The sequence below is a fragment of the Pleurodeles waltl genome, chromosome 8 (genome assembly GCF_031143425.1).
Source record: "Pleurodeles waltl isolate 20211129_DDA chromosome 8, aPleWal1.hap1.20221129, whole genome shotgun sequence".
In the NCBI taxonomy this organism is placed as follows: domain Eukaryota; kingdom Metazoa; phylum Chordata; class Amphibia; order Caudata; family Salamandridae; genus Pleurodeles; species Pleurodeles waltl.
Window position 1 is genome coordinate 972,722,939 of NC_090447.1, and position 288,358 is coordinate 973,011,296.

General features: G+C 42.8%; 1 protein-coding gene across 1 annotated transcript; it reads right to left on the bottom strand.

The window, feature by feature from the left end:
• Positions 1 to 37,977: 37,977 nt before the first annotated feature.
• On the bottom strand, positions 37,978 to 238,743 carry NDFIP2 (Nedd4 family interacting protein 2). Its single transcript, XM_069205209.1, has 8 exons — positions 238,408 to 238,743; positions 182,900 to 183,062; positions 173,739 to 173,866; positions 126,882 to 126,969; positions 107,567 to 107,691; positions 83,474 to 83,540; positions 71,624 to 71,729; positions 37,978 to 39,482 (listed from the first exon to the last, which is right to left on the bottom strand). The coding sequence occupies exons 1-7, from the start codon at positions 238,447 to 238,449 to the stop codon at positions 71,626 to 71,628; spliced, it is 717 nt and encodes a 238-aa protein (XP_069061310.1). The 5' UTR covers positions 238,450 to 238,743; the 3' UTR covers positions 37,978 to 39,482; positions 71,624 to 71,625.
• Positions 238,744 to 288,358: the final 49,615 nt, after the last annotated feature.

Consider the following 288,358-nt stretch of genomic DNA (forward strand, 5'->3'; position numbering starts at 1 on the left):
CTGAGGACACAAAAGAATTTTGTAAGTCCTGTGAAACCTGTCAAGCCAGTGGCAAGACAGGTGGCACTCCAAAGGCACCCCTTATCCCACTGCCTGTGGTTGGGGTTCCCTTTGAAAGGGTAGGGGTTGACATAGTTGGCCCCCTTGACCCTCCTACTGCTTCAGGCAATAGGTTTATCTTGGTGGTAGTGGACCATGCCACAAGATATCCTGAAGCTATTCCTTTAAGGACCACTACAGCTCCTGCAGTGGCAAAGGCCCTCCTGGGAATATTTTCCAGGGTGGGCTTCCCAAAGGAAGTAGTATCAGACAGAGGAAGCAATTTCATGTCTGCATACTTAAAGGCCATGTGGAAGGAGTGTGGTGTAACTTACAAGTTCACAACACCCTATCATCCACAAACAAATGGACTGGTGGAGAGATTTAATAAAACTCTCAAAGGCATGATTATGGGACTCCCTGAAAAACTCCGCAGGAGATGGGATATCCTTCTACCATGCCTCCTTTTTGCCTACAGGGAGGTACCCCAGAAAGGAGTGGGCTTCAGCCCCTTTGAACTTCTTTTTGGACACCCTGTTAGGGGTCCACTCACACTTGTAAAGGAGGGTTGGGAACAACCTTTAAAAGCTCCTAAGCAGGATATTGTGGACTATGTACTTGGCCTCAGATCAAGGATGGCTGAGTACATGAAAAAGGCCAGTAAAAACCTTCAGGCCAGCCAAGAGCTCCAGAAGCAATGGCATGATCAGAAGGCTGTTTTGGTTCAGTACCAACCAGGGCAGAAAGTGTGGGTCTTGGAGCCTGTGGCCCCAAGAGCACTCCAAGATAAATGGAGTGGACCCCACACAATTGTTGAGAAGAAGGGTGAAGTCACCTACTTGGTTGACTTAGGCACTGCCAGGAGTCCCCTTAGGGTGCTCCATGTCAACCGCCTGAAACCCTACTATGACAGGGCTGATCTCACCCTGCTCATGGCAACAGATGAGGGACAGGAAGAAGACAGTGATCCTCTACCTGATCTCTTCTCTTCCACAGAACAAGATGCTCTTGTGGAAGGTGTAGTTTTGGCTGATTGTCTTACTGCTGAGCAGAAAGATAATTGCATAAATCTCCTAGGACAATTTTCAGAACTCTTCTCCATTGTGCCAGGCACCACTTCTTGGTGTGAGCACACTATAGATACTGGAGACAGTTTACCTGTCAAAAGTAAGATCTATAGGCAGCCTGACCATGTCAGGGACTGCATAAAGCAAGAAGTTCAGAAGATATTGGAACTAGGAGTGGTTGAGCACTCTGACAGTCCATGGGCTTCTCCTGTGGTACTGGTACCAAAACCCAATTCTAAAGATGGAAAGAAGGAAATGAGGTTTTGTGTCGACTATAGAGGTCTCAACTTGGTAACCAAAACTGATGCTCACCCTATACCCAGGGCAGATGAGCTCATAGATACACTGGCATCTGCCAAGTATCTAAGCACTTTTGATTTGACTGCAGGGTATTGGCAGATCAAATTGTCAGAAGATGCTAAACCTAAGACTGCATTTTCTACCATTGGAGGACATTACCAGTTTACTGTAATGCCTTTTGGTTTGAAAAATGCACCTGCCACTTTTCAGAGGTTGGTGAACACAGTCCTGCAAGGGCTGGAAGCTTTCAGTGCAGCATATTTGGATGATATAGCTGTCTTTAGCTCCAGCTGGGATGATCACCTGGTCCACCTATGGAAAGTTTTGGAGGCCCTGCAAAAGGCAGGCCTCACTATCAAGGCTTCAAAGTGCCAGATAGGGCAGGGTAAGGTGGTTTATCTGGGACACCTTGTTGGTGGGGAACAGATTGCACCACTTCAGGGGAAAATCCAAACTATTATTGATTGGGTTCCCCCTACCACTCAGACTCAGGTGAGAGCCTTCCTAGGCCTCACTGGGTATTACAGGAGGTTCATTAAGAACTATGGCTCCATTGCAGCCCCTCTTAATGACCTAACATCCAAGAAAATGCCTAAAAAGGTATTATGGACAGCAAACTGTCAGAAAGCTTTTGAGGAGCTGAAGCAGGCCATGTGCTCTGCACCTGTCCTAAAAAGCCCTTGTTACTCTAAAAAATTCTATGTCCAAACTGATGCATCTGAATTAGGAGTAGGGGCAGTCCTATCACAACTTAATTCTGAGGGCCAGGATCAACCTGTTGCTTTTATTAGTAGAAGGTTGACCCCTAGAGAAAAGCGTTGGTCTGCCATTGAGAGGGAGGCCTTTGCTGTGGTCTGGGCTCTGAAGAAGTTGAGGCCATACCTGTTTGGCACTCACTTCATTGTTCAGACAGACCACAAACCTCTACTTTGGCTAAAACAAATGAAAGGTGAAAATCCTAAATTGTTGAGGTGGTCCATATCCCTACAGGGAATGGACTATACAGTGGAACATAGACCTGGGAGCAGCCACTCCAATGCAGATGGACTCTCCAGATATTTCCACTTAGACAATGAAGACTCATCAGGTAATGGCTAGTCTTATTGTCCTTCGTTTGGGGGGGGGTTGTGTAGGAAAGTACCATCTTGCCTGGCCTGTTACCCCCATTTTTCACTGTATATATGTTGTTTTAGTTGTATGTGTCACTGGGACCCTGGTAACCCAGGGCCCCAGTGCTCATAAGTGTGCCTGAATGTGTTACCTGTGTAGTGACTAACTGTCTCACTGAGGCTCTGCTAATCAGAACCTCAGTGGTTATGCTCTCTCATTTCTTTCCAAATTGTCACTGACAGGCTAGTGACCATTTTTCCCAATTTACATTGGCTTACTGGAACACCCTTATAATTCCCTAGTATATGGTACTGAGGTACCCAGGGTATTGGGGTTCCAAGAGATCCCTATGGGCTGCAGCATTTCTTTTGCCACCCATAGGGAGCTCTAACAATTCTTACACAGGCCTGCCACTGCAGCCTGAGTGAAATAACGTCCACGTTATTTCACAGCCATTTTACACTGCACTTAAGTAACTTATAAGTCACCTATATGTCTAACCTTTACCTGGTAAAGGTTAGGTGCAAAGTTACTTAGTGTGAGGGCACCCTGGCACTAGCCAAGGTGCCCCCACATTGTTCAGAGCCAATTCACTGAACTTTGTGAGTGCGGGGACACCATTACACGCGTGCACTACATATAGGTCACTACCTATATGTAGCTTCACCATGGTAACTCCGAATATGGCCATGTAACATGTCTATGATCATGGAATTGCCCCCTCTATGCCATCCTGGCATTGTTGGTACAATTCCATGATCCCAGTGGTCTGTAGCACAGACCCTGGTCCTGCCAGACTGCCCTTCCTGGGGTTTCTCTGCAGCTGCTGCTGCTGCCAACCCCTCAGACAGGCAGCTGCCCTCCTGGGGTCCAGCCAGGCCTGGCCCAGGATGGCAGAACAAAGAACTTCCTCTGAGAGAGGGTGTAACACCCTCTCCCTTTGGAAAATGGTTTGAAGGCAGGGGAGGAGTAGCCTCCCCCAGCCTCTGGAAATGCTTTGTTGGGCACAGATGTGCCCAATTCTGCATAAGCCAGTCTACACCGGTTCAGGGACCCCTTAGCCCCTGCTCTGGCGCGAAACTGGACAAAGGAAAGGGGAGTGACCACTCCCCTGACCTGCACCTCCCCTGGGAGGTGTCCAGAGCTCCTCCAGTGTGCTCCAGACCTCTGCCATCTTGGAAACAGAGGTGCTGCTGGCACACTGGACTGCTCTGAGTGGCCAGTGCCACCAGGTGACGTCAGAGACTCCTTGTGATAGGCTCCTTCAGGTGTTAGTAGCCTTTCCTCTCTCCTAGGTAGCCAAACCCTCTTTTCTGGCTATTTAGGGTCTCTGTCTCTGGGGAAACTTCAGATAACGAATGCATGAGCTCAGCCGAGTTCCTCTGCATCTCCCTCTTCACCTTCTGATAAGGAATCGACCGCTGACCGCGCTGGAAGCCTGCAAACCTGCAACATAGTAGCAAAGACGACTACTGCAACTCTGTAACGCTGATCCTGCCGCCTTCTCGACTGTTTTCCTGCTTGTGCATGCTGTGGGGGTAGTCTGCCTCCTCTCTGCACCAGAAGCTCCGAAGAAATCTCCCGTGGGTCGACGGAATCTTCCCCCTGCAACCGCAGGCACCAAAAAGCTGCATTACCGGTCCCTTGGGTCTCCTCTCAGCACGACGAGCGAGGTCCCTCGAATCCAGCGACACCGTCCAAGTGACCCCCACAGTCCAGTGACTCTTCAGCCCAAGTTTGGTGGAGGTAAGTCCTTGCCTCACCTCGCTGGGCTGCATTGCTGGGAACCGCGACTTTGCAAGCTTCTCCGGCCCCTGTGCACTTCCGGCGGAAATCCTTCGTGCACAGCCAAGCCTGGGTCCACGGCACTCTAACCTGCATTGCACGACTTTCTAAGTTGGTCTCCGGCGACGTGGGACTCCTTTGTGCAACTTCGGCGAGCACCGTTTCACGCATCCTCGTAGTGCCTGTTTCTGGCACTTCTCCGGGTGCTACCTGCTTCAGTGAGGGCTCTTTGTCTTGCTCGACGTCCCCTCTCTCTGCAGGTCCAATTTGCGACCTTCTGGTCCCTCCTGGGCCCCAGCAGCGTCCAAAAACGCCAAACGCACGATTTGCGTGTAGCAAGGCTTGTTGGCGTCCATCCGGCGGGAAAATACTTCTGCACGACTCTCCAAGGCGTGGGGGATCCATCCTCCAAAGGGGAAGTCTCTAGCCCTTGTCGTTCCTGCAGTATTCACAGTTCTTCAGCCTAGTAAGAGCTTCTTTGCACCAACCGCTGGCATTTCTTGGGCATCTGCCCATCTCCGAGCTGCTTGTGACTTTTGGACTTGGTCCCCTTGTTCCACAGGTACCTTCAGACAGGAATCCATCGTTGTTGCATTGCTGATTTGTGTTTTCCTTGCATTCTCCCTCTAACACGACTATTTTGTCCTTAGGGGAACTTTGGTGCACTTTGCACTCACTTTTCAGGGTCTTGGGGAGGGTTATTTTTCTAACTCTCACTATTTTCTAATAGTCCCAGCGACCCTCTACAAGGTCACATAGGTTTGGGGTCCATTCGTGGTTCGCATTCCACTTCTGGAGTATATGGTTTGTGTTGCCCCTATCCCTATGTTTCCCCATTGCATCCTATTGTAACTATACATTGTTTGCACTGTTTTCTAAGACTATACTGCATATTTTTGCTATTGTGTATATATATCTTGTGTATATTTTCCTATCCTCTCACTGAGGGTACACTCTAAGATACTTTGGCATATTGTCATAAAAATAAAGTACCTTTATTTTTAGTATAACTGTGTATTGTGTTTTCTTATGATATTGTGCATATGACACTAAGTGGTACTGTAGTAGCTTCACACGTCTCCTAGTTCAGCCTGAGCTGCTTTGCTAAGCTACCATTATCTATCAGCCTAAGCTGCTAGACACCCTATACACTAATAAGGGATAACTGGGCCTGGTGCAAGGTGCAAGTACCCCTTGGTACTCACTACAAGCCAGTCCAGCCTCCTACAATTAGTAATAAAGTTCATCACAAAATATGAAGCAGAGTCAAGGCAAATTTACAAAGCACTGCATAGATATTAGCACTTCCTCAAACCAGAGCAACGCATACTTAATTTCAATAACTTTAAACCTTAGATAATTAACAATAAGGGCAAGACCTTTAAGAATATGCTTAGTGCAAGCAATACAGAAGAATGAAACAATCCAGATGTGGGTCCCACATAGACAAATGTGGTACCTCTAAATGCTATGAATACTCAAGGCAGGCAAACATCTTTCTGAATTGTGAGGTAACAAAGACCTATACAGTGAGAAACTGTTTGAAATGCAAAGCAACAAACTTTGTGCGCAAAACAACACTCAGGCTCTACCATACGAATGCTAAAAGAAAGATGACAAGAACATTTGCGAGGCCTGAAACACTTGTACCCAAAGATCTCAATGTCTATCCATATGGACCCATAGAATAGCAGAATGAAGTAGGATAAAGTTGGATTTCCTAGCATTATTCACATTTATAAACACAGAAGAGGAAGAAACATGGAATTTACACTAAGGAGGAAAGAGGCATTTTGGATTAATCAACTAAAAACAGCTGAGCTGGCATAAGACACGGGCCTAGAGCTGCAAATGTATCCTAAAGACAGATGAACATCATGACTATGAATACAGAATTATTGCTAGATAAGGACTGAACGTGGATATATCTGGGCAACAGTGTGGACCTAGACCTGCAATTTTATCTTAGAAAGACAGAAACGTTTCTGATAAATTCAAATAGATGTTACATATATAACATGTAGATTATTAGACTTGTAGTGCCCTTAATACCATAATTCATTACTATTGCATTTATAATGATAATGATTGCATATCAACGTTACTTGTAGCTCACGGGCAACTAGATGACCATTTATTCAATCTAGACACAGGTTCAAGTGTGCCATTGTCACCAAATTATTTCTTAATTACATAATTTTAATTTTAATTAATAAAAAATAATAATGCCAGTGTGTGTGTGTGTGTGTGTATATATATATATATATATATATATATATATATATATATATATATATATATATATATATATATATATATATATATTTCTGCATAATCAATTTAGATTTTTTTGCACTTAACTAGGATTATAATATGAAAGGCTAGTGTTTACTCATTCTCTACAGTTTCATCTTTTCTTTCAATGGCATATACACAGCAGGATTACAAACCACCACAAATAACCACGTATCTCAACAATCGGATGTAATGACCAATATGGTGATTAGTTCTCATAATCATATACAATAGAAAGTGACTTGTCACTGCCACACAGTTTGATGTGTTTAAATACCCCATCATTGATATGCCCTTGTAATTACTAAAAAGTTACTTAGACATTTTTCAAATTTACTTTTTCAGCTTTGTAAAGTAAACAATAATTACAGAATTTAATATTTACACATATTACCTACTGGCGGTCACCACTAGGTAGTTATAGTTAGGAACTAGTTTTCATAGGAAAACCGTTTTTTTGTTTTGCTAATAACTTTAGTGATGTTTGATGAACGATCATGGCATTTCCGTACTAGCGTACCAGTCAATTCAGCTGCTGTGTGCAAAGTTTCGCATCCACCAACAGACCCACAAAACCACTATGACACCCAGTCACAGACCCACACAGCCACACACACGCCCACTCCACACCCACTTACACACTGACACAACCACTCACAAACCCACTAACACTCCCATTCACCCTCATATACCCATACGCAGACCCACAAAACCGCGACCACACCCTGTCATATACCCACGCAGCCAGTCACACACTCACACAACCACTTACACACCCATTCAGCCACTCACACACCCACTCACAGACCCACAAAACCACTCACACACACACTCAGAGAGCTATTCACACACCCACCCACCCACAAACTCACAAAACCACTACCACGCCCAGTCACAGATCCACACAGCCACTTACACACCTACTCACACAATCACTCACACACCCATACACCCACTCACTGACCCACAAAACCACTTGCACGCCCACTCACAAATCCACACAGCCACTCATACACCTAATCACACACACACACACACACAAAACCACTACCACACCCAGTCACAGACCCACACACATACTCACACACCCACTCAAACACACACAATCACTCACACACCCCTACACACACACACACAAACACAGACCCACAAAACCACTACCACACCCACAGACCCACACAGCCACTCATACACCCATTCACACACCCACTCACCGGCCCACAAAACCCCTACCACACCCAATCACACACCCACACAGCCATTCACACAGCCACTCACACACCAACTTACACACCCACACAGTCACTCACACACCCATAAAGCCACTCGCCCACTCATAAACCCACAAAAAAACACTCACAGACCCGCACATCCATGCAAACACCCACTCACACTCCAATTCAACCACTCACACTCCAATACAACCACTCACACATCCACTCACAGAGCCACACAGCCACTCACACACATACAAACTCACTCATACACTCACACACCCGTACAACCAGTCACACACACACACACAACTCACAAACCCATAGTGTGGGGTTGGCTGTAAGTGGCCAAACCATTGCTACACATGGCTCTATGTTAATTAAATATTAATTTACGTTAAAAAAACAAGAATTCATTAAAAACAACAAAGGCTACAGGGAAAATGTAGTTAGGTTCAGATTTTACACACACAAAATCATTGAAAATCAGCAGTTATAGTCATATTTATCTAAAAATACCATAACTCGAGCCCTAAGGAAACTATAACTTGAGCCCTCGCCATGCACTGCTAAATCCCCACATATTACATTAGTCATGACATCCTCTATGACATCATTGATAATATCACTGCAACATTTGCAATACAATTGATTAGAAAAATGGGCATGGTGGGCCCGCAAGCTATAGTCCCCTTAGAGCACGAGTTATAGTTTCTGAAAATAAGCTTAATTATAACTGCTGAATTTCTATGGTTTGGGTGTCTAAAATCGGAACTTAACTATAACGTCCCAGTTACCTTTGGTTTGTTAGTGAATATAGATGTAGTTTGGGAGGTCCCGGGGCATTCTCAAAAAGAAGTGCTGGAAAATGCACTTCTTTTTTTAAAAAGGTTTTGCTGTGAATTTGCGGCTTATATATATATATATACATATATATATACATATATATATATATATATATATATGTGAGACAGAGAGAGACACAAACATATATATGCGTATGTGTGTATATATATATATATATATCTGTGCATATATATATATATATATATATATACACATACATATTATATAAAAAAATATATACATATATATATATATATATATATATATATATATATACACACACACACACAGAGCATATATGTGGCCTCATGCTGAATAAAGATTCATAAGATTGGAGCCCCCTGAGTGTTGTAGCCTGTTTTTGTATAGTTATATAGGTTGTGGTGTTTGATACCACAACCATGCATCCGCAGAACTACAACCGGCGGTAGATCATTCTCGCACCTCGCTGCCAAAATATGGAACACTCTTCCTACCCACCTGCGCCAGACCAAAGACTTCCTTACCGTCAGGAAACTTCTCAAGACCTGGCTGTTCGAGCAGTAACAGCACCTCTCCCCCACCCCTTCTCCCACTCCCTCCTCATCGCCTCGAGACGCTCACGGCTGAGTAGTGTGCTTTACAAATTCCTGATTGATTGATTGATATAGATATATAACTGGTGAATTTCTATGGTTCTGTATGTTTAAAATGTGAGCCTAACTATAACGCCCTTGAAACCTTTGTTTTTTTCAGTGACTATATATATATATATATATATAGTCATTACTCTATAGTTAGGACCATGTTTCTATAGGAAATAGTTTTTTTTTTGCTTTGCTTATAACTTTGGCACTGTTTGACAAATCTTCACTTACCATTTAAAAAAACAGTCTAAACCACATTTGCTTCTTCCTGGAAAGTTTCAGGGTGTGCTGTCAAGTCGGGAGGGGGGGCATGAAAAAGGACATCCGAAAACACGTTTTTCCCATGCATTTCACCATACGAACAGTGATACCACAAAAATAGCTGAACAGAATTACACCAAATGAGGCAGAAAGCAAGATCTTGGTTCATAAAGCAAGTTTGTTGAGATTTGGTGTTAATCCATTCAGTAGTTTTTGAGAAACAAATGTTCAAAATGTATGTATTTATCAAGTCACCGATGATCTGACAGATCTAATGATAAGGTCTGATTGACTGCTACAACATCAACAAAGATGTGTAAGCAGACATTTTAAGGCTTGGGGACTCAGGGCTGGATTTAGATATTGGTGGACGGGTTACTCTGTCATAATAGTGACTGATATCCCATCTGCTGATATTTAAATCCCATAGGAAATAATGGGAATAGATGTCAGCGGATGGGATATCCGTCACTGTTGTGACGAAGTAACCCCTCCACCAATATCTAAATAATGCCCCCAGTCTCCTGTCCAGGAAAAAGAGTAATAAAAAACATATAAAGGAAGTAGCCACTCATGTTACATTCACTGCTCCAGCAAAAAAGCACCCAATAATGCCCTTAAGGGCTTTTTTATTAAATATTTGGTGCTGTTGCCCCCCCTAGAAATGGCCAGGGAACCGCTAGCCATTTTGTAATGTTGTGGAGGGCTGCAGGGAGTGCAGAAGCCCCTCAGCAACATAAGCAACATAGCCAAATCACCGCATGTTTCCCAGCTCACTGAATCCAAAGCCCCAGGAGAATTTACCAAATTTTTTAAAGCACTCGAGCTAGGTCTGTATGTTCTTCAACTGGAGTGTAGGGACCACTTGTGGTTGGTTCTATATCTGCATATCGCAGCCTGAATTTAAAAAAAACACTCACAAACAGGGCCAAAATTGCAAAGCCCAGGAGTTAGGATCATTTGTTCTTTCCAAAAGTGGAGGTTCAACTGCCTACGTTTATATGTGTAAGTGCTTCCTGCTGAGAGTTAAGTTTTGTGAAATGAGCATCAGGTCACAACGGAAGCTCACCGGCTCCTTTAGCCAACAAGAGTCCATATTTTACACAAAATGGAGCTAACTAACTAACTACCTGGAGCACTTCCTACTGGTTAGATAGCAAGTGCTACCTTGCTGGGTAAATGTGCAGAGTGTGTGTGTGGTCCTGCTGATTTTGGCCCTGGGGATCCCATCCCCCAGGGCTCACTACAATTCCATTGGGGGGCTGATCTCATACCCTGGGGCCCAGCCTTCTACTTTTTTAATATGTTTGGAGGTAGGGCGTGCAGCCACCCTCCCCTACCAGATTTTGTCCCCAGAGACCCCAATCCTGGGGCTTTGCCTTATGATAAAAAAAAAAAAGAAAATTAGAGGGGGAGGGGCAGTGCAGTCCTCCTCCATCTGCCAATTTCCAGCCCGGGGACCCCATTCGCTGGCCATCTGTCCTGGGTGCCACACAGTGTGCAATGGGGCCGCGGGGGAGCCTGAAGGCCACCGCCGTCCCAGTTCCCTGTCGGCAAAAGCAATTGTTTTCTTTGTTTCCCTACCTCCATCTCTGTGGGCCGAGAAACAGAGGAACTCTCCACTTCCAGCAAGCAAGAGCTATTTGACTGCTCTTGCTTGTTGAAACCGGAGTGTTTGCTCTGACTTGGCCGGAGCTGTTAGAGCACCTGTCAAGTCATACCAAACAGCTGTGCTCTGGAGGTAGCGATCCCCGGAGTAGCAGGGGGACCCGTGTCCCCCCACATTTATTAATTCTTTAGCCCTGGGCAGGTGGTGGTTCCCGGGGCTGGGCAGCTCCCCCACATTCATTATTTCTTTAGCCCCAGGGAGGTGGCAGACCCCAGGGCTGCAGGGGCCACGTGCCCCCCCCATCGACCTTCTATATACATTAAGCCCTGGGGAGGTGGTGGTCCCCGGGGCATAAGTAAGCTCAGGACAGGGGCCCTGTGTGCATCCCTCCTTTATTTTTAACATGCCCCCGGGACCTGGTACGCCCAGGGGCTCGCTTAAAAGAAGCACAGGAGACCGTGCTTGTTTTTTAGTTAAAACTTTACCATGGATTTGCGACCCGTAATAAATTTAAAGTAACATTTTTTTTATTATTTACTTCTTTGCCCTGTTGGGTCCCTCTGGAACCTCAGCACCAGAGTTAAGGGGTCAGGATGACCCTACCCTGGCCCGTCTTCTCATTTTGTATCTTTCTTTCTGGGACTCAGCTGAAGCAGAGTCCCAAGCTGGCTGGCAACACTTCATTATTATAAGTGTTGTCAGCCAATCAGATCTCAACACGAGATCGGGAGGCTTTGTGGAGCCTTTGAATCCCTATATATACAAATTTTAATTTTCTTTAATATCCAAAAAAAGGCTGAACGGATTTACACCAAATCACACAAAGGTTGCTTTCTAGACCAAGAGCTAGCTTTGTGCCAAATATGCAACAATAGCATCATTGTATAACCATAATATCTATCTTAGGACGCCAAACCTATGAGGTGGCTTGATAATGAGTTTTTAGCCCACACCACAATAGTATTGCTGTAACTATAACATATGTCAGAGAATGACAACCTTTCATAGCCATCTTGGGAATCAGAGTAATAAATATCAGCATTTGTTTGACAAAGCTGTTTGTCCTAGCTCACATGTAGAAAGTTACTGGGCCGCTCTTAAGAGGAACCTGACTACTGGTATGCTTAATGATTAAGGGATACTCTAATACACACCTGAAGACTATCCTTCATATCAATACCATCATTTGGGATCTCTTTTCTTTGAAATGTTTGTATTTTACTCTTAGGTACAATACGTACAACAGTCGTTTCAAGGTACTATAAAGGACTTTTGAGACAGTTTTAACATTATTTTCTCAAGGAATGTCACTTCTTTTGATGATTTTATAACTTCTATTTTTTAATTTGGCTTTCAATCAATGCTCTTGCAATTGTACACCGTATGAAAGCCTATTTTCTTTTTCAAATTAAAGTGGCTGCATTTAGTTATACTTTGACAAAGTAAGAGTAGTTATATATTAGTGGCGTGTCCAAAAACATTTTTGCTGAACAAAATTGTATTACAAAAATAGAGATGTTGAGTAACTCTTCAACCATTCTAATATTCCTAGTCATTGATTGAATTGAATCCCTTCTAGGGAACAAGGCACATGATGTGTGTCAGCATTTTTCTAACATTAGTATTGGTTTCTCAATATTCTGTAAATTTTACTAGAGGGGATAGAGATGTAGAGAAATTCTATCACTAGAACTGGTAGGTCTGAAACCATTGTGAGGAATCATATTTTGATGACGAGTTTCCTCCCTCCCGCAACATCTGTTTATGAATTTACCTTGTGTTTGATGTGGTATTTGTCTCTTCTTATGAAGAATCTTGTCTAAACACTGTCATGATGAATGATAATCTGATGTACAACTTTGAGAACCAATGCACAGTAATAGTCACTATTAAAGTTTTCAACTTTTTTGATTGATGGATTTCTTGTCTTGTTTATGTTGCCAAGCCAGAACTCACCGACGTGTTTATGGAGGAAGGTCCAATCCACTGACTCAAAAGCCATTCCTGCATTAGGCTAGAAAGACTGAGTGAATGTTGTTAAAGCTTTAGCAGTGAGCTTCACATTGTCTCCTTATTAGTTTCCCTTTATAAAGATAGTTTTGAATGGGGGAGACAAGGACTGCTCAAATGTCATTAAGCCTATGTATCATGGAGTGTTAAAAATTTCAAACAAGGGAAGTGCCAGTACTTACTAAATGACATGTAGACGGTGAGTGTGAAGCAACACAAAAGGATGATGGACAGAGTGTTGAAACCTTTCAACCACTCACCTCCAGTCACAGATGTGGGCTTAATCCATCGTTCTTTTGCTCACCCATGTCACCACAGTTTGGACCCAGCCATATGCAAATCAGTCTTGACCATGTTCCGTATGGGAACAGTCCAGTCCGATCTGCCAGGCCAGGACCTCCCTGGACCGGAAACAAGCATCCTAGGACCGGTTTCAGGGTATCACCCTTAATCAGCCAGACTAGCTTGAATCCAGTGGCACAGTGAGCAAGGGACCCACGTCTGGGCATACCCTTCCAACTTAGGGTAACTTTAGCAACACAAAAGGATGATGGACGGAGTGTTGAAACAGTTCAACCACTCACCCCCAGTCACAGACCTGGGTTTAATCCATTGTTCTTTTGTTCAACATGCCACCCCAGTTTGGACCCAGCCATATGCAAATCAGTCTTGGCCTTGTTCCACATGGGAACAGTCCAGCTTGAACTGCCACGCCAGGTCCCTCCCTGGACTGGAAACAAGCATCCTGGGACCAGTTTCAGGTTATCACCCTTCATCAGCCAGGCTAGGTTGAATCCCGTAGCACAGTGAGCAAGGGACCCACGTCTGGGCATACCCTTTCCATGTAGGACAACTTTAGCAACACAAAAGGCTGATGGACGGAGTGTTGAAACTTTTCAACCACTCACCCCCAGTCACAGATCAACAGCTTGGCTGACGAAGGGTGATACCCTGAAACCAGTCCCAGGGTGCATGAATTCTGTCCAGGGAGGATCTGGCTTGGCAGTTCAGGCTGGACTGCTCCCACAGGGAGCAGGGTCGAGGCTGATTTGCATATAGCTGGGTTTGAACTGGGATGACGTGTCAAGCAAAATAATGATGGATTAAACTCAGAACTGTGACTGGGGGTGAGCGTTTGAAAAGTTTCAACACTCCGTCCATCATTTTATTTTGTGATGCTGCAGTGAGTGTGAAGTCATTGGCTTGTAGTGTCTTACTGTTTGGCAGTTCATAACTTCAGATATTACATGCTGGGCCTTGTCTTTTAATACTGGGTGATATAATGCACCCAGCAAATTGTCTCACAGGATCACATAGTTCCACCTGGAATCTGCAAGAATAAAAACCTTAAGGCAAGTCCTAATAATTCCCTCATGAGATGCGCAGGTATAGCTTTGACTGCTTGTCATCCTTATTTTCTAAGCTAACATACCAGCATTGTCATCCTTTGCTTTTTAGTGTCAAGTAATGAATGGGAGACCTCTTTAGTGAGGAATGCTTCAAGAGCAAGATACTAAAAAAAATTGTAGATCAAATGGGTCAAATGTAACTACGAACGTGGTGACGTGTTCGCATACAGTGAAAGGCTCTGTATAAAGGCTGACTCATCATCATTCAATTACTTATTTATGTTTTTAGTTGCTTTATGTGTGCTATTGAGGTGAAATGTTTTCCCAGGCAGAATTATAATTTTTTTAATCACAATTCTTTTTATTATTACTGCAAAAAAAGACCTGCAGTGTGCCACATAATTTGGCTTTTCTTGCTGTATAATTTAGACAACCCTGTCGCATAATTTGATTCTCTTCCACAGCATAATTCAAGTACCCCTGGCCATACACTGAGTTTTCACAAGGAGCACGCCTCCGCACATAGTTGCAGGGGCTACTGCGTGAATGTGCGCTTCCTGAGAACAAACAGTAGTGCAACATAAGCCCCCACAGTACCCGTGATGTGGGGGTGATCCCCGAGCACCTCAGGGCCCCTTAGCAAAAGTGGTAGGAGGTGGGACAGGGAGGAGGGCCTCTTCCATGTACTTTGCAGGGGGGGGCTCAAGTTTTGTTATGTCACTGAGAACAAAGATAGATTTTTGGTTTCAGGAAATTGCTTTTATACCGGCAATGGCCTAGCAACTCCCTCAACACTAAAGCTGTGCATAAGGCACAACAACAAAAAATGCTGTGGTATTAGATCTGTAGCAAGGTGAAGTAATACTGTGTCTTTCTTTGGTGTCTTTAGAGAACCTGCAGCTTCATCTGGTAGGATAAGTCTTTTTTTGTTTATGTACTGTTGCACAAATCGCACAGACATTCACACCCACTGGCTGTTTTAGAATAATATTTCTGCCATCTAAGTGTGACAGTGTTTTAGAAGGAAAGTTCTATCCAGTTAGCAGGGATGACATCTTTCTGGCTGACTGCTGCCCAGGCCCTAAATCAGGATATGGAGGACAGCATCTGAGGGAGAGGAAAATGGAGCAGAATCTGGAAGTGATTTTTTAGTCAGTGGAGTTGCATTAGATGATTTGTCTTCCACGGATTCAGAGGGACATGATGATAGCAGTCAAGCTGTCCCGTTGTAAGCATAGTTTTTGCAGCGGAGCAACCGTAGCAGGGTAGACCAACCCAGAGAGCAGGCATATGTGGCAGCAAGCACAGACAGAGTGCTCTGTTGGCAGCCCCTCAATTTAGTACAATTAATCATATGTAAACCACAGCACTATCACCCCTAGGGGTGCCTAGGCAGTGAGGATGCTGTGTCTGCGTCGAAAAGCCAGGTCTTGAGTTGCTTTCTGAAGACTGCCAGAGAAGGTGCTATTCAGAGGTGGAGGTCATTCCAGGCTTTGGCAGCCATGGAGGAGGAAGTGTGGCTCCCACTGCGGGTGCGAAGGATGCAGGGGACTTGTGTGAGGGCAAGCGAAGAGGAGCGCAGGTGTCTCGAGGGAAGATGGAAGTTCAGCCGGTGGTGTTTCACATAAGCTTTATTCGGCCAACAGACCATCAAAGCAATACAATACAATACAATATAATATAATAATATAAACCATAATGTCATAGAAAAATTTAAAAAAAAAAGAATGATCCATGTTTGCCCGTCTTAAAACAATTTCAACTCATTGTAAATAAAAAGTGCGTATGCGCCATGCTGTTGCTAAAAACTTACTTACTGCGTAAATTGTCACATTTGAATTGTGGCTTTTTAAGATCCGCAAAGCCAGAAAACATTTCCTTAAATTCAATTCCCTACAGATTTTATGTATCCATTTAAACCTTGGGATTGAATAGGCGGGACAAAAAAACATAAAATGTTCTACTGTTTCGGAAGGAATGCCACATACAGGACAGGTATCAGAGCTTGACTTAGGTCCCCATCTGCTCGTTAAGGCCTTCAGGGGTAATGTTCCAAATCGAAATCTGGCATACAAACTTTTGCCTAACAAATCAGGTATTGTATCTAAGTATGGTTCAAACTCAGGGTACCATTTAAAATTAATAAACGAGTTAGTTAAATGACCATTCGATTTCTGAGAAATGTAATTATTACATATGTGGGACCAGTAAGCTCTCTTCAATACTTTTACATGGGGCTTCACAAGTTGCTGGGGATTCTCCCAGAAGTTCCTCAGTCCTAGCATGCAAAACCAACTAGATACGTGTTTGATCCATGGTATGGACATGGAGTTAGAGGTTTTTAACAATTCTAATAGGGAAGACTTATATATAGCCAGTTCAGGAACTACCCAAAGCCTCACCCAATATAGTAGGGGCCGTAAGATAATCAAATCGGCTATACGTTTAAGCCCTAGATCTAAAAAAAGGGGGGTTAATGGGGTGCTAGTGGGACAAGCACATAGAGCCCGTGCAAAGCTATTCTCAATTTTAGTTATCCTACTGCTATCTGTCATGCCCCAAATCTCTGCACCATAAACAGCAGCACCCTGTGCCTTGGCCACATAGATCTTTACTGCTGGAGACACAACTTTAGCGATCGTATTCCTGTAAAGGCGTAATATGGATGCTGCCCGATGTTGCAAAAGCCCGCCACTCTTACCGACTTGTTCGTCCCAGAGGAGTGAGTCTGTAAGCCTCACACCCAAGTAGTCGATAGAGCTAACCTGGTCCAAAATAGCTCCATCTAACCTGATCGTACACTTCTTACGAGAGCCAGAGCGAAGCACCATCAATTTTGTTTTCTTCGAGTTCAGCTCTAAACCAAAATTCCAGCAGAATGATTTAAATCTATCCACAAGAATTTGCAGCCCCATAGGGGTCTTTGAGATCAATAGAGAGTCATCCGCAAAAAGAAGAATTGGGATTTTCTGATTGCCTAAGCTGGGAGCATCATTCTGGCATGTCATGAGTTCTTGGACCACCTCGTTAATGAATAAAGAAAACAAAAGTGGCGCTAGGACACATCCCTGACGAACACCTCTTTTAATGGGAAACTTGTTAGTCAGTTCGCCTTGGTTACCCCATCTTACTTGAGCGTATGTGCCTTCATGCATACGTGTTAATAAATGAATGATATCAGATGGTGCCCCTCTTTTGTGTAGCACTCCCCAAAGCTTGTCTCTAGGTACCAGGTCAAAGGCAGAGCGCAGGTCTACAAAAGTGACATATAGTGTTTGCTTTGCCAAGACTACATATTTCCAGTGTAGCACGGTCAACCTAAATGCCTGGTCAACCGTGCTAACTCTAGAGCGGAACCCTGCCTGAAGTGGTGATAGGATCTGCTGCTCCGTCACCCAACTCGTCAGTCTAACTAACAATTGTTTTGCAAAATTTTTTTGTAGGTTGTCAATTAAACTGACCGGTCTGTAGTTAATTGGAAGATTTACGTTGCACTTTTTATATATTGGAATAATTTCTGCACCCTTCCACGTCTCAGGGATCTGTCCTCCTTTTGCGATTTTGTTTGACAGCATATTAATGTACCAGGTCCAGATGGGTAACTCTGATTTATAAAGGTCACCTGGAATTTTATCAGGGCCTGGGGCTAATGTAGGATGGACCCAGGTTGTGGAGGGCTTTGTAGGCGAATGTGAGTGTCTCGAAGTAACATCTTTTCTGGAAAGGGAGCCAGTGGATTTCCTGAGGCGAGGAGTGATGTGGGTGTGCTTGGGGAGGTCTAGGATGAGTCTGGCTGCCGGGTTCTGTATTGTCTGGAGTCTTCTGAGGAGCTGGGAGGGGATACCGGTGTATAGCGCATTGCTGTAGTCGATGCGGCTGGGGACGAAGGCTTGTACGAAGCATGTGGAGGGTGTGGAAATAGGAGCAGGCAACTGTATTGACTTTTTGTTTCATGGTCAGTTGGCTGTCCAAGATTATGCAGAGGTTGCAAGTGTGGTCAGTTGGGAGTAGGTGTGAGTTCTTCCAGCCACCAACCTTTCCAAAGATCAGTACCTCAGTTTTATTGGAGTTCAATTTGTGACAGCTATCTCTCATCCAGTCGGCTACATTGATCATGGCGTTTGCAGAAGTTGGTCTTGGTGTTAGAGGGGTCTTGGGTGAGTGAGAGGACGAGCTGGGTGTCATCGGCGTAGGAGATGATGTTTAGTCTGTGGGCTCTGACGATATCCGGAAGGAGGGTCATGTAGATGTTTAACAGCGTGGGGCTGAGCGATGATCCTTCTAGCATGGCGCATCTGGGAGCGGAGGAGAATGGAGGTAGGCAGACGCTCTGGGTGCATCCTGAGAGGAATGAGGTGATCCACTTGAGGGCGTATTGTTGAATGCAGATGTTGTGGAGCCTGTGGAGCCTGTAGATGCGGATGTGGTGGGTGACGGCGTCGTATGCTGCAGACAGGTCGAGTAGAATCAGAGCCACCATCTGTCCTTAGTCGAGGAGGGTTCTGATGGCGTCTTTTGCGATGAAGAGCACAGTCTCAGTGCTATAGTTGGCCTGGAAACCTGATTGTGATCTGTCCAGTAGCTGGTTCCATTCTAGGTAGTCAGTGAGCTGTTGGTTGATGTGTCACAGGCTACTCATCGTTTATGTCTCTGGCCAACTGGAACTGCAGAGTGGTCTTGATCTTTGTAGGTTCTGCCTTGACCAAGGTAAGGGCGTCCTTTTCTGGTAGCTACAGTGCTGCTGACGATGGAACGCCAAAAGGCAGTCTGTGTCTTCCAGAAGGAGGCCCAGAGGAAAAAAAAACAAAGGGAAATCCTCTATAGCAGGAACTCCCTGGAACAAAAATAAGCAAAATGGTAAGTCTTCCAACAAGAAAACAATACTGGAAGAAACTGTAACAAGCAAGGGAAAAAACTGGAGAAAAAAATCAACAGGGGCGAAGATCACCACGAAAGGAAGTGTTGCAGTGCAAGGAGAACAAGAATCACACTCCTTATATACCCTAAAACAGGAAATGACCAACAGGAAGAAGAAAGACACCATATTGGATTGGGAAAGAATCATAGGAGCATATAGAGAAAGGCGCCATTTTGGAAAAGGGTCCTAAGGCATGCAGGGAAAAAGAAAGGCATGCTGGGATAAAGAAGAACATGGCTGATAAGTGTAAAAATAAGGAAAGAAGAAAAGGAGAAAGAAGAGAAAAAGAAGAAAAGAAGAAAGGAGGCAAGGAACAGGCTGCACCAGGTAAGTGAGGGGTTGTGGGTGTCCAGGCCTAATATTGAGGGCGCGCTGCGTCCAGAACTCGCTGAGGTCCCATGCCCAATTTGGGGCCTTGTGTGAGGAAATATAGAACAGAAGGGGCGCGGCACGCCCGGTGGCCAGAAATAGGAGCCGCGCCCGAGCCAAAGGCACAGCTTGCGCTGCGGCGAGCTGCGGCGCAACATAATGACCTTCTCGAGTACTTTGGCTGGCTATACGAGCAGGGAGATCTACGTGCTTCCAACTTCTGGGAAGGATGCTGTGGAGATAGACACGTTGAAGAGGTTGTTTAGTTCAGTGCTGATTATGTTGGTTCCAAAGCTGGAGAGATGATGGGGCAGGGTCAGTGGGTGCCATGGAGGACATGATGTTAGCGATGGTCTGAAAGTCGAGTGAAGAACAGGTGGTTATGACTGGGCTGGGGTTTGCCTGTTGGTTGAGGTTGTTGGGTGTGAACGAAGTGGGCTGAGGGTTAAAGGTGTTGTACATATTGGCAATCTTGTTGTGGAAGTAGTTGGATAGTGAGTCGCAGAGTTGTTGGGAGGGGTGTACTGTTTTGTCTGTGGCAGTCGGGTTGGAGAATTCCTTGATGATCTTGCTTAGTTCCTTGGTGTGGTTGGTTGCGGTGTCGATGTGGTCGCTGATGGCTGTTCTTTTGGCCTCCTGATGCACTGGTGGTAGTTGTTGAGTGCTGTTTTGTGTGCATCTCTGTAGAAAGGGTCCTTGGAGCTGCACCATCACTTCTCGAGTAGAAGAAACTTACTCTTGGTGGTTCTGAGCTCTGGGATATACCTGCTGGCTTGTCTTGACGTTCTGTTGGCTTTGGCCAGTTTCAGTGGGGTGACTTTGTCAGCGCATTTGTTGATCTAGGCGGAGAAGTTGTGGGTTGCCTGGTTGAGGTTGGTTGACGTGTCGGGTAGTGTGCTGCTGAGAGCCTGCGTCCATTGGCTCTCAGTTACTTTTTCCCAGCTGCAGTCGGTAGCGCTTCGGTGCCTGGTGAGGTTGTGCTGGGTCTTGGAATGGTGTAGCGGACGATTGTGTGGTCGGTCTAGGAGAGTTCTGTGCTATCAGTGAATTTGATTCTGTCATTGGAGAGAAGATGATTTTGAGGGTAGGGATGTGGAGTTGGCGTCCTTGGGGTCCTCGATGAAGAAGTTGAGGTTGCCGAGCAGCATGTAGTGGAGGGAGTCGATGGCAAGGGGGGGGGGTGGTGATGTGGCCGATGGCATCACAGAAATCTGGTTAGGGTCCTGGTGGTCTGTATGCGAGGGTACACCTCATGGTTGTCTTGGGGTTGATGTGTAGTAGGGAGTTAAGGTGCTCCATGACAGGTGTTAGGTCATTGTTCATGGCAGACCATTGGATGTTCTTCTTGAAAATTATGGTGATTCCTCTGCCATGCTTGTTGGGGCAGTCCTGGTGTATCATCTTGTATCCGTCAGGGGTGGAGGTGGCAATGTTGGGGTTGGAGGCGGGGTTGAGCCATGTTTCAGTGATGAAGACAATTCTGGGGTGAGGGTGGTGATAGTGTCCCAGATTTCCATAGCATGTTTGCTGAAGGAGCGGGTGTTGAGCAGGATGCATTGTAATGGCTCTGGGTTGGTGGCGATCTGCTGGAAGGTAGTTGTGTTGAGTCCTGTGTGGGTAGGTGGTCTTGTGAGGCAGGAGAAGCAGCAGTAGCGGCAGGTGAAAGGTTCTTCGGTGGAGCACGGGGAGGCTGTGTATCAGTTGGAGTCTTAGCATTGGGTTTTGAGGACCCAGAACTCCTCTGCAGAGGAGCAACGGAGGGGCCAGGGGTCCTAGTGCTGGGTGTGGTCCAGGCGCGGACAGGCACAGCTGGGCTTGCCTTTAGCACATGTACGGCATGCCCACTGCACTGTCATGCAGCAACAGACATTAAGTAGTGCCTGGAGTGGGAGGGGGTGGGAGGATGAGCAGAGCGGGGAAAAAAACAGCAGGATGGTTGGAGAATGAAGTGGGGGCAAAAAAGTAGGAAGAGTGAAGGGGGGTGGTGGGGCCTGAACCAAGGCAGGAAAGCCATAAGGCAGCAGGCAGGGAGCAGCAAAACAGGCAGGGGCCAGCAGGCGCTATACTGCAAGCGCTGTAGAGTGCTTAGTAGTAAATGCAGGGGGAGCTGGAGGGGCCTGCTCAATGGGGTCATGCAGCGACTGCCATTAAGTAGGTCCTAGAGTGGGAGGGGCGTGGGAGGAGGAGCAGAGCAGGGAAAAAACGGCAGGATGGGGTGGGGCCTGAAGTCAGGGAAAAAAAGCGGGAAAAGCGAATCGGAGGCAGGAGGGCCCTCAACCAAGGCAGAAAGGGCAGAAAAGCAGCAATGCAGAAAGCAGGGAGCAGCAAAACAGACAGGGGAAGCAGGCGCTACACTGCAAGCGCTATAGAGGGGGGAACTGGAGGGACCTGCTCAATGATGTTGCGCAGCAACAGCCATTAAGTAGGTCCTGAAGTGAAAGGGGTGGGGGGGCACGAGGGGGAGCAGAGCGGTGGGACAAGGTGGGGCCAGAAGTGGGGGCAACAAGTGGGAAGAGCAAAGGGGAGGCAGTGGGGGCCTGAACAAAGGCAGAAAAGCAGAAAAGCAGCAAGGCAGCAGGCAGGGCGCAGCAAAACAGGCAGGGGCGGCAGGCGCTATACTGCAAGCGCTAAAGATCGCTTAGCAGTAAATGCGGGGGGGAAGATAGAGGGGCCTGCTCAATGGGGTCGTGCAGCGAGGGAGGGAGAGAGTTGCGGGCGGGAGGGGGAGCAGAGCAGAATAAATGGCGGAAGGACGTGAGGCCTGATGTGGGGGCATAAAAGTGGGAAGAGCAAATGGGAGGCGGTGGGGGCCTGAACCAAAGCAGGAAAGGGAGCTAGGCAGGGAGCAGCAAAACAGGCAGGTGCAAATCCTGCCATTCACAGGCGATGCTGGAGGTAAATTCACCACAGCCAATTTTTTGCCGATTGACCAGGTCCATCTTTTTCTGTATGTTGACTTCCTTTAGCAAATTGTGCCTCAAACAAATTTGTGTGTTGAACATTTTCTGAGGGTGCGTAGAGACACTCTAGGGCCTCATTCTAGGGCACACCAGTGGACTCCCACTGCACTTGAGGAGCTGAAAATATTTTTGGGCTTCACCCTCAAAACTGGGTTATTGTACAAACCAAGCTTGCAGCCTTACTGGTCTACTTGAATGGTTTGGGTAACACTCATCTTCGCACCATACATGAGTAGAGATTATTTTTAGCTATTGCAGCTTATTCTGCATTTCATTGAGAGTTCTGCTGCATTGCCCCAGGATAATCCAGACAATGACAGGTTGTTCAAAATTCGGCCTGCTGTGGACTATTTGTCTGCCAGATTTTCAGAGATTTATACTCCTGGAATGAATAAAGTCATTGATGAGTCCTTGGTCCTGTAGAAAGGGCTTGCTGTTCAGGCAGTACATTGCTAGCAAAAGAGCTTGCTGGCATCAAGTTGTACATGCTGTGTGAAAGCTCTGCTGTCTATGACTATCTAAGGAACAGAGTAGCCCATTTTGCATTATTGGCTTTGTCTAGGAGTATTATTGTAATACAAAGGTGTACTTCTACCGAATAAATAGTTTACCCTACCGGAACTCTACGACTAACCAAGCAGACCAATATACGTTAGACTCTGTTTTGAAGTATTCTTGCACATATTGCTTAGAGGATGATGTATTGAAGGTCCCAAGATTCCACGGTTTCTAGGGAACTTTTGCCAGACGTTTGTCCTGACGAGACCACAAAAGTGACTACGGGTCGAAACACGGACATCCCCTCAGTAAGCTGCTTTAACTACACCTCATGATTCACCAGGAGATAACATATCTGGACAGAATCTCTGCTTATGCTTATTTGATATGAAATCTTAAACAACCTTGGGATCTTTTCAGTGTCTTGTTCTATGTTGTTGTATATATATTTTTATTCATTTTTGAGCACTGCGTCATCTGCACTAATTTTGATACATAATGAAATACATATTGTCCTTATACTAAAAATGTATAAATGATCACCATCATCATACACGATATTCTGTTGTGTACAGTTTTTCAATAACTGATTATGATAAAAGTTACTAATTGATTTTTCAAACTTTCAAAGCAAAAGTGTCTGCGAGTAAGTCCCACAGGACTTTTGTTTGGGTTATTACTTTAGGAAACTTGGGCAGTTCTCCTCACTGTGGTTGCCTTAGTTTTAAAGGAAGAAATGCTCAATTGCTTCAAGCAATGTAGGCCTCGGAAGGCATTATCAGACACCCCCAACTTACATCCACAAAGTGGAAGGAGTTGGTTTTAGAACAGTGAGTGTGCTGAAGGAGCATGAAAGGCATGTTTTCTTGGGCTTCAAGTAGCTAGCAACGGAAGGCATTAGTAAGGGTTCTCTTGGCAACAATACAAGATTAAACAGAACTCTTAAGGGGACAAAGACATGAAGGGTAGGAAAACCATAGGCTAGGTGTGCTTTCACCAGGCTATCGCATGGGTGGAAGTCAGATAGTCAAGGTAGTACCGATACATATGCCACCACTTAATCTTTCACTACAGGCTCAAACCCACTGGTTCCGCACTCATGCCAATACTGAACTCAGCAGACAGCCTTCTCCTTCAGCAGCTCAACATGCACACACCCTGCACCTCAAACAGATTCGCTGGTTACTCATCCATAGCTCTTTTGGAATCCTACACACACACACATTCAAAGCCTTACACAGCACTGGTCCAGCATACCTCAATAGCACCTCCGATTTCAGAAACCTTCCAGAATGCCTTTGCTCAGCCGGATTCGTACTCACATACATATGAATCACCAGAACAAGGAGAAGTGAGTTCTCCTAATTGGCTCCAAAAAGGTGGCATGAACTGCCTCTACAAATTGGTGCTGTCTCTAAAATTATTAGATTCCGCACAAAAACACTTGGCTCTTTGACTAGGTACATCTGTGGATCATCCCCAACTGCTGCTTCATCGTCGATAGAATACCTTCCCTGGTGATAGTGCCCTTAACAAAAAATCATAACATTGCAAATAATTCTGCACCTAATGCTGCATGTATGTTTAAATTATTTATCCTGCATGTCATGTTCATCCTCCTTCAGAACTTAGTAAATGCTCAGTTTGCCATAGTGCATTACAGTCACATTACTGCACATAACGGTCGACAGAAGATAGCTTATGTTCTCACTGACTAAACTGTGTGACAAAAACAAATATTCTTCGTAGTTTATGACGTGTTCTTTAGGGAGTGTACACAGTCTTCCCAGCATGTTTGCCTTAGTTTCAAAGGTAGATATGCTCACTCAATTCGAAGAATGTTGGACTCAGAAGGCGTTTTCAGACAACCCTAACTTGCATCCACAAATTGGAAGGATTTGGATTTAGCTAAGGCGCATGAAAGAAATGTCTTCCTGCGTCCCATGTGGCTGTCATGGGAGTCGTTAGTTAAGGTGGTGGGTACTTCACAGGTAGTCAGCATGTAGTCAAACTGTTTATTTACTTGTAAAGGTTGTGGAAATACCAACCAGCAACATGTCTGGACATATGTGTTTAGAGAGGTTTGTGTGTGTGGTGTATTTGTATACAATTCGATCGAGAGGTTGTTTTGAATAGGGATTCTGCCCTGAGGCATATAACTGTGATGGGCCCTTTATTGGCGATGGTATGTTGATGTGAGTGCACTTGATCTGTTGGATTGGGCCCGGGGCCGAAGGTATGAAAGTCTTGTGTGTAGTATGTGAATGGTGTGTGAATGGACAATAAAGTGGTTGGTGCCTTGACGTGACATTACGGCTCATCTTCAGTAGCCTTGGTTTCAATATTCAGATACTGTGATAGGTATTTATTCTTTGAAGCTAGCGTTTCTGGAGGTGTCAAACCCAACCACTGTAAGTGGGGGGTTAACTTAAAAAAATGAGCACCAGGTGTATATCTGTGCCGGTAAGGATACTACGGTAAGGATACTATGTCCTAATGGCGACAGAGTATCCTTACTACGAGGATAATGGCTTGCTCGCCCACTTTATATGTGGACGGGCCATTGGTGTAACCATGGGAAAGACTACTCTGTCTCTGGCATGGTTGGACACCTTTTACAGCCCGACTGAGTAAAGGCCGTCTGAGGCTGACCTCTGTGTCCATCTACCTACTTAAATGGGCAGACATAAAGGTCAGTTTTCACTGCCCACAATCATCTGGAAAACCATGGTGGTAAAGGACAGAGAAAATTGTTTAAAGTCCCCCTTGTCATGGGAGATAACTCCCATTGAGAGAGGAGCATTTTTTTTCCAAAAAGAAAATCTGACTTTAGGATTTTGTTTTTAAAAATTAAACAAAAAATTGATAGATGGCTCAGTCAAGTTGATGGAGCAGTGTGGATTGATAGGATCCACTGTGAAAGTGGCTCATGCTAATGTTTCTGAAATGACCACCAACTTGGCCGTCATTTAAAAATTTGCAAGGCAGACTAGTCTCAGCAAGGCAGACTTTAAGTTCTCTGCCAAAGTGACTGAGGGCCTGATTCTGACCCCGGCGGTTCCTTACCGCCGGGGCCAGGGTCGGCGGGAGCACCGCCAACATGCTGGCGGTGCCCCGCAGGGCATTCTGACCGCGGCGGTTTTGCCGCGGTCAGAAGTGGAAAACCGGCGGTCTCCCGCCAGTTTTCCGCTGCCCATTAGAATCCTCCATGGCGGCGCAGCTCGCTGCGCCGCCATGGAGGATTCTGACAACCCATGCCGCCATCCTGTTCCTGGCGGTTCTCCCGCTAGGAACAGGATGGCGGTATGGGTTGTCGTGGGGCCCCTGGGGGCCCCTGCTGTGCCCATGCCAATGGCATGGGCACTGCAGGGGCCCCCGTAAGAGGGCCCCACAAAGAATTTCACTGTCTGCATTGCAGACAGTGAAATTCGCGACGGGTGCCACTGCACCCGTCGCACCTTCCCACTCCGCCAGCTCAATTCTGAGCCGGCGTCCTCGTGGGAAGGGAGTTTTACACTGGGCTGGCGGGCGGCCTTTTGGCGGTCGCCCGCCAGCCCAGTGTAAAACTAAGAATAGCCGCAGCGGTCTTCCGACCGCGGTGCGGTATTCTGGAGGGAGGAAGTCTGGCGGGCGGCCCCCGCCGCCCGCCAGACATAGAATGAGGGCCGGAGTCTTCTCTTTCAGCCAAAACGTAAATCTGGCCCTTAGTAAGAAGTTTATTTTTTGCAATCTAAACACCCGGAGGTGGCTAGTGTGGTGTAACCTGCATTAATTTCATTCACTTTCCTATGCCCTACAAAGCTTAAAAATGCTTACATGGCTAAGATTAATAATTTATTTACATCTGTGTTGGCAATTTCTGTGATCTGTTGAGATCCACAAATGCCCTACCACCCAGCATTCCCCCAAGTCAAATGCTACCTCACTTGCTCAAATAGGCCTAGTACCTGCAACAGGAAAGGGTCCCAAATGTAACATAGACATGTCACATTTTTTTAACTGAAAATTTACCTTTCTTTTTGCAATGTGGGTAGCTGTAGATTTTAGGCCCGAGCTCAGCTGGTACCATGGCAAATATAGCAAACCTGCACGTTTTTGAAAACTAGACATCCTGGGGAGTCCAACGGTCTGTGACTTCCATGGCTCTCACCAGGTAATTTTACCCAGAAGCCCTTGCAAACGTCACACCTTGGTATGAAATACACATTTTCCTCACATTTTTGTTACAGAAAGTTCTGTACTGTTCGGGGAACTACAAAGTTCCTACCACCTTTGCCAGGGGACTCACATGGGGCTTGGTTTCTGTTGTGGGCACTATGGCCAACCATACAAGTGGGACAGCGTTTTTATCGGCATAAGTGGGGTTACACAGGGTGGTCGGAATTTTGTGGAATTCTGCAAATTCTGGAATTTTCTATATCAGAAATGGAAGGAAAATTTGTGATCTCAGGCAAAGTTTGAGGTTGCAAGGGATTCTGGGTAGGAAACCCTAGTGAGAATCATGCAAGCCTCCCCACCCTGGATTCTCCCAGGTGTCTAGTTTTCAAAGATGTGCAGTTTTGGCAGAGTTCACTAAGTGTCAGCTGACCTAGGGTCTAAAATCTACAGCTACTAACTTTCCCAAAAAAGGTTGGTTTTCAGTGGAAAAAATGATGCTACTTACACAAGTAAGGTACAATTTTTAATCGGAATATCGGAAGACTTGGGTGAATGCTAGGTGGAAGGAAGTTTGTGGCTCTCTACACATTTCAGAACACAGAAATGTGAGGTAAATATGCTTTATAGTCAAAGTTTGAGGTTTGTAAAGGATGTAAGATAAAATGAAAAAAGCTGGTGGGAGACTTGCAAGTCACCTTACCCTGGATTTCTCTAGGTGTCCAGTTTTTTAAAAAGCATAGGTTTGCTAGGTTTGCCTAGGTGCCAGCTGAGCTAGGCCCAAAGATCCACAGCAACCCACCCTGCAAAAAAAGTTGGCTTTCAGTGAAAAGAAGTGACATGTTCATGTTGCGTTTTATCACATTTCCTGGTGCGGGCACTAGGCCTACCTACACAAGTAAGGTGCCATTTTTATAGGGTGCTAGTCAAATTTAGGAGTTTTTCACTGCCAGGACATATAAAACACACAGGTACATGTCCTGCATTTTACCTACATAGCACCCTGCCCTATGGGTCACCTATGGCCTAACTTAGCGGTGACTTATATGTAGAAAAAGGGGTGTTTAAGGCTTGGCAAGTACTTTTAAATGCCAAGTCGAAGTGGCAGTGAAACTGCACAGACAGAACTTGCAATGGCAGGCCTTAGACATGGTTAAGGGGCTACTTAGGGGGGTGGCACAATCAATGCTGCAGGCCCACAAGTTGCATTTTGTTGGAAAATGGGTTATTGGTAAGGGCAGGTAAGTACCTACTCTTAGCAATAGGCCACTAACCTCCACTTGGGTCCAGTTAGGTCTCAATAAATGAAACCCAGCTCAACTCTTGGTAGCTTGGCAACGAGCGACAAGGCTTAACTTAGGAGATGTATGTATAAAGCATTTAAAAATCACAAAACAGTAAATAAGTAAAACACAAAACACAATAAAAATCCAACACCAATTTGCAGAATTTGACCTAGCAGAATTCCACCGAGTTACTGAAAATCTCCACGAAAGTCCATGGAGTTCCTCCAACAAGGGGAAATAGGCACGTAGTGCTGTGTTTTAGCATCAGCAGAGCATTCTGTGCTGAAACATCAGCAGGAACGGCACCTTGATACGCAGTTGATTTTGCTGCCATTTGAGTAGATTTTCTACTTGAGCAGCAGACTTCTGGTTGCGAACGGTTGCAACCGACCGGCTGTGTTAGAAAAATCTTTTTGGATGAACTCCTAGCGACCAGAAATCATGCTAGGGATGCCAAATCTCCCTCGCCAACCAACCAATCTGTGGCTGTGTGCAAGAAAAAATTCTGCCATGTGGCAGGTGGCAGAATTTAGCTGGAACTCTGTGTTACAGGAGTAATGCAAAGTCAGCAAAATTCCACCAATTCCGCAGGTGGAACAGAATATTTCAACCACGCATAGAGGGAATGCTAGGTGAAATTAAGTTTGTGGCTCCCTGTAGATTCTAGAAGTTTCTATTACATAAATGTGAAGAAAATGTGTTTTTAATCAACGTTTGAGGTTGTCAAGGGATTCTGGGTAAGCAAAATCTGGTGGAGGCATGCAAGTCATCCCACCTTGGATTCCGCTAGATGTCTAGTTTTCATAAATATGCAAGTTTGCTAGGTTGCACCCGAGATGCTAGCTGAACTAGGACCGAAAATCAACTGCTACCCACATTGCAAAAAGTGTACAATTTCAGCAGAAAAATGGAATGTGTCTTTTGTGTTTTGGGCCCTTCTCTGTTGCGGGTAGTAGGACTACCGCACAAGTGGGGTACAATTTTTATGAGGAGTCTTAGGGCAATGTAGATGAAAGGAAGTTAGTGGCTCCCTATAGTTTCCAAAACTTTCCATCACAGCCATGTGAGGAAAATGTGTTCTGGTAGTCAATGTTTGCAGATTGCATGGGATGCTAGCTAAAAATGGTAGTGGGGGCCATGCAAGTCACCCCACCCTAGATTCACCTAGGTGTATAGTTTTAAAAAATTGTACAAGTTTTAGGTTTATCTAGGTGCCACCTGAGCTAGGGCACAAAATCCACAGTTACCCACATTTGAAAAAAGGGTCAGTTTTCAGAGGAAAAATGTGAACCGTCCATGTTGCATTTTGGTTGGTTCCCTGTTGCGGGCGAAAGGCCTACCCACACAAATAAGGTACTTTTTTTATCAGAAGATAAATGGGAGCATAGAACACTAGTACATTTGTTATTAATAATTGGATTTCGCTGCATTTGTACCTTCCAAATGTAAGCTAGTGTGTAAAGCATGAAGACATTTTGAAAAATACCCTTTAAATCATATACTTGTACGGGTACCCACAAATTCAGAAATGTACAAATAACCACTGCTGCTAAACTCCATATATTTTGCCTATGTAAGAAATGCATAGGTTTCCTTGATACCCATTATCGCTCTACATGTTTTACCATGTGAATTGGTCTTTACTTGGTACACAAAGAAACACCATTGTAAGGTGCATCTCAGCTGTTGGATCTGGGCACCTGAGGTTCTTGGAGAACTTACAAACCCTATATATCCCAGCAACCAGAAGGATCTAGCAGACCTAATGGTATATTGCTTTTGTAAACTGTCCGTTGTGACAAAAAGTTACAGATGAAAATGTTTTCACAAATGGCTGCTTTTTTTCCTACTCATTTTCAATATTTCTTATTTCAAGAGTTTCTTTGGGAAAACCTGGAGAGATCTACACATGTGAACCATTGCTAAATCTGTCTACTTTTCAGAAATCTATAGCTTTTCTCGGTCGCCCATGAGTTTCATACTGACCACACACTGGAAGAAGGTTGAAGGCACAAACAGTAGGACAAAGTGACCTACCTGTTTGAAAAATTCTAAAACTGAGGACGAAAAAATGTTTTTTTGATTTAGCTCTGCATGTTCCTGAAAGCTGCAATAATGGTGACGTTAGCACAGCAAACCCTTCCTTGACGACATTTTAAAGAAAAAAAATGACCAGTGCACTTTTTTCCTATTTTTCACAAAAAATCTAAAATGTTAGCAATATTTTGCCTATTTTCTCGGAACCCTCCAAGGGAATCTACCACCACTGGGCACGTTTAGAATCCCCAGGATGTTGGAAAACAAGGACGCTTATTGGGCATGGATACCTTATGTGGATATAAAGTTATATAACTACTCGAAATAGTCAATAAAGGCCCAGCAATTAAGGAGTTATAGTGCAACTTTGAGGGTTAGCAATCTGGCTCAGACAGTACATAGGCAAAATCACTATAATCATAAACATCAGCCACATATAAAACTCATAGTTTAGAGTACCGATTACTCACAACTGGGTGAGTTACAAGTGAACTCCAAATGTACAGCCTAGTTCAAAGCAGCTCCTTTGCAAGAAGTACAATATGTACCACAAGAAATACTTAACGAAATGACTTACTTTGCATGGGACCAGTCTTCCGTCAGAATGGGTGCATGAAGAGAGGCAGGGAAAGAATTAGCATCTAATGGTAACAATCTTTTAAGTGGCTTCTTTGATGTCTTCTGTTCCCACCATCCATTTCTAGCGTTTGTTTTTCTCCTCTTCACTCTCCTGGGTCGTTGGAATAACGATGCAGGATGGATTAAGTCTCTTTAGTCTTCTTCCCTGGATCGCCCATTCCAAAAGTTTAACTCTCTCTGAAATGGTGATTGAATGTCATTTTCCATTTATCTCGAATAGCAGGAGCGATTAGCACCAACTGCACTGCATTTGTTTACATCAGAAGTGTTCTGTCAGAACGTCAGTGATTTTCTTTTGGCTACAGTAGCAACAACCACATCTTGAAGCATGATGGAAGCATCACTGCAGGTTGGTTCAGATTTGTGTTCTACTGTTATAATGTATTTGGTTTTGATAAAATGTACCCACGTCAGTATGCCATGGCTCCAATTGCTCTTTGTTAAGCAGGATAGAGCCTGTGGTGTTAGTCTAGAATTCATTGATCCCTCCAGGCATTGTAAGAGGCTGCAACAGAGTCCCTGATCTAAGTTTTTGAGCCTGGAATGCAGGACGGATTCTGGGATTCCCAGATACGTACGTTGTTCTTTTTAAATGTTTTTGCCATCACCAATGGTTTTAAACAGTTTGGGGTGCTGATGCTTTAGTTTCTCAACTCTTGCTTCCAGCTTGTTATGCTTATGAGGCCCCTTTGCAGTCTGTAACTGATTTAATATGTCTTGACCTCCTTTTAAAGTGTGTTATCCAAATCTGACATCGATCTAGTGAGATCCTGTCTTAGGCTTGTCATCTTCTAGAATTCCAACACCAAGAGGCAGATACGGCCACAAGTGGAATAAACCTTCATATCATCTGTGGCCCATAGATTCTTCTGCTTCGGAGAGTAAGAACCCACTGGTTTTGGCAGCAAGTTTTATCATGGTCAGTGTATCTTTTATAGTTGGCCCACTGTTTGCCTTGTTTAGGTGCCGCTATCATAAAGCCTAGTGGGCAACATATAGGACACTGTGAATCCACTTTAAACAGGAGTAGTTTGAAATGTGTTTTTATACAGGAGTTATTCCTTGGTATTTCACTAATCTGATGGATGGTTACACGCACCCCCATACAAAGACAGCTATGTTTAAGGCTCCCTGCAATAATGTGTATAACAACTTGTGGGTAAAATAGGGGAAAGGTAGAACCAGGGAATACTATGAAATTTGGATTTCAGGGGCATCAGAAATAGTGAAGCCTCGTGCAATTTCTCGTAAAAAAGTACACAATTTAAATGATGAGAGCTGTCACCCACCCAGAGGTGGCATGCTTCATCAAAAGATCTCGTCACACTGGTACAGAATTCTAAATGACATGCAAGCTTTTAAGATGGAAAAGCAATTGCCACTGTGTGGTTATGTGGACCTAGGTGATCTCTGGTGGCGGTAACCCATGGATAATGTGAGGTGGGGATCTGTTAATAATACCTCATCCTGAATAAGCCTATTATATTGGACTCCCCAGAGGGTGGGGTTACAAGTAAAGATGAATAATTCTACCCTTTTGTGAGGTAGACATTTCATCCATGTGGTAGTCTTGGAATAGATGCCTAGGACTTTCTTCAGGATCAGTCCTTTCTGTATCTATCTTTTAAATGGGCGAGGAAACAAATTCATTAAAGCAGATGTAAATACCAAGCCTAAGAATCCATTTGCAGGGTTTGGTTTCCTATTTCGTATGGACCTCGTAAAGATAAGAATGTGCATTCTATCACGCGTTTTCATCTAGAAATGCCATACTCCATATAACTGCACACACACTTGTGTTAACTGTTTTGATGGGTTTACTCCATGCATCAAACCACAAAGTACAAGTGAGCAGCTCTTACCCTGACTTAAGGCGTGCTGCTGCCTCCACTCTCGCAGTCAGACTGGAGAGGGCCAAGCTAAAAGAGGCCAAGAAACTGCACATTTCAGTACGTATATCTGGGTATTGATTTGTGATAACTACATATCAAAAGGAGCATTTGTGTTGTCTCGTCTAATTGCTGTTAACTTACCAACTTACATGAAGTTAATGCGTAGTCTGCAAACGTTACAGGATCATGTTCAATTGTATTGACTTTTTAAAGGAAAAGATAGGAAGAGTGTTAAGGTCACAAAATTCCTTTTGTAGCGGATATGTTTGTTTCACAAAAATAAATGCTTTCCACTACAAGAATGGTGAACTCTAACGTACTAACTCCATTTTGTTTGTGATATTAGTTGCCAATGTTCTTTATGTCGTGGGTAGACTTGTATATTCATGTCTGTTTTAAGTAATGTTTAATGTGTTTTCACAGGTAAGACAACGGCCTTCACAAGAATGTTAAAATGTTGTTACAGCAGCATGATGCACGTGCAGGGTTTTTCCTAGCTGTCTTAGCGCAATCATAGAAAAGGTAGCAATATTTGTGCGAGTACGGGTGGCGTTCCTGAGAAGCTCCATGTTGTAGAATTGAGACTTCTGAAATGTATTTTCGTGCAACTGTTTCACTTTAGGTAATTGTGATTGGTTCACTCTTTGGGAACTGTGTACAACTGTCTAGAATGTACAAAATCCTTTGTTCAGAACCTTATAACGTATGCTCTTTTTGGATGTGTTAGGGACCCAGTTCCTGCCTTAGTTGGGGAATCCATGCTGGATTGCTTTCCTCTTATATACTTTGTACTTTGCTGCCCTTTGTTGAGCTATTTGATTGATTCTGTATTTTAACCAAGCTTTGCACTCTCATCTATTGATTAATTGCTTCTGACAATATTACCTGATTTCCGTGTGATTTGTAATCTAAAAATAAACCTTTAAAGTGTAATCCTTCCCTATCATTCGTCAAAGACCAAAGGGGTTCTACGTGTCTAAACTGAAGTTGTCATTTGCAGTACTTTAAAGAGAGGTAATGCCAGCAGAGACAACGAAATCCAAGAAGGAATTAACATCGCTCCGAGGCCATCAGTGGAGCAAGAGAATGAGAAGGAGCTCAACAACATAGGCAAGTCACAAGGTATAAGAAAGTCTTATAAAAATAGAGTGTGCAATTAGTTCTCATATCCATATGCATATATGGGTACTGATTCACAGCAACTATATATCAAAAGGAGTAGTTAAGCTCTCTCATCTAATTATTCTTAACAAACTGCTATGCGTAACGTACAACCACTGCAGAATCGTATTCAATTGAGTTAACCCATGGCCACTGGAATTATGCAATTGTGCAGTCACTGCAGTTTTCGCAAAATTATAGATCTGCCACATTTACCACATTATCCATCATCTGCCACATAATCTGTAGATTTTAACAAAATAACTGTTTTCAGCTCAAACTGTTCAAAGGTTACTCAAAATACAACAACACGTATTGCTGTGCAGTGGAAGGCCCTTTGTAAAGGTGGACTGGCCACATTTCTGTTGCTTATTTCAATATTTGGATGTTAAACTGGCACTAATGAGGAGCAACCAATGCCCATACACTTTTACCAAGTTTAAAAATGACGAACTAATGAAGTAATACTATTAAAAAATGTGCTGCATAATTTTCTCAGCTCTGCCGTATAATTTGGCCCTTCCTTGTTTCATAATTACAGTGGTTCTGCAGTTAACCCGCGGGAAGAATGAAAAGACAGGACGAGTGTTCAAGGAGTGTGGTTGCCTAAAGCACTCAGAACTGCTTGCTATAAAATAGACTGTGTTAAACATAACCAAAATCATCACTGTAGTGATAACGGTACCTGGCAAATCCCTCATGTGACTCTCCTTCTGAAGGTGTGTCAGTGCCAAGATGAGCAGAGTGCTTATTTCAACTCATCCAGGTGGCAAGATTATGGTAGTTGTAGGCCGAAGTTGGTTAGATTAAAGCAGGAACTCAGAAGTAATATTTGGTAAAGTTGAAAATATTAACGATTGCAACAGAGTAACCCATCTGCGGAACTCGGGGCCTAATTCCTTAGTGCCACAGGGTTAGAAATCAGACTCCAGAGACTCTAGGGGGAACCTAACTGGTCATAAAAAAATTCCAGAAGTCACTTTTCCCACTTGCTGAATGTATCTATTTCAGAACCAATAGAACCCAAAAACATACCATGGGAATCTGTTAAAAATGTAAAAACCTTTACAGATGCCAAACAAGTAATGAAAGCATTTCTTGGTGGCTATGAATTCTACTCCTTACAGCTGGAATTAACATAACCTAAGCTTTGGGAGTAAAACATTTTAGATGGGCATAAAATAGTCTCCACTGCATAAAGACCATCAATTTCAGAAGCAGTGTGACACACCACTTAAAGGATTTGGTCAAGGATGTGTGACAGTATTATTGTGACAATGAAAGCCACAGCAGTTTAAGAACCACATGTTGAAAGTGTGTTATGGGGCTGTCAGGATAACAAGACAGTTGTGGTTTCACCTTCAATGTCCAGAGGACCCTTGGGACTAATACTAGGGATAGACGGCATAAACAAAATCTCAACCAACTTATTATGAAGGCACAACCTAAAAAGTCCAGACAACTGACTTATCAGGAAGAAACCCCAGGCACATGTTGTAGAAAATGGCAACCAGATCATGATGAGGGCAAACACAGGTCTGGAAAATACAGGAGTTAATAGACTGGCTGAGCATCAACTCTTGAGGATATTTTGAAATGTGATTTAGACACTCTGCAGGACATAGAAGGAGGGGGAAAAGTACATAACAGTGTTGCAACATAATTTATATACTATATTTGACAGGCTACCTGGAATTGTACAGGTTTTACACGTGAAGAAATCGGATTTGTAGAATGTGCCCTAACAAGATGAACGACAAGCCTAGCTAAATATTTTCCTTTGCACTACAGCCAGTAACAACAATCTTCACCTATATATGTATTAGGAGAGGATTAGGTTAAACAGGGTTAGAGCTCACATAACAAGTGGTCATTCGTGTTAAGATGTATTTTATAAGTATGAAGTGGGAGTAGGGTCTGACTATCTTCATCCTTAATCCCACATTACATCCGACAGTGGGAGACAGTAGATGAAATCGACATGGTGCATGGGCAAATGCCAGTTTTGGGATGCTTATGGAAGAGAAAGCAACACTCTACATCAAAAGTCTACAGTTCACTAAAAGGAGCCATATTTATCACTTTTATTTCAATTATGTTGCTAACTATATAGGTCCTCCAATGTGCCAAACAGGCTTAAAACAGACCAAGTGGTCTATTTCTTTCAATATCCTTCTATGAATCTTGATCATTCGTGACTGTTTATGAGTATACTAAGACTCATACTTTCACACCACTGCCTAGTTTACAGCTTTTCATGGACAATTCTCTGAACAAAAATGCAGAGAGGTTGTTGGTCATGTAGATATGGTAGGGACTATTCGGAAACTACAGTTCTAAACACACAGCACAAGCAATTGTAAACTGTGATAACTGCAAATGCAGAGTGGGCACAAATGTCTGCCAACAGTGAGTCCAGGGGCCATTCAAATGGTAGCAAAAACCTCAGCCTAAAACACTTCCAGTACCCTATGTGATTATGCATAGTTACCAAACAGAGTTCCTTTTCATGCTATAACACAGCAAGAAACTGGGCAAATATGAACACAGTACTGGATCAATGTCAGTCTGCCAAAAGTGTAGTATGAAGTAATTAAAAGTAAGGACTACTACGCTAAGTCTCTAGGACAAACTCTGTCAATGCAAGATTCTCACAAGTTCTGATAAACAACAGCTGAAACCCAGGAACACATGAATTGGAAAAAACTACAGAAGACTTTGAGCATTAGCTCTCATGACAAAGTAAAATACAACGGAGCTGTGTAGTGACACCATTCTGAGATGAAAGGAACCCTCCACAGTTCTTTTGTGATCCTCAAGAACTGGCACAAAAGGCCTTAATTATCGTCTGATGGACGACTATGCCATCACACATGTGATGGCTACCCATTTCCCTTGCTGCAAGTGCTATAGAATATAATGGACTTGTAATAAGACGGATGGGACATGAGTCACATTTGTGTTGGCATAACCATCCGCCAAACTATAAATCAGGCCCTAAGAATGCTCTGAATGATACACCTTCTACATCTGTATAACATCTATCATTAACTCATAAAAATACTAAAACTGTACTCATATTTCCCTATACTAATCCACCACTAATTCTTTTTGGGTTCCGGAGTATCGTGCGTCTCGCCGAAAAGCGCTTCAATGCCTCGACAGGGGTAGTAAGCGCTATAAAAATACTATTACAATACAATACAATTACAACACAATCATCAAAGACAGCCAGGATTAGGGATTCATTTTAAACAGACATCTACTTAGGAGGATACAAAGGACGAACACACTGTAGGCCTCTGTCAAAATGGTAAAATACAGTACTCAGTGTGGTGTTCAACTACAGTACCGTAAATTGGTGACTTGAAAAATGATAGAATCTAGATGCTACTGAGGCTCAGGATCCGGGTGGAAGAGTGGGGCTGTACGCCATTTTGCTGCTGCTGCATAATCCGGCTGAATTATACAAAGTATCTCAAATGTTAATACATGTGCCAAACTGAAATAACATCTTTTTAAAAATTAAAAAAACAGAAACACCATTCTGATCAGCAGCAAAAAAAATGCTTTATTTCTGGGGCATGATAAATATATTTAAAAAAAAATTCAGATGAAAATGGGAAAAAAGATTTATATCAACTATTGAACAATACAATTAATAGTGTTATTTTATCTATTTTTTACACACAAAGGTAAACCTTTCACATTTTATTTTAAATGCATTTGCCCCTTTACTATTTCTCAGCGATTTGTTCATGGTAACCAATTTTCTAATGTAACGCTTATATACAGATGTATGTGTAAACACAGTCTAACTTTGCAAGATGCATTACGTATCTCTTCATTCATATAAATTTTAGAACCAAAGCTGTAGAGTCATCAAATGAGTAGAAAATATCTGTTAAGGTGCAATACTATTTGTGGCCATTTGAACATCAGAATTCCAGTTATGACTGAAACCTAAGAGATGAATTACTAAAAATGTTACTTGATGGTAAATACCAGTTAATAGTGCATTGCTTGGATTTCTGGAGTCAAAGCTATACAAAATTATGAAAAAGTGCAAACGCAAACATGGAATCTACTTTATAAAATTATATTAAAAAGTAGCTGACATTTAATAATTTAATTTATAATAAATGACTGAGGTGACAAACGTATCCATTCCCAAATAGTTTCAACTCATTATGTTGCATACGTAGGAGCATGAAGGTGATTAAGAAGTTGAATAGATCCTGTGGTAAGAATTTCATAAGCATTTGCAAGCTTACATGCGAAGATCAGATACTACTCCTTCCTGGCAATTACACTTCTGCCAACCTAAACCTACGAACTTTGGACTAGCAAAAACAAAAAAAAAGAACAATAACCATATAAAATGTACACAAAATCTTAGCTACGGATACATCATCTTAATCAATGAACTTAAAAAGTAATGTATGTAGTCGATATTTACAATGATAAAGTAGAGATTTTATACTTGATCTAACAACTTTTGTAGACAGGTTTTTGCACAGGCTTTTTTTCTTTTATAAAAAGGGGGACCAACATCTAAAGAAGGAAAACTGTTTTAATTGTCTTTTCTACAGTTGCAGTAGACGTAATAAACACTAGTTCATGAGTAGGCAATATGAAAAAACATAGCTGTTAATTAAAAGGTACTTGGTATACATTCATCATCTTTATAAAAAAAAAAATGCCCAAAATAAAAACAGTGGAACATACATGCAATAGGACAGTTTTCCTCTGTCCTGTTTTAGACTGCCCAATTCTAATTTCTACCTTATTATCAATGGTTTGTTCTAGTTTCACACATCTTCAAACATAGCACATATGCAAATGTGCAAGAACATATTTTTTGCAGTACTTATCACACATGACAGAATAAACAGAACTGAAATGTAAGCATAAACCACCCTGTCGCTCTTTGCTGAGGAGTATCTTGAATTTACGATTTTGTCTTCTGGTTTTAGTATGTCTTCTTAATCAGCTGTTTACAGACCATCTGGAGTTTCACATTGATTTTTGGAATGGAATGTTTGGTCAACCTAGCCTGAGGAAAAATGAAGAATGCTCAGTCTACTTAATAATGCAAACAGAATTCTTGTTCGGGGTTACAATGTAATACAAATTAAATCAAAAATATGTCAACACTGATAGACGAGCTTTTAGAACCAGGGATTTTCACAGATTCTGAAATTCAATTTCCCTTAAAATAACGTTTCAACTGGGGAAGGGTGAGCGTGAAGAAAAGCAAAACACACAACCAACCAGTGTAGAACCAACACCTATACATTGTAACAAATATTACTCTGATTAGCTACACTTTCTATTTAACTCCCACCGTCTCTTCCTCACAGTTCCCTATTTTATGTTATCTTTATAATTTCCCTGGAATTGATATAAATTGCACCAAAGCATTGGAATCTGCGCTTATTGCAGCCATCTATTTGAAGTCCCTCATCTCACTGCCATATGTTCATGTTTTACGATTGTCACTCTTTATTTGTGTTCCTTCTTCCATTAAAGCTGCAAGGCAAAGGATAAGAACTAGAATAGAAGAGGTGAAGATAGGAAGGCTTTGGTGATCTGAAGGATTTTCATGAGCCAATGGAAGGGAGAGTGGTGACTTGTGGAACAAATGCTCTCGGAAATAGTTTTCTAGCTTATCTCCACAGTAGCTTGGGTCAGAGACCATGAAGAAGAAACCTTGCATGCACTGCATGCTGTGGAAATGAGCAGTGTATATAAACGCATGATGCGGCTATCTGTGCCATTCAGTTTTCTTAACCCTGGCTTGCCTTTGCTTATGGGACTTGCAGGTTTGAAGATGCGTAGGGACAATTTCTACTAAGGGAAATAACACACCCACCAAGTGTCATGTAGGTTTTGCCAGTGTGAGTGCACAGGATCTGTTGGCAGGGCACCACTTTCACATCGAACAAGTGGGGAAGTAGAGAAACGTTCCTCCCGACATGTCTTGTGCTGTGACATACTCTTCTACTACCAGAGATAACAGTATCAGTATTTACTCTACACGACTGCCTGCGTTTGTCATAGGAACCCATCAATTTTTTATTTATTTTTTCACAGTTACAGGAGGCGTAGTAAGTTAAACAAGAAACTCTAGGAACATGTGTGAAAAGTTCAAAAGTGGAAAAAATCCCCAAAAGCAATATAACCAGAGACCCACTATTAACGGGAAAACAGTAGAGGAATGTTATTAACAGAGTAACACTGTTCATCAAAAGAGAACCAGCACGTAACATTATAAAGAGAGAAAATTGCATGCCAAGAATGTCAAATGATAAATTAAGTAATTTATTATACATTCTGTACAGCTGCTAATGAACGAGTGTGTGTGAATATGGGCCCTATATTCTAGACCTTACACAAGTAACAATTTAGATTAGGGTATACCAATAACATAGGTCCTCAAAAATACCACTGACCCATCTGGGCTGGTAGGCAGAAACATGACTATGGACTTTTAGGATGATTATCTGCCGACAGTTTCCTTTCTTTTAAAAACCTTACTGTGAATAGAACAAATTGAAAATAGACTACCCAAATCCTAACCACATGTAATTTAAAACCAGTCACACTCAGTCTATCTGAATAACAAACGCAAATGGTCTTCAGGCAACGCAATCATAAGGGATCATGATCTTTATGACACAAAAAGACCTCACAATATAGCTCAAGAAGCCTGTTGGGTACTGCACAACCCACCCAACATGGGTCACGACCCGATGACGAAGATGTCACTTTGGTGTGTGAGGGTCAGTGCATCCTGAAAAGGATACTTCTTGTACCTTTAATAGTCACTCAAAGGAAGATTCTCCTTAAAACGCCATTTACAGAGCGTCATTCAATATGACTTAAGTTTATATATGTAGAAGGATGTGTAATGAACCCAAAAAATCCTCTACCGCCCCTTGTTTTTTGTATAAATAGAACCCATTTTCCCAATTCCTCCTTCAACTCTATGTCCCTCTACCATACAATAAAGAACGTATTCAAAACCTCTTATATTGTTAACCCACTCCTGTCCCCTGCTAACCTCCATTAAGCTCAGAATTAGCAGGAAAAACGTGATCCACAAAATTCAAATCTATCTCCTTAATCTAAAACTCCATAACTCCAGACCATAAATGGTGTGAACCAAGGAATATCATCCAGCTCATCCACATGTTTTTCAATGTGCACTAAACAAATTTATAATGGGGCCAATTCACAACAGCACCCTTGAGCATGTGAAGTAGTACTCCAGCTATACTACTTACTTTACTCTTAAATGCCTTTGACAGTTTAACCCAAAACATACTATATGGCAATTTTCATGTATAGTTAGTACAAATAGAGATTACTGTACCCTCTGTACTATCACTAACAGGGAGTTGGACACTGCAGGGTCAATTCACAAAGTAGGTCAAGTGGTACTACACTAGTACTACTACACATTCATCTACAGTAATGGGCCTCTGTGAATAGGTTTGATGGTATGCATTGGATTGCATTGCTTAAAACTTTAATAATGGCTGTATGTAGTCTCAAGCATAAAAAGATTGGTGGCAAAAACTGTCTAAAATAAAAATCTTAATGTAATAATTGAGAACCATTGTTTATAGCAGATAACTAATCACTAAAATATGCAAATGTGGACCGTAAAGTTCCAGAAACTGGGGTTTGTAAAAAGTAATCTTGAGGATCTTGAAGTTGGTTGGTATAGTTGTGATAAACCCACTTCAATGTTCAGACCTGAATAAAAGCTAAATCATTTTGAAAAATAATCAATATTAAAGGGTTGTCTGCTCTGGTAGGAGCTAAATATTTCCTTACACAAGAGAATTCAATTAGTGGAGAACCCAAACAATCTCACAGACTTCCTTTGGAGCAGACAGCAAAACTACATGGCCAGACTGTGAAGCCTGTATGTGCCTGGACTGCACCCAGTGCCAGGAACCCTGGCTCTCCCACCAGCCACTGCTACTCCAGAACTGAACTCACCGCCCGACCACCCAGCAGGAAATGCTGCTGCGCCTCTCCTTGCTAAACTGCAGGACCCTTCACCTGCCACCATTGCCGGTTCACCGGCAGTACCAACCCTCCAGCTTACTCTAACACTGCCACCCCCCCCCCCAAACCACCATCCCGCACCAACTGCACTGCAACCTGCTCAACGTACGCTCCCTCTGGATGCATGTGATCGAGATATGGGATACCGTCACCACCCTCGCTCCCAACATCGTATTCCTCACAGAGACCTGCTTCAAAGCTACCTCAGCACCTGACATCGCCACAGTCACAGCCCACTGTTACAAGTTCATCCACCGCACCAACAAACCTGGAGGCGGAATCGCCATAATTCACAAAGAAACCTTACACCAGTGGTTCCCAACCTGTGTTCCAGGGACCCCTGGGGATCCGTGAGGCCTCATCAGGGGGTCTGCAACTGCTTGGAAAATTACTAATTTCACTAATGACTCAGTAGAGGATCCCCAGTTTCCAATAATGATTCAGTGGGGGTCCCAGAGTTCCAGTAATGATAAAGTGGGGGTCCACAGAAGTCAAAAGTTTGGGAGCCACTGCCTTACACTGTACCACCACGACTGACATTGACACACAAATCAAGGAACACCTCAACTTCCAGTTTGGCTTAGACGACAAAACTACCATAAAAGGCACCCTCGCCTACAGGCCCCAGGACCAAGACCCAGCTCAAATACTCACCACCCCTTACACATCGCATGACACACACTGGGCTCCATCTTCACATCCAGCAACAAAGTCAAATACAGTCACATCACCAAAATCACTTGCTCTGGCCACTCCATCATCACCTACACCACAGCTCCTAGCTGCGCCGCCAGACCACTGCACACCTCCCATCGGAGCTGGAATAAGGTTTCCGAGAGCCAGTGGATCGACGCCCTCAACTCTCACCACCCAGACACCACAGCGGACACCGAAAAAGTTGTCGAAAACTTCACTACCTGGATCTCAGGCTGCGCAGACGCAGTTATCCCACCCCAGCAAACCAGCCAAACATAACAGATCCGCCAAACACTAGACAGCTGGCATACACTGGAACTCAGAACCACAAAACACAAGTCTAAATAACTGGAGATGAGAAGATGGCATTCCACCATGCATCCCAACGACCAAACCACCTTCAAGTACACACTCAGTCAATACCAAAAATGCCTGTAAGGCACCAGAAAACACACCTTGGCCACCCACACAGAAGCCAGTTCCAACCACGGCAAAGAACTTTTCAACATTGTTAAGGAGTTCTCCAACCCATCAGCAAAGAAAAACAGCACCACCAGATCTCAGGACCTATGCGACTCCCTCGCCGACTACTTTCATGACAAAATATCTGCCATTTACAAAACCTTCACACCCTAACCCACCACCACCATCAGTCTTCTTGACTCCACAGACAACTCCACCAACAACAATCACCAACTGGAACCTGCTCACCACGCAAAACACCACTGACATCATGAGCTCCATCCATTCAAGATCCTCCATGGACCCATGCCCTCGCCACATGTTCAAAGTTGGCACCATCAGCAACAAACCCACGGACATCCTCAACACATCCATCACCGCAGCCATATACCCTGAAGAGTGGAAAAACGCAAGAATCAAACCCCTCCTCAAGAAACCCTGCGCTGACCCCAATGAACCCAGAAACTACCATCCGATCTTCCTGCTTCCCTCTCCAGCAAAAGTAATAGAAAAAGCTGTAAACCAACAACTCACAGCATACTTAGAAGACAACAAATTGGGGTACATCCCAATCCAGTTTCCGCTCCGATCACAGCACTAAATCTGCCCTGATGGCCACCGTGGACAATATCAGAAACCTCCTTGACCAAGGACATTTGGCTGCCCTTCTCCTCCTTGACCTGTCAACAGCCTTCAACACAGTCTCCCAACACACCCTGCTCAAGAGGCTCCACCAGATCCCCATCAGAGGAAATGCCCTGAAATGGATTGCCTTTTTTCTATTCGACAGAAATCTGTGAGTCCTACTCTCTCCTTTCACCTGAAAGCCCAGGACATCATCTGCGGCGTCACCCAGGGATCATCCCTCAGCCCCACCTGCTTCAATACCTGCATGACCGTCTTGACCGACATCATCAGAAACCCCGGACTAAACATAGTCTCCTATGCAGACAACACACAGCTCATCCTCGCGCTATCCAAAGACCTTTCCACTGTGAAGGCCAACTTCCACATCTGCATGAACAGCATCGCCAACTGGATGAAGAACAACTGTCTCAAACTCAACACCGACGAAACAGAAGTTCTGCTGTTTCGGAAATGCCAACTCACCTTGGGATGACTCCTGGTGGCCCACCGACCTTGGGCCCCTCTACATCCCAACGAACCATGCCCGAAACCTAGAAATCTTAATTGACAATAAACTCAACATGAAGAATCAGATCAATGCAGTCTCCTCTTCCTGCTCCCTTACCCTCAGCATGCTCCACAAGACCTTCAAGTGGCTCCCAACCACCACTAGAGGAACCACCACACAAGCCCTCATCACTAGCCGCCTAGAATATTGAGACACTTTTTATGCTGGACACATGACACAAATCACAAAAAAAACTTCAAAACCTTCCTAACTCAGCAGCCAGTCTTATCTTGGACCTGCCAAGACCAACCCACACCTGCCCCCACCTAAGGAACTTTCACTGGCTCCCCATATACAAATGATGCCAAATCAAGCTGGTGACATACGCCTATAAAGCTCTGCATAACCAAGGACCTTCATGCCTCAATAACCGTCTAAACTTCCAAAGCTTCATCAGACACATCTGCTACGCCTCGCTCCCCGCAGCACCTATGAGGGCCACACCTTCTCCTACATCACAGCGTAATCCTGGAACAGCCTCCCTGTCGAACTAAGAACATTTCCCTCCATCCAGGAATTCAGAAAAAGTCTCAAGACCTGGCTGTTCGACTGAGGCCCCATGCAGAAAACCTCAGCACCTGGATACCCTCAGAGGTGGTAAGTGTGCTCAACAAATTCTGTTGATTGATTGACTGATAGAATCACTAAGTTAGAAATGTTGATGTGTCAAATATGTCAAGTGCAGGTAACGTGGGGTGACTGAAGCTTCATGTAAGCAACTGACTTCCTCCGGAGTAACTAAGGCTTCATACTCTGTGCTAATTATTTCAAATTAATGGGAGTAGCACAGAATGTCAGATTTCACACACCTATGGCAGTGATGCTTAGAATAAAACATACCACTAATCTCAGAGATGCTAGTATATAACATATGAATGTCCCATGCCCAGATGAAGGTGATGGAAATGTTTCTAAGGCAGGCATCACAACTACACCTGAATACCAGTGTGTGTGCGCACACACACACACAAAATATGGTATTAGGGGATGGAGTCAGCCTTATGTTAGAAGGGTTCCTTCTCTTATTTCAGAGAATTGACTAGGTCAGACAAATCTCTTATAGTCGTATGTTTATAAAAAATATTTTTGACACAAACTGGCTAAGTCGGCAGATTGACTGTTAATCTCCCTTCTTTAAGTAAACCCACCACAAGAAATACACAAAATGTCTCTAATCTAATAAAGTCACCTTTCCCAAATCAAGTTAAGATCTTGTTTGAAGATCAACAGAACACCTAGGCACCTGTAAGGGTTCCAAAAGCATATTTACAACACAGGAGTGTAGAATTAAAAAAATATCTACTTGTCCATGGGACATGTTTCATAAATCTGCTTGTCCTGTAAAAACGTCCACTTGCCCCTTTGGTGCAACATAGTGTGGCAATAAATTATGGCAGAAATTTCATGATAAAAGAGCTCTGATAATATTCTCTCTGATTTTGCCAGGACTCATACTATAGTAGGTTTTAACTTCTAGAAATTCCTGCATTCAAATGCGCTTTGAAGTCTGTGCAAACATACTAATTTGCATCCCTTAGCGGTTTTCACCAGATCTTCTCCAATCTCTTCCCACACTGGCAAAGGTTGGAAATTCACGCCTCACAAGGGCAGAAATAAATCTTCTTCCGTGGTGTGAAAAAAGTGATTGGAGGGAAAGTGAACTTGTATGCGCTCAACAGATTTTTGCCCAAGCAAAATTACACGTGCATATTTGCTCATGCTAAAATGCTGTCCCCAATATTTTCTAGGAGTACGATTTCCTGGCCGACTTCTGTAAATTGTTGTGAATCATAAAAGCTGTACCTCTGAACTAATGCATGAGCATATATCAAGAGTGTGCTTTTGTGACTTTATTTAAGAATTGGACCCCTAATAAGGTATAACCAAGACATTTTGTTTTTATTAAAATTCTCTCTCTATCTTTCTTCTTTCTACCTCTCATCAGCATTATGCTCTTTCACAAGGAGCATATTGGCACACAAAGTAGTTTTGTCAGTGCCAGAGACTACTGTGGCAATGTGTGCTTTTTCAGACCAAAATATAGTATTGCTTTTGCTAATGTTTGTATAATGGTGAAGGCATTTCAGCTCCAACAGTTTAAAAAGAAAAAGAAAAAAAAAACATGTCAAAACAAGACACATAATGACAAAACCAAAAAGCTGACCACCAATGTCAGACCTATTGGCTTTGCCAATGATTGTAATGCTTTATTTTATTTTCATGTTTCCCATAATTTTGTTGAAACTGGTTGTACTGATTTCCCATAATCGTAGATGATGCATAAGAGAAATCGCACCTAAAATTTCACAGTAGTTAAGCAAAACGTTTTCTTCGTAGTTGCATTTTTGTGATCATTTAATTTAGAAGCAAAAACTCATTGAACAAGTTACTTACCTTTGGTAACAAATTATCTGGTGGAGACATATTCTAGTTGCAGATTCCTTACCTTATAAATTTCTCAGGTGTCAGACTGGATCCAGAGATTTTTCTTCGAGCAGTACCCCTTGAGGAGGCCATGAGGCCCGGCAGACTCAGAGTCATTCTCACCAAAACCCAGGACAGGGGCTGAAACGTCAGTATCATAGGCTGAATATCCTGGACTCGCCTCTCAGGAGGATAACCCCTAAGCTGCACTGTGTCCAGAACAGCTCTGATGAAACGGAGCATCTGCGAGGGAGTCAGGTGTGACTTTTACACATTTATATTGAACCTCAATGAATGCAGGAGGTCCACTGTAGCCTGGAAGTGGGAGAAGACAGCCTGGGGAGAGCCCACCTTCAAGAACCAGTCTTCGAGGTAGGGGTAAGACTGAAAACCCTAGCCAGCACAAATGAGCTGCGACCACCGCCATCACTTTCCTGGACACCCAAAGGGCGCTGGTAAGGCCAAAGGGGAGCAAGGTAGACTGAAAGTGCTTGTGACCTACCACAAACTGCAAGTAACACCGGTGAGCAGGCAAGACGGGAATGTGAAAGTAGGCGTCCTGCAGGTCCAAAGCTATCATCCAGCCTCCAGAGTCCAGGGCAGGTAGGACCTGAGAAATAGTGAGAATTTTGAATTTCTCCTTTCTGAGGAAGAGATTGAGGGACCAGAGGTCTAGGATAGGGCGAAGGCTCTTGCACTTTTGTGGCACCAGAAAGAAGCGGGAATAACAACCACAACCTAGTTCTGGCCACTGGCTTCACTCAATTCCTGAGCCCAGTCCACATCAGGGTCATCTGGCAGGTATTCTAAAGGGCCCAGAAACCCCTCCATACTCTTATCATACCTGTACCCATAGGCATAAGGGTCAGGATGCAACCTTGGGAGCAAGGTCCCAATCTAAGTCAAAATTGGTGTGGGCGACGTTGTTCCAGCTCTGGATCGGAGTCAGGAATCAGTATGGCGAAGTCAGGAATCAGTATGGGGTCGACATCGATAGTGGTCCTGACCGACATTGAAAGCACTGCCTTCTGTACCAGCACAAGGGAAGGCTGGGATAGCATGACTGGCATCAGTGTGGGTCCGGTAACAGATCCTGGGGTGCCTGCCGGAGCCAAGGCCAAAACTGCTGGCGCAGAACCCAAGGAGGCCCTCGCCAACTCTACTGGGCCCAAAGGAGTCAGAGGAGGGTCAGACTGCCCAAATATGAGGAGCATAGTCTTGTAAAAGTCTCTGATTTGGGCAAGGGTGGCTTCGGCTCCTGGAAACTCGGGTAGGTGCAGAGCCGACCTAGGAGCAGGCTCTGAGGATGGAGACCTAGAGCGACAACGTTCCTCCTGCGTCGCATTGTTCGAGCGACAGGGTGAAGCCGAAGAATGTTCGTTCTTCTTCGACAACTTCTTCTTGTGACCCGAATGTCCTGACATTTTGGAGTGGGACGAGGACGAGTGGTGATAGCTCAATGAGCGGTCTTGTGACCTTCCTCTCAATTGAGACCAGGAGCGACGTGGAGCCAAGCGCTGGGCCACAATGAGTTTTGGGGACCGCTTGCTCAAAGCCTTCTGGTTCATGGCCTGGCACTCAGAGCACAACTTCGGGTCATGGTCGCACTCCAGATACAAGAAGTGCGGATCAGTCACCGACACCATGCAGTGACAGGAGTCACACGGCTAGAATCCGGTCTTTCGGGACAACATGATGATCACCAGGTGGTCAAAAAACGTCAAAAAATAATCTAAAAGTTAGTAAAAAACCGACTGAGGTTAGCTCTTCTCTGAATCTGTGTGTAGACTGGCACAAAAAGAAAAGAACTGACGTCAGCACGCTGGGGTGGTGCCTATATACAACCGCAACTTCATCACAGCGACCACAATGCCAACGACCAACGCAGAAGGAACAACACCATCTGACGGCACACAAGGGTACTGCTCAAAAAAATATACGGATCCAGTCTGATGCCTGGGGGAAAGTCTAAGATAAGGAATCTGCAAATAGAAGTCTCTAACAGATAACCCTGCTTTCAACTACTGCAAATATTCACATCTAGTTACAGAGCATTCTGGGAGCATTATACGCAGCCTCATATAGTTGCATTTTCCAAACGTGTGTACACATTTTTATAGTGGGAGCAATGTCAGCAGGCAGTCCGAGCTTACAACATTTTCTTAGAGCGCTCACCCTAATACTAAAGGCTTTGCATTAATGAAGCATAAATGCAGGTTCGAACCACATTAACATAAGGACACAAATATTACTTTAACTGCAGACAGTGCCCTTCCCCGATGTGGTACTGTAAACTGGCAGTCAAAGAATTTTTGCTGCATGAGGTTGAGCCTACTTGTCCTAAGGGAAAAATAAACATGAAAACTTGTTGTCCTTGACCCCAAACAATATGTCCTGGGAGTCGGGCTGCAGGAATTCCACAACCCTGCAACATATTTTTTTTATTTTAAAAAGCATTACATAAATGAACGCATGAACAGGAAAAGCAACTTTTCCTCAAAAATTCTGAAATTGTTTTATTGAAAATATAAAATCAATCGATTCAGTTAAGTACTAACCATTTTACAGAACACCTGACTATATGTAATATTTTTAACTTGAAAAAGATATGGAAAAATGGGCATCCAGAAAGGTTGCATAAAAAGCCATACATAGAGTCAACAGTGCACAGAGCCTTTATGAAAGCTTGAAGCTCACAGTATCCCCATCATGTAGTGCAGTGTCAGCTGGCAGTTTGTTTTTTAAGGTAACCCATAGGAAGTATCTTGGATAAAAAGAAGTCCCATCTATTCTCTTGAAAATAAGGTTTGGTGGTGGGATGTTTGTGGATTCCGAGACAATACACATGACAGAGAACTAGAATTACATAACTCTACAGAATTGATTAGAAAGGGAATCAGAAGCAATGCAAAAGTGGCCGCCCAAAAATATCTCTAATGGGGATATTTCCCATGAGAGTTGCAGTAGCTGCCTTGCCTCTCTTACATCGGGCTGAATGCTTACTAGGCAAAGGTGTGGGTTCAGCATCTTATATCAAATAATGACATCGAACACTATGCATCGTGGTATGTTTGCTTTGTAGAAGGCATACCAGAAAGGACAACCCCATAATTAGCAAATAAACTATGTATAAAGTATGGTGAGACCTTTCCATAAGGAAGAAAGGGTCTGGGGAAGAATCTGTGGGCACAAAAAATTGATATAACCTTAAGGAGGAAGGAAAGGAAGTCCTTAGGGATCCCTTATTCCCATGGAACATATTTTAAACTTATAGTGTGTATGGAGTTTGAAGCTCACTCACTTTTTCCATGAGGTATTCACAAGGTTAGATTTGTGCATGGTTTCAAAGGAAGGACCCATTAGCTTGATAAGCCAGTTTTCAGTTCTTAATAAGAAGAGGGTCTTCAATCAGAAGGTAAAAACAATCATTAGGCTTTTCATTAAATATCTGATCATAGGAATGGTGAAGAGAGGTGCCAAGGATGGACATTTTCTATAAGCAGTGGTAGCATCCTAATGCACATGTATAGAAGAAAACTCAAGGTCAGATTTTAGCCAAAACACAAGGTAAAGCAGTACTATCTCTTCATAGCTTGTTCTCGAGTCCGCTTGTTTTTAGAGACACCAGATGAAAAATCTCTTCCACTAAACGGCGTAGGAGGAATGAGTGAAAGAATGTTTGAACTCTGTCAGGATGTTGTGATGCTATTTAGATTTAGCCATCATTTGACCATCCAATCCATTTTGTGCAAGTGACTCCATTCTGTGCCTTCTTGCAGCTGCAGGACAGCGACAGTATTTTTCCTTACAAAACATGTTTTTCTCTTCACCTGCGAAGAGTCGGACAGTACTGGAACTTATTATGTGGGATGCAGACCAGAGACGAGTTCACAAGGCAGAGACTGTATCAGAGGAACAAACATTGGGAGCCTGGCCAGGTTCAATGGGAAGTACAGCCAGTATTTAATTTCATAAAAGAGGGGACGGGGGTTCCTAGAACCCTCTTCTTGAGATGATTTAAGGTGTAAAAGACAGGGAGACCTGGAGGTAGGACAGGAACTCGCCTGTAGAGCGGACTCACTGCCCAGGATCTGATTTGTGATCCTTAATCGGGTCTCCTGCCTTTGCTGATTGTAGGAAGTTGGCTCTGTATGCACTATTTCAAAGTAAGGAATCGTATGCACAGAGTCCAAGGGTTCCCCTTAGAGGTAAGATAGTGGCAAAAAGAGATAATACTAATGCTCTATTTTGTGGTAGTGTGGTCGAGCAGTAGGCTTATCAAAGGAGTAGTGTTAAGCATTTGTTGTACATACACACAGGCAATAAATGAGGAACACACACTCAGAGACAATTCCAGGCCAATAGGTTTTTGTATAGAAAAATATCTTTTCTTAGTTTATTTTAGGAACCACAGGTTCAAATTCTACATGTAATACTTTGCATGAAAGGTATTGCAGGTAAGTACTTTAGGAACTTGGAATAATCACAATAGCATATATACTTTTCAAATAAAACACATATAGCTATTTTAAAACTAGACAGTGCAATTTTCAACAGTTCCTGGGAGAGGTAAGTATTTGTTAGTTTTTGCAGGTAAGTAAACCACCTACGGGGTTCAAGTTTGGGTCCAAGGTATCCCACCGTTGGGGGTTCAGAGCAACCCCAAAGTTACCACACCAGCAGCTCAGGGCTGGTCAGGTGCAGAGTTCAAAGTGGTGCCCAAAACACATAGGCTTCAATGGAGAAGGGGGTGCCCCGGTTCCAGTCTGCCAGCAGGTAAGTACCCGCGTCTTCGGAGGGCAGACCAGGGGGGTTTTGTAGGGCACCGGGGGGGGCACAAGTTAGCACAGAAAGTACACCCTCAGCAGCACGGGGGCGGCGGGGTGCAGTGTGCAAACACACGTCGGGTTTGTAATAGGAATCAATGGGAGACCAAGGGGTCTCTTCAGCGATGCAGGCAGCCAAGGGGGGGGCTCCTCGGGGTAGCCACCACCTGGGCAAGGGAGAGGGCCTCCTGGGGGTCACTCCTGCACTGGAGTTCCGATCCTTCAGGTCCTGGGGGCTGCGGGTGCAGGGTCTATTCCAGGCGTCGGGATCTGAGAGTCAGGTAGTCGCGGTCAGGGGGAGCCTCGGGATTCCCTCTGCAGGCGTCGCTGTGGGGGCTCAGGGGGGACAACTTTGGTTACTCACAGTCTCGGAGTCGCCGGGGAGTCCTCCCTGAAGTGTTGTTTCTCCACAAGTCGAGCCGGGGGCGTCGGGTGCAGAGTTGCAAGTCTCACGCTTCTGGCGGGAAACGCAGTCGTTTTAAAGTTGCTCCTTTGGAAACAAAGTTGCAGTCTTGGGTGAACAGGGCCGCTGTTCTCGGGAGTTTCTTGGTCCTTTTAGAGCAGGGCAGTCCTCTGAGGATTCAGAGGTCGCTGGTCCTGGGGAGAGCGTCGCTGGAGCAGTTTCTTCAGAAGTGGGGGGAGACAGGCCGGTAGAGCTGGGGCCAAAGCAGTTGGTGTCTCCGTCTTCTCTGCAGGGTTTTTCAGCTCAGCAGTCCTCTTCTTCTTAGGTTGCAGGAATCTGAGTTCCTAGGTTCAGGGGAGCCCTTAAATACTAAATTTAAGGGCGTGTTTAGGTCTGAGGGGTTAGTAGCCAATGGCTACTAGCCCTGAGGGTGGGTACACCCTCTTTGTGCCTCCTCCCAAGGGGAGGGGGTCACATTTCTATCACTATTGGGGGAATCCTCCATCTGCAAGATGGAGGATTTCTAAAAGTTAGAGTCACCTCAGCTCAGGACACCTTAGGGGCTGTCCTGACTGGCCAGTGACTCCTCCTTGTTATTCTCATTATTTCCTCCGGCCTTGCCGCCAAAAGTGGGGCCGTGGCCGGAGGGGGCGGGCAACTCCACTAGCTGGAGTGCCCTGTGGTGCTGGAACAAAGGGGGTGAGCCTTTGAGGCTCACAGCCAGGTGTTACAGCTCCTGCCTGGGGGAGGTGATAGCATCTCCACCCAGTGCAGGCTTTGTTACTAGCCACAGAGTGACAAAGGCACTCTCCCCATGTGGCCAGCAACATGTCTCAAGTGTGGCAGGCTGCTAAAACAAGTCAGCCTACACGGGTAGTTGGTTAAGGTTTCAGGGGGCACCTCTAAGGTGCCCTCTGGGGTGTATTTTACAATAAAATGTACACTGGCATCAGTGTGCATTTATTGTGCTGAGAAGTTTGATACCAAACTTTTCAATTTTCAGTGTAGCCATTATGGTGCTGTGGAGTTCGTGTTTGACAGACTCCCAGACCATGTACTCTTATGGCTACCCTGCACTTACAATGTCTAAGGTTTTGCTTAGACACTGTAGGGGCACTGTGCTCATGCACTGGTGCCCTCACCTATGGTATAGTGCACCCTGCCTTAGGGCTGTAAGGCCTGCTAGAGGGGTGACTTATCTATACTGCATAGGCAGTGTGAGGTTGGCATGGCACCCTGGGGGGAGTGCCATGTCGACTTACTCGTTTTGTCCCCACTAGCACACACAAGCTGGCAAGCAGTGTGTCTGTGCTGAGTGAGGGGTCCCCAGGGTGGCATAAGATATGCTGCAGCCCTTAGAGACCTTCCCTGGCATCAGGGCCCTTGGTACCAGGGGTACCAGTTACAAGGGACTTACCTGGATGCCAGGGTGTGCCAATTGTGTAAACAAAAGTACAGGTTAGGGAAAGAACACTGGTGCTGGGGCCTGGTTAGCAGGCCTCAGCACACTTTCAATTCAAAACATAGCATCAGCAAAGGCAAAAAGTCAGGAGGTAACCATGCCAAGGAGGCATTTCCTTACACTGATCGAGTGTTCCCCAGTCACGCAGGTAAGGATGATTTCATGGTGATGTATTCTAAATCTTAATTATTTAGGTCATGAATAAATGCTCTGTTGATGTATTGCACATTTCTTTTTATGTCTTGACAACTTGATATATGCATTTATCTTTGTATGTACACATGTTCTGCTGCATTTGAGTTATATGCGTATTCTCATATATATGTATGACTTTTATTTGATATCTGAGGAGTGCCTTAAAAACTTTGTTATTTTAACATTGCTCTCATGCATGGTGCAGTTGTTTGATACAAGAGCCTCAGGAGTGATGTGAGATGTAGGAGATGCACCAAAGTTTTGTATACTCAGTACTGACCCCACTGTAAAGGAGCATTTTAGGGGTTATCAGGGCAACAATCAAATCACCTTGTTCCAGTTGGCAGTTACTGGGTGCAATCAGCAATCATAGGTATCCTACTGAGTCAGACTGGCACCAAAATGGTAAGCCCTGGTATACATTGAGAGATGCAATGCAGAGAATCAAGGAAGATGGTATGAAACCGCCATTTTTCTGGGTGATGCCTACCGTTTGTTAGATGGACCGTTGACAGTGTCAGTGCGCAACAAAATAATCTGTTTAGCCCCCCCACCTACAAACATGCGATAATGACCCTATTAATCAATAAGACAGGTAAACCTTTAAAAGATGTACTGGAGGCAGTCCGTGAGTTATGAGTGGATAAAACGTGAGAGAGCCTCTCGGTCTGAGAGCGGTACAGGTAACAATAGGGTATCTAAGAGAGATCTGTTCATGGCATTGTTAAAGGATGGTGTGAAGAAAGAATAGATAGATGGAATAGATATCAAGAGTCTGTGGGAAATGTATTGAATGCAAGGGTTGGACAGAAAGGAGGGGCGCAGCAAAGTAAATAAGCAGGATAATAAGCATGGCAAGTCATAAGTTAAGTAGGAAGGCAGCGAGGGAGAGAAAAGTAGACCCTCAAAGGTGAAGGAGGAGGAGGAAGATATGGACACTGACTGGTTAATTGAGGAGAACAGGGGAGAAGAGGAGTCTCCTTACTGGTATGAAAGCATATACCCGGATTTGACCTGGGCGAAAGTCAACAGGTTGAAATCAGATTAGAAAATAGGCCAAGCTCAGGGATTGAAAAGATACAGAGACATAAAGGGACTTGGTATGTGACATTTGATTTTGCCAAATGCTTTTTTTTTCTCCAATATACCATTGTCCCCTGGGAATCAAGAGCGTTTTTGTGGAACAGGGGACAATTTAGATTTTTAAAACCGTCTCTGGGCTATGTACAACGCCATACTATCTGTCACTGCTAGTGGCAGAACACCTTGATGATGTACCTGTCATTTCAGGGGTGCAGCTTTCTCATATTGATGACGTGATGGTGCAGGGAGAAACACAAGAAGAGGTGCAGATGCAGCTGGACAGGAAGGTGGAACATTTGCAAAGCAAGGGGTGGGAGATAAATACCAAAAAGGTAGAAGGACCATCCCAAAGTGTGAAGTTCCTAGGAATTCAGAGGATTCAGGGACATAGAGAGGTGTTGCCGCAGGTGAGATAAAATAAACTGGAATTTGCTACACCGCAGGAAACTCAGCGGTTCATTGGATTGCTTGGTTTTTGGAACAGCATATCCCTCACTTGAGTTGGATTTTGTCTCCTTTGTACAAAGTGACTCAAAAGAAACATCAGGTTGAATGGGGAGAGCAGCAGCAATGTATGTTTGGATTGGCAAAGGAGGCGATTCAAGAGGCTTCACACTTGTGGCCAGTACAGGAGGAAGACATTGAGTTACATGTGATAATTCAGGGGCAGGGAAGAGAGAGGGTGCCCCTAGGATTCTGGACTAAAACGTTACCAGATGCTGGAGAGCGGTACACTACATTTGAAAAGCAGTTTCTGGTGTGTTACTGGGCTCTAGTGGATACTGAGCAGATGACAAAAGGGCACAATGCGATTCTGAGGCCCGAGATCCTGATAATGCAGTGGGTGATGAGTTCACCCAAAACTCACCAAATAAGGCATGCACAAGAAACAAGTGTCACTAAGTGGATATGGTACATACAGGGCCCGAGTGGGACCAGCGGGAACCACGACCCTACATGAACAGGTGGCACAGGCCCCCATGGAAGATGAGGAGGTGTTGCAGGAGGTGCCAGAGGTAAGACAGTCACCAGTGAAGTGGGGTGGGCCATTTGAGTCCTTTTCCCTTGAGGACAGGAGGCATGTATGGTTCATCCAGGTATGTAGGGGCCAAAGACATTGGAAGACAGTGTCCTAAATCCTGTAACAAAGAAGCTGCTTTCTACCACTGGAGAAGGAAAGAGCAGTCAATATGCAGAATTGTATGCTGTGTATCAAGCTTTAAAACAGGAATTCCCTGGAAAAGGTCACATTTATACCGATTCTTGGTCTACTGCCAATGACTTGGCTAAAGGTGGTTCAATTCCCCTGCAGACAAAAAAGACCAAATCTCAGAAGCAGAAGTAGCGACACAGGATTGTGACTTGGTGGGGATGGCTAAGTAGGCTCACCAAAAATGTGGACACCTGGGAGAGGCTACTAACAGGTGGGCAGATATTAGAGGGATGCACATTCCCCTAGGCTTGATCAAAACTGTGATTAGCCAATGTCCTATTTGGCAACACAAACAACACAAATCTGTCCCGCAGACCGTCAGAGGTCAGTTGGGGAGAGAAAAGTTGCCGGGGCAGATTGATTACAATGCCCATTATTTAAGGTTGTCATTGTGCTTGTACAGTGGTGGATACTTAGTCTGGCTACTGGATAGTGTTTCCATGTAAAAAGGCTACTCAGTTCAATACGATTAAGACGCTACACTTGTTGATGTTGTACTAAGGAGTCCCACTCCAAATCCAAAGTGATAACGCATCCCATTTTAAAGGTAAGATTACTGTTTATAGCACAATATAGAGTGGATTTATCATGTTCCATATTACCCACAGGCCGTGGGATTTACTGAGAGAATAAATGGATCGCTGAAGTCTCAACTGAGAAAATTGTCAGATGGATCGCTGAAAAATTGGAGAGACCATTTAAAAAAAGCATTACAAATACTGAACAATAGACCTTTGACAAATGCAGAGACCCCTTTGATGCGAAGGTTAACCCCAGATTTTCAAATACAACCCCATGTGGCAACCAATACCATTACATATTGGGAAAGAAAGACAGGAACTTTAGCTCCATACCGAGCAACACCAGAGGCTGCAGGTATTGATTTGCATACTTTGAACATGTACAGACTAAAACCATGAGATATGGTACTCATTGATACAAGAGTCAGGATACAAATTCCCCAGGAGCATTTCAAATTGATTGCTCCTCGATTTGGGCTGGCACTCAAGGTATTCAGGTCTTGGGGGAAAGTGATCAATGCAGACTACCAAGGCGAAATCAAAGTTATTGGAAGTATAGTCAAACGGGACAGCCCAGCTCTTCTTACAGTGTGAGAGGAGGGAGGCTCTGGCTCCACTAATAAGTACCCTGGTGTTAAGGTGTGGGTGGAATCCCCAAATCGTCCTCCTGAAACAGCAGAAATCATAGTGAATGGAAGACAACATTCTGTTAGTCATGAAACCAGGACAAGAAAAGTGGGAACATGTATCAGCTGATAAATGTTATTTGCGAGAATAATCATACTTGCCTCTTTTACAGATCATACTACAACGAGCATGTTAAATTACCTGTCAGATGATTATTTTCTTGTGGTAATGTTACTTACACTTATATCCCAGCAAATTTAACAGGAGGGCCGTGTGCTTTCACGCGGCTAGGACTCATGATGTTTCCACTGCACTCGGCATTACATATTCAAAACACAAGGGAAACAGTTCAACTAAATGAAGACTATGACTGTGGAGTTCAGTTATTATCTAGATCAGAATATGTAAGCTTAGGTCTTTCTATGGTAGGAGTCCCAGGATTAGCGGTCTATAATACTCGAGTTATTAATTAACTAGCATGTTTAATGGTCAAAAATATTAATCACACATCTATTGCTTTGGTGTTACTAGATATATAGATATATGAGGCACTAGAAAAGCTGCGTTGCAGAATAGGGCTGCAATTGTTTATTTGCTTTTAAAACACGATCATGGATACTCATAATCTGAAGGAATGTGTTGTTTTAACTTGTCGGACCATTCTACATCTATCCAGTCTCACATTGGAGCCTTGCATGAATTGGTAAAATGGGTAACACAAAATGTAGACAAAGGGTGGTGGGACTGGTTCTTTGGATGTCTCCCTGATTTTGGTCAACTTTGTTCTATTTTATGTGGGATAATCATGGTAATTTGTATTATAATAATGCTATGGTGCTGTGTACAATGCATGCCTAATCTAATATCCATCCTTCGACCACAAAAAGTTGATTTTAAACCAGTATGTTATAAGAGACAATGGCCAAAGGGTGGAGTGTGATGCTATTTAGATTTAGCTATAATTTGACCATCGGCTCCATTTTGTGCAAGTGACTCCATTTTGTGCCCTGCTGCAGGGCAGCACAAGTATTTTTCCTTGCTAAACATGTTTTTCTCTTCACCTGTAAAGAGTCGGACAGTGCTAGAAGCAGACTAGATACGAGTTCACAAGACTAGATTATTTTACTCAGAGGAATGTACAAGTCTGTATCAGAACAACCCCTGGGGCCTGTACAACTTCTATGGGTGTTTTCGATGCAGACAAAGTACAGCCAGCGTTCAATTTCATAACAGAGGGGTTCCTAGAACCTTCTTCTTGAGGTGGGGTAAGGTATAAAAGATGGGAAAACATGGCAGTCGGACAGGAACGCACCTGTGGAGCTGACGCGCTGCCCAGGATCTGATTTGTGATCCCCAATTGGGTCTCGTGCCTTGGCAGATCGAGGGTTCCCCAGTCACGCTGGCGAAGATGATGTCAAGCCCATGGGTGATGTATTCTAAATCTTAATTATTTAGCTCATGTGTACATGCTCTGTTGATTTCTTTTTTGTCTTGACCACTTTGATATATGCATTTATCTTTGTATATACACATGTTCCGCTCCATTGAGTTATATGCTTGTTCTCATATATTTGTATGACTTTTATTTGATATTTGAGGAGTGCCTTAATAAATTCATTATTTAGACTAAGAGTGCTGAATTCTTTTGGCATCGTGTCCTCTTAGTTTAAGTGAGAACAATACAGATGTTCAAACAGTGATCTGGAAACGGGCCTACTGCAGGTATTCAGGAGCCAGGTCATCAGGTTAAGCGACAGCATGATGGAGTGTCGGATCTTGCACAACATAACAGTGATTATATCCTACCTGGACCAAAGCCAGATGTGCTGTGGTAGTGACATGCAGCAAGTTAGCCCACCACAATTTCTCTGCCAGTCCACATTAGTGAGAAACATCTTTATTTTAGACTGTCAACTTGTGGATCCCCTCAAAAGCAAGATGCTTGGCTGCAAAGTACAGGCATGTGTTTACAACATTTTTGGCAAAAGGACTTTACCTTTGTAATGAGGCTCTGGTAATCAGGGCATGAAGGCACAACATTTTGTTTTTTTTCTAGTGTTGGTAAAGGTGTTGACTTGTAAGCTTCCCTAAACTTCATACATGTGCCCAGAACATCATTACAGAGAAACCACATGTGCTACGGCGTGTGATGCCTGCAGAGCTTGTCTGCCTTTCAGGTCTAGAGGCCTGGGAGATGTATATAAGTCAGTGATGTGTTATTTGCTGAAGCCCAGGAAAGGATTGCCTGCACTTCCCGGGACATAACCATGCATCTGGTTACTCCTTGATTGGTGATGTGATGCACTATTATCGTGTTGTCCCTTTGTAGTAGAATGAACATTCTGGATATCAATGGAAGAAGGAAACCAAAGCAAGATAGACTGCAATAACTTATTACATGCCAATATGGCATTTTTCCTCTGACTGCGACTATTTTTGTTAGGCTGTGAGATCCCCCAAATAATTAACACCTTTCCATCAATGGATCAGTCACTCTAGCTGGAATTGAGGAATTCTCTTGGATAGGAACTCCATGAAGTTCTACTTATTCTATGAGGCAAAAGAAAGAATGACAATGTTGGTCATTTTTACTCCAATAATATTGCAGTCACATACGACAGAACCATTTATCCCCAAAAGTAACTGTGCCTTTTTTGGAGCACATGATAACTGGCAGGTGTCTCTCACTCTTCTCCTAATGCTTTATGTTTGGTTAGACAGCAAGTGGTATGAGTCAGCCAATCCTGTCAGAGAATCTTTTATCTGGAGGTGATTATAAAGTGGTACCCCATATCAAGGCGTGCACACAATGACTGGCATTTCACAGGTAAATGGTTATTCATTATGCATTATTTGTCTACATAATGGGTGTATCAAAATGATCATGTCTATTATCAACTCAGCAGATATTATACAAATTAGGGTGAAGGTTAAGAAAATCCCACTCACGTTTCTTCAAATCAAATCAAATCATTAACATTTATAAAGCGCGCTACTCACCCGTGCGGGTCTCAAGGCGCTAGGGGAGAAGGGGGGGTTATCATTGCTCGAACAGCCAGGTCTTTAGGAGTCTCCGGAAAGCGGAGTGGTCCTGGGTGGTCCTGAGGCTGGTGGGGAGGGAGTTCCAGGTCTTGGCCGCCAGGAAGGAGAAAGATCTCCCACCTGCCGTGGAGCGGTGGATGCGAGGGACAGCAGCGAGTGCGAGGCCAGAGGAGCGGAGGAGGCAGGTGGGGACGTAAAAGCTGAGGCGTCTGTTGAGGTATTCCGGTCCCTTGTCGTGGAGGGCTTTGTGTGCGTGGGTGAGCAGTCAGAAGGTGATCCTTTTGCTGACTGGGAGCCAATGCAGGTGTCTCAGGTGTGCGGAGATGTGGCTGCTGCGGGGTATGTCGAGGATGAGGCGGGCCGAGGCGTTTTGAATGCGTTGCAGGCGATTTTGGAGGTTGGCTGAGGTCCCGGCGTAGAGGGTGTTGCCGTAGTCCAGGCGGCTCGTGACGAGGGCGCGGGTCACGGTTTTTCTGGTGTCGGCGGGGATCCAGCGGAAGATCTTGCGGAGCATGCGGAGGGTGAGGAAGCAGGCGGAGGACACGGCGTTGACTTGCTTGGTCATGGTGAGAAGAGGGTCAAAGATGAAGCCGAGGTTGCGGGCGTGGTCTGTGGGGGTCGGTGCGGTGCCGAGGGCCGTGGGCCACCAGGAGTCGTCCCAGGCGGACGGGGTGTTGCCGAGGATGAGGACTTCCGTTTTTTCAGAGTTCAGCTTTATGTGGCTGAGCCTCATCCAATCTGCAACATCCTTCATACCCTCTTGTAGGTTGGTCTTGGCGCTGGCGGGGTCCTTGGTGAGGGAGAGTATAAGTTGGGTGTCGTCGGCGTAGGAGGTGATGATGATGTCGTGCTTGCGTACGATGTTGGCGAGGGGGCTCATGTAGACATTGAAGAGTGTCGGGCTGAGTGATGAGCCTTGGGGTACGCCGCAGATGATCTCGGTGGGTTCTGAGCGAAACGGAGGGAGGTAAACTCTTTGGGAACGGTTTGAGAGGAAGGAGGCGATCCAGTCCAGGGCCTGGCCTTGGATTCCGGTGGAGCGGAGGCGGGTGATTAGGGTGCGGTGACAGACGGTGTCAAAGGCAGCCAAGAGGTCGAGCAGAATGAGGGCAACAGTTTCACCGTTGTCCATCAGGGTTCTGATGTCGTCAGTGACTGAGATGAGGGCGGTTTCAGTGCTGTGGTTGGTTCGGAATCCGGTTTGTGAGGGGTCGAGCAGGTTGTTGTCTTCTAGGAAGGTGGTCAGCTGTTTGTTGACGGTCTTCTCTATTACTTTGGCTGGGAAAGGCAGAAGAGAGATGGGGCGGAAGTTTTTCAGGTCGCTCGGGTCAGCCATAGGTTTCTTTAGTAGGGCGTTGACTTCGGCGTGTTTCCAGCATTCGGGGAAGGTAGCAGAAGAAAAAGAAGAGTTGATGACGGTCTGTAGGTGCGGGGCGATGATGTCGTCGGCTTTGTTAAAGATGAAGTGCGGGCAGGGGTCCGAAGGGGCGCCGGAGTGGATAGAGTTCATGATGGATTTGGTTTCTTCCGTGTTGATGTGGGACCAGTTGTTGAGGGGGATGGCCGTGGATGCCGGTTCGGTGGTGTTTGGTTGGGTCTGGTGTCCGAAGCTGTCGTGGAGGTCGCTAATCTTGCGATGGAAGAAAGTGGCGAGGGATTCGCACAGATCCTGTGAGGGCGTGACGGCGTTGGCGTTGCCGCTGGGGTTGGAGAACTCCTTGACGATGCTGAAGAGTTCTCTGCTGTTGTGTCTGTTTTTGTCCAGTCTGTCGGTGAAAAAGTTCCTTTTGGCAGCGCGGATCAGGTGGTGGTGTTCGCTGGTAGCGTTCTTGAGGGCGGTCATGTTGTCAGTGGTGCGGTCCTTGCGCCAGGCTTCTCAAGGGCGCGACAAGTTTTCTTTGATTCTTTGAGGGTGTCAGAGAACCAGAGAGGTTTTTTGGTGTTGGTCTGTCGATGCGTGCGTTTGAGGGGAGCAAGGATGTCTGCGCAGTTGGAGATCCAGTTTGTGAGGTTGAGGGCTGCATCGTTGGGGTCGGTGGTGAGGGTGGGTTGGTTGGCGGCGAGTGCGGAGAAGAGTTGCTCTTCGGGGATCTTGCTCCACTGTCGACGAGGGATGGGTTGGGTGCGGAGGTGGCGGGTCTCGCGTCGGAATGTGAAGTGGACGCAGCTGTGGTCGGTCCAGTGTAGGGCGGAGGCGTGGCTGAAGAGGACGTGTTTGCTGGCGGAGAAGATGGGATCAAACAACCCTAATCTATGTGTACTCCTTATCCAATGTATCTTAATGGTTTCAGCCATCCAGCATAAATGATGCTATTAGTTTGCAAAACTTCAGAATACGAAACCTTGTATAGTTTCCCTGCATAATTATGCTGTCATCAGTTCAGCAATTCAGCCCTCCAGCCATGTATAGTTTCCCTGAATACCTTATGCTGTCATCAAGATAGCAGTCTGAATCCAGCCCTTCAGCATCTCTCCTCAGTAACTAGTCCATTATTCTAACCTCTACCCTGTACCATTTATGTCTTTATAATGATATCTTTTGGAATGAGGAATGATCACTCATTCTCAGCTCCTACTTTGCTACCAAAATGTGCAAACATGCCCCTTTGCAGACAAATACAGAACCTACAGAAACTAAAGCTACTTTCTCCTTCCTTCCAAGACAGATTTCTACCTTGTTAGAATGAATGCTTTAAAAAAAACCTGGAGATAGTAAACTAAAAACAAGAAAGCTGAGCACCAATTTGTTAGCATTACCATTTACGTACTCCACTTTTCTGTGCCTGTGTTCCATGCCGGTGCCCACATTCTTGAACGTTAGCTGTTCACATGAAACCAGGCCTGTCTTGTACGTAAAATGCACCATTATCATATCAAAGCACTGCCAAACATGGCAATGGACCTCCTCTTCCCAATTCCCTGTTGGTAGAAATACTAATCTTCCCATCACTGTTGAAGAGGCACAAGCACAAATTAGTGGTGGGCACAATGCCCAGAAGAGAGTGGACACGTCTGCCAGTGGAAGTCTGATCCTTCATTAGAAGGCTAATTTTCAAATAAATGCATGATGACATGTCCATAAAGGAAACACTTTAACCAGTGTTGTGTCCAGCATCAGAGAAAAGTACTGGAGTACTTGAATCAGATGGATCAAAGACTTTGTGGAACTGATTAAATAGGGTTAGGTCAAAGAGGTGATTCAGGTTAGAAAGCATGTTGTTCTTAAGTTTTAATACTGAGAACTATCACCAGTCGTTTGAGTCTTGGATAAATGGCGATTGCCTTCTGTCCTATGCCATAGCCACTACTGGGATTCTTTTTTAATACACTTAAGGTACCAATTTCAGGCTGAAAGTAAGAGTCTTCTATTCATCGTGAGATATGCATATTGGAAAACTAAAGAACCCCAGCTAAGTATCCTATGGTTATACATGGTAATAACGTTGCAAACTTGCTTTGTATAATTGCTGAGCCCTATATTCAATTTTTGTTTCTTTCTGTCCCTTGGTTAAGTGATGCTGATGTGATGTTTGAAGTGCAGGAGAGAGCTAATAATGATAGTGGAGGATCATTTCAAAGTTTTGAAGCATATGAAGAGAACAATGGCGTACAAGTCCATTTGTTGGTGGTCTTAGAAATTTCAGGTTTGGCAAGGGTGCAGTTTTAGTCACATTGCTATTTCTAGAGGCAACAGGATTATTAGCCAGATCTTCATAGAAGGTCAGACTTTGAACGCAAGAATACTTTCCGAAAATAATTCTCACATTTAAAGGAAACCAGTATTAGGATGGAGCTGACATATTCACATTAGCCATACATCTATCTAAAACAGCACTGAGAGGTATCAGGATGGAATCTGGGAGGCCAGTTAGCAACGCACTGCACATGTCAATATGTGAGTTTACATAAGCTTTACAATGGAATAGAAACTGGAGAAGAGATAAAGCAGGCCACATAGTTCATAAAACCCAAGTGTGCATTCAGATATTTTTGCAGGGGTTAAGCCGTTAAATAAAAATGATTGTGCGAAAAAAAATAAACCCCCCCCAAAAAAACACATGCATGGGTTTTCAATGAGTACAAAAAGTGTTTAAACAACTTAACGAACAAGTTACTTACCTTCGGTAACGAATTATCAGGTAGAGACATATTCTAGTTGCAGATTCCTTACCGTAGAATTTCCTACAGGTGCCAGACTGGATCCGGAGATTTTTCTTCGAGCAATACCCTTGCACACTGTTAGGTGGCGTTGGTCGACTACGGTGCATCGTTGGAATTGTGGTCACTGTGATGACATTGTGGTCATATATAGGCGCCATCCCACACGCTGATGTCAGTTTTTTTTCAGGACTTTCTACGGCAGTAGCCCGGAGCCATGAAGAACACCCGGATTGGTGCGTCAAAACTAGGGCCCTGAAAAAGGAGTCCCTGACACTAGAAATCAGTTCGCAGGTGGGGAGGATGGGTGGGTTGGTAAGGAATCTGAATGTGTCTCTACCAGATAATTTGTTACCAAAATAAGTAACTTGTTCATTCCTTACCTTAGAAAAGATACCCAAGCAATACCATCCTCGGAGGTGAGCTGCGAACCAAAATCAGACTAAAACATCCTGCAGGACCGAACAGCCAAAGAAGCCATCTCTACAGACCTGACTGTCCAGGCAGTAGTGCTTTGTGAACGTGTGCAGGGATGCCCAATTTGCTGCCTGGCAGATGTCTAGGACCAGAACTCCGTGTGCTACAGTAAAGGTTGCAGCAGTTGCTCTGGTGGAATGAGCATGCAAACCCTCAGAGGGTTGCCTTTTGGCCAAAGCATTGCACATCTTGAGAAATGGTAAGCTTCTGCACTGCCCATCCTTTCTTCGCATGCACATAACCAGCAAAGAGTTGATCGTCCACCCAGAACTCTTGGGTACAATTGAGATAGAATGTCAGCGCTCTTTTTGGATCCAGATGGTGGAGTCTCTTCTCCTCATGAGAAGGATGTGGGGTGCATAAAAAGTAGGCAAAGTGATGGATTGGCCTACAAGAAAGGGCGCAACCACTTTATGGAGAAAGAGGCCCTAGTATGAAGCAGCACTTTGTCAGGATGGACAGATAGAAGAAATGGTGGCTTTGAAGAAAGAGCTTGGAGCTCACTCACTCTGCGAGCAGAGGTGATGGCAGTAAGAAACGCTGTCTTTAAAGAAGCCTCAATGGACATTTATGTAGTGGCTCAAAAGGAGCAGATAAGGTATGTAAGTACCAGGTTCAAATCCCACTGCAACATTATTACAGAGGTAGGTGGGAACATGTGAGTGAGTCTTTTAAGAAACCTCGCAAAGATGGGAGATTTGAATAAGGATGGTTGATCTGGCAGTCTAAGAAAGGCAGAGAGGGTAGACATGTAGTTGTTAAGGGTGCCCAGAGCAAAGCCCTGCTGGGCAAAAGAGAGGATGAACAGTAAAAGCTCAGACAGTGGTGCAGAAAAGGGATCAACAGATTTGTTGGTACACCATGCCACAAATGTGTTTCAGTGACAGGCGTATACCGTTTTGGTGGAGGGACCCCTGGCTGCCAAATTTACAATGCAGGCTTCAGGTGGAAGGTCGAAAGCAGTCAACTGCTGCCACTCAATCTCCACGCAAGGAGGTGGAGATTGGACAGGTTTGGGTGAAGAACAGTCCCCTGCGGCTGTAGTGAATCCTAGTTTGTTTTAATGGGATAACAAGAGTTAGCTTAGCCTTTGGCTTGCAGACTCGTGCCCCCGTCACCTAGTGACTTTTAACCTACTTAGCGTGCTCTGTCTTAGCCCATTTATGTAATTAATTATTTTAAGACGGCTGCTTTGTTTATAGTTAGGCCATTAGTTTAGCTTTATGTTATCAGTGCCACAGCACTAAGGCGTCAAATCAAGCGACAAAGAAAAAAAAAAAAACTGTAGGTGTTCACATTAGGTACTTTACCTCTTCACGCTTTATAGGGAATTGTTTATATTAATTACTGTCCCAAGCATGCTGTGTTATCTATTGTTTGGGAACAAACTATATCATGGGTCCAGAGAGATCTGTATAAATACATCACACTTTAGACAGATAATCAGAGGGATTCCGACCGGATACCATTGTTGCTATCGATGCTGCACGTCACCTTGACGCTAACCCAGACTTTCTCTGGAGTCTGAGCTCGAGCCCTCATTCCAAGGTAACGAGGGTTGGGGGCTCCTTCCAGGGACATGGCATTGGCAGATTAGGTTTAACATACCCAGCTCTCTTCTAGGTAGAAGGTTAGGCCTATTATGATAGGGTACTAGGATATATTATACACTCTATGTCTTTTTATGTTACTGCAAGATGGTGTCTTTATAATCATGAATCTTGTCTTTACAATTCTATTTCTTGCACTGTTCATAATCCTAATCGTTGCAGCCCATGTGATTTACCACAGATTGCAGATTGTATTAAATAAAAACTATTGAAACATTACTGCATCTTCGTTATTGCCTGTGTTTGCTTGAGACATGATGTATCTGTGAGAAAGGGGTAATCTCCGTTTAACCACGACACTCCCTGAGATGTCATACTTCTGAGTCCATGTGTAAAGGCTGCCAGAAATCATCTTTAACTGTTTTTATTCTTGGTGAGGTATTGCTAGTGAGCCAGAAGGGTGGGGACTACAGTTACAACTTGTTGTAGGATAGGCACAGTCGCCTACAAACATAAGTATTGTCATCCTTGAACAAGCAGTCTTGCCCAGAGCAAGAGTCCAACTACGACACTGCTGTAACAGAAGATCCTCCCAAAGGGGCAGTCTGATCAGAGGATTGATGGCCAGGCTCAGAAGATCATGATACCATACTTTCTGTGCCCAGCCCGGAGCCACAAGAATGACTTGGGCCCGGTCGTTCTTGATCTTCTTCAGAACTCTTGGCAGAAGTGGTATTGGCGGAAAGGCATAAAGGAGGCCTGAGTTCCACTCAAGAAGTAAAGTGTCGCTGTGCAAGTTCTCCTTGGAAACTCTTATGCGCAAAACAACGACATTGCGCATTTTCTGCGGAGGCAAACAGACCTAGCTAAGGCTCTCCCCACTGCTGAAAGAGACCTTGGGCCACCTCCGGATGGAGACGCCATTCGTAATTGATCATGCATCGACGGCTGAGTTCATCTGCTCTGGCGTTCAGAGAGCCTGCCAGATGTTGAACCACCAGGGATATGCCCTGACGTTCCAGCCATGTCCAAAGGCGCAGAGCTGCTTGACAAAGGGTCCACAACCCCAATCTGCACTGCTTGTTGCAGTACCACGTGGCGGTGGTGTTGTCCATGCACATCTGCAACCCTTTCCCTTGGAGAGAGAGGAGGAATGCTTTCAATGCAAGCCTGATTTCCCTGAGCTCCAGAAGACTGATGTAAAGCCCAGACTCCGCCTGAGACCAGGCACCTCTTATCTCGGCCTACCCCATGTTGCCACCCCATCCCAAGAGTGACGCATCTGTCACCACTGTGAGATCTGGTTAGGGATGGGAGAGGGATCTACCTGTGACCCAGTCGCAATTCAGAAGCCACCACTGTAGATCGTGTGCATTTCCCTCCAAGATCTGGAACACGTAGGAGAGATTCCCAAGATGCTGTGCGTACTGGAACTTCAGGTCCCACAGCAGAGCTGGCAAATGCCATCTGGCATGTGTCACCATCAGGATGCCGATGGCCATGAGGCACAGCAGCCTCAAAATCATTCTCACCCAAACCCAGGATAGAGTCCGAAAGATCGGTATCATAGCCTGAATATCCTGATCCACTTTTTGGGAGAATAGGCACGAAACTGCACTGTGACCAGAACATCTCAGATGAAAGGGAGCATCTGAGAGAGAGAGCCAGATGTGACTTTGTCATGTTTATAGTGAACCCCAGCAAATGCAGGAGGTTTTCTGTAGTCTGGAGATGGGAGATGACAGCTTGGGGCGAACCTGCCTTCAACAGACAGTTGTCAAGGTAGGGGGAAGGCTGAAACCCCTAGCCGGCGCAAATAAGCTGCGACCACCGCCATCACTTTCGTGAACCCAAGGGAGGCGCTGGTAAGGCCAAAGGGTAGCACAATAAACTGAAAGTGCTCGTGGCCTACCACGAATCGCAAGTAAAGTCTGTGGGCAGGCTGGACGGGAACATAAACGTAGGTGTTCTGCAAGTCCAACGCTACCATCCAGTCTCCAGAGTCCAGGGCAGATAGGACCTGAGCCAGAGTGAGCATTTTGAACTTCTCCTTTTTGAGGAAGAGATTGAGGGACCAGAGGTATACGATAGGACGGAGGCCCATGTCCTTTTTGTGCACCAAACAGTAGCGGGAATAACAAACACAACCTATTTCTGGCACAGGGACCCGCTCTATGGCTCCCTCGGCCAAGAGAGCTGGAACGGCCTCACAGAGAAGTGCCAGGTGATCCTCCGCCATCCGATCAGAGGATGGTGGCATGGCTGGAGGGGTAGTCTTCAAAGGGAGAGAGTATCCCCTATGTAGTATTCGCAAAACCCACCTGTCCATTGTGATGGATTCCCAGTGGGGCAGGTGAGGGCGGATCCTGCCACCAGATGGTCCAGGATGGGGCGACAGACTAGGAAGGTTTGGAGACTGCAGCAGGGGTAGAGGTGGACTGGGCGGATTGCTGGCTCCCTGATCCACAAGCATGTGGGATCCCGTGTCTGGGGCCACACAAAGGCTGTGCCGCATGCGCAGCACAGTGGGTGGATGGGAATGGAGATGGTTGGGTGCCCCTTCCGTATCCACAAAAGGGGCAAAAAGCACACTGTGGGGGCAAGGAGCAGCTGTGAGGCCAAGAGACTGAGCCAAGGCCCGAACTCCTTAAAGAGCTTGAGCGATGAGTCTGCTTTGTCTCCGAAGAGACGGGTGCCATTGAAGAGCATGTCTATGAGTGACTGTTGGACAGCCCCCGAAAAGCCAGATGTCCTCAACCATATGTGGTGCCATAAGGCCACTGTCGATGCAACCGATCTGCCCAGTGAGTCGGTCGTATCCAGCCGACAACGTGTTGTGAACTTGGCTGTATCCCTCCCATCAGCAACAGCTTAGGAGAGTATGCCCGGGTCCGCTCCGGGACCTGTGGCAGCACCTGCGCGACCATATCCCACAGGGTATGGGAAGAGCGGCCCAAAAGGCATGCGGTGTTCACAGACTGCAATGCAAGACTGACGGAAGAGAACATTTTCTTCCCAAGTTGATCCAGTCTCTTTGACTCCCTATCTGGGGATGTGGTTGGGGGTGTGCCCGAGGAAGAAGCCTGAATGACAAGGCTCTCAGGCGTAGGATGTTGGGTAAGGAATTTAGGGTCATTTGAGGAAGGCCGATGGCAGAGGGCGATCATTCTGTTCACAGGAGCCCCCATGCTGAGTTTGGACCGGGCACCCAGAAGGACATCAGAGAAGGCTTCATTAAAAGGTAGGAGGGATTCTGAGGTGGAAGTCCCATGCTGAAGAACCTAAGTCAGTAGGTTAGTCCGGACTGCCACAGAAGGTAGCTCAAGGTCGATGACCTCAGCCACCCTTCTCACCACCACAGAATACAACGCTACCTCCGTAGCCATAGTAGGGGGAGAAAGCATGCCAGTCACAGGAGAGATATCCAGAACACTAGCTTTGCCCAATTCCTGTCCCAGTCCATTTAAGGGTCTTCCAGCTAAAATTCAAAAGGGTCCAGCGACCCCTCCACATTTTCCCTGTAACCGTACTCATAAGAATAAGGGTCAGGGTCCAACCTGGGTAATGTAGGCCCCGTCGAAGATGGAATCAGGTTCTAGCAACGTCAGTCCGCCTCTGGGTCAGGTATAAGTATGGGCTCGACATCGATTGTGGGCCCAACTCACATCAGAAGCGGCAACGTCTTTGCTGGCGCCATGGGAGGTCACGTTGGCACAACCAGCACCAGCACAGATCCAACAATGGATCCCGAGGGGCCTACCAGGGACGAAGCTGCCAGTGCAGGACCTGAGGGGGCCCCCTCCAACCCCACTGGGCCCAAAGGCTTCACAGGGGGGTTGTGCTACCCAAATATGACGTGCATGGCCTCACAGAATTCCTTAAGTTGGGCAGGGGTTGCTCCAGCTCCTGGAAACTCGGGGAGGTGCGAAGTCGGCCAAGAGACCAGCTACAAAGACGGAGGCCTACAGCATCAACGCTCTTCCCGCATTGCATCCTCCGAGCGACAGGGCGAAGTTGAAGAACGTTTGGTCTTCTTTGACTTCTTCTTGTGACCCAAATGACCCAAGGACTTCAAATGGGATGAAGAAGAGTGGCGATGGTCCTGCCAGCGGTCTTGTGACCTCCCTGTCGACCAGGAGCGACGCGGAGTCGAGCGCCGGGCAGGCATGAGCTTTAGGGACTGCTCCCTCAAAACCTTCGGGTTCATGGCCCAGCACACAAAGCTCGACTTTCGGTTGTGGTCGCGCTCCAGGCACCACAAACACACAAGGTGCTGATCCGTCACCAACATCATTCAGTGACAGGAGTCACATGGCTTAAAACCGGTCTTCCGTGACATCCTCGATGCACCAAAAAAGTGTCAAGAATTCAACAAAACGGTCGAAGTCAGTCAAAAAATGACTGAGGGTAGCTCCCTCCGGATCTGCGCCTAGGCTGATGTGGAAAGAAAAGAACTGACATTAGTGCACCGGGTAGGTGTCTATATACAACTGTGACGTCATCACGTGCCAGCGATGCATGCAGAGTTGACCAACGTCACCTGACCGCGTGCAAGGGTATTGCTCGAAGAAAATTCTCCGGATCCAGTCTGGCACCTGGAGGAAATTCTAAGGTAAGCAATCTGCAAATAGAAGTCTCTATCAGATATAACTGTTTTTGGAAAGGAAATACCAAATTTGTGCAAAAGTATGATACAAACTACATCTAGAACTGGAAAGGATAAAAAAACTTTGGGTATTCAAAAACATAACAACAGAACATGTAAAGGTTGATTTTCTTACCTCTAATATAAGAAGAAAAATCGTGTCCTATGAGCAGCTGCCATGCTTTCAGACATGTTTCGCACTTTTAAATAATTGACAAATCCCCTGAAGAACAAAAGAAGGCCTAAAAATGGAAAGCACAAAGGAAGTACATTAACTACGTTTTTCTTAAATACAAAAGAACAACTTTACTTGTAACTACAGTTCTTTAGATTTAAACATGCTCAAACATTCACATGCTTTGAAATATTCTGAGTCATCAGGCTGGTAATCGTTAGCCACTTTTGTTAAAAGTCCTTATCCACCTATTTGCCTCACCTTTTGAGATGGCCAGTAAGTAGATTTAAAATGAACTCTGATGCCAGAGGACTTATTCAGACTATGAAACAAAAGTGTACTAGGAATTACAAAGTCTCCTCTATCTATCTATAAAACATGTCTTCCAAAAAGAGGCGCAAATTGCAACCTGCGAATGGGAAATTTGCAATGCTAACTTTCAGTACACGGGTCACATCCCAAATTGTATCCTGTACACAAGTCAGTCACAGTGGAATTTGGAGATCATTGATCACTGGTTTCCATACAGGGTTAGTACACCAGGCCCAATGTTTGGTGGCTTCTGAGGTTTACTTTGTCATTATGAAATTCAGTTTATGGCTCATCAGCGGAAAATAAATGGCTTTAAATTACAGTTCTAGTGGAAGTAATCATCATCACAACTCTCAATTTATGAGTTATTTTAAGCGCATATATATAGGGGCATGGTCGCTAAATTCAAGGACAGCAAAAATGAAAGTACCACTGCAGTAACCAATGCCGGAGGGAAGATTGCTTCAGAATTAAACTTTTGGGAAATATTAAGGACAAAAAAAGTTTGTTATTTTCTTATAATATCAAAGTTCTGACTGCCTACTGCACCTTAATGGAGGCCTAGTGCAGACATTATGAACCCAACTTTTGAGGGTATGATAATACTCATGAGTTTTGCAGTTGGCTGCTTTGAGGTTCCTGGTCTGCAGATTTATGGATAATCTTTTCATTTTCTGTATTATGTTGCAAAGAATAACCCAGCTCTGGACTGAGATATAATATTGAGGCATGCTTGGAGATTTGACTATACAAGAGGACTTGAGGAGCTAGGCTACCAGTTTTAGATAGCAGATCCACGATGGAGAATCTGGTCCATTTATCCGGGATTAACCTCAAAAGGTTGATGGCTGATCATGGATACTGGAACAAGATTCAGGTACTATGTCTGTCTAACCCACAATGGTTATTCTAGTCCTCCAGTCTTGTGGCATTTCTAATCTGGTCTTGAGGTTGAGAAGGAAAGGAATACAGAAGTTTGTTCTAGCAGATTGATATTGCCTCAACCACAGATTCTTTAAGCAAGTATTTGGAGGCAAAGCATGGGTGTTTTGCACTGACTGCATAAGAAGGAGACTTGGATAACATGCCACTTTATTTCCTGTACCTGAAAAGTGTTCCTCAGGCAGAGAGATGTGGTGTATGGCTCCCTTCATCCAGAAATCTTAACATTTCGTTGGATATGGTAATGGATCTTAAGCCACTGTACATATTGATGCAGTATTTCTGTGATATTACATATCCTGATCATGCCTACTTAGAAAGTCAAAATAACTATAAGTATATCTAGAAGAATGAGTGAAGAGACTGCTTTCTTCTGTGACAATAGACATTTGGCTCAAAAAGTGCTTATGCGAGCGCTTTATTCACTGAGAGACGCATGTTAGGATCATATCTGGATCACCTGGCTGCAGAGGCCTGCCTTTGGTAACACAGGACCATCGTTTTTCAAAGTCTTTCACGCAAGCAGTTATGGCAATCTTGTCTACCTAATCTAATGTACCTAGTACTCAATGAAAATTATGTTCTTCCTGAGGTACCTCATTCCCAACCTGCATATGAAATCATCAGAATACAAGGCACATGAAGCCGAATTTAGGTATGAAATTTGTACCAATAACTGATAATACGCCCCTTCCCATCCCCCCCCCTCCAACTCCAGGAGGCTAGCTATTAATGCTTGAACCCTGTGATCTGCTGAAATTACTGCAAAGAAAGAAATATTATTATTTTCTTCCATTTTAAAAAGAAACTACACTAACTGCAGTTAGATGGAGAGAACTTCCCCCACACAAAACACCGGCAACAATACTGAAACATAAAACAGTTCTACACAGACCTCAATAGGCAGTACATACATACACATCCCTAATATGAGGGAATGAATGTGCCCACATTCTCATTGATAACCTTCCATGGTCATTACTGCAACAAGAGTTATGTGATCGATTTAATGTGGCAATGCCTTCTATGGCTATTTCTTGAACCTTTGAGTATGATTAACAGAGACAAACAACCGGACAGTACTTTAAATGACCTCATTTCTAGCCATAGAATCAAAAAGAGCCCTCTTTTGGTCCACTGTGTGTACTGAACTGAGTGCGCAGAAACAGCTTAAGAAAAATGTAAGAAAGATATAGAAGCTGAGACTATATACGATACATTTTCAAACGTCAGAAAGAAACAATGTCATTTTTCCCCACCAAAGGTCTGCTCACTTTTAGACTCTGTTGAGGTTTATAGCCCATCAAAAAACAAAGTAATGGATAGAATGCTTGAATTAATCTAACCAATCCATCATTTTTTGCCCACCTTGACACCTCAGGTTGGAACCAACCATCTGAAAATCAGTTTTGACCCTACTCCAGTGGAAATAATCCAGGCCGAACTACCAGACCAAGTCCTCCTTGAACCGGAACACAAGCAATCCAGGACTGGGCTCAGTCAGTTATGGCTTGGTTTCAGAGGCACAATGAGCACAGGACCAACATCAGGGCATACCACTGAAACCTAATACATCAAAAACGAAATGATGGATGGAATGCTTGAATGAATTTTAACCCCTGACCATCAATCGGAGCTGCAGTCCAAGCGATCATTTTTTGTCCACCATTCCAACTCAGTTTGGACCCACCCATATACAAATCAGTCTTGACCCTGCTCCAGTGGAAACAGCCTAGCCCGAACTGCCAGGTCAGGTCCTCTCTGAACTGGAACACAAGCAACCCAGGACCAGATTCGCCATTATTAGGGCTCATCAGTCATGTACAGCTTGGTTCCAGTGGTACAGTGAGCACAGGATCCACTGCAGTTTGGCTGGACTGTTCCCACAGGCGTGCCCTGGCGTGAGCCTATGCACACTGTCACTAGAATCAAGGTATGCCTGGCTGATGAGGCCTGACTTGAATGAAACCCATCCTGGGTCACTTATGTTCCGGTTCAGGAAGGGCCTGGCCTGGCAGTTTGGGCTGGACTATTTCTATCGAAGCAGGGTCTAGACTGATTTGCATATGACTGGGTCCAAACTGAGGTGGCATGGAATGGAAAAAGTACTGATGGGCTAGGATGCGGATCCATGTAATTATCAATGGCTGTGATTAATTCAAGCATTTCATTCATTACAATGTTGTACAATTCAGGCTTTTTGGGGGACTGTTCCCATTGGAGCAGGGTTAAGACTGATTTGGATATGGCTGGGTACAAACTGAGGTGGCATGGTGTACAAAATAACGATGGGCTAGGATGCAGCCCCGAGAAATTATCAGTGGTGGAGATACAGAACAAAGTAATTACTAATGGCTGAGATTAATCCTAGCATTCCATCCATCTCCTTTTGTATACTTTAGGCTTAGTTTGGGACTGTTCCTATTGGAACAGGGCTAAGATTGATTTGCATATGGCTGAGTCCAAACTGAGGGGGCATGGTGTGTAAACTAACAATGGAACAGGATAACCAAGGACTGTGGTGCTATTTCAAGAAGGAAAGGATAACGCCTGTCTTTGCTTTGCGAGCTGCCACCCATTTTTAATATACAGGTAGCATGCCATCTGTACTGTCAAACCAGCAGCATCTTGTAAACACCTACTCCGTATTTTATGGAATGCACTGCCACCAGGGCAGTCCATTAACTGTAATAGGGCGCACTGCACTTTTTGGATGGTTCCCTTAAATATTTTCTCAACTGCTTGCTGCGTACGTTACTATCTTGGATCATGGTGATCTTACCACCCTCGTTTCGGGTTAAAGACCGGTACTGTTAAGAGTGGTTGACAGGCCTGAACTGTTTGATCTAGGAAAGAAGACCACTTTGTAACAGAGAAGAAAGCAGTTAAGGAAACAGTACTTTTGAGATGGATGCAAGCTCAGGAAATAATGCGAGAATCATAATGGGTCTTACAGCAACAGTGATAATAGAAAAAGAAATTGAGAGTCTAATGATTTAAGTATAATATAATGAATTATCTGCCTACACCAGATTCACACAGGGGAAGTGGTTTCCGGAAAGTAGGATGGATTTTCATGCACATCTTTAATACTTTTCAGATAATAAACTTGTTTTCTATCAAGTAAATGCCCGTGCAGAAAGATGAACATCAATGTTACTCATTAGGCCTAGATCCCAATAGTACAATATTTTCTGATAGTTAAGCAAAAGTGTTTTAGAGTTAAATAACGTTCACGTATTTAGAAAAAAGATGGTTAAGTGGACTAAAGACTGTTCTTGGAAATACAGCCTAATAGTGAGCTGCAAGGTGAGCATTTCTGACAGGAACCTGAGCATATGCCGAAATCTTCTTTGATAAATGTTACAGTTCAAAAATATAAAGGGTTCTGTTTGATCAAGTGGTACCTTTGCTGAGACTACACTCAAAGGAGCACATGGAGTTGCATGTTCATTTGTGACACAGAAACAACTGAAATAGAATGGGGCACCAGCCCAGTCGATAAAAATAAGCAAGAACATTTATTAACTTAATGTTAATACTAACATTTAACATTCTTTCATTGTGGAACACTCCCACTCTCCACAGACGGCTCTCATCAGAACAGTGTCCTGATAGGTCCAGAACAATATTCAAGATGCAGCTGTTACGGTTTCCTGGGACAGCCCCTGAAAGTGGACCAGTCACAAAGAAGTAAACGCCATAGAAACTACTTGTAAGAAATGTAAACCGTGTTCGCTTGGTGTCCACCTATACCAGAATCAGGTTTAGTGTTTGAAAGAGACAAAATCCATCTCAGTAAGAGGATAAATTCCCTTTAGGAAAAAAGGCCAAAGGGAAATCAGAAGAGTTCGCAAGGATGTGAGCAGGACTTGTAGTAGAACTGACAGATGTTGGATGGGATAGGGTAAGTCTGCATATTAACATGACTTGGCAAAGTCAGTGGGTCTGGTTTTGGCAAGCAAGCAACTTTACTTTTATTTGTTGCAACCATCCACGCAAATAAATACATGTTAACGATCATGAATGATGAAAACATGCAAAACATTGCGTTAAGACAAAGCATGCCGCTCATCAGAACAGATGCTATTTCCGAGACTCACATGTGGCTACATGTCTTGCAGTGTAGCATCACCAGAGTAACAAGTGAAGCTGTACAAGGAAAGTCCCACAGTTATGTTATATCTTTTTGTAAGGCGCAATGGATCACACCCGCAGGTGTATCTTGTGGCTCGGCCTCTTTAACGCATCTACTCATTAAAATAACCTAGTTTTTAGTAATCTCTTGAGCTGACTCACACAACTAGGCAGATAATCAGGAAGTTGAGTCCATGCCCTCCATCATATCTTAAGGCACAAATCCGATGCGTAGACAAGACAGTCTTGTCACTAGAGCTCAATGTGCAAACAGGACGTTAACAGCATCATTTGTCCTTCAAATGCTGAGGAGATCTATCTGACAGGGTTTTGTGGACGAGACAGCAGATCTTAAAGAAGGTACGGTTTCTGACCAACAGCCAGTGAAGGGACTTGAGAATAGGGGCTAATGGAGAGTCTGCTGGAAGGTGACAAACTAGTTGGGCAGCTGTATTTTGCACAACTCAAAGTTTTGTTACGAGAGTGCTGTTGGCTGTCATAAGCAAAGCATTGCTGTAACCCAGGCGACTGATTATCAGCACCTGGACAAGCGTTTTCCTGGCCGAGGCAGGAACCCAAGGAAAAACTTTCTTTAGGATTTCATGGTAGCAAAATATATCATGTATATTCATGGTCGATTCTCACCTTCAAGTTTTTCGCAGACTGACTGGGGCACAGGAGGTTCCCAATTCCACCAACTACCAGTCAGCGGACCAGAAATGTTACGCCTTACCAAATAGCAAGATCTCCGTCTTCTCATTATTTAATTGAAGACAGTTCCAAGACATCCAAGCAGCAATGTCTCTCATACAATTTTGGAAGCGATGCCTAGTACCCGCAATGTCCTGTTCTATGGAAAAGATCAGCTGTGTATCGTTGGCATACAAAATTACTTTGAATCCATAGGCTTTAACAACCTGCACCAAGGGATCAACACAGATGTTAAACAGCGTTGGTTTCATTGATGAGTCCTGAGACCCTCCCTTGGTTAGAGGGACCTGCCGAGATTAAAGGAACCCAGTGTGATGATTTGGGTCCAGGCTTCTAAAAAATCAGCTAACCAATGCAGTATGTTACCTCTGACACCCATCTCGTACAGTCTGCTAATCAGAACTGAATGAGAAACAGTGTTAAAAGCTGCAGAGAGATCCAAATGTACAAGCATGGCCGGAACGCCAGCGTCCAAGAAAAAACGGATGGAATCAGTGACTCCTACCAGTGTGGTCTCAGTACTATGGGCTGCTCGGAAACCCAACTGCGCAGTGTCCAGAATGGCATGCTCCTCCAGAAACGTCACAGACTGTTTGTTTACATGACTTTGAAGTATTTTTCTCAATAAAGGAAGAAGAGATACAGGGAAATAATAGCTCAAAATTGTACGATCTGGTTTTTGTTTGTATGGGAACAACCAAAGCTGTCTTTCACACCAAAGGTACCTTGGCAGATTCAAGAGAAAGACTGAATGAAGGTACAACCGCCAGTGCTAGTTCAGCTGCTAAAGTGGCTACTGTTCTGGGAGGACAAACGTCCATTGGAGAGCCTGATCTAGCCTTAACCAAGGCTGCTGAAACGTGCTCCACTGTAAGAGGTGTAAACATATACTAAAGTGGAAAAGAATTATTATTAGGTGACACTGAGAAGGCGGAAGTGGGTTGTTCTCGATTAATAGGAAATTTCTTATAAATCATCTCAATGTTTTCCTCACAAAACTCTGCCACAGAATTGCAGAGTTGTTGAGAGGCAGGTATATCAGAGACGCATGCATGGGGGTGAATACAGTCACTAAGAACCTTAAACAATTCTTTTGAAGAATTACCTGCATTATTTATTTGATTGTAGATAAAACCCCGTCTGTTTTCTGATGGGAGCATGATAAATAGTCAGGGCAGATTTAAAAGCTACTTTATCACTTAAATCCATTGAACTTCGCCAGCGTCTTTCCAATTTTTTACACTCTGCCTTCAGCAAGCGCAGGTCAATGGTAAACCAGGGGGCATTGTGCCTAGAAGGAGTCTCTTTCGAAATTTTAAATGGTGCAATTTTGTCAAATGTCGCCGATAAGGCAAGGTGATAGTTATCTAGTGTCACGCTGATGTCGGAATCCTGGGTCGCCGATCCCCACAACACAACCTTAGAAACATTTTCTGCCGTGATGTTGGTCTAAACTCTGTAGGGTTTGTTTTTCTACTATCGCCGCCTGACTTGGCATATCTGCATGAAGAAAGTACAGTGGTCTCCACAAATTAATACGCCACACAAGATCCAATGTTGCGGTAAGAACAGAAAAGAGTTCTTAGAAGGAAGTACATGAGTAGCAATACGTTCAGATAACATATGGCTGAAATCTTTCTTAGACCCTGGAGGGTGATACAGTAAAGAGCTCTTCCAATGATGACCCGTACCTATGTTCAAGTTTAAAAAGACACAATTCCACCCAATCCTCAATGAAAGACTCAATAATTTGCACTTTAGTGGGGTTGCGAAACGCAACAGCAACTCCATCCCCAGATCTAGCTTCCCCATATAGTCTGACCAGTTGGTTATGGTCAGGAAGGGCCAAAGGAATATAATGTAAGGCGGAGGCATTTAAACAGGTTTATGTAAAGAAATAGAAGAACGGGGAAATGGATGTTAATGCATCCCAAACATCTGTAGCATATCTTGGAAGTGATCTGATATTGCAATAAATAACCAGAAGACAAGGCTGAACCTCCTTCACTGGAGCCAAACATGGCAGTCGAGACAGTGAACAGAGTGCTCTGGATTCAATCTACACAAATGTGGCAGCATGGAGGGGGTGCACTCAGGAGAGTTTGTGATTAGTGGCAGGCACAAAACATCACAGGGCCTACAAGTAACCGGACCTTCCAGATTCTGGGGAGAGAATACTCCACAGATGTGTATAAAACGTTCAGGTTTTGAGGAACTCATGATGATACAGAGCTACATACTACGCAGGACAGTAATGCTCAACTGGAGTGGTGAATGGTGAGGAACATGAGGAAAAAGTGAAGGAGAAATTGGTGAACATGACATAGGGTGTGATGATAATCTTTCTTCTCTATACCTTCAGTTTTAATGTTGTCATATATAGTGGAGAAATGACTTAACACTGAAAATGTTACAATAATAAAACAAAACATGTTTGCTAAAGATAATGTGCTAATTAAAAAAACTTCACATTGCATCAGGTACCCCCTTAACTGATGAACAAAGAAGAATGTTTCAGAGGTGTCTCAAAAGAGTTACTAAACAATAGGGAAACATGCCTAACTCTATGGAGTGAAACTATGCTAAGGTGGGGGTTATCTTAAGAAGGTCCTGGGATTGTGGTCAGTTTTTACCAGTACGGTGTAGATACAAGCAAAGGATACATGGTGCCACGGTCGAGACTTCAAACATAGATGGAAGAAATTAGGCACTGGGATATTTGTTAACTGTCAGAAACTATAATGGCACAAAAGTGAGAAGTTTGACGGTACAAGAAACCATATAAAAGAATTGGCAGAAGTATCTAGAAAAGAAAATGACAGTTAAAAGTGTATGGGAGGCCAGAATTCAAACAGGAAAACATACCAAGTACATGCATTAACACACTATGAGTATTGGTTGATTGCCAAAATCCTATGGTGCACCAATTATGATGCTGAAGATAGAGGAAGGGAAAGTGTGTTATCAAGACAAATAGGAGAGGATGGTAGCACCACTATAAAGCAGTCTTGTTTATCTGCTCATTGGCCATAGGAGAGGTTCTGGAGCACTGGTTCACAATGTAGACCCAATCCAAAAAAGTGCAAGCAGCAAGAAGTGGGGCACTTAGTGACCATTTGACTGACTCAGAGGAGAAAATGTGATGGAACGAATCAAAAGGCGAAGCTAATCATACATGTTGAAATCAGTAGGTTATGCCAATGACACTCAACTGGTACTGCCTATACAGGCAATGCTGTATCCGATGCAGAGTACACCTCTCGGATTTGATATCCGATATGCAAGTGCTATATGCAATTATGCAAGATAATTGGCTTGGCTCTGGAAATCAGTTAGCCCCCTGTTCACCTCATTGACTTTCTTTAAAAACAATTTTTTTAAAACAGCAAAAGGTTGGCCTTTCATTAATAACTGCAAGTCTCACATTCCCTCGAAGTAAAGTTTATCATTTCCCAGGTAGCCTTTCAACGGCTAAAGCCAATCTCCTGCCCTCTTAACTACAGTAACAGTGCTTATTGAGGCCTTCAAGACAGGCATCTTCCACAAGTACAGAACAAATCTCAAAACCACTAAAGTGAGTTGTTTGCAAAAAATTATACCACTGCTTTAGCGTCTTCTAATAATATTTGTCTCAATATTTTGCCAAAGAGGTCCAATACGAGGAAAATTGTACCAATCACAAATCCACCTAGAAATGGCTTACACAGTGAAAGATTCTAATTTCAAAACGTATAAACTATTTTCAGCCAATACCAAGCATTAGTGCAATCCCAAACTCGGGAAAGCATCAGTGCATTCCCAAATCAAGAGAGTAATAAATGGTTGCAGAGCTTACCAGTCACGGCTCACGGAAGGGGCAGGGCAGCGCTCAATGGGAGGGTGGGAATAAACATTACATTATTATGTTTTTTTTTTTTTTTTAAACACTTACCTTCTTCACCACACTGCTCCTCTGTCTCTTCTGCTGCAGGCAGGCACAGGCTCCCAGCCTGCCCTGGAGCCAATCCTGACACTGCTCATAGCAGCGTTAGGATTGGCTGGGAGTGCCCACCCAGGGCGATTCCGAGTAGACTAGGAGTCTGTGCCTGCTCTCTCCAGCCGAGAGAGCACACTGCCCAAGTGTGTTTGGCCGGCCCGAGATGCCCAGCCAAACATACATGTGCACTTAGGGGAAGTGCAGGGCACTCCCTCTCACTGCTGGTTACCCCTGGGGCCCCGTCCCTTTACAAAGAAAACAATAATAAACACAGTTTATTACAATTTTCTTGTAAAGGTTTTGCAGCTGCTGCTTCTGGCGGGGAGGGGGTGACGTTCCGCCACCCTAACGGAGGAGCCACCCTTGGACCTTACTCTCCTCCAAGCAAAGATTGCAACCCATAAACAGTAAATCTGCCACTTCAACCTTCTCACATCAATTTCAGGAAGGGCCTTCAGGTCTGGCTTCTTTAAAACTGTTTCTCCCTGTCAAACTGTGCACGTTGCTCTTTGCAGGCCCACACTTCTAGCTATCCAATTTTGCACTTGAACTCTGTGTGCAGCACCAGTGAACAAAAATTAATTGCAGAGAAGCTAAGATGTAAAGTGTGTATATGATCAAATAGCACACAGATCCTCGACAGGACTGGTGCTTTGGAGAGAGGGTGATAAAACAAGGAGCACTTTAAGAAAACCTGGTGAGGGGTAAGGCAAAGGGGAACTAACTTTCTATGATGCCATATGCAAAGTAATATGCCCTCTATTCTTAATGAATCTTTCTAATGAAGTATTCCCAACAGTGCTACACCGATTATACCCTACCCAAAAGCCTGGCTAATTCTGCTGGGGTACGCAGATGAGCACAATACACCTCCTCTAATAATGAGGCTGGTGCCCAAGAAGGTAATGCTAATTCCTGATCATCAGAGGAAATAGAGTCCTGCACAAAAAGCATGGCTTGAAATGGGGACACTCCACCGGAGACAAATTACTTGAGATTAAATGTAAATAATGCGCACATTGTCTGTGCTTCATGCTACTACCTTCCAGAAGGATGATGTATATATCATTTATGGCGATAAATTTCACATGAGGAGTAAAATCGAAATGGTGCTGATTTGGAGGAAAATTACAAGACTGTCAGTAAAGCAACTAAAGGTGAGGTAAGCTGAGGAATCACTGAAGAAAACTGGGATAGCGCCGAAAAAACTGTGTGATCATTGATCAGTCGGCATTAAGGCTTTCTTGCTGCCCGACTGCGCGATCGATTGGACAAAAGTACCAACTTCTAAGACGATCGAAGCAATGCAGGATGCGCCTTTGACAAGACCAGGCAACAGTACTATATAACTGTAAATATCATTATAGGCCGCAAATGTGCTAAGTAAAAAAAAGGGGAAAAACAACACGTGCAGGGTGTTGAGGAATTGCATGGTTTATTATCCACATGGCTGCAGTAGCAGACGTTAAGAACACCTTGTACAAAACAAACTGCATTATCTTACATCCATATAAATCCAGTATCTTCCCTCCGCCCTACTCTCCTTTTAATATTCCCTACAAGCGAATTGCTATGGTTTATTTTTATTTTAAAAAGTGAAACAATTGCGTATAACTGACAAGTTTAATTAACTGTGTAAGTGACCATTGGAACAACTGGAAAATATACACGATAAGTAAATTATTTTATTTTGCCTAAATGGTATGCAAATGTATGGGGGCAGGTTTACTTACCGAGAACAAGAAATATCCACCAGAGCCAGTACTGACCGTTGAAGTACCCAGTGAAATAGTCGGAAAACTAAAAGAGAAAAAAGGTAGGTTTAAATAATTGTATTGAGCTCAAGGTTACTAAAGAATCACAAAACTAGACCAAAAACTCCTGAAGCCACCAAGATATGTAAAACAACTGGCACACAAATATTAATTTTATAATACTGCGGCGGGTTTTAAGCGTTTTTATCCAAATAAATGTTAACATTGTCCTTGGCAAAGTATGTTAAACTGACAGGAAGTGCATAAAGCAGCTAGAATTACTCCAACTCCTCGTTTAAAAGAAAGGGTTACTTCACTGCCACAGTAAAGTGTTAAGTGTGCCTTCTGCTTCCAATATTTACACCAAAGGCACCTTAGTTTGATCTTATCAGGCCGGGGTGTTCTGCTGACCTCTGGAAAAGAGCATTTGACCTCCTGCGCACCCCCGCTGCTAATCGCTGCGTCAGGAGCGCCAGACACATAAAGGCCCCGACTCATTAAAGGCTTTTCATTTTCTAAAAGTAGGTGTTTCAGCTTCCAGTTCTCAGCAGAGCCTGCTAGAGGACCCCTGGAGTGCTGGCTCGCGCGCTCTGGCTGGCGTGGTAGGCCTCTGTGGCTCCAGTGCGGTATGGTCACTGGAGGTCAGGGCTGCACTGGTAATGAAGCACGACACCGGCGACAGCATGTTTACCTTTCAACCCAGAGTAGCCTGCAGTCAGATCTGCAGAGACCCCGCACTGAAATCTAGACGAAAGGATTGCCCATTTCTTTTACGCCATTCAAATGTATGATATTATTAAGAGTGTCCAACGACTCCCCTCAAGTTACGCGAAATGTCAGGGAACCCACTCGTAGCTGTGCACTATGGGGTACCTCAAGGGCAGACCTCGCATTTAAAAGTCACTCAATATTCTACCAAGGGGGAAGGTTCGCAGAGTAAATGTGTCGCGCTTCATATTTTATGCTCAACCCTCTCTCCACGTGAGACATTTTCTACTAAAAAAGTCGACTGCAGCAAAAATATTGCAACATTTCCTGCTAGTCTCATTTCTGACATTTATTGCAACTTGTGTAACAAAATTACTTGAACTACACAAACTAAAGATTTTGCAGAAGCATAGTTCTGTACATAAAAACTGTGATATCACTGTATCATATCACTACTGTACAGACCCATTCTCCGCAAATTATAACTGAATAAAGCAAGCATTGTTCTACATTCTACAACAAATTACATAATTCCACGATAATCTTTCAGACATAAACAAATACAATTAGTTATTTCCTAAAAGACAATCTGGCGGACATGCGATTTCTTTAAAAAAAAAATGCCATCATCACATAAATGATAATTAAAATGGATGATTACTGGGTAGTACTACAATGCAGAATTAATGATTGTACGGAGTGTGACTTCCCCAGTAGCGGCCCATTTACAGGGCAATCTTTCTCTGAGGTGGAGAAGTTAGCACAATACCAAGCAAGAAGGTGCAACGGGAGGGCAACTGTGGAGTTGCAACAATCAGACTTTGGGAAATACAGTGGAGTTCCATTCTTAGCAATCATTTTGCTGCCTAAAGTATAGGGTGCATCAAGGGCACGCACCTTGAACCGGAAATATATACTCCGGAAATAATAACTTCACTTCAAAGGAACAAAGCAAAGGCTGTTCAAAAGTAGACAAACATTGATATGTGATTGAGTGAGGGATTGAGTAACTTAATAGTCACACAGATGTCCATTTTGGATTCCCAATGAGAATGATGGCCCACAAGTAATGTTGTAAGCTTTCCATCAAATGAAACTTAGAAGTGATTATGTAGGATGCCTGGGTGCAAGTGTTATTCCGTTAGTGTTTCCATGAAGCGAACAATCAACTATTAGCAGTCTCAGGGATGTTAGTTAGCCAACCGTGTAATAAACCTACTGCCCCCATTCTTTCAAAGCAATCTGTGATTTGAGCTGTTAGGTATCTGTAGGGAAAACAGAGTTAGGAGTGTCACTTCTGCAACACCTTTAGTCAGGACGAGGAAGGAAGTTAGGCTACAACAGATACAAGTCTTGTTGTTTAATCATTGCATAAGGGCAGACAACGCCAAGCCAGGAAACTGTGGAGAATCGCATGCTGAAAGCTAGAATGATTAACTCGCATCCAGTTTAAGGGACGAGGCTTCTGCGGTGGGAGGGGTAGAGATACAATATAAAGAACATTTTTCAAAAGGTAAGGTGCCTGGCAACATCTCCCAGTTGTTGTGGCTCTATAAAACTTTCGCTCAAGCTCATCAACTGTTATTGTATTCTGACAACTTGTGATTTTCTTCCCATACACATTCCCTGGCCAATATTTCCCTCCTCGTTTCTTTCCCAGCCTGTGCTTTTCCTTGGTTATTTGCACTTTTAGCCTTGCCTAAATCCCTTTCTCTCCTCTCCTAACCCTGCTGCACTTCAACACTTCTCCACCTTGCTGTCCATCAACCCTCTGCTTGGCATATCACACTGTGGGCCTATATCCTGGTAGGACCGGGCTGATAAGGGTACTCTTCCACAGAATGAGGGGTGACATTTAATCTATCATTGACAGTAACTTCTTTTCATGCACAGAGTGCTAACATTCTAATTGTATGTTCTGCTGTGTATTCCTCAAGATTACAGAGCGGCAGGTTCATGAGGACCCTGGTTGCTGTTGGCCTCGATCTGAAACAGTGTCTCCCGTGTATTTTTCCATTCCTCTCTTTTCTTTACCTACACTGCTAATCAAAGTATTTTTCCATTATACTTTTGTTGGCTCAGGTGGATATTTAGGACTATCAGCTATATTCCACCATGTCAAAAAGTACACCTTATGCAATTCGGGCAGTACTCTATTTTAAGGAGTTTCTTATGACTAACATTCTTAAAGACCATAAACGTTCTGCCTACTCTTTGTGGCTCTTGAGTATATCCCTTTCCATCTTTAACAATAGTAAGATCAAGATCCAGTCTACAGATGATAATCCTGAACAATCGGATCTCCACTTTCAAACCCTCTTTTGACTCCTCACTTGCTATCTCCTAGCAACTCTTATTCCTCATCTAATAGCCACGAAATTAGGAATGGCTCGGTCTAATCTGGTACCCTCACAGATTCTACTTCCATGTAGTTTAACACTCACACCAATACCCTTCATGTATCTCACAAAAGCATTACTCCCTCCTTTTACAAACAAGGTATCTTCTCTTCCAAATCCCCACTTCCACTATCTCGTCTATTTCTCCACTTCATCATCTGTCATCCATTCAGTTCTTCCATCCTTTAACATTCATTCCCATCTCCTTCTCTGACTCCCTCAAAATATCAACGAACTCCCTCGCACCGAATCATTTACGCCAGTGCGCTGTACAATTAACAACATAGTTACAAATGTCCAGTAATACATAAGAAATACACATTTGGCAGGTGCATTCATCAAGCAAAAGGAAAGTTACACATTTAACAAAAACAAGTAGGCATAAAATGTACAAAATTGATGCAAAATGAAATAGCAGAACTCTGAGAATAAAGGCTAGAATAAGTATTATAAGAAAAACAGTCAAAAAATCAAGGTAATGATGGGAAAGAGGCAAGTGCGGGACCTTTTTTATGCGTTCATCGAAAACAATATACTATGCTGCATGCCAAAGCAGTTACCTTCTTTTTCCTATTCAAAGGACAAATATTAAAAAAAAATTCAAAACAAAATACACCACAGGAGCAGGATTAACCCTTATTTGCTTGGAGGTTAAACAACTACATTTATCTCATCAAGAGAAGCACACATCTCAAGCTTCAAAAATATGTTTCATATAGCCAATATTTAGATTTGAGGAATGTTCTGTACATGTATTACCATGAAGCTTATGAGCAAACTATATACACTTAATGATGGGTGTCAAAAAAGAAACTTTTGCACGAGTACTGTGCAGTGGAGAAGAAGTGCCTTCCCTCAAATTGCCAAATGTGCAGTAGTAGGAAACAATTGGTAAGGATACAAACTCCGAGGGATTAGATGAGGAATGTAACCACCATGCAGCCGTTATGTAGAGCTTTATTGTGGAAAGTTTCTGAAGGATCTGCTCCATGAGCTCAAAGGTCATCCTTATCAGCTTTGAAGACCTGGCAAGATGTGTGTGGGCGAAGGTGGTAGTGGTGATCACCGCATGATCTACCCAGCCAACATGCAGAGGGGGAAGGAAGATGATATTGCCACAGGCACCAAGTCAATGTCCAAAATGTTACCTTAGATATGGGTAGGGAGTGTGATTACATCCGCAATACTGGCAGTGGCCAGCATGTTGAGGGAGGCATCCTTTCAAGTTCTTCATAAATGCATTGTCTGGGAAGGTGAATTGACCATTGCCACAGATTATATCTGCATGGGTGGTGGAAGCTGCTGTGTTGACATGAGGAATCTTGGTGTTGAATGTCGGGTTGAGACATGGTTGGATGGTTGAAAAAAATGAAAGTGTCAGCTTTGGAAAGTGTGAATACTTGATCGGAGTAAACCTATATTAAATAGAGAAATTGTAGGACTGCGAGTTTAGGTGTTAAGACTTTTTTTTTGATAATTAGGATAAAATATTGAATGTAAAACAAGAAGGCAATGGCACTGCGGTAAAACAAGTTACTAAAGTCCAGCAGTGGTTTAAAAATTATGAAGGTTTCTGCATTCTTTTTTTTTTTATCTATCAATTTTATATGAAGGTAAGTCCTAATATACGACTTTCTAGAGTAGTGGAAACAAACACATTGTCGACAATGACCTAATGAAAAAACAGAAAGGTAGAGAAAAAGTCTCTGCGACTGCAGAATCGAAAGAAGCAGCTGTTGGGTAATGCACTGATAATAGCATCTATAGAAAGGCATCATTCAATGAATATGCTAAGATAATTTACAGAATAGGTAAGAATCTAAAGGGCACAAATCAAAGGACAATCATCTTGGTGATTGAAGGCTAGTACTTCAGTTGTGGAGTGACCAAGGTTCAGCTTGTTCTCATCTACTCACGCGTCTAGCGTTAGCATACATTGCTTAAACTAACATGCATCTTCTGTCGAACTGTCAACGTTTTGATTGACCCTGCTATGAGCAGTGCCTTATACATCAGAGGTGTGATACAGTGTGGGGGGGGGGTAGGTACCATTTGTCTGAGTGATAAAGCTGGTGGGTGAAAAGCGACCACAAAGGAGTATAATTTAGCAGGCAACATACAAGGTATAAAGAAATATATTATATTAGAATTAACATCGATGTATGCTAAAAGTTGAAACCAGTAGATTCCAGATAGCTGTGTCGGGAGAGGCGTACATGCATTAAAAGTAGTAGAGGGAGCCTGGACTGTTATAGCTCCCCACATGTAAGCTCACTACATGACGATGAATATGGAAGAAACTCCACTTTATGTATGTGATCCTCAATTCATGAGCATATCCAGTACAGAGCTTACTTCTGAATAACAATGGCTCCTAGTATATGCAGTGGGATGGTGTGAGCGACAACATTTTAAGCTGCAGTTCCACCGTTACTGGCAACCTTCTTATATCATCTATCACAAACATGACAAACTATTATATCCTCAGACCAAGGCAGAGACCTGCTACATTTGCTTCAATAAAGTTGGCAAATGTACAATAAGCACTCCATAATCCATAAGTGTAGGAAACAAGTGCATCTACATAATATAGGGTTATGATAATAAGGTTGATTCCCTGAACAGAACTTTATATTTTACCTCATATATTTCATGTCAAAGTCAAAAGATCTTTATTTCGGCACTATCAACATGGGCCATAAAAGCACCTTATATGCAGTAAAATACAGTGCATCATAAACAAGTTAAAACATAAAAAAATGCGCTCCAGGGTCAATTATAAATTAACAATACAGTGCCAAAAATTAATGAGACGTTCTTTTCTTAGCATAAATTGCTTTACAGATAAAAGACGCAACATTTAAACATAAAGCAGGGGGCTGCATATTGCACAAAAGGCGCATAGCAGCTCTGTGGTCCCTAATATCATATGAAATAAAAATTAGGTTTTGAAAAGTGCTTCCTTAATTTCAGATAAAACTGATAGAAAAGCAAAAGGTGCAAAGTGCTCTGTCTATAGGTCCCCTCACACGGGCACAGGACGGCCATTGTAACCCACTGATCAATGTTAGGGAAGGAAACAAGATGGTATACAGTGCTTAACCGCAGTCCGGGCAAGGCAAAACAATGTTTTTAATTTGTCACCCAGGCGAAGTAGGGTTGAAAGACCTCGGGAGAGCATATGAAATGTATGTCACCACCATTTGTTTAGTTCTCATCTGCGGGGGCTATCTTTCTTGCCCTTGCATCAGACAAAGCAGCCTTCATCGCTGATTCCTCAAGCATTAGGATCCTAACCTAGTCATGAAGTCCAAGAAGGTCGAATACCGACCTAAAAGTTCTGCTAATACAGGACAGCCATGGGATATAGAGGACACAGTCTAGTGTTAAGCAGTCCCGTATGATTACCTTTGTGAATTTGGTCTCAAGCTCGGCCCATACAGAGCGCCACAAAAAATGGGTTTGGATGACAATGTATCTTCATGATGGCTCAACCCTACTTCCCAATGTAAGATAGAAGACAATACCAAGGAGGGAACAATAAGAAACACCTTAAGAAGGTGTAAAGAGTTACTGGGCCTGTAAAGAGTTACTGGGCGTGTGCCCCCCCCGCCACAGTTTGCAACAGATAATGCTTTTGCTTTGTTGGTGGTAAGCATCTTCTTGAAGGGTCAACAGCCAAGTTTACTAGAGAATCTAAATACTTCCTCACAAACGGTTTTCATCTTAAGCTGGGTATTCTGGATATGATCAGAACAAGAACCTTTACAGGAAAAGAAGGCACTCAGGTAGCAAAAGGATTTAACCTTAGCTATCGGAGTGCCCTGTAGGTAAAATGATCTAACATTATTAGGGGTGTTCCCACAAGTCATTATGAATCTTAACTTTAATAAACTTACAAGACATGCAAAGGAATCCATTGATCTCTGCAACCCTACAGCGGTCCTTGACAAAAGGACCGTGCAGTCAGCATGGAGGAGCATAGGCACTGAGTGACCAGCAACAATTGGTTTGTTGGCCTGCTGGGACCGAACAGTGTCATTGACCCCGTTCATAAATAGAGAGAGTCAAAAAGGGGCCACCACACACCCAAGTCTTACACCCTGCCTAATTCTAAAAGGAGGCAACATTTTACCATTGGGGCCATATTGAAGTTTGGCTGAAAGATTCTCACAGAGCCATGTGAGAAGGCAAACAATATCTGCAGGGATTCCATAAGAGTGCAAAGTATGGAATGGTCCACTAAATCAAATGTGCGAGTAAGATCTGCAAAACACAGATAAAGTCATCCTGGCCTGGCTCTTGTTTATTTCCCAATCAAAAGCTCAAGATTTAGGTATTGTTCCACAGTCCCAAGTTCCTTTCAGAATCCACACTGGGCCTCTGACAGAATGGAGGTGTTGGGTGCCCAATTCTACAGTTTCCTTAAAACGACCCTACCCGAAGAATTGCAGATGATTCCAGGGGGGATATGGGATGGTAGCACTTTGGGTCTGCTCTATTGCCTTTCTTGTATATAGGCACAATAATGGACTTAGCCCAAGAAGAAGGTATAAAACCCCTTGCCGCCACATTAAAGACTCAAGTACTGGGGCTAACAGCTCACCCATACCTATAAAGGCATCAACTTGAACCCCGTCTGGTCCAGAAGCATTCCCTTTAGCACACTTATGAATTGTGTTCAGGATCTCATCTAACATATATACCAGGGACAGAGCGCTCATAGGAATGGAACTCCTTTCTTGTCCGTCCTTGGCACACTAATGGATAAAGGGTCAAAAATTCTCCCAAATTGGTCAACCAATGCCTGTAAGGGAACAAATGATGTTAGAACAGGACAAGAGTGATCATTCAAAAAAGGGGTACAGTGTTTCTGAACAGGGTTATGTCATTAGTCTGAGCAGCCTGTACCAGATTTAACCATGCCTTTTCCCTTAACACAACTTTCCTGAATACTACAGCCTTGTTACACTGTTTCCTTAACAGTTTAACAGTGAGGTAATCTCTTGGGATATGATGTAGGACAGCCCTAAACTGTTTTGAAGAATATGTGCACGCATGATTGAACCAACCCTGTCTTACAGACAACCCAGTTTTAAACGGGTGCACCATGAAAGAATTAAGGGCTTCAGTAATAAGCTTGAGGGTTGAGACCAGGGTGTCATTATCCACAAAAGGGGCTAAGCATATGTCAAACTCATTTGACATTTGAGACAAAAGCCTAAGCATTATAGACAGTGGGTGAATTCCCAACCATCTAATGCGCAGTCTGTTTGGACAAATTAGAGCAATGTGTGAGATCTTTGTGGAGGCTACAGGGCAGTTGGCATATAAAATCTTAGATAGCACTAGCAGGCTGTGATTGCTAACTGCAGTCCGTTTAACTCTGATACTAGAGACCAAATGATCAAAAGTTGAGTAAATCATGGAGTGAGTACCCCACCCACAAACGTGTTGATCTAAAGATTGTCTAGAAAAGTATATTCTTCCAACAACAATAAAGCATATTTGTGAGGCACAGTATTCAAGCACTTTCCATACTCGCTCTGTTGAAAATGTAGGGGACTCTATTGAGCCAAATTTGTAAATCACACACCCACCTTGTCGAGTAGCGACATCTTCGAATATTAAAAACCTCAGCCCATACAACTGAACAAGCATGCTTAAAATGCGAAAGAAACATGAAGGTCAGCTTCCAGAGGTCTAACAACCTCACAAGAAGCAGAATCAAATACATTTTAGAATAATAACAAGCACATCAGTCCCCCCTTAAAAGTCAACCTCACAAACTAATAATATGGAGAGGATGTGACAGATCTTCTAATCTTAAGAGGTAATAAGTAGGAGATCAGCACCTGTAAAACATCCTTCGCATGGCCAGCCGGGGAAGCTGGTGTGAACAGAGAAAAAAAGCCCTCAACATGCAAAGGTATCACATGCCAGGATTCCTGGATACAAATTATATGCGTAATAAGGGTAATATTAAGCCAATCATAAGAGGTTAGCTTATTCTTAAGCCCCGGGATGGCCCATGAAGCAATCTCATATACCCCATTCTAGCCTAGTTGAACTATAGTAGTCGCTGAATTAGCCTGACTAGTGCTCCTATCTGGGCCCCTGCTACTGGACAAGGAATGATTAGGTGAGGCTGGGGCAATAGCAACTGCTGCAGGCATGTTAGTGTGACAGTGAGGAGAGTTAAAAGTCAACTGGGCTACCTAAAAGGGGATTAAACTTGACAGCCGAGCATCTCTCTACATCCTGAAGATCGTTCTGGCCGTCGGATCTATTTGAGAATATAAGTGGAAAAGCCTGGTTACCCATTAGAGGAGGGGAAATAGGGCAGAGACTGAGACAATGGGGGGTTTGGGATGAATGCCTATAAAAGAAATCTAAGGGAAGGAGCAAAACATTGCTGTCCATCAAAGGAGCAAGTGAGGTGTGAAAAATCTTCCCAGTGAACATTAGGCTGCCTAAAGTTTATAATGACAGTCTTCAGCTAATTATTTTTGGGACGTCCAATCCAACCCACCGTCTGTGTTAAAAGGACTTGATCTGCGCCTGAGATTGAGAATACAGACTTAGGCTGTAACCAATGCAGAACTTTATTCCTTAATTGAAAGGGCGACTCAACTGAGCCCTCCGGTATAGAGGGAATGTTTGCCATAATTACCAGGTAAGGGCAACAAGCGGGGTAAGTTAATCACTTCCACGTTAGGACATCCAGACCCTCTATTATGCAACTCTCTTGCCCCCCAAGCCCATAACAGGTTCCCAGTGGATGTAGCCTTAGTTGGGCCCCTATCTAAGGGCTAGCTGTGTTAGTAGCCCCTGCTGGGAGAGAATATTACATACCTAGCGTAGGAATGGAGGGTCTACACATGCCCTGGCCTCCCCTAGGGGTGTTCGGATCACCCCCCCTCCTAGTCTCAAATACCCCATTGTGTGTACATGGTTGAGGTTGGGTGTGCTGGCGGACAAGGGGGGGTACCAGTCTGCTGATTATTCTGGAAGAGAATTTGCAAGGTCCCCGGCTCAGGTCAGGGAGAGATGATTTATAATGTAATGACATCCCCACTGTCCCTTGTGAGTACGTAGTAGGTTGAATGGTGGGAGAAGTAGCTCCTTTTACCTTAAGATCATTTAAAAGTTCTTCAATAGATGCCAGCCTAGACTGTAAAGGAGCAAGCAGATTTTGTATCATGTCCCACACATTGTCCAATAACAACCTCTGGAACAAATAAAAAATCTTTGAGTTGAACAAGGTGGCATCCATTGCATGATTAGACTGAGGGGCAGCAGATGAGTCAGGCTTCCGGGGCACCTGGCTCTGTTTCCGCTTTGCGGGGGCATTGTTTCTTCGGGGACAGGGAGGGTAGTATCCAGCTGTGGGTTCGATCTAGGCTCAATAGAAGATTAGAAGGTAGGGCTGGTGTTGACTCATGTCACTGAGCCTGTGCAATGTTGGGCAAAGCCTCATACCCTGGGTCCCTGAAGGGCGTGAGCCCGGACCCAGCACCTGCTGTCAAAGAGCCTGAAAGGCAGCGTTCCACGTGCTTAATTTAGCTGGACTTAATTGGAGGAGATATTTTGCGTTTCTCCATTTCAGCCAGTATTAAATGTTCAATTAGGGGAAGGTCAATGCGCTGAGGGCTTACAAAATTTCAAAGACTTCCCAGCCTATAACAATTTCAATGGTTGGGGAGCCTAGTCAGAATAATTAGCACAGTGATAATAAAGTAAGCTAGGTTTGTGACACAAGCACATCACAAAAATCAATGACAGAGCAAGTCCCACCCAGGCCAGAGAATTACCATGCAAATACTCGATGCAAACTACAGAGACATTATCACAATACTCTTATGAGTAAATTACCACAGTAACTGTGGTGTATGTTGGTAAGAAGGTGTGAGGCAGTCTTCTCTTCTTAGCAACGGGTAACGGTCAAACAGTGGCCAAACAGTCTCCAAGTGAAAAAGTCAAGGCAAAAGGCCAAAGAGGGTAGCCCTGCCATGCCTCTCCTTGCCCTGACGGGTGCAGGACAGGCGTGGACGTGGCCAGGGCATGTCCTGTGCCACAGGAAGTGATAGGGTGATCTTGTAGCACACAAGGAATGACAGTAGCTCCTCCTCTAACCCCCTTACAGGCTTCTGGGGGTTCAAGTCCCCGGGGGCACAGATCAACACTCAAACAAAGTACCACGCTGCAGGAGGTGGAAGAGCGCTCTTGTAGCACATGGCCCGGTTGGATGAAAGTGGCCCCTTCTCTCACCTCTTTCAGGGCTTCTGGGGCTTCGAATCCCCTGGGGCACCGACCAACATTCCAAGAACGTCCCACACACTGGTAGGTTGTAGGATGCTCTTGTAGCGCACAGCACGGGAGGATGACAGTGGCCCCTCTACTCACCTCCTTCAGGGCTTCTGGAACTTTCAAGTCCCCCCCGGGCACAGATCAGCACTCCAAGAAGCCTGCTTCTACTCATGGGTCTGTCATTCGAGCTGCATCTGTGCATTCTCTTTCCATCAAGGGCACCAGTGAGTCAAATTCTCAGACAAACCTCTTTCCTCACACCATCAATGGCTTCATTCTCATGTCTCTCACATCCGTTTCAAACACTATCTCTCTTCTTCAGTTTAGCCAGTTCTTTGGCATCGTCTTTCACTCAGCCTTCTCTTTCCAAATACATATCCTCTCAGTACGCCATACTGCTGACTCCCACAGGTACTGGGGAGGGGGTGACTCTGCACTTTTAGGCTTCGGGATGGACGTGAGGGAAGGACTCCGGCCTGCTTTGGGCCTCATGATGGCGGCAGTTAGAGGACTTAGGTACCTGGCAATACTTCTCATCTGCAGGTCGGTTGTGTTCTTTCCTTCTTCATGCCAAAAGACCCTGAAGAGCCCGCCTGATATATTTCACATTAGGACTGTTTTTCTCCCTTTTGATCTTCTTTGATTTTCAGGTTTTTGGATCACCAAGACAAACCTACTTGGGCCCATACATATTGTTATTAACATTCTCTTTGAAGGGCTTAAGTTTGGCAGTCTCATTAGAGTTGAACCACTAATGTGTTATGTTATATCTATTTGTACTGGATTATTAACCACGAGGATGCCCTGTCAGTGAGCAAGTGTGTATGCCCCACCCTCCCTACAGTAGGGTGGTTAACTGAAAAGACAGTTCTTCAGCTTCTTGCAGAATTCAAGAAGAGAGGAGAAGGCTCTGATGTGGAGTGGAAGCCATTCAACACTACAGGCAATCTAAGAGAATGCCCACACTCCCGATCTGGTTCTTTGTATCTCTGGAATGCTGGGATGTGAGTGAGTAGAAGTCCTGCACAGTGGAGGTGGTTGGTGGAAGGAGATGTGACTGTTCAGGTAGTTGGGGTCTAAGTTGTCTAGTGCTTTGAGTGTGTGCGTGTAAGGAGTTTGAAATGAGCACATTTGTGTATCAGGAGCTAGTGAAGCTCCCTGAGGTGTGGTGTGATGTGAGTTCTGTGTGGGAGGTTGAGAATGAATCTGGCTGCTGAGTTCTGGATGGTCTGTAGTCTTCTAGTGAGTAGTTCAACATGCGGGTGATGAGGGCATGAGTGATAGTTTCTGAGGAGCTGTTGGAAATGGCCCTTTCTGCAGGGTCATCTCCAGACTGTTTCACATTTTTCCTTCACTTTTTTCTGAATTTGTTTTTGTTGGCTCTAGGACACTAGGCACTTTACCATTGCTAACCAGTGCTAAAGCACGATAACAATGGCTTATTTAATTTACTTGTAAATCCCTAGTGAAGTGCACCATGGGTACCCAGGGCCTGTAAACTGAATGCTGAGAGTGGTCGCTGTAGTGCTGATTGTGTGAGCACTACAGTAGTCTTTTAAGCATGTCTCAGGCCTGCCAATGCAGAGCCTGTGTGTGCAGTTTTAAAATACCATTTCAACCTGGCAAGTGCAACTACTTGCAAGGCCCAAACCTTCCTTTTTATTACATGTAAGCCACCCCTAAGGTAGGCCCTAGCTAGCCCCAAGGGCAGGGTGCAGGGTATTTAAAAAGTTGGACATTTGCTTTTAAGTTTAATATGTCCAGGTAGTGAAAAACTGTTAAATTTGTCTTTTCACAATCTCTCCCACAGGATAAGATTGGGATTACCTTAAAACATCTTTTAAGTGTAATTCCCAATTAGGAAAGATAGATATGTGAAGTGTGGTGTCTCTGGACTCATAATTTAAAATCACAACTCATGAGTGTGAGTGAAGTCGAATTTGAAGTTATAAGTCTAAAAATGGCACTTTTTTTAAAGCTGCCATTTTCTTACTTCAACCATTCTGTGCCTCTGCCTGCTTCAGAAGATATGTATAAGTTGGGTGACAGCTGGGCTCTGTGCATTCCCTCTGGACGGCCACACACAATAGGAGATTAGGTGGACCTGATGGCCTTAAAAGGATGGGGTGCAAAGCTTAGCACTGCCTCACTTACTCCTGAATAGGGCTGTTTCTGTCCTCAAACAAAGAGCTGTATTACGCCCTATAGTGTGTCTGGAGCCATGGAGAGCAGGGCAGGGGCCTCGTAGACTTTAAAGGAAGGCCTAGAAGTTTCTTCTACCTTCCAGAACCAGGGCACCAAAGTATAAAAACTGGACCCTAAACCACACCAGATTAGATTTCTACTGGAACCAAAGACACTCTGCCCGGAAGAAGGACTGCTGTGCTGCCAGTAGGAACTGCCACTCTGCAACTGCATTGCTGTGTTGGCCTACTGCTTGCTGTGTTGTAGGAGGGACTGCCACTTTGCTACTTACGTTACTGTGCTGGTCTGCTGCCTGCTACTTCTGTCCTGCAGTGAGAGGGACTGGACTTGATCTCTATCCTCGAACTTAACAATCTCTAAGGGCTTGCTGGTTAGCCCCCTGTTCTTCTGCAGCCTCAGGGACATCAAAGACGGCTGCAGCTCACCTGCTACCGCACCTGGACTCTTCCCTCTGTGAGTCTACCCTACCAAGTGGTCTCACACCAGAACTGGACCCCTGGAAGTGGGCCTAAGGTGCTTTGCCTTCTGTGGTTAACATCAGAAATGTCGCAAAGCAACACCAAGCCTGGCAAAGCCTCGCTGCACAGCTTCCCGGAACTAACGCAAAGCAATGCCAAGCCCTGCAAAACCTCGTCACTCAGCTTCTCGGAACCAATGGCAGATGATGCAAAGCCTCACAAAGCAAAGCTGCGTAGACCACACACCAGGTGCTGTGTTGAGTGGGCCCAAGTGGATCCCTGTAGCTGTCCCGAGCTTCATTGCAGTTGGCCTGAATCTATGAGTTTGTCCTGGTCCAGCGTGAATAGATAACCACCGTTGGCACTTTGCGCTATTTTCACCTAAATCTTAAAAACTACACATCTCAGGATCTACTTACAGGATTTTTGTCCTTTTGGTCTAGTTTTACTCTGATAAATATTATTTATTTTTCTAAATTGGTGTGGAATCTTTTTATGGTGTCTTTCTCTGTGTTACTGTAATTAAGTGTTGCACAAACACTTTACACATTGCCTTTTACCCTGACTTGGATTGTGGTATCTACTTTGACAGGGTGCAAACCTCTGCCAACTAGAAACCCAATTTCTAACAGGAGCCATTTGAAGATCTTCCTCAGCAGCTTCATGGTCTGAGAGTAGGATGCAGTGATGGTGTTGACTTGTGCAGGCATATCTAGTTTGCTGTCTGTGACTATTCCAAGGTTCCTGGCACTGGTGTTGAGTGTGGGTCCAAGTTCGGCTGGCCACCAGTTGGATTCCCATGGTCAGTTGTTCTTGCCGAGTATCACTACTTCTGTCTTATCAGTGATGAGCTTGAGACAGGTGTCTTTCATCCAGGTAGCAACTTCAGTCATCCAGGTGGTGTCTTGATTTTTTCTCAATTTGCGGTTCAAGTTGGTTGTAGTGGTGTTTCATCAGCCTGAATTCCTCTTTATGTCAAGTGGCCTTTGGTTGAGCTCCTGCTGTTGCGTTGCGCTTGAGGGGACCCAGGATGTTAGGCATGCAGTAATCCAGCTGCTGAGGTTCTAGGTGGCTTTCTGCAAGTTGCTGGTGTATTTGGGCCAGTGCATGGAAAAGGTGGAAACCCACTTCTCTTCTGTCATGCTTTTCCAGCAATGGTAGGCGGTTCTGGTGGTGGTAGGTCTGTGATGCTGTGGGATGGGTATGCTGAAACTGATGAGGGTGTCATCTGTCTAGGTCATAGTTGCTGGATTGCTGACTGCGCTGCTGCTTTTTGAGAAGAAAATCTGGTCCAATAGGTGCCTGGCGGTGTGGGTAGGTATGGTAAAATCCTGGGTGAAGCCAAGGTCTGTGAAATGTTCTAGAAGGGCTGTAGAATTTGGGCCAGTGAGGTCTTCTAGGTGGAAGTTGAGGACTCCAAGGAGGATGAAGGTGCCGGTGTTGAGGAGTGCGACAAAGTCCTTGATGTCGTAAGCAAATAGGTGAAGGGTCGTGGTGGTCTTTATACGAGAGTTCTGCCAGGGGAGAATTTAGCTGTGATGCAAATCTTGAGCATGAGGTGTTTCATGTAGTTGGTGGGTGTCTCAATTTAGGTGGTGCAGCTGATGGTATACCTGAATACGATGGCAACTCCATCTCTAGGCTATGCTGATGGTCTTGCCTGGCAATCTTCTAACTGGTGGGGATGGCTATAGTGATGTGTGGTGCAGAGGTTGTGGTTTAGCCATGATTCTGTGAGGAAAAGTAGGACTGGTGCATGGTGGTGCAGCAGGTCCCATATCTCTGTGGTATGTTTGGTGAACAAGTGAGTGTTGAGGTGCCTGCAAGAGCGTGGCATGTTGTGTGGGTGGTCTTTGTGAGTGGGTTGGGGATTTGTGAGAGTGTGAGTTTGAAAGGTACTGGATGCTGTTGGCATCAGAGAGGTGGGTCAGGGGTGTGTGAGAGTGCATGAAAACTTACAGGGGGCGCATGTGAATGCTACTTTCATGTTATGTGATGCGGTAGCAGTTCAGTGAGCAGAGACCGATGTTGAGAGCATGGAAGAGAGTGGAAGGGTAGCAGTGGGAAGGGGAGAACTAGAAATCCTGGCGCTCAGGGCTGCCAAGACACAACAGGCTTGCCTTTGGCATGGCTTCAGCACACCAGCACTTCATCTATGTTGCAGGATCCATTAAGTAGGTCTTGGGAAAGGGGTGGCAGAGTTCTGTGGGTAGGAAACCAGTGATGTCACTTTCTGTGCAGCAGGATGATGTGATCCAGTGATGTCACTTTCTATGCTGATGTGTTATGGGAAATTAAGTTCTCGTGCTTGGCATTTTTTAAAGATGGTTTCAGTGGGGAAACCAGTGATGTTCCTTCTTGTGCATATGGATGATGGGACATCCAGTGATGTCGCTTTCTGTACTGAGTGATGAGAAATGTGTTTGGGCAACTAAGTTAGCTTATGCAATTTGAGTTGTTTTATACCCAATCATGTTCTATGGTATTTCAATTCCTGACATTGCTGGTTCACTGTTTTTGAACAACGAGGCACATTCATGTTTGGATTGTTAGGGTTATGAGACTACTACCCACCAAATTGGCTAAAGTTTTTGATTTTGGTCTGCTTCTTCTCTATATTATTTATTTTTGTTTTGTCTTATTTTTATGTTAATTTATCTCTTACGCTGTCTATACTCTGTGGTTTGTATCAGAATAACAAGAGGTACTGTTACCAAGATGGTGGCCCACTGCAGCCCTTTTTCTATAATTATGTTAACATCATTGGCTCTGCCATATTTATTTATGTCAGTTACACAAGACAAGGTGAAAATGCAGATGTATTGATTTTTCATGTAGATACATTTGTGTGTGTGTATATACATGTAGTAAATACAAATAAAGTCAAGAGTGTCACACCACTTAAAAGAACTCAATATCTTTAGCCATACAAGTCTTTTGTCTAAGTTTGCATGTTATTACTGTATGTTTCTAGTGTAATAGTTTGCGTAGCATTTTAGAAAGACGCCTAAGCAATGAAATGCTTCATGAACGAACCCTAATTTCACGTTCACCTTGGAGTGCTGACTGTCTCCCATTCGGTAAGGGAGTTTTCTGTATTTATGACAAGGTGAGGCCCATCAACCCAGCACCGAAGCTTTAGAGCTCTTTGTTTCCACTATTCAAGTGTACATATAGACATATATACACACACACACATTTATGCCATGGAATTAAATTACAGATGGCTCAATAATACATGTTTTCTGTAAATATATATATTCTCAACAACTGTAATAATAACATATTATAATCTGCATATATGGTTTATACTGTGGAATTTAAGTGTACTTGTTCAAACAAAAGGTATTTAACCAAAACAAGGATGTTAAGGGCTACATTTGCACAACATGGTAAAATCACACTGGAGAGGCTTCATGACATTTAGGAGAGTTGTTCACCTATCTAAAGTACTTGTTACAAACAGTGAGGCAGTAGGGGGCGTTTTTCGCATGTCAATTTAGCTGCACTGTAGTAATAAATTCAAATTTGATCATTGCATTGTGTTGGACCTGACCCTTTTTGCAGGGTCATCCCCAACCTATTTGCCTTCTTCCTCCTATTTTTTCTGACCTGCTTTTGTTGGTTTTAGGACTCTGGACACTTAACCACTGCTGACCTGTGCTAAAGTGCAAGTGCTATCTATCTAAATTATATTGGTGATTGGTTCCTCCATAATTGTCACATCTGATTTACTAATAATTCCCTAGTAAAGTGCACTAGAGGTGCCCTGGGCTTGTAAATCAAATGCTACTATTGGGCCTGCAGCACTGACTGTGCCACCCATATGAGTAGTCCTGTAAACATGTCTCAGACCTGCCACTTCAGTGTCCCTGTGTGAAGTTTTAACTGCCAGTTCGACTTGGCAAGTGCATCCACTTGCCTGGTCCAAACCTTCCCTTTTACTACATGTAAGTCACCCATAATGTAGGCCCAAGGCAGCCCTATGGAAGGATGCAGTATATTTAAAAGGTAGGACATGTACTGGTGTTTTTTACATGTCCTGATAGTGAAATACTGCTAAATTCGGTCTATCTCTCCCATAGGTTAGCATGGGGATTGCCTTGAAATATCGTTTAAGTGCACTTTCCCATTGGGAGCAGATACACATATGGAATTTCAGGTCTCTGGACTCACAATTTTTTAAAAAACATATTTTGCTAATGTTGATTTTTCGATTGTAAGTTTGAAAATGTCACTTTTAGAAAGTGGGCATTTTCTTGCTTAACCATTCTATGCCTCTGTTTGGCTGCTGAATCCACGTCTGGGTCAGAATGACAGTTGGGCTGCTTGAGAATTCACTCTAGACAGTGTAACACAAAGGGAGCTGAGGTGTGTCCTGCATATACTGATGGGTCTTCCTGGGCTAGAGTGGGAGAGAGGAGCTGACACCTGCACTTCAAAGGATTGTGCCCGACCTCACACAATACAGTCTCCAACTCCCTAGTGTGTGGCTGGGGCACGGCAAGGAAGAGGCAGGGTCTTGTGCACTACAAAGGCTTTCCTTTGAAGTGTGCCAACTTCAAAGGCAGAAATGAATAAAAGTATTGGACTGTTGACCCCCACAATTTTAGAACACTCCTGGATTGAGGACAATCTGCCAGGGAGCAGAGCTGGATGCTTGAGGAGGACCTGCCACTCTGCCTGTTGCTTTGCTGTTCTGGCTTTCTGCTGTTGCTTCTGCCTTGGGCGTGAATGGACTGGACTTTGCTTTCCACATCCTGGTTTCCAAGGTTCCCCAATGGCTTGACCTAAGCTTGCCTCTTGTTGTGAAATCTCAGGGACATCAAAGACTTAATCTGCTAGTGCCTGGGCTCGTCCGCTGAGAGTCCTGACATGCTGATACCAAATCCAGTCCCTGGGCCCTTAGAAGTGGAAGCTGGTAACCTGTGGGGTAAAATCCATGCACTGATGTGTGCGTGTCAGAAAAATCGATACAGCGCCTGTCCCATGAGTGAAAATTTGACACAGCGCCGGGAGAACCGATGCGGCACCTGTTCTCAACACGGACCCTTAGGACAGCGCATCACAATTTTTCATGCATCGATCCTCGGTGTCAAATCTTCAGCATCAGAGCAAGGACGTGAGGCTGTGTGTCCGGAAGTCAAAATATTGCCTACCCGGCTGGTGGAGGGGAGAGGGGGGGAAGGAAATCGATGCACGGCCTCACTTGCGAGTAAGGAATTGATTGCTTGCTTTTCGGATGCATCACTTCTCCTGCGGCTTTATTTTTTACGTATACCAGGTAATTTGTCCTAATACAATGCATCCATTGATTCCTATGGATTAAGACTCTGTTTACTTTAAAAATTGATTTCTTCTCTTGTGTATGCTGGATTTTTGTTGTTTTGATCTTGTTTGATTAGATAAATGTTGGCTATTATTCTAAATTGGAGTGGAGTCTTTTTGTGGTGTTTTCACTGTGTTACTGTGTGTGTCTGTACAAATACTTTCTCTAAAGTGAGAGGGACAGGGAGATTAACAAGGTCCAGGGTACAGCCTCCCTGAATGTTATGTAAATCAATAGAAGTGTCTTTAGAACCTGTGTCCTTTCCTTTTTCTTTTTTGTTTGGAACAGTGTACTTTATTTATTTACTGTACAAATACTTTACATGTTGCCTCTGAGATAAGCCTGACTGCTTGTGCCAAGCTGCGAAGGGGATGAGCAGGGGTTATCTGAGCTGTTTATCTCCCTTGCCCTGATTAGAGTGAGGGTCCCTACTTGGAGAGGGTGTAAACTGACTGCCAAATAGAGACCCCATTTCTAACATGCACTGTAATAATAAATGTGTGAATGTGTATTCACTGTACAGTTGCTCAAAATAGCATGCTACTTAGCCACATTTATTTTACTGCAGAGTCCATGGAATAGCAGAGAGGTGTGGTTGGGCATGAATGGCACTTCTTGACACGAGCCACTCCTGTTGGCTGCTGTGTACTGTAGAGCTCAGTAATCCCAGTTGCGAAGATGCAGGTGCACTTATTGGCCCAGTTTCCATGTGCTCATGCGCGTCTAATGAATTCCAGGAATAAAACCGCACTGGACTGCTTACATATATTTGTGGGGTGCGGTTATGCACACTAAATTATTGGCTGCACGAAAGCTTGACTTGCACCATTACAAAGTTCAGCACAAGCACTATGCAATCCATGAAATGCCATTATCTGAAATGGATTTTAGACTGTAACATTTAGTTGGGACAAGTACAGGGAGGCTGCATATCTTCAGTGGAAGGTGGTGGTGTTACACCCTCTGAAGATGGGCAGTCATTGGTTGGTAGTCAGGCCTGGAGATTTCATCAGTGCCAGCATTTGGATTGACCTGGCATCAGCAGCACTCACAATGGCACAGTACCCTTGAACCAGTGAAGTATTGGTTTAGGCAATTCTCTACTCTACCCTTCCCCAGCCCACACACCAGTGGGAGGGGGAAGAAAGAGAATAATGAACAAGAATTGAGATTAAATGTTTCTGGCTTTTTTCCTCCCCATGAAAGAAGTTTCACTTGCTTACTATGTCATCTGCTACTTACAGGCTCACAGAAGCACTAACTCGAAATTTGTTTGCTATGATGGTAAGGGGAGGTGTGAGGAAATACCAATGGTCCCCTGTTCAGCAGCTATTCTGTTATGGGGAAAGGAGGTGAAGGCAAAGTGCAAAACAGGATAAAAGCGCACGGTATCCCTCTGGGCATTTTCATATATTTTACAAGGAGAAGTAGGAAATATTCTACGAGTTCCTTGTATATATGTTAGTATTTAACAGCGGCCCCTCTTGTCCAAGGTGATACTGACCTCTACTGGGCAAATCCAGATTATTTTAAGTATTTTTCTTCATAAAATCTATTCTGCCAAAGAAGGCAACTCAATTTCAATCCTTGGATACCGGTTTCGGTAACACGGTAAGATGTTAACTGCACAAATGTTCTTCGTCATAACTTAGTATTCAATTTGCAGCTTTTTTGTCACTATGTTCAAATATATATTTTTATACATTAGAACCACCAGACCAGGGTCATAATCCTTGTTTCAGCATTCTAGATGAATGTTAGCAAATTATTATACCTCACAGTAACTAAACAGTAGGCATGAATCATGAAAAAAAAAAAAAAAAAAAGTAAACTAACAACACAATGAAAAGTAAAATAATAGCGCAGTCTAGCTTTTTGTAGCGGGCCACTAAAATGGAGCGATTTCCCACCTTCTCACCACATTCTGCTTTTCTGTAATGTCTTACGAGCACTGGAACTTATGACTTTTAACTTATATTAACGGTGCAATCGTTTATACTCTTGTCCTAGCTCAGTGGGGCCCCGTTTGTCCACCAGCACAAGGGGCATTGGAATTATGCAATTTTGCGGCTGTGGGGATATCTGCCTAACTCAATGCAGGCATTAGCTACATGGGCCAGCTGCTGCATAACTTACAGGTGTTAACAAACAAAAAAATTCTAGCTCAAAAAGATGAAAAATTACTAAAAAACGCAGTGACACGGTGCCACACAAATGGAAGGCCCGTCGGAAAAATAAACTGGTCCCCTTTCTGTTTTCCTATTGCTATATTTGGATGCTAAACTGGCACTAAATTGGTGAAAGGTATGCCTAGACAAGTGTAAAATTCGAAAATTAAGTAACATTATCGTAAAATGCCTTTTCTTCTCGCATAATTTAGTCAACCCTGCTGCATAATTTGGTCCTCCCCTGCCGCATAATTCTAGAGCCCCGAATAACAGGGACCCACCACTCCTTACTCACTCATTACACCTCCGTTTTAGTTGGATGAACTGCACTGATTGACAGAAACTCAGAGGCTCACACACTTCACCAACTCACCCCTCTGACTCATTCACTTTCCCGGAAGAATGATAAAGTAGAACACCTGCTGCACTACAACTGTTACATGAAACAACCATCTAAAGGAGAAACCACAGGATTTACGGATAAAAACGTTACTTTCCTTATGTAACACGGCATCTGATAATACTAAAATTACCAGTGGATGTTTTAGTCAATCCACACATTTAACAACATAACCATGAATTAATTAGGGCGCGCTCCAAAAAGTAGGGTGCTCAAAACAGAATTTAAAAGATGGACCCGGTGTATTATACACGGCTGCTTCCGTAGAAATGATTCCTGGGAATTCTAAAAGTATGAAAGAAATCCGTTAATGTCTCTTGTTTGACTCGAAACTTGCGTTCTCCATTATTTTAACTCTGAAAAGCAAAGACGAATTTCTCTTGACCTATATACACAAATCCCAGAATTGTTTATGTTCACACTGTACATACACAGTGTAATGTTGGAAACGCAATGAATAACTCAGTGCGCATTTCTCAGTGGGTTTACATTCCGTCAACTAGAACGCGGTGTATTGTACCCCTGATGTAGTCTGTGCTATCTACTATCTCAAAAAAGATATAAGAAAAATGAAACCTGTTTCTTTAAGCGTGTGCTAAATATGTTGGGTACGCTCGAAATTCGGTAGGCTAAGGGAGACACGCTGTGGTGGAATCGTTGAACTGCACGTTCTTAATTTTACTGCAGCTGGTCTTCAATAAACCTTTAGAACTATGAAGTCGAGATTAATGCTAATAACAATTCACATGTCGACTTCAAGCGCTGTAAATAGACTGCTTTACACATTTATAGTACTCCGTATCAGACCTGCCGACTTAAAAAAAAAAGTTCACTGTTTGGGGAAGCGGGGCTTCAGATTGAAAAATGGGTGAGCCACTTGTGCCCACTTCCCACCACCAACTTCCCCATTTAAAAAAATAAAAAAAAATAATGATTGCCGAGTCTGACGCAGATATTCTGGGATGTTTTCAAAGCCCTTAATAGACATTGGCTGGCTAGAGACTGCAAAGTTGAGCTTAAAGCCCTGCTCGCCTTCCATTACAATGCAATATGAGCTCTTCACCGAGTTACTGTGTGAAGGGAGCTGATATGGTGTGATACACCATGGCACTGTGTGAGTTCGCAGGTCGGCAGTTAAACGGCTTAGAAAGGTGAAAGGCTATGCCTAACATGACCAGGCCCACTGAAATTATGCGACATTGCGGCTGCGGAAGTTTCTGTATCAATATGAATTTGTTGTGTTTGCCATATAATCCATCGTGTGCTGCACAATCTGCGTATTTCAACAAAATATTTAGTTTCTACCTCAAAGGGATCAAAAGTTACTAAAAATGAGACGCATGCTGCTGCGCAGTGGAAGGACCTTCGCAAAGATTGATTGATCAACTTTCTGTTGCTTATTGCTGTATATGGGTATCAAATTTGTACTAATGAGGTGAACCCTTTGCCCAAATAATGTTAACATATGTTAACATGTGTAAACATGTCACAATATTGAGGTAATACGATCACAAAATGTGCTGCATTATATTTATGTCACATAATTTCTCAGTTCTTCTCACATTATTTAGTCAACCCTGCCACATAACTTGATCCTTCCCTGCTGCATTATTCAAATGGCCCTAATGACCTAAAGATGCCAAAATGAACATTAAGGGCCTGATTCACTTTTCAGCGGGTGGAATACTCTGTCACAAACATGACGGATATCCTGACCGCATTATTACGATCTCCATAGGATATAATGGGCTATAAAAGGATTGTAATGTGATGGATAGGATATCTGTCACATTTGTGAAGGAGTATTCCCCTCCGCCAAAATCTAAATCTGGCCCTAAATCATGAGCCATCTTGCCGGTCAACCAACAAGAAATCTACTAGTCCCGCTGCACTATAATTTTAGATGGAACTCTGCTGTATCCTGGAAAAGCCATTGAAAGCAAGGGGCATTGACTATTGCAATTAATAAAATTACCAGAAAAAAATTAATCTGTAAATAGAATATATGAATTACCTTAAATTAACATTTACTTCTGTGGGTAAAAATGCATATGTCAAACACTCAAGATGTACACCATTTGATAAGGCAACTTACCCGCACAATCAAAATCCATTTGATCAGCGACAGGCCAAATCCACAGATGGCACCATACCTCCCTGCAATGGTGTTAGTTATACAGAATGACAAACAAAATCCAATCCAGTTGAAAATAAATGCCACTAGGAACAAAGAAAACATACTCTGTTAATGAGGCGAGGAGTTTATATGCAGGCTAACTTACATTACACATATAATAATTTGAAAAGCTAATAACAAATACAGGCTTCCATATTACAGTTACCATGTGAAATAAGAATTCATGCTATTAGTGTGAACCTCAGGAGCCAAAAAGCAATCGAGGGGACCTGATGGTGATAAAGGGAGGCCGTGTAGTAATGGTGCTAGGATTTAGAAAATAAATAACTTCAGATAAAAAACCTTTTCAGAAATGTAAAGTACTCCAGTTATCTCACCATCGTGAAATTTCCAAATAACAGTTATGAAGTACGAGGATACCTACACAAAACGATGCATGAAAGGGGATTTGGGGGATAGTCGACCATAGGGGGGTCGGCCCCCAAGCAGATTGGGAGGGTGGTGCAGCTCATGAGCTGACATTTTGTGTTTGGGCTATGTCTGTAGCCCAAAATAGCCCAGCATATCTATAGGAGTCTGTTGAGCTTTCTGCCACCCTTTTGTAGCCAGGTGACCTGGTGGCTAGATCGGCAGAAGGCTAGTTAGCATTTCCCCCTGCCCTCCCAGTTTCTTTTCCAGTTTATTTCATGGGTGTTAGGTTAGGCAGTTTTCCCCTGTATAGGCCCTGTTGTTGACACTGGTGCACAGGGTTGTTGAGATTGTAGCGTTGTTGCTTGGAACAGGTGCTTGCCGTGTTATCAAGACTTTTGCAAGACTTGTGAGAAGTTTGATTGGAGTTGCCAGTTGGAGAACAGGTCTGAAAGGAGGGTAGGCAGGTAGTTCAAGATTCATTTTAGGACGTTTGGTTGCTTAGGGGTTCATACATGTAGTCATAGGTTGTAGGGAAAATGTAAAGTTTAAAATATTGAAATGCACATTATGCTGGTGGTTTTTTTTGTTGGGGGGGCGTAGGAGTGTGGGTGGAGGACACTGGTTAGTTACATTTGATGTTTAACAAGGTTTAGTTTTGTAAGGCGGTTTGCAAAATAAAGTTTGTGATGTGCACCTGTTTCAATAAAGCAGCCTTTTTCACACAACAATATGGCCCATGATATGTGCTGCACACTCACTCCCAATTGCCCTTTCACGGCCACTCAGGGTAGGCCACACATGCCTGAAAAAACGTTCCAAGTATAGGCCAGTCAGTGCAACACAAACTATCAAGACATTCTTTGCTGATCCCTCTTGAGCAGGTCCCAAACATTATAACTGCTGTACTGCCAACAGCGCCGCTTGTAGTCGTTACACATGTATATCTTTAAACAATTTAAATTGTGTATGTTGGGGTCGTTTCGTGATAGTGGTGGGGAGTAAATGAGATAGCTGAGAAGGTCCGCACAGGTAAAGTCAGAAATCAATGCCTGTCCATGAGCAATAGTCTAATAAATACTCGCCATCCTTCACTGACATCCTGACCTCATTAACAACAGTGGCCATGAGCGGCCAACAAAGGGCATCAAAGTTAACTGACGCGTGCAATGTTTTCTGTTCTGCTGACAAGAAGACCTGATCATTTCAAATCTTACGGACTACACCACATCGAGCTATTCCGCCAACATTTCGGTAAAGAACCCAGGGCCAGTGAGGTATAAGTGCACAAGTATGCTGATCGATAATGACAAGGGCTTCTAATTGTGGAACACACTGGTGTTTCACCCAGGAACTGATATAAGCCCTTGTCACCCACCGATAGTGATGAAAGCCTCCAGTCCTGCATGTCAACCCACGCCATTTTGTTTACCCTCATCTCTCTGATCAATGTTGAAACGGCAGCTGCTGATGTTCACATACAACCTGCTTACCAGAGTCGACACATAAGATTCTGGTGCGTGTACGGTGATGTACAACTTACTTCAAGGGCCTGTGTGTAAGATGCTGCACACATCATATCACGATGGCACTCCCTGCAGCTGCTCTTTCGATGCTACACACAGCTAGTGTGTACGGCGATGCATACACCTGTCTGTGAGCACGTGTGTGCAGTGATGCCCACAACAATATCTACTCATATCAATTCTGAACATTTTCTACATTTATTAACATTGACATGGGTATATAACACTCAGAAAAGTTAGGTCAACAGCTAAGGGGAAATTCAACATCAGCTCATCAGCTTCTTCTTACGTTAACCAAGTTATCGAGATATTGGACACGCACAAATGCAAAATAAAAGACCAGGATATCACAATAAACATCACATAATGTTAAAGGAGTTGCAGTACCAGCAACTTGGGAACAGCATGGAATGGCCCGCCACCGTCAGGCACTGCACTAGAAGCAACAAAAAAATGAGATTTTAGTTGTTTTTGCAATCCCGTCTCATCCAGCAAAGGAAATGGAGACTACTGAAGTATGCTCTGGTGGCCACCTTAATGCTAAACTTGTAAGTGATGAAGATGCGAAGAGCGATAAAAGGTTTCCTTGAAATATCATAAATATAGATGGAGAGGCCATGTTCTCCTGGATTCTTGTCCATGGTATACCACACTAAGTCATGCTGTAGTTCAACACATGGCCAAATAGACAACTGACTGAAGGAGGACTCTGAGGAAACTCTGGAAGGCCACAATAGTTTTTTAGTCCTTTGGTAAGGCATTTTCTGCGAAACTGAGTCATTTTTTTGCCTCTGAAGATCAGTCTCGACGTTCTGGCATCTTCCCAGGACAACACACTGTAATGACTCATGCATGAATGCATAACAAAGGGAATTTGGGGTTAAGCCTAGCATGCCTAGTGTGAGGCATCCTTGTGCATGCCAGTACTGAGAGGGAACATCTCTTCTCTTACAGTGAAGGATATGGAACATCCTCATTTTAAACACTTTCTGCAGGGGCAACGTATAGAATCAATAATTTAAAAATTGATAATTAAAAATGGCAGTAGCAAGTATCTGTCATGTAAAGGAAGTTATTACAAATGTTCCTGTACCTTTCAGAGACTGTAGTGTTTATGGAGTCATATGTCTCAGATAGTCTTTTTCGGTCTAAGAGCTGTGGTGTGGTATAAAAGCAGGTTTATGGAATCGTGTCAATTAAAGTCTGAATAATTTCGAAAGTGGCAATGTATTCTGGAGTATCTGCAAGCCCAATGAACTTGGTTCTCTAGGGTTCTGCCTCGGGTGAGCAGCGTTTGCCTAGCGTCTCAGTACCTAAATCCCTACTAGGAAAATGTCGTGGGTGTGTTGCTCCAATTTGTAAAATTAACTGATCCGAATGAGGACTTTTATTTCATTCTCATGCTGTCTGTTCACCCCATATGAGACATGATGTCGCGGGACGCCGATATGGGTTGTGTTTATTTTAGGAAGGTAATGTCTGAAGGTATGATGAATTCATTGTTGCGGACTGATGGGATTTGTGGTTCAGCAATTTCCTTCATCATTAGTATTGGATATTAGATAAGGATTTTTATTTTTATTTTAACCCTTTTTAAGGAATGCTACATGTCTGCATTTAGTGTTGGCATAATATTTTACATTTGATATTCCATCAGTTGGTGGAGTAATTGCTGCTGGTAAAGCTCAAATCAAGCTATGTTTCTATAGTTCACCAAAGTCATATCTGTTTAGCAGGTCCATTTATGTCTGGTTAGGATTATTATCATTTGATAGAGCCAAATACCATAATTAAAATAAAAAAATAGTGATACAATTTCCAAAGGGCAGAGATCAGCACTGGTGTGAGTTTTATAGCTATGATGCTTTTATCATCTGTTTTTGTCTCATTAGAGTATGGGGTTTGTAGTGCTCTGCCAAAAGCTAAAGTCGTGTGTGACATTTGTGAGGCTTCTAGCTGTCATACAAGACTACTTGTTTTTTGTGCAGTTCCAAAGTATAACATAACTGAATTCTAATGAGGAGTAATCTTAATTAGGTCTCCGGAATTTCAGACTTCATTGATGCCTGTGCTAAATGGTATTCGATTTTAAGGCAGCATTTTTTCTTAACAAAGGAGATTCAGTACTTCCACCTCTTGAATCTTTTGATAACACCTCAAGAACAGTCCATTTAATTTAATTTTCACTCTGGTAGTTTTCTAAGAAGTGTTTAAACAAGGTGGCTGCCAAGTTCTTGCAACAAATTATGGATTTATGTTGCACGATTAGATTTCGGACTTCCTAGTTGTCTTGCCACTGAATGGTTTCTGGCAAGGGCATAGTATACCCTTCTTTGCTTTACAGTTCAAGAAATTGATATGTACCCACTCTTTTTTTTAAAAAATAAAAAAGTGCTTCCTTCAGTTATTTGCTGGCAGAAGGTGCATTAAGCACACCTGTAGTGTCCCTTTGTTGGTTATACATTCCAATATTGTCATAGTGACTTCTGTGTTATTGGTTCTAGTGATGCGCAAGCCCCTACTGGATGGTTTCTCATGTTATTTTTGAACTGTAACTAGTGTTTTTGTTAATTATAGGACAGGGTTGACAGGATGTGCCAATATTGATGCTTGGACAGAAAGTGGAGACACAAATGATCTTATCTGACTCATATCTGGCTCTTTTTTTAATCAAGGACATCTCTCGGTGTGAACTATGCTCTTCTAAGAGTGTTTTATGAGCTTCCTGGGGTACCCTTTCTGTATCAGTCTTCCAAATAGTTGGGCTACATGTTTTAAATAGTCTTCTTTCATGCTGCTGTTACTGCAGATCCTAAGGAACCGATAGTGTTGGATACCAAGGAAGATGTTTGTTTCCTTTAGCCAGAAGTCTAAAAATGTGTTTTGCTTTTTTACATTGTGTCATATGAATTTGATATATGGAACAGGTATTAAGACAGTTAAAGAAAAGCTATGCACTTGCAGCCATCCTTATACAAAAGATTTCATCAATATATATCACCCATGAAGATATGTTGGTGGTGATTGAGTTGTTGGTATAGATGAATTTCTCTTCAAACTGTCATGTATAAAATCACTGCCTCCAGGGCAAAAGAGCATCCCATGGCAGTCCCTTTTACTTGCAAAAAATAATTATTCGTCAAATAGAAAATAACATTTTTGTAGTGCGATTCTGGCAATGGATACACAAATGTTGGCAGGAGGAAGATGTGGTCTTTCTAATTTCTTGAGATATAATTTTGTGACATGGAATTTCATTCCAATGCATTGTCTTGTTGTGGCATGTTTGTGTATAATGAAACCACATCTAGCGTTACTGGCTGTTATGTGGTTCTGTTAAAGGGTAATCCTTCGACCTTCTTGATAAAATGTTTAGTATCTTTGATATAGGATCGAACAGACGGATTAATGGGGCAGAGAAATGTACCTACGTATTTGGAAACTGGTTCAATCGGGGAATCACAACAAGCTGCTATTTTACTCCCTGGTGGATTTTCAAGATATTTGTGGATCACTGGCTATGGATGTAGTTCTGGGGTCCAGGGGAAGTTGTTTTTTAAAATGTTAAGTTATTTTGGGCCAATCCACCCTTGAACAAATTCTTCTTGTATTATTTTGAGTAGACTTCCTTTAATGTCTGTTGTAGTACGGCTAGTCAGTTTTCAGTAAAATTTTTGGCCATTTACTAGCTGGGGCTCTTTCCTCTGGTAGTTGATTTTAACTTGGATGCCTGTCACCTACTATATCTGCCAGTTCTATTACAAGTGGGGTTTTTCATTTTTGAGTTCTGTTATCACTTTTAATTGGGAAGAATGTTGATTTGGTTTGTGACTCTCAACCTTTATTTCTCCCAGGTTATCTAAGATTTTATTTTATTTTTCCCCGAAGGTGAGAATTTAACTAGGCATTTCTGTTGTGAAAGTAAGTCCCTGATTGGCGGTCTCACCGATCCAAAGCAGCATCACACAGCTCCTGATCACAGCTCGACGGACCTGAACTTGTGACTTTGTCCTGGTCCGACTCAACCAGACACCTGCAGTTGGCGCTTTGCACTTTCTGGGGTTATTTTTACCTAGAACTTTAAAAGCTTGTAACTCTGGTTCTATTCAATGGATTTTTGTTGTTTTGGTGTTATTTAATTATTTTTAATTTACATTATTGTTTCCAAATTGGTTTTTGATTTTTCTTGTGTTGTGTTTTCACTTTATTACTGTTTGAGTGCTACATACATTATTTGCACATTGCCTCTAAGTTAAGCCTGACTGCTTTTGTGCCAAGCCACCAGAGGGTTACCCACAGGTTTATGTAGTGACTTTTGTGGTTCACCCAGACAATAACTGTTTATTACGTGAATGGGCCTCTCACCCCTCACAAATACTAACCTAATTTCTCACACTCAAGCATGCTACAAGTGTGGACCAGGTTCCCCCAAATTGCACGCAAGAAAAATGGACATTGTCTAATGACTAGAAGTACAAAAAGAGGAGACACCTAAAATATTTCCAGCCCCTACAATGGTCAAGCAATTAAATAATCAGTGACATTTTCCCTTAAATAAGCATCACACAAATCTATGTCGAGTCCTACCTTTTTCTCTCTCTATTTTACGCTTAACTCCCCGAGCAGACTGATCCACTTAATGAAGCACTTAAAAATGAAAAAATGTGTTGCTCACAGTCCCAATTTGGTTTTACTTTAGTTCGACTGAAACCTTTTCTGAATAGAGAACATTTTCTGGCTTACCCAAGACCAAGAACAACAAAGTTACTGGGGTGCCTCATTAAAGGTTTTAAGTCAGCCAGGTACTCCCAGGTGTCAAACTCAGCAGTAAGTAAAAACTGACTTTAAAACAGGTCCCAATCTGGCCCTACATTAATGTCCTCACTTGCTATGGGCCAAAACACTGACTTCTCAACACCACCTCTAAAAACCCATAAGTAAATCATGTCAGCAATGCAGTCCCTGTTTACAATTCACGTTTTTACTTTATCTTGCATTCCCTAAGAGTAGTTGCTTATTCCAGATGCTCTCTGTCTGTAGTTTTTTTCATGTGACAAACGACTCTTGTATAGTGTATGCTGTGAACAGAGCTCCTCGATGTGTCTGAGTAAGTGCTGGTTGTCAGGGGGGTTGATGACAGCATGATTGAGAGCTCTGGGGCTGCGGCAGTAGGCAGGGAGAGTTTCTCATAGTGACTGACAATGGGCCATAAATGTGTTATATGTGCATCATCGAGTCCTTGCTCTCCCTAAGATGTATACAATGCAATGGTCACATAGGTGCCAAGTGCAGTTATCATTTTATGTGAAGTGTGTGAAGGAGATATGCACAGCTGCTGTAAACTCGACAGCATTAAAGTAAAATAAAATGCTATGTTACAGGTGAGGACAAAGAGTGCGTATAAGAGAGAAGGAGGGTTTGGTAAAGAAGAAGTGATGCAAGAAAGCTGATGCAGAATAAGGACAAAGTGAGAAAACGCTGATGAAGGAGATGACATGGGAGATATGCAGATGGAGGATTTCAGAAAGAAGTCAGAAAACAAGCATTTGCAATGCAACGGGTCTCACATTACGTCGAGTTAGAGCTATTAGCGTTGTAAACTCCTAACCAGACTTTTCTTGCCACATTAAATGAAAAAAAAAAAACAAGCACAACAGCGTGATTGCACCGCAAAATAAACAGAAAAAGTAGGCCAGAAACCATACGAAAAACATGAAGCCTTGTATGTTTCCAGTAATTTACCAGTGCTATTGAGGAGGGCTAAACACCGGAAAAGGCATGGCGTATGCATGCCTTTCACGAATGAAAACAAGCGGATTTTAAAAGGCAAGCGCACGAACCAATGAAAGTGTCTGACGTAACATGGGTGTGGTTAAAATCCCCCTAAAGAGAGATTAGAAGAGGGACGGAGCGCTTTGCTTGTTTTAGGTGTATGTTCGTTTCTGTGTGAAGTGTCTGGCTGCACTAACAGACACACTCAAAGAGCGGCATACAGAAGCACGCTGTGTGAAGCGAGGGATTTTAGATCACGTTTTAAACCACATCCTTAATTAAATAGGCCACACCTTCTGTAAAGGATGCCTAATCATGCTACTCTGGCTAACCTAACAGACACCCCGCCTTTTTTATCAGACTTAAAGCACTGGGTTGACCGACAGTGAATTAAAGCCAATGCAAGTGTTTACTCAATACTCAAGTTACAACACAAAATAACAATTCGAATGACATTTTTGGTTGGCAATAATCAGTTGCCACGCTTGTGAGTAAAAAAAAAGTTGCCTCTATGCACTAAACATTTGACTGTTCAGCTTTTAATCTGATGTAGTAAAAATGATTTACAATTGGGAGACATTCTTAAAAATATTTTTTTGGTTGGGATCCATTCTGGAGTTCAAAACACTGTGAAAACAAGGAGGATTTATATTAAACTTGGGACAGGGCGACATGTTGCTTAGGGGATTCCTATCAAGGTTTAATGTGTTTCAAATGAGATGAACACTGCAATTCAGATATAACACACTAGATGTCAGTACAACGTAACTAAAGAGGGTGCTGCAGCCACAGGAAATGTTCCCTACATCTCCCATTATGTTTTGTTGGTATTGCGCGTTCACGTTCAAGGGACATGTGCACTGTTCCTCGCATTGAGAGATGTAGTTCTAATGATTTGAACTTCATTTTCTCAAAATATGAGTGCGCTAAACTACGTGTGATGCACGTGCCGGCCTAATAAGAGTTGAAACTGACCACATTTTCGAGAACAGTCATATGCATGTAAGGACTGCCAAACGTTTGTGTTAAACATGCGTTTACAAAGCGAACATTTTTAACTTTTAACTTTGTAAGTGGGGTCATTTGGGATGACAATAGCGAGGAAACCGGCTCGAAAGTCACTTGCTTCCGTGGGTGTATGGAAGAGCAAGTCTACTTTGGTCAAGTGCGGTGATGTGGAACTTTACCCATTCTTTTCAGTCGCGTTTTCTTAATCCGTTGCAGGTTCTACTCTCAGATTTAGGTCAGAGCATTCCTTAAATTAGGGCTAAATTACAAACTGCTTTCGTCGTCAGTGCTTTAAATTACTCACTAGATTATATTCGCGGTAGTAGCAAGTGATAAACTACTAAACATAACCACCATGGCCAAAACGACCCAAAAAAGCATTTGGGTGAGTTATCCCGAATATTTTGTCACAAATGGTAAGTCAATTGGATGCAGAAGGCACTAAAAAGGCCTAAGCAAATGTTATGTGTGCCAAGGTGCGTTTGCACAATTTTTGTTCAGTTTTACATAGCGCAACCTTAGCACAATGGCATTAGAACGTTTTACATGAGAACCAGATTATGTTTCAGTTGTTTTTTAGGCACAGTAAGATTAAGGGATTTGGTCAGAAATACAGGAATTGTGGTCTCCAATATAATAAAACACAATCATCATAAAGCTGCCCAGTGCCCAGGGACAGCACTAATATAAAATACGTTCGGTCATCACTTTATTACTTCATGATACCTGAAGGGCTGGGGACAGATGTTAGATAGTATGGTTTTCCAACTTTATCCCCTTTCATCTGAAAAAGCATCTATGGCCCTCGCTTCCCTAAACATATGGTTAGTTTGTCGGGCAGGAAAACATCTCCTATTCCATTGACCTTAAAAACTGAGATAAAGTTATCTATCTGAACAACCCCTTCTTCATTAATGGGAGTGGGATGGAGCAACCAAGGAGGTAAAATTATCAGAAACTGGACTAGTCTAAAGTTTAACATTCCATTGCTTGGGTCAAGTGTTGTCATGACAGCTGATCTACATGGTCAGACCCCCAAGGGCATTGAATTCTCTTCTCAGCAATTCCCTTCAGAACTGAACATATACCGACGACATGGGTCAGCGTCTCCCTAGTCTGATGGCATAGCGTGCATTCCTGGACTCTATCACAGCATCCTTTTTCCATTTAGGTAGAAAATCAAGGGCTGGAATGTCTCCCAATCTTAGCCTTAACAGGCTCTGCTTGGCTTTCAAGGATAGAGGAGCAGACAAGATGGGCGATTCCTTAGCTAGTGTATATGAATTTAAAACAAACCAATCATGAGACCATTTGGATAACTCTTCCATATCTTCTAACCAGCTTAGGATTTTAACTGCGTTATTTACTGGGTCAGGCATTGTATTACCACACAGGTCACCCAGCTCCAGGTGTGCTATGCTTTTTCCAAGTACTCCTTAAAGCTGCTGTTACCCCTCTCAAGGTTTATTTCCTGACATATTAAGTTGGCTAGAGTCCCTTTAGTGTCAAGACGTAGTTTATAACAGCCCTTGATAAATGGTGCTGGCCTGGCCAGTGATTGCTTCTTTAAGGACAATTCTAGTCTGACTTGGGCTGGAGAGGCAGATCTGGGTAATCAGAAAACTAGTTTATACGATTTAACTATTAGTTTATTTAACAAAACTTTCTCTGCCCCCTCATTATTTCCATACCATAAGAAAGTGTCAAAAGCAATTTAGCTCTCAATACCATGGTTGTTGGCTTAAGAGGGCACCCTAGGATTGACTTTGCTGGATTTCCAAAAGCACGATTTAGAACTTGTGCCTTCTCCCTTATACCTCTCTATGGTCTGCAAACGTACCGTTTGAGTCAATCCTAACCCCAGGTATGTGTATGTTGACACTTCCTCAATACATTGTCCATTCAGATGCCATCTACGATGTAAGGTGGGTTTATGATTGAGGTTAATTATTTTAGCTTTATTTTGATTTATTTCGAGGTTGATGGCCTGCCCATACCCTCCTAGGCTATTCAGACATTTCTGTCAGCCTACTCTAGAGTTGCTAAATATTAACAGATCATCTGCATAAAGTAGGCTCAATATTTGGCGACCACCAAGAGTTGGAGGGTGGGCTGGCTGATTATTTAAAACTGGAGCTAAATCTGCTATATACAGGTTGAAAAGAAGTGAAGCTGGCACACAAACCTGCTTCAGGCCGGTTGTAGTCATAATGGGCCTGGATAAGTACGAACTGTCGCCAAGCTTGATTTTTACCCAGATATTAGAGTAAAGTATAATGATGGCATTCAGTAGGTTTGACGGCAGCCCCCATTCGTGCAATTTTGTCCACAATTTAGCTCTTTCTTGGAGAAAAAGCAACAGGAACATTTTGATTATGTTTCTGAACATTTTTAAAACCCATGGCTAACAGTTTGGGAAACATTATGGTAAGTGACTTTTTCACCTTCTGCTAGTTTAGACAAGTTAAACAAAAACATCTGTCTCACCTCGCCTCCACCAAATAATAAACCTAAGAAATAATAATGAGGCAGAGCAGATGGTGTGGGTGATAGTCTCACCTAATGTTAAGATGTGAACTATCCACAACTTGTCTGCAGTATCACAAAGAGAATTAAAGATCAGGGTGAAAGGTCGACCCCTGGCGGCATGTTCATCACACTGTCTGATCTGTCTCATAAACGGAGAATTTAAAATTTATGCAAAGATCCTAGTCATCCGCCTCCTGCTGCTGCTGTCTTTTTTTATTCATCCAGATCAATGTGCCTTCATGCCACAATGCAGCACACGCGACTGTATTAGCTGAGTGCATATTGCTCTAAAGCACCATCAGCATTTTGGCGACCAAATTGCACTTATGCTTTTGCACTTTGAAATAGCATTTGACTTCATGGATTGGGGATTCCTATTTCAGGTTCTCTCCGACATGAGATTTGGACCTCAGTTTTTGTCCTTTATCAAAGTACTCTATGCATGCCCCCAGTTGCATGTTAGAGAGTACAGTGTCCTGTCTTCCCCCTACTACACAGAGGCACAAGGCAAGGTTGTCCCCTCTGTCCACTACTATTCACCTTGGCAATTGAGCCCTTGGTGGTCTGTATTCCATCTGACGCTCAGATTTAGGTTTCCAGTGGACAAATTGCCCGGAGGATCATACAGCATTATGCACAGACAACATTCTATTGTTTCTATCACATATTACCGGTTCTTGGCTCCTCCAGATGCTGCACGAATATGGGGCGGTGTCGGGACTAGTGGTCAACTGGTCCAAGTACCTCCTAATCATGGTGTAAGGAGTCACAAGGTCACAGATTGGCATGATCTCCTTCTGAACTCTAGACTGACTTTTCCTTATTTGGGAGTGATTGTGGCCCTGGAGCCTGAACTAATCTGGAGCATAAACCTTAGACCAATGCTAACATAGGATGTGCCAGGACAAATGGGATGCTCTCCAGCTTAGTGTCCTGGGTTGGATTGTACTTTTTTTTTAAATGAATGCCCTCCCACGGCTGGTGTAGCCTCTGCAGAACTTTTCTCACTTTGACCCCCAATCTTGGTTTACATGCCTACATGGAACTGTGTTCTCCCTCCTCTGGGCAAATGAGACCCAGAATATAGCTTTCCGAAACTGCATCTAGTTGCCCTATGATGAGGTGATGGGAATGTCAGACAACTTACTGGGGCTCACAGCTCTAAACCATTAACGACTGGATATCTGGCGACTTTGGGACCCTGCCTTCTGCCTGGAGATGTCGCTAATGGGCCGACAACATATTCTGCGCTTCCTGTATGAATGCCCAATCTCTCACTCCTTGCCGGAGGTCACCAAAGCTACCTTACTATGCTGGCGACGGGCCCTTTTGTAGGTTGGTTGGGACCGGCGGCCCAGGCAGATAACCATTCTGTGGCAGGGTAGTTGGCTAACCTGCTTTCTGCCACGGAAGGACTTGGCAGAAGGGATCTCATTGGCATCTTCAATCTTGGAGAAGTCTGGGAGGACTCCAAGCTGAAGATGTTCGAGGTTCTTCAGGACTTATTCCACCTCCACAAAAATCAGTTTTACAGGTATATGCAACTCTGTAACACATTGGCAGTCTATCAGTGACAGGAAACATTCTTTACAACAATAGCTCAGCCCGCTACTTTTACCACGAATGCCTTTACCATGCACAAGTCTTTACCACACATGACACATCTTGCAGGATTCTATAACGAATATGCCTTTACCACACATGACCTTACAATTAAAATGTAAGTATGTCGTAGGTGAGTGCATTATATATAATACATATATATATATATATATATATATATATATATATATATATATATCTCCAACCGCTCGTCATCCGATGAAAGAAACGAACACCGGCACGCTCAGAGTCACTATAGCAAATAGCTTTATTTCTGGAACATGGCAAGCTTAACGCGTTTCGACAAACTAACACAGCCTTTCTAAAAAAATACCATGTTTAGACACACATCTATTCTTATAGCAACAATGTCTCACATGGATGACGAACTGCCTGACCCATCGACATGAAAAAATACTCTGGAATGGTGCACAATATTAAGTCAGAACAATAATGATTCATTGCAGTTCCACATTTCAAAACTTAGTGAAATATTCAAAAGTCAAACACAATGTATGAGGTGAAATTAAATCATGAAAAATAATCATAAAATGTCAAAACCACAGCCGCCTCAGGCCTGCCAATCCAAGTGGGTAACACACATTAGTTAGATAAAATTGCATACTTTGAACAACACTCACATATAAACACTAAAAACTATTGAAACCATCCCCATATACCTGCATCTCTCCTGACACAATAAAAAAAAAAAAAGTAAACCACATCCAAGGATAAATGAAATTAATGAATATATATTTGTGAGACTTTTAGAGCACTAATTAAGAAACCTAAAAACGATTTTACCATCCTGCTGACATAAAGTCAGTCTCCAAGAATGCTTTGAAGCACGTCCCCTGTCCACAGGTGTACGTGGATATCTTCATCCATATTCTGGCCCCTCGGGGTCTTGATATCGAGCACGAGGATGTACCTAGATTGTAATACTCTCAGCTGCTGTTTTCTCTTCCCACCTCCCACTCTTTTTGGCACTGCATCAAGTACAAAGTAACTCAGTTTACCCTATCGCCCATCAAAACACTCCTCAAAACATCAGGCTGCAGGATAATTCTGATCCATGCTTTATTGGCTCTAGTGTGCTGTAAGATTCGCAGATGGACTTTCAACGTTGTGCGACCAACACAAGGTTTGGGACAGGAGCATTTGAGGACATACACCAGAAATTCAGTTTTACAATGCAGACTTTTGTTAATACGAATTGTGGTCTCCATTATTGGCAAAAACACATGGGATGTGTTGACCCCTAATGCACAAGCCTTACATTTATGGCACTTCCTGAATCCAGGGTTATGCGAAAGCCAAGTGCTGTCTCTAGTGATTTCTGGACTAGTAACTACAAGGTCTTACCTCATGGACTTGCCTTTACGGAAAGTCACTAACGGCTTGCCTGGCACCATGTATCTGATTACAGGATCATTTTTGATCAGTTGCCAGTTTCTATTCAAAATGGCTCTCAAATGGACATGCTGCAAAATATACCTAGTGATCATACGCAGATGTTGACCTTCTGTATGCTTGGGATCCATTCTCCCAAACAATAGTTCCTCCCTGGATTTTTTGTTGGCTTTGACTCTTGCTCCCTGTATTACTGCCTCCCTATAGCCTCTTTTCCCAAATCTACTAGCCAGTTCATCCTCAGCAACTGTCAGCTGGTGTATGTTACTGCAATTCCTGCACATGTGCAGATTCTCGGCATAGGGAATGCTGTGTTTTGATTTATTCAGGTGGAAACTACTAGCATATAGTATGGTGTTTCCTGGTGTAACTTTGCAAAACGTTTAGGTGTGTATCCTGCCTTGCTTCACAAAGACTGTAAGGTCTAAAAAGTATACCATTTCCTTGCTTATATGAGCAGAGAAATTAAGATTCAGATCATTCCTATTGATCCGTTCAGTGAAGAAATATGCTGATTTCTCTGTGCCCTTTCATACGAGAAATAGATTGTTGAAGAAGCGCGTCCATAAGACAATGTTTTCTGCACACTCTTGTTCAAACTCAACTGCTAGCACTTGTTCCTCCCACCAGCCCATATGCAAATTAGCAAAGCTGGGGGCGAACAGCTGTCCATCATAGTACCTCTCAGATGTTTATAAATGTCCTTTGCAAAGAGAAAGAAGTTGTTCTCCATGCACCAGAGTGCCATCTCCAACATCTGGGTATGCTTATAGAGTGAAATGTGTCTTGTGCTCATGAAGTGTTGTAACTCCCATCAAACCAACCTCATGTTTGATGCAAGTGTACAGAGAAGTTATGTCTAAAGCTATTAACACAAAATCATCCTCCCGCTTGATGTCACATACCCTTCTCAGGAAATTTCCTGTATCTTGAATATCGAGGGCAAGTTTTTCACATATGGCTGTAGAAAACAATCTATTAACCCTGAAGTATGTTAAAATACCCCTCCTGGTGCAGAAATGATGGGACGTCCGGGAGGGGTTGGTCGCATTCTTGTGAATTTTGGAAAAATTGGCAAAATTGGATAGTCTGTTTTCAAGATATACATTGTGAGCAATCTAGCCTGACTCTCTCCAACCCCCAAGTTCCATCGAAAAAGCTGATAAACTCTCCTTACTTCACCACGATCTATAGTGCATTAACAACTGACATCATTCAATTGTCTAAGTGCTTCATCAACAAACATTTGTAAAGGCCAGAGAACAATATTGCCCCTCTTATCTGCCTGCTGAATCACTTCTACTCTTCAATTTAGTAATCAATCGCTTGTATTTAGACATAGGTCATGACTGTCTTAAACTGCTCCGTTTGCCCAATTGGTTTTGTAATTTTTTTAAATTCTCATGTCATCAAATCAGAAAAAGATGTCAATTGAGTCTCTAAGCAATTAAGGGGTAAATGCGAATGTTGTTTTAAATGGAGTTATAGGTCTCTCATACACATTCAAAACCTGTTGCTGAAATAATAGTTCTTCCAATATGGGCTTATAACCCTCACTGGCAGTCCCCAAGTCCGTTAATTCTTTGTTCAGGGGAATGTCCAACACCAATAAGTTCACTGACATGGTCCTGTGGATGTGAGGACATACTCTGTGTTGGTTCAGATTTAACTGTATGGAATTTACATAATTTAATTTATCTCACAAATTTGAACAGGACAAACCTTATTTGACTGTAATTTAATAGGGCTGGTGCACAGTAAGCAAAATCCAATGACAAAATCTTTGGCTCCTCTTAATTCAATGTTATATCTGTTAAATTGATTATGCTCTATGGGTTCACACCCCCTCACTTGCTTTTTTTTTATTTCAAACTTTCTTTGGTCCTGCCGGTTCTTTGATTTTTCCTATTGCTGTACCCTACCACCCCAACCCCCTGCTTGGTACTGGTCTGAGACTTTGTGTCCGGTCTACATGTAAAAAAACACAATTCATCTTCAACCGAGGGCACATTTGAGTTACTTGTCTTTCTTCTGTCTCAGTTTCCACTTCAGGTCTAAACTCAGAACTAGTGTCTTTCTGTGTCCGTTTGACTCCAGTCAATATATTATCAGTCATCCTTTGTCTTCGTAAATTATCAAAGCGTAATCAAAAAGTGAAGATCTTGCCTCTTTGGTAATCTAACTTATCTCTTTTAAATTTCAGTGCTTTTCTGTCCTTAATCGATTGTTCATATTTCTCAAGCCACCCCTTCATCCGAGTCTCTAATTTGTTCATCAGTTCCTGATCCGAACTCTTTTCCAACTTGGCTTTCAGGAGAGTTTCACTGAAAAAACCAAAGGTTACAGGGACATTATAGTTAGGTTCTGAATTTACTTGCACAAATATAGAGAAATTCTGCAGTTACAGTTGTGGTTTACTCAAGAAACTATAACTTGCGCCCTAAGGTAACTATAATGTGTGCCGTCGCCATGCACAGTTTTCTCTTTAATAATTTTATTGCAAATGTTGCAGCAATAGTATCAAGGATGCCATAGAAGGTGTCATCAATGATCTAATATGTGGAGCAACTAGCTGTGAATGGCAAAGGCACAAGTTATAGTTACCGTATGGTGCAAGTTATAGTTACTTGAGTTAACTATAACTTCTGATTTTCTCTGGTTTTGTGTAAGTAAATTCAGAATCTAACTATAACATCCCTGTAACCTTTATTTTTTTCAGTGAATTTCAATGTTTTTAGCATATGAGGACGTATTTATAACCAGCGCCAGGCCCAGCGGCCAAACCTCCTGCAAGCACCCAAACCCAAGCAGCGCACAGCTTTTGTTTTTGGGACCCCGCTTCTTCTCGGCCCCCGCTTGACAGATTCCCCCTGTAATTTTCAAGACAGCAGCTGAACTGACCAACATATATGTCTTGACAAGTTCATGAAGATTCATCAAATGGTGCCAAAGTTATTGGCAAAACAAAAAATACTCTGCCTATGGAAAAAAGGTCCTAACTATAACTACCTAGTGGCTATCGCCACTAGGTGATTTTATATTACATATGTGTGTGTGTGTGTGTGTGTGTATGTATGGGCTTTTGGGCAGCAAGGGTAATTTTAGGGTTTAGGATGGGTAGGTCTTTTGAATGGGAGGGGTAATTTTAGGGATTAAGGTGGGTTTTTGGGTGGAAATGCTAAGGTTTAGGGTTTAAGGTGGGTGTGGGTTTTTGGGTGGAAATGGTAAGATGTAGGGTGGGTATGGGTTTTTGGGTGCAAGTATATATATATATATATATATATATATATATATATATATATATATATATATATATATACACACAATATATATATATATATACACACACACACACACACACACACACACACACACATATATAGATATCCTACAGCACTCGCTCGTACGGACCCTGATCCCTTGAGGGGTGGAGTGTAAACCAGACAAGCAAACTGGCACATATCAAAAGCCTCCATAAAAACATTTGCTCCGGTGTTTAACCGGATCACAAGAAATTAATCACTTCCATGACGCGTTTCGGCCAAACAGTGGCCTTGATCACACAATCACTGTGTTGTACAACAAACAATTTAAATCACCTGTCAGGTGTATTAAACAGTGAAAAATTACTCAATACATCAGTCCTATCTAAGCATACTCGTAAGTGGGCGCCATCTTGGAATATCAAAGCACTAATGGCGATTGTGGATTTAAACTCTTTAGAAAACATCAGTTCTTTTTGCAACATATTACATAATTATAGTATAATATTACACACATATATGTATAATTTATATATTAGCATTTCATTTTATGCAGATTTAACCTATATAATATATATATTCATTTGAGATGTAAATTACACAACAAACAAAATGCAAGAACGTGATAAAGAAGGTGCAATGCAGGAAGTGTCCACCAAGGATTTAGTGCATTAAAGCACAGCATTGCACTGACATTTATTTGAAGTGAAAGTTTCTAAACATGAATTTTAAAACATTTATTAACCCCCCTTCCTGGCAACATTATAAGTGAACCAAGCAAGTGGGGTCCCTTAAATTATGACCAATATTATTGTTATGGATGGTGAAACATTGCAGGCTATTAAAGCATATACAAGTGAACTTATACAGGATCTTTCTGGAACTCAATCACTCGAAAGTGCCATCAAATATTACACCAAATACATTAGACACATAGTAGCAAACTGGGCTTCTTTGCAGATGCCCCCTCCCCCTAATTTTAGCCCCCATTTGAACTGCTAGATGCTGGTTTTTGACTCTGATAGTCAGGCACCCCTAAGGCAGGTCTCAATAGCCCAGGAGGCAGGGTGTAGTGCTGCGAGCGTGGAAATATATGCACAAGCATATATGACCCTGTGATAGAATGGTCAATCAAACCTTGTTTAAAAATGAATGCTATCACAAGTGACCAGCGGTTTATAGGCTAATATGTGCTGGCCCCGGCAGTCCCCAGATGTCCAGTTCCATGATGGCCTGGCTGTCTCTAGGAACTCAAAATAGCAAAATAAATACAGATTTCACCAAAAAGACAGACGAAAATCATTACTATAACCCGTCACCAACAGCCAAAAGAAAAGATAAACTAAATGTGGGGCAGGTTAGGGCCAGATCGACTTGGAGCTCTTATGTGCCCAGGGACACTCACTTAAAAAAATAAGTTAAAAGCAGGAGTGGTTAAAGGTCTTAACAGAGCTTTTTTTCTGGGGAATCAGAGGGATAATTGGTGACCCAAAATGTCAATTTAAAAAAGTTTAAAGCAAACATACTAGCATTTGTTTTAAAGGAAGCATTTTCTAATCATATGTTTGGACACAATTGCCAACTAGATGGAAAGGAGGAAAGAGAAAAGAGCAAAACTGAATGATCCACAACATGAACTGTGTAGCACATAATATACTGGAACATTTTGGCTTAGTGGGTGATCATACTAGCTTCTTGGATAAAAGTGAATCTTGATAAAGCATACATATTTTGCACAGTAACATAACTCACTGAAAAAGGCCAACATGAAGATGCCATCATTGCCCACTCGAAGCTGGTCTGCATCACTGAAGTCATCTCTAGGTGGATATTCTTCATCCTGCACATACACCAGAAAAATATTACAAACAGGATAAAGAAATGCAAATTTCTCCAAAGTCATTCTTGCCTATGCCTCCAACAACTCATCAAATTAAAAAGTTAAATTAGCAAATATATGACATGTGTAAGGGGCTGCTGCTCTTTACAATATAAAGTAATGCACATCTAATGCAGCTAATATCAACTTCAGATCCTGTAGAGACAACCACATGCTGTAATGCAAAGCATAATAAAACTGGTGCAACAAAAACAAAAAGAATCAAAATATTTTGCAAAATAAAATGTACAAAACACATACACCAAAGCAGGCATGAACATATATCACGTTATTTGATATTATGTACATATGCTGGCAAATTATAGTCTATTCAAAAATAATTTTATGTTGGCACTGTGAAATGTGTCTTAGGAACTTTCTAATTTCTTATTTTCAATATATATTTCTAAGCTGCATTTTGATCACAAATTATTATATCAAATGATTTTGTAATAACTCCTCTTTCAATTAGCACAAAGGCAACAATCTAAATAATCTAAGAAGTTGTTCAAACTGCTTAATTAAACACGATTGCGCTTTTTTGGCTCTTGTAGCCGCAATAAAGCTTCTTTGAATTGAATTGAAACACGATTGTGTGCTCAAATGTGTATTATGCCTACTGCCATACAGTCAAATGGTTAAGGTGTCTAAAAGACCAAGTTATTTACCACCAGCTAAATTCTAACCAATAGAGGCTGCATGACTGATTAGCACCATCATGGCTGCTTTTATTCTGGTAAAGGGAGAACCTGCTGTGGCAGTTCGGGCTGGACTGTTCTGACTGGAGCAGGGTCGAGACTGACTTGAAAATGGCTGGGTTCAAACTAAGGTGGCATGGTGTGCAAAATAACAATGGACTGGGATGCAGTCTGAGTAATTACTTGTAGCTGAGATTAATTCAAGTATTACACCCATCGCTTTTTTTTTTCTATACTTCAGTATAACGTCCTAAGTACAACAGGTATGCCTAGATATGGGTCCCGTGGTCACTGTGCCACTGGAACCAAGCTACACATGGCTAAAGAGCCCAAATCAGGGCAAAGTGTGTGTTTGAGTTGCTTGTGTTTCAGTTCATGGATGGCTTGGCCTGACAGTTTGGGGTGGACTGTTCCGATTGGAGCAGGGTCAACAACGATTTGCATATTGCTGTGTCTAAACTGAGGTGGCATGACGTGTAAAACTGGAATGCTGTCCCAAGTAATTACAAGCTGCTGAGATTAATTCAAGTATTACATCCATCATATTTGTATACTTCAGTGTAATGTTTTAATGGTCCCACAATAGCTGGGAATGTAGATCACCTTAGGTGACATTTCAGCAGGGATCATATGCTGTATAAGGGACAGAGGACCATTTACAAATAAGTGTACGAAAGATAGACAAGGCAAAGGGGTAAACCTGGATACACAGTGGGGTCAGACAGCATGTACAGCAATATATGGTCCATTTGCCAACTCATTTGAGTGAAGCAAGGAATGCATAGGAGGGGCCTAAGTTCTACACACCATTGGAGACAGGGTGGAGGAAGTCACTCAAGACTACACAAAGTTGCTCTTTGGTTTACCAGGTACACGTTTGTGGGGGCCCAGACTATCAAACCTTGTTTTAAAGAGACTGCCAGTTAAGGAAAAGACACAAAAATGCATAGAAACAGCATACCACTGTGATCGGTGGCCAGTCTGTACAGGCCAAAATGTGAGACTTTTACATCGTCGGGCATTGGCAGAGAGAGATCCTTGCATCAATCATTTTAATCTGCAACTACGCGATGAGTACAGATTGTCCCAGCTGTTACACTGGTTAAGAGTGAGAGAAATTCAATCTAAGGCACTAAGTGACAAGACACCACTACAGCTTCTATTTCTAAATAAAAAGAAGGGGGACTTCTCGCTTATAGACAATCCTCAATCAATCACACATGGCACAACCTCCAGCTTACACAGTGGCATGGAGTAGAGACGAGGGCCAAGAGATACCAGAGGACACCCGAGGAAGGTATGGACTAGAGTGACACAGTCATCTATTTGTGTGCAACATAAAGAAAATGCTTATAAACTCCTCACCAGAAGGTACTTCATCCCTACCCAATTGAAGGGCATGAATGAAGGCTCCGACCACTGCTGGAGAGGATGCGGTGACAGAGGAGATTTGTTGCATGTGTAATAGTCCTGCCCAACGGTCCGCACATACTAGGGGGAGATGAGCCTATAGGTGGAAACCATCACGAGAGAGAAACTCCAGATGGACCATGTGATTCTCCTGCTGGGAGCCCCGGGAGACATCTTGACTTACCCACTAATAACCCCAACAGGTAGACGTATAGTTTATTGGCTTTTGGCTGCCACTTTGTCACAAACTCCCCCTATACAAGTTTGTTGGACGAAGGTGTGGTTGGTATATGCAAACGAAAAATGTACATGCTGAATACACAACACACACCATAAGTTCGACAAAACCTGGGCACTGTTACGCAAGTTAATAAAGACAGAAAGGAGATATTGAGGCGTCCCCACAGATAGACCACCCATCCTCCAATGATGTGGGGTGGATGGCAGGTCCACAACATCAGAGTCCGACTCACCAGCGGAGGACACATGACCTACAACCCACTTCAGTGCTCAATCCCATTTTGATCACCACAATTGCAACATGGCCATCGATCATACAACTTGGGATGCTGATGGGTTGGCACCAAAGCTTGACTACCAACTGCACTGTAGTTGATCATGCTGAATATTTATGAGTCAAACAAAAAACATTAGTCTTGTTAATGTAGAATCATATGTTAACAAAAGTATGTTGCAAAACCAAATTAAGTGGGGTTGGACTGTTCCCATGAAGAGTAGGGTCAAGACTGATTTGCATATGGGTAGGTCCAAACTGGGGTGGCACGGTTTGCAAAAGAAGAATGGATTTAACTCAGATCACTGACTGAGATGAGCTTTTGAAAGGTTTTAGCACTCCATCCATCATCCTTTTGTGTCACTAAAGTTGCCCTAAGTGGCCAAAGTATGTCCAAACGTGGGTCTCTTGCTCATGTGCCACTGGATTCAAGCTATCCTGGCTGATAAGGGGTGACACCCCAAAACCACACCCAGAATGCTTGTTACTGGTCCAGGGAGGACCTGGCCTGGCAGTTCAGGATGGACTGTTCCCATGGCTGGAAGCAAACTGGAGTGGCATGGTGAGCAAAATAACAATGGAGTTAACCCAGATCTGACACTGGGGGTGAGTGTTTGAAAAGTTTCAGTACTCCCGTCATCATCCTTTTGTGTTGCTAACAACAGTATGTGTACAATTCACCCGTGGAGATAAATAAATGTTTAAAAACAACAGGGTGGGTAGAAATAATCAGCAATATGCATTTCGGTAGCAACAAAAAGAGTGCATTAAACTGCAACACACACGAGGTGTGAAATATGCCTCTCTGATGTGTGTTCCTGAAATCACAAGCATTACGGTCACATACAATACATTCACTACCAAGCTAAAAACAATACCCCTCATTCATTGAAATAAACATACTGACTAGGTGAGCAAGACATATTTTCTAGACAGCTTCTACATTCAGCAAATTTTACCAAGCCAGCTGCTACTGCAAATGAAAAGCAATGTACTTATGAACTTTAATGGAAGTGCTCTGTAGGAGATGAATGATACACCAAATAGCCAGTAGCATGGGGTAAGGGACCGGTTTACTTGTCCAAAGCCCACTTTGTATATTTTTTAAAATTAGTGACAAAAGCTCTGTGGGATTGCACTGGAATACCAGTACAAAGCTGTAACACAGGTGTGTGTTAAGATTAGAATCAATATATTAATAAAGAAACAGTGCAAAGTCAGGCCTGTGACAGAGAAAGCTGTATCTTTAATTTTATTAGTAAATCTAAGGAGAATTAATCTTTTCTTTAAGAAAAGGAGGAATAAATCTATGTGACTACTGTAATATCTTTATGGCCGTAGGGATCTGAGTTTAAAGTACAACATACTCCAGAGTAGGAATATGAAATTTAAGGCTGCTTGCACTGGGAGACAAAGAACAAATATCAGAGTGTAAGCAATATAGTGCATATCTGCATTTTCATTACTCTGTCATTTATACTGCAGTGCTCTGGGCGATCCTTGCCAAACACCAGCACAGTTTGACAATCCATATATTTGCAGAAAATTGTGCCTGCAATTAAATCTAGATTGATTGATTTGTGGTAGTTTTGATCCTGCTGGCTACAGTGAGATGTCCTGATACAGGTACTCTAAGGTTACCTAAAATAGAAGCATTTTGCAGAACTCTCAAAGTTGTCAGTGAGGACATGCGCATCAAGTCATGTGGCAGTGAGCTTCAGAATAACAGTTTCTGGATGGAGAAGGACATCCTTCCCATAGCACTTAATTTTAAACAGGGAAGGAATCATTCACTTCAGAGCTGGGCAGAACAAGTTTGTTAAAAAAGCTGAATATTAGTCTAATTTAAAGAAAATTCTGTCTAGGACTTAGAGATCACAGACAGCTCTCCTGTCTTGGGAACGTGGTGCCTTTTCACCAGACCTGATACAAGGTAGGCTATATGCAGCTTTCTGCACCCTCTGGAACAGATAGAAAGTCCAACATGAAGTTATTTGCTATAGTGAAGTCAGGACTGATTGCTTATTTTTAATCAAAGTACCTTACAAGATGCAGACAACTAAGGATGATGGGGTTTTTGCTTGGTTAAGCAGGTGGAAGCGGCTCTGAAATACTGTGCCACCTTGTGCACCAAGGAACACGTCTATATTGAAAAAATCTTAGATTTTTTACTTTGGTGGAAACCGGGAGGTACAGACAAAAAATTTCAGAAATGTCTAAATATATCAAGTTGGCCCCGCACTAGGTGCCAAAAATTATTCATTTAGTTTTTAAGCTAGTGGTAGCTACTGTGAAAATTGTATGTATACTCTGGTGTGAGATAACCCAAATACCGTCTGACAAGGGGGCACTCTGGTATACATTCTAGTCCATTTGTAAGGTTGGTGGGCTGCCAAAACCCGTGGTGATATCCACAAAGTGCATATGTCAAATCAGAGACAGAGTCTTACAGACTCCACCACAGCAGTCAGCCAGTCAGACGACTTGATGGAGCAAGATAATTATGCATCAGAATAACTAGAGCTTGACCTTGAAATGGAAAAACTGCATATGGATGCGCTGCTGCTACAACTTAACACAAAGTCCATCATTATGACTTTGAGGGTCTTTTTGAAAGACCGCCATCGCCACGAGCGCCAGAACACCGCCAATGTTGACGGTCCAAAGACCACCGTATTACAACTCACCATTGGATTTCCACCCATTTAAGGGCAGAAATCCAACACCATCAGCCTGACCGACAGCGGGTGAGAGGCAGTTCCACCACCAGCACCGCCACGACAAAAGGACTCAGCCCACTTTATTACGAGATGTAATACGGCATGGCAGCCTCGTATGGTGCTAGTGGTGGAAACACAAACACACATCCCCTCCTGGAAGACCACCTCGCCCAGACAGGTAGGTGGACCGTCAGAAAGGTGGGGCGGGGTAGTGGTATGTGTGTGTATGGGTGTACGTGAGTGCGTGTATGTATGCATGTGTGTGTGGAGGGTGTGTGTGTTTGAATGGAAGCGGAGGGGGGGATGTGTTGGGGTGCGAGTGAGTAGGTGTGTGTATTGGGATGCATGCGAGAAGGGGTGTTTGTATAGGTGCGTGCGAGTGGGGGTGTATGTCAGGGAGTGTGCTGATGAGTGGGGGTGTGTATGAAGGTGTGTTGATGAGTGGGGGTACGTGCCGGTTTGTGTGCAAGCGAGTGGGGGTGTCTGGATGTATACATGTGGTTGGGGGGTGTCTGCAAGTGTGTGGATGGGTTGGGAGGTGTCTGCAAGTGTGTGAATGGGTGGAGGGTGTGTGCCTGCAAGCGTGTGGATGGGTTGGGGGTGTCTGCAAGTGTGTGGGTGGGGTGGGGGTGTCTCCAAGTGTGTGGATGGGTGGGGGTGTGTGTCTGCAAATGTGTGGATGGGTGGGGGGGTGTCTGCAAGTGTGTGGATGGGTAGGTGGGGGGGTGTTTGCAGGTGTGTGGACGTGTTGGGGTGCGTGTGCCGGAGACAGGGATGGGGATTCCTGACACTGGGTGCGCTACCACCAGGGTTTTCATAGTGGGGTGCCCGCTGCGGAAAGCCTGGTAGTTTGCGGAGTCGTTATACTGCCGACGGTCTTGTGCCTGCTCACCTCCAGCCCGGTGGTCCTACCACCCTGGCGGTACTGTAGGTGTTGTGGCAGTTTGGCTGCAGCCAAACCGGCTGACTCGTAATGTGGCGGACTTTACCGCTGGGTCCACATCGTTAGACCGCCACCACAAGCGTGGCGATCTTAAGACTCGTAATGAGGGCCAAAGTGTTAAACTTGTGAAAGGAGGAGCTTAGCAGAAATATGAAACCATCTGTTTTCTCATTTAGAGGCACAGCTTATTTGTATTTCTCCAGATCTTAATCACTTCAAAAGTGGTCTACAAAAAGATTAATTTTTCAGTTTCATATTATGAAATACCTCAGTTTTGCAGTTTCATCAGCAACTACATGATATGCTACACCTTAGGCTCTCAAGAGATCCCAAAGATAACACATTTTTCTCTTTAATGAGTCAAGTAATGAATATCACAATAGTTGATGAAAATATGGCAAGCTGATTGTCACATTACAATTGATCTGTTGACTCTAAGACCTCAATCTATACAGAAAATTAGGGTTTAATCTGGTCGGAGTTAACAAAACTATGTGGGATCCACGGTCAAATATAAATGTTGTAAAATACACTCATATCCAAATACACTAAGTTACAGACTGGGGAGAAAAACAGAAACAGCTTTGATTAAATCACAAGAACATTCTAAATAGCTCTATCATTATATGGCAACATTTCAATATGTTCCATGACAGTTATTACATTCACATCTATGGTGAAAAAGTATTTGAGTTTTGCTTATTTGTAATGAGTCCACTGACAACAAAAATGGTCAGTGAATAATAAATTACACTGATGAGTCCAAGTGATACTTTTTAAGGAAATTTGCTCTTTATCTCTGTGCTCCATCACTTGAGTGCGGCCCTGAAAGTGTGGGGTTGGAGAGAATATAGGCTTTACAACCATTTGTATAGCATAATCGCTAAAACCTTTTAAAACGTCTACTAACATGTGGTTTCTTAGCTGCATCTTTGTGAACATGTTCCCAAAGGCTTAGTTTGGAATTAGAATGTAAAATGATTAGATCTGCCTCATAAAATTACTAGTCCATCTAGTTGTGTGCCTCTTAACACTGACACATGGGTATATAAACAAAAACAAATTGGAAAAAAGATCTCAAATATGTTTTTCAGAAACAATCAACTAATACATTCTATTGGAATGTGTTAGAAATGGGGTTTCTAGTTGGCAAGGGGTATGCACCCAGTCCAAGTAGGGACCTCCACTCTAATCAGGGCAAATCAGCTACAGATGAAAACATAACCTATGCTTACCCTCTGGTAGCCTGGAACACAGCAGGCAGGCTTATCTAAAGATGCAATGTGTAAAGTATTTGTGTAACACACACACACACACACACACACACACACACACACAGAGTAACACAATGAAAACACCACAAAAAGGCTCCACACAAGTTTAGAAAAATAGACAATTTTCTAAATAAATCAAGACCAAAACAAAAAAAATCCAATAAACAGAAGTTGAGTTATGATTTTTTTTATAAAGAATAAAAGAGTTCTAGCACTTAGAAGCAAATAGCACTTTACGGGTTACATTAAGTCACGCTGGACCGGGGCAAAGTCATCAGTTCAAGACAACTGCAATGGAGCACAGGCTGGGCACTGGAGCCATGGTGGCCTGGTAAACAGATTACTTGATTCTGGTCACTAAAGCGAGATGTGTGGCATAGGTGATCGATGCACCGGTGGATGCATTGTTGCCGCAGCTGCAGTCAAGGTGATTTTTCAAACACAATTGTGCCAATGCATCAGTTCTGATGACAGGGTGCTGAGCCAAGAGGTGCTGGATCCCAAAGGCAATGCGCTAAGTTTAAGGCTTGGCAAGGGGTTTTAAATTCCAAGTCAAAGTGGAAGTAAAACTGCACCCACAGGTTCTGCAGTGGAAGGCCTGAGACATGTTTATCCAGTAGTAGTATTTAATTTACACGCCATGGGTGTATGGTAAATCACTTTGCAAGGGACTTACAGGTAAATTAAATATGCCAATTTTGGATACACCAATATTTTCCTGTTTAGGGGAGAAGCACGAGCACTTTAGCACTTGGCAGCAGAGGTCAGATGCTCAGAGTCCTAAGACCAACAATAAGAGAATCAGTTAAAACAGGAGGTAAGCAGGCAAAATGTTGGGGGGAAGACCACCCTTATGATGTCAGGTCTAACAGTCGGCATTTATTTAAAAGAACATTTATCTAAGGAGAGGGGAATAGAACATCTGCACTCAAATATTATTTCTAACCACATTTTGGCCCTCATTATGACCTTGGTGGGCGGCTTCAGCCGCCCGTCAAGATCTGACCGCCGGGCGGACGCCAATGCAGCCGCACACCCGCCGCGGTCATTATGAGATCCCCGCTGGGCCGGCGGGTGGAAACCTGGTTTCCACCCGCCGACCCAGCGGAGATCTCGGCCGCAACACAGGAGCCGGCTCCAAATGCTCGGCCGCAACACAGGAGCCGGCTCCAAATGGAGCCGGCTGTGTTGCTGCCGTGCGATGGGTGCAGTTGCACCCGTTGCACTTGCATGGGGCCACCAGGGGCCCGCGACTCCCCATACCGCCAGCCTCTTCCTGGCGGTTCAAACCACCAGGAAAAGGTGGGTGGTCGGGGACTCGTAATCCCCTGGGCAGCGCTGCCCAGGCGGATTATCACCGCCACGGTCATAATTCCCTGGATTGCATCGCCAGCCTGTTGGCGGTGCAATTGCCACAACAGCCCTGGCGGTCTTTGACTGCCAGGGTTGTAATGACCCCCTTTGTCTCCTAGAAGATTTATGAGAGAACTAAGCTCTACAATGCAGTGCTCCTAAAATGACTAAGTCATAAGAAGACAATAAATACATAGAAATTAACTAACTGGAAGGAGAATTATAATAGTCAAGAAGACAAATGAACTTCAGAGACTGACTTCTATATTAACTTTGAATATCTGATAAACAAAGATAATATTCACTTTATATTTTACTCCAGATTCTATACTTCATTTTGAAAGTTGTATATTGAATACCACTCTTACAAAATGATTTTAAGGTTGGTCCTTTATGTGAAGACAGTCAAGTATTTCGAGCTTCTGGTTTTAGTCCATAAACCTCCAACAGGATAAAAGACCTCCACAAATCACAGGTTCTAGACACAAAATTCCCATTAAGTCTTTCCTTGTCATGCTAACCTTACAAAACAAGGCATGGAAGGCTGTATGAATACACCTTCTAGAAAACAGTGTCTGCTATACCTACTCATCTGTAAGCCTGCTCATGACACTTCCAATCTCTATTCTTGAAATAAGACCTCATGCAATCAATTACTAACTGTTAGAGCTTAAAGTTCTACCCAACAAGTTTTGGGACTGTGAATGGCCTTTGATACAAACTACCAGAATCATTACATCTGTGTTTTTCAAAGGTTTTCCAATGTCACGTTCTTTCAACTTTAACAGCTGAAGGTTAACATTTGTCAATCCCCATTTTTCTCCATCTTTGCTGTTGTGTGGCTCTTTCCGGTTGGGGAAGAGACACATATGACTGTTATTTTCACATAAAGTAAAAAAAATAAACTACTTAATGTCCTTGATTGTTACATGAATTATTCTGAAGTAACTCGAGAGGCAGGCAAAATTTCATAAAACTCCATCATAAACTAAGCTAAAACAAATAAATAAATAATATACGAGCTAAACTTAAACACACTATGTCATGCAGATTACAAAACAAGTCTTGCACAAAAGGTGAAATATAAAATAAGTGAAGATAACTGATTGTCCCACTAGAGACCATACACAGTAAGGAAACATTTAGATTGTCATGTTTACTCTAATTCTAAAACATATTCTAGGCCAGAACTGGAAAGACTAAAACTAATGGGAAACAGAGGAACAGATAACTACGTTGTATGTTGTTGATTAGGCACCCCATCAATAAAGATGTTGGCAAGGCAAAAGGGTAAAACCTTGTCTTCAACTTTCTATCAAGAAGGCCAGCCTCTCTTCATTAACTTGTATGACTTTCCTGCACTGTCCGTCATTTGCCAAGCTGTTTAAAATACGAGGGCAGTGGACATTATGATTATCCTCAATAATTCTACATGGGAATGCAACATGAATTTCAGACATCCTGCATTTGCCCACTCATCCATTGAGTGGACTACAACTTGTATCTATCATTTTGGTAATTGTCTCTGAAATGTAAATATGTAATTAGGCAGATGGCTCTGGAAGTCACTGACTTCTGTCATCCCGATCTCCCACTATACTGATTTTATGGATTGCTCAAATTACTTTTACAAAAAACGCCTTAAAGTGGAAATGTTGTTTTGTGTCTGGAATATATTGCATTTCACTCATAACCAATGATAAATTATTTACCACAATTATATCACTGAGCCACCTTCACACATCCACATCCATCTATGGAAAAGCACTATACAGCAGTGGTTCCGAAGGGGGTCAGCAAAGCTTCCTCAGGGTGTCTGGAACTGCTTAGAAAATTAAATAATATTAACAGATTAGGTCCCCAGCTTTCAGTAATGACCCAGTGGGAGGTCCCCACATTCCAATAAAGATTCAGTAGGGATCCCCGGGTTCCAGTATTGATAAAGTAGGGGTCCACAGAAGTGAAAAGGTTGGGAACCACTGCTATGCAGTGTTCACCACCCACAATAAATTACCTCAAAGCTTTTCAGTGGACTCCTGGGACATGAGTTACATGACGGGGGCAAAAGAACATAATATATGGACCAGTAGTGTCATGGAAAATTAAGGCAGCTTTATCCATAGTCCTAGGACATCTTTAGAGACCATATAGAACTGTGACATTAAACAACTATACTGGAAGATAATCTTCATTTTACCAATGACATCAGCAAATGTTCATCAACTGCAGGTGCTATTAGTGTATGAACCTTTCACAGTTATCTATGAAAATCTGGAAGTTCTGGTCACTTGCCAGGTTTCTGCTAAAGGGCATCACTCCTGTCCATATTAATCAGAAAGTTGCAATTTTGCTCTGTAGGTCTTTCCTAAAGACAGCTATTGTGCACCATACCAATATTTGAAGTGGGCATTGCATTAGACCAGTGCTTATAAATTGTTATCTTTCTTGTCAATCCCATTGTATAGATTCTTATTTGAAGGCTTTCCTTCTTTTTCAAGCGTTAACCCATCCCCAGGAGCATAGTTTCTTTACCATCCTTTTGAATGGAAGGATGTTCTCCTTTCAGAACTCACATGCGGGATCTATTTTTTTTCTTTCCTTTTGACCATGTTTTCTTGCTTTCTACCCATGTTCGGCTTACTCTGCAAATCTCCAACCCCACACTCTGCATTGCTCCTCACCCCTCTCAAGATGCCTGTGAAAGCACAGTAACAGAAATATTTAGCTCCTCCATTCCACGCATTGCCTGAAAGCCCAAGTCTGGGCACACAAAGCAGCATTTATATATTGGGACGGGATGAGATGCTGCCTTCACAAAGCAGCACTTGGGAGGTGTACTTAGCATAATTGGAGGGGATAGGACTCTTCTCCCAGAGGCCTGTAAATCTGCTCCCCAGGTAACAGCAGAGCATCAAGTGAAAATGGCATTTTTGTTCCACTTCTGGGTCTGGGCCAGCCTTTTCCTTTAAATTCTCGTGCTTTTTTTATTCATGGCCTCAAGCAGTTGTTATATACTTTTTAAGAACCTCTAACCAATCTGCTGTGTTATATTAAAGGGGTGTGAGGAAATTATATTGTGAGGTTGTGTGACCTCACCATGTAATACACTACTAATTCCTTTAGGACCAATCAGGTTTCATCTGTCAAATCTTAGTTCAACCCTGGGTAGCTGTCACTTAGCAGTGAGGCTTACACAAAGGAGCAAGCATTTAAAAAGCATCAAAATAAATGAAGAAAGAAAGAAACATGACTCTCATGAAATCTGACACCAATTCATAAAAAAAAGATTATATTTCTCATGAATTTATGGGCATCAAAACTAAAAAGATCCCCCTGAGGATTCCGGTGTCATAGAATTTACAAGAAACAATAAATCAGTACTTTTCACTTAACCATGAACAAGAATTGCCAAATTCAGCGAATTTGATACAAACTTTTTCAAAAAATCTTTGTCAAGGTGTAATGTGTTTAATTAGAGTTACTTTGGGCGACCAACTCCACCAGGGAGCCAGAAAAAGGGGACCAGCAAGGTCCAAAGAAACAATTATCTTGTCAGGAAAGCAATCTTCAGTCCAGTTCCAGCATTACTGGCCAATTGCCATTAACGTATATGGAGTGGTCCTAATACAAGGGATACAGGATGCTGAAGATATTCAAAGATACTGAAGGTGCTGTGCGGTCGACGGGGGTCTTCCTGGGGCTACTCCTTGGTCCACTGTCTTGGTGAGGCAAGCCACAGGAGTCCACGTCCCTCACAGTCCCTCAAAATGATTTCGGGTTCAGCAGATGTCAAGTCGTCATTGGGTTACCAATGCCCAATACAAGAAAGTCAGCTTTTTCCTTCTTTTGGAGAAAACTCTCCTTCTGGATGACCAAACTGTATTCTGATGACTCTCTGAGTCCAGCACACTCTGGTGCAACTTTTGAGTGCTGGGTCTGGTTTCTTAGGCAGCAAGGAGGTGAGGAACGATGATCCAGTGATCTCACCTACCAACATGCCAGGCAGGCTATCTCAGCTTTTGTGGCCTTGTGCTGGTTAGCCAACTGGTTCTTGGAGTCTCTCCTTCTGGCTGGGGCCCAGGAATGTCTTGAGGAGAACATACCAGGCACAGTCCGGGGTCCTTGGTGCATCAGGGCAGTCCTTCTTTGGCCTTTTTCTCCACTTCAACAAGATCCGAGTTCTGGGTGCCAGAACTCTTTTATGCACCGAATGTACCCTCAGTGGAGGTCGTGGTCACTACCAGTAGGCTACTAGGTATCTTCCTGCCTGATGACAACTTCCAGTGAAGTGTGGCATCTAGCTATCCCAAAGTGCTCTATTCTGCCAACTCCCAAGATGTGCGAGAACCTTCTCTTGGTCTGTGAGCTCGGTAGCCCGTCCTAGAGGTCTGGCTACCTTGAGAGCTACACATCAATCTGATAAACAGTTTGACAAGTGTGTTCCCCGCTCCTATCCCCGAAGCCAACACATCTACCCAAAAAACAGAACAATCCCTCTCAAGCGTGGTTGTTACCATTCCTGGGAGCCGTTGATATCTCCCCAGGCAGGCAGAAGGCTGCCTCATGGCCAGCCTCAGCAAATGGCCACTGGAAAACTTAGGCAACAGAGTGGCAAATTTCTCAAATTTGCATGTGCCAAAAAATTACATTAATTTTGACTTGGGCATCAAGTGGGGCTTAGTGAAATGAGCTGTTGAATACCTTGAATTACCAACTTTGGTAGTCCCATTGAGAAGTTAGCATGGCTGAGTTGTTAGCTGGTAACCAGTCTCTCCCGCAGTAAAAACGACAATTGCAAGTTTTTACTGCCGGAACTCGTAAAGCACAAGTTCTGCTTTTTGATATGCTGAACCCTGCCTTGGAGCTTGCTAGCCCTTATGTAGGGGTGATTTAGATATATTTAAAAAAGGAGGTTGAGGAATTGCAATTGCTTGAAATGGCAAAGTCGAGTTAGCAGTTTTAAACTGCCTTAGCTATCTATCTACCATGGCCGTTTATAAAGATTGGAAATACTGACGTTAGTATTCAGCTTTGAAATTATTTAAGGTTAGTGTTTGCATTTTTGCCAACGGTCTGAAGTGCTTTTCTTTCACACTTTTTTTTAAAATCGATGATTTAAAAAAAAAAGATTGGAAAAGCTAATAGCTTGGTTCTCACATTATAAAGGTGAGAACTATTGGTTTGCCAATACTTTTTTTGCATAGTGGAAACTATGAAAAATCCCTACAATTTCTTAAATTGGGCTTTACGATTTTGTAATAAAAAGACAGAAAGCTTTTGCAGCATATACCCATTGATTGAGGAGTTGTGGACCAGAAGAAAGGACTAAGGAACTGTCAAAGTGGACTGACTCCCAATGTGACTTTGCTACCAGTGGGTCAAAAAGCCAAGATTCATACAACATATTTCATAAAAGTAAAGGAAGCAATACTTGCTTTTGTAGGCAACATTAAAAGGGATATGTAAAGCAACAATGTAGCTTTGCTACCCGCTATTATTTGGACTCTTATGCTAATCGAGATGGCCAGGTAATACAGTCTGTATTAAAGTAATCTACAGTCAGATTATGAGATAAACAAAAAAAAAACACAATATTAAACTGCTCCCTTATTTGGTGCAAAGCAAGTCTATGTGTGCCAGAATTACGGTACAATAAACAGGCTACTTACATGGAAATGTAGTTTCACAGCTTAATGTCACTTATAGATACCTAGCAATTGACTCAGTATTTGGTAAAGGTAACTTAAAAGCAATCAACCGATACTGAGATAATACTTTTCAAAATAATCTGCTATGTTTCTAAATCAAGGAGCATGTTCCCACAAACATTCCCAAAGGGATGCTTTCCAATATATTTAATCTATGGCAGATGAAAAACTTCATCAAATGATCGTGGAAATCATGTGAACTTGTAACACAACTACATATGAGAAAACAAGTAACATTATTTTAACACACCAAGCATCTATAGTTTTCCATCTCCGACCCTGTGCCAATTAGTCTTCTTTCTAAAAATGACTTTAATACTGAAGGACCCATAGGACTTGTGAAGTAATCGATCAGATATTGTGGTGCACTATTCAGTTTGATTTATGTTGTGGTATCCTATACCATACTCTGTTATATTTATATTGTTAAATATAACCAGATGACCAACCCTTAGACCTGTTTATTTTCTAAGCTCAGCTCCCTGCGAGCCACAACCCCTCTTTCCATGCCCTGGACTGACCACTTGCTGATTCCCCTGGCTATCCGTCTGCCTCGCCATACACAGACGCCCTGATGATACCCTGACCGGATCATCAAATGTCCCTGACACAAGCTCGACCTTCAAAAATTTGGGAATTTTATTCAGGCTAGCTGCTCACAGCTTGTTCCCAACGCAGAGGCAGGTAACAACACTCAGCAATTCTGGCTTACTTCAGCCTAAGATGTTTTCATACCTGAAACACAGGTCTCCATTAGGAAGGAGCATGCCACCCCTTGGTTTAGTGAGTCCCTTATTTTGGCCAAAAAGCAACTTTAGAACGTGCCTAGAGGAAAACATATGATCCTATGAAACAAATAAATTCCAAGCAGCCAGCACATCCTACCATAAATTGATCTTGAATGCAAGGGGTGAACATTTTGCTAATAAAATCAGGGACAGTAATAACCCCATTCAAGACATTTTTATTCTGATCAATAGCCTTATCAAACCAGTGCTTTCAGCTGACCCCATTGATGCCTCCAGCGAACAGTGCAATAAACTAGCATAATATTTCATCAGCAAGATGGAGGATATCTATTTGCACTTTCCTTCTGAAGCCTTTGCCGCGAGGCCAGGTGATACAGCACTGCCTGTTGCAAGCAGTCCTTCGCCGTCACTCAACTCGCTTCCCCTCCTGTGTCCGCCTATGTTGCTTACTCTCTGTAGTCAAGATAAATCCGGCTCACCTGCTGATTCACTTAAACGAGATCTGTTCCTCAAGCTTCGGGGACCTCTCCTTCTGCCGTGCTTAGAATTGGTCAATCTTTCTCTGTCATCAGTTCATGTATTCAGCCCTTGGAACCATGCCAAAGTCATCCCCATCCTTAAGAAACTGTCTTCGGATGCGTCCAAACCTGAAAATTTCCACTCTATCTCTCTCCTGCCTTTTCTTGCAAAGGTAACAGAGAGAAACGGTAATGGCATTCTAACCAGCTTCCTGGAAGACAACCACATCTTGTATATCTCCCAAAATGGCTTTAGGCCGGCGCAAGGCATGTAATCCACGATCCTCATGGTCACTGAGCAACTCTGCAGTGCCCTGGATGAAGGCAGATCATCAGCCCTGATCCTGCTTGATTTGAGCACCGCACTCTTGCAGGGCATCGGTTTAGGTGGGGTGGCACTGTCCTCGTTAGCATCTTTCTTATCTGACTGCTCCTTCCAGGTCATTTCTTCCCCCTACAGCGTTCCCCAAGCCTCTTCACCTTGTTCCACGTTTACATTCAAACATTGGCACAGGTTGTCAAATCCACGAGGCTTGCGCTGATCTCTTAAGCTGATGACACTCCGCTCGTCCTCTCCTTCTTGTCCTCTCCTTCACGGATAAACCTACACTTGACCTGGCCAACTTTCTAAAAGGATTGCTAGCTGTCACAGAGGGGATGAATGCCAATTGTCTTCATTTGAATGTGAACAAAACAAAATACCTTTATTAGGAAAAGATACCCACTCTTGGGGTGACCACTGGTGGCACTTCTCCCTTGGGTCCCACCTCCATACCTAAGACCTCCATCAAAAATTTAGAAGTATTTATGGACAGTACCTTGGCCTTTGAGGCACTTGAGAAGCCTCAAACCCATTCCTGGCCTTTTCAACCCTAGCATCCGACAAACCATCATTCAGACGGTAATTGTGTCTCGATTAGATTATTGTAACATCTTGTGTCTGGGAACCAAGAAGTCTTCAGCTGGTCCAAAATGCTGCAGCCAGGCTGCTATTCTCCGTCTAAAATTCTGCTCTGCCTCCGGTATTCTTCATAAAGTACATTGGCTCTCCGTGGATAAGCGCATCCACTTCAAGACCTTGTGTGTCGATTCACAAAATCCTGCACTGCAGGTGGTCCCCATCTTGCCTAACCTCCTAACCTCTTACCGACTCTTTCGTCCCTCACGTTCAGCAAATCTCAACTTGACCACTGTCTGTCAAGTTAGGAGAGCAAGAGGGGGAGGCCATTCATTTTGTGCCAAAGCCCCAGTTCTCTGGAAGTCACTTCTCTTTCCATCAGGAACACCAAGAACCATTTGCATTGCAGAAAATCCCTGAAGACATGGCTTTTTTCCATCTACTATCCCTCTTTCTTTGTCCCTATGACAGGCCAGCAGATGTAGTTTGTTCAACGTCGAGGTCCAGCACTGGGAAGCCTTGTTGTTGGGGCAGCTATGGGCTCTACAAATGCTGTGACATAACATAACCAACTGACCAAGCATGATTCAGTTTCAACTCATACATAAAACGTCCTGATCAACAACAATTACACAGCTTAGGCACACTACTGCCATTTACATGATAAATACACAAGATGCATCATTACATCACAAGTTAGCATATTATCTACAATATTGCTACTTATTGTGGAATCTGAAACACAACTCCTGAACACTTTAGAACAGATGTTGTCACTAGGTCATGAATCGCTTATAAAATGTAAAACATCAATGTATTCAAGGTCCTTACAGAAAGCATTGTAGAAGACCGCTAAACAATGTCAGAGTTGCAGAATAGGATTCACAGGCATTCTCTGTATCATGACTTTATGAGTCAGCGAATTGCTCCTATCATGACGAGAAAGCAAGACCAGGGCTGCAAATAATTATTTGAAACAGGACTATTTTGCAACCAATTAAAAAAAATTAGGATGAATGAATGGTTAACAAGTAAACGCAAGATTTCATTTTTCCATTGTATATTTCTGTAATGTAAGCATTCCCTAGAGTTAGTAATGCAAGATAACTAAGAAGTTTTCAAACAAGAATTGCCCTCATGAAAGGGCACGATCACATCTGGGAAGCCTCTCAAATGAGTGTGTGAGCCAGGGGCCCAAGAGTTACAGTCAGGTCTAATAAGTTGTGGCAGGGTGGACAGTTGACAGACGTGACAGGCTATTACTCTGTTTCCTGTGCTGGAATTAGAAAACAGAAGCACAGTGATGTACGAACCTAGATGAGCGAAACGTGTAGCCAGTAGAAGGGGCAACCCCTAGAGCATGTAGAGGGGTGTCCCGCATCCCTACTGCGATACATTGCACCGGGGGGGGGGGGAGGTGAACATGAGGCAGACATCAGAGCAGTAGTAAGGTCTCAGAATGTACATAGTGGAGGCCAGATGCAACTATTTGCAAGGGGATCTCCCCAGCAGCATCTTGGGGAAGGCATATGGAATACAGTTTCTACAGATCCAGAAACTTTAAGGAGGTAGAAAAAACAAAATGTGGTCAAGTGAAAGTTCTGGGCCTCTGGAAGGAAAAACTACTAATTTTGGCACACTGCCAGGGCGATGTATCCAGACCTGCCAATTCCCTCCCCAAAAAAAATAGCCATTTGAGAAGGGGCGTGGCTTGGAGAGAGCAGGGCTTTAGGCATAGAGCTAGTTGAGGCCCAACTTCCTTTGTCACCCTGCTCCAATCAAGAGCCCCCCCCTCCAAAAAAGAAAAACAACCGGTTGCTGAGGCTGCTTCTGATGCCCTGGGATGTCTTTACACCCTTTAAAAGGATATCGGCTGATCACAGCCTCAAAAGACAAGCTGAAAATCCACTCTTTGCAGTGATGTCCAGCTCACCTTCCCTGCCACTGTGTGATAACGGCTTCTCACCAGGGGCCTGTGTGAAGGGAGCCAAAATCATGTCACACACGGGGCACCGTGTGTGTTGGCAGTTCTGTTTGTCACTTCAAAGTAGCAACTAAGCAGAGAAGCTCAATGAGGTGACATGAAGGAGAGGTGGTCGCTAGGATTGCTTTAAACGAGTTGCTAGAGAAGGGTCCTATGCATCATAGTATGTATATATAGTGAATATATTGTTTCTCTGGCAGCATAGAATCAATGGGGCTTGTTTTAACACATCTAAGACATTTTACTTGTATTTATCCATCTTTAGGTTTACGAAAAGGATATTTGTAGCAACTATCAATTTATCAACTTATCAGGCATGACAACCGCAATTGGTGTGGACGAGAGGCTCTTCTGCATGGCTTTCATACAGTTATTGGTTACTTTTTTAAGTACTAAAAGAACAAAAAAAATAAAACAGCTCTTGGAGCTCAGGCAGCAGTGGCGCGTCACAGAATGCTACTGTCTACTCTTAAGAATACTATTTTTCCCAGTAGACATTCGCAACAACACAAGTGGCCACGTTTTAGAGAGTAGATCCCAGCTGGTAAACACCTTATTTGATGCCGCAAATAAGCATTTTCTATAAAAAAAAAAGAGTAACTGTGCGGCATCTATAATAGAGCTCCCCAGTGCCTAATTTGTGAACGAGTGCTGGTTCCCAAAATCTCCTCTCAGAAACCCATGGCAGAAGCAATTAAACGTCTGAGCATTGAACACCATGACCATGACTGCATACGCTTAAATCCATCTCATGCCTCTTTAATCCACTGCCAGACACTCCCTGCACCTTTATCTCACTCTTACACATTTCTGCTTTCTACCTCTGGAACAGTTTTTCCATTTATCTGGTCCTCCATCTTTCCGTCGTGGGTGTATTCCCTACTCATGCTCTTGGTTAACATCTGATGCAGAAAAATAAGTGCAGGTCACTAAAAGTAATTGCCGTTGGCACCCACCAGCAACCTCCGGCTCTGATTAAGCACTGGAGCTCCCCCTAAAACTCTGATTTTCAAGAATTTCAACAGGGAGCTTTAGGATCTAAGAAAATCTTTACATTGATGAACAGGTCTAAATAGGTTGCACAACAGTAGATTAAAATGCAGAAATTGAAGTAAATAATATAGGATGCTGAGAAAAAAAATTTAACAGTGCCAAATAAAGAATTCAAGCGAAAATAGAGCAAAACATACCTAACATAACACCTCAAACCTTCTAAGGGAAGGGTTTTTTGCACAAACGCCCATTATCCTGAGGGGAAATATGCTAACAGTTGCTTCTTATTCCATTAAAATATGATTCCAATATTTCAAGTATAAACTGGGCAGAAAAAATATTGTGTCCCCAGGAAAAATATGGAAGGTGACACTGCAAATATGGTGATCCCCTAAAAGGTTTGCGCTTGTGGCTACTTTAGGATTTTCACAATTATTTGCAAAGCTTCTTCCCTCTTTCACTGCACTTCAAAATTTACACATTTCACGTAGAGGCAAGTGGTGGGACAAGAGTGGGAGTCGCCAGGAAAACCCTTGTGGGAGAGGGGAATAGGTTGTGAAAAAGTGGGAAATATAAACAAAAAAAATATGGATATCCACACATTTATTCATACCATACAGCTATGGACTGCCTGTAGGCAGAGGGTCAGAACTGGAGGGCATACTACATGAGGACATGCAGATGCCAGGAAAACTATGGAAGTTGCAGTTCCCCATAGAGGAAGCCAAGAGGGTTTATGAATTGCAATTGTCGAATGCATGCTATGCAGAAAATGATTCAAATAGCCACAGCTGATAAGACTTCCACAGTTTAGAACACAGTGGGCCTTAGGTGGGTAGTACCCCTATACAGCACAAGAAAACCTACTGACGGCAAAGAGACTACTGAAAAAACATGCAGGCTCACAGTCTGCTACAGAGTGATGGGAAGCAGGAACAAATGACAGGTAACAAGGCGGATCAAAACATCAGCTTGCGCTTATCTATAAATCGAAACGGCATTAACAGTTGACAAGTCACGATGTAAGCCTTTGTTCAAAGTAGGAACAATTATTCACAGTGGTCTTTTATTGTATGGCTGTGAATTATTCTCAGAGAAATAATTGGCCTCCCTTCAGACAGCTGAAGATAAAATTTTGGAGAAAAAATGGTTGGGCCTAGCAAACAGTCACTAGTGGGTTGAGACTGGAGGTGGAATTGACCAATATTAAATTTAACGACCAGCACAGGACCGTGAATTTCTTGTTTAGCTTATTGAAAGGTGAAGAAGGGTCTGTCAAGTTTTAGATAAAAAGTAATCTGCAGTATGGCATAAAGGAACTTTTGTCCACTCTTTTGGCCAATATAACTAAAGGCATTGATATGGAAAGCTGTTAACAGAGGCGACTGTTCAGTAGCATGTAGGAAAACTACGCTAAAAAGGTTGTTCAGAGAAGAATCAATTGAATGTTATTGAAAGGATTGTCAGGGCAGATCACAGCTGGCTCGTCTGATGGTCACAGTTTGCAGAGGGTTTCCCCAACCTTACTTCAAAACAATTTAACTTGGGAATTTTCGAGGTTGGATGTTTGAAACCCGGACTCAATGAAGTGCCAACCCATTTTAAACGGATAAAGTCCGTAAGGAACAATAGAAAGGGGGATGTAGTGGTAAATACTTGGGATTTCTGGGTTTAAAAAAAAAAAACGGACTCTAGTTCACCTTTTGGTTTTCTGCTCTACATTTAATAGTGAGTGAAAGAAAATTATTCTGCAAAGATTTCCAGAAACTAACATTTGTAATTTACAAGATTTGCTAGCATGCATTTTGAATTGTAATGATAGCCGGTTATGTCACACCATAGGTAGGTTTTTAGATATTGTAAGGATTAAGTAGGCTGGGAGCAAAGTTTGTGTTAATAACTTGGTGTCGGGATGACATGTCCAAGGGCACTGCACTATTTAATATTTTGCATATGGATTGATCAATGTTTGCAGAGGGTATTTACACTGTCATGCGTGACTCTTTGTTTTCTTGTGTAGTTTTTAACTGCTGTCCATTATATTAATATCAATAAAAGAGTTTCAAAGGGATTTGTGTATACCCTGGGCAGTGGCGTAAATAAACATGAGAAGCCCCCCTTTCAAAGTACATGGAAGGCACCCCTCTGAACTCGCTCAGGAGCTCTCAGGCCAGGGTAATGAGCTGAGGAGGCCCCCTGGAGCTCGCGGCCCCCACATCGCCGGTGCTGCTGGGGCCTTTGTTACACCACTGGCCACAGGTCTTTTGTGCAAGACTTAAGAATCTTTAGATATACGGTTGCAATAAAAGGGGATACATAATAAGGTATTTTGTGCAACAGGCATTAAGGATCTGTAGTTGGTAATATGATGTGGTTTCCTTTTAATTGTACTGTTTGAGGTTTTTATGGTTGTACTATATTTTTATTATTGTCACAAATTATGTACCTTCTACTGATTTGTGTGTATGATCTAATAAGGGTGTTTTTTTTTAGAAATGAATGTATTTATTGAAGTACATTTTCGCCTTAAATTAATATATGATTTTATTAGTCTTCAGATAATGGGTTTAATTAATATGAAATGTTAGACAGGGATACATTTGAGCAACTTTTGAGGTGTAATGCAACCTCCAAAAGTTATACATTACAATCTCATAAACTATAGAAGAATACTCTAGAAATCTGTCAGAAAAGAAAAGCAGAAGCGGCTGACATGCCCACAAGAAACGTACACACAGCAAACTCTAAACTAGGTAGAACTGTTCCATACCTCTGGAGGGCTGAGGAATATTTCATCAAAGAGACTCCTAGACTCCCTAAAATGGCCGTGCTAAGCATGTAAAACAGAAAAACACAAGACTGAGGAAATGTCATGTAAATGCCATTAACGCACACAACGCTAAACATTTTATGTCGTGTTAATTACAAAAAACATTTTTAAGCCACATCCTAAACATTGGGTGTAGGCTTCTCATGAGACTTAAAGCTAGCATATTATTGAACATCAAGGTAAAATGTGCAGGGTATCACTTAAAAAAAAGTTTACGGTGGACAGCGATTTAAAAAACAAATTAGTTAAAGTAGTTCAGCGCATGCTATATTCTCTCTCAAGTCGCCAGTATTTTCATTACTCACCTACCAGGCTGTAAACAAAAAGTAAAGATTTGTATTTATTAAAAAGGGTGCAGGGAGCATTAACCTTGGGTCACGGCTGGAATAATGGTAAACACCCACACAAAGTTTTGGATATTTTTGGGCATGCCTTTAAAATAAGTATGTAATAAATACAATTCTCAGAAATGGCAAGGAAGGCTGCAATGAGGATAAATAGTGGACATAACCATCATTTTGAAAACCCTATTTTTTTCTCTCCTATATTCTCTCCTTATCTTCCCAACATTTATCTACCAAGACGGGAAGGGTGTTCATCACGGTAGAGGCAAAACATTTTGGTAGTCTGGCCAAGTTTAGTATGACTTTGAGGTCATTTGAAGGTACCAAATGACCAAGTTACTTACCTTCGGTGACTTTTTTTTTTGGTGTGATGAAAACTCTAATTGGATTCCTCCCCTTCAGAATAACCCCCAGGCCCATCACTTGATATGGAAGCTTTTCCCAGAAGTCCCCCTCCCACCAGTAGTTGGCGTTGTATGAATTCACACTGACTTAGGTCTAACCTGAAGTTACGGAACACAGCTGATATACAGGGAGTGCAGAATTATTAGGCAAATGAGTATTTTGACCACATCATCCTCTTTATGCATGTTGTCTTACTCCAAGCTGTATAGGCTCGAAAGCCTACTACCAATTAAGCATATTAGGTGATGTGCATCTCTGTAATGAGAAGGGGTGTGGTCTAATGACATCAACACCCTATATCAGGTGTGCATAATTATTAGGCAACTTCCTTTCCTTTGGCAAAATGGGTCAAAAGAAGGACTTGACAGGCTCAGAAAAGTCAAAAATAGTGAGATATCTTGCAGAGGGATGCAGCACTCTTAAAATTGCAAAGCTTCTGAAGCGTGATCATCGAACAATCAAGCGTTTCATTCAAAATAGTCAACAGGGTCGCAAGAAGTGTGTGGAAAAACCAAGGCGCAAAATTACTGCCCATGAACTGAGAAAAGTCAAGCGTGCAGCTGCCACAATGCCACTTGCCACCAGTTTGGCCATATTTCAGAGCTGCAACATCACTGGAGTGCCCAAAAGCACAAGGTGTGCAATACTCAGAGACATAGCCAAGGTAAGAAAGGCTGAAAGACGACCACCACTGAACAAGACACACAAGCTGAAACGTCAAGACTGGGCCAAGAAATATCTCAAGACTGATTTTTCTAAGGTTTTATGGACTAATGAAATGAGAGTGAGTCTTGATGGGCCAGATGGATGGGCCCGTGGCTGGATTGGTAAAGGGCAGAGAGCTCCAGTCCGACTCAGACGCCAGCAAGGTGGAGGTGGAGTACTGGTTTGGGCTGGTATCATCAAAGATGAGCTTGTGGGGCCTTTTCGGGTTGAGGATGGAGTCAAGCTCAACTCCCAGTCCTACTGCCAGTTCCTGGAAGACACCTTCTTCAAGCAGTGGTACAGGAAGAAGTCTGCAACCTTCAAGAAAAACATGATTTTCATGCAGGACAATGCTCCATCACACGCGTCCAAGTACTCCACAGCGTGGCTGGCAAGAAAGGGTATAAAAGAAGGAAATCTAATGACATGGCCTCCTTGTTCACCTGATCTGAACCCCATTGAGAACCTGTGGTCCATCATCAAATGTGAGATTTACAAGGAGGGAAAACAGTACACCTCTCTGAACAGTGTCTGGGAGGCTGTGGTTGCTGCTGCACGCAATGTTGATGGTGAACAGATCAAAACACTGACAGAATCCATGGATGGCAGGCTTTTGAGTGTCCTTGCAAAGAAAGGTGGCTATATTGGTCACTGATTTGTTTTTGTTTTGTTTTTGAATGTCAGAAATGTATATTTGTGAATGTTGAGATGTTATATTGGTTTCACTGGTAATAATAAATAATTGAAATGGGTATATATTTTTTTTTGTTAAGTTGCCTAATAATTATGCACAGTGATAGTCACATGCACACACAGATATCCCCCTAACATAGCTAAAACTAAAAACAAACTAAAAACTACTTCCAAAAATATTCAGCTTTGATATTAATGAGTTTTTTGGGTTCATTGAGAACATGGTTGTTGTTCAATAATAAAATTAATCCTCAAAAATACAACTTGCCTAATAATTCTGCACTCCCTGTAGGTGTCACCCCTGCAAGCTGACATCAGTTTCGCTGTGGGCTCTGTCTGCACCTCGAGACGTGGAAGCCAAAAATGAATCAGAGATACCAGTGTACCGGTCTCTAGTTTGGAGCCTTTTAAATAGGAAAAGAGACCATTCCACAGAATGAAAGGTGGAATGGCAGTGAGCGACCTGCAGTTAAATAAGAGAATCCACCATAAAGAGTGTTACCAAAGGTTAGTAACGTGTTCTTCTGGTGAATACATCTAACATCATTTTCAGCACCTTTGGAAGAGGTACCAAAGCAGTATCTCCCAGGATGGAGGGTCTGTAGAAAGAGCTCAGCCCTAAAAGTCCTGCAGGACCAAGCGGCGAAATGCCATTCTCGTCTGATCTGGCTGTCAACACAATAGTGCTTTGTGAACAAGTACACTGATGTCCATGTTGCAGCCTGACAAATGTCCAGAATAGGCACGCAACATGCCAACAGTGGGGCAGCAGCCTTAGCCCTTTTGGAATGGGTTCTCAATCCTTTTTTCTGGCCAATGCATAGCCAATCTTAATGCAGAGGATTATGCACCTGCACAAAGTCCTTTTCTACACTGCGCTGCTTTCGTTTGACCCATCGAACCCTACATGTAGCCAATCATCGACCGAATTGTCTTTGGTGCGATAAGTGTAAAATCTCCAACCCTATTTGGAGTCTAGTTAATGGAGTCTCTCCTCCTCTTTCGAGGAGTGAAGCAGCACAAAGAACGTTGGGAGGGAGAAGGATCACACTACATGAAATGGAGTCATGGATTTTGGAAAAATGACCGCCCTGATCCACAATAGCAGTTGGTCTGGAAAAAAGACGGTGTAGGACAGTTGCAGTGAGAGGGCCTGAAGCTCACTCATGTCGCAGGCTGAAATAACTGTGGCAAGGAAACAAGTTTTTAGTCAGGAGACACAACTGTGCATCGACTTAAAGGGAGAGCATATGAAGAAAATCAGTACCAAATTAAGATCTAACTGATGCAATGGGTTTTGAAGGAGACATATGTATCAAACCTTTCAAAACTTTCAACACAACAGATGATTTAAACAAGAAGAGCTGGCTGGCCAAACGCAAAAAGTTCAAAAGGGCAGGCAGGTAACCTTTATTGGTGCCCAGTACAAGTCCTTGCTGAGTGGGCTCATAAGGAAATACTGTAATGGCCCCTTTTTGGGCAGTAACCTCCCACTTTTTGCTGCTTGATACTATTGCTTTTGACCTTAAAAAGTACTGAGGTCTGCTAAGCAGACATTAGAACCACTGCTCTATCCCTTAAATTGTACTGAAATTTTGCAAATCCAATTTGCAAGGACTTTACCACTCCAGCAAGGCCCAAGTAAATGGTACCAGTGGTACCCAGAGGAGGGATGGTAAAGGGGTCACCAGGGCTGCAGCACTGATTGTGCCACCCTGTGAAACCCAAGAAAAAGCAAAGCCTGCAGAGCAGCCATGTCAGCCTCCACAAGCAGACTGTCTGCTCGAGTTCAACTCTCTTGACACCAAGTGCAGGCAGAGTCCTTTCACTGCCCATGTGACAGGTCAGTTACCCCAAAGGCAGGCCTCTTATAGCCCAGGAGGCAGAGTGCACTGTGTTGTGAGTGTGGACATATATGCACAAGCCCCAATGACCCTGTGATAGCATCTAAAATGTAATGCTATCACAAGTGACTGGCGGTCCAAGGGATAAAATGTGTTGGAACCTGGGCAGTACCCAGATGTCCAGCTCCATGGTGGCCCAGCCGATTTCCCCCATGTTTGGAGTCAAACCCCATGCTTTTTCACACTGAGCATGATTTTCATGCCCAGGATTAGTTAGCATGTACCCTGGTGGCATCCTTAGAGGATGCCTACCAAGATACTAGCTTTCTCTTACCATAGCGGGCTCTCCTGAGCCATTTGCCACCAAGACAAGAGTCGTAACTCCGGCTGGTCGTGCTAACACGTCCCCAGGACAAAGACAAAGGATCTGGGCAGGACGGAGGTCACACCTTCGTCCTCCCAGGATGGCTAGTGTTTACAGTAATCAAGGCAGTGAGCCTCAAAGGCTTCACCGCTCTTGATGTGAAATCTCTTGATCCCCACTCAAGGACAAAGTCCTTCCCACCCTGAACAAGCTGGCAGGTGGGAAAACTAGTTATTCAGGAGGCGTACACCCCCTAAAGACTAGCCGCACCTTGAGGGTGGGCGAGGGAGTCTGTTATGACGAAGACAGGTTCTGCCATACTGGCAAACCTTAGCAGTACTGGGTAGAAAAGTGTGTCCCCCACACCCTCAATACCCCATAAACCAGGATTTAAGGGTCTCCCCTGGCACCAGAACCTCAGTTCTGACTTTGAATCCAAGAAGAGGCACAACGTAGATGCTGTCACTGACAACAGAACTTGGAACTCTGTCGCCGTGCACAGAGGACACTTAAGTGCCCTGAGAAGACCATATACTGGAACTGTGTGATCGACGTGCACCCGTGGTGAAAACTCGTTGCCCCCAGCAAAAGGGATGCCAGTGGATGTCAGATACTATAGCAGACTCCCCTGACTGTTGGTACCAGTCGCCTGCAACCTGCAGAAGAATTGTTGTGCTGCGTCACTAGAACTGCAACCAGCCTGGCCCTTCTTGAGTGAGCCCAAAGAAAGTTGGTGACCTGCACCCCGGGAGTGGTAGCGAAGTTCTCACCAAGTTCCGAGCCACTACCTCCTTCCCGATAACCTCCAGCCAACAAAGTAACCTTGGACTACTTTTGCCACTGCCAAGGCCTGTCTGTCGCCAGCCCAGGAACCAACAGCTTCCTAGACATCACCTACTCTAGAGTAGTTTCCAGCAAAGCGACCAAAGTCAGCAACAATCCCACTCCTGAGACCCTCCATACTAAAGAGTGCGACTTTAAGAGGAGCAGCGAAGCATCGTTGACACAACCAGTCCCATGATTGATAGCTGCAAGGCCACCTCTGCACCTAGAGCCGCTGGATGTTATGGCGAAGTTCCAGCTGTGGAATCCAGGTCCTGGGGCCCCAAATGCCTCTACTCACCGAGCCTAGAGTGTGAGTCCACCCCAAAGTTCACTTTTGTCTAGTGCTGCAATTTTGCAGTAGCACCCACGGATCCCGTCAGCACCAAGGACGGCAAGAGCACCTCTGCACCCAGACTCCATAGGCAAGGTAACTAAAAACTGACTGTTGAAGCTTGGTCTAGGGACCTGCAAGACCTTCACTCCAAGCGGGTTCCCTGGTGCTCACCCCATAAGTGACTGATTGCACACTGGGATTTTCCCCGATGACTTAAAGGGTAGTCGTTTGACCATTAAAAGCACTCAATTTTTCAACGCTTTAGAAATTCACAACTCGAGTTGTGTGTAAGATAAAAAGTTTGTTTTGGTATGTAAATGAATATAGAAATCTGCTTTATTTTTCTAACTTGGAGTCAGATTTATTTCAAGTCGTGTTATTTACTTATTGTCCATGTGGGTGTTGTGAAATTCTTTATATATGTTCCTCTAAGTAGCCTGATTGCTCTTTGACACTCTACCAGGGCTGAGCTAAGGTTTACTAGTGTGAACTCGAGGTACACTTCTGGGTAACATGCTAGTATTACATGGTAAGACTCCCCAGTCATACCACATAATACTGCCACCTTGCTACAGGAAAGAGTTGAGATGCTTGGTAGAGGCTTGGATCACCAGACATTCAGGAGTAAAATACTGAGTCAGGAAATCAGGGTCACCTGGAGCTGGCCAGTGGCATCTTGCACCCTGCCTATTCACCAGTGGGCATGAACAAGACTTTTCCCATGTGTCCATCAATGTATCAGTCAGGGCTTCATTAAAGGGCAACAGAAGCTCAGAGGAAGAGTGCCTAGGTTGCAGGAGCTAAGTAAGGGCGTTAGATTTGGCCTCCAAAGAGGGAAGTTGTAGGTCCAAGTCCTCTGTTGAACATCTAGTGATCACAGCGAAGGAATTGTTTTTTTTCAGTCAGCAGTCCATAGGGAGAAAGCAACTCAGTATCAGGAGATGTATTAAGCCCACTGTACTCATGCATGTCCATATACAATTTGTCTACATCATAGCCTTGAGTCAGCACATCCCCATCATCATCATTGTCACCTCGAAATGGTTGCAGACTCTGATCAGAGTGTGACGCAAAAGGCTGGTATTTGGTAATCTACAACCTTGCTTCACATCTCCCAGATCGCCTTTGGGTTCATGAAGGAGCATTCCTCACATGAACTGAAGTTGTGTGCTGAGCCCAAACACCAAAGACATATCTCACAGGGGACTGTTATAGAAATTGTCTGCAAAAGTCCCTGCATGAATTAAATCTTGTAGTCTCTCATAGTTCCCTCGTACACTGGTTTTAATTTTTTGAGGAAAGCATCTTAATAAAAGGTTTGTCAAAACGAAGTCAAAAAAGAGTGGAGCTCAGGATCAATGTCTGAAGGGACGAAAAGTAAAGAACTGATGTCAGCACACAGGGGTGGTACTTACATTGGCTCTCCTTTGTCATTTCTTGGGCAGAACAAAGTCAACACAAAGCAGCACAACGCGATCTACTGGCAAGCAGAACCACTACTGTGAAAATCCTTGGTAGATGGGGATTACAGTGAAGGTGAGTAATATGTGGTAACAAGTATCCATCGGAACAATCATGCATGAAACTTTTGCTGCAAATAACCTTAGTGTAAAATGTAATCATTTTCACCTTCACAGTAAAAACGGTGCATGAGAGTAAATCACCTAAGAAAGCTTAGTTTCAACACTACCCAAGGAAACGGCCTTACTAGGAAACATAGTGGCAGGCAGTTTCCAGTTCTTTCTATAAGAAGGCAATCTCCTAATGGATAAGTGTTCTTTTTGGAAGATTATTTCCTGTGTCTGTTGCCGAGGGAATTTACCTGTGTGTAGAGCAACTGGCAGAACCTGCACAAGGTCACACACCTACTGTTCATAACTTCCCTGATAGAGAAGTAGAGAAGTTGCAGAGGATAACACACAATGTTGACAATCCATTGAGAAACTGAGGGCTTCAGCAAACATGTACATGGCGAATGTTCGAGTTTATGGACTCCCTGTAATTTATTTTTAGCTCTTCCCCAAAGAGTGAATATGAAAATGTGTACAGAATAATTTACTAACTAAAGTGATTATTAACCCTCATCCAGAAATGCTTAACAAAAAATAAACCTAGTCAAGAGTGAAAAGAGATTATAGGTTTTTAGAAATGTATTCCATAAAGTATGGTTCTGCATAAACAGCAAAATGATTATAACTAGCAATCATAAGTTTAAATACCCAGCATTTAAATGTTTCTGGTTCTGTTGAATGGTCAGTAAGTGTATACCCGCCTAGATGACAAGGTTTGCTACTTGGAGGAGGCTGGCAGTTCCTACAGACCACAGGATGCACTATCTCTCCGTCATAGGTTGGCGAATCAACAAGTTTTACCTGCCGCCTATGAGGGGATGCCTGCTCCTCCTTGAATGAGACATATCCACTGTCTGCAGTGAAAGGAAAATTGTTAGTTTTTATCAGTCACTAGTGCATTGTACCCAGTGAATGATGAACAACAGCACATTATTTGAAACTGGATTTTCATTCCTGGTCTAAGTTTGGTAATTAAGAGTACACCATGGGGTAGATCAGTAATGTGCACCCAGTGTGTAATAGGGCTCCAGGTCTTTTGAACATGCACAAAGAATTTGCTGTAATAAATCATAATCAAGAGTGCCATTAAAAAAGACTCGCAACACACTAACCGTTACTGCCAAACAAACTGCATTTGTTGTTGAGTCTGTATAAAGGGTGCCATATTTCAATCTAGTTGAAAGCACAGTACTTACCTGTAACTAGGGATCACCACCCCTTGTGATATATGCCAGTGCCAACACTTAGATGCTATGCCATCTTCTGCAATGGGATTCCCTGATAAAGGCAAGTAAACATAGTTTTAGTTTACCTCTGTAGGTACAAGAAGCTTTTTAGAAAAATCCACCCTAACCTACATAGGCCACAGTGACCCTTTGCAATAGTCCAATTGACTGTTACTTCATTCTTACCAGAAGTGGTCATAGGATTATTTCCAGATGTTTACCTGCAAGGACAGGAGAGTTGCACACAACTCTTACATCTACAGCTGCGTATAAATAATGACTTCATTATGTTTACAAATCAGTGAAAGTAGATTTCTACTTTTCAAACTACTCTCACAATAGTGCAAAGAGAAGGGCAGTGAAAGGGGATTAGGTTTCCAACACAGATTGACATACATAGCCTTGCAAATATTCAAACATATAATGGATTATTATAAACTCTGTGGTGGTTCCCCTTGGTTGTGACTGCCGAAAGACAACAAGAACAAGATGTCTAGCCTGTGCATATAAAGTACAAACCATTTGGAAATGGATGCAGCTGCCCAGTGGCATTGCTCAGAAAATTTACTATTAACACTCCCAAATATTTGCATCCACTCACTAAACTGAAAAAGTAAAATTTCCTTTCTTATCCATTACCATGCCCTCAGTGTTATGGGCTCTGATAGGCTATAAATATAATTGTAATACATCCATAGCTTATTTAACAATCGTTATAACACTCTAACCTTTAAGTCCACTATCATCAAATCATTGGCATACAGAGGAATACTGAGATCATAGTCCAAAACCTTGGGAGGAAAGACCTTGTTTTCTTCAAAGTATCTGATAAAACATTAGAAAATAGTGCGAACAGGAGACTTGCAAAGACACTTCCGATTGTTTTGGGTCAGTATTTTCCTAAACATTAACCCACCTTATGAATTTTGGCCAAGGCTGATCCATGCAAAGCACAACTAAATATGAGCTGCAAGCAAGCAAAAAAATTACCTATGGAAAGTCAATTGCCTTTACGGGTTATTCTCCATGAAGCCACTGGAAAGGGCTAATAAACAAAAAGGATGCCCCAATAGCATTGTCTGGCAGCTTGATCCTAATTTTTGATTATCCTCACACTTCAAAATTTTGAAGGGAATTGTTGGAAAAAGACTCTTGCAGTCACTAGATTTGCAACACTGAAGAGATGAGGTTGTAGCTGTGACTAAAGGAGCCTTCAGCAGAAAAAGGTGTTTTAAGTGTGCATTTTATATTTACATTTAGAAATGAGGAGAATCGAACCAAGTTTGGCGTATGTTTACCAGCAGATACTTACAAGTGAGTAGGTCTGGGCAGTATCATGAAAAAGGATATTTTTTATTTGCTTGGGAAATATGAAATAACCATGGAAATTCCCTTACCATCAAAGGATAAATAGACAGAAACTTAGTTAGGATTAACTCAGATGTTTGTGTAAAAATCAATTCTGTATTGGGTCAAACCTTCTGAATGGAGATTGGCAAATTTGATGTTAGATATAAGTAAACATAGTGTTTGTTATCAATAGCTAGATTGGGCTTGATATCCCAATGTTCGTACACTACCAAGGAGTAGCACTGTGAATTGAAAGAAAATTCTTAATGGTTGAAAAAATGTCATAATGTCTTTCAGTCTAACTGAATTTTGTTTAAGAGACATCTGCATGTTTTGCTTCACTGTCCTGTAAGTGAAATAGTAAATATAACAGTAATGCTTTAGATTCATAATAGATTTATGGTTTTTGGGTTGTGGTTTTTCTCACAAAGTGTGACAGAATAATTTTGGACTTTTTAAAAACTGTAAGATACTAATGTAAGTTAAATAAGATTTTTATGAATAATATTGGTATTTTATCTGTATGGGCTGTCAGCTGTCCCAATAAACTATGCTTTAACACTGTGAAATTGAAGGCTTTTCCAGACCTCTTAAATGCTATTTTGGCAAACGGGCACAAACCATAATTTTCTTACAGTTTCATTTCTTCCCAGGAAGAACTGCAAAAGCATGTGATGTCTAGTATGTGTGATATTCTGTCTACATAATAGAACTAGCATTTTAATAAACAGGAAAGTTGGAAACTTATTTTGGAATGAACTTTTCTTTCAATTAGGATTGGCAAAAATATCCTAATCCAGTCCACAGAATAGAACAGCAGAATTGTCAGGATTTTCACCACTTTTTAGGATTTCACATACAAGCAGAAGTAACCGCACAAAATTATGTGGAACATGACTGAGCTATTTTACAAGTTTCAAACAGTGACCTGTCCTCCGGTACCACAAAAAATTCTGTAATGTGTACAAAATGCTTAAAAAACGCAACAAAGTGTTAAGTTATGTTTATTAGTCGTTTTTTGGTTCTGTGTTTAAAATGTTGTCCTTCCATTTGAAAAGCTTTTTTTTTCTTCAAATTAGTATTTAGTTTAATAAATAACACCATAACAATATGCATTACATGGCCTAACATATGTGATGTGGTCCTGATTTTGATAATTTTGTGTGGAAGCCTAATGCAATCTAAAACAGACTAATTTACTGTAAATCTGGTGGGTCAGTCGTACTAATGCAGAAAAGGATAAGCTAAACTCTAACAACATAAAGACTAAACAAGAAGAAGTTTATAGTGATAAACCACAGCCAGCAAATCCCTAAATTGGTGACAATTTCAATACTGAAATTATCTTGGCACCTCTAATGTTAAACTGATGTTTCCATTCAACACATATACAGGCCCACATTGTGCATCAACTGTTTATGCTTCATCAGCTAGTAAACATTTGAAGGACACCTCAAAGAACTGAGATATAATGAACTTTATGTTGTTCGTCGCATGAAGCCACTTCCCAAATGTATCCCAACTGTCTAGTTGGATGACTAATTTTCAGACACTATCTAGAATTAGATCAAAAAGTTTGACCTGTCATATGATTTGGATGATCTCCATATTTCATCTGTGAGCACACAAGACTGGCCATTTAACCAATTAAGCATTTTCCAAGGGGAATGGAGCCACTAGAAACAGTTTGTTGAAGACTGACAGCCACCAACTGTGTCCAGTTCCCTGTGGTGTGTGGCAGCAGTCACAGGGGAGGCAAAAAGAGACAGTGATGGAAAGGGTAAGAGAAGACAAGCAGCAAGAGCTCATTTGAACATTTTTTACAATGGAGTTTTTAGTTTGCATTCATGTCCTATGTGAGCAAACCACATGTCTGCTTACTACAAGCATTTTAGGGCTGCAAATCTAGCATCTGTCCGTTTGACCAGTTAGGAAATCTAGATGACCTCAATATGTTATCTGTGAGATTCAGATGAAAACTAAAGTGTACTGTCCAAAAGCATTGTGTGGCTGAAGAACTGGCCTTGTTCAAGAAAGCAACAGTTAAATGTCTGTTGCCTGTATTATATCAATACTCAATTTCGGAGGAAATACCATCGGTAAAAAATTTATGCAAAAAAACAAAAATTACTAAAACAAAGACTTGCATAGGTGTCTTTCTTTTCAAGATAATAAGTGCAACCTGGTGGCATGCTTGAGGGAAAAGGCAGTGCAGAATTTGCAAACTAGCAATTCAGTCATTCAAGCACATTCTAATGATTAGTCCTAGTTCTGTATACCTAAGGATAAAGTTGTTTGATGCAGAGCTCACAAAAGACACTCTTGATCAAATGTGATACATGCAACCATTAACAGATGTATGTATGATGATTATTATAACAATTCACTATTTTTACTACTTTACAACAAATCAGAGTATTTTACAATTCATACTGATTACATACCTTTTTGAGGCTGCTCTAAATTTGGCAATTTCATGATTTCTTTTTCATGTTTTGTACACTCACTACCTACATTTCAATGGTTAACATTAAATAAGATTAAATGTTTAAAACCAAATGCCTTGTGACAATTCTCTGGTCATTGTGCAGATCAACATAATTCCAAATTTGCTGGAAAAAAGGTCCTGTGTAGCAAAAGTCTGGTGAAACACCCCTGAAAAGCACATACGCACAATCCATTCAACATGTCTACTGTGTGGGTCAGGCCCATAATCTTGATATGAAAATAATCTTGGAGCAATAATTTACTGAATTGCCAGCCATAAAGTCCAAGGTTCCTTAGTAGTGTCCACATGACAGCATGTTACAAACTTTATTATCCTGGCAGACTTGATATGTGTCCTTGTTCAGGAGACCGTTGTCAAAAGTCCCCTAACCAGTACTTTACAAAATGACAACTCTTCTCACCAACAATGTGCTAGGTCTATTGGGGTGTGAGTGCTGGTGGTCCTACCAACGTTGATTATGTGACCCTGCACAGAAGTTAATTCCTTGCCACTCCCTGCAGTCATGTTCAGCAAAGTCTATCAAGTATCAAACTGGGATTACGCAAACACTTGTAAGCAGACACCACACTTGGCTACTGATTGGAACTTATCTATGTAACTGCAAACCCTGTTTTTATGTGAACATCTAGAAAGCATTTCAGTTACAATGTACCTTAGGATACACAGATAGAAGATACTTTTACTACAATACAACTTTATTAAAGTTGATAGGCATATTTCTTTAAGGATAAAAAAGTATTAATCTTTCTCAAAAAGAACAACACTGCTTGGGCAGTTCATTTATTGCTAGAGATACATGTGCAGCCTGTTCTAGACTGTACTCGACATCACCCTTCAAAGGTAAGCCTTGACTGTAAAACAGCATAATCCCTGAAAGTCAACACCTAAGAGCAAAGTAAATGGCATTTTTAGTGAGCGTGCAGCATATGGTTTTAGGCTATTCCCAGTGATGGGTGACTACTTGATACAAAGATTCCCCAACTAACTTGAATTGTGCAGGTCCCAGAAAATTGGTTTAGCACTCTCTAACCATTCACAATTTTGAGGATATTTTCATTAACAGCTTTTCGTCCCCATGGAATAATTCAAGGAATGTGGTGGTACATCTTCCATAGATATATTCTAGCACTCCAGAATCAGAGGTGTGCTTTCTGAGAAATAAGATACATTTAATATTATCTCAGCCTCCCCTAAGGTTGTCTTACATGTCATTAGAGTTAAATACAAGGGAAGGCTAATTGCAGCAAGAATGATGGCCCTAAGTAAGTGGGAGCTCTTTCTCTGGTAAACAATGGATATTCATTAATAAATAAAGATCTGTTACCAATGTCAAGAAACTGCTTTGGCTGTGAAGAACAAGTTACTTACCTTTGGTAAAGCTCTTTCTGGTAGAGTCTCTAACTAGCTCCTCACCTTTTGAATATTCCCCAGGTGTCAGACTGGACCTGGAAAATTTTGAGCAGTACCTCTCCTCGCTGTGCGACTGCACCAATGCTATCCCACTCTGGAAACAATGTGAGGAGCCAATATAGGCACCATTCCTGCATGCTGTCAGTTGCTTTCGAGGCTTTCCACCGCCCCAAATGCAGAGCCCCAACAGGAATTTGGCTTTGACCAGTGTGCAGATTACTAGACCTGGGATCTTATTAATGGGTATAGTGAAATTCCCAGAACGGGGTGGATGGAAAAGTCAGTGAGGTATCTGCAATTAGACACAGTCTTTACCAGGAATAGACTTATCGAAGAGTTCTAACTGCAGGTTATCCATCTTTTGAATAGATACTAAAGAAATACCTATTTAGAGGTGGACCTTTGAAATGGACTCACGCCAAAAAGTCCTGTAGGCCCAAATCGGTAAAATGAACCTGGCTGTTCAGTCAGTAGTGCTTTGTGAATGTATGGAGTGACGCTCACACAGCAGCATGGCAGAAATCCAGAACAGAAACGCTTTGTGCCTATGCAATGGTAAAGATTTGGCCATTGTGGAAAAAGCTTGCAGTTCTTCTGGTAGCTGCTTTTTGGAAATGCATAGTAGAGTTTAATGAGGAGCATAAGCCAGCATGAGAGGGTAGCTTTCTGCACTGTCTCGTCTTCTTTCACTCCAGTGAATACCACAAAGAGTTGATCATCCAACCAGTGAAATCTGGCACAATCGATGTATTGTCATTCAGTCTATTTTGGGCTCCAAGCGATGCAGTCTCTCCTCCTTCTCAGAATGGTGAGACAGCAACAATGCCAGTAAAGTGATATTTTCACTGAAGTGGAACGGAATCACAATTTTCGACAAGAAGGAGGCACATGTCCGCAGAACCAGTTTCACCAGAAGAACAAGTGACTTACCTTTGGTAACTCCTTACCTGATAGACACATATCCTAGTTGAAGATTCCTTCCTTTACAATTTCTCCCAAGGGTCAGTCAGGATCCAGAGATTTTTCTCAAGCAGTACCCCTGGGCGCCGTTAGGTGGCATCAGTTGGCTCTGCAGCCGTTGACGTGCCTGCCGGATCTGACGTTGCAGGACCTATATACACGCCACCCTGGTGTGCTGACGTCAGATTCTTTTCACAACTTTCCACGCCAGAACTGCAGAGCCATGAAGAACACTGACCACTGGTGTATCAGAACTAGGGCTTTGAAAGGGAAGTCCCTGTCCCCAGAAATCGATCCGAAAAGCAGGTAAGGAATCTGCAAATTGAATGTCTCTACCAGACAAAGAATTACTGAAGGTAAGTAACTTGTTCATCTACTAGTTGCAGATTCCTTAACTTAAAACAGATACTCAAGCAATACCATATCCCAGGTGGAGGGTCTGCGAACCAAGATCATACTAGGAAGTCCTGCAGGACCAAACAGGCAAAAGTGCCCATCCCTAGGGACCTGAATGTCCAGGCAGTACTGTTTGGTAAATGTGTTCAGGGACACCCAGGATGCTGCCTAACAGATGTCCAGGACTGGAACTCCGCATGCTAACGCAGTGGTTGCAGCTGTTGCTCTGGTAGAATGAGTGCACAAAAACTCCAGGGGTTGCTTTTTAGCCATTGCATAGCATATGTTATTGCAGAGCACAACCCATCTAGTAAAGGTTTGCTTCTGCACTGCCTGACCTTTCCTCACACCGAAATACTCAACAGCTGATTATCCACCCAGAACTCTTTGGCATGATCAAGATAGAACACCAACCCAAGGCTGTGGAGTCTCTCCTCATCCTGAGGATAAGGGGGCGAGTAAAAAGTACGCAAGTGATGGATTGGCTGACTTGAAAGGACGTGACCAATTTTGATAAAATGAGAAGCACCACTTTGTCAGCATAGATGTAAAGGGACAGTGGCTTAGATGACAATGCCTGTAGCTCACTCACCTATGGGAGGATGTGTTGGCCACCAGGAAGGCTGTTTTTAACATCAGAAGCCTGAGAGGACAGTTATGAAGTGGCTCGAATGCTGGTTTCAAGAAATGTAGTGTTAGAAATGGGATCCCTAGTAAGGACCCCCACTCCAGTCAGGGTAAAGGAGTCACACAGCTAAGATAACCCCTTCCCACCTCCTTGGTAACTTGGCTCCAGCATTTAGGCTTATCTCAGAGGCAATGTGTAAAGTATTGGGGGGGGGGGTGTAAGTATACACACACTAACACAGTGAAATCACTACAAAGGAACACCACAACAGTTTAGAAAAATAGCCAATATTTATCGGAGTAAAGCAAGACCAAAATGACAAAAATCCAACTCAAAGAAGTCAAGACATCACTTTTTAAAAGTTTAAGCAAGTCTTAATCCACAGGAATCCATGAATATCTCTCTATAGCACTAAGGGCCAGATGTACTAAAGCATTTTTCAAGTCGCAAATGGCGATTCTGGCCGTTTGCGACTTGAAAAATGCTATTTGGGATGTACAAAGACCAAACTGCGATTCGGTAACTTGTTACTGAATCGCAGTTTGGGTTTTGCGATTCAATATTAGGAAGGGGCGTCCCTTACTAAAACCGAATCCAGATGGTATGTATGATTGTTTTGTAACCGCAAATGCGGTCGTAAAACAATCGCAGTTAGCACCAGTTTCAAACTGTGGGACCCCTTCCCCTTTGTGAATGGCAGCAAAACGGACCACTGCCTGCTCTGAAAAAAAGAAAAGAAAACTTTTCGTTTTTGATCTTGAAATGCATCTCGTTTTCCTTTAATGAAAACGGGCTGCATTTTAAAAAAAAACTGCTTTATTTAAAAGCAGTCACAGACATGGTGGTCTGTTGTCTCCAGCAGGCCACCATGTCTGTGACGGTAGCCAGTCCCAATGGGGTCGCAAATCGCGACCTACCTCATGAATATTCATGAGGTAGGTCATTTGCGACTCCATTGGGGATCGCAAACTGTGTCATTGACACTGTTGTATATCAGGTTTTGCGACTCGCAAACAGTGAGTCGCTATAACTCGCAATTTGCGGGTTGCAAAACCTGAATTTCGTACATGTGGCCCTAAGTACCTGAGATGCATCAAAAACAAAGACGATGCAGGCCATAGAGGAGGTGGGGCGCCAGAAAAGCAAAGCGATGCGTTGGTTCCTTACTACAAAGGGGAGGTGATGGGTCAATTCTTCTCTCGCAGGTGAGATGATGCGTCGGTTCCTTATTGGCAGAGGAGGTGATATATCGATTCTTTCCTTGCAGGAAAGGCAATGCATCAATTTCCAGACATGGGGCCTCGGTTCCTTGCTGCAGGGCAGGTTTGCCGAAAAATTGGCAGCCAGGGACGATGCGAGGAAAATCGTCGATTCTGAAGCTGACAAACAGGTACTGCGTCAATTCTCAAGCCACAGGGCAAGCGCTGTGTCAATTCTTCTGCCGTGAGACAGGCAGTGTGTTGATTTTTCCAGCCTGTTGTGTTGATGCATGGATTTTATACTTCCGATTACCAGCTTACACTCCCAAGGGCCCAAGGACTAGAGTTGGCACAACCTGGCAAGTCAGGACCCTCAGCAGAAGAGCCCAGGCATTGGCAGATGATGTCTTTGATGTCCCTGAGACTTCTCAACAGAAGCCAAGCTCAGTCCAAGCCCTTGGAGAACCTTTGGATGCAGGATATAGAAAGCCAAGTCCAGTCCTTTCCCTCACAGGACACAAGCAGCAAGCAGCAGGCCAGCACAACAAAGCAACAGGCAGAGTGTCAGTCCCTCCTACAGCATCCATCTCTTCTTCTTGGCAGAGTTTCCTCAGTTCTCAAGGATTCTAACTAAGTAGTGTCTGAGATCCAGTATTTATACCCATTTCTGTCTTCGAAGTAGGCAAACTTCAAAGATAAGTCTTTGTAGTACACAAGACCCTGCCTTCCCTGCCCTGGCCTCAGACACACACCAGGGGGTCGGAGACTGCTTTGTGTAAGGACAGACACAGCCCTATTCAGGTGCAAGTGTCAGCTCCTCCCACCACTCTAGCTCAGGAAGACCCATCAGCTTGGTGATGGGCCATCAGGATATGCCGGACACACCTCAGCTCCATTTGTGTAATTGTCTAGAATGAATGCACAAACAGCCTAACTGTCATTCTGACCCAGACATGTATTCAGCAGACAGGCAGAGGCACAGAATGGTTAAACAAGAAAATGCCCACTTTCTGGAAGTGGCATGTACAAACTTACAATTCAAACACCAACTTCACCAAAAGATGCATGTGAGTTCAGATACCCCAAATTCCATATCTTTATCTGTTCCCAATGGGAAATTACAATTGAAAGATGTTTCATGGCAATCCCCACATTAACCTATGGGAGAGATAGGCTTAGTAATAGTGAAAAACAAATTTAGCCGTATTTCACTATCAGGACATGTAAAACACACCAGTACATGTCCTACTTTTTAAATACACTGCACCCTGCCCATGGGGCTGCCTTAGGCCTACTTTATGGGGTGATTTACATGCAGTAAAAGGGAAGGGTTGGGCCTGGCAAGTGGGTGCACTTACCAGGTCGAAATGGCAGTTTACAAACTGCACACACAGACAGTGCAGCGGCAGGCCTGAGACATGTTTACAGGGCTACTCATGTGGGTGGCACAATAGGTGCTGCAGGTCCACTACTAGCATTTGATTTATCGGCCCTGAGCACACATAATGCACATTACTAGAGACTTACTAGTAAATCAAATATCCCAATCATGGATAAAACAGTCACCAATACAATTTAGACAAAGAGCATATGCACTTTAGCACTGGTTAGCAGTGGCAAAATGCCCAAAGTCCTAAAGCCAACAAAAACAGTCTGAAAAAATAAGAGGAAGAAGGCAAAACATTTGGGGATAACCGTGCAAAAGAGGCCAGGGCCAAAGTGTAGCATGGTCATACTCATTAGGAAGAACTTGCTCCACAAACATCTGAAAGTCTGGACAGACCCAAAGGGTTGTTACGCCTTTGTGAAACTTAAGACAATGAATCGGATCTTGGTTGTGGGAGTGTTGTCTGAGTTTAACTCTACAAAACAATGGTTTCAGAAACGTACAGACTCGTTACTAAATTCAGCTAGCAGAACTAGTTGTGGGTGAGGACGATGGAATTTAGCCACTGATCTAATTTAGATAGGATAGGCGGGCCAAATACAGACAATGGCACAAACAGGGCTATGCTACCTGATGTAATATCTGAGAACGATCTACTTCATTTCTGGAGTATACTTCCTCCACCCGAAAAGGACTATAGATTTAAGTCAAATCCACATGTCACCTACCTTGTATCAACCATTTCACATTGCTGGGCACCTATTAAGAAATGCTGCACAATCCAGTACCCTGGAAGGGAGGATTTCTGAATATTCCCCGCTGTTGTCATGTCTATACTAGGGTCTTCTATTCTTTGCAACCAATCAGTGGTGCATGCGGGCTGCAAGCTGCAGGACACCCACAGATAAGAAACTCATCCCACAAATGTAGCTATATGGCAGAAAATATAGGTTCTGTTCCCTCAGCACAATGTGAGCAGCCGGGAAAGAAGCTTGGAGGGTCTCTTAGCAAAACGTAATGCTAAGATCAAGTAAGTTGACCTCGAAGGCTCCAACAAGGTCATGACCTACAAAACAATAAACACACTTCCAGTGCTTTCACGCGTCAAAAAGTAGGGCTGTTATCTCCATGTTTTCACAGGCTGCAGAACATATTATCATTAAGCCGAGATGTAGACGTAAGGAGCAGTACAAGAAAGTGTTGAGGCTCCTAGCGGGGCAACTACATCAGTGAAATTGCAGCTGTCCATCTCAACTTTATGAGGCCCTGAAAGCCTCACTCTTATGCTCTACTGTTGCGAATGTACATTGACATTAGGCGATACAGATGAGATGGGAAAGGCCCAGATTCAAATCACAGTCACTCTGGGAACACACATTCTCTGGCAGGAGTTGACTCACTACATATAGCCTTATATTACCAGGTGCATCATTTGTCCCAACTGGCATATTATTTGCTTCAACTCGAACAGAGGCCTCAGTGGTAGAAATCGAAAGATCCTTGCCCAGCGAGTGTCATCTAGCATATGCATGCAGGAAGTTACCCGCAATCCTTGATAACCTGATTATCGAGGTGATGGAGAATGACTGGAGAAAAGTACACTGCCTATTTCATATTTATCCTTTGATACAACAGTCAGCACTTCTGTGGTACCATATCTTAGTGGGAGGTAAGCCTATCTGCAGGCCGGGATGGTCCAATAGACGGATTCATCAATTAGAACAGGTATTCCTTCATGTTGAATAAAAAAAAATTCGAACCCTCATAGAGACAGACCTGGGCCTGAACTCCTTGCACTACTGACAGTTCCTGCAGCTCTGACACTGATCACAGAAAACCCTGGCTCCTCTTTCAATACACTTTCCAATACCACCCAACCATCAATCTCCATTTATGGCTCCACTTTCTAGGAGTGGTATAAGACTGTTAACAGTACTATGATTAACAAATCTTCGAAGGCACACAAAAACACCACAAGACTTCACTGGCAGCAGGACTTAAGATGGGAATGCTACCCAAATTCTGGACGACTCTCTTGAGGGATCAAGATCGGTATTCGAGGGAAGGTAAACTAAATTCTTGCACTTTAAAAGTTCACGTTAAAAGTTCTCTATTAACGGTACTGGTTGCCTAGAGCTCGTCTTCTCTGAAACTGCCTGTGAATGACCCACATTCAATGGAAGTGGTTCCTGTCCATCCGAAGATATTAGCAACATGTGGGAAAAGGTATTAAAAATCAGTAGGTCAACTACCCATCCACTGGCCCAATTACCATTACTGTACAACATGCCCACATTAGTGGGACTCCCTAATCAAGCTGCAGATTACCAGCAGTTTCTATGTATACTATGAGACTGGGCACAAATGACGGTCCCTACTGTCCAAGAAAGGCTGGCAGAACTCTTAAGTATTGCACACTGTGAAAGGTTCATAAACAAGATTAACAACCACTTTTAAATCTTTAACCAGGTATGGGTAACCTCACTGGTGACTGACAGTCAGAGGTCAAATTCTCTAGGGCAGTGTTTCTCAAATTATGTGCTGACGCCCCTTGGTCGGCAGCGAGCCAATTTTTGGAAGGTCACTAAAGACTAAGCAAAAAATAATGATGCCTTTAAATTCTGTATTTATCTTGACACGTCTGCTACACTTCAAAGACAGAGGTAAAATAACAAGCTATGTCTTCTGACAAAAAAATTTAAAATGGAAAATTGGTGTTTACCAACTCCTCTCACTTTGCAGTCAGAGAAAAAAAATGCAAAGTGAAATATGTGACAATCTTGCTGGGGTACAGGAGTGTGACAGGACAGGCAATAGGATAAGGGTTCTTGTAATACGTAAAAAAATGACCATAACTAAATGAACTGTACAAATTCAGTAGTTTGGAAAGCAAAAAAGAAGCACACCTTTTTGTATTTCAGATGTGTGATGAAAACAAAGACTTTAATAAGATCAAAACAAACCAAGACAATTCACATGGTGATGCACAAAGCATACATATTAACTGAACCCCGATTTCCACACATTATCATTGGTGTGCAAAATAATTTTATCAGTGAAACTGTATGTCTGTGCAAATTTAGTGTCCAGTCCAATGGAAAATGTGGTCTGTAAATGACAGCGTGCTACCATACAATGCTTTAGTTACAGTAAAAAACAAATTGCCCACCTCATGTCCCTAAAGCTAGGTGGGTCGCAAGTGTCTGTTGTTCTAAAAGGTTTGGCAATCACTACCCTACGGCCTGATGCTTAATGGATTAGGTGAGTGGCACTTCCTGTTAAGATGTCCCACCAACACATAAGAACAGTTTGTTCCGGGTCATGTGTTATTTGCTGTTTAGATATCTGTTTAGTAACACTTGACTACTGCAGCACACTAACATTTTGACGAAACTGATCACTCACACCTCCCTGGCAATACTACCCAGACCAGCCTTAGCATAGGTTTAGTATCTTAATCTTCCCCCACAGCCAATTTTTTTCTCCCAGTACTGTTCTCCTGCCTTGCCCAATAATACCCACCCAGGCCATACTGATTGTAGGAAACTGAGATTTCCCTTTGAATTCTTTCCTATAGTCGGTTAGTTAAATTGCTGAATTAAGATTAAGTATCTGTCAGACACTAGATACACTAGAACTATTATTTTCTAAAGATGTATTCAAAGACTGTGATCTCAAAAGACTGTTTTCTTTATATGAATTCCATAATTTTAATTGCTACTGCATGCATTTGTGTTTCTGAATAAAGAATTATTGCAAAATATTGAGACAAGCTCTATTAAAATACAACTGGAAATCAACATAAATTCCAAACCTGCACTTCACCAAACACTGTTATTCTGTTATCATGGGGAAAACCCCAAAGAGGTATGCTATGGCAATCACTTACTGTTCTTGTAAGTTTGCCTTCAATGCTTAAACACTATTGTTTCACTACAGATCCACTGGAATAATTATTCCTGGAAGTGTTGTTCTCATCCTCAAATGACAGTTTTATATACATTCATGTATACGTAATCATATAAAGGACACAGGAAAAAAAATAATTCCCTTTGATACTTCATATACCGGATGTATTGCATACACATCGAAAAAACATGGTTAAAGTTATGATTCTAGATCTAATGTGCAAAGTCAGAACATTTGCTGTAGTGAGTGGCCACTAAGCCTGATTTTCAATATTTAGCCCTGCAGAGCGGACATTGGCATTAGGACCTGGCCCAATGCAGGCCTAGCGATCAATCAATCATGCACAGCAGGGGGTTGGTCACAGGGTCTGACTTTTGGCCAGTCCCAGTGTTCAACCTGTGCCCTGCTGTTGCCATGTGTTTCCAACAAGCCACTGGTTGCCATCATTAGCAACCAACCCTTTTAAGCATGCCCTTTGATTATGAACAGCAGGAGCCCCCACCTTTTTATGAGCAAATTATTTCCACCTATTTTCACACTTTTTGTGAAAATTCATGGTTTACAAGAAAAAAAGGTGCATTTTGTGCTTTTCTAAATGGCAGCAATTTCCTGTGGGCCAAATTTCTACTACTCTGAATCCAACCCCACCAGTCAAGCACTCCTCTCCGGTAAAGCGCCGTACATGGTGCTGCCCCTCCAATCCATGGCTGTGGAAATATTTTGCAACTTTATTAGAAATCTCGATTTTCAAGACAGTGAATTTTAAAAGGCAGGGATGTACAAAAGTGTTAACAATTTAAAGCCTATTTTAGCTTTATGAAAAAAATTGTGTTTCCCATGTTAATTCCCATAGGAACTTTAGATACGACTACACCCCAAATCGCTGAACAGAACTGCCACAAATCCAGAAGAAAGCTAGCTTTCAGTACGCAGATCACGCTTTCTCTAATTTGGTGTAAATCTCTCCAGTAGTTTAGGAGAAATTAAAGGAAATCCAAATTTGTATATCTGTGGTAGCGAGGATTTCACAAATTTGGGGAATCATTTTTAAAAAGTGTGGGCTCCCAGGCTTGTTTTTTACAAGCCCCCGGGTGAGTCAGGCTCTTGGGGCATTTACATTTGCTATGTGGGAAAACCCGCTCCCTCCCCCTCCACCTCTGCGGGGCATTGCTAAATGAGAAAGCCCCGGGGCTTTGAAGTGTCATCAGTGATGTCATCAGTGATGTCACTGACCATGTCATGAGTGATGTAATATGTGAGGTCATAAGCAGTGCATTACGGGGGCGCAAGTTATAGTTAGCTCAGGTAACTATAACTGCTGAATTTCTATGGTTTTGTATGTGTGAAATGTGAGCCTAACTATAGCATCCCTGTAACCTTTGGTTTTTTAACTGAATATATATGTTTTTTTAAATTCTATTCCCTAACTATAACGTCCCTGTACCCTTTAATTTTTTTCAGTGAATATATATATATATATATATATATATATATATACACACACACAGACAGACAGATATATAAATGCATGCATATCTAAATATATCACAAGTTTCACTACTGTCCCTACACAAATTTGCAAACAGTAGTTTCAAAACATTAACAATGTCAAACTAATACATTCTCATAATTAATCACTTAATTTCCATGCAATATGGTTTTCAAAGAAATAGAAGTTTCTGTTTTTCCACTGGTAATAGAAAAGCCACAATATAGGAAATGTATATTACTATAGCTTGTTCTGCTGAAAGTGACAAACTATAAATCATCAGAGGCACTGACAATCTCTCAGGCCCGCTGTACGGATTTAGGTGTTCTAATCTAATAAGTGACCGCAAAAGGACTGAGGGATTCAGGATTAATTAAGGACACTCTGTTGTCATAAGATGTGTGGCAATGACAACAACCTGCAATTTGGAAAATCTACCTAAAAAAGAAAATCAGCAACTTCAATTACACTTCATGTAAATTACAGGTAAACATAAACTTAGAGGTGCTTTACACATTTATTTTAAATGAATCCCCTCAAGGTAGATTACAAGTTATATGCAAGCTGATAATTTATTAGAATTCACTTACTCTTTGGGCTGCTTCAGCAGCAGCTGCTGCCATGGCAGCCGCTTTGGCTTTCTCTGCTTCATCATAGGTTGGGAGAGAGGTAGCTACGCTGTATGGGGGTGGTACTGGGTAGAAGTCATTGTGTCCTTCTGCAAAAAATAAAAATAGATAAAAACATGCACAAGTCATGACTTCCAACAAAAAAGCAATACGCAACCAGCGTTATTTTGGAACCACAACCGAAACATGGCGTCTGTGTATGACTGGACATGCCCTGAACCATAATTCCAACCTCAGAGGTCCAAATGCACCGTACCCCATTCATATTCATAAATCTCCAAAATAGGAATGCCTCAAAGCAATAATCTTCACATCTTGCAATTAGTGAGAGGATTATGCTGTAGATTACCTTACATGAATGCGACCAAAGTGCACTTCACTGTGTCCCAAGAGTCACTATTCACTCGGAAATACCACATAGTTTTATTATTTATTTATGAGTAAAGAAAATGTGTTCTCTGTGTAGCCTTTCAGTGATTTAAGGTGCAAGACGCCCTAGGGAATGCGTTTTTTCCGGCACTTTAAAAGAAAAATAACCATCCATGTTTTAAGTTGTGTCCACAGCCAGAAAAATTTCCCCATTTTAGCAATCTAACCACCTCCCTGAAGAAGCACCTAAGGGGAAGAGCCATCATAGAACATACTTGCACAGCCCCCTTTTAGTTCACAAATGGGCTGAACATTTTCCCTGGGCAAACAGGCTTATTAAACAGCACCATTTTTCTTTATTTGACTATAACCACTCTGTCTATAAAGCTGAGACATCAAGACTGAAAGTGAAGGTAAATAATAGCCTAACACTGAATTAATAAAAGGTAGGTTGCTTGCTAGTAAAAAACAAGATGCATGCAGAAATTAAGGTTATACTTAAAGACACAGTCAAGTGGTGCATTTATTCTGTAATGCAGGACAGTTCCACCCCAAGTGACCTACCGAAAACCTCATTAAAAAGGAAAAACTGATGGCAGGAGGAGAAATTTGCAAACTGGCAACGATCTACAAAAGACTTCAATCGTACTTTATTTTGCAATTTCAGGTAAGGGTGAAATCTGTAGAAAACAACTAGGATTGAGATGGTTTGCACAGCCGCACGTGAGGGCGCACTGGCATGGTCAAGTTAGTGATGTGCTGCAGAGGAAGGATCCGCCTTCTTGCCTTGCTGTTCCATCTATACATCGGGCCACTCCTGCAGGCACAGCCCGACACTGCCAATCATTAGTACAAGCACATACAATTTAAAATAAAATATAATGTATTGCCAAAGTCTACAGTTTTGGAAGCCAACACTCCTTAAACGCCTTTGCAACTGTGTTGTTTTTTTAAACCCAGAAGCCACAGTGAAGTGCCCTCTGACAAGCTTGTTCCTTTAGGTCCATGGATACATTTAGTTGTTTCGCCTACTCAGGAATAGGCCTGTAAGCTATAAAACGTTTCATTTATGGGTATTTTCTTAACTGTTACATTATGACTGCCAGAGAAATTATCATGACATAATATTAAATACTGATCTGTTAAAGTATTTAAATAAGTTGAGCTTTACCACATGGTGAATTCGCTTAGTGTTTTCTTCACCTTTGTAACAAGTAGCAGACAAGAGGTTAATTATTAAACATTCTGTTTGAAGTAACATTGTGTCAGGTAAAAAACAAGGCAAATAGTGGATTTTTTTCTAGTAATAGCAAATACAGTTAAATCACCGAATACTGTCGTAGCATGCCGTGAATGAATGCTTGTATCCAGTCACGAAAAAAGTGATTGGCTACTTCCAGTGACGACTGTTTTTTTGTATGGATGGAGACGTTTGACATCTGTACTCAACCAAGCTACAAGTAAATTCCATCTCCGTTGCCAGTGACCGTCTCTTTGATCTTCTAGAAATCCTATGAAAGCCACTAGTAAGTGCCATATTTGTGTCTTCTGTGTGTTTTATCCACCTTGTAATGAGTAAGTAATCGAATCTGAGTGGAAAACAATGAGTAATTTCCTCATGATTCAAGTACTCCATGCATTTACTTTAGAATGCCTTGTCTCGTTTTGCACTTTACTGCACCTCATTGCATGAAGGAGCACCTCTCCCTAACCTGTCTCTAAAAGGTTGGTAGGGCAGGGATGCAGGGCACATGAGCGGCCTGGCAAAGCAAATTAGCCCAGGCAAAAAAGCTCAAACCATCTAAACACTATGACTAAGATGGGTTCTGTATAGTTTTCATAGTTGGGTCATGGCTGCCCATCTAGCTATCTCTGAAACAGGTCTCTAGCTTGCAGCCCACCAGGAAATTTCCAAGGGCAGAATGGCCAGTATGGCCCATCTGGGGTGTAGCTAGCCCCACAGCTTCTACATCTTACATGTGACACCTTTAGTCACTGCATGATTTTAACCAAAAGCGTTTCACGTAACAGAACTTTCGAGTCCATAGTTTATAACGCTTTAAAATAAAAGGCCCACAAGGAAAAGACCCAGGGTCCAAAATGTTCAGACTATCTCAAGGAGTCACAGATAGCATCAGACATGTGGCAACCACTGCACCACTTATCGGTGTCACCTCTGAAAACCAGGCAGATATGACTGGAGCATAGTCTTTCACCTGCCAGGCTCATCTTTAAAAGACTCGTAGGGTTGGGTTAGGGTCAGTCCTACCTCTGAAATTCTGGTAGGGCTGGGTCAGATGCAGTGCGGTTGCACCCGCAGTTCTGAAAGTTTAATTATGCTCAGCATAGTCAGCCACACATCAGGATGTCCTCAGAAATCTAACTAGACCTCAGGCATGCCGGTTTTGCATCTAAAACGGTGATAGGTATGACTCTAGCATTGCCACACACCTAATTTATGCTCCATCAGAATTACTGCATCAAATGGCTGGCAAAAATTTATAATGCAATAATTCTGACACATTGTAACATGTCTACATATATTTTATATCTACTTTAAAAAAGCAGGATGAGTGGATGGACTCCTTGTGTATCTACGTACCTTCAGTTAGTTACTTGACCAGTGCATCTAAATTAATCAATTTTTCATCCCTGTTATCAATAGCAAAAAGTGCAAACACTAGCAGATATTTCCTGCTTCATAACAGTCACAGCACATTAAATTAAAATCAAACTGCGATCTTGCATTGAACTGCAGGACAGGTAGAAGGCCCGGTCAGCTGTACATCAGGTAGAGCTTGACTTTTTAGTGTTTATTCAAAGCCACTCGATTCCCTAATATGCAGACTAGCTTTGTAGTCTTATGTTTCCATTACAAAATGCAATTATGAGTGAACTTTTTTGCATCCCTCAGACGGTTCTCTCAAGCAGTCAATGAAACTCAATACAAACATAATGAGACAAAACTGGGGACAAACAAAAAAAAGCAGTACGAGTCCGTAAAGGCTGATATTTTGTTTCATTTGCTAAGAAAATGGGAACACCTTCTCCTGGTCTAGTCTGATCAAGGCTGCTTGAACCTTTCAGCTCTTACCGTACTTGATTGTTTCCCAAATCCAGGCAAGACTGTCCACGATCTATCAGCCCAGTACGTGCAGGACTGTTCAGAGTAGACTATCTTTGCTATTAGCTTCTTCAGAGGACTGGCCATTACCTTTGCTAGGATTTTGTAGTCCACAATGAGGCGCAAGATAGGCCTTTGGTTCTTGAGGCCCTCCCTTCTGCTTACAGAAAAGCGTTCGACCACGTCTCCCATGAGTTCATAGGCCGGACACTCAAAGCACTGGAACTAGGTGACTTCTTTCATAACACAGTGACCACATATTGAGATCTCTAGCACAGCATTGTTTAACGGATGAAAAACCAACCCCTTCCCTGTCCTATCGGGTGTTGGGCAGGCCTGTTCCCCGTAATCTATTCTGTTCATCCGCTTTTTTACAACGATCCTCGACAAACTCACTAGACAGAACAGGAACATCAGAGGAGTGACAGAACCAGGAAGCAACAATAAGGGTGAAGTAAAATGCTCCCTCTACTAGGTTTCTTTTTGTTGGTAACATAATAGGTGATCATCAATATTCTCTGGGTATTCCTGTCCTCCGCCACAGTAAACCACCATCCAGAGAACTTTTAAACTTTAGTTACTATGAAACAAATCACTGGACTGTCTTCTGAAATGTAATTATAAGCCCCAGTCTACTTCAATGTTGGGAAAAGCTCTTTTAGCAAATTTGCCTTACCAATCTAACGCTTGAGACAAAGCATCTACTTTTTACCTTTCCAAAATGGAAACAGCGCCTTTATATAAATCCCGGGCTTGTCACATACACATCAATGAAGCAAGGCCACTTTTGCACCTCCATAAGTGTGTAAATTGTCTTTTCCTCTCTACTGAATGTTAAAATGATTCCAACGCTGTATTTACACTATCAACATTACCCCTTTATTGTTTCCAAAAGTCACTATTTGCATTTGCGTGGACAGTTTCTTTAGCTTTAAGGACTTCAACCTTTACAGGAGTCACATTACTTCAGGTTGTTTTATTGATGTTATTTCCTGGATTAAATGATCCTGGAAATAGAGTTACAATCTACAGCAGTAGTATAATTCCAGATTAAGACAAAGTCATTTTTGCTTGCATGTAGACTGGTGTGCCTTTAGCTAGGACATTCATCTGCTCTCTTGGTCGTTGTAGGAGTGCAGGCAAATTTTTGAAAATAGTGTACATATACGTTTTTGAGACAAAAATATGATATAACATTTTTTTTAAATGTATTTTATTTTACACATCCCCCCTCTTTTTTTTGCCATATTTTATTCGTTTGCAAGAAAAGGAAAATACAGTACAGTCAACCTGGCCCATATAATCAAAATTGAGAAGGAAACATTACAACAATCTCAAAACAAAGAAGCATGGGATAATCTGTGTGAGAAAGACTGGCCTGCCTCCTTCCACACCCACTCACACCCACATGTTGAACAATGGTACACGACCAATCACAGCACACAATGAATTTGGCATACATACTCCTGCATACATACATACATACTCCTACGGGACCACCTCCTGCCCCTGAAATGCTATGATCTCTCCATCTCCATGGTTTGCTGTAATTGACTGACTGGTGCCAGGGCTATTCCCCTATAATCTGCCCATCTTTGCCACACATTGGGATGTTTCTGGGGGCCACACACCCCCTCTTCAACCCTGTGTTTATGTGGGAACCATTTGAGAGAGAGCCTTTGCGATGTGCAAGAGTGACAGATGGCAGCTCCTCCCCCTCATCCTGACTGCTATGGCCCATCCGACAACACCTATTCCCACTTTCTCTCAAGGTCTGGGAACAACACAAAGACTAACTTACATGTACACCTAGTCATGTGACCCAGGATACAGGTACAAAATGGTTAAGACAAGAAAATGGCAACTTTCCAAAAGTGACATTTTCAGAATTGTGACTTAAAATCCAACATTACCATTAAAGAGGATTTTAAATTACAATCCTTTAGAGACCAAACTCAATCTCCCTTCCTGCTCTCAATTGAGAGTTATCATTTAACGAACAATATTAATGTAGCCCTAACATATCCTATAGGAGAGACACACTTTGCAGTTGTGAAAAACAAATTAAAGGGTTTTTCATACTGGGACACAAAAACTACAAGGTATATGTGCTGCTTTTTTAAATGACACCCTGCCCTCTAGCCTGTGTAGGGCCTGCCCTAGGGGTTAACCCACATGTATTAATAAGCATTTGCAATGCAATGGGTTTTGCATTTGCTAGAGCTACTAGCGTAAATTCCTAGCTGGACTTTCCTTGCCACATAAATTGAAAATGAAAAGTAAAACAGTTGACAGAAGCAAGCTGATTCAAAGCCCCACCGCTGCCATGAGCGTGAGCACAAGAGTTACTGGTTCCCTGTCTGAATGTCTAGAAAGGATCGCGGCTGGGATGAAAGGCAAACTGAAACCAAAGGAGGGGCCATTGCACGCTGTAACAGGAGGAAGCGTGATGTAATGTGATGGCCAACAAAAATGTTCACTTAGTTAAATCGCCTGGGGCGGGAACTCAGCACACAAAGGAGGGACATTTCACAAAATGCACCAATAAAAATGAAGCATTTAAGACTAGCACAACAAAAATTGATTAGCAAGAGTGGGCGTGGTTAAAAGCCCACAGAGAGATTATAACAGGTCAGAGCCCTGGCCAGAGCCCTTGCATGCTCGACCCGAAAAAGGAAGGTTTGGGTGGTTCATGTAGAAAACACAATAAAATTTGTTATGAAGAAAAAAATAAAAGAAGGTTTAGGCCTGGCAAAAGGTTTACTTCGCCAGGTCAAAAGAGCAGTTTAACTGTTGTGCACAGAGGCTGCAACGGCAGGCCAGGGATGTGTTTGAAAGGCTACTTAAGTAAGAGGTACAGTGTGTGCTGCAGGCCCACTACTGGCATTTGATTTATGGGCCCTGCGTAAAAGCTGTATCACTTTATGTGGGACTTACAAGTGGATTGAGTTTGCCGACTGGTTGTGGACCAATGTTGCCATGTTTTGGGGAGAGAATATGTTTACTTTAGCACTGGTAAGCGGTGGCAAAGTGTGCAGAGTCAAAAGGCCAGCAAAAACAGGAGGATTGAAGGCTACAAAGTTGGGAAGAATATAAGGGTCAACCACTGAAAGTAAGAAAATGATCTAAGTGTCAAAAGCAGTAGCCCACTTATCTACATAAATAAAAAACACATTTGTGATCTGTAAGTATAAAATATTTACATTTTGCTATTTTTAAAAAATCTTTCCCGTCATTCCCATCCCTTCTCCCTCTCTCTCATTCCAAACCTTTCTGACTACCTTGAATTACCAAATATTCTTCTCAAACTTTCACCCCTCATTTTTAGCCATGCCACTCAACTAACAAGCACACACAACAAAACAAGTACTAATTCCTCTTTTCAAATCTATTCTCATCATTCTATCCTAACTTTAAATTCCCCTTTTCAAATCTATTCCTATGTTCTATCCCTACCATTCACATGTGGCTTAGTGATCCAGGGACCCACATCTGGGCATACCCGGCGCACTAAGGGCAACAAAAGCAAACAAACACAAATGATGGATGGAATTCAGAACTAATTCAACATTCACCCCCATTCACAGATCTGAGTTTAATCCATCAGTTCTTTTGCTCACCAACACGCAACCCCGTCCGTCATCTGTTCTTTTTTAATTTGTTGCCCTAAGTGGGAAGGGTATGGCCAAATGTGGGTCCCATGCTTGCTATGCCACCAGATTCAATCTAGTCTGGCTGATGAAGGGTGATATCCCAAAACCGGTCCCAGGGTACTTGTTTCTGGTACAGGGAGGACCTGGTCTAGCAGTCTGGGCTGGACTGTTCCCATGGGAAACAGGGTTAAGACTGATTAGCATATGGCTGGGTCCAAACTGATATGGGATGGTGAGCAAAAGAATTGATGGATTAAACCTAGATCTGTGACTGGGGTGAATATTTGATTGCTTCTGCGTTCCGTCCATCATTTGTGTTTGTTTGCATTTCTTGAAAGAAGCGTTTTTGGGGTACATAAACACAAATAGTAGTCATTGTCATGTCTCATCCCTCACCAATTAATACTTCATCTATTTCTTCCTTTACCACACAAAGTGCATTTATGTCATTCCTATCAGTATCTGGTTGTTATAGGTTTCAAAACACTCTTCTCTGGTCACAAATAAATACAAATAATTCTGTAAATAAATTGCAAGCTGACATATTGTCAGTGTCCTTGTGAAACAGCATCATGATACATACTCTATCCACAGATGTGCATTTTACATGCTGTGATAAGGCACATATTAGCAGAATAAAGAAAAACATACTAAGCTACGGTTTTGAGCCCTTAATTCCTGTCCAAAGAAATAACATCCTTCACATGTCCTTGCCACATTATCTGGGGTGGTGGGACAGCAAATTGAGGTGAAATCTAGGCTTGCATTATTAGGCATCCTTGAGGACATGGTAGGACACCGATGGGACAGGATATTGGTGGGGATAGAGACAATGTTGGCCATAAATGACCTACCTAAACACTGGATGTCCCCTACAGCACCTCCTCTGGTGGCCTGGAGAAAAGGCATCGCCCGGAGAAAAGGCAACGCCTGGAGCACAAAAGTGGAGGAGACCATCTATGCTGCACGCAGACGGCCCCACAAGTATGACAGTCTGGGGCAAATGCTGGGCCCGCTACAGTCTGTAAGGACATGGTTGAGTTGAGTAACAGGACTCACACCAGGTGTGGCACGTAGAGGACTATTTGGGGAGGCGGGTCTATTGGGAACTTTTTTGTAACCCATGTACTGGTTTGGCGAGAGCTACACTTACTGTATCGAAAATCAATAAAAACGTTCTTATTAAAAAAATAAATTAAAAAAAAAAAACATCACATCCCTTCCTTCACCCTGAAACCAACTGTGTCTTCTGTAACCTACAACCCCAAACACAGCAAAAGCTTAGGCAATGAAAAGCTCTTTGAGCAGGGCCATTAAAAAACAACGACACTGTTATGCCAACTGAAAGATCACTCACCATGGACCGGAAAAGCCACATTCCCCCCCATTTCTCGCCTTTCAGTTCAAGAACACAAAATTCCACCTTCAAAAGTGACCCTCCGTCCTTATTGCTTCTACACCACCGCAGCTACTAGATGCAAGCAGATCCCATGCCCATTACTTCCCTCTACAACAGCAGCCCCAGACCAACCCCAATCAACAACTACAAGGATGACTATCAACTAACATGATCATACTGAAGTCTTGTACAGCATCTATGTAATCAGCTATTGTTGACATTGAAATCCTCAGAACCCACAATATCTAACATGTGGGTTTCCACGTCAATACGAGGTATGCCATCAGTAAACATCATTCAGAGATAACTCAATCCCTCCAACCATCTGACTCACTTAAAAATCTGGATCTGTGACACCTCACAACAAACACAAAAAGCTTTGTGTCCACAAACTGCAACATCATGACAAATTACATGAATAATGCTGACAAATGTGAAGTAGTAGCAGTCATCTGCCCAGACTAGCAAGGGAACTGAAGGCCCCGTATTCAAGTCCTTGAAATGCCTACTACGAAATATTTCAAGCATTACTGCTTCCCATCTATCCTTGCAAGTATTTCACTGCATTGGCACTCACCGGCTGCTGCTGCCACTTCCACAGGAATACTGCTGTATGGTGGTGGGAGCAGATCTGTTTCAGAAGATACTGTTTGAGATGTCTGTGCAGTCTGATTTGTCTGTGCAGATGTTGAAGGCTGTTCGGCATCTCCTGACTCTGCAGTATCATCTTCATTATGGAGCTTAAGGAAAAAGAACAGACAATTAAAAACAGAAATCTATACACAGCACTCCTGCCTGACAGAGACAGACGGCACACGCAAGAAAAAATAAATGTTGCTTTGTGATGGCTGGAACTCATCCGGGGAAATACTGCTGAGGAGTTCAATTTCCACCTCTCACTATAAAAACAGCACAGTTCTGCTGAAGTAAAGTCTCATGAATGAAATTCACCATAGCAAACCAATGACACCACTAGGAGTATATTAGAATCCCACTAATTGCCCAAAGACTCTACACAAACAGAGCAATTACATTCACACATGTGTTTTTCAAATTACAATTTTATGTTACAGAAGAAGTAATTAGTGAGTTTAAGTACTTAACAAATATTGGAAAAATAGGACAAGTATAGATGTATTAAGAGCAAGAAATGACTATGATTTTAATACTTTCTTGGCAATAATTGAATTGTATTTTGTTAATTATAAATCAGACATAGCCCTGTAGTAACTAGTTAAAGGTAAATTCAGACCCCAAAAGACATTCTGCCAGAGCCAGTGCATTACACATTCAGGACCTCACCACAAGTGTGCCGGATCTGGCCCTGTATATTTCCATAAATTTTTCCCCCTCACTTCTGAAACTGGCAATACTGCGTCCAATTTCACCAGTAATTCCTCATTCTTTCTAAGATTTAAGTTCAGAGATTTCTGTTGCTTTCAGCATTCGAGTTTTCGATTGACACTTACAGATTCTGTGGATATGATTGGGACCTTATAATTCCAATGGGATAAGTAACTGCTTTTACCAGTCCCATCACAATTACAAGAAATCCTGTAATCAAGGCCTTTCAGAAATAAATGGATCTTATGATTTTCCTTCTATGTGAAATGTCTTTCTCTGACAGCCCTTAAACCCTCTAGTTCAACTGGTCAACTCCTGGAGTTCATGAAAACTAAAAATGAACCTATTTGCCTGTTACCATTAATTTTATAGCAGGCAGCTAGCTACCTTTGAAAGTGGCCAACAAGGAAACACTAAAACCATTTGTGCATCAAATCAAACTCAGCTTTATTCGATTTTTGTTAAAATCATAAAAGCACAGCATAAAATCAATACATAAAAATGCACACGGCTAAGATGAAGCCTGACTCCCGTTCTACTTAAAAAGAGCCGACTTTCTATGTCTGACAGTGGCCCAAAGAAATTTGGACATAACATTAAAAACATATATAGTTGGCAGAGTGTAAGAATATAAAAGCTGGCCGACACTGGGCCAAATTCCTAACTTTCAACAACAGCAATAAAAGTCTCTTTCTTTGTGAGTTGTACAAGTTACAAAAGAGAATTACATGAAAGGTATTTTGATCAGACACATTTGTCACATATTAAAGAATGTATATTTGTTCATTTCAAAAGTACATCATTACCATCTGTTCTACATATATGCATCTGTGACATATTTTGCATCTGCTAAACCACCCAATACTGAATGAGTGGAAAGAATAGGTGGGTTTGCAGTGAAGATGGCATCCTTGTTAACATAAACAGCATAGATAGTTTAATACATGTAAAAGCAACTATTGGGTGTTATCTCTGAGTTACATGGCCATATATGGTTTCAAACTATATCTGTGACTGGCAACATGCTTGCAATTTAGGGCAGTGGTACCTTATTCAAGGTATCATAAATAAAGATAAATGTTTGACACACAAAATAGGATTCTTTGTGGACACAAAGTACATACAAAGTGTTTGCATAGGCCCAAACAACATATCATCACATACAAAGAATGGAAAAAAAAACATAAATATGTTTGAAGATGTGTTTGGGTAACTGCTGACATGAAATCTAGTGCTTGCCTTACGGCAGTAATTGGAATGTGCACTTACATTAAACTAAGACCACGTAAAAAGGGCCCTGGCTAGGCGGTTAGATAGGAAAGTCACATATCCCCCACTCCCCCTGTTATGTACCGCACTAATTGACATGTGTATGCCCAGACATGGGTCCCATGCACACTGTCACTGGTACCAAACTGAACATGGCTGATGAGCTCATAACTAGGGTGAAAACTGTCATGGTTTGCATGTGTTCCAGTTCAAGGAGAACAAGGCCTGGCGGTTCGGCTGGACCACTCCCATGAGGAGCAGGGTCAAGGCTGAACTGTATACAGCTGGGTCCAAACTGAGGTGCCATAGTGAGCAAAGAAGGATAGGTTGGGATGCTACCCCCAGCGATCGCCAGTATTGTGAAAAATTGCAAACATTCCTGCCATCACCTTTTGTGTGTTTCATGTACCAATTTAGGTGGCATGAGTATGCCCAGACGTGGGTCCCATGCTTACTGTGTCAATGGAACCAGGCTGTACCGGGCTGATGAGCCCGTAACTAAGGTGAAAACGGTCTTGGGTTCGGGGAGGACCTGGCAGTTCCAGCTGGAATGATCCCATGAGGAGTGGAGTCTAGGCTGATTTGTATACGGCTGAGTTCAAACTAAGGTGGGAGGGTGAGCAAAAACATGATGGGTTGGGATGCTACGCATAGGCGATCTCCAGTGGTTAGAAATATTGCAAGCATCCCTCCCATCACCTTTTGTGCGTTTCTTGCCTTATGTTGTCATTAGTAGGTGCAATTACATTAAACTAAGAATACATAAGTAGGAGGCTGGGCTAGGGCTTTAAGTAGGACTTCACATCTCCCCCCAATTATGGTAGATAATAGTGAAATTAAAAAACGTAATTTATTTAGGATTTGATGTGGGCTTTCTAAGTCAATTTTAATTTATACTATTCTCTCAAATCACCCTGAATCAACCATCATATAATCACACGCACAAACCACGTTTACGGGCAATGTTCTGTGGTCAAGGACACTATGATAAATTCTCTCTATGTCTAAACAATAAAGTCTATTACCAAAAGCTAGTCTTCTCATGGGAAGGAAGTCTGAAAGAAAGCTCACATCATGAAAAAATGAATCAACATTTCCTGCACAGTCACGAAATACAACCTTAACAGGCCTCACTTAGGCTAACGCAAAAAATTAAAGCAATATATTTAATTATTACAACACATTCAATATGCAAAATTATAAGTTCATCCTTAATAATGCTTCAATAATGTGCATGTTACATTTATTTTAAATGAAAAAGAACTCTGTTAATGCATTTCATTAGATATGATAGAGAAATAGATTTCTTCTATTTTTGCTCACATATTTAAATCATTAATCATTAGGAATTCAATATCGTTTAAATATATTCTGTTAATCTAAAGCCTAAATTATAACATTATATCACTTAAATCTTGCAAACACTTGATTTAGTTCAAGTACCAACTGCGTGGAACTCTACATTATAAATGACTGTACATTAATAAAATGTGTCAGTACACTTTCGATGTTTAAACCATTAGTGCTTTTGATTAACATAATAGATAAACTGTCACATATTGATGACTTTTGTGACATGAGCAACACCACTAAAATCGCATCATGATGAATTCTTACCCACACCCACTATACATTCTGGTAGTGGATGTAAATTAAACATTGCCAATGCAACCAGTCTTCCTTGGAGAATAGAGGCCTAGAGGCCTTTGGGGTCCCAGGACCCGGATTCGACAGCAGGAACTTTGCCAACACGTCCGTCAGCTCCGGGTGCAGAGGTGGCCTTGCATCTGTCAATCACAGGATTCGTTGTGCCAAAGATACTTTATTGCTCATCTAGAAGTCACCTCCTTCAGGATGCAGGATCTCAGGATTGGGGTTGAGGCCGTCGGTCACTATGCAGGGAACTGCTCTTGAGTCAGTGATGTTCGAGAGGCTGTTGGCTACAAGGCTGGCAACAGACAATCCTTGGCAGCAGCAAAAGTAGTACACGGTTACTTCGTTGGCTGGAGAACGTCCGAAAGGAGGTAGCGGCTCGAAACTTGGTGACAACCTCACTACTACTCCCAGGGTCAAGATCATTGACTTTCTTTGGGCTCCCTCACAAGGGGCCAGACAGGTTGCACTTCTTGGGACTTCAGGACAATGATTCTTCTGCAGGCAGGTGACTGGTACCAACAGTTAGGAAAGTCTTCTTTAGTTTCTGGCATTCACTAGAGTTCTTCTTGCTGGGAGCAACGAGTTTTCACCACAGGTACAAATCAATCATACAGTTCCAGTATATGGTCTCCTCATGGCACTTAAGTGTCCTCTCTTTGTACAGCAACGGAGTTCCAAGTCCTCTCGTCAGTGACGGCATCTTCTTTGTGCCCCTTGTCAGATTCAAAGTCATAACTGATAATCTGGTGCCGGGGAGCCCCTTAAATCCTGGTTCGGGGGCGTTAACGGTGTGAGTAACAGTGGCCAATGGGTTACTGGTCTCTGTAGCTAGTCCGCCCCTGAAGTGACAACTTCCTATGGGAGTGCATCACTTTTCTTCCCAGAACCCACTATTTCTAAGATTTACCAACATGGCAGAACCTTCCCTCGGCTGCACAGACCTCCTAGACCACCCTAAAGGTGTGGCTAGCCTTTTGAAGGTGTATGCCTCCTGAATAACTAATTTTCCCGCCTGTCAGCTTGGACAGGGCGAGAAGGGCTTTGACCTCGAGTGGGAAATAAGAGATTACACATCAAGGGTGGTGAAAGACTTTGAAGCTCAATGCCTTGATTACTGTAAACAGTAGTAATCCTGGGAGAAAGGAGATGTGACCTCCTTCCTGGCCAGTTCCTTTGTCTCCATCCTGTGGAGATGTGTTAGTACAACTAGCAGGAGGAAAGACTCTTGTCTTGGCGGCAAATGGCTAAGGAGAGCCTGCCAATTCAAGAGAAAGCTGGCATCTTGGTGGGCATCCTCTAAGGACGCCACCAAGGTACATGCTAAATAATCCTGGGCACGAGAATCATACTCAGAGTTAAAAACCTTGGTGTTTGACACCAAACATGGGGGGGAAATCGGCCGGCCCATCATGAAGCTGGTCATTTGGGGACTGCCTGGGTGCCAGCCCATGTTATCCTATGGACTGCTGGTCACCTGTGATAGCATTACATTTTTAAATGATATCACAGGGTCATATATGCTTGCGCATATATGTACATACTCACAACAAAAGGCCCCCTCTCTCCTGTAATATAGGAGGCCTGCCTTAGGGGGGACTGACCAGTGCTATGGTCAGTGAAGCATTGCACCTGGTGTGGGCAGAGTCGAATTAGAGCAGAAAAGCTGCTCATGCAGGCTAAGGCAGTTCTGCAGGTTTTGCTTTTACTTGGGTCATACAGGGTGGCACAATCAGTGCTGCAGAGCTGGTGACCTCTTTACCATCCCTGCCCTGGGTACCATTGGTACCATTTACTAGGGCCTTACACGGGTGGTAAAGTCCATGCCATTTGGGTTTGCAGAATTTCAGTACAATTTAAGGGAAAGAGCACTGGTACTGGGATCTGGTTTGTAGGTTTCAGTACATTTTTGGAAAGGATGGGAGTAGATCTTGGAGTTTTAGGATAAAGTGGGGTCTAATAGGGTCAAATCAGGTGAGCCAGATTTGACTTGGTTACAAAAGGCTTGTAGAGAGGTTGAGCTGAGTGGGGGCAACATGCTGAGTCGGGCCCCAATGAAGTAAACTACCACTTTGGAAGCCAATTTGGGACAGCTAACCTGAATTAAATTTTAAAATTCCTGTAAATTCAATTTCTACCATGGTCGTTTCAAAATGGTGTTAGGAGCCCAGGTGCATTCCTGGAGAATTAATGTTGATAGTCATGGGAACCATTTAGTGGTCAATCCAGGACACTGGCCAGGGGGTAGAAATTGTGGATTGATTAAATTTGAAAACACAGGGTTGAGAAGGTGGCTGGCAGTGTGTAGCACCTACAACTAATTGGGACAGATGCATAGCTGTAGGGTCTTCCAAAAAGTTGTGCACTTCACTGCCTTGAGCTGCATCGAAATGAAGGTTCAGGTCACCAATAATATTGAAATCTGCATGTTTTATAACTAGCGGGCCAGGTAATTTGTGAGTGTTTTTCTGAAAGCTGTGGAGGGGCCTGTAGAAAGATAAATTAGTAGTCCTGTGAGGGTAAATTTATTGTTTAGGGAGATTTGGGAAAGGCTCACAGCCACCCTCCTCAAGCCCAGAAAGGCCCCAGGGACCCCATTCACTGGGCCAAGTAATCACTTACTGTGTCCCTGGGAGCCCACCACCGGGACACAGTAGTTTCCCTGCCTGCACCAGCGCAGGCAGGGAAGTGTATTTTGCTCCCACCTGGCTGGAGCATTTTCAAATTGCCTGCCAAATGGGAGCAAACAAGTCTGATCTAAGTGAGAGGGAGATTAAAAATGTTACTGCTGACTGGTAGGAGACTTGTGCTCTGCTTCACTGCCCGCACTGATGCGGGCAGAGAAACAACAACAACAGATTGCTTCAGGCGAGGCCAATGCTGGCTCATGTACCAAATGGGGAGCCTGCTGTGACCGCAGGGCCCTGGGGCTCTCCCCATTACCCCCAATGTTATGGTTGGTGGGTGCCCCTATAACTGAAAAGGCTCAGGGAGGAGTCCATTTTTTATTTATATTTTAGTCTGGGGGAAGAGGGTCTCCAGGACCTAATTAGGCTCAGGGAGGGGGGCTGTGTGGCCCCCTCCCCTTTAAAATAAGGGCTGTCCCAGGAAACGGGGACCCTGGAGTCTATAAAGGCATAGGAAGATGAGGCTGCTTCCTATAACTGGTGAATTTCTGTTGTTCTCTGAGTTCAAAACAAAATGTTAATGCGGTCAATGACATTTACCTAACTATAACATTACTTTTAGTTTTTTTTGTGAACATATATAGTTAGGCAGTTAGCCTGACGTTTTACCCATACAAATTCATAGAAATTTAGCGGTTATAGTTATACTTATGTTAAGAAACTATAACCTGTTGCCCAAAGTTACTTTGAGGCACAAGTTATAACTTCTTCAGATAAGTATAACTATAACTGCTGAATTTCTATGGTTTTGTAAGGGTAAAAAGTCAACCTAACTTTAATGTCCCTGTAACCTTTGTTTTTTTTCAGTGAATTTCTATGGTTTTTGTAACGCATATGTTAAAATTTCCGTCAGATTGTGGCCAATCAGGGCACTGCTTTTTTCCCTGGATTCGAGGAGGGTCTGAGGAGAATTCGGGGCGGATTTGAGGATCTATGGATCATCCATAGAAAAAGGACAATTTGTTGCCCATGAAGGGTCCCCTAAGGAACCCCTCATGTGTCCTATGGGGTCAGGATACCTGTATCCCAATCCCTTACATGTTTTACACAGTTTTATCCCACACCCCATGCAATGCAAGAAACAAAATGGTGACCTTAACTTTTCTGTCAAGTTACAGCCAGCCAATCAAAGCCTTGCTTTTTCTCCGAATCCAGGGAGGATCAGCGTCCATACAAATTTGGTTTTAATTTATTAACGAGAAAACTACTGAATGGATTTACACAAAATCACAAAAATTGTGTTTTCTAGACCAAGAACTAGGTTTCTGCCAAATTTGGTGTAAATTCATCCAGTGTTTCAGGCTGTAGTTGTGTTTAAAATCCCTATGGCAATTAACATGGGGAAAACGCGTTTTGGGAGTCCCCCCTCTTCTTTTCACAGCCCCCGCTTAACAGATTACATGCAAACTTTCCAGGCGTAATCTGAAGTGAGAGTCAATTTCTGTGTAATAATAAGTCACTTCTTTTTCAACGGAAACTAGGTTCTAACTATAACTACCTACCGGCGACCGCCAGTAGGTAATATATGCGTGTGTGTGTGTGTATATATATATATATATATATATATATATATTAAAAAGAAAAAATCTAAAAAATCACAAAACTGACAGGACATTTGTGCAATTTACCAAGTGTTCCCTCAGTCTCTAGAAATTATGGGGCTCCTAGCAAACACCATCCAAAAATAATAGGAATAATTAGGGTAATAATTAGACTGGTTACGACAGCTGCAAATCACGCTCATGATTGTCTCAAACTCAAAAAGAAAATCAAATATGGGCTATGACTTTCTAACGTCTAATTCCTTCTCAAATTATCTGGAATGAAAATCATTGTGCTATCCTTTATTTTTAAAAGTGCTACCCCCAAAATGTAAACCTTTCTAACAACACTTTATATCTAGAAATATGTGGAGCCTAATCAGACACATCGCCTCAGCTGAACTATACCCTTTCAGTTAATAAAACATCAAACTGCAAACAACTGATTAGTCCATCAGTTTTGCAACAATGAATTATTAAGATATCTTGCCTAAAATAATTATCAAAAAGGTGCGGAATCACCAAGGTATTTATGAACCATAATTGAACTTGAGCACACAGATACCACCATTTATGAATGCAACCATGTTTTGTAGCCACAAAAGATGAACATGTAATTGAATTGCTCACATGTAATTCATACCAATATTGTGTAATGGAGCGAGTAAGCATATGTTGGTTCAAGTGGCAGATTGTGGGTGTTTTACGGTGGTGATAGCTGCATGAGTACACTTCCTAGTTTGTGCAATCTAGTTGGTATTCAAATTGTTCACTTGCATGTTCCCATCCTAAACCAGTGGGAGTGCTCAGCAAAAGGTTTCATGTCTTGAGGAAAAATATTTTCCACTGAAGAAAAAAATGCTACTACTTTGGCAGGAGATTTACACAATCAAAAACAAGATCCATACTACCACTTATCTCCGTGTGATCAGCCAAAGAGACTTCAGTGACCTTGCGAACATGTGCTCGAAATTTAGTAAATATCAAACTTAAGACCTTGCTGTGTCAGTATTGGTTACAGTTAAGACAATTATGCATATGACACTACATCTGAAACATAATGTTGAGGTTTGGGATGAAAAATTATCAGGTAAGATTTTTATTCTATTCTTCATTTCTGCAAATACTAAAATATTTGACTTCCAAAAAAAGCAAAGCTTGACTTTTACAATCACCCTATCTTGAATTTCAGAATGTCCCATATGAATCCCAAGTTAGACAAATAATGGCCACGGACTTTTTGCATATTACCCATCAAAATGTCATTTTAATACATTTGGAAATCTAGTAAATAATGTTTTTAGTTGTGATGATCTTCATGTAGCTTTGTCAAACCATTTTTTAAAATGGTCAAATTAAGTTATATCTGAAAAGACGAGTATTTGTGATGATGGGCTACAGCTGCTTACTGCATCTGTCTGAGATGCTCACTGTATCATGGAAGAGAACCTTGAGCTGGGGTTATCAGTGCTGAGCAGCTCTACAGGCGCAAGGGAACATATCACCTTTTGAAAAGTGTAGCACTGTTTCCAGAACTTTGCCCCTAAAAGCCTAATTTACTGTTTTAAAAGCATGGATGGCACATGGATAACTGAAATATCCTCAAAACATGATTTCCTTTAGAAACTTTCCTTATTACTGATTACTGATCATTTCTTTTTTAAATGTAGACTAACTCAGAAATTTCAGACATGGACCCAAAAGGCACATAAGAGCAGTCTTTAAAACAACCCTCCTCAATAAACTATGTGCTACTCACCCAACTTTCAAAACAGTAGAGAGAAGTTTGAAACAATTAAAATAGTCAAAATTATCTGATTATTTTAACAATCTGATTAGGTTGCTTTCCCTTCTTTGCATAATTTGCTGGTTAAAAATGATTACCGAGCAGAAAGCGGGCACTCTGGGTCACTGAAAGGACACAATGTATTGCAGCTGCAGAGCAGCCCCTTTCAAAGAGGCTTGGTGCAGCAGAGGAGGCATGAGAGGTCTTGCAGGGAGAGGATTTCAGCAGCATAGCCTGAGGAGGAAGTTTTGAGACTGAATTGGTGATGGAGCTGGGTCAAAGACCCCGAACACTCCGAGTTCCTAGTCTCCTTGCTGTGTCCGTGGCACTGTGGACCTTCAGTACAGCTCATCGCAGTGACTTTGGGGCGATAAGGAAGGGGTTTGAGAAGTAGATGTAGAGTATTGCATGATTTAGAACAGAACCTTCCTGGCTCCCATAGAACTCTGTATCAGTGTGACATAATTGCTAGAATAGGACGGAATGAAAGTTTGTTTAGAATGTTGGAGTTCACAGGTAAACGCAGAGGAATAAAGATGTGTGATTTACAGCTCTGTGTGTGGCCATAACATTAGGCTGTACCAGGCTGGGGAACTGGCAACGAGATAGTGGATAAGTACCCAAAGAATAAAGTGCTCTCCTGGAGAGTTTGCCTTGGTCTAAGCAAACTGCTTGTGCATACTATGTGTGCCTTCTTGAAGTGCTGAGTCAACGGTTGGTGTATGTGGAGTCAAAGCGCAACTCCAGCCAATGTGGAGTATGTGAATGGAAATATAACTTCACTGAGAAGTCTATGCATCATTGGTCAAGAAGATACAACCAAGTTCCTATAAATAAAGTTACACATTGTACGAAGTTTTAATGCTGAAAGCAGACTCAACCAGGTTTACAAAGCGCAGCTAAAGACAATTATCATTTATCAAATAACGCTGCGAATGGAAATGCTGCAAGGTAGAGATCAGGTGTTAGAAATACAAACGGAAGTGCAAAAAGAATGAAAGAAATGACTTAGTGAGCCCGCTAAAGAGAGTCATCCTGCCACAAGTGGCTCAAGGAGAGGTGCTTCGGGTTGTGCTTACAGAGCTGTCCGTACAAGAAGCGGTTGCTCATCATGCTGCCATGATGGGCTCACAACAACCTCATTGGTCTTCCAAGAACAAAAAGATTGAAGGCACCAGCTGGATCTGTGAAACTTGAAGACGGCAACTAAGAAAGAAGATGCCATTCTCAGTGACATTAAAGACAATCCTGAGACTCACAAGTCAAAAAACCTTAAAAAGGACTTGCACAAATATGATCATTCAACAGCGTCAGGGACAGTGGCAGCTGCCACTCAAAATGGGTGGCGGGCGGACAGGCCGGGGAGGTGAAAAGAAAAAAAAAAGAAAGAAAAAAAAAAAAGCTTACCTTTGGGGGAGATGCGTTTGTCTCCCCTCTTCCTATTCCCAGGCTCACAGCCAATCACGATGCTGCTGTCACCTGCAACAGCAGCATTGTGATTGGTATAGGTGGCCTGCTTCACCGATCAGACTGGGAGTGGGAGCCTGGGTATGTTCTCCACTTGGCTGTGCAATACAGCCGGGTAGAGAACAAGCAAAGTGCGCATGTCTGTTTTGCTGGCGCAACACGGCCAGCGAAACAGACATGTGCACTTTATGGTGCACATACCCCTCCTCCGGCCCCCTCCCTCCAGCCCAACCCAACCCCACCCCTTCTCCCAGGAAAAATAAAATGATAATAACGTAGAGTTATTTTGATTTTATTTTTTCCTTTCCCCACAATCCATTGGGGCGACGCTCCTCCACCTTAGCAGAGGAGCCACCCCTGGTCAGGGAGCACACTACTCTCAACGTCAGCAAGTTCCACACTGATGTACAATGCTACCTCCTTCTTAAAACCACCATTCAAAACTGCCAAAAAGCAAAATATTGGCGGTAGATGTGCTGTATGTATGGATGATATCTGGCTTGGATACTCCCTGGTATAATTCCCGAGTGAAATACTTTTTTGATAACCAAATATTGGAAACAAGGACATTTACATCTAGAAACTACACTAAACAACAATGAGCTTTATTAAGTCTCAGGTGTGCTAGTTGGGTCTGTTTCTACGTCTGTAACCCCTAAAAGCTGGTAACAGATTCTTAGACCTTGCACTGGTGCAGACTTCAAGAGGTCAATAGGGATTAAATGAAAGGCCGGGAGGGTCCATCATACTACTGATGCACGAGAGAAGTGGTGAAGTAAGCTAGGGCTCCAAATATTGGAAAAAACGCCAGATGGCTAGTCTATGGAAAGAAGTCTTACGTAATTATGTACATAAATTTGCAAGCCTTGAAATGGAATGATGAAATCTCTGTAATGCTGGTTAACCGGTGCCAATGAGAGGATTTGACAACAGGCATATGAATGTACTCTTGCCTGCAAGCTGAGGCATGGTCCACAAAAGGAACGGAAGGCCACTTCGTACCACGAAAACCTGATTTACAGTCTGAATGTTGTTTAACAAGACACACATCCGCATCACAAGTTACAAATTCATATTTGCTCATGGTCGTTATTTATTGAGCATAAAGGTAGGTTAGCACAGAGGGTAAAAGAAATCTGAAGTAGAAAAGTGGGTGTATGAGTGTGTGTGTGTGTCTATGTGTGTGCACACACACACATATATATATATATATACACATATATATATATACACACGAGATAATATGTGCAATAAAATCTCAATACAGCAAGTTAAAAAAACGTTTACTCGCTGTTCAATCTGCGTCTGGGAGCTACACAATTTTTAGATCTTTCATAATTGAGTTACATAAGTTGTGCTACACATATTAATAGACATAATCGAGCCCTGAATTGCAAAGACATGTCAGAGACAAAATACTTCCTCGTAAATAGCATCTGAAACTTCTTCAGGAAGTGAACTGCAAAATGCCAATGCGACCAATGACAAATGTTCTGGCCCTACCTGGGGAGCTGCAATCACCAAAAACTTACAAACAACGACGTTAACACGAGAACAAGTCACGTCCCATATAATGAGTGTTATCGTGCCTTGTTTCAAAACATACGCACAAAGCAGGCCAAAAGACGAATAGGCAAGAAAAGGGAAGCCTAAACCAGACCAACCCACGTTACCGCAGAATGTCTACCGATACACCTTATCAACAAAGTTCGCAAGTAAACATTACACAAACACTATTATGTTTAAATGTCAAACACTGATGTTACCATCCCTTCGTTTGCTATAGCACAATTTAGTTTTATGATACGTCCTCTGCATCCCTCTTTTAACAATTTATCGGCCTTTCTAATTAAGTTTGCAATTTCCTCGTGCTTTCTTGCACCAATCATATAGTCTGCTTTTGTTACTTTCTATTCTCCAAATCCTTATTTTATTATTCACACTAATAGTAAGGGATCCCTTCATTTCTTCGCTGTGGGAAAGGAGTATGTACACACATAAAACGAGGGTAAGAGAAAACAGAACGTAGATGACAAAAAAGCAGCTGGAAGAGGAAAAGAGAATAAATGCTAACCAAATAGGGATTTTGGCATCAATGGCACACAGCGTGCAGTCATTTCTTGTGCAGGTAGACAAGTGCGGTGCTAGCATCCGTGTCTTTACGTACGCTGCCTGCCTCGCTGTGCAACTGGTGACTCTGCCCCTGGGTGGCAGGGATACAGGAGGATAAGCTACTAAATGTTTAAGCCAGAGACCCGGCTCTGGCTCAGCTCAAGATCGATCGCCTTGGATTCTCGAGCCCAAAACGAGCCGAGCTTTCATGGGCTTCTGTATGCCATCACATCCTCAACTCATACCCAGGGTTAAAATAAACAATAAAACTTTGATGTTAAAAAGGGAGACAAAAAAAGGAGGTATCTAGTAGTTGAATGTTATAATGTTAAAACCAGAACACCTGGAATCAATCCTGGCTCCCCTGTTTGATGAAACTGTGTGATCCCAGGCAAGAATTTCATTTCACGGAACCTCCTTTTTCTTCCTTTTCACACATGCGAGACCATTCACATAAGTACATTCGGGATGTTCCATGTACAGAATAAGTTTAAAAAATAGAATGTTGCTCCATTTATAAGAAGCTAGGCCACGTTCAGGAGTGAAATAACTGACAAACTCTCAATTCACCAACAGCACTGTCGTCAGGGTTGGGTGCATAAATGATTATTATTTATTAATTATCACTTCTGATTACCTCCTAAGGCAGTGATATAACGTGATGTACTAAGATAAAACTTTTCTACGCGTTAAACACTTGAATTTTAAAGAGATTTTTTTAAAAATATTTTCACGTTTGTTGCATAATTTACCCATCAACTATTTTCACGACTCGGGTGGCGCACCGTCTCGTACAACCACGCCAGGCCCTTGGTTCGGCTGTGACTCGAGTCTCATGTTAATTTGATGGCTCGTCCACCTCCGAGCGGAAGCGACTTGTGAGGCGCATTTATGCGTAGGTATATTAATATATAACCTTAATCTAATGCGTTAGGGATTCTATGTAGGAAGGTTTCTCCATACAGCAAACGGAAAAAGAAGGAATTAAGTTTAGAAGCACTGTAGAGATTAATTTTAAAAGATTAATTTTAAAAGAGTATCATTGGCATCACATTTTAAATTAAAAAAAAAGACACAAAAATACACAGTGCTTAAAATGTATTGGTAAGGTTAGCTTTTGAAAAGGCGTGACATTAAGCAAATTGGAAACTCTGGGACAGCACTGTAAAACAAACACTCTTGTTTCCTAAGAGTATTTTGCAGAGAGTTTATGTGGAAGTAAACATATCTGGGCGAGTAACAGTTGCACTAATCCTCTGCCTTCCCCCGAGGCCTGACAGGACGCACACAAAAAGGGTTGTCAGAGAAGTGGCGCAATTTTCACGCGAAGCTTCTCGAACACAAATCTATCCTCGCATAATATATTACAAAGTCAGTGGATTTTGTAAAACTTCCACGGCAGAAATGTGAAGAATTCAACACGTTTCCTGATTTCAAACATGTAATTTTTATCTCGTAAACCATGAAATAATACCATGCAGCTTCGCAGAGGGCCGACCGGGCCACGGCAGATTCCTGCAGTATTTACCAACCTGTTGTGCTTCTGCCAGGGCGCCGACTAAACCGCATTCCAACTCTGGGAGGATACAAATCACGGCTGAAGTCACGACAAACAGAGGTGCCTGCTCGCTCACACTAGCGTGGCCCGGGGCACTTCAACATTTGAAGTCGGAGAGTGCAGTACCTTCTAAACCCACTGCAACTCCTTTTTGTGCCGACTGCCTTTAGATAATGTTCATGGTGCTGTGGTTTTAGACTATGAGGACTGCCGTTTGGTCAGAAACAAGAAAACTTGCTAAAAAAAATAGGAAACGCCAGTATACCACAGACTTGTTATATTATTATAGAAATCAGTAAGATAAACAATCATTGGCAAGGGCCAAAGGTCTGGGTTTAAAAGTTTCTAAGTAGCCCATTGTGCAGTTCAGTATTCGATTATAAGGGCAAACTGAGAACAACACAATAATTCTACCATGATACTGTAGGAAGCACCAGCGACTTTCATCAAATTAAGACTCAGTGAGCACTCACTGAGATAAAGATCCCAAAATTAGCATAGAAAACACATTCAAGTATTATGTGCCATTGTAAGGATCCTAACTAGGAGACTACTAATTGCTTTTTTAAACTGAGAAAGCAAGGACTCATTCTACCTTAGTACCCGCCCCCACAAAAAACCATCACAAATATGATATTAACAGAAGTTTGCAATTTTAAAGTGACAGCATTCCCCATTCTTAGGCATTCAAGATATATGAGGAGTAAGATGTATAAACTCTTGTAAAACCCCCCACTCCAGTCCCCACCCAAGAGATTTTGATATTCAGTACATGTAACGTTAGAGTTGTTACTACATTTTACTTGTGGCACTAAGTTTAATTAAGAATTATAGCTCTCTAGATAGGATAGGAGTGGATAATGAAGTTGGGGGCATAAAAGAGCCCCTCACCTTCATCGTACCACCATCTAATTACTTTTACACTTTTAGGCCCTAGGATTACAAACAACAGTCATATTTTTGACAACACCCAGACACATTACACTTAAAATGACTAATGTAATCAGAGGCACAATCATGGTCATCGAAAGCACAAAAGTGAGTCTGTGACTAGGGGATGTTGTTCTATACAAAGTATTTGGAAACTTTTCCTGTAATTCTTTTGGTTGTTTTTGTCCGAAAGGCATCTCTATATCAAAATCATATGCATGATTTATGGTTGATAAAGAAAATGCTAAGATTTCCTGTAAGCCTGACTATATACAAGGAGCAATTGTAGTTCCTTGTATATAACAATCTATATTTTATACGCGTTGCCTGACATTTGTTCCACTTCATGCAAAACAACATGGGTTTACTTTGGTAGAGTGGAAAAATAAACAAACCTAAAACTGAAAAAAGATCCTTTTTCCAGAATGAGATTTGTGAAATAAAAATTAGAATTTTAGAGTGTTGAGGGAGTTCAAAAACAGAGGCGGGCAGTAGAAGTAGGACGTGTATCTATGCTTACAGCAGAGGAAAATATTACATTCTCTGTATCTATGTTTACAGCAGAGGAAAATATTACATTTTTGTATAACGGATAAGGAACAGGGAGGTCGAGAATCATCAACAACACTTTCTGAATTATCCTGTTTGCTTTCTCCAATTTGTTCATTTTGTCTTGAAATCACCTAAGAACTTAAAAAACCCACAAAATACTAGATGGCCTGAATAGAAGTATTGTCACTAAAATGAACACTCTCAGTTGCGACTCTTCTCAAGTGTGTCTCACATCATTCACTCTATCATGACTTTTCAAACTAAGCACTGGCAAAGCCAACAGACGTGGCTTTCATTGTGAGTTCTCAGTAAATCATTAAAGAGAAGCTTGCTGCAGTGAGAACATGTGATTTCTTTCTGCTGCAGTGAAAAACACAATTGGTTTCTGTAAACAATAAATCCATGAGATAAATAATTAAATGTGTGATGATTCACTGCACTTTTGATATATAAAACAGTCCCTTATGGAAGCAAATCAGTTAATCGGTGAGCAGAATGATGCGCCAATCAACCAATTATATGAGGTGACCGATAGAAATACTTCTCGGAGTAGAGCCAAATCCCATTCTATGTATATTTTAAGGAAATGTTAACAATAGGTATTCACACAACTATGAAATCAAGCCAGACCTAATGAAAGTAGCACATCTACTGTTCTCTACGTTTAACAAGATCACTACCTGGCAGTTGGGTGACCAGATGTCCACTGACAGTCCCGGTTTTCAGAGGACTGTCCAGGCGCTTTTTTCTAATTTTAAATATCTCGTTTTTTGGGACAACTCATACTGCAGAACTGAAAGGTATTCTCACCGCCTATAAAGTCTTAAATAACGAAAGTAATTTATCTGTTTGTTTCAGGTAGCACAGGCGGAGGTCAACTGCGTGCTCCCAGCAAACAGGTGACAGAACGGAAAGGAGGGCAAAGAGCACAGGGTGGAGGTCCTGTCATAGCTAATATTATGCATACATTTACAAGACAACTTAACATCTGACCTCCTCCTGCCCTATGTGAAAGAAAAAGATATAGAGAACAAGTTTTGTAGTTTTTTTCAGACAATTCTGTTTTGCAGGATGAGTATATATATATATATATATATATATATATATATGAAGGGGTTATTAAGTTTCGGCAGAAATGGATACAAATAAATTAAGTGCATATTGTTTATCGGAAGGTATTAATAGTTGGTTTTAATAGAAATGATAACTTTTTTTAGATTTGTTTAACTACAATATCCAGAATGCAACATAATGGCTGGGATGGATATTGGTCATAAAAGGTGAAAGAAAAAGGACTTACTTACCGTGAACAAGACTCCTCGAGAGTCAACGTTGGTGGTTGTTGCTTTGAAATAAATACACGCCAATTTTGGAATTCATGGAGTGAGGTGAATTTCATCCAAAGTATGGCCAATTAAAAATGTATATATGCAACCAAAGGAAATTGTGAACAAAAAAGGCAAGGCAGTAAAAAAACAAAATTATACGAAGCCAGAAAACTAGGTTAAGTAAAGAGTCTTTCAGATAGTTCTTGCAAGCATGACCACTAGTGAGGGAGAGAGTCTGATGCCTATTTTCTTGGGCACAACAAAACAAAGGACTTAAACTGGGATTCAGCACAGAGAAGAAAACTATAGATGGCCTAGTCCTCCACAACGTATGTTTATGGTAGACTGGAAAGGATGAGAGAGATCACGTTTTAGTAATAAATTAGTGGCATAGAAGTAGCATATGGCAGCAAATAAACATGCATTTATAAAGTTTAACAGAGAGAAAATAATGTAGAAATGGAAATGTGTATGTTTGAATTACAGTGAGCCATTAGTGCCTACCGGTCGCATTCTGACACCACGTTTAACAAGAAAACATTTGCTTTTATTTTTGAGCAAACTAGTAGATATTAACATAAAAGTATTATTTGAAAGTAGAAACTGTAGAAATGAAATGTATAATGAGTATTAAATGAATTATGTGCTTAGAAACTAAATACACATTTAATACTGCTTTTACATAACATGAATCATGTTTTAGACAAATTATTTGATTTCAATGTATGGGTGCGCAATAGGGTTTATTAATGTATTACATGCTTTACTGTGCATTTAGGTTTCTTGACTAGGCGTTAAGATTCATTTTGCAAGCAGTTATTGAAACTATTGTTTGTTCATGCTGGCCCCACTAATCTGAATCCTTTCTCTAAGCAGCACACGTAATGTTGAATGTTCTATTGTATTCCAGGAGAAAAGACATGTTTCAGATGCAAAAACCTAACAATATTTCTTCTAGCTGGGGAATGGAGCAGGAAGCTACTCACTCATGTGAAAGAGTATTAATTTAGTTTATTGAGTGCTATGTGAATGGAACTGCATGTAGCAGTTTATTAGATAATGTAATATTTTGGCAGAATCCTGTAACCAGAGGAAGATGGTATTGCACATTTGCTGTAAACTGTTCGATATGTATCAGGGTTTGGTGGTGCCATTTGCAATAACTGGATGCTGAAACGGACGCCCAGTATGTACCCACAAGGAGGACTAATCAAAGGGATTTTGGTTATTTTAATTACTGAAGAACTTCGGAATTGAAGTCAGTTCATTGCCAGCTCTTCTGAGAACACATTATATGCTTGCTTAATCTGCTCTCTCACATTTGTACTCTTTATAAGTTTTCCTGATGAGGTTTCTCATAATAGTCTTAACTGACCTATTCTGTTATGTGCTTCAGTACTAAAAAGGCCAACTAATTGTGAACTGCTGATTTGTCCTATGTGTCCCCCATGTTCTGCAATGTCCTGATGCTGCTGTCAACCGATGCCAGAAGATGGTGATGCTCTGTCGAGAAGAATCAACGCTGTCTGGTGTCCCATGAGGAGAGGTATAACTAAATGTGTTTTTTTGTTTTACCCTTCAGTTAGTAACTTACACCAGTACATTTTTTTAGTGAGTAATTTTAGTTAGATGGTTTCCAAATTATTTTTGTCTTCTTTCATTTTTGCTTTTGCCTTCCTGTGTTAGCCCACTCCCACACATGCAAGTCTAATTCTGGTTAGTGTTAGGAATGGAACAGCTCCGAAATTGATTGTTAAAACAGTATTTTGATGCTTTGCTGATGAATTATCATCTGCTGTGAATTCTAATAATAACGTTCATTGTGTGTTGTTGCTAATCTACATTATTCTTTTGACGTGTTTAACAGTTTTTATGTTTAGTTTAGTACATCAAATCTTTTCAGACGTTTCAGTCAGCCTATAGTTTTCATGTATGTTTATATCTTAGTTTTGCGCACCATTTATGTGAGATTGATTTTGGGATTGAAATAAATCTTTGAAACTTTATTCAGTATGGAGTTTTGTTTACAGTTAAATAAATTGTTTATGGGGTCCAGTATTGTTTCTGACTACTACCTCCTTCACCAAGACCAAAGATTCAGTCGACCTCCATAGGTGAGAATTGTAATGGTGTCTCACCTGCGAGCTGGTGGTTGATGAATCTGGAAAGGAGAGTAAAAACTCCTTTCTGGGGGCCCGGCTGTGCTCCAGCAGGACTAAGTCAACATGATGGACATGTGCAAGAACCTAAACACAGGAATGTGGAATTCCTATCGCCTGACGCCCGGGACATCTTGTTTGGGGTCAAGGGCAACAAGTTTTTATGTTTACTTTGTCCTTGGGACAAGTAGGCCCAACCCTCTGCAGCATAAATCCTTAGGCTGCCTGTTTACAGAGAGTGGAACTCTCTGCAGTTGAGGTAATGTGTTTTCAAAAGAGAATGCTGTTCGAACTTGTATTTATGGTTCATTATTTGAAAGCCTTCATTATTAGGGTGAGTGCTGTAAATAAATGTTTTAAGGTCACACTTCACTACTGACGTTGGTTCCAGTACAAAAAAAAACCATCTATACACATGTTTGAAAAGTTTAGGCTATGAGGCTAAGTATAATGCTCCCAGAATGCTCTCTGATTAGATGCAAATGAAGTGTCATTTAGTAAAATGTGTTGATGCATGCTAGTATTTCCCAAAAATATTTCTAATGGAAAATCAGTGTAACCATTTTCAACACGAATATGGGAAGCATGAAAATAAACAAACACTGACAAAGCCAACTGGCCTGACATATTTTTATAAGTCTTTTAGTTTCATCAATGCGTGTCTTGTTTTTACATAGCTTTTGTAACACTTTATTGTTGTGGGAGCTACCAGGCCCTCAACATTGTAACAAACACTGGCAAAAACCCCCCAAAAAGTTTTTGAACTCTAAAAGCACACGTTGCCACCAGTGGCATAACAAAGGCCCCGCAGCTACCCACCATGGGGCCCCTTCAGCACAGCACCTGCCCTGAGTGAGTCTGGAGAGGGGGCTCCTCCATGTTCTTTGCAAAGGGGCACCCTCCAGTTTTGTTACGTCACTGATTGCCACTGTAGTTCCTGACACTGAACAAAACTACTTTGTGTGCCAATATGCTCCTTGTGGAAGAGCAGAATGCAATCACTCACAGTAAAGCCAGCCGAAAGAGAGAGAAATAGAAGTTTAATAAAAACAAAATGTCTTTGTTAACACCAGACCTAATTAGGGACCAACACCCACATGTAGGTAGCTTTTTGCATGTCGCAAACAGCGACTTTCGCTGTTTGCGACGTGCAAAAAGCACATTGCGATTCACAAACCCAGTTTTGCGATTCAGTAACTTGGTTACCGAATCGCAAAACGGGTTTGCGACTCGGAATTAGGAAGGGGTGTTCCCTTCCTAAATTGACTCGCAGCAGGCGCAAACCAATCGCAGTTTGCACCCATTTCAAATGGGTGCTAACACTTTCGCAAAAGGGAAGGGGTCCCCATGGGACCCCTTCCCCATTGTGAATGTCACTGTAAACATTTTTTCAGAGCAGGCAGTGGTCCAGTGGACCACTGCCTGCTCTGAAAAATTGAAACAAAAACGTTTCATTTTTCGTTTTTGTAATGCATCTCGTTTTCCTTTAAGGAAGCAGTCACAGACATGGTGGTCTGCTGTCTCCAGCAGGCCACCAACCCTGTGAGGGCCGCTATTCGCAAGGGGGTCGCAAATTGCGACCCACCTCATGATTATTCACTAGGTGGGCATTTGCGAAGCCCTTGCGAATCACAGATGGTGTCAGGGACACCATCCTACATTCGGATTTGCCACTCGCAAATTGCGAGTCGCTCTGACTCGCAATTTGCGGGTCGCAAATCTGAACCTACCTACATGCGGCCCCAAATTCTTAAAGAACGTCACAAAAGTGCACCCCTGGTATATGTTGTACCCCTATAAAATATTTGTGAACTGTATTTTAGCATGGGTAAATATGCAAGTGTAGATTTTCTCATGTGAAAATCTATTGAGCATTTGCAAGTTCATTTTCCCTCAGGTCACTTTCTTCCCAACCCTGGAAGAAGTTCTAATTCTGCCATTGTCAGGAGTAAATGTCCAACCTTTCGTATTACGGGAAAATATTAGAGAGAAGCTGGTGAAAATCTTTAAAACATGCAGGTTAGTAGGTTTGCAGACTCAAAGGCATTCCAGCCCTGGAACTATTGCTTACTGCTTCCTCCTGCCCCAGTATGCAGATCTGCAGAAAGGTGGCAAAGTAAGGAAATAGCTACAGTAGGGATTGAAACTGCAAGTATTCAAGCCCTACTATGGTAGTAGCCCTGGCATAATCAGAGAGGCTATTATCAGAGCTCCTACATAATGAGATTGCTGCCATAATTTGTCCCCACACTACATGGCACCAAAGGGACAAGTAGATCTTTTTACAGGACAAGTAGATTTGAGAAGCAACCTGTCCCCTGGACAAGTAGATATTTTAATAAATTCCACACCCCTGTAAACACATTTAAAGACAATAGGCAGTGATGGTGAAAGCTGCACAAAACAGGCAACACGTAGAAGAGAAATTAAATATCTAATACGATATTAAGAAAGCCAAATAATATGTGAACCGAGGAATGAAGTATAGATTGAAGACAAAGCGTAGTATATTGTGGAATCCCACATCGAATTAGCAACAGTTATCTAAGCAAGATTGTGCAAGAGTTTGAACAAGACGTTTTTCAGCCAAAAAGGGATGCTAGGGCTATGGGCTAAATAATGGAAAATAATGAAGAGAAAGAAAATGAAAGAGAAGAAAAATAATCACGAGCTGAAAGTATTACAGTTTTAGAAGAATTTGAATGAAGAAAATGTGATGCTATCCATGATTCATACAGAAAGTAGAGCATGAACAGAAGCAGTCAAGGTAGAAAATGTAAAATAGACGTATGAATCTTTTGCAGAGAAATGCATGTGGAAACCAAAACAAAAAAGTAATGGAGAATAGTTGAATAATAAAAACAGGAAAGATATCGTGACTGACCACTGAACTCTGGGGAGCACCATAATTTGAAGAAGATGAAAACAAGAACCTTTTCCAGACACAAGAAATGAATAAACCATCAAGTAAGAGGCAAACCAAGGAAAACCCTAACATACTCCAAAATCGTACAGAAAACAGAAGAGAATGGTAATCTACATTGTCAAAAATCACCAGAAAGCTATAAAAACACCAACAGAGTCAACATTCTGAAGAGGAGAATGAACAATGAAACTGAGAAACTGAAAGCAAGGCAGGTCCCATGGTACTACAAGATCGGAAACCAGACCAAAAGGGAGATAATAAATCAGGTTTTGACAGGAATCAAACTAACTGGGTATGAAAAAGACTACAAGTCTTTAAACAGATAATGAAAAATGGGAATTGGTTGAAACTTTGCAAGAAGTGAAATAGACAAGTAATGTATTGTTCAATAAAGGAACAACAGTTGCAGAATTATTGAAGAGGTAAAACATCAGATGAGGGAGACTAAAGACTAACGAAATAAGGTAGTAGTAAGGTATAGACAGAACATGAAAAGCAGTAAAAAGGTCAGCAAGGGAGGCAATGTAATGTGCCCTGGAAATGAATTAGGAACTAAGTCACAGACCCGTGCAAAGTCAAAGAGAAACAAAGATGACTGATAGATAAATGGGTCTTTAGTTTGCTTTCGCAGGGTAATATCAGCTTGATATAAAGATAAGCAAGGTGAGGAAGACAAGTTCAAAGATTCAAGAATCTGGTCATTTGTGAGAGATAATACAGGTAAAAAGTAATCACAAAGACATTAGAAGAACAACGGATCAAAAGTAGAATGGGTATGCTATCAGAGAAAAGCCAATGAGAATTAGAAGAATTACTTCTAATGAATGAGATACAATGTTACTTTGTATTTTTGAAAAACAAGCTGTAAGTAGAGTTACATGAAAGAAACGACTCAAGCAGAGTTAGAGACAAACTTGTGCGACTGACACTCTGCTTTAGGATACAAGATACACAGAACTGAGACAGGGAGAAAGCAATGGATGGGAGGTTTAAGTTTTGGGTTGTGTGGACAAACATTGGGGAGTGCTTCAAGAGGGTAAATAAAGTACACCGGATGTAAAAGCATAACAATTAAAATTAGGAGTAAGAATTTATGTCAGTAAGAGATGGGAGGAAATACTGGCAGTAATAGGTGATACCTGACAAATCTAGTTCACTAAATGTTTCAGAAAAAGCATAAGAAAGTAGGATTAGCGTGCAGAGGACGCGTCACAGAAAATGAAGAATGAATTAGTGAGAGATCAGAGTCGATCAGGAATAGTTTCCAAGGGCTAAAAGTAGTGAGGTTAGAAAATATATGCATGAAAACAAAAATATCCCTTTTAACCCCTTCACTGCCAAGCCTTTTCTCACTCAGGTGGCAAGCCTTTTTTTGGCAGTTCGCGCTTGGGCCCTCATAACTTTTTGTCCACATAGGCTACCCATGCCAAATTTGCGTCCTTTTTTTCCAACATCCTAGGGATTCTAGAAGTACCTAGACTTTGTGGGTTCCCCTGAAGGAGACCAAGGAATTAGCCAAAATGCAGTGAAAAATTTGTTTAAAAAAAAAAAGAAAATGGGAAAAGGGCTGCAGAAGAAGGCTTGTGGCTTTTTCCCCTGAAAATGGCATCAACAAAGGGTTTGCGGTGCTAAAATCACCATCTTCACAGTTTTCATGAACAGGCAGACTTGAATCAGAAAACCCAATTTTTCAACACAATTTTGCCATTTTACTGGGACGTACCCCATTTTTACTTTTTTTGTGCTTTCAGCCTCCTTCCACGTAGTGACAGAAATGGGTGTGAAACCAATGCTGGATCCCAGAAAGCTAAACATTCCCAAAAATTTAGACAAAATTCTAAATTCAGCAACGGATCGTTTGTGCAGATCCTGCAAGTGTTTCCTACAGAAAACAACAGCTGAAATAAAAAAAATATTAAAATTGAGGTGAAAAAACCCAGCAATTTTTCTCCACGTTTTACTCTAATTTTTTCCTGCGATGTCAGATTATTGAAAGCAATATACTGTTACGTCTGCTGGACTATTCTGGTTGCAGGGATATATAGGGCTTGTAGGTTCATCATGAACCGCAGGTACCCAGAGCCATTAAATGAGCTGCACCTTGCAATGGGGTTTCATTCTATACCGGGTATACAGCAATTCATTTACTGAAATATAAAAAGTGAAAAATAGGTATCAAGAAAACCTTTGTATTTCCAAAATGGGCACAAGATAAGGTGATGAGAAGCAGTGGTTATTTGCATATCTCTAAATTCCGGGGTGCCCATACTAGCATGTGAATTACAGGGCATTTCTCAAATAGACATCTTTTTTACACACTGTCTTACATTTGGAAGGAAAAAATGTAGAGAAAGACAAGGGGCACTAACACTTGTTTTGCTATTCTGTGTTCCCCCAAGTTTCCCAATAAAAATGGTGCCTCACTTGCGTGGGTAGGCCTAATGCTCGCTACAGAAAACGCATCATGGACACATCACATTTTTACATTGAAATCTGACATTTTTTTGCCAAGTGCCTAGCTGTAGATTTTGGCCTCTAGCTCAGCCAGCACCTAGGGAAACCTAGCAAACCTGCACATTTTTTAAAACTGGACACCTAGGGGAATCCAAGATGGGGTGTCTTGTGGGGCTCTGCGCAGGTTCTGTTGTCCAGAATCCTTTGCAAACCTCAAAGTTTGGCCAAAAAAACACTTTTTCCTCTCATTTCGGTGACAGAAAGTTCTGGAATCTGAGAGGAGCCACAAATTTCCTTCCACCCAGCGTTCCCCCAAGTCTCCCAATAAAAATGGTACCTCACTTGTGTGGGTAGGACTAGCAACCGCGACAGGATGTGCCTCAAAACACAACGTGGACACATCACATTTTCACAAAGAAAACAGAGCTGTTTTTTGCAAAGTGCCTAGCTGTGGAATTTGGCCTCTAGCTCAGCCGGCACCTAGGGAAACCTAGCAAATCCTGCGCATTTTTGAAAACTAGACACGTAGGGGAATCCAAGATGGGGTGACCTGTGGGGCTCTGACCCAGTTCTGTTGCCCAGAATCCTTTGCAAACCTCAAAATTTGCGTTTTTGGTCCTGGGCTCAGCAGCCATCTGGGGAAACCTACCAAACCCAGACATTTCTGAAAACTAGACACCCGAGGGAGTACAGGGAGATGTGCCTTGCGTGGATCCCCCAATGACTTCTTACCCAGAATCCTCAGCAAACCTAAAAAATGTAACTACAAAAATCACTTTTTTCCCCACATTTCTGTGTGGAATCACCGCACCGGGCAAATTTCCTACCACCCGACGTTCCCCTCAGTCTCCCGGTAAAAATGATACCTCACTTGTGTAGGTGGGCCAAGTGCCTGTGACAGGGAAGAGCCAAAAACATGTCGAAATTGAGGGGGAACAAAACCGGGTCCAAAAGGGCAGTTTGAAAAAAAACATTTTTAGGCTGATAAGTGCAGCAGAATTTTTACTAGTATAGATGAGACAATTTTGGGTGGTAAGAATTTTGTGGATTCCTGCAGATTCCGGAAGGTTCCATCATAAAAATGTGGTTAAAATGTGTGATTTCCAGCAAAGTTGGAGGTTTGCATGGCATTGTGGGTAAGAAAATGGTGCGGGTGCATGTGAAGCACACCACCCCGGAATCAACCAGATGTTTAGTTTTCAGATGTGTCTGGGTTTTGTGGATTTTTCTACATGGCAGCGTCCCAAAGTAAAAAAAAGTGCAGCCCTCACCATTCCAAGTGGGACGATTTTGAGAGTTACTAAGCTCTCATGGCCGAAATGTAAAACCAAAACCATAAATAATCAAGTGTCTTCTTGCTTGTTGTGGGATAACATGTTTTAGTGTGCGGGGGAGAGCTGAAAGACTGTTACTCCCTTGCGTTGGGGTGTGGGCATAACCAGGACCATACTGGTTGGTAGCCACCCCCCCCTATTTTTTGTTTTTAATTCCATGCCATCTAATAGACTTTCTGCCCCCCAGGGTGTGGATCGGGGGTAATTGCCCCATCTGCCAACTGGTGGGCAGAACCACTTTGGCAACATTTATTTGCGGTGAGGGTATGGCCATACCCCCACCCTCTTATTGTGAAAAAAAAATCTTCCTTGGTCTCTGATTGGTTTCTGCCCCCCTTGGGGGCAGATGGGCCTTCCAAAAATGGGCCGATCTGCCCATTTGGCCAACAGTAATGTGCCCCCATGGGGAAAGCCCCTTGCCCAAGGGGCAGCCCCCCCCAAGCAAAACACACACATATACACACACACCAATCCCTGGTGTCTAGTGGTTTCTGCCCCCCTTGGGGTCAGATTGGCCTAACAAAAATAGGCTGATCTGCAGAAATAGCCTAAATACAATTTGCCCCCAGGGGAGCGACCCTTGCCTAGGGGTGCGCTCCCCATACTTAAACACAAAGTAAATACAAATATATATATATAAATATATATATATATATATATATATATATATATATATATATATATATATATATATATATATATATATATATATATATACTCTCCCTGTTGTCTAGAGGTTTGTGCCCCCCCCTGGAGGCAGATCGACCTAATTATATTAGGCCGATCTGCCCCCAGAGGGAGCAGAAATGGCCTAAAAACAATTTGACCCTCCAGGGAGCGACCCTTGCCCAAGGGGCCGCTCCCCTCATGTCCATTTCAAAGAAAAAAAAATACCTGGTGTCTAGTGGTTTCTGCCCCCCTGGGGGCAAATCAGCCTAATTATATTAGGCCTATCTGCCTCCATAGGGGCAGAAATGGCCTAAAACAATTTGCCCCCCCCAGGGAGCAACCCTTGCCAAAGGGGTCGTTCCCTACACATAAAAGAAAAACAAAAAAACAAAAACAAAAAAGATCCCTGGTGTCTAGGGGTTTTCTGCCCCTGCCAGGGGCAGATCGGCCTAATTAAATTAGTCCGATCTGCCCCTGGGGGGGGCAGAAATGGCCTAAATATTATTTGCCTCCCTGGGGAGCGCCCTTACCCAAGGGGCCGCTCCCCTTATAGGTAAGTATAATATTAAAAAAAGGCCCTGCTGTCTAGTGGTTTCTGCCCGCCTAAAAACAATTTGGCCCCTTCGGGAGCGACCCTTGCTGAAGGGGTCGCTCCCTAAACATAAAAGAAAAAAAAGAAAAAAAGAAATAAATAAAAGATCCCTGGTGTCTAGCCACTCCCCTTATGTCCATTTAAAAAAAGAAATGTCTAGTGGGCATTTCTGCTGCTCGATTGCATCGCGATCGGGCAGCAGAAATGCTTGCAGAGACATGAAAGGAAAGGAATGGCCTTTCCTTTCCTTTCATGCCTCTGCTGGCCCCCTTCTCCTGAGCGGAAGAGAAATGCTGTGCATTTCTCTTCCGCAATGCGAGTGGAGGTGACCTCTGATGAGGTAAGCACATAAGGGTTATGTCCATGGCGCCTCCCAGGCGCTGCCATGGACGTAACCATTACGTCCATGGCCATCAAGGAGTTAATATGTGTGCGAGCGGCTAATATTAACTTCAAGTTGCAGGAAAGAATAGTAGAGCAAAAAACAGTAACAATCATGTAAGCTGACTTTAGTAAGTAAAAACAAAGGGGCAGTAGTAGCAAACAAGGCAGAGTGACCACAGTCAAAATAACCATAAAAGATCAGAATACGTCCCAGGTGCAGACAGACAACCACAACACAGACTGTATGAAGTTTAAAAACATGAAAGAAAATAATACTCAAAAAGAGGACAGCTAAAATAGAGGGAGGGGGGCTTCCACAAATCCAGCAGCATGGAAAATGAATACCAATAACCCCAACAGCACTCTGGCTTCTTGATGGGTGAAAACAAGGACTATCAAGAAGATGTGAAAGCAGCAATTGAAAGAATTTAAAGATGAAATCCAATTCTCACTAATACAAAGAAAAGAAAAATTAAGCGATTGAAATAAGCCAAGCAATAGAGGGAATTTACTTACCAGTGGCTCAGGGTTCCAGTATGAGAATAAAATGTAATATACAAGATTATTTGTAGAAACAGAGTTGTAGTTGGATCTGGGGTTATGACAGTTAGTACAATGTAGGGTAGGCATTAGATCAGAGGTCTCTAACCTTTCATTTGTAAGAGCTATTTATGCTTAGTAGAAATCATCCAGAGCTACTGATATTAGAGTTGTAATAGTAACCACATCAGACCAGATTACATGAACGATCACCATATGTAAGATTACCAGCAGTGATCACCTCAGCTCTTCAGGCACGGTTGCCAGGACTAATGTCAAAAACGGTTTTATCAATGTGGAATACATAACTGCTGTAACTACACTTCCATTGGCAAGAAAGTGATTCTATTTGTAATAAGTCTTTCAAACATTGTATGATTACTCAAATGTCATCTTAAATTATATTTCGGAAATCCAGCAACTTTTCTCTTATCATCAGCTTATACATTTTGGTGTACATGTATCAATTTAACCAAGCAAAAGCTCACAACTAAGTAGGCTGGGCTGCACACAGGAGAGCTACTTATAGGTAGCTAGAGAGCTACTAATAGACTACGAGCTACTCTTTGGAGAAGAATGCACTAGACAAAGGTGGCAAAACCACTACAAAGCAGAAATGACTTCATATTGTCAAGGCTACAACAACAAAATCTTGAAAACTGTAAATAAGCAAGAAATGTGTAACAGAGTTCTGTGTCCAACCTGGTCCTTTTCAATCCACAATCAAAGCTGCCTTTGTCTTGCCATTAAGAATGTATGAAGAAGAAAGGGGGCCATGCCATCATCGGAGCATTATTTTATAATTCCATCACAGAAGTGGTGCCAATCAGTATTGCCACTGCATGGGCCAACTGATGCAGAAAGGCATGGCTCTCAGACTGAAGAAAGGTGGCTAGGCAGAGCAGTTCCAGGTGGGTGCAGAATCCAGGCAGCAGGGTTTTATAGACGCAGCTGTAGGTACTGTGTCAGCATACGTTGCAACTATATGGGCCAACCAGTGGAAGAAGGTGGAAGACAGGCAGCAGGCAGAGCAGAAAAAGTATCCACGGGAAGGACAGCCACTGAAATGTGTTTTGGGTGTACACAGCCTTAGAGGAGAATTATCCTGAAACCTCCGCATTAAATTGAAAGAAATCTGCAGATTTTGAAAGAGAACATTATCTTTAGCATTGAGCACTTCTTACATGACCTGGCCAGTCGTCTAGTCTGCCCCCCTGCATGTTAAGAAGACAGTTTTGTTTCAAAGGTAGATGAACTCCTCTGCCAACACACTTGGACAGAAATATGTCATCTACTGACTGCACCTTTATTTGTGGGACACCATTTTCATTTAGTAACCAAAGTTGAAGTGTATTGTGACTTCCACTAGCTACACTTGCAATATTACTAAATTGGTTATGAAGGCAAAACGATAGATCTGAACCCACGTGGAAGCCCCATCAAAGTCCCCTGCTGACCATACCCCAACAGGTTTCAAAGAAGTCTGGTCAAGTTGTTGGTGGCAGAACCTGCAGCCCTGGGTTCCAGCCAGGCATCTCTGCTAAACTTCATTTGTGTTATTGTAGGATATTATTAGTTTGTCTGTACATCATCTGACTGTCCACCAAAAATGGGAGCGCTCAGAAATGGGCTAAATGGCAATGTTGAAGAATGTACAAATCCCCCACATTAACATAACAAAGCACTTCCAAACAAATGCAACAAAGCCACGTTGTTTCAGTTCATCTATCACTTTGATGATAAAGAAAAACTGTAAATCAGAGAACAGAGCCACTCATGCTGTCAAAAACCACTCTGCTATTGCTCAAGTGCTCAAAATATTACCAAGCAATAGCAGCAGCCCACAAATTCAAAGGACACATCATACCACTGTTAATAACTCACATCTCAATGGCAAAAGCCAACAAGAAGAGGAAAAGGTGTGTGCGGCTGGATTAGAATCTTGAAAGGAAACTTTTCTCACTTTTGTCAAAGCTTGCTTAGGGATTTGGGGACAGATGTACACATCTTTTTTTGGACTCGCAAAAAAGAATTTTGAAATGTGCAAAAGCCAAACTGCGTTTCAGTTACCTGTTACGGAATCTTATGTTGGTCTCAAAATTCGGTAGGGCCGTGTTTAGAACACCCCTGCCAAATACCAAATCGCAAAGGTATGCATTAATGTTTTGCAACTAAATTGTGGTTGTAAACCATTAACTTTTTACTGAAAGGTAGTAGTAATAATTCTCAGAGGGGAATGGGTCCCATGTCATTTTCCTTTATGGAAAATGGGCTGCATTACAAAAATGCGTTATTGAAAGGCAATCACGGACAGTGTGGTCTGTGACCCTAGGAGGCCACCATCCCTGTGATGGCTATCATTCCCAATGGGTTGCAAACTGCGATCTATCTCGTTAATATTCATGAGGTAGGTCGATCCCACTTGGATTTGCTAAATTTAAAAGTTCTAAGGTTTCCTGTATTAGGAATTGAGATTTCCTAATTGCGATTCAGTAAAACTGGCAATTTGGAAATCGCAACTCTTAATTTTTACACATCTGGCCCATAAACCTTAGACAGTAAAGTGGTTGTTATGATTAGACTAGACTGGGAAAATTAAACCAGACTGGGAAACATTTAAGTCTTTCTAAAAGAAAAGGTCATCAGAAAATTACACGTTTAGACTTTTTTATAAACTGATGAAACTGATGCAGAGGTCAAGGGGGAGTCTACAGGGTAAAATATTAGAAGGCTAACCTGCTCAGTAACTAGCTTTTGCAAAGTTTGATATAATTGAGGGCTGAAAAAAACATGATGTTTTCTATTCCATGTTGCATTCCTTGTTCACTGTGGATGGAACTGGTCCCCAGTTTACATACACAGCTTTTATTTTTAGGTCAAAGCCTACTGACAATACAGTTGTCTGGTTTCCTAACATCATCTTGGGGACATTCGTAAAGCTTCCTGGAACTAATCTTGCCCACTGCTTACAACTGGCTTTGTAGTTTGTAATCCACACTGCTTTCTATTTGCTGGCTGTATTTATTTTAGGCTGTCCAGCTTGAGTTCGTCCCTTCCGTTGCCCGAATCCCACTTTACTGTATTCTTCCACCAGTACTGGATTTCTGTAAACAGGTCTTTAAATCATGTTCTTATCCTGCTACATCTGCTGTGCATTTGAGGACAGAGGTCAAATATCAGGCTTTGGCTTCAAGGGAGTTTGGTATTTAATTTCCTTTCTCTAACTTCAAATTGAGGGGACTTATGTGACAATCATGTTAGTTCCTGGGGTGTGCTTGTGGAAAGTTGTATGATGTTATAAGTTTCCAGAAGCACACAATATTCAGATCTCTGTGCAGCTATTTCCCAATATATCCAAATTAAAACAGCACAACTGAAGCACATCCTTTTGTTAATTCTGAAGTGTAGCAAGGTGGCAGTATTATGTGGTAAGACTGGGAAGCCTTCCCATGTAATACTAGCATGGTACCCAGAAGTGGACCTCGGGTTCACAATAGTAAACCTTAGCTCAGTCCTGGTAGTGTAGCAAAGAGTGTTCAGGCTACTTAGAGGAACATATGTAAAGCATTTCACAACAACCACATGGACGATAAGCAGATGACATGACTCGAAAGAAATCCAACACCAATTTAGAAAACTAAACCAGATTTTTATCTTAATTTCGACGGCAAAATTTACTTTTTATTTTATACAGAACCGCCGTTATGAATTTTTCAACTGTTGAAAAACAGAGTACTTTTAATTGTCAAACGACTCCGATTGAAGTCAATGGGGAAAATGTTAGTGTGCAATCGGTCACTTGTCGGGTGAGCTCCAGGGAATCCACTTGGATTTAATATCATACAGGTCCCTAGAACAAGACTGAACAGTCAGTTCCTAGTTACCTTGCCTAGGGAATCTGGGTGCAGAGGTGCTCTGGCTGTCCTTTGTGCTGATGGGATCCGCGGGAGCTGTCAAAATGCAGTACTTAACAAAAGCACACTTCAAGGTGGACTCACACTCTGCCCTTGGAAAGTAGAGGCCTTTGGGGTCCCAGGACCTGGATTCATCAGATGGAACTTCACCATCACGTCCAGCGGCTCCAGGTGCAGAGGTGGCCTTGCAGCTTTCAATCAAGGGGACTGGTTGTGCCAAAGATGCTTTGCTGTTTCTCTCGAAGACCCCTACTTCAAGATGCAGATTCTCAGGAGTGGGTTCGCTGCCAACGTCAGTCACTAAGGTGGGAACTGCTCTGGCATCAGTGATGTCCAAGAAGCTGCCTGTTACCAGGCTGGCGACAGACAAGCCTTGGCAGCGGCAAATGTAGTCCACGGTTACTTTGTCAGCTGGAGGCGTGCAGAAGGGGGTAGCTGCATAAGACTTGGTGACAGTATCTCTAACAGCAATAAACACAGCAATAAAGGGAACACTGTTCCAAGTTAACAAAGAGTTCCAGCAGACCTAGTGTCTCAGGAATACCTCTAACAGTCCTGGGGTGCAGGTCACCAGTTTTCTTTGGGCCCAACCGATTGCAGTTCTGGGGATGCAGCACAATGTTTATTCTGGAGGTTGCAGGTGACTGGTACCAACAGTCAGGGGAGTCTGCTTTATATTTCTGGGATCCTCTGGAGTCCCTCTTGCTGGGAGCAATGAGTTTTCACTACAGCCCCAAGTTGCTCACACAGTTACTGTAAATGGTCTCCTCTGGGCACTTAAGTAGCCTCTCTTTCGCTGTGGTCGAAGTCCGAAGTACTGTTGTTGGGTTGGGGTCTCCTTGGTGCATCTTCTTGATTTCAAAGTCAGATCTGAGGTTCTGGTGCCAGGGGAGCCCCTGGTTTAGGAGGTGTTACTGGCCAATGGGCTACTGGTCCCTGTGGCTAGCCCTCCTCTGAAGTGACGAATTCCTGCGGGAGTATGTCACTTTTCTACCCAGAATCAACTATACCTAAGGTTTGTTGAAACGGAAGAACCCTTCTTCGGCTATACAGACCCTCTAGCCCACCCTGAAGCTGTGGCTAGTATTTCTTTTTGGGGGGGAGGGGGGGATATGCCTTCCTGAATAGCTGTTTTTTCCATCTGCCAGTGTGGTCAGGGTGGGAAGGGCTTTGCCCTTGATGTGTAATCTTTTGATCCCCACTCAAGTACAGTGAAGCCTTTGAGCTTTGTTTACTGTAAACACTAGCCTTCCTGGGAGGAGGTGTGACCTCCTTCCTGCCCAGGTCCTTTGCCTCCATACTGGGGGGAGTGTTAGCATGTCCAGCAGGAAGGCAGACTCTTTTCTTGGCAGCAAATGGATCAGTAGAGCCCGCCAAGGTAGGGGAAGCTGGTATCTTGGTGGCCATCCACTAAGGATGCCACCAGGGTACATGTTAGTTAATCCTGGGCATGAGAATCGTATTCAGGGTTAAAGAGCACAGTGTCTGATACCAAACACGGGGGGATCCGCCAGCCCATCATGGAGCTGGACATCTGGCGACTGACCAGATGCTAGCCCTGTTATCCTATGGACTGCCAGTCACTTGCGGTAATATTACATTAAAAATTCTGCCCCAGGGCCATAAATGCTTGTGCATATATATTCACACTAATAACACAGTGCACCCTGGTTCCTGGGCTATAGGATACCTACCTTAGAGGTGAGTGACCCGTGCTATGGCAGTGAATGGACTCTGCCTGCATGTGGTGTATGCAGAGTCGAACTCGAGCAGGCAAGCTGCTCATGCAGGCTGACATGACAGCTCTGCAGGTTTGCTTTCACTCGGGTTTGAGGGGGTGGCACAGTCAGTGCTGAAGCCCTGGTGACCCCTTTACCATCCTTTCCCTAAGTACCACTGGTACCATTTACTAGGGCCTTACAAGGGTGGTAAAGTACTTGGCAATTGGATTGGTAATCGTCTCAGGAGAATTTAATGGAAAGAGCCCTGGAACTGAGGTCTGGTTAGCGGGCCTAAATAGACTTACAGGTCAAAAGCAACAGCATCAAGCAGCAACAAATTGTGGATTGCAGGCCAAAAAAGGGGACTTTACACCATGAAGTTTAGAGGAAACAATTATTTAATAGGATCAAAACAAATCAATACACTAGGTGATGACATTTCCACACATTATCATTTGTGAGCTATACACTTTTATCAGTAGAACTGTATGTCTGTGGAAATGTAAGGGTCATTTCAACTAAAGATGCGTTGCCTGTAATGCCAGGGCACTACCACACAATGCATACTCCACTTTACCTCACTTCTCTCTACTGTACACCACTCCACACTGTCACTCTACTCAATGCCAATGCACTCTACCCCAAACTACTCTATGCACCACTGCACTTTTTGCCACGCTTCTCAGCAACACTGCACACTATGCCAATGTAATCTACTCCAGTGGTTCCCAACCTTTTGACTTCTGTGGACCCCCACGTTATCATTACTGGATCCCGGGGAGCCCCACCGAATCATTATTGGAATCCGGGACCCCCTCACTGAGTCAGTACTAAAAGGTGGACCCCCTGAGGAGGCTTGGCGAACCCCTAGGGGTCTCCGGACCACAGGTTGGAACCACTGCCTGTATACCACTCCATTCTGCACCAGTGCACTCTATGTCTATTCACTCTACACCACCCTATTCTACACCATTGCACTCTACATCACTGCGCTCGACACTACACACCACTCCACTCTGCACCACTGCATTTTACTCTGCAGCATTGTAATCAATGACACTATATGCTAATGCAATGTACACAATTACACTCTACCCCACTACATCGCTCCACTCTAAGCCAATCCACTCAAAGTCGTCAACGAATCTAATCTGCACTCTATGACACTCTATTCCACACTGTACAATTCTTCTCTATGCAACGCCACTCTACCCTGCACCACTCCATTCAACACCACTCTACTCTATGCTACTGCACTAAATGCAATGCACTGTACACCACTGTACTGTACCCCACTATACTCTACTCTGCACCACTGCACTGTATCCCACTATACTTTACAAAACTCTAAGTCACTCTATGTCACTTTACTCTGCACCACGCTATACCACTGCACTCTACACCAGTGGTTCCCAACCTTTTGACTTCTGCGCATCCCCAATTATTACTTGAAGCCAGGGACCCCCACTGAATCATTATTGGAATCCTGGGACCCCCTACTGAGACATTACTAAAAGCTCAGACCTAATCTGTTAATATTATTCAAATTTCTGAGCAGTTGCGGACCCCCTGAGGAGGCTTTGCAGACCCCCAGGAACCCCCGGACCACAGGCTGGGAACCACTGCTCTACACCAATACACTCTACTCTGCTACACTCTTCTCTGCTACACTGCACACAGCGCCACTCTAAACGGCAACATTGCACTCTATGCCACTGCACTCTACTCCCCCCCACTCTACACTGCATTCTATGCCACTGCGCTCTACACCGCGGGACTACATCCTATGTCACTGCACTCTACTCTGCAACACTGCATTCTATGCCACTGCACTCTACTCTAACCACTCTAGGCCAATGTACTCTATGCCACTCTACTCTACTGTGTACCTCTGCACTTTATGACACTGCACTCTGTGCCACTCTGCTCTAGGCCAGTGAACTCAACCCTGCTCTACTCTGTGCCACTCTACTGTATGCTGGTGCACTCCACCCCGCTCTAATCTGTGCCACTCTACTCTATGGCCAGTGCATCCCACCGAGCTCTACTCTGTGCCATTCTACTCTATGCCAGTGCACTCCAACCTGCTCTACTCCACGCCATTCTACTCTATGCTACTACACTCCACCCGCTGTACTCCATGCCACTCTACTCTATGCCAGTGTATTCTACATCAATGTACTCTATGCCGCTGCACTCTATGCCAATGCATTCTGTGCCACTACTCTATGTAGCTGCTTTCTCCACCAATGTGCTCTACAGCACTACTCTATGCCACTGCACTTTATACCAATGCACTCTACACCACTATTCTATGCTGCTGCACTCTACCCTACACCACTCCACTCTACCCTGCAACACTCCACTCTGAAACAATCAACTTTAAATCTCTGCACTCTGCCGCACTCTGCGCTTCACCACAATATGCCACTTTACTATACACCAGTGCACTCAACACCATTCTACTATACACAACTGCATGCTACTCCAATGCACTCAACGCCACTCTACTATACACCACTGCATGCTACGCCACTGCATGTTAGGCCCCTCTACACACTGTGCCTAATGCCACTCAACTCTAGGCCACTCAACTCTGTGGCTCTCATGTTTGACTGCCATTTCCCAACACTTCCCTTATTATGCAATAAAACCCAGCAGGAACTCCCCAGCAAGACCACACTGCTACATTACCCTCCAACTATGCACCCCCTGGCAAGATCAAATGGCTACATAGCAACCCAGACCGCCGCCATACACCTCAGCCAGCTCAGAGCCTGCCCCAATCCTAGGATCTGCAGAGCTCTTCCCAGCTGCTTTATAGCACAAACATAAACTCCAACATGGAACCCATCAGCTAAAACAAACACATTACACCTCCAACCCCAAAGACCCTGAACTTTCCATGAATATGATTCATCGGGCCACTAAGGACACTGGAACCATTGCCTGTCCCCTCTCTCGTGGCACCAAAACCCTCCCTGACCTACTAAACACAATCCTTAGCCAAACAGAAAATAATAATAATACCCTTGCGGAAGAAATCTTGCACATAAAAAAGGAACTACGGACACAGACTAAATTATTTTGCAAAGCCAACGCTATGACATGGATAGAGACTTCCTATAAAAGATCCCAGGGTGATAACGGGCAAACCTACTGGACCTCCATCCCCCTAGGTCACTTATGTCACAGACCCCTCAACCTCCATCTGAAGCAATATTACTTAGGGAATCATACTGCACAAAAGCACCCCTAAAGAACCTCAAGTTCCCATCCAGTATCACAGTAATCATCGGCAGAAACAGAATCCCTCAAACAAACATAGTGCCCATACCCCCCCAGCAGAATACACCACCATCAAAACACTCCACGCCCTAAGCAACAGTCCTGACCCCTTAAACTATTTCCTCTTTAAAAGCATACCAGCAGTTAAGCATGCAACTGAAATAACTGAAACCATATTAACAGATGGAACTGACATTACATTCCTAACTGAAACTTGGCTCAGTGAACACTCAAACCTCCATACGCTATCTGCTTGCATCACCTGGCTATTCCATTATATGAAAGGACAGAACAAGACATACAAGAGGTTGTATTAGCAATCATTCATAAAGGTGTCATCCGCCTCAACATCTTTAAGACCACAAACTACTCAGGGGTGTGGAATTTATTAAAATATCTACTTGTCCAGGGGACAGGTTGCTTCTCAAATCTACTTGTCCTGTAAAAAGATCTACTTGTCCCTTTGGTGCCATGAAGTGTGGCGACAAATTATGGCAGCAATCTCATTATGTAGGAGCTCTGATAACAGCCTCTCTGATTATGCCAGGGCTACTACCATAGTAGGGCTTGAATACTTGCAGTTTCAATCCCTACTGTAGCTATTTCCTTATTTTGCCACCTTTCTGCAGATCTGCATACTGGGGCAGGAGGAAGCAGTAAGCAATAGTTCCAGGGCTGGAATGCCTTTGAGTCTGCAAACCTACTAACCTGCATGTTTTAAAGATTTTCACCAGCTTCTCTCTAATATTTTCCCGTAATAAGAAAGGTTGGACATTTACTCCTGACAATGGCAGAATTAGAACTTCTTCCAGGGTTGGGAAGAAAGTGGCCGGAGGGAAAATGAACTTGCAAATGCTCAATAGATTTTCACATGAGCAAATCTACACTTGCGTATTTACCCATGCTAAAATACAGTTCACAAATATTTTATAGGGGTACGACATATACCAGGGGTGCGCTTTTGTGACTTTCTTTAAGAATTTGGGGCCGCATGTAGGTAGGTTCAGATTTGCGACCCGCAAATTGCGAGTCAGAGCGACTCACAATTTGCGAGTCGCAAATCCGAATGTAGGATGGTGTCCCTGACACCATCTGTGATTCGCAAGGGCTTCGCAAATGCCCACCTAGAGAATAATCATGAGGTGGGTCGCAATTTGCGACCCCCTTGCGAATAGCGGCCCTCACAGGGATGGTGGCCTGCTGGAGACAGCAGACCACCATGTCTGTGACTGCTTCCTTAAAGGAAAACGAGATGCATTACAAAAACGAAAAATGAAACGTTTTTGTTTCAATTTTTCAGAGCAGGCAGTGGTCCATAGGACCACTGCCTGCTCTGAAAAAATGTTTACAGTGACATTCACAATGGGGAAGGGGTCCCATGGGGACCTCTTCCCTTTTGCGAAAGTGTTAGCACCCATTTGAAATGGGTGCAAACTGCGATTGGTTTGCGCCCACGTTCGCGGTCACAAAACAATCCTACATTGCACTGCGAGTCAAATTAGGAAGGGAACACCCCTTCCTAATTGCGAGTCGCAAACCCGTTTTGCGATTCGGTAACCAAGTTACTGAATCGCAAAACTGGGTTTGTGCATCGCAATGTGCTTTTTGCACATCGCAAACAGCGAAAGTCGCTGTTTGCGACATGCAAAAAGCTACCTACATGTGGGTCTTGGTCCCTAATTAGGTCTGGTGTTAACAAAGACATTTTGTTTTTATTAAACTTCTATTTCTCTCTCTTTCGGCTGGCTTTACTGTGAGTGATTTCATTCTGCTCTTCCACAAGGAGCATATTGGCACACAAAGTAGTTTTGTTCAGTGTCAGGAACTACAGTGGCAATCAGTGACGTAACAAAACTGGAGGATGCCCCTTTGCAAAGAACATGGAGGAGCCCCCTCTCCAGACTCACTCAGGGCAGGTGCTGTGCTGAAGGGGCCCCATGGAGGGCGGCTGTGGGGCCTTTGTTATGCCACTGGTGGCAACGTGTGCTTTTAGAGTTCAAAAACATTTGGGTTTTTTTTTGCCAGTGTTTGTTACAATGTTGAGGGCCTGGTAGCTCCCACAACAATAAAGTGTTACAAAAGCTATGTAAAAACAAGACACGCATTGATGAAACTAAAAGACTTATAAACATATGTCAGACCAGTTGGCTTTGTCAGTGTTTGTTTATTTTCATGCTTCCCATATTCGTGTTGAAAATGGTTACACTGATTTTCCATTAGAAATATTTTTGGGAAATACTAGCATGCATCAACACATTTTACTAAATGACACTTCATTTGCATCTAATCAGAGAGCATTCTGGGAGCATTATACTTAGCCTCATAGCCTAAACTTTTCAAACATGTGTATAGATGTTTTCTTTTTTTTTGTACTGGAACCAACGTCAGTAGTGAAGTGTGACCTTAAAACATTTATTTACAGCACTCACCCTAATAATGAAGGCTTTCAAATAATGAACCATAAATACAAGTTCGAACAGCATTCTCTTTTGAAAAGACATTCCCTCAACTGCAGAGAGTTCCACTCTCTGTAAACAGGCAGCCTAAGGATTTGTGCTGCAGAGGGTTGGGCTTACTTGTCCCAAGGACAAAGTGCTACTCAACATCTGAACACCTAGAAGTTGAATTCATTACAAAAGATGCAACCCCTATCAAACTTCATACCATCTATGACCCCCTCAGGTGATCGCTCAATTGCTCAATAAGGACTATCTGACCTGATAACACAGGAGTCCCTATCTGACACCAATCACGTGTTCTTAGGCAACTTCAATCTTTAATGGAACAACACAGATGACACCACGGTCCATAACTTAATAAACTTACTGGAAACCAATGACTTCAAGCAACTCTGCAAAGAACAGACCCACAACAGAAATGCTACTCTAGGTGCGATAATTACCAGAAGTAAACTTGTCTCTCTTCGATCCATCACGCCCATCGACTGTTCGGATCACCATCTCATACATGCCATCCTAAAGGCTAACCCCAGGTCCTACTAAGCCACATCTAATAAACATGCACACTGAACATGGAACATCCAACAAATTCCTCTATCGACACTAGAAACCAAGATCAATGGCCAAACTTATTCACATCCTCATCTACACAGGGTAGATGACCTCACTGACCACTATAACTCAATGATGACAAACCTGCTGGACCAAGTAGCCCCCACAAGTCAGACACCTCAGCTTTCCTGCTCTGATGGTGTACCCATCTCCATGGTAATTCCCTCTCCAGGCTCTACGTTAGACCTGAGCAACTCATAAATAACCAAAGTCAAGAAGGATCTTTGCCCACTGAAAAACAATGCCAACTGGTCACAGTTCAAACTGTTGACAGAAGGAGAAATCCATAAGATAACTGGAAACTTGAAACCCACATTCCATACCACCTATCCCCTTCGCTTATTCCTTAGTACAGAACCTTAACCACATTACCTCTCCATTCTGGACCAAAATCATCAATGCTTCTCTCTTGTCGGGCTGCGTTCAGGACTCTCTCCAACTAGTCCAAGTTGCACCCATTCCCAAAAAACCTGGAGCAGATCCCAAGGACCTCAACAACTTCAGGCCCGTCATCAACCTTCCTTTGATAGCCAAAATGATTCAAAAATGCGTCTTGATCCAAATCAACCAACACATGGACAAATTCAACCTCCACAACACCTTCCAATCAGGATTCATAAAAGGGTGTAGCACAGAAACTGCTATGATCAATATATCAAACGATATTCTCAGATTTTTAGATGAAGGTGACTCTTGCATCTTAATCCTGCTTGACCTATAGGCAGCACTGGACGCAGTTAGCCACCAAGCTTTACTTGAGACCCTCAAGAATCACACTGGTATCAGCAGCACCATCTCGAGATGGTTTAAGTCCTATCTACAACATTGTTCCCAACAAATAAAAATCAGCAATTGTCTTTAACAACCTACACCAGTTCCACAAGGAGATCCACAAGGCTCCATCCTCGCTCCAATCCTGGTTAACCGCACCATGGAACCCTTCACAATTATCCTGAACCAAGCAGGTGTAAAATATCACCTGTATGCTGACACACAACTTTACTGCAAAATATCATCCTGTAGTGACATTTGCCATCTGAATACCACACTACACAAGATACAAACCTGGGTAAGCACCAATAACCGAAAACTGAACCCCAATAAAACTGAACATTTACTCTCTTACCCCAATGACAAGCCTTTGACAATCCATGAATGGCTTGAGTCCGTGAAGTCCCTGAGAATCATCCTGGACAAAAACAAGTCAATGAAAAAACACATCACCAATTCAGCCAAAGGGGCAGTATACACCCTAAAACACCTCAGGAAAATCAAACCGTTTATCCAACCAGAAGACCTAAAGACTGTATTACAATCACCAGTCCTTTCGAAACTTGTGCCTCTAAGAACAACTCTTAATGCAGCCGGCAGACTCCTCACAGGTACCAAGAGATTTGACCACATGTCACCCGCTCTCAGAAGTCTCAATTGGCTCTCCACAGAAGGAAAATGCATCTTAAAGACAGATTGTGTCACCTACAAAGTCCTTCACAATGCAAACTCTAAATATTTGGAAAACAAACTATTGAACGCGGGTGGAAATCAGGCCTGAGAGGCTTCAACTCAGTGATTCTCATCCCCCCAAATTGTTTAAAAAAAAATCCCATGAACGTTGCTTCTCAGGTAATGCTCCATGGATTTAGAACTCACTTCCTAAAGATCTCCGCTGTAATCCCTCCTATACTTGTTTTAAACAGAAATTCAAATCACTATGGCTAAACAAATACTTCAACCGCTCCCATGCCCCGCCACACCAACAAGATCATTCGACAAGTCTCTTGACCCAGCGTTTAATCCGTCACTAATGCCACTGACGGATAATGTATTTCTTATACCTCTTATAATACATCTATAATATTGCATTGTTTTTTAATTCCATCCGGATATACTATGTCAACCTTGAATCCTTGTATTAATGCTATGATCTCTGTTCCCACGTACTCTAAAGCGCTGGTACCCGCAGGTCCAGCCATTGCTATATAAAACTCTCAATAAATAAATAAACTCTGCATCACTCAACTCTGCGCCACTCTACACCACCTCACTCTACATCACACTAATCTACACTGAGCCGCTGCAATCCACACCACTACGCTCTATGTCACTCTACTCAATACCCTGAACTCTACCCTGCAACACTTCACTCTACGCCACTTCACTCTACTCAAACAATCTACTTTAAGCCACTCTACTCTACACCAATGTCCTCTACACCACTATATTCAAAACCAATGCACTCTGTGCTAATTTACTCTGCACCATTGTATTTTACTCCATTTCTCTCCGCTCTATGAAAACTCCACAACACTACACTCTGTGATGCTTTACTCCGCTCTATAAATTCATGGAAATTCATGTCCAAATTGTTGGAGAAATGTCTCTTTGGATTTTGAAAAAATGTTGGAGGCAACATGGAGTCTCTGAAACTCACCTCACATCGACTAACAGGATAAAAGGAGATTTTAACATTCACCCATTTTAAATATATGTCTGAAGGAAATTAAAACATTTTAGGACTCCCTCTCTCAACTCAGTCTTGTTTTCAACAGTTTACTAAGTCAAAGATTCTTTAAAATGCACTATTTTTGCCCAACCAAAACATTTCAGAATATATATTATTTTACAGTTTGGGATAGGAGAATATTGAAAGGGATAGGAGAATATACAAATGGCTATCATTTTTCATGTAATGAAAGCAGACTTTTCAGAATTGCACACAATTTCAAAATATGTATTTTTTCTTTCTGCTCTGGCAGTTCTGTGCCCTCCTATTTGCTGGAAAATCGAGAGGTTAATATGGATGCTACAAACACTTGCCTTTCATGTATGGACTCCTGCCAGGAGGCTGCAGGGCAGTTCTGTGCTGTCACATCCCATTGTGTGACAAAGTTACAAGGGTGAGCAAACCTTACAGGTATGAAGAAGCTGGGGGATGGGAAAGGCTATAGCATAGTGCAGACTTAGAAAATTGGAAAGGGGGTGTCACGAGGTACTGCGGGATGTCTATGCAACTCCATCAGGGGCTAGCAGAGTACCATTCAAAACACAGAAGGCGTGCAACTACATCAACTCGGCCTCAGTGGGATGTTAGAAGTGTTTCAACAGAAAAACATGCTTATCACTTTGCAAGCACGGCTGCTGAAATGACGTTCACAATGGAAAAAAAACAGGAAGCATCAGTACAGACACAGAAAACCACAAACCAATGTTGGCTACTCGCATTACCCAAATAACCACAAATCCCTTGTATTGAAATTATGCACAATTCCATTAACAGTCCCCTTTTATCTCTAAATCCCCTGCATTGATCAGCATAACATAAGCATTAATACAATCAAAATCGTTAGCACTGCGTTTAAAGAGAAATACTTTTGTAAGGTGAACTCAAACATGCTTTTTGTAGTTTAAGATGTTGATTGTGCAAGACAGTAATGTAGAAGGAAAAGTATTATTAAAGAACTTTACAGAACCAACATTGGCAAGCTAACATAGCTGACTTTGATGAGACCATAAATGCATACAGCATTTATTAATGCATGAATTTGCAAGAATCAAGTCTATAAAGCCAGACATATTTCCCCTGAATAAAAGGTGGTGGTAATGATGAAGGTGGTGCTGGAGATGACAGTGTTGGTGGTAGTTATGTGGTAACAGCGTTCGTGGCAGTGGTGGTAATGGCGAAGATGGTATTAGAGAATGTGGCAGTGGGGGAGTGTTGGTGATCGAAATGGCAATCGTGGTGGCAATTGAAAAAATGGTGTTAGTAACTTTAATTGTGTTTATATAGTGCTTACTACCTTCGGCGAGGCGGTGAAGTGCTTTACGCTGAGTAGAACACTACTTCAGAACCCAAGGTCAGTGGTTACTCTAGTGGAGTAATGATTATGTAATGGTGGTAGTGATAAGGGCGCTGGTAAATGTGATGCTACAGTTAATGATCTCAAAAGAAACGTACCTGTGTGAAGGAGGTGCTATCTAAATTTCAGTCGCATTAGAGTACTGCCAAAAATATTTTAAAAAGCATATTGCAGTAAACAAACTACAAAAGGAGTGATTTCCATATACAGTTCATGTAGAAGTTAAATAACTGAATGATGTGGGATAACAGAGCATATTTTCCAGAGGAAAAAAATAGTCCCACCTGCATTGCAATACAAACACTCAACAGAAGGTGGAAAGATAGGCCAATAAGCCACTTGCATATGGTGTGGGCATAATAATCATCTGGGTGACAAAAGCACATTCTATGTATGAAGATTAGAAACAAAACATTTTACAGTCAGCTGTGCTGTTAAACCAGACCTAAAATAGTGAATGTAAAATCTGTCAGTAGACTGGAAAATAAACATTTTATAATTCTCTTGACAATCACATCTGTTAGTATGTGAGCAAAGACCAAGCTTGAGACTAAATAAACGTCTACAGCGCTGCAGCAGATGAGAGGACGTGAACAGGCGAAATGCCCTCGGTGGTCTTTGTTTGCTCTCAATGTCTTATTTATTTACCTACGCATTTCGTTTTTCAAAACTGCTTTCTTGCAACTTTCCAGCAAACAATTTTTTAAAAAGGAACCGTTTCAGATGGGCCATAGCCTACAGAAGATGTTTGCTTAGTTGTGATGAATTGTCATCTCTTTCGAAGCCAGGTGCCGTCTACTGTTTATTTACTACTTTCTGCTGCAAATTTTGTGTGTTGACAATAAACTCTTTCTGGGTAGGGAAAGGCTCGCTACATGCCAAGGAGAGACATAGCTGAAATACAGCTAACATAATTTAAGGGGAGTCAGTTTATGTTAAAATAAGGATCTTGACTTTAGAGCTGCAAACTTCTTTTCGACAGACCAAGAAACCATCTCAGCACATCCATGTGAATATGTATGTGCATTTATTTTGTTGTTTCCTCTACTTACCTCACATCTATGCTTTGCTCTAATTACAAAAAGCAATGTACTAAAGCGAAAAAAGAGATCACCCATAAATTATGCAGCTACTAATGGTCGTGCTTGAAGGAGCTAACTTGAAAATTGTGACTATTTTGAAGACTGACAGCAAACAACTTCACTGGCAAACGTCTGCCATACCAGCAAAATAAGCCAGTGATTAACAATATTAGGCCTCATAAAACTATCTAAATGGCTGGCAAATAGCCTGATTTTAACAGAATATCATGTCAGAGACTTGCCAGAGGGTTTATTTTTTAACTGTGCAGAGCACTATTTGATTTCAAAACAACTGCTACAATAAATGTGTTATCTTGCACCATTGATAGGTCAGTTACCAAGTACTACATTATGAGTATTAATTCGGCCAAATAAAGTAGTTGGCACTTCCGTTTAACTGGAATTGTCAAATAGATCTTCATATTACGCGAGGTTCAATGCAAACATTGTACACAAGCCAAGTGATGCAAGCAAAAACAGAATCTTGTCCAGTTCACAAAAAGACCTGAAATCTTCACCTGCACGTTTACAGTCTTGATCGCTGTCGAATTCTGAACCTAATAAAATTCACAAAGCTTTACGAGCACGCAGGGAGCATGTGACAGTCACAGGTTTTCAAGGGAACCACTGGAAAATGTTGTGAATTAATACTGCGTCTAAAGAAAGTGCTGTCCGCATAGATAGACACACTTGGGCATGGTAAATGCAATAGTGTTTTGTTTTCCACACCTCTGTGAAAATATGTCCCAAATGGAAAATAACAGTTACGTGCTATCCCTATCAATTTTAAGAGAGTTCCTAACTCATTCCTACCCTGGAAATAGTCAGAAACTGACTGACTGTTCCCATGGTGGGAATGCATCAAAAAAAAATTGTACGCACAAACCTGAGTTTGTAAACAGTCAAACCTTCCAGGGCATCACTGCCTTGGAGACCATTACCCCACTCAATAGCACATGGTCGTGGGGCAATTCTGTTCAAGAGTAAATTAATTTACGAGTTTAAATTAACCTTTGTGAATTCTCTGTATTAATACATCAAGCCATTATCAGTATAAATTGACCTTAACCCTGCGAAAGGTCCCTTCCATTATATGCAAATCACTATTTGGCACGTGCCAATATTCGGTGCCATAATACATTGTTCAATTTTCTTAAACGGCTACCACACAATTTTATGAGCCTCCAGAAACAAATATCCAAAAGGAAAACGTGGGTTAACCAATTTACACTGCATTTATATATTTATTTTGTTAGTCTTTGTGATGTTTTTGATGGGGTCAGTCTGTATCATGCACTTGCTCTGCAGATTTGTGCTTATCCTTTCTCCCAGAGTTCACCTTCTAAAAATGCTATTTATACAATACAAGTAGCTGCCTAAAACTCTGTTCTGCCTACACTCAGAATCAACAAACGGATATGTACAATATAGGTGTATTACATGAATAAAATCAATGTTTATAAAACGTGTCAACGAGTGCACTGCTGAGATTTTTTAACACATGCCAAGACATCCACTTTCTGGGTGTGTCCTTTATATTAAAAAAAAAAAAAAGAGAGAGAGAAAAAAAAGACTTCCATTCGTTGTATTTGCATTTTATTTATAAAGCGCATTCCGGCTGTAGCATGGAAGCGGTACCAAAGAGAAAGGAGCAGACAAAGTGGTAGAGAGCAGAGAGGCCAGAGTATAGGGCAAAAAGCAAGGTTTTGAGCTGTTTATGGAAAGGTAGGAAGGCTTCTAATTTCCTGATGTGAAGCGGAAGAGCATTCCACAGTTTAGCAGCTGCATTAGTTGTTGGCCATGCTGCTAAATAACTGCAGAGAATATAATATTGTGTACAACTGCTTCACTGGTGAATAATAACACAAAATCACAAGAACAGATATTAATCTAACAAGCCTTCCCCTTATCTCACGCACAAACTCTCACATTTCAGAATTCCTCTTTAAATATTTTAAATCACAGTCTCCACTTTCGTCATTCCACTTCATCTTACCTTTCTGCACGACCTTACTGTGCACTCCTAAGACTAACATACATCTGTAGAGTAAACTCATATTAGCAGCAGCTCATCTTGGTGGAAAAATAATTCAAATTAAAACTAGAAGCCATCGATCTTAGTAAGATATTCTTCACTGCACCAAACAATACGTACTAATGTAATAAAGGTACAAACAAAATGTACTCATGAAAGAAGCATACATAAACTAAAGCAGAAAACCACAAATCCAAAATATATTACATATTTAATGGATAGCACATAGGGGCAAGCTCACCAGAAGTACGTTTGTTCAACTAGCCAACTTTCTTGGAAAATAGGGAAAGGCAAGTCTGAAAAAGTGTGAAATATTCAAAGAACTAGGGGATCCATTGAAATTAATAGTGCCTTACCAAACCACGTATTGGTAACACAAAAATAAAATTGGCAAAAAAAAAAAAGTAGCGCATAAATCACTCCCCGCTACTGAAGGTTCAACTCAAAGAACCTGAATTCAGACCCTGGCAACTGAGTATAGATACTCAAACTTCGACAGTGCTTCCAGGACACACCAATGGCAGAAACGTGTGCCATATAACTCTCTACAACAAAACATAACACACCACATATGGTGCTGATATGCACGCGAGTTTAGAGATCATACAGCCACAATACATTTACAGTTACAGTACGCAAACTACTCCTTCAACCCCATCGCAAGTAAGCTAGTAAAGGTTCCCCCTGGAAGACACCCTACCAAGCCTGGTAAGGCAAAATATAAAATATATGAAAAATTCTCTGGTCAGGCACAAGGGCAAAAAATTTTATGCACGGCTTTGAATGTGCATGCAACTTAAGGATTGGTGAATCATGCATTATTTTAATTCAGCTGTGGCATGAATATGGCTTTCATAGTAATGGTCCACTGCTCGTTCTTTCACATAAAATTTAGAGCCTGAAACTAAAATTATGTAACGGAGGCAAACCTGCACTGGCCAGATGCCTGACAGGTAAACTAGACAGTTCCAGCGCTGTCCAAAACAGTAAAAACAAAGCAAAATAAACACCACCACCAGCCCAAGTTTGTAAATACGTGATTTACAAAGGACTAAAACCAGGGTAAGTAGGAATATTTACAGAACATCAACAGATAGTTAAAAGGCCCGCCCTAAATGGCTGTGATGTGACGGTGCTAATATAAAAACAAGCACATGACTGGGCAAACCATAAATCCAACCTCATATTGGCTCATGCCTAAGGGCAAAATTAGATCAAATATTTGCCAGTTGCGAGGGAGTTGCCGCGTTTAATCCCAACAGCAGAAAGTGCTAAAACAGACAACCAGAGAGCACTTTCAAACACATGAAATGGGGATGTGCGCAGTACAAAAATTCTTGTGTTTGGCTTAAAACACTATAACGTTGCTCCATCTATATTAACAATCAAGGCCACATGTAGGGTACACAATATAACAGACGTGCATAGTTTCAATGATGTTCATTATGGCATTGCCATAGGGGCGGGGCAAGAATATTTCCCTATCCTGTGATATAATTTGATCTACTAAGGTGAAATTATCCCATATGTTAAAGAAATACAGTTTAAAAAAAATTGCAGAGGCTATCAGTTTTGCAGGTTGTCTGTTGCACTATTTACATGGGGAACATTTCAGGGCTCGACTCGTGCACAGGCTAAGAGTAGGAGCTGACCTATGACTGGCTCGCATGGTTAATTTATTGGCTCGTCACCTTCAGAAATGCCCTAGTTTGATCCAAACCACCCCTGGTGCCAACCCCTACTCCGACTCTGACCCCTTCCATGACCCTTTAGCCTTTCATCCTCTTCAACATTTCCTTATCATTCTTCCGCTCTTCCCCATGTGACCCAACACGACTGGCCCTTTTATCAAGAGTGCATGCCTTTATTTACCTCAGTCCACTCCCCTCCTACCTACTGCTTATACTAGGGTGACCACCCATTCGTAATTTTCATGGAATGCCCGTAATTTCGCCCTGCCATCCGTTGTGCTGTGATAAAAGGCTTAACGGATGGCATTTGTCTGTAATTTTAGCCTTTCACTTAAAAGACAAAATGTAATTAGGACAGATCAGTTTCCCCCAGCTGGACTGAAAGGCAGGGACTCTCTTGTGCTCAGATGGAGGTAGGGGCAGGCAGATAAGAAAAGGCATTCTTGCCAGGGTGTCTCCTTCCCTAAAGAAATGCAAATGGGCACAACTGGTAAATCAGCAAATGGCAAAGGGGCTTGAAAACCTGAATTGAATTTAATCAAAGGAGTCACTTGAAGCTTCCTGTGACAAATATATGTTCTTTTAGAGAGGTACTGTAGGGGTATTCCAAGGTGAGCTATGGAGTGTGTGGTTTTATTGGACTGTTATAAAAATGTTAGTACTAGGTATAAACTGTATATTTTTCAAATCTGTATTTTAGAAGGATTTTTTTTTAATTTAACCGAAATGTATTTGCACATTTTATAGCAGCCTACATTATGATGTGTGTAATGCATGTTTAAAATAAGGACTTACACATTCACAGTCCTTTCAGGGACCTTGGTACCTCATAGTACTAACAAACATTAGCAAAGCCAATAGGTCTCGTCTATGCAAGAGTTATTGGCTTTGCCAATGTGTTTTAGCCATGTGATACACCAGAGTGGCTGCTGTTCATCATGGCTAAAGGTTAGTGGAATAGTGGTGTAGAGTGGAGTAGAGTGGCATAGGAGCAGGGGTGTAGAGTACAGTGGCATAGAATGCAGTAGTGTAGTGTACTGGCGTAGAATGCAGTAGTACAGAGTAGAGTGTTCTAGAGTACAGTGGTGGAGAGTGCAATGTTGCAGAGTAGAGTGTCAGTGCAGTGGTGTAGAGTGGAGTAGAGTGGCATAGGAGCAGTGGCGTAGAGCACAATGGTGCAGAGTACAGTGCAGTTGTTTAGAGTGCATTGGCGTAGAGTGCAGTGGTTTAGAGTGCAGTGGCATGGGGCAGAGTGGTATACGATAGAGTGGCAGAGAATACAGTAGAGTAGAGTGGTGCAGTGGCATAGAAAATGCAGTAGAGTTGAGTGGTGCAGTGGCAGAGTAGACTAGAATGGCATAGAGTGCAGTGGCGGAGAGGTGCAGAGTGGAGTAGTGTAGAGTGGTGTAGTGCAGAGTATAGTGCTGTAGAGTGCAGTGTCAGAGTAGAGTGATGCAGAGTAGAGTGGCACAGGGTGCAGTGGCATAGAATGCAGTAGTACAGAGTAGAGAGGTGGAGAGTAGAGAGGTGGAGAGTATAGTGGTGGAGAGTACAATGTTGCAGAGTAGAGTGTCACTGCAATAGTGTAGAGTGGAGTAGAGTGCCACAGAGAGCACTGGAATAGAGAACAGTGGTGCAGAATAGAGGGCAGTGTCGTACAGTGCAGTTGTTTAGAGTGCAGTGGCATACAGTGGCATGAGGCAGAGAAGAGTGGCATATATTGCAGTGGAGTATAGTGGCATACAATAGAGTGGCAGAGAGTGCAGCAGTGTAGAGTGGTTCAGTGGCAAAGAGTGGAGAGTAGACTTGAGTGGCAGAGTGCAGTAGTGTAGAGTGGTGCAGTGCAGAGTATAGTGCTGTAGAGTGCAGTGGCATAGAGCGGTGTGATGCAGAGTAGAGTAAAATAGAGTGCAGTGGCGTAGAATGCAGTGGTGCAGAGTAGAGTGTCAGTGCAGTGGTGTACAGTGGTACAGAGTACAGTGGTGCAGAGTAAAGGGCAGCCGCATACAGTGCAGTTGTTTAGATTACATTGGTGTAGATTGCAATGGGATACAGTGGCATGGGGCACAGTAGAGTGGCATACAGTGCAGTGGAGTAGCATGGCATACAGTGTAGTGGAGTAGCGTGGCATACAATAGAGTGGCAGAGAGTGCAGCAGTGTAGAGTGGTTCAGTGGCATAGAATGGAGAGTAGACTTGAGTGGCAGACTGCAGAGGCGTAGAGTGGTGTAGAGTGGTGTAGAGTGGTGCAGAGTGGAGTAGTGTGGAGTGGTGTAGTGCTGTAAAGTGCAGTGGCCTAGAGTGGAGTTATGCAGAGTAGATTGGTATAGAGTGCAGTGGAATAGAGTATTGGTGCAGAAAGCAGTAGTAAAGAGTAGAGTGGTGTAGAGTAGAGTGGTGTAGAGTATAGTGGCGGCCAGTGCAGTGCCGTATAGTGCAGTTGTTTAGAGTGCATTGGTGTAGAGTGAATTGAAGTAAAGTGCATTGGTTTAGAGTGGAGTGGGGCAGAGTAGTGTTGAGTGAAATGGCGTAGAATAGATTGTTTCAGAGTAGAGTGCAGTGGCATAGAGTGGAGCGGTGCAGGCTAGAGTGCAGTGGCATAGAATGCAATGGCGCAGAGTGCAGTGGCATAAAAAAGATTGTTTCACAGTAGAGTGAAGTGGCATAGAGTGGAGCGGTGGAGGGTAGAGTGGAGTTGTAGAGTGTGATGGCATACAGTGTATTAGCATAGAGTGCAGTGGCATACAGTGCAGCGTTGCAGAGTGGCATAGAGTAGAGTTGTGCAGACTAGATTAGAGTTGCCTAGGCAGGAGTGGTATAGCGTACAGAGGCGCAGTAGTGTGGAGAGGTGTTAAGTGCATTGGCACAGAGTAGAGTGGTACAGAGTAGAGCAGAGAGGTGTGGTCTGAAGTGGCATAGAGTGCAGTGGCATAGAGTGAAGTGGTTCAGAGTGAAGAAGACTGCAGTGTCCCACAGTACAGTGGCATTGAGTAGTGTAAAGTGGAGTGATGCAGAGTAGGGTCCAGTGGTGGAGTGGTACAGAGAAGAGTGGAGTATACATGGTGTGGTAACACACTGCTATTACAGACAACACGTTTTTGATTGAAATGACCATTACATTTGCACAGACATACAGTTTTTCAAATAAAACTGTACAGTGCACAGATAATGATGTGTGGAAATTGCATCACCTAATGCAATGATTTGTTTTAATCACATAAATGTATTTGTTTCTAGCAGAGTTCAGAATTAACAAAAATGTGCTTAATTTGTACTCCTAGTTCTGGTATATTCTGAAGTTTATTTAAATGTGGTCATGTGAGAGAAAAAACTCTTTCCTAACCCCAGTATTCAGCAAGATTGTCGCATAAATCCTCTCACTTTGAAGTCAGAGAAAGAAAAGTAAACACTAAGTTCCCACTGAAGACAGAGCATGACCTCTGACCTTGTTCTTTGAATGCACAGCAAATGAGATGAGGTAAGAACAAGATTTACAGGCCTATTTACAGAAAGGGTCACTCGAAGGATACTGTAAATAAGGTTTTGGCAAGGGAAGGAACAAACTCAAGCTGCATAGCTTAAAACAAATAAAGCCAGCAAATTGAAAGCAATGAAATGTGAGTTACAAACCAAACAGCCAATGGCAAGCAACGGGCGGAATGCATTCCCAAGAAAGCTCTATGAATGTACTTAAAATGACAGCCATGGGATATTTTGTGGGGAAAGTTCAGTATTTTAATCCAGTCTGTATTTTGCAGACATTTGGCCACATCAATCACCCGTGTGGTATGATAAGAAGACCTGGAGTGGTCTCCATGTTGCAGGAAAGATCTGTACACCCATTTTATCCGTTCCCCATCAGTCCCTATTGTGCAGAGCTTCTGGCACACCTCATGTAAGGTTAGTACTAGCTGGCAGACATGAAATAGGGCATTTAATTATTATTTAAGGTAGCTGTAAGTAAGGAGTTGACCAGGGTGAAGATGGTAGTCTGCCACAAGGGTTTGGAAATTTAGTAGCTCGCCGTCCAGAAACAAATCGCCCAATTTTAAGACACCTGTAGCATGCCACTGATGGGGTTGCTCTGAGCATCAGCTGTCTCGTGCGAGTGGGAAGGCTTTGCAAAGGCAATGCAGGAGCACAGGATTTCTTTGTGTGTGAGATTTTACAGGTTCTAGCAAGGCAAGAGAAAGCTGTGCATGATAACCCCGGATGGTGATCCATAGAATGGTCAGTAGGAAACAATGAGCAGTGCAGTAAGCCCTCCTTAAATGTTTTTACGGATAAACCCCATCTCATGCAGGGGAGCGGGCAGAAAGCCAGCGAGCCACGTATTGGACCTGTGCAGCTGAATCATAGCGTTCTAAGTCCAAAAGGCCTAATCCACTCACAGTCACAGGTAGCTTTAGGGTGGAAAGAGCTACCCAATAGCGCCTCAGCAACCAAATCAGATGTGTGGCATGTCTGCAGTAGGAATGAAGGACGAGCAGAGGAAGGTTTGCAAAATAATACTATCATCGGGGTAGCACACCAACTTCACTACAGAAAGCAGAAGAGAAGACCAAAAAGCAAACTGGGCTCAGAGGGACCATGACGCTCTGCGGAGATTTCCATCCTTCAAATCATTAGGAGAATGGTAGATATTAATCACTAGGTATCGAAATGTAACTGGTTCCCAGTTAAATCTGAGGGCTAATTGTATATAAAGGCGAAAACAGTGCCATATGTTAAAGAAACACTAATTACATTTTTTACATTTTGTTTGTGCAATTTACATCCCAAATATTTTGAAGATGAAATGTGTACTTGACACTTTGGGATAACCCAGATTACTAGTTTGGCTTTTGCTCAATTTCAAAACCATTTTAAGACATGGACAAAGTGGGCAATTGCCTTTCACAAACTTGCAAAAGGTCTGGCTCCTGCTCACCCTTCATAAGCATGAACAGCGGACCATTGCACCAGAAGAGTTTGCCAAAGTGGGTGGGTGCTGCTTGTTCAACCACTTTGCAATACTTCTTCTGTTTCTATCCTGTCTGCAGAGACAACTCCTCAAGTACCCAATACCTTCTGATAGTTTTGGTTGACACATCTTGTCTGATTTTAGGCATTGTCCCACCTTGTTCTTCTCTTCCTTATTTATCCAGTTCTTAGCATCAACCCTTTGCACCAGTTGCCGTAGATCTCCCATTTGATCTCAATTTCATCATACTCTTACTATCTTTGATTGTCAGTCCGGGCTCCCACTTCTGAGATAAATGTAGAGTCCCAGACGTACACTCTAGTGCTGTAAGACTACAGACAAGTTGTGGTTACCTCACATCCTGACATTAGGTGTGAGACTGTTGCCCACACTTTCTGCCCTGCCTCATTAATTTGTTTTTAGGTTGAAAGTCCATGGGCGGTTGGGGTGAGCCAGATGTTTTTGTTCAATTTGTTTAATCTACCATGAGGTTAACTAGTTAATGTTTCCCAAACTGTTTGCCAGGGGTTTTAAAACGTTCAGAAACCTAATCAAAATGTTGCTATTACTTTCTCTTCAAGAAATATTGGGTAGATTTGGGTAGGGGTGATGGCCTTGACACAGTGCTAAAGGGAATAAATTTACTACTGAACAAGGAAGTAATGTTAGTCCTGAATGTAGCATAACGGGAGGCAATCATTAAAAGACCACAGTAAATAAATAGTGCTGTGTTAAAAACGAGTAAATAAATGCACAGATAAGAGACATGGCCTCTCTTGGGTGTGTCTGTAAAACTGACATTTGTTCTTGAATTTTTGTCCTGAATTTTGACCCTTCGTCCTGAATTGTGACCCTTTGTCCTGAATTTTTTACAGTCCTATCCAGAATTTGCTTCAATGCCAGGTGGTCACCCTAGCTTATACTGCACACGTTTCCTTTCACGTCTTCCCTTTCCACTATCCCGATACACCCCCGAAAGGAATCCCCTGCCACCAAGCCGAAAACATTCTTCCCAAGCGCCTTCAGCCTCAGCTGAATCCCAAGCCTCCGCAGCTTCCGGATGGGGCACCGGGGTTGCCCTGGTGCTGCGGACAGGTTGTGCACTGCACGCAAAGAGGAGGTGCATTCTGATGCTTTCTCCCATTCTGTATACCTCCCCACTCCCACCGCAGTTCTCACCACTTGGTATCGGCTGCCACCGCCCGACTGCAGGTGATCCATGGTGCCAGGAGGCGCCGGCTCAGTGCAGAGTCGAAGACACCTTGAAGAGCAATCACGCTGCTCCTGGCAGGGGGACGTTGGTTTCCGGGAAGCGCTACTGCCGTCGCGATGAAAGATCAAGACTGGCACCAAATGACAGGCAGCGGTGGCCCTGGACAAGCAACGCGGCACGTCACGCGCAGACGCACAGCCCGCGCAACGCGCATGCGCCTCTTCTGGGCTACAAAGTGCAGCTTGGGAGGATTTGGGGACGTGTGTATGAAAGCTTGATGTCTGGGGAAGTGAGATACTACAATACTCAGCTTCCCTAAAGAGTGCACTTAAATGATTCCTTCGAGAGGATGTGGCGTAACGGCCAGCACTGCCTACTTAGTCGCTGGGGAGCCACTTTGAATCTAAGCGTCGACCTGTGATTCTGGCCAAATTACTCACTCTCCCCGTGCCCACCAAAGAATGAATGTACCCTAGTGCGACCCAATACTTTCGGGTCGAGTTCGATCAATATAAAGCCGCAAAAAATGTATTTTCAGAGGCATGTTTATATGACTGATAATAGGGGCGGGGGAGGGATTCTGAGTTTTACCCAGAAGACCTGCTCAAGTGTCAAGAGGAAGAAAGGAGTTTGGGAGATGATGGAGTGAGTAGAGGGAAGAGGTCCGGGATAAAGAAGACTGGAATGTTAAAGATTAGGGGTAAGAAATCGGGATATTAACTGTCCTGCGTCAGTGCGATGGATAAGCACCCTTGTGCTGAGGAGATAAGGGCAAGACTGCGTGAGATGTGTTTTATAAACCCTTGTGCTTATAAGCAATTTGGTTTTACTTTTTAGCGCTTCTCTTTGTGGAAATTGGGGGCCATAAAGAGCTTCCTGATAGACATCCTCAGAGCCAGTTTGTCTGTACCCTGGGTCCTTAGGAAACCGCGCCGAGTCATCGCTGCCTGTTTCACCAAAGGGGTATTATCCCTGGGATGTTGTATCCTTTTATTATTTCTTTTTTTTTCTCTCTCTCTCTGATTTGCCCTTGATTATTATTGTAATTTTCCTTCCTTTTTTTTTTTTTAATTTGTTCTGGCCCTCTGGTGCCATCTTTTCCTTTTCCTGCTTGATTTCCAGGGCTTTCTGCCCTTCCTGCTTATTTATTCGGGGCTCCTGCCCCTCTGGCTCCTGTGCTGCGTTCCCCTCTCTGGGGAGCACAGCCTGAGCATCGCGCTGCTGAAAGACGGGATGTGCGCGTGTGTTTTGAGACGCGCACGCCCCCCACGTGGTGCTGCCGGGCCTCCATGTGAGAGCGCTGCTCTCAGTCCAGCGCCGAAGGTAAGGCCGCGTTTTTTTTCTCTTCTTCCTGCCGCACGCACGCCTTTCAGGCCGTGGCAATGATTGAAGGGGTGGCCCCGGGGCTCGGGGAGACTCGCGTTTGAGGAGAGGCGTGGTACACTGCTTAAACCGGGGCGCAGCGCGCTTCTTGCCTGTACATCTGAGCGCCCGCGTGACCACGCGTTCTTCTGCACCTCACGGATCAGGGTGCTACCGGTCGCGTTTCTTTTTCCTTTTCAGGTTGTGCATCGGTCGCAGTGTGACCTGAGTGCGACGCAGGAGTAACAATCCCATCCTCGTCGCCACTGTAAGGTGGGGAAGGCCACCTCGATATTCTGCGCAACGGATCACACGTACGCTTTCGTGTTGGTCTCACAGGGGAACTGCGTCAGCGCAGCCCCAGCTTTATTAGGTAACCTCGGTTCCGCGTTTGTCATGACGCGCGGAACTCAATACAAATTAAAGGAGAGTCCGGGTGGCTCTCTACATCCACGTCCCTTTATGACTAATTTATACACTCAGGGACTCGTTTTAGGCCAATGAATCTTTTGACCCTGATTGAAGACACCTTAGGACGAGATAGCTAATCAACATGTCAAGCAGTACGTCAATAATGTCATTAATATTTATCATAACAATGCAATTCACCTTAGTGAAAGACATTTAACGAAACTCAGAACAGCACCATGACCTTTTAGTCATGAATAACCACACCAGTTTAGTATGATTTTGGGATATTTATTCCCTATTGATTACAATTGTACTAGTAAGTTTATTAGTCTCAAAACCAAGAAACACATTAGCATAGTCACAATATGGCAACTCTGATAAGATTTCATCAAAGCAAGGATCACAAACATCAGAATATAGCAAGGTGTGAACATAGGTTATCCCTAGTAGAAGCGCATTATTCAACAAAGCATAGATTCAGTCATTCGTCTATTTGTGTCAGTTTAGTGGACCCCTATACTAACCTCAAATTAGCATTGGCATGTTGGGCTTCATGCAAAACAATTTAGTAACATCAATTTGGAAAACATCTAGCTATGGTATCTACCAAAAGAAGCAGTTGGTACAGACAATTACAATTTCATTGTCATATAGTTACCCTCCAAGTTTGGGTCAGCACTCCGGTTCGGTCTTCGTCTTCAGGACATCCCATTAGGGGTAAGAAATCGGGATATTAACTGTCCTGCGTCAGTGCGATGGATAAGCACCCTTGTGCTGAGGAGATAAGGGTAAGACTCTGCGTGAGATGTGTTTTATAAGCCCTTGTGCTTATAAGCTATTTGGTTTTACTTTTTAGCGCTTCTCTTTGTGGAAATTGGAGGCCATAAAGAGCTTCCTGATGGACATCCTCAGAGCCAGTATGAAAGCATAAATGCCAAAATGTCGGGATAGTGTGCAAATGCATGCAAACAGCATTTGTGCATGTCTGTATTTTAAAGCTTCAGCACATTATAGCCAAATATATTGGCTTTTTCAGTAATTTCCACTCAGACATGAAGCACTGCTGGATTTTTTAAAGTATTCACTGTAGGAACGTCACTGTTTTTGGCATGGTTACACCCATTTTTTGCCTCTTTATCAGTGTGTTCAGACTTTCACCGGGATCCTGCTAACCAGGACTCCAGTGATAGTGCTCTCTCCTCTAAATGTGTTTGCTTAGGTACACTTTACGCCCACAGTTGTCACACTGTTGTACCCCTGAAAGTCCCTAATATATTGAACTTAGGTACTGTCTGTCTGACCTTAATAAGTAAACTTACAAGGAGACGCAAATAGGTCGATGAACCTTTTGACTCGCAATTAAGATGTTCCTACCATAGATCCATTATATAATAATCAATACACGGCAATCAATAATCATTAATAATCAATAATCAATGGAGTCAGTAATTGTCACGCACCAGGACCTTTCAGTCATAAATAACCACATCTTTAGTAAAAGTTTAAAATATTTGTTTACCTATATTAACAATGCTAACGTCATGTAGATTAATCTCAAAATCAGATGAAACACATATAGAAACAACACTGGTTTCCCAAAGCGGCGGAAGAAATTTAATCTAATCAAAGCTTGAACAACAACACATTCTAAAGTTATGGTGCAAATCAATAGCAAAGTCACCTGTGTCAATGTTATGATGTACATGAAGTTCAGCAGAGAAATTCGTCAAACATTAGTCCCTGTTATCATAAGTCATTAGTGAGAATCCTTAACTAACATCAAATTAGCATTAGCATGTTAGGCTTCATGCAAAACAATTTAGTAACACAAATTTGGAAAAATATCTTACTGTGGTAGAGCCATAGACAAAACATCGCAGTTGGTACCTAGAAAGAAAAAGCAAATATGCATAATATTCACAATCTGGATATACCTATCCTCAGGGTGTATCAGCAAAGCAGAATCAGTCTTCCTCCTTGGGACATCACTCGATCAGCAAGACATGAGCCTTCAGCATCAGAAATTAAAAGGGCAAAATCTTTAAGCATTAAAGTTAAACACGTCTCTTGTCAAGACGCATAAGAAAGTAGTAACCGGCCGATCAAGAAAAATGGGAAATAGGCTGTCTTCTCTCAGAATGATCCTCTGCAGTGTTGTTAAGTCAAAGTTACCCAAACTACCCCTCAAATCCCCATTGGTCAGTTAATCGTATGTTCACATCTCTCCTATAAAACTAAAATCCCAAATCTATGAATTCTAATATTACTCCGTTCACATATCGTTGATTGGTTTGTCTTGCGGTGTCCTCATAATCCGGCTTGTCAGGTAACAATATTGTTGCTGCTTCCACTCTAGTCAGTATCTTCATTGTTCTTGTCCTTGGAAAGTCAGTCTCACGCACATTATACATAAAATGTTGCATTAGCAATAACATAATCTCCTAGCAGTCGGTTCACATGAGCACATTTTAACAATACAATAGTAATTCACTGTTTAATTTTTCTCTGGTCAGCTATTTTATTAAGCGCTACGAAATACAGCTTTTACATGAGGCCTGGCAAGTAGGCCAAGACACTTGCTAAGTGAAGGCCTACAATTAATAAAGCTAATGCTTATTTCATAACCCTTAATATGACATTTTACTGCATTAGTCTAATGTGTATATATTCAATATTTCATAATATTTAACCATTGATTAGTACATTTCATTAACATTAGTGGCCATTCTCCGTAATCACATTTTCAAGTGTGTGCATTATTTTTCTAAGTTATTTTATTTTCTACATAAACTTATTATTCAAAATTCATAAACACTCAAATTCATATTTTTTATTAAAACACCTGCCCTAGCAATCCCTCCTCTGATGACTAAATATGTCATCACACTAATTATTACCCACAAGATTTTTGCACCAGATAAAATTCTGTCAATTCAATCCCGTCATACTTTTGTTTCACCTTTGAATTTTCTCTGTACAATTTTTCCCTTTTCTTTTCTTCCCTCCTCTGATTATTCTTTGACCTTTTCAATTTAATTATTTTGCATAATTTGCACAATCCTCAAATTCCCAATAGACAAACCACAACAATAATAATCCCTTGCAAGATTTTCAATAGTATCCCAGTCCAAATGTTGCTGAGCCAATTTCCCACTGAAGCAAACCCTTTTCCAACTCCACCATCCTTCGCTAAAACAATGTCTAGAGCAAGACGATTTTGAAGAGTCATAGCTCTGTCAGCAACATTCAGTATTTATCAAGAGTATGGTCCCTGAAAAATTTGTCAGCATGTTATCCACAATAGGAGACAACGTTCGAATCTTTATCGAACTCTGAATGACTCCCTCTGAAGGAATCACTGCGCTAAATATATCTCTCACTATAGCAGAAGAGGACTCCCTCCTCTGTCTCTTATGATGTAATTCAGTCACTTTCGGAAATTTCTTCAAATCCCCTATTTGATAAATCTTTAGGAAACCTATCCCCCAAATAATATGTCCCATACCAACCTCTTGGAAGACGGTAATAAGCATTAAGTCAACAGATGTAGTAAATCCCTGGAATAGCAGGGTCCTGTCCATTCAACATAAACGTCCATTTACTCTGAAACAAAAACACATGCCTGCCTTCACTCGTTCCCACAAATAAAGTGTCATTGTGCGATTTAGGCCTATATATACAAAGTTTCCCTATTTGTTGTGCATCTAAAGCTAATTTCCCTTGCGTTTTAATTGCACTATAAGCATAATCTTTCTTGTAAGTCCTTTTCTCTAAGCCTTTTTCTAATTTCTCTTTTAATGCCTTTCTCCTGTCATCGGTGTTATCTAAGAAGCTTTTCTCTAAGGGTGTAAGCAAGCATGTCACATTATTGGGGTGTGCATAAACTGTGCCAAACGTCAATGTAGGTTCAAAGAAACCTCTAACTATTACTATGTCATTATCCTTAGTGACTCTACTCCAATACCTAATTACAAGAACAAACGAAAACACTACATCATAATTAGAATAAAAGTACTGGATGTACTCCTGGTTACAAAACCTTGTTAACAACAAACTACAACTTATCCCGTAAGTTAAAGGCAGACTATGATAGGTGACTCCTTCAACTGATGAAAGAATCTGCATACACACAAAGCAATTCTTCGCATCCATTGTCTCGACATACTCACTCATAAATCGATAGAAAACATTAGAAGGAAGTTCTCACTGCACATTAGTATCCTCATGCAAATATTTCTCATCAAATGTAAACTTCTCTAATGCCGTTAGTGCAATAGTTGTCTCAACAGCAGAAGTATGGTTGGCTTCCCTTTTATCAAGAACAGACATACCCACAATCAGCACCACAAACAATATCCCACACATAATCGCCAAACCATTGCTCATATATTTACAGCGCCTAGCATCTCTACCTTGTTGACTAATGTTACTCATGATCTGTAAAGAATCAAAAAAAGCAGAAGAAATTCAGAAAAACTTACAGCAAAAATCAAAAATAGGCAACTCTTTTTTCAGAAGTTCAGACTCACTACCGGGATTCCTTGTCAAAATCGGTTATCAGCTTTGTCAAAATCAGGTTTCAAAAGTCAAATCAGGTTATCAATGTCTCTTCCAGTTACTTTCAACAGTTTCTTTCCTCAAAAATATCTCTCAGATTGTTTAAACAGTTCAGTTCATTAGCTTCATTCACGTGCCAAAATACTGACCCAGGACTTCTCTATCAAAACAAAAAGACATAAACTCTTGCTGCCATTCATTCATAGTTGCATATGCCCATTCAGGACCTGAGTATCTTCGACTTGCTATTCTCTTTCTTTTCAATTTTCGATCATCATTCAGCTCTCCTTCACTTAGGTCTTCTCTTCTTGTGGTATCTATTTCTTCTTCGATTGTTGGTTCAATGACCACCTCCTTCCCTTTCTCCACTTGTGACTCTGGCCACTTATCTCCTTTCAGTGGACGCTTTGTTAGTCAATTTGAACCTTCTCCTTGTTCTGTGGTGTTTTTTCTTGACAGACCTGCAACCGGTTCAGGAGGAGTCAGATCACTTTGACTTTGAGCCACCTCAACTCCTTCCCCTTCTGGGTCTGGCAAATGCTCTGTTTGTCTCTCAAGATCATCTGCTTCTGGGAAAGCCCTCCTCTGACTAGGTTCTCCTGCTGCCTCACTTGAGATAGGCTTTCCGTCGCCCTCCTGGAGGTCTCCTCGCTCGTCTCTCACAGGAGTGACTGAACCGTCCTCAACGGGCTCAGATCTGGTCTCAGTTCCTTTTTGTTTTTTGTTCTCCTTCCTGCCCTGAGACTTGTCTCACTGTTGTTGGTACTCTCAACAACACTTCTTCATGATCCAGTGGACATGCCACTTTCTTTGTGTGACTTACATAAATCCAGTTCAGAATTCCAGCACACTTCACTGCTGTGGTAGTTGTCAAAACTACCTGATAAGGTCCCTTGCGACGAGGCTCCAAACACGTCTTTCTCACGTGATTTTGGATCACACCCAGTCCCCAGCTCTCAGGTTGTGCCCTGGGTCATGGATCGGTGGCACTGTGGTGGCTTCCACCTGCTGAGAAAAAGAGCGAACCACATCAGCCAGACCTTTGCAGTAATCCCACACCATATCATCTGTAATGTTGACAAGTGCATTTGCAGGCACCGCTGGTAACCTCATTGCTCTGCCCATGAGGAGTTCATGCAGCGACAATCCTGCCTTCCTGTCAGGTGTTTTTCTCATTGACATCAACAGTAAAGGCAATGCGTCAGACCATTTCAAATATGTGGGCGCGCACATCTTTGCAACTCTTGACTTCAGTGTACCATTCATCTGTTCCACTAGTCCTGATGGTTCAGGGCAGTAACTACAATGCAACTTCTGCTCAATGTTCAATGCTGCACACAGTAATTTAATTACTTCATTGTTGAAGTGACTTCCCCTATCTGATTCCAAAGAGATCGGAAATCCGAAACGCAGTATCAGTTCCCTAAGCAATAATTTCGCTACTGTGAGACTATCATTCCTTCGAGTAGAGTATGCTTCAATCCAATGACTAAAGATGCAAACAATCACAACACATATCTCAAACCTCCACAAACAGGCATTTCAATGAAATACATTTGCATTCTGCTGAATGGACTTCCCGCTCTTCCAATGTCGCTCAAATTAACCACTGTCCCTTTCCCTGCATTTAGTTGTTGGCAAATGACACATCGATGGCAAACTGCTTCAGCAACTTGTCTAAACTTTGGGTTGAACCAATCATGTTTGAACAAACAAATTATTGCGTCCCTCCCGATATGTGCTTAACCATGATAATACCTCGCCATTTAAGACAATAGACTATTTGGCAAAACCAACTGACCCTCCTCAGAAACCCACAATTCTTCTTGTCTTTGCACACATTTCATTTTACTCCATGAATGTTTTTCCTCCCTGTCAACATTATTCTGCAACGCTTTTAATTCTTCCAAAGTATCAATTTTTTCAATGCATGGCTTGTACAAGTTTCATCTTCTTCAGGTAACAGTCCCCACTTGTCCTTGAACGATATACAGTTCAATGCACAAAACCTTGTGACTTGATCCGCATATCCATTTCCCAATGATACATAGTCCTGCAACTTCAGATGTGCATTGCATTTCACCACGGCAATCATTTCAGGCATTTGAAAAGCGTGTAACAATTATTTAATTATCTCACCATTTCTCTCTGGCGAACCAGAAGAGGTCAGGAAACCTCTCTGTGACCACAACTGGACAAAATCATGGACTATTCCAAATCTATATTGGCTATCCATATAAATTGTAACTTTCAGCTGAGCAGAGACATGGCACGCTCTAGTAACGGCTTCCAGTTCCGCTACTTGAGTAGAATACACTCCTCGAAGCCAAGAAGTTTCCAAGGTACCAGTAATTGTGCACACAGCATATCCTGCTCTCAGTGTCCCTGTATTGTCTCTCAGACAAGAACCATCAACAAAGATAATTTGCTCATTTTCTTTCAATCGGGTATCTCTAATGTCAGGTCTCGGTTTTGTGCACAAGTCAGTTACTTCAAGACAATCATGCTCAACATCTTCTTCTTTTTCAATTTCAGCATTTTCACTCGGATGTAAGGTTGCCGGGTTCAGCCCTGTACATCTTTTCAATAATACATTTGGTGACCCTAGAATACTTGTTTCATATCTAGTCAACCGTGCACCAGTCAAATATTGGGTTTTCGTCCTTGTCAGTAGAATCTCAATAGAGTGAGGGACCATGACAGTCAGGGGATGTCCCATCACAATGCCCTCACACTGTGTCAGGCTTTGACCAACTGCGGCAACTGCATGCAAATTACCTGGTAAGGCTGCTGCGACTGGGTCCAAAGTAGCTGAAATATATGCTACTGGGTAGTTTACAACTCCATGGACCTGTGTCAAGACAGACAAAGAACATGCATCACGCTCATGCCAAAACAATGTGAGAGGTTTTGTGTAATCAGGCATACCCAATGCTGGAGTCCTGCACAAATTCTCTCTCAATTCAGTGAACGCTTTCATTTCATCTTGGTCTAACACTGTGGGATCAGTGACTTCTTTATGAGTCAACTTCTGCAATGGTCTTGAAATGACTGAAACATTCAGAATCCACTGGCGACAATAGCCTACCATGCCCCAAAACATCCTGACATCTCTCTGTGTAGTCGGGGGATTATCTACAATATGGTTGTAGTCCTTTCTCTGGATATCTTTATTGAACCCTTCTCAATCTGGTGACCTAAATAATTCACTACTTTCTGACAGTACTGCAATTTAAGCAGAAACACTTTGTGACCATTCTTTCCTAAATGGTTCAACAGGGCAATCATATCATACTTGCACTCATCCCTCATTTTGGACGCACTCAGCAAGTCATCAATGTACTGCACCAAGGTTGATTGGAAAGGCAATTCCAACGACTCCAAATTCTTTTTCAAGATCTGATTGAATATGGAAATGACTCTGAAAACCCTTTGGGAATTCTACACCAGCAATAGACTCGATCCAGGAGTTTGAAACAAAAGAGTAATTGACTATCCTCATGAAGAGGCACAGAAAAGAATGCTTGTGACAAATTGATGACAGTGAACCATTCGGCATCACACAGAATCTTGAACATTATCACAGCTGGATTTGGCACCTCGAGACAACATTTGACCACAATCTCATTTATTTTTCTCAAATCCTGAATAATCCGATCCTTCCCACAGGGCTTCTTCAAACCCATTATTGGTGAGTTACATGGACTGCTCAATACTTCTTTCAGAACCCCTTGCTTTACAAAGTCTTCAATTATCTGAGCTACTTTCATCAGGACATCTCGCTGCGTGTGGTACTGTGAAAATTGAGGGAAAACTGCATTTGCTTCTCAGTAACTTTAACTGGCTACACTCCCTTTATCAAACCTACCTCTTTTCCTGTCAAATCCCACACCTTCTCTTTTACTGTTCCCTGCAAATCAGGATGAAGCTCTTTCACTGTTAACATCGGGAAAATTAAATCAAAGGGTACTCCTCATTTGTAGTTTCACACTCTATTTCTGGGGCTTGTTCTTCTTCATCATCACTATTCGTCTGAATCGCAATTCCATCATTTGAACAAATAATCAAATACCTTGTTTTACACAACAAGTCTCTTCCCAGTAGGGATACCGGACTTGAATCGCAGACTACACATTTATGCAATCCCTGAAAGTTACCAAGCTCAACTTGAACTGAATCTGTAATCAGGTTTGTCAAATACTGATTTGTTACCCTCACAACCTGGACTGTTCTACCTGAAAAGGACAACTTTGGAACTGCTGCACTTCTCACTGTAGAGCACGTAGCTCCTGTGTCAACCAAGAATGAAACCTTATGATCCTTAACATTTCCCTTCACATAGGCTCCTCTTTGATCTACTTCTAGAGCAGTCACAAGCACACATGGCTCCTCATCTGAACTGTCACTCATCCATTCATCATTTATTCCATTCTCAATGTGTAACGGGAATTGGTGCACTGTGTTGCTATTTCTGTTATGCCTCTGACCTGTGACCTGTTGAGAAAGCATCATCTGTTGAGGCTCCATCGTGGCTTGAGGTATTTGAATTTGCTGTCTAGGTACCATGGGAACCTGCTGTTGCATCGGCTGTAACTGTGACATTTGTGCACGGGGCATTTGCACCTGCTGCATGGGCTGAAAATATTGCACTTGATTCACGTTATTCTGAAAATTTGCATTGGGACCTCTCACTCTCGCTTCTCTCACAGTCGGGAATGAATTGATGTCATTACTCTGCTGAACAACACCTTCCTGCACTATCATTGGACACTCCCGTTTCCAATGTCCAACAGCTCCGCAAATGTGACATGTCAATAGCGTCTTTATTCCATGCACATCATTCTGAACCACTACAGTTTTTAAGTCTGGACCACAATTCATATTGCCTCGATGACCTCTACCTCTCATCTGGGGCTGAAACATCATGTTTCCCTGCTTCTGCTGTGGTAACTGCTATGAAAAAGTCCCTTGCACTCCTGTTTGAGCTGGTTTAATCAGCATCACCATCGCCTTCTCTTTCAACTTTTTCTGCTTCAACTCAATCTCGTCACTACAGTATTTAGCATACTGCAACACCTCATCAATCGGCTTTGCTTGCCAGCAAATCAAATGACTCTTAATCATCTGGCTAATTTCAGGTCTCAACCCTTCCACAAATCTGAGCACAAAGTGAAGCATGTCTTTCACCCCAGTTGTCTTGGTACCACTGTAATGCTTAAATGCCTGCAGCTATCTTATAATATGCATGTATCAACTCCTTTGCTTCTTGAGCTGTCCTGTCAATCCTCTGCCAATCAATATTCTTGGGCAAAATTCTTGATTTCAGAAACTCAATCACCTTATAATAATATTTCATTACTTCAGGAGACGGTGCACCTGTATTCTTGTCTCTCCATGGTTCACTTGTTGGCCAGTCTACACTCTTCTTACACTCGATCCACAGATCAGCTGGAACTACTATCTCTAGTAATGTGTTCAAGTCATCCCAAAACACTTCACAAGTTTCACAGACCTGTCTGTCTGCTGATACCATTCTACTGGCTTTTCTCTCAATTTTGAATAATCATTTGTAAATGACAGAATGTCACTTCTGCTCCAAGGGACATGAACACAATTTCCCCCTGGAATCCCTCTCATTGGTAAAATCTTTACCGGATCTTTATCCTGCTGCACATTTTCAGTCAGCTCCAAAGAATCCTCTTTTCTTTTGTCTCTTTTCTTTACCCATCTGCCTTCCCATTTGTCTAATGCTCCCCAGGTCTGAGCACTTTGAAGCAATTCTTTAAGGTGCGCCTTCATTCCGGCAGATCTCATGTGTTCAAAATCTTTAGCTTCAAAATCTAATCTGTAACTCTGTTTCAAATGCTTCGTTGTCTCTATTTCTATGGCATATTTCTATGCCAAATCGGCTAATCTCTGATGCACCTTGCTCACTTCTCTCGTAATCTTTGGACACAAGTATCTCAGTTCTGCCTCTGTGTAGGATTCTAACCCATTCACCCCTATTGTTCCCTCAATTAATTCACCTGCTTCCATGCCTAGCCTAGTTTAATTCAAATGCTCCTCTCCTTTAGGGGCACTCTGTGGGGTATTCAGCTTGTCTAACAATTCAGTTAATTGCTGAGCTGTCAAACCTTGTAACGAAATGTTACTTGCTTGGACCAGTGGCAACTGCTGTGCAACTGCATTCGGAGTCTGCGGAGTCAATAATTTCAAGCTCTGGCTAACGTTTAGCCCTGTTACCATATCTGGAAGTGCAACAAATGGACTAAGGTCTAGCAATGATCTTGATCCGTCAAAAGTCTGTCCCACAGGAGAGACTACCTGGACATGTTCATTATGTCCTCCCCTCATTAGGTTCTGGGACATTGTTCCCTGTTCACCTACAGTAGGTTGCTTCTGTGCAAATATGTGGATCAACATTAACAGATAGCGATATAGCATCTGGGGCTGCTCTGGCATTTATTCTCTGTGGGAGAGTAACTTCCATATTCTGATTCATCATCGGAGTCATGTCTGACTGTGTCCCTGTTAGTGGCCTAAATCTTGGCATTACCTGCGGCTGTACTTGGGGCAATAAAACTGTAGTCAGTTCAGTCTGAATCAGTATCGGTCTCTGGAAGACCTGCTCCGTGGGCACCACTAAGTTCGAAGTAGTTTCCATAATGGGCACATCAGGATAAATTCTCTGCACCTGTGGCGGTTGCCTCTAGGTCTGCACTACAGGAGTGGTAGGCACATTAAGACCACTTTGCACCGCATTCTGTGTCAGGCTAGCATTAACCTGCACCAGCATCACTGTCTCATTAACCTGTGTTGGGGCTGTCAGGCCAACACTGGTACTTGGAACACACTCATGTACCGTATATGGTGGTGGTCGATCTCTCAATAGCTGTGTAATAAACTCCTCATTGTCCAAGTCCTCCTCCACTGTTGAAGACTTTCTAACCTCCTTACCCCCGAACGGACTTTTACTAGTTTTCTTAGTTTCTTTCTTTTCTTCCTTCTCATTCTCCTGTGCTATTGCAGGAAACAACTTGATTCTGTGCAAATTCTTCTCCATCTTCCATGCTTTCTGAGCACAATCCCATCTAGCCTCCTCTAGGGTCTTTTCTGCCTTTCTCATCCTCCTCTCAAAATTCAGTTGCTGTTGCTGTCTGGCTATAAGCTCTTAAATTGCAAATGCCTCAAACTGTGCTGGTCTCGGAAGGGGCTTCAGTTCATATAGCACCATCCATAAATGCTCCAAAACTCTCAAATTGAATGTCCCATTTGTAGGAAACACTAAGTTCCCATCTTTCTCTGTTAATTTGCACCATCGATTTAGCCAAAGACATGGCGCAACACCCTTTTCTTCCATTACAATGTAAGCTGGTGTACCTTCTGGCGGTGTAGCCTCACCCACACCCATTGTAATATACGTATCTCCCCTTAGGACACTTTTTAACGCTTTACATTTTTTCATCTTTTCTATCTTTTTGTTATTCAAAGAGATAAGTGACTTTTAGTCCCAAGATTCCTTTCACCTACGTTCTCAACATGTTGCCTCTCACGGACGGCTGCCAATTCGTGCGTGACCCTTCTCACTAACCGACCTATCCCAGCGTGGCTCCAAGGACGTCACACTCACACGTACTGCGGCTGACAAAGTCTTGCGGCTTGTCTTCCTTCACTCCAATTCACACAAAACTAATGCAAATATTGCGAGCACTAATCAAAAACCAAATAAAATCTGCTGGTTTACTACAGGAAAGGTAACACAATCGCTTCAGAAATCTTACGGATTTTTCCCTGATGGCTCTTCCCGCACTTACTGCTACTCCTTCTTTCTCGGTCTCCCAGATTCGCAAGCAAAATAAACCCGCAAATTTTACTCTCAACTGATCAATGGGTCTGTCCTGGTGCACATAGGACTCGCCAAGTCAAAATTTTCTTTCACTCACTTTAATTTACACACTGACTTGTTGACCATGCCCGATCAACCTACTAAACCAGACAGATTACAACATATAGCCAAGTGTCTCATACACTTTTTCAATATACTCCAGAGTCCTAGATCATGCAGGGTCTGTAATCAACAACCACGTGGACAATTGTTTAGCACAAAGCGCCACACTCATCTGAAGTTCGATGACTTCCCTACTCTCACAATGCGGAGTACGCACACTCCTACCACAACTTCATTTGGAGTACGCAAACTCCCTAAAATATTCGCAAACCTCACAATTCACCTGCGATTTGCATAAGCTATGCAAGCGCAACCTATTTCACTCACTCTGTCACTAGAACAGCAGGAACATCCTCAAACAACCTTTGGTAGAATCCAGGATCTGGGAAAGTCATTTCTGGGCTTAAGGGAACATCATTTTCTCTCCACTTATCATCATTGAAAAACAAAATCCAAATCTCAATAATAATGCTTTCTGCTACCACCTCTGGGACCTTCAATCCTGCTATTATCTCTGTTAACGCCTGCCACTCCGTATCAGTCATATATGGCAAGCTCTTAAGGAGACAAACAATTAGTCTCTCTTACCGTTTCTGTTCGTCTATTATTCTATACCGGACGTCTATGGTAAGCTCTTAAGGAGGCGAACCATCCTCTGCTACCATCTCTGTTAGCGCATCGACCTTAATAAGTAAACTTACAAGGGGACGCGAATAGGTAGATGAACCATTTGACTCGCAATTAGGATGTTCTTACCATAGATCCAGTACATAATCAATAATCATTAATAATCAATAAATCAATAATCAATGGAGTCCGTAATTGTCATGCACCACTATCTTTCAGTCATGAATAACCACACCTTTAGTAAAAGTTTAGAATATTTATTTCCCTATATGAACAATGCTAAGGTCATGTAGATTAATCTCAAAATCAGAAGAAACACATAAAGAAAGAACACAGGTTGTCCAAAGCTGCGGAAGAAACGTAATCCAATCAAAGCTTAAACAACAACACATTCTAAAGTTATGGTGCAAATCATTAACAAAGTCAACTGCCTCAATGTTTTGATGTACATGAAGTTCAGCAGGGAAATTCGTCAAACCTTAGTCCCTGTTATCCTAAGTCATTAGTGAGAATCCTTAACTAACATCAAATTAGCATTAGCATGTTGGGCTTCATTCAAAACAATTTAGTAGCACAAATTTGGAAAAACATATAACTGTGGTAGAGCCTTATCCACGGTGCTGCTGACAATGGTATGTCAAAGGCAGTCCGTGCTCTCCAGAAGGAGTCCCAGAGGAAAAAAACCCTAAGTGAAAAACCTCTATGACAGGAACTCCCTGGAACAAAAGAAAAGACACGTACAAAAAATATCAGACTTCCAAGTCAAGAACAAATAGGAAGAAAGCTGGAACAAACAGGAATAAAGGGTGGAATCGGAAGAAAATAACCGGAGCGTGATCACCACCAAAGGAAGTGTTGCAGCGCATGGAGAACAAGAATCCAACTCCTTAAATACCCCTGAACAGGAAGTGACATGCAGGAAAAAGCAAGAACGCCATGTTAGATTGGGAAAAGACTATAGAATGAGATAGATGAGGACTCCATATTAGAAAGGGAACCAGATGCATGCAGTGAAGAAAACAAGAAGAAAGGCATTCTGGGAGAAAGAGAATATGGCCCCACTTAGAGGAAAGAAAAGATAAAAGAAGAAGAAAGAAGAAGAAAGTAGCCCAAAAAAGGCAAGACACCAGGTGAGTGAGAGGTGGGGGTGGGCCGCATACTCCTAATGTGAGGCTGCACCGCACCCCGAACATGGCAAGGCCTCATGCCCAATTCTGGGCCTCGGATGATATGCAGGCGGAAAAAAGGGGCGCGGCGACCATGGCCCAAACCGGTTCCCCTGCCTGGGTCACAGAGGCCCACGGCACAACTCGATCATCAGATGTCTGCAAGAAGGTTGGTACCGAGCAAGTTTTGTGCATGTCTGACATACAGTAAAGAAAGGTGTGAAGCCTTACTGAAAAGATGTCTTCTCTTATTAAAAACATCTAAATACACATAATAAACAAATACTTCCATGGAACTAGATGATGTAAATGGGAGATTTCCCAATAAACACAAGAAAGTGCTCCCACAGACATCAAGAAGTAACCGTACATGAACAGTAATAAAAGTGTGACACGTACTGGGGTAAAGAAAATTATATGGGACTTCTATCTGAATGTCACAAAATGAAGGGGGTTTGCAAAGAGCTCAAATGGGAGTAACAATGACAAAGCAGAGTAAGCAGAATAACTTCACCAAGTAAAAACATATGTGTGCTTATATTGTTATAGGGCATTCTTAGGTGGGGAGTGTTGTATATTATGAGAAGTAATGGAAGATGAAGCAAGATTGCATACATCAAGTGAGGGCTTAAATCTTTGAATTACACACAGTTTCATAAAGGCATCATTAGGGATTAAGGGCCAGATGTAGCAAGATATGCTTTTGCGAGTCTGAAATTGCGAGTTGGTGCGACTCGCAATTTCAGACTTGCAAAAGCATATGCAGAATGGTGTCTCAGACACCTTCTGCGACTCGCTATGGGTTCGCAAAGACCCACCTCATTAATATTAATGAGGTGGGTCGCTTTTTGCGACCCCATAGCGAGTCCCTGCTCTCACAGGGATGGTGGCCTGCTGAAGTCAGAAGACCTCCATGTCTGTGACTGCTTTTTAAATAAAGCAGGATTTTTTTCATTTTGCAGCCCGTTTTCCTTAAAGGAAAACGAGTTGCAAAATGAAAAAAATACCGAAACCATTTGGTTTCGTTTTTTCAGAGCAGGCAGTGGTCCATAGGACCACTGCCTGCTCTGAAAAAATATTTTTGTCGACATTCACAAATTGAAGGGGTCCCCATGGGAATGAGTTACCACCAGTGTGACACTGGTGGTAACTGCGAGTTGCTTTGCGACAGCAATAGGAACACCCCTTCCTATTTGCGAGTCGCATTCCCAAATTGCGAGTCGGTACCGACTCGCAATTTGGGAATGAGCATCGCGGGAGGCCGTTTGCATGGCGCAAACTGCGTTCTTCGCAGTTTGCGACATGCAAACGGCTTGCTACATCTGGCCCCAAGTGATTTGTGCAGCACTGCACAATTTTAGGTCAACTACCAAGCTGGATTCAAAACCACCATATTCCCATGTTGAGTTGGTCACTACACCACATATTCTTCCCTAGTTAATATAAGAAAACATTCACAAAATGTCAAGAATTGAAAATGCTCCCAAAGTGCACCTTCACCAATCCTTGTGAACACTTATGTTCTTTTGATATATCCCAGTACACATTATGTTGTGTTCCATGTGATGTCTCGTGAGTAGACCGAATGCAAATTATTTTAGTATGTAGATATTTAATAGGGTCACACCTTGATTGCGTTATCTCTCATTTAAAGGTCAGGTTTATCTATGTGCATATTCACTACAGTTTTAAGTATAGCGTGATATATCACATAAATATTTACATAGTTCTAAACAGTGTAATGATTTATTAACAGTGATGCATCTACATTGTACCCATCAGGGTGGAACAGAGTTCACAAGCCAGAAGATTAGTACCCTTTTTACTGGGGGTATTTTCTATCATTTAAAAGAGTATACAAAGGATTGATGAATGTTCTTTCAGTCTTTGGCAGTACAATCCTTTCTTGATTTAGTACTGTGCTGATGTGATAGAAAAGGACCGATATTGCAAATTACAATTCTAAGCCAATTTCTGTTTGAGAGGTTACGGTTAAACATCTTTCACAAAAATTCAGGTGCTTGACAATGCCACATTTACACTTACTCACAGTATCTTTTTTATCTGAATGAAAGAGGCCAGCATTTAAATGTGCATATGCTGTACCAGAAATGCATTATGGAAAATAACGTCAGACATGTTTATGAGGGAGCTGAAGTTGTGTAAAAATTAGATTGAATTTTGTTGTGGTGAGTATCAACAGCACTAGACATACCGCTGCATGATTAGATTGAGAGATTTGCAGATAACCAGATGGAGTTCTGGTCAAAGACCCATGTATGTGATAGGATGTGAGCATGCCCTTGAACTTGCAGCCCCCTCACACTGGAAAGCTGAAGCTCCAGCTGGTTGGCACCACCTGCACCTCCAGCCAGTAAGGAGCTCACGTTGCTTCACCTAAACAGATACTGATGAGTCTTGGAGCTGGCTCAACATATCGATTCTGGGCAAATCCCTTAATCTGCTTGTGCTGAAAAAATCAATGTGACCTTGTGTAACATCACTGGTGCTCCTGTAAAGTGCTCCATTACCTTTAGGTTGAGTTTGTGCTATATAAAACTATGGAAAAAAGGTAAACTTTCTGTGAATGAGCTCCATTGTTCAATAGGAGGGCATCTGCTTATGATAGAGTCCTACTCTTATCTGCAGGAACTAATTTTATCTGTGCAGGAACTCACTTATATATTCTAGGTATTCTGCATATCTATAGAAGTTTTAAGTTCCTGGGAACGGGGAAAAAAGCGGTATATGGAGGGCATGACTACAGGGACAGAGAGTGGTATGAAAGAATGAACAGAGCTGAAGCCCCGGTGACTACCTACGGATGATGTAGTAGAGGTCAAAATTTACTGCAGTGCATGAGAAAGAAAAAGTAGACCTGGGCAGAAAAGCAAAAGGCAAAAATCTAATATGAACAAAAGGGGCCCCATGCTGGAGCCCACAGCATTTAGGCAGGGGCCAGTGGGAAAATGGAGGTGGTGCCCAATGGCAGTTCTTGCCATTGTGTGTAAAAATTGAAATGTTCAGCAACATCCAGAGAGTGGGCAACAACCCATGTGAAAACAGGACCCCTGTAAGGTCAGGTGAATTCCAGATTTGGCTCTAATTATTACCCTATAGAGGAGTAGTGGAGCAGTGGTCTGCATGCGGCTGCAGTTTTGGTACTACAATAACTATATTTTGGCTGCCAATAGCTGTTTCTTTAAGAATGCCTAGGGGTGATTTAGGAGATTGCCTGGCACCAGGGGACCAAGATTTGGCCAGTTTACATAGGTCCATCTTCCAAACGATGCCAGGGGTATCCAATTTTGTGTCGCTCTGGAATGGTTTAGTGTGTGATTTACTGGTTGAACCAAGGGGGCTCCCATGGTATGACGGAGTGGCTGAGTTCACCTTGTCGAGTACTAAGTAAGAGTCATAGTGGAAATCTCGGGGTACCAAATCACATTTTCTTGAAGGTGGTGCTTGAAGGGCCATGATTTTGAGAATTTCAGGGAGAGTATTTTATATCTAGCTTTGTATTCAAATGGATGTTCAATACACATAATATCAATATTTTGGTGTGTCAATATCAATAAATGTTATCTATGTGTCTTTATGAAAACAAATATGGCCTGAGAATGTTTAATTCTCAAAACCAGGTTTTGTGGCCTAAGGCTACTTCATTGCTTTAATGGGGAATGGGGCTGGTTTAGTGTATTTGCCCAGATATCATCAGTCCCTCGCTTGTGTTAATGTGAACTATTGTCTCTGGTACCAAGGCTGAGCTTTAAAATCCCCTCTTCAGGCATAGGATTACAGGTGCCAGATTGAAGTTGGCTTTGGTGGGTGCAGTGCCATTTACTGTCCATGCACAGTGCCATGCAGATCCACTTGTCAATCTATTACATGTTCAGCTAACAAATACCTGGGACAAGAGGCACACAAAGCATTCTGTGAGATGGACTGTGTGAGGTCAGCACCCAGCAGCCCTTGACAGCTTGCAGTGGAACATTGCAAACCATGTGTGTCTTTACTGTGGTGCACGTCCCTCCCTACCCAAACTGAGCTAGACAGCAATAATGAGGTAGAGGAGCACAGCGACGGGCTGCTGTCCTCCACTACCTTTGTAAGGACTGTTAGAGTAGCTGCCTGACTATTAAAGTAACTGTGTGACATGACATTATTGTCAAACCATCACCCTGATGCCAGTGCTGCCCAAAAGACCCTCAGGCAACATCAGCGCTTGAGCCATGGCTGTCCTTCCTTTTGGGCTAGAGCAGTCAGCCTGGAGAATTCTTCTCAGAGGCCACTCACAGGTCTATCTTTGAAAAGTCCCTGACCTGACCAGTAAATGCTGGTGCCACCTACTATCAACCACTGATACAAAGTAACTTCTGTGTAGACCTATATTTCCTAATATCACTTTGCATGCTCTGTCTTTTTAGCCAGTATTTGGAATTTTTAGAAGCGAAAACACAAGTGCCCCAGAATGGAACATTGCTGGTGTGCCTGATGGACACTGAATCACTATAATAATATTGTAAAAAAGAAAAAATGTTTGCCCCCCTTTTTGCCTGTATATATCCTTTGCTACCCCTCGTCAAGGCTAGTAGGCGCAATATAAATGTGACTACATACAGTCAGGGCCACTGGAAATATGCAACAGGAGAGGTCTAAGTTATGCTGTAAGATTGATTAAATGATGCAGCAAGAAAATGTAAATTATGAGGGGCTAATGCAGCACATTATGTGACTCAATGACTTCATTATTATGTCATTTTTACACTTATTAACACTATCTGGGCATTATTCACACCTCATTAGTACAAGCATACAATCCAAATAAAGCAATAAGCAACAGATAGGTGGCCAGTCAAACTTTTCAAGGGGTCTTTCACTGCCCAGTAACGCATGTTGCTGCTTATTTTGGAACTTTTGAACTGGTTGAGCTAGAAATATTTTTGTTGTTGTTTAAATATGCAGATTATGCAGCAGACAATGGATTATGTGGCAAATGCAGTGAATATGTGGTTATGCGGAAAAACACTCAAACCGCACAATCGCATAATTCCAGTAGTCCTGCACACAATATCATTTGTCACTTGTACCTTCTTTGCATGGAAGGTCTCAGATATAACAGTCAGATTGAGAACAGGGCAGAGGTCGCCTTTCAAGTGCAAATGCTGCCTCCGTCATCACAGTGTTATTGGGCAAGCTGTGTCTCAGTGAGGATAGCTAAAGCACATTGCCATGCATAATGAAAGCACCACCATGGGGTCTGTGAAGTAGCATGTTATTGCAATTGTTATTCTATTTGTTTGGCACTTACTAGCCCTGACAAAGCATTACTGGGACCTCCACCCAACCCTCCTTTGAAGGCACTTTTCAGCAGAAGGGAAAGCTGAACGTGTCTCTTAAAAAAAAAACGCCAGTTTCCCAAGCACACACAAACCTGCAGCCCTGGATGAAGCACAGGATAAAGCACAGGACTGGTGGGGGGCTCTGAAACCCCTTTAGCCCAGTGGGTGTCGCACACCTGACAGGGAGTAGGTTTGCTACCTCTCCAAGAGAAAAATACCGGCCATTTGTTGTTGTTTTGAGAGGCTGCAGAGGCCCGCGCATGATACTAGATAGGACTTTAAACAAAATCTTATGTATAAATAAATATGTAGCATGACCTTTTTACCTTTGTTTACTTTATTTATTAGTGTTTTCAATTTATGATTGCGGTTTTAAGAATGTACAGAAGTTGGGATGGAAAAGTCCTCTGCATGGTTATGTAGCAGAAATGTTATTGCTACCCTTGATGCCACAGTAGTCTTTTATATGTGAAAGAATTTGCATTTTGTTATTTGAAACACTAATAGTTTAACTGTAAAATAGTTCAATGAAAGTCTATGTTAATGTGCATTCACTGTAGATTAGTAATTTTAAGGGAAGTGCTATAGCCCTTAAACTTCATGTATAAACAATGAATTTGATTTCATGTGATTCTTCATCATGTTAATTATTAGTCTGCACTAAAACGATAATTTGTAGGAAGAAATGTTTTATATGTTACATGCAAACATCGAAAATGCAGTTCTGCATTATAGCTAATGGAATGTATTAACAGTATTTTGTTTTAAATTACTGTAAAATGGACACTGCCAAAAGTTATTAATGATGAATAAAAAAAATTCTAGCTTACGCGTCAAGAATTTTCAATTCTATTAAGGACACGGAGGCGAGGATTATGCTGTCTCTTTCTTTACTGAATCTCACATAGCAGCCAATTAAAATACATTAAACAAAAAACTAAATTTCCCACGATGCCCAGAACCAGTCATCACATGTACCAATGACCGACAGTGACCTTAGTCCACATAAGCTGTAACCCCAAATGTCACATCCTCTTTCTTTGTCCAAACCAATAACTTTTTAACTTTTCCCAACGAAAAACTTCTTCTGTATCCATAGAATCAGAAAACTCCACTCATCTGCATCAACAACTATCAATAAACCACCCAGCTAGGATTGTGAAAAGGCTTCCAACTTCTTAAAGTAGAACATGTCCAACCGCTAGACATCAGGATAAATTTCTCAGGAATTCTTCTGATCCGAACCTGGAATAAGTAAAACATAATACAGGTAATACCACCAAATGGTAGACAAAACCAACAAGATTTCTTTCTCAAATTCAAACTCCAACATATTACAGGGAGGGTATAAATGAAAAAAGGTTATATACATCTATACATTAACAGTATTTCTTTATTCATTTGAGGGAGGGATAATCCTCACCTCCGTGTCCTTAATAGAATTGAAAATTCTTGACACGTAAGCTAGAAAATGTTTTATTCTATATCAGGACCGGAGGCTCAGATTATGCTAGTTAAAAGCTGACTAACAATAACAGAGGCTAGATCCATCACAGGTTTAAAATAGAATTTCCGAAAAGTACTTTCAGAAGACCAGTCTGCTGTCGTCATAATCTCCTCAAGACTAGAACCCAAAGCATATGATTTTGATGCCATAGCTCCTCTAATAGAATGAGCTCCAAATTGATTGGTATTAATACCCGCTTCACTCATTAACCATCTTATCCATCTTGCCAAAGTGGCTGAGGTAACAGGTTTAAAAGGCTTCTGCAAAGAGATTAGTATTTGACCATTCATGTTTTGTCTGAATTCTTCGGTAGCCAATTCATAATCCTTTAAACATTGCACAACACATAACTTTGATTTATCTGGAAACCAAGGGTAAGATACTGACCTGCAATTAGTTTTAGTTCTTCTAGAAATGTTGAACGTAACACCTTCAGGGGAGTAAATCCTCCCAGACAAGTCTAAGGCTCTGACATCCGAAACCCTCTTGCAGGAAACTAAACATACCAACATGGCTAATTTAGCCGACAGTTGTTTGCGGGATAAATATTTGTTACTGGGCCAAGCATTTATGAATTTCAACACAAAGTTAACATCCCATAAGACCGAATATTTGGCCTGAGGAGGGTTAGAAAAACGAATACCTCTCAACAGTTTGCAAACTAGTGGATGTTCCCCTACAGGTTTACCATCAATGTGTTTATGACCAGACGATAACGCTGATCTAAAATTATTAATCATCTTGTAAGCCAAACCTGAGGAAGCTAATTCAGCTGAAAAATGTATTATTAACTCAATACTTGACTCCATGGGATTGATACCCCTTCCATTGCACCAACTAACCCATCTGCGCCATGCAGATGCATATCTCTTGTGAGTGCTAGAGGCCCAGGCCTGCTTGATATAGTCCTCAGCCTGTTGCGAAAGGCCTGGGGTTTTCCATCTTGCCCTGAAACCATCCAAGCCATCAGTGTTAAGTTCCCTGATGCAATCAATGGATGTTGAAGGCCCTCCGGACTCAATAACAGATTCTGGCGAGGAGGGATGAGCAAAGGAGGAGCACAAACTAACTGGAGCGCAATAGGGAACCAGGGTTGAGACCTCCACAACGGGGTCACTAAGACCAGGTCTGATTTCTGCCTCCGAATTTGAGATAGGACTCTGGGTATCAATAGAAACTGAGGAAACGCATAAACCTGAAAAGGGGACCAATTCTGTAGAAGGGCATCTGTCGCTAATGCCAGGGGATCCGGTCTCCAACTGAAGAACTTCGGAACCTGAGCATTGAGACGAGAGGCGAAGAGATCTATCTCGCAAGGACCCCATTCCTGTACTATCTGTTGTAAAATACTCGGATCCAGTCTCCAATCGCTGGCATCCGTCAAGTATCTGGAGTTCCAATCTGCTATGGTGTTCTGAACTCCCGGGAGGTACTCTGCTAGGACCAACAATCTGTGACTCAAGCAATAATGCCAAAACTCCTTGGCTATCTCCGCGAGAACTCTGGACCTCGTTCCTCCCAGTTTGTTGACATAACGCACTGCTGAAACGTTGTCCATTCGTAGAAGGATGCAGCAATCTGTCTTGTGAGGAGACAAGCTCTTTATTGCAAATGATCCCGCTAGAAGCTCTAGACAATTGATATGGAGACCTTGTTCCATCTGTGACCACCGGCCTCCTGTCACTACTGATCCGCAGCGGGCTCCCCATCCCCACTGACTGGCATCTGATTCTATGACAATCTCCGGGTGAGAACCGAAAATGGCTCTGCCATTCCATGCCTCCATGTGATGAAGCCACCACTGAATCTCCTCCTTGACTTCTGATGATAAGGGGATCAAAGCCGAGTAACTCAGGCCCTGTCTCAAGTACTGAATCTTCAGTCTCTGTAGAGCTTGGTAATGCAGGGGGGCAGGGAAAATTGCCTGAATGGATGAGGCCAACAGACCCACCAATCGGGCAATGTTCCGCAGGGAAACAGTCAGGCTGGATAACGCCGATCTCAACTCCCTCCTGATGTTGCGAATTTTTAAGGAGGGGAGAATCAATTGAGACTGAACTGAGTCTATCTTGAAACCCAAAAACTCTATCATCTGAGTTGGTTTCAACAATGACTTCTGTGCATTGATAAGGAAACCTAAATCCTGCAAAAGACTGATTGTCCAATTCAAGTGCGTCAACAAAGTCTGAGGTTCCTGCGCCATCAACAAGATGTCGTCCAAGTAAATTATTAGTCGAACTCCCTTGGTTCTCAGCCATTCTACCACTGGTCTCAACAGTTTCGTGAAGCACCAGGGGGCCGAGGATAGGCCGAACGGTAGAGCTGTGAACTCCAAACAATTACCCTTCCATTGAAATTGGAGAAATCTCCTGTGAGGAGCAAAAATTGGAATGGAGAGATACGCATCCTTTAGATCTAGACGTACCATCCAGTTTCCCTCTAAAAGGATATCCCTCAACATGTGAATTCCTTCCATCTTGAAGTGCCTGTACACTATCCAAAAATTGAAATCTTTTAGATTTAACACTAGGCGATGCCCTCCGCCTTTCTTGTCTACCACAAAAATGGTAGACAAGGGTGAGGAGCTGAAAAAACTACTGCTCCTTTGTTTATTAAAGCTTGTACTTCTACGTCTATAAAACTCAGATTTTCTAGGGAAAAAGACATTTGTGTAGGGGGGTACAGTTGGACCGGAGTACTGGTAAACTCGAGATGAAAACCTGTTACCGTCTGAATAACCCAAGGATCCCCTGAGATGTCTCTCCATTTGTCCACAAATAAACCCACTCTTCCCCCAAGTATAACTTGAGAGTGGTGAATAATGCTTACCAGAAAAGGAGGAGTCTTGTATCACTCCTTGCTGTCCTCTGCGATGTCCCCTGCGAAACCTGGCCCTACCTCCTCTAGAGCGAGAGGGGTAGAAGGTAGCATCTGATTGGTCACCGGACCAGTTACCCCTGCCTCCGTGGTAGCAGTTTTGGGGACTGGTATAAGAACCCCGGCCGGGCATTCGTCCACCATAACGCCCAGCCCTGAGAAAAAGGCCACGTTTGAAGACTTTTTTAAGTGACAACTGAGCTTTGTCCAGGGTGGAAAAAGTAGAACAAAATTTTGCTAGCTCTTTAATAAAAGACGAGCCAAAAAGAAGTCCTTCAGCTGCTGGGCCTGCCTCCGAGGAGGCCAGATCTACCAATTTAGGATCCATCCGCATCAGGATGGACTTACGTCTCTCAGTGGAGATGGCGCAGTTAGTGTTACCTAACTGTCACACGGCTCTCTGAGCCCATCCCAGTAGAATGTCCGTGTCAACAGGGTTACCTGATTCTTTGGAGACAACGGCCATATCTAAAATCTTAGTTAACGGACCTGACAAGTCTAACAATCTGTCGTGACAAAGGCGCCATGATCTATCTAATCCTTTTTTGGGATCCTTCGCAAACTTTTTCAAGAAAGTTACCATGGTAGGATCAATTTCCGGAGTGTCCGTCACATTGTTGTCCAGATCCGGTCTAGGACATTCCGCCTTGAGATGAAAACGAATCTCCTTGTCAAAACCCCTACGTATATTATTGTGAACATACTGCGCAACTTCTGAGGTTGGGACCCAATTAGAAGACCTAGGGTGTAGAATATCAGAAGGATCGAAGTCAAGCACCTGAAGGGGAGGGGACTGTTTTTTTCGCTTTTTTAGTAGGTACTGAACTATTCAGATTATCAGAATCTTGATCATCAGAATCTCCCGAAGTGGAGGAATCATTTAGCGTTCTATAATTATGTTCCGCACTTCTTTTCTTGCATAACTTCTCAAACATGTCAGCATGTAAGTCCTCTGAGGGACTCTCTCTTACGAGGTTCTTAGTTTTGGCTTTAGACTTAGATGCAACCTTGGGATTATTCTCTTCCGGGACAGAAGATGTATTATCAGTCATCCGACCTTGAGAGTGAGCATACTCTAACAATTGCCCCGAAAAGGGGCCTAAGGCTCTCACCAAGGCATCATTTACCGACTGTTGCACCCTGGAATCGAGTGCTTCAACTAGATTAACCTCTAGTTGGTTATCTATATCCTCAGGGTAATACCCTGCATCTTGGTCACTCCATTGAGCCATGATCAATAATAGTCTGTCCCAAAAATCAGGATCAGAACAAATGGGGGAGTGAAAAAACCCATCCAGGCACTAAAGAAATGAAAAGTTTTTTTATAAATATAATTATAGGGAGCTGCCTGGTATTCACTCTAGGCCCAGCCTTATATATATTTTACAACCAGGAGGAGTCACTCTGGGCTTCAGGGAGATACTTAATATGCCTGTGAACAGGCAACACTCGATTTGCCTGGACGCGATAGCTAAAACGATCTCTTCAAAGTGTTGAGGGAAAGGAGATCGGCTCGTAAAAGCGCGCGCGCCCGGCAACACTTGTTGCCAGGAAAACAGACTACGCGCATAGCGCGTACAGCACTCCCGCTCCCATTAGTTAAATACGAAGGCAAAGCATGCGATCGACAAAGCGACGAGAATTATGTCATTAAAACGTTGAAAAAACATTGATAAAGCGAGCGGAATCGCGTCGCTTGTTTAAACGTACACAGTAATTAAATATCACACTCCTAAAGTATAAAAACTACCGGAGGAAAGATAAATGTTTACTTATCTGCTGCAAAGCAGCAAAGAAAGAGGATGTGACGTTTGGGGTTACAGCTTATGTGGACTAAGGTCACTGTCGGTGATTGGTACATGTGATGCCTGGTTCTGGGCATCGTGGGAAATGTAGTTTTTTGTTTAATGTATTTTAATTGGCTGCTGTGTAAGATTCAGTAAAGAAAGAGACAGCATAATCTGAGCCTCCGGTCCTGATATAGAATTCATATTTTGAATGGTATATGTGCCTTGCTTGAGAGAAATGAATGTACCATTAATTTTACTTTAGTTAGCCTGAGGCCTGCAAGGCCCTGTTTTCTGACCATGTAGAAAAATGTTTAGTCATTCTTGCTAAGGAACATTCTCTTCAGACATCGTTCTCATGAAATGCTAGTTGGAAAATAGATGTCCTATTGTTTTACACATAGTGAGCCTGAGAAAGTAATCTTGAGCCCAGTACATTGAGGAACTGTGAAAGTGGACTGTATACGTTTGTTTCAAACTGTACAGATAAGCTAAGATGGCTGCCTTTCACATGATGGACTTGGGACTATGGGCCATATGTATGGAAACATGAGCTTGCTAATCGCAAATAGCGATTTTTAAGAAAATCGCTATTTCCGACTCGCAATTGGCCATGTAACAAAATTGCGATTCGGAATTAGCGATTTCTTAAAAATCGCTATTTGTGGTTTGCATGGCCCATTTACCGAATCGCAATTTGCATTCTCGCAATTTGCGATTTTTTTGCGATTTGGTGAAAAATCGCAAATTGCGAGAAAGTTCAAGAATGCACACCTGGAGGAGCCTGATGACATCACCAGCAGGAAATGAGTCATCCCAGGCAGTTTCAGGTGCCACACCCAAACCAGCATCCTGAGAGACAGCAGCCCAGCCACACAGAGCAGCACTCAGCAGGAGCAGAAACACCTGAGCCAGGATGGAGACCCCAGTACCAGCACAGGAGAAGGCAGAAAGGAAGCGCAAGCTTAAATTTAGTGAACAGGAGCTTGAGGTCCTGACTGAGGAGGTGGTGAGGAGCCATGACCGCCTGTTCGGGAAATCTTCACTCCAGGGTCCTGAGAGTGAAAAGAGAAGATTAAGGCTGGACATTAAATCAAAAATCTGCGCCATTGGAGTGGCACAGCTCTCCATAGAGGAAATTAAAAAAAGGTGGTATGACCTGCGCTCCCGTGCAAAGGAGAGGTGGCAAGGAGACTTGCGGAGGCCAGGGGTACAGGTGGCGGACCACCAACAGAAGCACCATCCACACCATTGGAGGACCTGGTGGAATCCACACTCCTCCCTGAATCTGTGACTGGGGTCACAGACATCGACACCTCCGGCACACCGAGTACCCACCAAGGTAAGTGCAATGATGTTTGGGAACCCGATATGTGTATGCACAAAAGCCCCTTAGGAATTAGCATGTAATGTGAAGCAGTGTGTGAAGTAGTCCAGTCCATATCTTAGAAGCAGCACAACAATGCATTATGGGAGTGGCAGTCCACAAACTAGTACAGACAGTAGCATAACAATGTAATGAAGTATAGTGACACCCAAGGTAACACAACACACACAACACCGTGTAGAGCAGTACCTGTACCTTTATTGCCATTTTCTGACAGATAATGTAACATATAGAACTGACATGCTGCATATTGTTGTTGCAGGTGGGCCAGGCCCAGCAGCCACACACAGTACATGTGTAGGAGAGACGGACACCCATCAGCCCTCGGACACCAACACCAGTGGGTCCCTCCACATGTACACTGTCCGCCGCAGGCCCAGGGCACTACCACTGCCAGAGTTCAGCGGCGACTCGGATGAGCACTTGGAAGGGCCAAGCACACCGTCTGCACCAGACAGGCGCAGCCAGATTCTGGAGGGCAGGGGTCAGCCAGCACCACGCAGGATTGCAACAGAGTCCCAGCAGCAACATCATGAGGCAGGCGAGGGTCCGTCCTTATTCGGGGGCCTTGAGGCTGCTATGTTGCAGCAGCAGTGCCTGCAAAACAAGCGGATCCTCAGTTTAGACCGGAACCTGCGAGTGCACAACCGACACATGATGGGCCTGTATCACCAACTGGATGCACTAAATGGAAACATTTTACAGCTGCGTGAGGGACAGGTGCAGGCTTCAGAGGACACCAGGGACCTAACTAGTGTTGTCCGTGACCTCTGCCAGGAGCTGCGCCATGAAAGGGTTAGCCGGCGCAGACAGGAACACAGATTCCGGACAATGTTTGGCGGCTACTGCAGGTCCTCCAACAGGATGGCTAATTCCACTGCACTAATCGCCCATCGTGCAGTGGCGGCACAAGTGGAGGCTGCACATAGCAGTAGGGACCTTGTCCAGGGACTAGTTCACATCACAAATGTGATTGAACACATAATGGGACAGAGATCTGCCACTCCCAGTGAGGTAGCCTTGGGAGACACTGAGGACAGTTCAAGCCTCAGTAGTGTTGCCGTACCAGCAGCAGACACCAGACGGCGCAGTGCCAGGCACAGCACTGCCACTGAAGGTGACAATCAAGGTGCCAGTGACTTAAGTGGGCACCCGAGTGGTGTGCGTGGGAGAAGAAAGTGACTCTTGCTGCCATTACACTACTGTTGCCACTATGAGGGAATAGTGCGTGACTCTGTTCATTAGTTAATTTGCGTTTGTAACATTACCTGTTTCATTTATTTCTCTATCATTCATTACCTGACGTAAGGTAATAAATTTATATCACTACAGGTACAGTTGTCAGTGGATTTTTGTCATTCATACTCACGTCTGAAATGGTTGTGTGTGATGTCGACACGCCTTTGCCTTCCCTCTGCTGCACTGGTCCTGTCTGCTGGCTGTAGAGGTGGTATGGGATCGTCATCCTCATCTGATTCAGTGTCACTGATTTCTATAGGTATGCCCCTGGTTGTAGCTATATTGTGCAAGATTGCACAAGTAGCCACTATTCTACATTTGGTCTCTGGACTGTACTGTAGTGCCCCTCCACTTTTGTGGAGGCAACGGAAGCGACTCTTCAGCAGTCCAAATGTGCGCTCCACCACGTTGCGGGTTGCCCTGTGTGCTGCATTGTATCTCCGTTCTGCTGGTGTTGTGGGATTGAGGTAGGGCGTCATCATGTAGGTGCGCACTGCGTAGGCATTGTCTCCTGGAAGGGACAGAAGGTGTGATGAGTAACTGAGCCATCTGACATGGGTTCGCCATCTATGCACCAGTGTACAGAGTGACATTACCTAGTAGATATCCTTCACCAAACTCCCCAGCTAGCAGTCTTGTGTGAATGCCGCTGTGGCGAAAGATGTACGAATCATGTGTGCTCCCTGGGTACCTGGCCACGAGATCAGTTATGATATAGGAGGCATTGCATATCACCTGAATATTCATGGAATGTTGGTATTTACGGTTTCGGTACACATACTCTGTGGCTGATGGTGGGCAGATTGCCACATGTGTGCCATCTATGGCACCTAGGACGTGGGGGAACTGTGCTATCTGGTAAAACTCTATTTTTGTCTGCTGTATTTCCTGTGGGGTGTGGGGGAATCTGATATACTGTTGGAGTTTGCTTAGCATGGCGTTGATAAATGCATTGAAAAATCTGGAGAGGGTACTCTGTGAAACCCCTCCAGCTGCTGTTATGACCCCTTGATAGCTCCCTGAGGCAAGTAGGTGTAGGGAGCATAATACCTGCACATGGGTGGGTATGCTGTGAGTCCTTAGTGTTCTGCGCTGCAGTATGGGTTGTAGCTCAGCTATCAGATCAAGTATCATGGCTGAGTTCAACCTATACCTCTCAAATATTTCCTCCTCTGTCTGGTCAAAAAGTGTAATGCGCACTCTGAAAATGCGCTCCTGTCTCCTCCTCCCTCTCCTCAAACCTGCCAAGATCCTCATCCTCCTCGCCATGACGTAGAGTGCAGCCATTGTGGAAAAGAGTCTGAGGCATTCTGGGCCTCTTTATATAGGTTGCACCTGGTTTCACTTAGTGGTATTTTGCATGTGCAAAATGCCATTCTGCGAAAAATCGCAAATTGCGATTTTTTGATGTATGTATTTGCGACTTGGATTTTGCGAATCGCATTTTGCGCCTCGCAATTTCCTACTGGAAATACCGAATCACAAAATGCGACTCGCAAAACCAGGTCGCAATGCAAAAAATCGCAATTTTTGCGATTTCTTATTTTTGGTCTGCGAATGCCTTTCATGCATCGCAGACCACGTTTTTCCATTCGCAAACGGCCGATTTTAGTGATTCGCACCGTTTGCGAATGCAAAAACTTTTGATAAATCTGGCCCTATGTCCCTATGTTGCAGCTACATGTCATGCAATGAACTTTGACTGGACAGTGAAATATTCTATCATGCAGCTGATGGACGAACCATCAGTCACTTTGAACTTTAATATACCGTTCCCCACTTGGATCAGTGTCAGTCTCTCTCTAGACCCACTTGAGCATCCTGCTTGCCCTCTTGCCCTCACTTTTTCCTTTCTGGATACCCTTGGACTCTGAGAGGTACAAACCTCTCTACCCTTATTCATTCTACCATTCTTTTCTGAGACCTAGAGAATTTTCCCTGACCCAAATAGAAGAGCTTCTGAAATGCTGACAACTTTCCCTTTTACCTGTTTTTTTGCCAGCTTTGCTTAGTCACCTTTTGCCCCAGATGTTGTTTTTCCAAATTATTTTTGTCCTTTTTTTTTTTTTTTTTTACTTTTTGTCCTCGTGTGTTTTAGCCGAGCACATGCTAAATTTTGACTTGCTAATCTATAGGGATTTTCCTTGTCCGAGCTAGCTAATTTAGATGACTTTTCAATTGCCTTAGTACTTAAAAGAACAGAACTGTGCTTGTTTTCTACCCATCAGATTATCCTTTTGGTGTTTTGTATTGCCATTGTCGAATGCTCAGTCCTTTTGATGTTAGTTCACTTGAATCTTTTTTGTCACCTTGGTCAACCCATGGTGATTCTGTATCTTTATCATTTTGTTTTAAGGATCATTTACATACATCTGAACATGAATCTGTAATAAAACCCTTACATTTATTTCAGACTGGTGTTTTCCATGTGTGGCCACATGGGTCATACTGTCATTTAAAATTGTGTTGTTCGAAGATTTTGATTGCCTTATTTCTGCACCCCTTCATGCTGGGTGAAAGATTTACTGATCTTATTTAAAGCATAACCGAAAAATGCTTTATCAGTGGTAAAAGACATGCCCCGAGTTCCCAACTGTATTGTTATTTGGATTCCTAATGCTGATTTTTTTTTGTCATAGGTGAACACAGACCATGCATGTGTGCAGTGACATTGGCCTGTGTCACGGATTGCCGTCTTGTTGGAGCGGGAGAAGTGCCCAAAGTACTGTTCTCATAATGGTGGAAGGCTACTGCCTTTACCAGGCGTTAAGCAGCACAAGCGCAAAGGTGGCAACATACCAGACAGTGATCAGGAGTAATGAACAGTTCCTTTTTACCCCTTGTCACTGGAGTGAGGCATGCAGGCTCACTTGCCTTTTTAAAAGTCCTGCTGCTGTGTGCTTAACTCACCCTTGGCCTACATTAGGTTGATGTGGAAGTGCATGCATGATGTAAGCATGTGCTGAGTGCCTGTGTGCTCACAAGCATAAACTACTCAAAGGGTACAGTGTGCACATGTTAAATGTGTGTGCTGGCAGTGTGCGTTCTTAAAGTAACACACGCTGATACAGTACAGAGAGACTGCAATACTGAACAGTGTGCGCAGACTGAATGCATGTGCTGCATGTGAGTATGCTGGTGCTAGCTGATCCAGAACAGGACCAGGCTGCACCACCACTGGGTTCTCTACCACCAAAGTTGGTAAGCCGACAATTAGATATTTGGAGCCCCAAAGGACATACCTCCATTGGTGCTACAACTCCCTAGACTCTAATGACTGAACTTATTAGCAGAGACTCTGAGTAAATAACTCTTGAATATGGCCTATTAGTTTATACTCCCTCACTGCTAGTACTGTTATCCTCATGCATTATGCTACCCCCAAAATACCCACATGTGAATGGGGAATAACACCAATCCTGTTGCCCTAAAGGTGGGAGGACAGGGAGTAGACTGACATCTACTACAGCTGTGACCTGAAGAGGATTGTGTTATTGCTTTTTGAATGTCTTTTACCTTTGCATGTGTAGAGTTAGAATTTAAATACCTCTTTTTATACAAAAGCAACTATTTGACTGGACATTGATTTATTGTTGAGCTGCTCGCACGTTGAGTTATAAGTCTTGTTGACTGATCTGTATCTGAGCTTCCCCTAAAGGAGCCTTGGCTGCCTGAGCAACGCTACCCAACTGAGAGTCAGGTGCAGAAAGGGGTGGTTGACCCAGTTGAGCAGGATCCATAGTAGGGTGGGCCTGGGACATCAGGAGAAAAAGACCTCAACCACCTTGGCTGGGCCCAGTAACCTCGGCCTAACCCCGTGGCCCCCTGAACAGGGTTCTGACAGTTGGCAAGAAGGGGTGAGATGGCTAACGTTTAGGAGTCAAAAGATACAGAGTGGCATTGGCCACTTCCAGTTTGCATCAGTGCTACAATAAGTACAGTTTGTTTTCTTCTACACACAAATGCAATACACTTAGGCAACGGAGAACACAGGTTTGGGAGTTGACCTCAACACCATGTCCATAGATCAGATGAAGGATTTATGTAGGGATAGAGGGTGGAGGATTCTCAGGAGTAGGGACAGAGAGCTACTTCCTGATTTCATTAGGGACCAATTTGAGATATTGGGTGAAAAAGAGAAGGCTGTAGCTGACTCTGTGGAGGGAACCGTATCAGGAACTCAGGAAGAGAGCCCTGTGGATTCAGGCTTTAGGATCTTCTTAGCACAGATATATCCCAGACACACACCAAGTGTGTCCGCTAATGCATTTTCCAGAGTTTCACTAAGACTCTCACCACCTTTAGTTTCTAGAATACCGCAGAAACTACGTCGAATTTCTAAGGTACCACTGTCACCACTTTCAGGAATACATCCCTTGGGTGGGTTGAAACTAGCAGAGACCCTGAGCTTACAGTTAGCACTTCAGAAAGATAAGCTTAGGATGATAAGAAATCCAGAGAGTTTGATACGGAGAAGCTGAGACTAGCTCACCAGAAACAAGAGGACAGGCGGGGGAAAAGACAGTAGGAATGGGCCTGGGAGAAGAAATTGCAAGAGAAGGAGGAGAAACAGAGAGGAAGGGAGGGAAAGCAGAGAGAGTGGGAAGAGAAAGAAAAGGAAAGAGAGATGGAAAGGGAAAGGATAGCCCTTGAGAGAAAGAAACTTAGGATAGCAGCAGTGACACCTCCATCTGGGATAAGTGACTACTTCCAGTTCAGACTAGGTTGTGTCTAAGGTTTCAAAAGATCTTCTGCATGTGTATGTGGAAAGTCAGGATATTTTGGAATGGTTTGTGAGATTTGTGGTTGCTTGTAAGACACAGGCCCTAAATGAGGTGTCTAAGGCAGCTGCCTTAATGAGACCCATGCCATCAGAAGGAAAGAACTTCATTGGGAGGATGCCTGTGGCAGACCGGATAGTATATGAGCAAATTTATGAAGCTCTCATTAGGCGGTTTGGGCTGAAGCCAGCTCAATACCTGCAGAGGTTCCGTGACTGCAAGAGAGTGTATTGTGTTCCATTTGAGACCTGGATTTATGGTGTATATTGTGTGATTGGAATGAGTGGATAAGAGGGATGGAGGTCAAGGATTTCAGCCCCTTAACCAGTTGGTAGTGACAGAGTGACACAAGGAGGAGTGCTCTATCCCACCTAAGCGATACCTGTCTAATCTGACAGAGAGGGGTCCAGCAAAGCATGCAGCGTTAGCTGATAAGTTGTTAGCTAAGAGGGTTCACAAATGGCTGGAGCAGCATGGTTCTAAATCAAAAGGGGAGAAGAACTCTTCACAAGCTAGTTCCAAACCAGAAGTTAAGGGGCATAGTAATTCTCATGGGTCTTGAGGCAGGACCAGGAAACCTGGGAATAAGGGTGTGTCCAGGATAGAGCTTCAAGAGTTGGGAAGGCAAGGAAGACCTTTTCAGTCCAAAGTGGAGACTTTTTTAAGTGCCACAAGGTGAGACATTACAAGAGAGACTGGCAAGAGAGGGAATGTGGCACAGCCACACCAGTGATAGCAAGCATTGTACACGTGGGTGAAGGTACTCGAAAGGGACTGGTTGCACTCAACCTTGTAGCTATGGACATTTGGGAGAGGGACCAAGATGCTCTGAAGCACATCCATCTTTACACACTGGGAGCTGTGCAGGAAGGTAGTATCATTGGGAGGAAAGTACCTGCCCTGAGGGATACTGTAGCCTTCCACAATATGGTTGAAAGGAAGTACTTTATGCCTGAGGGGATACTTCCAGGAACAAAGGATACAGGATTGGCAGCCAGTAGAGAGGGCATGGAGTATCCGCTTGCCAGGGTTGAGATTGAGCTGATTGGCAAGATGGCCATGGTCAGTGTTGGGGTAAGGGAAGATCAAGTCGCCGGATGTCTCTTTGGCAATGATTTGATCGCCTGTGGCTTTGTGCCAGGACCAGAAGCCTTTATGGCTTAGACAACGTCTGCTGTGTTGCCCAGAGCACAAGCTGTCTCGGAGTGAGGCTGTGATCATCTCTGATTTACAAGACCAGGACAAGGCAGTTTGCAAGAAAGGGCAGTGTTCCAAATAGCCCTTTCTGCAAGGTCATCATACTTTTTGCCTTCCTCCTACTCGTTTTCTGACCTTTTTTGGTTGACTTTAGGACTCTGTGCACCTCTCCCCTGCTATCCACTGCTAAAGTGCATGTGCTCTCTCCTTAAAATGTGATAACATTGGCTTATCCACAATTGGCATATTTAATTTACTTGTAAGTCCCTAGTAAAGGGCACTATATGTGCCCATGGCCTGTATATTAAATGCTACTAGTGGCCCTTCAGCACGGATTGTGCCACCCATTACACTAGCCTTGTAAACATGTCTCAGGCCTGCCAGTGCAGAATCTGTGTGTGCAGGTTTAAACTGCCATTTCGACCTGGCAAGTGTACACACTTGTCAGGCCTAAACCTTCCTTTTTATTCCATATAAGTTACCCCTAAGATAGGCCCTAGTTTTCCCCAAGGGCAGGGTGCAGTGTATTTAAAAAATTGGACCTGCGCTTTTAAGTTTAACATGTCCTGGTATTGAAAAACTACTAAATTAGTTTTTCACTGCTGCAAGGCCTATTTCTCCCATAGGTTAACATTGGGGTTACCTTGAAGCAGCCTTTAAGTGTAACTTCCAATTGGGAAATGATAGAAATTTGGTGACTCTGGACTCACAATTTAAAATCACAACTTATGATGATGTTGGATTTTGAACTGCAAGTCTGAAAATGCTACTTTTAGAAAGTTGGTATTTACTTACTTTAACCATTCTGTGCCTCTGCCTGTCTCCGATTACATGTCTGGGGTTTGTGACAGCTGAGCTTTGTGCATTCCCTCTAGACAGTCACATATAGTGGGAGCTTAGGTGTGATTTAATGGGCATTAATGGGCCATTAACTGGCTTGTTGGGGGGGGGCATCACTTAGCACTGCCTCACTTACACCCAAATAGGGATGTGCCTCTCCCCACACAAAGTGCTGCATAAACCCCTGTAGAGTGTCTGGAGGCAGGGAAGGAAGAGTAGGAACCTTGTGATCTTCAAAGGCCTCTTTGAAGTTTCTTCACTTCAATGGCACATTTAAGTATAAGTATTGGAACACAAACCACACCAAATCAGAACTCTACTGTAACCAAGACACTCTGCCGGGAAAACGGGCTGCTGTGCTGCCAGGAGGGACTACGAGTCTGCAACTGCATTGCTGTGATGGTCTACTGTGTGCTGTGCTGTAGGAGGGACTGCCACTTTGCTACTTACTTTGCTCTGTTGGCCTGCTCCCTGCAACTTCTTGCATAAAGTGAGACTGGGCCTGTCCTCTACACCCTTGACCTCAAGATTCTCCAAGGGCTTGTTGGCCTGCCCCCTGTTCTCCCCAGGCCCAAGGACATCAAAGACCGCCTGCAACTCTCCTGGTGCAGCTGGACTCCTCGATCTCTGAGTCCTACCCTTGCCTTAGGTGCCCATCAAGTACAGGGCGTCAGAAGTGGATTCAGCAGCTGATTTCAGCAAAAAAACAATGCATCACTGTAGCAAGGTGAAGGTATTATATGGTATGACTAAGGAATCTTACCATGTAATACCAACACAATACCCAGTAGTGTACCTCAGATTCACTCTTGGTAAATGTTAGATCAGTCCTGGTAGTGTGACAAAGAACAGTCAGGCTACTTAGAGGAACATGTGTAAAGCATTTCACATTACCCACACGGAAAATAAGTAAATGACACACCTCAATAGAAATCGGACACCAATTTAGAAAAATAGATTAGACGTCACTTAGATTAGACACCAAAACAAACTTTGTAGCTTCTGTACAACTGAAGTTGTGACTTTTAAAAATACAGTACTTTGTAGGTTTAAGAGGGCTTCCATTGAAGTCCTTGAGAACAATAGCAGTGTGTACTCGAGCACTTGTAGGGTGAGTTCCAGTGAACCCACTGGAACTTAGGGTTCAGCGGGGACCTAGACCAAGAGTGAACAGTCAAACTTTTGTTACCTTGCCCACGGAATCAGGTTGCAGATGTGACTTGGCTGTCCTTTGTTCTGAACAGTCCGCAGTGGCTGGTGCATTTTGCACTCCATTGCAAAATTGGACTTAGGGGTGGACACACACTCTACCCTTCAGATGTAGAGATCCTTGGTGGCCAAGACCAGGATTCAACAGTTGGACCTTCACCACTGTGTCTGGCGGCTCCGGATGCTGAGGTGGCCTCTAGCTGTCAATCACATGATGGTCATGTCAAAGATGCTTTGCTGCTCAAGTTGAAGTCACTTCCTTCAGGCTGCAAACCCACAGGAGGGGTTACTCTGGAGTCGGTGAACGTCGTGTGGCTGTCCATTTCCGGGCAGGTGACAGACAAGCCATGGTAGCTGCAAGGGTGTTCCACAGGCTTTCTGGCAGCTGGAGGTTGTCTGGCGGGGAGCAGAGGCTTGAAAATTGGCACGGGCTCACCCCCACTCTACTGGACACTGAATTTCTTTAGGCTCACAGCTGGTCAGATGGCAGTTCTTCGAGCACAGTCCATCTTTACTCCTGCAATTTACAGGGGACTGGTGCCAGCAGTTAGGGGAGTCTTTCTTGGACTTTCGGGGTTCCTCTGGTCAGGACCAACAAGTTTTCACCTCCAGCACATGTCAGACACAGTTGCTTCCATTACTGGTCCCTTTAGGTCACTCTGTGTCCTCTTCTTTGTGCAGGGGTCCCGGTCCTGTTGTTGATGCAGACGTCTCTTTGTGCTTCTCTCTTCTTTTCCAGGTAGGATCTGCGTTCTGCTGCCAGGGGAGCCCCTTAAATCCTAGTTTAGGGTTTAAGGGTGTGAAGTATAGTGGCTAATAGGCTACTGTCCCTGCGGCTAGTCTGCCCCTGCAGTGCAGTGATGACTTCCAGAGGGAGTGTGTGACTTTTCTACCCAGAGCCCACTATTTTTAAGGTCTGCCAAGATGGCAGAACCCTCCCTGGGCTGTGCTGACCTCCTGGCCTACCTCAGAGGTGTGGCTCTCCTGAGGGAGGTACATGCCTCCTGCATATCTAATTTCCCACCTGCCCCAAGATGGCAACTGGGCAGGGCGGGAAGGCTTTGTCCTCCACTGGGGGGACAGCTACTTACAGGTCAAAGGCGAGGGAAGCCTTTGAGGCTCACTGCCCTGATTCTAAACTCACTATCCAGCCTGGAGGGAGGAGGTGTGACCTCCTTCCTGCCCAGGCCCTTTGTCCTTCATCCTGCCAAGGTGCCAACAGCACCAGCAGGATGTCAGACTCTTGTCCGTGGTGGCAGAGGCTCGGCAGAGGCTCGGGAGAGCCAGCCAAAACAGTTCAAGACTCAATAACTTGGTGGGCATCCTCTAACGGTGCCACGTCAGTTGCTTTTCAATCCTGAACCTGTGCATCAGACCCAGTTGAGCACAATCCATAGTGGGGTGGGTCCCAAGACAGCGGGGGTAGCCCCCCATGGCCCTCTGGAATGGGGTTCTGACAACAGATAAGGGCTTAAAATACTGGCGTTTGGTGAATTTACTTGTGGCTGGACATTAAAATACAGATGATGCTGGTAGAAGACCGGTCAGGTGGCAACCCTAACCAGGAGCTGTGTTAATCCTTTTAAGTATTGTGGTACTCCACAGCTCCACAGCTGAGTCTGGTTAACAAATCTATACATTCAAAATGTGAAGTACATAAGGCTCCACAAGAAAGACAGAAAATAATCTGTTTTCTAACCATAATGGTTTATTAAAAGTTAATGGTATACAAGAAACAAAATCAAGTTAGTAGCAATTAATACTTCAATTAAGATGCAGTTCAGATTAAATCTGAGGACAAACCAGCATGGGTTGTCCTCAACTCAAAAGGAAAGGACAAAGGAAAGTTAGTTATTTCTTAGAGAGAGTCCTCTGAAACTCCTAATCTGATCTGCTCTATTCTGCTCAGAACTAGACCAAAAAACACAATTCTACGATTTCAGACACTTACATGCCATTCTTATAAGACTGTCCAGTCAGTTTAAAGGCACTGATACAATTATGTCCTTGTTAGGTGCCCATGTTTTCTCACAATACAAGATTCTCTCTAACTCCTTCCACTCACTGTAATAGGAAAAGAAACATGAACTAGGCTGCACACCTCAGGTATCTCTTTTAATGCACCATCCACTAAAACATTCCACAATAATCACAAAAAGAAGAAAACATTTCTTTGCATGGGAAAAACAGAAAAAGAGCATCATGTTTGACAATTAAAACTCCTAGCCTATAAATAAAATGTTCATGCGTCACAAAGAAAAGATGGCAACCAGGATTAGCCATTTTACACTTTGGGCCGCATTTGGTATGTTAAATCTAAATATAAATAAACATGATTTCACTCTACAAATAGAATTGGTGTGTGTTGGACCTGGCCCTTACTACAGGGTCATCCCCAAATGTTGTGCCTTCCTCCTCCCCTTTCATTTTGTTGGCATTAGGACTCTGGGCACTCTACCACTGCTGATCAGTGTTAAAGTGCACATACTCTTTCTCTCAAACCGTTGCTTTATCCACAAATGCCATATTTAATTTACTAATAAGTCCCTAATAAAGTGCACTTTATATGCCCAGGTCCTGTAAATTAAATGCTACTAGTGGGCCTGAAGCACTGATTGTGCCACCCACTTTAGTAGCCCTTTAAACATGACTCAGACCTGCCACTGCAGAGCCTGTGTGTGCAATTTTAAACTGGCATGTCAACCTAGCAAGTTAACCCTCTTACCAAGCCCAAACCTTCCTTTTTAATACATATGTCATCCTAAGGTAGGCCTTGGACAGCCCCATGGGCAGGGTGCCGTGTATTTAAAAAGTTGGACATGTACTTTTACGTTTTAAATGTCCAGGTAGTAAAGAACTCTTAACTTTATTTTTGACTATTGCAAGGCTTACCTCTCCTGTAGGTTAATAATGGGCTAACTAGGCAGAGAAGGAACCCCAAAGTTTGGTGTCTCTGGAATCAGAATTTAAAATCACGACTTATGGTGAAGTCAGATTTAAAATGCCCCTTCTAATGCCTTCTGCCTGTCTCTGAGATGTCAGGGTGGGTGCCAATTGGTCTCTTGTGCATTCCCTCCAGACAACCACACACAAAGGGAGCTTAGGTGTGACTAAGTGACCATCTGCATGTTTACTGACCCATCCTGGGAAGGATGGAAGGTAGTAGCTTACACACCTGAAAGTGCTGCGTTCTGAGCCCTCGCAAAGGGCTGCACAACCCCCTGTAGTGTGTTTGAATCCAGAGCAGGAAGGACAGGGACTTTGTGCACTTCCCCTACTTCAAACAAAGGCACTAGTATAAGATCTGGACCTCTGACCCCACAAAATCAGTACAATTCTGGACCTGAAGACATTCTGCCAGGAAGAAGGACTTCTGTGCTGCTAAAGCGACTGCCCCGCTGCTGGACTCCAGCTTTGCTGTGCCTGCCCTGCTTCCTGCTGCCCTTCTTGCCTGAAAGTGAGAAGGACTGGACCTGCATCTCTACATCCCCAGAACCAAAGTGACTCCAAGGGCTTGTTGGCTTGTCTCCTGTTCTGAAGTTTCAGGGACATCCAAGACTTCACTCACCTCTGCTACAGGTGCTGTACTCTGCCAACTCAGTCCTGCCCTGCCAAGTGGTGCCAATCTAGTCCTGTGCCCTTAGAAGTAGGTTTCCCTGTGCTAATGCAGAAGAATCCATGCGTTATTGCCAATGCACCAATAAGATCCTCCGTACCGCAACTCAACGCTGACACATCGCCGCTGTCGCTGAGGACGAGGACATCGCATCACCAATTGGTTGGCTCAGGACTGACGCATCACTATCAGCCCCGCCACATCACATTCACATCGCCGGCAGCGCAGCTTGGTGAAAATGTATCGCCTTCTTGGCAAAGGGTGTGACGCCGCACCACTGCTTGAGGATCAACAACTGCACAGCTCGATGGTGACACATCTCTGACTTCGGGGATTCGAACCGAAGCGTTGCCTTTGCATCTCCTCCTCTGTTCCTTGCATCGATTCTTCAACGTCAGTGCAACTTTCCACATAAGGTAGTGTTTTAGCAGGACAAGATTGGTCCCTGTATTCGGCCCACGTTCCATCGAGGTTGGTCTGAACTTTGGATCTACCCCAGTCTAGCATGACCAGATAGCCCCAGTTGTTGCTTGTCAGGTGTGCACCGATCCGCGGTTCCTCACAATGCTAAGGATGGTGGAGCATGCGGTCTATAAGTTGCATGCCACACTCCCTGGATGCTGCTTGCCTTTCTAGGTCTTTTCAGCCTCATCTCTGTTTCCCTTGCTCTTACCTGTTTTCGGTGTCGTCGTCGTAGTGGCCTTGTTGGCAGCTTTCTTGTCTGGATTTGTCTGCCTTAGTTTCTTGCTCGTCATTCTCCAGTCACCTCTGTGTTCTATGGCTGCATTTCTGGAAGCTGTACTCGGGCCACATTGCGGGGGACATTTAATTTGCTGCAACCTGCTTACAAACACAGGAAAAGAAGGAAACGCTGAAACTGACTATGTTGGGGCAACACACTCTTGCACTTAGATTTAGGTTTTCTTGGAGACTACCCATTACTTATCTGAACTTGTAAGAACTCTTGTGAGCCCTGTTTTTTTTTTTGTTAAACTGCTCTTTAAACCAGTGGAGGAGAAAACTAAATAAGTTATATTACTAATGTTCTTTTTCTCGCTGTTATTCAACTTACACAGAGGAGTGTTTTGAGAAGCATTGTTTCACTAAATACTTACTGATGCTGTGAATTAATACTTACCTCAATGTGCATGAAGTAATGCACACAATATATTTGTGTTATTTGTTTGTTCTTGTCTCCTGTTTGTTCTTTATTGTTTTGTTTCTCCTCTGCTAACTCTGTCATATACATGTGACTTCAAGACACGAAGGTAGGCTATAGGAAACACAGTAGTCCTTTACAGTAACAATCACTCTTATTGCTTTAAAGAATTCTTATCTACTGTTATGTTTCCTCATTTTTAGATGTCCATAATCATTCTAAAATGTCGCTCACCACCTTAGACCGAAGAGGGGAAATAGCAGGTACTTACCACTACAGTTTATTGGAATTCACATAGGTGGAGAGTAGAGTCATCATAGGCATTATGTTTATCTTAGGAAGAGACACATAGATTAATGTCCCCAAGAATCATCATCTTCAACCAGGACAGCCTTGGAGCCTTCTGTTTTCTTTTCCCTTTCCTCTCTTCCTAGTCTGTTGTTATATATACTTTGTTATGGATTGAGGAACTATTATCGAAAGTGTGAGCATAACAATTCAAGACATTTGGAGGTACCTACACTATGAAGGTGATGGTGGGCACTGCGGTGTAGCCTAGGGTGACATCATGAGATAAATTTCAGTATAATAGTTATTCCTTTTTTGTGTCTTTTAGTACCAGCTTTGGGCAGTGAGGTATTGTGCTGCTTACATCCCTTAACTCTAGCTCTCGGGGAAAATAGAGAGCATTAAGGAAAACCAGTAGGCGATTGACAGTATCGGGTTAGTTGTAGATATTAGTTAAATTAAGACCATCAAGAATTATAGAGTACAGGATCAACATGGGTGTGGTCTTTTCTACTTTCCACTTAATGCTTGATGAGGTGCACACTACAAATATAGCGTTGCATGTATTCCACATGGTGCGGGAATTAGTCTGACTTATTTTACCTATACCCGTGTATGAATAGTTATATATTTTGTATCATTTAACCTCACAGCCTTATATGTATGTATCTTGTTGTTACAAGAACTGGGGTTCTTGGGATTTGTAGTTTTTTCATTATTGTTGAATCTGATTGGCTGTTGTGAAATCTTTAGTAAAGAAAGAGAAGCATAATTGGAGCCTCATGTCCTGACATAGAATCAAGGATTGGATTAGGATCATCATTCTCTTCAACTTCCTTGAGTGAAGAAGACAGTACGGAAAGTGACTCATGTTTATATATATATGGGACTGGACGCTGATTGGTCTGTGATTGGACTCAGATTCCTAGAGCCTCATGGGACATGTTGTTTTACATAGATTTTTTTCTTTATTTCCTTTAATCTCCTATATTAATAAAGTGAAGAAAGTAATACATAATCTTCGCCTCCTTGTCCTTAATAGAATTGAAACTTTCCTTCTTGCTTAGCTAGGACATTTTTCATTATGAGTGACATTTCAATGACTATGAGTGACACTTTCTCTTAAGCAAAATCAAGTAATGAAGACGAGGGAACCATATAAATATGGGCAGAAGTCTGTCATTGCAGTCCTTTTTCTGTGTCCATTGTTGAAGCGGCCAGGTCTTTTTATGTCTGCGCGTGCTATCACTTCTTGGGTTCCTGGCATTTCCCAGGTTTAAAATATGGTCTCCCTTTTATTGAGGCAATAGTGCCTGAGCTGCCTGCTCTTAACCTGTTGGGTGCCTTGGACGCAACGATTAGGGCCTATAATAATTAGGCCGATCTGCCCCCGGGGGGCAGAAACTTCTAGACACCAGGGATATATATATTATTTTGTTTACTTTATTTTTTTATATGTGAGGAGCGACCCCTTAGGCAAGGGTCACTCCCATGGGGGGAAATTGTATTTAGGCCATTTCTGCCTCCCATGGGGGCAGATCGTCCTATTTTTATTAGGCCAATCTGCCCCAAAACCACTAGACACCAGGGATTTTTTTTTGTCAGTTTCACATGAGAGGAGCGACCCCTTAGGCAAGGGTCGATCCCCTGGGGGGGCAAATTTGTTCTAGGCCATTTCTGTCCCACTTGAGGGCAGATCAGCCTATTGTAATTAGGCTGGTCCACCCCCGGGGGGGCAGAAAACACTAGACACCAGGGCAGCCCACCAGAGACCTGGGAAGATTTTTTTTTCAAAATAAGAGGGTGGGGTATGGCTATACCCCCACCCCAAATAAATGGGGCCAAAGTTGTTCTGCCCACCAGTGGGCAGATAGGGCAATTACCCCCGATCCACACCCCGGGGGGGAAGAAAGTCTACTAGATGCCAGTGAATTAAAAAAAAAAAATAGTGGGGTGGTAGCTACCAACCAGTATTGGCATGGTTATGCCCCCACCCCAACTGAAGAGGGTAACAGTCTTTCAGCTCTCCCCCCACACACTAAAACATCTTATCCCATGGCAAGCAAGAGGACATTTGATTATTTTGGGTTTTGGTTTTACATTTGGGCCATGAGAGCTTGGCTAACTCTCAAAATCGTCCCACTTGGAATGGTGAGGGTTGCACTTTTTGGACTTTGTGACGCTGCCATGTAAAAAAATCCACAAGACCTAGACACATCTGAAAACTAAACATTTGGGTGAGTCCAGGGTGGTGTGCTTCACATGCACCCCACACCATTTTCTTATCCACAATGCCCTGCAAACCTCCAACTTTTCTGGAAATCACACATTTTTCCCACATTTTTGTGATGGAACCTTCCGGAATCTGCAGGAATCCACAAAATTCCTACTACCCAGCATTGTCTCATCTTTACAGATAAAAATTCTGCTGCACTTGTCAGCCTAAAAATGTTTTTTTTCAAACTGCCCTTTTGGACCCGCTTTGGTTCCCCCTCAATTTAGACATGTTTTTGGCTCTTCCCTGTCACAGGCACTTGGCCCACCTATACAAGTGAGATATCATTTTTAGCGGGAGACTGAGGGAAACGTTGGGTGGTAGGGAATTTGTCCTGGTACGGTGATCCCACACAGAAATGTGGGAAAAATTTGATTTTTTAGTTAAATTTGAGGTTTGCTGAGGATTCTGGGTAAGAAAACATTGGGGATCCATGCAAGTCATACCTTCCTGGATTCCCTTGGGTGTCTAGTGTTCAGAAATGTCTGGGTTTGGTAGGTTTCCCTAGATGGCTGCTGAGCCCAGGACCAAAAACGCAGGTGCCCCCGCAAAAAACAGGTCGTTTTGTATTTGATAATTTTGATGTGTCCAGATAGTGTTTTGGGGCATTTCCTTTCGCTGGCACTAGGCCTACCCACACAAGTGTGGTACCATTTTTATCGGGAGACGTGGAGGAATGCTGGCTGGAAGGAAATTTGTGGTTCCTCTCAAATTCCAGAACTTTCTGTCACTGGAATGTGAGGAAAAAGTGTTTTTTTGGTCAAAGTTTGAGGTTTTCAAAGGATTCTGGGTAACAGAACCTGGTGAGAGCCCCACAAGTCACCCCATCCTGGATTCTCCTAGGTGTCTAGTTTTCACAAATGCACATGTTTGGTAGGTTTCCCTATGTGCCGGCGGAGCTAGAGGCCAAAATCCACAGCTTTGCACTTTGCAAAAAACAGCTCCATTTTGTTTGGGAAAATGTGATGTGTCCATGTTGTGTTTTGGGGCATTTCCTGTCGCGAGCACTAAGCCTACCCTTACAAGTGAGGTACAATTTTTATCGGGAGACTTGGCGGAACGCTGGGTGGAAGAAAATGTGTGGCTTCTCTCAGATTCCAGAACGTTCTGTGCTAACGCGTCAGAGCCTTGATAAGTAAACTTACAAGGAGACGCGTTTAGGTCGACGGACCTTTGGACCACGTTCGGGGACTTCCCAGTACGAGATGTCTTTTTGGCATCACAAATCAATAGATCAATAACCCGATCAATAATTTCAATGACTAAATAGCAACCCAATTAATAACATTTAGTAAGAATCAATAAGTTGAACACATCATGACCTTTCAGTCATGAATAACCACACCAATTTATTTAGTTAAGTGTTAGGATATTTATTTCCCTATTAGTTACAATCTAATGTCATTTCTGTTAATCTCGTTAGCAATTCATCTCATTAGTAATTCTTCAGATTTGCAATTAGAACGCAATTTATCAATGCATAGAGAATATTCATTCAGTATTAACACGTCATTAATAAGAAGCAACTTAGCAAAGTCTCAGTAATACATGATTCAACAAAGAAAGAACTCCGTCATTTGTCTATTTGCGTAGGATATTTGTGAACACCTTATCTGACCACAGATTAGCATTAGCATGTGGGGCTTCATGTAAAACATTTTGCAAACACGAATTTGGAAAACATCGAAACTATGGCCTCTGTCAAAAGAGCAGTTGGTACCTAGAAAGAAAAGGCAAACAGTCAATTACAATTTTGCACCAATCCAACAGATCAGCAAACAGCGCCAGTCTTCGTCCTCAGGACATCAGTCGATTCACCATCAACAGAGATAGGACGGGGAAAAGTCTCGATGTAGCATAGCTAAGGGATAGGATCTTCCCTCATATGGAGGAGAAGTGAGTATCAGGTAAGGACGGGTAGCAGATGGTTTAAAGTAATAAGACAAAAGTAAAAGAGTTAAAGTCTCTGTAAGGTAAGTGGAGTCTCAAAGTTTCTGCGCCTCAGAACTGCCCTTTCTCCTTGGGTCCCTCCGTTAAATCAAAACTCTCTAATTAGCCCTTAACTCCTCATTGGATAATAATTGGTGCATCGTTATCTCTGTCCAATAATCCTTCATGCATTTCGCCAGAATTTTCCACAAACCACAGTTCTCATGTTGAGGATTGGTCCATGTTATTGACGTCTTCATCGGTTGGAATGTCAGGTAAGAAAAGTTACACTTTGCACTCCAGTCAGTATCTCCATTGTTTTCTCCTACTCTAGTAACTTTGCACCTGTTATGAATTACACTGTCGCATTCAGCAAGAACGTCTCCTTGAACAAGTCGGTTCTCATGAGAAAGAATTTACTACGGCTACACAGACATAACTTCTGGAAAAGTACAGCTTCGTGTCCTTCAGGAAAACAGCACATTACACGTTAGAAAAATACAGTTTAATATGAGACCAGGCAGCTAGGCCCAGACCCTTGCTAAGCTAAGGCCCATTAATTAATAAACAATTCGTAATACATAACTCTAATTATGATATGCTAATACAAATTCAAAACATTAGTACATAGTTAATTCTGAATTAGCAACTTTCATTAGTCTTCGTATACAATGGTAGCCACTCCCCGTGGGCACATTCCAAATGTGTGCATTATTTTCTCTGTCAACACATTTTCTATGCAGCTTTAGCACACAATATTTTGCAAGCTCCTCATGTTAATATTGCTTTTTAAAGACACACTCCAACAATCCCTCCTCTGATGACTCTTGTCATCAGAAAAACTTTCCCCACAAATTTTACATCCTAAAATTCCGTCAGCTCAATTTCCTCCCTTATTGGCTTCCCCTTTGATTTTGCCCTATACAATTTTTCCCTTTGTTTTTCTTCCCTCCTCTTATTATTTTTCGCCACCTTTAATTTTATTCTTTTACAAATTTTACATGCCACCCACAATCCAAATAAACAAGCTATAACAATCAATATCCCCTGTATTATTTTAGACAATATCCCATGCCAAATGTTACTAAGCCAATTTCCCACTGAAGCAAATCCTTTCCCAACCTTTTCCCAACACCTGGTTCTTTCAAATCTTTCAAGTCTGTACTATCCCTAGTCAAGTTAGTAAGCATACTTCTAATCTCATTACTATTATCTGGTATATATGCACAACAATGACGCTCATTAAGCATCTTACAAACTCTGCCATTTTTCGCTAAAAGAATGTCTAAAGCAAGTCTGTTTTGAACAGTCATAGCCCTCTCCGCAGCAATTTCAGTATCCATCAGGAGTATAGCCCTTGAAAAATTTGTCAGCATGTTATCCACAATAGTAGGCAACTTTTGAATCTTTATGGAGTTTAAGATAACTCCCACTGAAGAAATTATCGCCCCAAATATGTCTCCTACTACACCAGCAGCAGTTTCTCTCTTCTGTCTAGTATGATGTAATTCAGACAATTTCAGAAACCTTTTCAAATCGTCAAGTTGATATATCTTTGTGAAAACTATCCCCAAATAACATGTCCCATACCATCCCTGTGGAAGATGGTAAGAAGCATTAAGTCCACATATATAATAGATCCCGGGATCGCTGGATCCTGTCCATTTAACATGAATGTCAATTTACTCTGAAACAAAAACACGTGCTTACATTCACTCACTCCCACAAACACATTGTCAAAATATGACTTCGGCCTAGATATGCAAAGCTTCCCTACGTGTAGTGCATCTAAAGCTAGCTTCCCTTGTTCTCTAATTGCACAATAACCCTCGCTACTAGCAAAAGCCCGCTACTGCAATCCTTTCTCTAATTTACCCTTTAATGCCCTTCTCCTTTCTTCTGTGTGATCTAAAAAGCTTTTCTCTAGAGGTGTAAGCAAGCATGTCAAATTATTATGGCGTGCATTAGATGTACTAATTGCTAATGTTGACTCAAAGAATCCCTTAACTAGCTTTATACTATAGTATCTAGCTACCCCACTCAAACCCTCTATTCATCATCATCAACACATAGCTTTATTCGGTTACTTTCAACCATAAAAGCAAAACAACCAACAATTGAATGAAAAAGGAAATAGAAATTAGGTTAAAAAGGATAAGAATAAGATAAAAACATATATTTCAGCCTTAAAACACATAAAATTATTTTCCTTAGAAAAAGCACCTAACCCCCTAATACCTAACATTTAAATTAAACATGGGGTTTTATTTCAGTCTAGGTGTGTAGTTAAAATGTAGCAACTAAAACACTTTTTATTTTTTATTTTTATAAAACATTTGGTCCTCATCATCATTATTTCCCCAAATATTTAGTACGTATATGCCAAGCAGCTACAATATACTTGCTAACCGCA

Coding starts and splice junctions, on each gene's coding strand:
- NDFIP2 (XM_069205209.1), bottom strand. CDS start 238,449: ATGGATCACCTGCAGTCGGGCGGTGGCAGCCGATACCAAGTG. Junction 183,063..238,407: donor GTGGCAGCCGATACCAAGTG/GTGAGAACTGCG, acceptor TTTTTCCTTAAG/CTCCATAATGAAGATGATAC. Junction 71,730..83,473: donor GTGGATATTTCTTGTTCTCG/GTAAGTAAACCT, acceptor TTCCATTTTTAG/GCCTTCTTTTGTTCTTCAGG.